We start from the raw sequence: 279,553 nt of genomic DNA, 5'->3' as shown, positions 1-279,553 counted from the left end.
TTCCAAATTCTCTTCCTACCAAGAGTTTATTGTATATGCTGCATAATCCCCATCTCTAACTATAAATAATGAGAATAGTTCAATAATTCCTTGAAATAAAAGGGTATTTTCCCCCTCTAACATCACAGTAATCATGAAAATTTTATTATTTTTTAGAAGAATACATTTATAGATGTAACTAAATATCAAATTTTTAATTCTCTTTACTTTTTGAAATTGGGAATACCTGCTATATATAAACATTAACCCTTTCACAACTCTCTCTTAATCACATGTAGAAAACTTAGATTTTGCATGGATTTGTTTTGATGTATATACCTTAGTCATGTATGCATATAATAAACATTCAAATATAAAAAAAATTCTCATTCTTTCCATATATTTGAGACCAGAAAAAAACTAATAACTTCAAAAATCATTCTGTTCATCACCATTTTGATAAGGGTATTTTTGGCTCTGACTGTAGCAAATCCCTGTAGAAACAGAGTTCATAGGCCATCCAAGACCAAAAGCCCTCTCAGAATTAGAGGACTGTAATCAGCAACATGTTGAGAAATAAATGACTGCAGCAAATCTTAAGTGAAATGTGAAGTGTACCACTTCAGAAACTTAATTTATCCCTATTGTGATTACAAAAGTTTGACATTAAGTTTAGTAAATCTCTGAAAATTTAATAAGTTAGCCCAATGAAACATGAGGAGGTGGTCTGTGCCTGTGTTACTTGCTTTTTCCCAGTGGACTAACTCAAATTTCATGGAGCTTATATATATCTAAAGGCATGTATGTACTTAGCAAAATCAACAGTCAAGTGAAGAAACAATTTGTGAGGACTCTTTTCTTCTTCTTTTCCACTGTCACATTGGTTCTGTACTTTATATGTTTGTTTATGAAAAGCCACCCTTATAATTGCCTGACCTTGGTCTGCAAATACGAAAGCAGAAATTATTGACATGGTTTCATAAACACCATGAAAGAAATAGACGTCAGGGATTAAAATTACTGTGTTTGTCACTGAACAGCTATTGCTTATCAGAGATCTGTACCTTGCTTTCAAATTTCCTTCAGCACATTCTGTCATTGTCCTACACCTGTCTCTGATAGTACACAAAAAAATTGTTCAGACACTAGGACAATTTCAGCTATCTATGGGTACCACAGAAATCAGGCCCCACAGAATTCCTTCCCCTGAGAAGGAAAGGAACATCAAAAATCTCTGTAAAAACTAGCTTGTTTTTTAAAGGGTCTAAGTGTTTCAAAGTGGTGCTTACTGCGCTTCACCTATGTACATCCCAATAAAGAAATATCATTTCTCTAATACTTCTTTAGGGTGCAAAGAACAACACATTAATCATATAACATTTCAATATTATCCATTTGGAGCCAATATCTGGAAGATTTTTAAATTTCTACTGGCTGGAAAACTTCAAAGTAGTTGCTACTTTATGGGATAGACAAGAATTCTTTGGTTGTTGTCCTGATGTATCACAAAGGTCAGGTAAACATCAGAGGCATAGGAAATTTTCTGACACTAAACACTCACAGTTTCTCCCAGCTGTCCCACTGTTTCACAACAGCATATACTCTGAGGGAGAGCCAGCAAAACTTTGTGGTCATTCTTGCACTCTCACTGAGGAAATTCCAAATTCTGCATGCAGGGACATTATCTCTGCTAAAGCCCATTATATTATTTCTAAGGAGAACAATTTCTGTCACTTCGCATCCCCAGTAATCTGGGTATCACAAAAGGATAGATAAAAGAGTGTTTTAAGGATGAGGTTTCACTTAACATTCAAGTGTTTTCTCACTAGGTTGAGGAGAACCAGCGTGGAGAACATAGGTCAGGCATGATGTGCTGCAGTTGCCAGAATGAAACATTGCCCTGTGAGTGATGTATAGCTTCACACCATATTTCTAAAATTTAACTGGGAAACAACAAACTTCAATGTAACATTGAAGAACAGTCATTGTTTTTCAAGACAGGACCCAGTCTGCCCACCACTGGCAGGTCATGCTACAAGATGCATGCATTCTTCAACAGAAGAATATCTACTAGTAAGCAAGAAACCAAGGAGTTAAAATTAAGTTTCTTCCATCAAAAAGGAAAACATTGTGACTAAAACAAACTCTGAGATCTTCCTTCTCACAATCAGCATAGTCAGTCTTTTGTAGCTTCTGTTATATCCAGCTGATCTGCTTCCTCCAATATTTCTTGGCAAAGCATTGGGCTATATTGGTGGTGTTCTGGAATTATTCTGTGTTATAGAAGACAGAAAGAAGCATGCAAATTCACACTCTATTCAATACCAAATCAGCCCATTCAGTGTTTATGATTGTTTAAAAGGGTCGTACAGAAAGCTAATCTTTATGAAATTCCAGAGGTAAGGGAGGTACAGTATCTCAGAATGACTAATACATTTCTTCTCTGCAAATAACTTTGGGAATTTTTCCATCTCTCTCAGACAAATTGTTACTAGTTCAGGAATGACTGGTTCAAAAAGGTTTGTGTACTCTTTACCAGTGGCAGGAGAACATCCAACATCTCATCCAAGTGAGAGAAGGTTGCCCTAAAGGTTTAATCTAAATCCAGACATTGCCAAGTCTAGGATATCTCCTGTACTTAGATTCTCAAAATCCTTCCCGTAAGTTTGCTTGGAAAAAGGAAGATTTGTCAGTGGCCAGTAATTAACTAAGTCAGGTTTCTTCTGAATTTATCAGTGTTGTTTGTCTGAATTTGATAGAGCTATTTATTTTGGTGGGAAAGAACATCATCATTGTTTCAATCTCAGTAGTTAGGCAAGAGAGAGACAGCACCTTCCTCAAAATTATCCATAAAAACTTAGTGGCTTAGGACATTAAGACTCTATGCTCCAAGCATCTTCCTGAATGTGGGTGATCTCTTTCACAGATGGACTTCTGATCTTTCCTGTGGATCAGCATATTTCAGTTTAATTAATTTATTTAGATCACTCTACAATACATTACTAATGAGCTACTTCAAACGCAGAGCAAAAAGTTCTCAGTGAAAGGAATCTTTTCATAGGCTTAGGCAATTTCTATATTGCAGTGTCTTTTTCTTTAGTTTCGTCACACTTCCATTCTTCTGCCTATCTCTGGCACAGTATCTCAGAGAAATCCATGTAATAACATTCTACATTTTCAACACTTTGATTTATAGATTTAATCTACATTGCAGTGTCTTTTTAAAATCTTAACTGAATCTTAAGCCAAGATCAGGTACTTAAGTATTTTTAGATGGAGAAATACTACAAATTTAACATCATTCCTCAAGAAAAATCTATGTAGAGATAAAAGCCCCTTGTATGTACATATTATATAAAAAGACATGTTACAATTGGCAGAGTATACAAACATATGGGTGACAAGAAATCTGTAAGAAGAAGTAAGAAAATGAATATTTGGACATTTTCTTTGAGTTGTGACAATAAAGATGGTGAAGTGTTTTAAAATTATGAACCTCATTGTTAAGACTAAAAACTTGGTGAAACCTTATTATTGTAAGAATTAAAGAATTACCTTAATGAAGCCTCTTATTTCTGGAATTTTTAGGTATGAGCTTCCAAAGTTCCAAGCCTAGAAATTCTGGGGTGATTTAGGAGACTCTGAGTGAACCCAATACCCTACAAAGATTCAAGATAAAACCGCAGTTGTCACGTTTCCTCACCAATTTTGAAGATTTTCTCACTTCACCTGTTTTAAATGCATGGTCACCCACACAGAAAGAAGTTCTTCCCCGTATTTAAACTGAGCTTCCTGTGCATCAGTTTCTGCCCATTGCCTCTTATCCTATTGCTTGGCACCAGTAGGAAGAACCTGGCTCCATCCTTTTGACAGCCTGCCTTTAGATACTTACAGACATTGATGTGGTCCAGCCTGCCACGATCCTTCTGACAGGCTGCACAGCACTCCGGGGTATCAGCCACTCCTCCCAGCTTTCTGTTGTCAGCAAACTTGCTGAGGAGGCCTCTGTTCCTTGATTCAAGTAATGAATGAATAAGTTAAACAACCTCAGGCCCAGTATTGAACCTAGGGGGACACCACTAGTGACAGTGAAATGCTGGACATGACCCAGCATTTGAGACTAGATATAAGGAAGATTACTGTGCACTGATGGTGGTGAAACACCGGGACAAATTGACCAGAGACATGGTGGATGCCCCTTCCCTGGAAACACTCAAGGTCAGGTTTGATGCCCTGTTTGACACCTGAGCAGCCTATCTAGTTGAAGATGTCCTTGCTCAGTACATGTGGGTTGGAACAGCAAACATTTTAATATCTGTTCCAGCCCAAACCGTTCTATGACTCTATGTTTACTCTCTTGGTGTAATCACCTGTACTTGATTGGATAGTTTACTTTATATCAAACAATAACAAACATATTTAAATAAGAGAAGCCAATAAGACATTTGGGTAAGTTATTTTTATATGCCAGTGGAAAGCAGTTTTACCATAAAACCATAATTTTGTATTAGTAAATTAACAAATCCTCTTAGCACAAAGACATTTGGAAAATATTCACTGGGAGAGTAGTTCAACCCTGGAAGAGGTTTCAGGAAAGGTTGTGTAATATCTACCTTTGGAAATATTTCAAAGCCCTGAGCAACCTGATCTAACTTTGAAGTTAGCTCTGCTTTGAGCAACACATTAAATTCCTGAGGTCCCTCCCAACCTAGATTTCTCTCCATCACTTATTTAAATAAGACATACGTGAGCATCTGATTACCAATTCTTGACCATGATCAAATATTATTGTGATTAAATATTTTAGGAGGGATTTGCAATAAACTTAGAAGTCTTACAGAGCGCTCACAGGAATTAAGTATTTGATTAATTTCTGCTGTTTCTGTTGTTGCTGGCAAAATTCCCAGGGAAACCTGTCCTTATAATTTTTTGTTCTGCAGATATACACCTCTAGTTGTTAAAATAGGCTGTTACTGTAGTGTTTGTACATGGCAGATTTGAAGTATATAACAGTTGTCACCAAGGCAAGCATTTGGCTCTTAGGGAAGACTTTTGTAGAAGAGCCTTGGAATCTAGTAGAAAACAGTGTTTTAGAAACAAGCTGTTTCACAGCAATTGCTGTCTAGTAAAATTCTTTTGCAGATCCATGAAACAGTTTCCATTTATGTACTCCTTCTCAAATTCTATTTGTTATCACATTGCTTTTGACAAAACATAGTATAAACAAGGTAAATGTTGAGGGGTAAAATTACAATGAAAACTTAAAATGTGAAAAGACAAAGTAGCGCAAATGACTAAATATTCTTAAGTTTTTACTGCTTAGCTCATTTCGACTAGACAACTTGAAAGTGTCTCCATTTGTACATTCCACTACTTCACACCCTCTTTTTTTTTTTTTTTTCCATTTCTAGTCATGTTTTAAACAAAAAATATCTTGCAAGTGATTTGTATTAACTTGCCTTTAGCACAAAGACTTTTCAGACAGTCATGGACATTGAGAGATAAGCCACTGCCATTTACTTCAGAACACAGCTAAGCACAAACACATTTGTCACACTGCAGCTGGCACACTGCAGCATCACTCCCAGCATCAATTTCCAGTAACTTTTCTGCAGTTCTCACATTCATATTGCCCAACTGCAGGTCATATTGAATTTAACTGATGAAGAACAGCATGTACCCACTCAAAGTATGGGTTCAGTCAGCTCAAAAAGTTATTGTTATTCATGAATATGTATTCAAATATTTTGAGAAGTATTGAATAATTTAACTTCAATTAGACATATTTTAATTACTCCATTTCAAAATAAAGTCAATATGAGAGATATTTAGCTTAAACCTTTATCAAGAAACAAATAGCATTCAAAAAAATGTAACTAAGATAAGGTTTAGAGGCAATTTTACTGATTTACTGGGTCTTTGTATATAAAAGAATTACCTTAATGAAGCCTCTTATTTCTGGAATTTTTAGGTATGAGCTTCCAAAGTTCCAAGCCTAGAAATTCTGGGGTGATTTAGGAGACTCTGAGTGAACCCAATACCCTACAAAGATTCAAGATAAAACCACAGTTGTCATGTTTCCTCACCAATTTTGAAGATTTTCTCACTTCACCTGTTTTAAATGCATGGTCACCCACACAGAAAGAAGTTCTTCCCCGTATTTAAACTGAGCTTCCTGTGCATCAGTTTCTGCCCATTGCCTCTTATCCTATTGCTTGGCACCAGTAGGAAGAACCTGGCTCCATCCTTTTGACAGCCTGCCTTTAGATACTTACAGACATTGATGTGGTCCAGCCTGCCACGATCCTTCTGACAGGCTGCACAGCACTCCGGGGTATCAGCCACTCCTCCCAGCTTTCTGTTGTCAGCAAACTTGCTGAGGAGGCCTCTGTTCCTTGATTCAAGTAATGAATGAATAAGTTAAACAACCTCAGGCCCAGTATTGAACCTAGGGGGACACCACTAGTGACAGTGAAATGCTGGACATGACCCAGCACCTGTGCTTCATACAGTCAGAATGCCTTTATGATACAAACTAAACAAGGAAAAGATTCTGCTGTTGCTGAACATTACATCCCTCTTCCTGAAATGGAAGGATATGCTCTTACATCTGATGATTTTCTTCCTAGTTCTTCAAGTTTTATAGATCTTCAGCTCTGCATACAATAGGTAACTAAGAAGATGAGCTCCTTTTGATCTTCTCATCCAATTCTCATCAGACTGCAACTGTCACAAACTTCTGCATGTCATGCATTACAGAACTGCAGATGATTATATTTCTCTACATTCCTGCAGTGGATAGATACCTTAATGCATGTGGGGTGCTTAAATGCTGAAATGCTGAGAGACACAAAAAAATTGGTAGCTGGTGGATGACACAAGTCAGGCTGCGCACCACACTGAATTACTTTGCTGAGGTTGGCTGAAGTCTGAGATACAAGGTAATGCTGCATGTATTAGATATCATAATTGCAACAGCAAGAATAACAAAGGAAAAAATAAAATAAAATAAAATAAAATAAAATAAAATAAAATAAAATAAAATAAAATAAAATAAAATAAAATAAAATAGGTGCAAAGCATACAAGTGAGAGTCAAAAGATGCCAGAAAGGGCAATAACACTCAGCAAGGAAATGTCAAAATCTGTCTGGATAGCATTTTGTGTACAGAAAGAGATGGTCTTATAAAACCCTTCAGCTATCTTGGTGTCTTCATGATGAACTCAGTCAGTTTAGTGATGTTCTTTTAGGGAGTGCTCAAACTAGATGCAGTAGTCTGATGTAGTTTAATAAGGGCCAAGCAGAGGCACAATCCCTTCCCTTGATTTATGAGCTGTGCTCCTATGAACACAGACCAGGATACCATTCTTTGCTGCCAGGGCACACTGCTGGCTCACATTCACTTTGCTGCATTCCAAGACTTCCAGGGGTTTAACCCCAGGTAGCAGCCAAGCCTCACACAGCTGCTCACTCACTCCCTCACCAGAGAGACCAGGAAGAGAATCATAGGGTGAAAGATGGACAACTCATGGGCTAAGAAAAAGACAGTTTAATAGGGAAAGCAAAGGCTGTGCACACAAGCAAAACAAACCAAGGAGTTAATTCAGGGCTTCCCATGTGCTGGCAGGTGTTCAGCCATCTCCAGGAGAGCCAGGCCCCATCATGCAAAATGCTTACGTGGGAAGACAAATGATATGACCACAAATGTCCTTGCCTTTCCTGCTTCTTTCCCCCACTTTATCCACTGAGAATGATGCCGCATGGTCTGGAATATCCCTCTGTTTGGGATGGTCAGTTTGGGTCACTGTCCTGGCTGTGTCTCCTCCCAACCTGCCAAGCACCCCCAGTCCCCTCCCCAGTGTGGCTGTACCAAAAGCAGAAAAGGCCTTGGCTCTGTGCAAGCCCTGCCCAGCAATAACAAAAACATCTCTGTGTTACCAACTCTGTGTGCAGCACAAATTCAAAACAAAGCCCCATAGCAGCCACAATGACGAAAATTAACCCTACCCCAGGCCAAAGCAACGCACAAGGCGTGTTCCATATCTTCTCCCACATTGGTCAGCTCCCAGCCTGTCTTCCTAACAAAATAATTTGCATTTGCCCTTTCTGGTATTTATTAAATCCTCTGTCAGCCCATCCCTCCAACCTGTTTCTGAATGACAGCCCTGCCCTCAAGCAGGTCCCCTGTTTTGTCCCGCCTGCAAACTGGATGTGTGCACTCTCACTACCTTCAGAACGTTGATGAGGGTGTAGAATAGGGTATGCTTCAGACAGATCCCCAAAATTCTACATTTGAAGTAGGGCTGAAGTAGAGTACAAACCATTACCCACCCACCTACGGCCTGGTCACCCAAACTGTTTTTAACTCACTGAATTCCATATCCATGTAGACTGCAATATTTTTGGATGCAAGAGTATGGTGGCAGAGAGTTTCAGAAGAATTGCTACATTCAACACAAAGATTACCTACTGTTATCACCTCCACTCACATCAATAATAGTTCATTGTTTTACCCTTTTCACCTTTCACGGCTGCAAGTACTTGAACATAAAAGCCTAAGAGATGTCAAATGTGTGTCCATGTGTTTATTTATTTTAACCACATTAAAAAAAATAAAAGTTTAACCAATGGTAATTTAAGCAATAAATGGTTATATACACTCTTTTTCTAGGATGGAGTTATGAGATATACCACCAGATAGCAGAAGCCTTTGCCCAAAGCAGTGAAGTTGCTTTCTTTACTTTTCTATGCTTCATATTTCTAAGAGATTCCTTAAAATTTGGTGCAAGCTAGGATGTAGCAAATAAAACCATAAAAGAAAGTATGAAATGGTGACACTGCAATTGAAGTGGAAAAACTCAATTCCACTATGGTATTGAATTAGGTCAAAAGTCTTAAACATGATGGGCATGTCATTGAGAATTCTGGGCAAAATGGCAACAGAAGGTCAATTCTTAAAATGCCATGTTCTCCTCAGTTCATTTCATCATCTGCTTTCTGGAAATCAGTAAAGCTTGAAATTAGAGATCACTGGTAATATTTGCACTTCTGAGGAAGGCAGAACCTAACAAGAAATTTAAACAATTAAGGCTTCAAGGCTTACTGAACAGAGTCCTTAATACAGCAATACTTGTTTGTTTTTACAACACACAACTTACAGAAATTGAGAGTATAATACACCTGAACAACAATAATAATATGTATTAGCAAGAGGATATATAAAAATTCTCCTAAAAATCACTGGCAAATGTGAGGTTACACTTTGCACAGATGACCTATTGAATTTTGTTACCTAATACCCTCTGAATACTATGGTACATACTGCTTCCTGGAGGTAAAATAAATCTAACTATATCTAAATGTCCAAACATCAAGGTTCATTAGTCTCCCAGAAAAAATTAAATATTTCAAATTCAAAGATCCAAACAAATTAGAATTAATATTCACAGTTATGAAACCAATCTACCCATTGCTAGCAGTTATCAATTGTTAAAGAAAGATGGTGATGAGAGTGTTTCAATTTGTCATTGAACATATCATGTGAAACACTGGAAAAAAATGCACAAACATTCTCTGAAGTTTCTTTTCCCAAGCAGCCCAAACACAATGCCCAGTAACAATGGTGCCCTCTACAACTGGGCCACCTCTCACTGTGAGCAGCTGGACACTCTAAAGCTGTCATTCCAGTTCAGAACCCAAATTAAAGAACTGAGCAACTTTTAATTGGAAGTTGGATAATCTCCTAGGTTTCAGTGGTGATAATGCTATATTTCACTTCCTAGAAGTGAAACCTGTTTAGTTGGTACCTTCTATGTGTACATGACTGCTTATGTGCACAAAAGCACGTATATTTATGGTTCCTCCATATAAATTTTTTAGGGTGCAAAATTAGATTTGAGACATCATTTCAAAGAATTAGTGTATTTTAACACAAAAAAACCCCAAAACAAAAAACAAATAAACAAAAACCCCAACAAAAATAAACAAAAACAAAAAACAAAACAAAACAAAAAAAAAAACACAAAAAACCCCACAAAAAAACAAAATAAAACAAAAAACCCCACAAAAATAAAAACAAACAAACAAAAAAAAAAAAACCCAAAAAAAAAACCCAGCCTACCTATGAAAGATTTGTTGTGTAAATAATTAGTAAAATTTATGAAAAGAGATGCTGTCAGATTTGAGGTAAGGAATAAGGAAATCTCTCACTTCTCATATGGCACTTGAAGATGGCTTATTTTTACTTTCAAATTAACAGACATTAAGACTTCTATGCTATGAAATATAAATTCTGCTTTAGCAAATTTATGTGTAGAAAAGACCAGAAAAGACCTTGGAAATTAACAAGTCACAGACTTTTTTTAATAACCATATGGTTTGTTTCATCTCATCTGCAAGTTATTTAACAGATTTGTATTTCCTGCTTCTAAAGAATGACAGAAGGGAGAAACCCCTTAGTTGCCTCCTCTTTTTCCAATTGAAGAGGGGTATATGACATTTCTAGAAAGAACACACCACATAACAGGAAACATATTCAAACCAGATTAATTTGAATATGTGGTTGTTAGATAGTAATCCAAGCATAAACATCTACAAATGTTCATTAAGATGTCACTGACCTATGTTAGCCTTCCAAAATAAAAATTAGTATTTCAAACCAGGTAGGTTCCAAATTATATTAACACAAGAGAAACTTGATTGCCTTAGAGCTATATTGGAGTTTATTACTTTTTAAATTAAACCTGGCATGATTATTGTGGAGAGAGGGGTAAAAAATACATGCAAAATAAATTATTGAAAACATTACAATGAATAATGTATTGCTTGTTTTCTCATGAAAATTTCAAGATACATCCAGGTTCAAATCAATTCAAGTAATCATGTGCATTTTCTGCACACATGTAAGATAGCATCAGCAGTTTTTAAATAGCATTTTACCCTTTACAGGGCTGTAATGGAAAGATATATATTTAAGTTTTAAAAGTCCTCCATTAATTTGTTTGCCTGTGAACACTTCAGTCATTCTGAATTGCATAATGAAAGAATAAAAAAGTTATGGACCATTGAGGTATGGAGAAGTGTCTGTGCCAAGAGGCACCAGGCAGAAGTGAAAGCTGGGGAAATTTCCTTCCTCAGTTCTACATTTCTTAGAAAATTAAATAACAACATTATATAAGTTTTAGGAGTAATTGTGGAGACCAGTTTTAGCTTAAAAGTGTTAAGTATGAATCTGGACACAAATCTGACATCTCTTAGGCATTTATATTCATTTATATTTCACAGTGAAAAGTGAAAAGGGTAAAAGAGGCCTTCTTTCTTATATAGTTTAATGTTCCTTTATTTCAAGAAAAGTAGCAAGGAGGATTTAGAGACAGAATCATAGAATAGTTTGGATTGAGGGTGGTCCTTAAAGATCATGAAGTTCCAGCCCCCACCATCAAGGGCAGGAATACCTTCTGCTAGACCAGGTCATTCAAGGCCCCATCCAACCTGGCCTTGAACACTTCAAGGGTTTGGTAGTCCACAACCTCTCTGGGCAACCTGTTGCAGTGTCTCACCACCCTCACCAGAAAGAATTTCTTCCTCATATCTCATCTAAACCGAACCACCTTCAGATTAAGCCCATTGCTCCTTGTCCTGCTGCTACATGCCCTTGGGAAACATCCCTCTCCAGCTCCCTTGCAGGATCCCTGTAAGTACTGAAAGGCTGCCATAAGGGCTTCCCAGAGCCTTCTCTTCTCCAGGCCAAACAGCCTCAACTGTCTCCTCACAGGAGATGTCCTTGGGCCCCTGATCAACTCAATGCCCTCCTCTGGGTTTGTTCCAACAGGTCAATGCCTTTCTTGTCTTGGGGGCCACAGAGCTATTTATCTTCAAACATCTCACTAATCATATGGAGAGGGAACTAATCTGAGAAGTAGGAAATAAACTTTAGTCTCTTTAGAGACAGACTGAATTGAACTTCAGCCTCACTCATCCACAGTAAGTAACCTGATCATGGGTCTTGAGGAAAAATATGGTCATTCTTCCTAGTACAATGCTGCACCAGAGTATTGTAGCATAAGACACGGGTACTACTTCCAAATTTTAGTGAGCTTGGAGAGAAGCCAAGACAACCAACTTCTTCCCACAGGCAAACTTTGAGGTCCTTGTGTGTATGCCTGTTGATTCCCAAAGACTTTGGGAGTTTTCTAAAGAAAATATTAGTGATCCGATCAGGTACTCATGAATTCAGAAGGAGACAGAGTTCTGAATCATGTTTTCTCCCTCAGCATTTAATTTTGATTTATATATCTAAGCACTGATACATAAAATAAGGACAAATATATGGAAATTATTAACATGAAGAGTTATGAAGGCACAAGAGGGAAAAATCCATCAATCATTTTGACAGTAGTGAGAGGGTGATTCTAAGAGAAGAAAGTGCTCTCTCTACAGTGCAGGAGAAATAGGTCCAAATGGAAGGGAGACCAAAGGTCAAAGGCATAGCTTTTCAGTGCACCAAACAAGAGAATTACATATTTGGCATCACAAATTAACATTCATTCAAAATTTCTGCAAAAATCACTGCATACTCATGTCTTTTAAAATCATTGCTGCTCTTCCCCAGTATCGCTGATGTACTAAGAAATCTAAATATTGTATTCTGATCTAGTTTTGAGCAGAGTTACTTTAGCCCAAATTAATTGTTAGGAAGAAGAGTTTGGCTTCCTTCTGAAAAACATTTCATTCCTTTCATCCTACTGAATCACCAAAAACAAAAATCACGGACAAAGACTCTCTAACTAGTTAAAGTTAGAAAGTAGTACGCTTATTATGCTGGTGGGAGGCACAGGCGGGGTCGTCCCTGAAATGTGTAACCACACTGCACAAGGTTCTTTGCCTTCTACTTATTTCCCAAAATAATACACATGCATAACCCCAGCACCTCCCATCCCCGCTTTTTATTAAAATGTGGTCATTAGTCCTTCACGCGTGCACAGTTCTTCTCTTGACTTGGGTCGGTGGTCTCGAATTGGGTCAGTGGTCCCAGGAATGAAGTCAGGAAGGTCTTCGTCAGGTCTCTGTGACCCTCTGGCATGACCCAATGCCCCCTTCTTCTTGATGGATTAACATAAAGCCCAGGTGCTGGGCACTCTTCTACTGGTTTCAATATGTTCCTATAATGCTTCACTTGCTCCACGTCCTTCTACAAATGAGCTCATAATATTACAATTAACTTTAGCTTAAGTATCTAATAATCATTAACCTATCGTTGGTATATCTAACTTCACTATTAATTGGTTCTAACCCTCAGCTAAAATCTTAACCCTTTAAAATGATGACTCGCTACAAATGGTTCCTGACTAAAGAAGCACACTGGGGACTGACAAAAATAGTTATTTTTGCCCAATTTTCTCGGGCATTGCAGGCTGAACAAGAAAAGGATGCCTTTCAGTGACAAGGAAAAGATGATTCCCTCTTACAGTTTCTAGTGTGGTTCCTAGGGCTTGGGGAGTTGGTTTGATATGGATAAAGGCAGCCTTCCCTGAGGATGGAAAAGAGATTTTTTTGCTCTAAGGCACTTCTTTCAGTTAAAGGAAGAAGCAAAGAAGACAGAAACTAACAATCAATTTCTGGGTATCAGCCAAGGAAAGATATGCCTGAATCCATTAGGCTAAGAAGGTTTCATTGTGTAGCTGTTCTAAAAGATTAAAGTAGCATGGCTGACTTCAGACTAAAGAACTTGTATTAGAATTACAGCATTCATTGATGTGACTGACAACAGACTGCAGATTGTACTTTATAGGCCAGTATGATATCTTGTCATGATGTAAAGGTGACTCAACAGGCCAACAGCCACAGAACACCATTTAAATATCATAGTTTTTACTAAGGAAGTAAAATTGAACAAAATCAAAAGTACATTTGAAAATCAAAATATGAAAGAAAAATATTTCTTTTACTTAGAGACACACCTAAATTTAAGGTGGCAGGGTACAAAAGTCATTAATATTACTGCATTTTTTCATAGCTTACAGTGACAATGGAGAAAATATCTCATCAGACACAACTAATGATGAAATTTTGAAAATCAGCATTGTTTGAGTATGATTTTCTCTCTGTCCCCCAACTTACACAAATGTGTAAAAAACCCTTTACATCTGAAGGTAAGATTTCCATATATACTAAAACTTTCAGGAAGAGCAGAGCTTTGCTTTGGAATTCTTATATACCCCTCCTCACTGTGCTGTATAATCAAATGTAGTAAATGTGAGAGTAGCCAGAGAGAATACTCATATCTTCACGGTATTTCAGTCCGAGGAAGAAGTCACAGCTTATAATTCCTATTCAGAGAGCTAAAGTCAGCTAGGACTGGGTCACCTCATGTGATTCAGTATATCAGAGGATACCAGATTTGAGGCCTTTCAATTTAAGTCATCCAGCTCAAGAATAATTTCTGTGATGCTTCTTTTTTAATCTGTGAAGGTCAGAACCAGACTATTCCAGCATCAATTTCTCCAATAAAGCATACAGGGACAAATAGTCATTTCCCTTCTCCTTGTATTTAAATGATGGAAAACTTCATTTGCATTTGATGACACACTCTTATCCCAGGAGTTCATATAAAGATATTTGGAATTCCCTCAAATTTCAGTTAGAGATTAATCTATTCCTTATGTCTGGATTAATGACATTGTGACTATCTATTCAAAACCATATTTTGCTTCAGAAGATCTACTTTACCAAGTGATGTAGGTGACTATTATCACTATTTACTCTTCCAATGCTTTTAAATAATCCCAGAATGAGATTATTCCAGGTGACAGAGAGAAACGTGATAAAGAAATACAACACTTTCAGTGATTACTCCGGCCTATATTTTTTGAGATCCACCACTCAGTTTGTAATGTTCACCTATATTTCATATGTTAATACTAAAGAACAATAATATTTTAAATCAGGGTCCTATTTAATAATGAATTAACCCTTATAGATACAAATCTGTTACAATTATGTCCTTATTTTTATGAATTTAACTTATAGTCTCCACAAAAAATTCATGCTTGACAAGATACATTTCAAAAAATTAAAATTATGGAAATAATTATATTCTATGTCATCTGAAAACTGTATTTTGCCTCAGACTAGGAAAATTTTAATTGGCTTATAAAAAATTCACATCGTCAATGTATTTCCCTTGAACTGACATAAGGCACTCTAACCTTCAGAAGTGATTTCTATAGTCAAATAACAGACAAGTTTTTGGAATAGTGGTTTCCAGACCTATGTAGTTACAAATCAGTTTAAGCAATACTGTAGTCAGAGATACCACTCACTGAGTATACAGAGAACAGTGATTTTAATTTAAAGCAAAGATATTTACTATATATGTGGTGGTCTTTTATATAAGCTAATATGACATATAAAAATGAGCATCACTGATCACTCAGCTTTCCTACCTAATGTAGACCTCTGCCTCACCCTTCTTAACCTTGTATTACAGGATCATGATTTAAAATTAATTCTTTCAGAAGCATCCATCCCTTCCAAAATCAAATACCTGTTCAAAGAAATAGAAGAAGGGGAATCAATACACCTTTTCCTGAAACAGAAAGCTGGATTCCTAAAGATAAGCAATGAACTTTACAAAACAGATACATGTAAATGTCTCCACTTTAACCCTGCAGTGCTCTTACTTCCCCTGCAAGGAAAATAGGCATGCATCTTTCCTTTGGGGCAGGTGGTCATGTGATGATGTTCCTGTGCTCCAAACCAGTTTCTCCCAAACACATGATAGATACTTCTGAACAGCAGTTTGGGGAGGAGGTACTAACATGTGGTACTGTTTGGGTCTGTAATTGCACACATCTATAGAGACAATATTATGGGCAAACAAGGAAAAACTGAACGAAAACGGGACATGTTATTCCTCTGTCTCATGTTCAGGTTTAAAAAGAACCACTGATTTTTAGCCTAAGAAGAAGCCATTCCTATGATATAACTATCCTAATGATTCCAATATAAACAATTTTTTGAGCTAATGGAAGAGAAATAAGTAGTAAACATTTTCAATGGAGAAGGATCTTCAGTGTTTGCTATGCATAGTTCACTTCTACATGTGTTTTGACCTTTTTACAATGCAGAAATTCACCAATAAGAATGTCAGGGGGTGTCTCATAGACTTTATGAATTTTCCAGCATTTTGTGGCAGGTATATTCAGATACCATATGCTGTGCACAGAAATTAGGAAAAGAAAGCCAAGTGTGTTTAGATCAGTAGGCAAAAAATGCCAAAAATATCTCTCTTTGCACTGAGACAGTAAAAATACAAAAGGCAAAAATGATTATGAGTCATTGCTAACATATCGTTGCCTCTGTGAAAGCCTGATAGGGATAGAATATAGGAAAGTCACTAGTCAGCATGTGTGAGGGAAGCCTACACCAAGATAAAACTATTCCAAAACACAAATTCTGTGAAATGCATAAGGAGAAGCTTGGGTCTTTTGCAATACTTGACAGAAATAATCCTACTTAGCTTATGAAATGTACAGTACTCAAGCTGCAAAAAATTCCTTTGCTTCTGTAAAGAGACAGTGACTTAAAGAAGATAAACTAAAACAGAAACTCATTTCCATCCTCCTGCAAAACTGGTGGCATATGTGCTACTCCCAGATTGTATGAAAGTGTAAATAAATTATACATTCTACAGATATATTTTGCTTTTGATTAAAAAATTATATCAAGTTTGTCTTTTAAGAGACAGAATAGTACTGGTTTGAACTTCTAGTAGAATAGCTGGAGTGACAACATTTCTCTGTTGTGCTCATATTTACTTTCTTTTTCTTCTTAAGTAAGCTTAACTTTGAAACAATATTTCAATGGAAACAACCTACCAATGGAAGTAGTATTAGATAAAAAAATTTATTGCCTTGGTAAAACACAGCATACTATCTGATTATTTTTTCTCTTACAGCAGTGTTCCTTGTAAACAGTCTGACTGCCACAAAATAGTCCAACAACTAACAGGCTTTGATTTGATGGTCCTTAAAGAGGAAGGAAGGAAGTCTCTGGTTTTAGTTAATTTAGTTTCTTATTGAGAAAGTATATCTTTCTCATTAATTCTGCATTGTAAAAGGGTCAAAACACATGTAGAAGTAAACTATGCATAGCAAACACTGAAGATCTTTCTCCATTGAAAATGTTTACTACTACAAATCAGGTTTAAAACCATCTAAGAAACCTGAATGCACCAAGTCCATGGAATCTGATGATGTTCATTCACAGCTCCTGAGGGAGCTGTCAGAAAAAGTTGGCAAGCCATTATCCACAAGTTTTTAAAAATTGTGGCAGTCAGGTGAATATCATGACTGAGAAAAAGTAATTATAACTCCCATTTTAAAAAGGAAAGTGGAAAACCCAGGGAACTGCAGGCCAGTCAGTTTCACCTCTGTGCCCAGCACGATCCTGGAGCATTCTCATGAAAATTATGACAAGGCACATGGAACATAAAGAGATGATTGGTGACAGCCCACATGCCTTTACTATGGACAAATCATGCCTGACAAATTTGCAACAGCACTGGTGGACAGGGGCAGAGCTACTGACATCCCCTCCTGGACATGAAGTGCTTGACACTGTTCCACACAACATCCTTGTGTCTGAATTGGAGAGACATGGATTTGAGGGATGGACCACTGGGTGCATAAAGAACTGGCTGGATGGCTGGTCACAAGGAGTTGTGGTCAAGGGTTCATGGTCCATGTGGAGACCAGTGAGGAGTGGTGTCCCTCAGGGGTCAGTGCTGGGGCCGATACTGCTCAGCATCTTTGTCAGGGACACGGACAGTGGGATCAAGGGCACCCTCAGCAAGGTCACTGACAGCACGGGGCTGTGTGGGGCAGTGGACACGCTGGAAGAAAGGGATGGCATCCAGAGGGACCTGGACAGGCTTGAGAGCTGGGCCAGTGCAAATCTCATGGGGGTCAACAAAGCAAAGTGCAAGGTCCTACAGCTGGGTCATGGCAATCCCAGACACACCAACAGCTTGGGCAGAGAAATGATTGAGAGCAGGCCTGCGGAAAAGGACTGGGGGGTTCGAAGAAAAACTCAGCAAGAGCTGGCAGCATGTCATGGCAGCCCAGAAAGTCAGCTGTGTCCTGGGATGCATGTAAAGGACTATCGGAGAGCTTGACACAGGCTGTCAAGCTACAAACACAGGCTATTCAAGCTGGAGAGGAAAAGTTGCATGGAGACCTCAGAGCAACCTTCTGGTATCTGAAGGGCGCCTACAGGGAAGCCAGAAAAGGATCCTTCATCAAGAACTGTAATGGTAGGACAAGGAGTAATGTATACAAAGTGTAAGAAGGATATTTCAGGCTGAGTATTAAGAAGAAATTCCTGACTGTAGGGTGACAAGATAGTGGTTGCCCAGGAAGGCTGTGGGTGCTCCAACTCAGGACCAGGCTGAGTAAGGCCTTGAGCAACCTGGGTTAGTGGGAAATGTCCCTGCCCATAGCAGAGGGGGTTGGGACTAGGTGTTTTTACAGTCTCTTCTAGCCCTTAATATTCTATGATTCTATGAAATGCAAAACCAAGTCAGGCCTGTGTGCTAGGTGGTTTATGTGTAGTCATCATGATTCTTTATAGAGATACAGTTTCAAAACTAGAACCTAACACAGGAATTGTTGAAGAATTTTTAAGGAACCAGCTCCAGTTAATTAAGAGGAAAAGGATATTAAAGTAAGTCACTGTGAGAATGTGTACAAATGGTAAGAAATTTACTGTGTGAAAATTTACTGTACTGTTCTCAGTACCAGGAATGTTTGTGCTGGTAGGAATAAAAAAAAAAAAAAAAACCACAAAAAACCCACCAAAAAAAAAAAAACCACAAAAAACACCACATCACGAATCATAAATCGTTTCCATCTTTTTAAGGAGCAAATTACAATGGTCATGGTGGATTGGATGATCAGCCTGAATGATTGATGATTGTCTCTCCTTTCCAAATTCTGAAATCAGGATTTTCTAGTTACCTGTTAATCGAGTCATATTTGATGACTAAGTATTTGGTAAGAGTAAGGCATAATGGCTCTGTACATCTCAATAATCAGCTGCAGAGATAACAAACTGAAATTCCTCACACATGACTCCGGACGATGTCGCTCTTGGAAGGAAATCTTGATGACCCTGAAAATCTCTGAACCCTTCAGTGAAATTAGAGAGGAAAAGTTAGCCAAAGAATATGCAGAAGAATCTGACATTGATTTATTGCCTTACAGAAATGATTTATTCATTCTGATTTCCAGTTGCATCTCTTAGATTCTGTAACACAATGCAACTATTCAACTCAAAAACCATGAAGGTTACTATTAAGGCAATTCTTAGTAGGTTGTCCCAAAAATACTCCTTTCATTCCCTAAATGAATTAATCCCTAAAAGAGGGATTTTTAGCAGATCAGGAGATCCCTATACCCATCATCCTGAACTAACATGTTACATCATAACAGCCAGCATAGATATCTTGCCTAAGTTTTTAGAATAGTCATAACTTCCTTATATAATTCACTCTGAAGAGTTAGGAGAGTCTTCAGTATGTAATAAAATAATCCATTTTTAAAATTTGCGTTCCTTACTTTTCATCCTTTTCCTAAAGACAGGTTCAGATTTCAGGAAGGGGTCACTGTTGTACTTAATTCTTTAGATCAGTGAGAAATTACAACTGGGTCATTGACACACCCTGAAGAAAAGGAACTAAGTCATGTATTTCACATAAATGCTAATACAGATTAAAGGGGCAATAACAAAACCGAACGTGTCCCAGCCACTTACTGCACTGATTTGAGTCCAGACAGAGCAGCATGAAACTTCCATTGCTTTCCTGGCACTCTAATCCAATCACTATTTTATAGCATGTGTAACACATACATCCCCAGGCACTCCACATAAAAACATAATTAAAACAAACTTTACACTGGATAAGCTTTTAGAAACTAAATATCCTTTTACTGTCAGTTCCTTCTAGTGGAGAGACATGCAATGGTATATATTTAAAGGATCTACTGTGAAAATTAAACAAGAGAAAATTTAGAAGATATTAATCAAATGAGCATGATGTACTAACTAATATGTTGATATTCAACATTCACGAAGGGGTAGAGACAATGGTGAATCTGATCAATTGACAATCTTTGCATATTAATTCCTGAAGAAATTGACAGCCAATGCAGCTGAAAGCAAAGAAGAGCTACAGCATGTGAAATAAGATTAGCCTACCTTAACGTGAATGCCGCACTATTCTTCATAACTTGGAAAAAAGAGCTAGGGCAAAATCACAGCCAGACTAAGAGAGATGTTCATCCATTTAAGGCTTTATTTAATAGGCCTTAATGTTGGCAATATACCTTCTCCAAAATTGCATTAACCCATGTGAAGAAAACTAGATTTGAAGCAAACAGCAGAACTCTGTGCCCTTAACCAATATTCTGTGCAGTTACAGAACCATTTATTTTAATCCAGTAATTTTGGTGAACACACCAAAAAAAGCCCAGTGAACACACTCTAAAGAGGCTGAGAAAGCAGAGTCATATTGCAGTCTGAATGTTCTGTTCTAAACCTGTACATCTTCAAATTCTGTTAAGACAGAATTATAAAATAAATAAATAATTCCTAAACAATTGCTACATAAAATTGTGCTACATTAACTCGTGTAAGTAAAAATAGTTACTGTCAGTCTCCATTAAATAGACAGGAAAACTCCTTAGATTTTCTCTAGGTGTCTGAAATGTTTCTATATCTGTAGAAACATAGGATATCAGTATAATTTTGTTGTCCAATGTTTGAATCCCTTGGAAGTGGCCCAATACATAAGAAAAGAATGAGAGTACAAGAATAAATGTAAAATGAGAATTACAATATAAGAATGTGTATAAACAACAAACAGCCCACCAAAACACAACAGAAGAATCTCTTTTTGAGATTAAAAGACTTCAACCTTTTCTGAATTTTTAATTCTGTCTCTTTCTGAATATTGTCTTCCCTCACTTGCATCCCTATACTTCCAAAATATAAAACATGCTGGCATGTGCAAGGGGCAGTCACACTTAGTCAAAAGCATTTAAATTATTACTTTTGTGAAACTAATATACTCATGGATTTCAGTTTGAACTATGTGATTGCCTTGCAGTCTTCAAAACAAAATAATAACATTAATTGTTTATGACAATTTCCTTAGATCCTGAAACACTTCTAGAATTTATATAAAAAAAGAATCTTAGGAGCCCAAGGAATATTTCAGCACAGTGACATTTTTAAAAACTCAGTTATTCCCTTTCCAAACCTAGTAAAAGTCAGCTCAATTTTAACTAGTTGTATAGCAACAAGAAAACTAGTGTATAATGGAATTTTTAACCTCAGGCTTGGCAGACTTCCTGGAAAATATTGAATCATGAAAGGTCTAACATTTACTTAAAAGCAAAATTCAGAGTTGATCTCTAAGCTGACCCCTTCTGTGTGCTCAGTACTGGAAACAAAAATGTTCAGAGTCCAGTTTTTTAAGGTCTGTTAGCCAGAGAAACTATCTTTCTTGCTTTTAATAGACAAAGTCTTCACCTTCTCTCACAAATACTACTAAGTAGTCATGGAAATAGAAACAAATAAGGAATAGCAAAGGCAACATTTCATTCACAACAGTGATGGGCTTGTAAAGTGCAAGGTCTTCCCACTGATTTGGTAAACAAAGACAATAGTGTCTGGGAGCAGCAGAGATTTAAAAACAGAATATGCAGGAAGAAAATATGGCTGTACAAATTGTCAGGAAGCATTTTCTTTCTCTGTGGTAGAATTATGGAAAAGTATTTGTGATACTGAAACCATCTAGGAATATTTCTCTCCAATTTCCCTTTGGGACTTACGTTCCAGGATTCCAGATTTCTATTATTTTGGTTTAACTTGAGTGATATTTGGCAGTGTCTATGTTCTGTTGGTACTAGAATGTAAATTAAAATACCACAAGCACCAGATATCTTGTAGTATGAGCCATAGCAGAGTCCATAAATCAATATTTCAAGTTCAAATGGCAAAATTAATACCTTTATGTAAAGCAGTTATGAATCCTGCCTGGAGATCTAAACCTGATAGAACAGAATGTACAGACCAATGATTGTTTGTTTATTCCTTTACTAACATAAAGATAAGGCTATTAACTTATTATGACTATGATAATGTTTATTAATTTTTTATTAGTTTCTAGTCTTCCTTTCAGGCACAGAATCAACCTGAAGGAAGTGGAAGTAATTTATACTCTTTTTTTATGCCTATTTTAACACTGGAGACAGTTACTTGCGTGTTCCTGGATTTTGTAAATGTTATTGTACAGTCATTTCTTCTTCCATCACTGTTGAATCTAATTTGATTCAGATTGTCCATTTGTTAAAAAAAAAAAAAAGGCAGTCATGAGAAACATATTCATAGTTAGGATTTAACTTCTGTTTTCTTTTACTGGAGAGGAGAATCAGAATAGATTAACTGGAGCTACTGGAAATTTTGGATGCTGAATCTCCAGCTTTTCAAATTGCAACAACTGGAAAAGCTACTTTTTGAGGGCAAAAACCATTTTTATAAGATTAATTCTAATTATTAATACAAATGTAATCAAAATTACATTTTTAATGGTGTTGTTTCAGACTTGATTTTGCATCTTTTCTGGCTTTCTGGCTATCTGTCTTGAAGGTTAGACATCATAAAGAATTTAACATAAAAAATGCCAAATCAGTGTATTTCTCAATGAATAGTTGGATGGCAACCTGAAACTGTGTAGCAAAATTAATTATTCTTGTTTTCCTTTCACAATGATAAGGGTGATTTTCCAGCACAGCAGTGGCTGCAGAGTTCTGCTCTTTCTTGTATCCTTAGCAACACATCCTGTTCCCTATTTCAGACAGTTCAGTGTAATATAAATGTACCATGTCCTTTCTGCAGGGATATGTATCACCAATTCCTATCACCCAGTATGCAAAATCAGAGAGCAGTTAAAGAAATCATCAGGAACAGATGTCATTTAGAGGCCAACTGATGTCATAAGTCCAACAGATATTGTTTAGAGCTACAGTTCAACATGAAAAACTTATCTCCGAGTCTTGTCTCCAATATAGACAGCTTCATTATAAACTACAGTTTAGGACCATATTTAAAATGTCAAACAGATTTTAAAATTACTGTTTTGCTGGGGTTTATTTTGACATTTTGAAAATTATAGGGGAAAGTAATTTACGAAACTCAGGATCAGTCACAAAAACATGAGCAAGACAGAGCTACCATTAACTTCCAGGAAAATATGCAATACTAGTATCTCATTCAAATTTATATGAATATGCAGAATGCAAAAGGGGAGTAATATTGATTTAAAAGATAATAAAAATATTAATTTTTTTTCATTGCTTCATATAAAGCTATTATTTTCATTGAGAAGAATCTGACAAACCATTTCTTCTTATTGTCGTCATCATTGTTATCTGAAATCCTCAAAATTATATGTGATACTTACAAAGTTCATACTGATATTTCCTTATCAATATGAATTAAAAGAGATCCTTCATAAAACACAATTTCCCTTGAAAGAGGGATTCTGATTATCTGGTATTTAAAAACATATTCAAGTTTGATACGTCATATATAGTTTTTTTGTTGCATGCTCAAAGAATAGTTTTTAAAAATGCTTATAAGTATATGAAAATTCATGTCATAAACAAAATTTTAAAAAAGAAAGGAAATAGTACAGAGAGCAAATATAATGAAGATATAGGACCTTTCTCTGAAATGGTGTTAAAAATTCATTCATTCTTTGAATGATACTATCTAACTGCAATCCATTTTTGCATGGAAGTACATTGAAAGAAAGAGCATACAATAAAACACTTGCTAGATGAAGTACCTGTAACAGGAAGACAATACTGCCATTGCATAGACTTGAGTTAGCAGAAGAATAAACACATTAATTACCCCAACTGCATTACATCATTAAACAAGTTAACATAAATGCATATTTGATGAAGCAGTAATGGAAAATGTACAGAAACATTTCCACAAAATACAACACAAGAAAATTAACACCTCAGTGAAACAGTGAGACAGTTTTACAAGACATCATAAAACTCTCTTTAAGAAGTTCATTATATTCAAATGAAGTCTACCAATCAGTCAGCTTTTCTCCCTTTCTGTTTTCTAGATAAAGTTGAAAAACATGTATGATTTATTAAACATAGCTAAGAAAGATGGTAGAAAGGAACATCCATCGAAAAGGAGCAATGAAAGGACATGGATGACTTTTTCAAATGGTCTTTGTTCACAGCAGATTAAATGTACCAGAATACAAAAGCCAGAATAGAATATCACTAAATAGAAATTCTTTATGTTTTTAGAAAGTTGGGGGGGGACTCTACTGAAATGTTGTTTGTCATAAGGAACAGGCAAGCTGTGTACACAGTGGTTTTTCTGTGTAATTGCATTCAGGATGGTTTACTGACAATTATCCACTAGTGACTAAATTTAAGGAAAAAGCATTTCTGACACACTATTCATTATGGCTGGAGGTGTAGCAGTCTAAACTGGGGACAGAAGAGAAAAAAATGCTACAGAGCCTTGTTGCATCCCATGACATATTACAACAAATGCTGCCACCTTAGGGTTCTGTGCTACATGGGACAGTGGCAGACTACAATAAAAAGCTGACTAAAATAAAAAACTAACCACAGGATAGTGGATAAAACTATACTATTAAAAACCGATCAAAAATGTTAAATAGTGATAATACTTACAATCTTTTTTATATTGCAAGACACTATTTAGCTTCTTCAAAAGACTTCTCAGTACTCCAATCAAATGAATTATTATGTCCCCTGCACAACAAATTCAGGAAATATTGTATTTGAGCAGACCTGCTGTAGTGTAAAAATACAATGTATGTTCATTCAAGTTAAATATCAAAGGATGAACTAACAAGTGATGCAGACCCTCCTGCTGATATAAGCTGTAAATATATATTTTGTGTTAAATGCATATATGTGTTGCATTAGGAGATCTGGGGAAGAATGCCTCATTGTATTCATTACGCCAACTTTCAAAAAGCCATAGAAATGTCTAAAATTTTGCATTGCATCTTTTTCTTGTTATTACTTTTCATGTGATAACAGGTTACTATTGGGACATTAGGGAGAATCAATTTATACCTGAAGAGTTAGATGTCTTACTACAACTGACTATTTTTAGAATTAGCATTCAGCTCATAAAGAGTGCATTTTAGTCTTCCTACAGATAAGAGAGAAAAAGGTCTCACAGTTGTAATGGCACAAAGAATAAGTAGCATGTTTGTGTATTCATTGTGGAAGGGATAAGTAGTAATAATATAAACATTAGTTAAATCCATTATGTATTTGTGGGTCTTATAGAATGGTATTTCCGCTGGGGATGAGTTCATTCTTCTGTGGAGTTCACTGGAGAATATTCTAAAGCAGAAAATTGTTCTGATATTTCATCAAAGATTCAAATGTAATGACAATTATTTCAAAGAACCACTACATATTAAGGAAACAAATCAGCCAACTTACAGAATCAACAGAAAAGTAAGATACAATGTTTTCTTAATGAAGACAGCAGAAAAAAAAATCTGAAGAGTAACAACTAGTTGTTCATTACGCATTTTATGCTGTCAGCAGCATCCCCAGGTCCTTTCCAGCCTCTCTGCCCCAGCCTGTGGCACTGCCTGGGGTTGCTGTGACCCCAGGGCAGGACCCAGCACTGGCCTTGCTGAACCTCCCACCACTGGCCTCAGCCCATGATCCAGCCTGTCCAGATCCCTCTGCAGAGCCCTCCTGCCCTCCAGCAGATCAGCACTCCCACCCTGCTTGTGACATCTATGAATTGATTAAGTGTCCACTCAATCCCCATATCCACATCATTAATATAATTGTTAAAAAGTACTGGTACCTGTACTGAGTCCTTGGGAACCCCACAAATGACCAGCTAGATTTAGTTGCACAGGTTAACAAAAACTTATCAATCTATGTTCATAAACAATGCAACCTCAATTTTGGAGAGAAAAAACCTGTCTAACCTCTATATATTTTCTTTCCTTGTATAACTGTGTACTATCATATTAGTTACACAAGTAAACTCAGTGACTTGTGACAGGTCTGGAAGAAAAAAAAATGTTTACTTGATGTTTTATTACAGAAACATAAAGCAATAAAACTTCACCTCAATTTTCTCCACTTCTTATTCATAGTAAGGGCTGTGTTTATGCTGTTTCAGTGACTTTAGTATTCTCAAAAAAAATCATGTGTTATAGAGGAAAGAAAATTGTCAACAAATTTTGGTAAAGTAAGTTAAGATCCAAAGAGATGGAGGGCATTAATTGACTGCTATTCATGGCAGTAAGTAAAAGTGACCATCAGGTCCTTCCTGCTTAAATGGGAAGAAAAGCATTCTCAAACTTCCATGCATTCTCCACAGTCTATATAAAACAAACTAAGAGAAGATTCTGTTGAAGGGAAAGTCACCTCCTCTTTGGAAACCCAGAGTGCTTATATCATGTAGATGTTTGCAGAGCATACAAAATCCTAAATTAAATCTAAGACATTTTACTCATTCTGGGAAGAGCAATATCCATTAATATTTCCTGTGAAATCTATTACTGTTTCAGTCAACTTTCTCACTGAAAAATAAATATGATAACTTGATTTTACTGAAAAGAGTCTCTCAAATTGGTATGCCATTAGTTTTTTGACTCCATATACACAGATATCGAAAAAGATAAAATACATTACAAGTTTCAGTCACATTATCCAAAGTCAATCTTGTAAGTGTAAAATTGTAATTGTAATTGCAATTGTAAGTCTAAAATAAAACCTGATTTTGCTTGGTTTTATTTTCCTATTATGTTTCTGAAGTTGAGATTTACTCTTTCATGAAAATTTTGCTGTATGGTATGAAGTATTGTTATGCCTAGTATGATATTTAGAAATATTCTGTTCTCAAGTATCATAGGGAACTCTTACTGATGTTGATGAGCTGTGAGGAGTGCATAGGAAATCAAATTCAGAACCTGAGATTCCTCCTCCAGATATTCATTTTAAAAATACCTTATTTTACTTCTGTGACTTGTGATGCTGCCTATGAGGGTGGGTTGCATCTCACTAAAAGCTCTAAGGTCCTCAGAATCAATAAAAACTTGAAAGACAGTAGTGCCTAATGACTAAGAAGTCCCCTAAAGCAAAGACTAACAAGAAAAATGGGATTTATGGAGAAGAGGAGGCTCCAGAAGACCTTGCAGCCTTCCAGAACCTACAAGAGAGCTGGAGAAAGACTTTTTTGCAATGTCACATAGTGTTAGAATAAAGGGTAATGGCTTTACATTGAAAGAGAGTAGGTTTAGGTTAGAGATGTAAGGAGAAACTCTTCACTGTGAGTATGACAGGGCACTGCCACAGATTACCTCAAACTTTCTGAAAGGAACGTAAGAAAAGTTCAATCTGCCCACAAAAATACTAAGGAAAATACTTTGAAGAATTAAATATCTTCTCAAATATTTTAATATCCAAAGTAGATTTTAAATCATGAGTATGGCTGAAAAGAACTGAACTGCTTTGACTTTCTAAATCAGCGTGTTCCTTCTTTACCCTATGCCACTCATTTTTTCTTTTAAATGGCTACATACCCTTTTGACATGAAAAATTAAAAGCTTTAGTTCCCATTTCATGTTGAGATATTATTTTAGTTCTAACTGGGAGATTTCAGTTAGGCATTGAGAAGAATTTATTCACATGGAGGGTTTAGATATTGGAATGGGCTGCCTTGGGAAGTTATGGAATCATCATCCTAGGAGTATTTAAGGAAAGACAGCATGTGGCAGTCAGGGCCATGGTCTGGTTGACACAGTGGTGTTAGGTCATTGGGTGGACTCAGTTATCTCAGAGGTCTTCTCCAACCTAATTGATTCTGTGACTGTTTGTGATTGGTGGACCTTTTCTTTTACAAGGAGACTGAGCATCCTGAACTTGGAAGGACAACACACTATTTAAAAGAAAAATTGCACATAAGATTACTTCTCACTGCTTTGGAGTGAAATAAACAGTTGCTCTGGACAAATATGAACCACAGAGGCAAATTCATTATGTCTGTTCATCTGAAAATCAATTCATGTTTTTATTTAAGACATAAAGATTTGGATTCAACAGAGCATGTTCTGAACAATAATCTTTATATTAGCTTTCTACCACAAGTGAATTCATCTCGCCTAATACTGACATATACATTTGCATTTATACTGTTTGTATAAGTTTTCTGTTCTGTTAACTCAGACAAGGCAGGGACAACTGTAATGTGATTCTTCCTGTTTCTCATAGACCCTTGTCCCAGGATGTAGTGATTCCCACCCTAGATAGATCTGTCTCTCACTCCATTAGGTATTGAGAGAACTCAGAAAACTAGATTACACTGGCTGAGGTCTGGTGAGATCATCATCAGCTATGGATTAGTGAATCAGGGACCACACAAGTGTGTGTTTCTACAACTAATTAAAAAGCTGGTGACCATTTATCCTGTACCATATTTTGTTGAAGATTCTAGCAGAAACAGGATGCTCTAACAAATGACAGAAATAGGTAAAATTTATAATAATACACTGGTATGCTTTGAATTTTGTTTTTTTGAAATGTTCGGTTGCCAAACCACACAAATTGTTTTTGTACCAGACCTTCAGGACATCATTTTGTAGGAGACATCTGTCCATGAGAGCTAACACCTCCTTCTTCTTCAGTTCAGATACAGCCAACCACTTTGCTTGTCTTTTCAAAATTTTTCTTTTCTATTGAATCTTGACTTCATATTACTAGTAAGTACATCAAAAATCAACACTTTACACATCAGAGGTTGTGTACCTAAAAAGAATCATAGTCTTATGAAACACCAAACAAGAAAACTAAAATTAAGGTCATTTGATTCTTTCAATACGAAGATATAAAAAAGCTATTTTCTGTTCAGTTATCCGTAATCATGTACTAGTAATAATAGTTGTATCGATGTTCTCTATTTTAAGAAGCAAGGACCTCATCTCAAACTTTTTTCTCTAAAGCTCATTGTAAAATATCACGAATAAGTCATAAAAAATAGACCTGAAAAGGTTCTTCTAGCTATCCACTTTCTTCTTGTCTGGATTTCATAATTGCTATGTAGAATTTCACATGAGAGCTCTGGAAAAAATTCCAAACCAACAGTCTAGAGAAGCTGCTGCAAGCAATCACTGCTACACTTTCTATATTTTCCAGTTAGTAAAATGAAGGATTTTAATCTTAAAATGACAGTGTACTGCATGTCTTCATAAATATGCCTGCATACAATGACAAATGATTCTTGATTTTTTCTGAACTGAGAGGGTATAACCATATCATCTCACAAATAGAATTATATTTGGTGTTGTGGGTTTTTGTTTGTTTTAGGATTTTTCATATTTCTGTCATTTCTGTGTAATGGAGTTGAGCAAATATGCAAATGTGACTCATGACTTGCACAATAAAGCAAGGCCTTAGCCAAAAGTTAAACAACAAATCCTAGCCAAAAAATTACACGGGACTCCCCTGGCTGTCCAAGAGGAAAAAGGAACAAAATTTTATTAGTTTATCTAAAACATCATGTAAGGATAAACAAAGATATTCTGAAGAATTATTCCTGTTGCTAAATCACAGAGAATAAATTAACAGATCAACTAGTAATGTCAGAGATGTCTAATTTGCACCTTCAATAGTTTAATCCCAGCTGATAACCATGTGCCACATTGCCACCACCTCCCTCTTCCCCTCTCCCCTGCCTCCTGGAGGGATGGAGAGGAAAACTGGAAAAAGTAACCTGAAGGTTGAGATAAGAATAATTTAACAATTAAATTAACAATAATAACAATAACACTAATAATAATAATAGTAGTAGTAGTAATAGTAGTAGAGAGATAGTAGAATGATGCTCAAGACAAGTGATGAACATTGCAGTTACTCACCACCTGCTGACCAGTGTCCAGCCTGTTCCCAAGCAACATCTGGTCCCTTCCAGCCTACTGTTCCCTTTTTATATGTACTGAACAGGATGTTCTTTGGTGTGGAATATCCTTTTGGCCAGTTCAGGTCTGTTGTTCTGATTATGGTCCTTCCCAGCCTCTTGTGTGCACCTGCTTACTGGGAGGGCATGGGAAACCAAAAAGTCCTTAACTCTGGATAAGAATTGTTTAATAGTATCTGACAAAAACCTCAGTGTGTTACCAAAATTATTCTCATACTGAATTCAAAGTACAATATGGTACCAGCTGCTAAGAAAATAATTAAATCTATCCCAGTTGAGCCCAGGACAGTACCTCAGAACTACATTTGCACTTTAGACAAAAACTCTTTTGTCATGTTTGCTATGGTAGATTATACAAATACTTTAACTAAACTACTTTATAAATCCTTGCATAAACTTGAACTGTGATGAAATTATTCTGCTGTAATTTTCTATCATATTCTTGGGACCAGGATACTATTAAATAGTTCAAACCCATCCCTGGCAGTGTTGGAGACCAGGATGGGCAGGGCTTTGAGTAATCTGGTGTAGTGGAAGGTGTCCCTGTCTATGCCAGGGGAGTTGGAACTAAGTGATATTTACCATTCTTTCCAACCCAAATAATTCTAGGATTCTATGATACTGTATATATAGAGAGGGTAAAAATCCCCTAATCATTTATCAGTCAATGGAAATAAGAATGTAAAACTGAAATTCAAGGGTTTATGGTCTTAGGTTCTTAAGATACCCCATTTAATGAAGCCTAACACACCTAATGCAATGCAGATTCTGATCTCTATCTATTATTTGAGAAAAAAGCTGATATTTATTCAAGAATTTATATATAAACATTCAAAGTAAAAGAATTTTGGATTCACAAATATCTTGAACAGTCATAAAAAGGAGCAGGCGATGTGAAGGAACATGCTTTTCTGTTTTGCTTTCTAAAACTGCATTTGTAGCCAGCCAAATGGGATTTCATGATTGTTTGACAACATTTACATGTTTTTATTCCACAACATGTTCAGTACATAGCCATCTATATTGCTAGTAGCTTTTTCAACAGTTTTGAATTCTGCATTTGAGTACAGTTTCTTAAAACCATTTGTTTTGTACAGCTTGAAACTCAAAATTCTTCGGTTCTGACATGGCACAGGACTAATATCTGCACAGTTGTCCATTCATTCAAAATTGGTCCTGTGAGGACTTATGTACATAATCTGATGCACAACAAATTTACTTGGGCATAAGATACATACAAGTGTGTCTGTGTGTGTGTTTGTATATATATACGCATGTATAAATGTTTACAAATTCTGGGCCTTAGACAGCAGCACAAAATTATTTGCCTGTGAACTGTTCAAGGATTCTTCACAGAAATACAACGTATTTCTTCGCACCACTTACAACTGGTTTGCAAATAGGTTTGTCAGACATATCAGCCTTTGACAAGTGAGGCCAGCAATTAAGCTAGAAAGTTATTCCCCCTTGTGAATGTTTTCTGGTAAAACAGCACATTCTAAGACATGACTCACCATAATTTATTGACTCCATCAAAAAAGAAATATTTGTGTAGCGCAAAATTTTGGGTAGTAAATAAAAATAAGATGCAAGTAAATGAAAAGGAGCCGTCACTCCTTTCCCTTTAGAAGGCCCTCAGGATACATAGGAGACGTCATGCAAGTCAGAAAGAGGTTTTCTGAAGCAGAAAGATTTCGTCTTCTCCCTGGTTCTGACTATTACTCTGTAGAATTGTCTCTTTTCAGACACTATAGTAATGACTGCTGGATGCATTTTGTCTTCTATCCATAATAGAGTTTCAACCAAGCTTGAAGACTAAAATAAGCCTCATACCTATTTATATCTAAAGCAAAAATCAATTCCAAGGACAACTGATTTATCTTTTTTATTTTCTTTAGGCCTTGTCTCACTAAAATACCAAATGTTCTCACCATCAGTAAATATTTAACAGGGTATTTTTATGCACCTATGTCATTCTTGGTTGCAAAAATATACTGCTGGTATTTTATAAGCAATCTAAATAAATTTCATTTCACTTCAAAAGTTCATAGAATTTCAAAGGGATAGGAATGACTATGCTTTTAAAATGCCAAAAGAACTAGATATTCAGGAAGAAAAACCAACTCAGATATTACATCCAAGTATTAAAAATTAAGCAATAACAAGAAATCGCTCATTTTCAAAAGCAGTGAAATCCCTGTCCAATCTTAGAAATCTTTCCATGGTGCTCTTTCCACAGATATTAATTGGCCTTATAAAAATATCTGTATTTGACATTACTTCAGAGAGGAAAATGGTAAGAAAGCATTTTTTAAAATACAATATAGATGAAGCATTGTAGGCTCAATCCAGCAGTGCAGAGTGAAGTCACACATGGTGTATAATAATGGTGATCATAGCATAGGTTGTGTTTTGGTTTTGTGTGTCACTTAGCACATCTGATAAAACAAGTTTTCCAACTGACAGATTACTGAAGAACAAACTACTGGACTGTCTTTTAATTTCTCATGGTTCCACAGATTGGTTTTTGTACTTCCTGAGACTGTTTCTCTGTTAACTAGTACTTTACTGAAATTTCTTGCTGTTGTCACTGTAAATATCACGGTAGTTTAAAGATGGTTGATGTTGCGGTTTTTGGCATTATTTCAAGTTCTTTAAAATTACACACATTGAGGTTTGTGCATATGACTTGCCATGTTTTATAAGTAAGATCAGTTTTAAACAAGGCCTTAAAAACTAGTGATTCAGCATCACTGTTACTTCATATAAACTACTGAAGTTATTAATTTTAAAAAATTAATGTAAAACTACATTTGATTAATGGTCTTGGAACTCATGAATTATCTAATAAGCTACTGCTACCTGAGGAAGGAAACTTGCTCTGTGTGGCTATCTAAAACTAAATTTTAACAATGAATGTATGACTTTGTATGGTTCACAAAATGAAAAATAAGCTGTGCTGAATGATTTTGTACATGTTCTCTAATGCATCAATAATGGCTCAACATAAAATAATTCTGTCTTTAACACAGTTAAAGGCTGTTAAGGCTGGAAACAAGGCCTGTAATTTGGAAAATAGAAATAAGAGACAAGAAATTCTAACTGTGCAATTTATCTTCAGGCTCTTGTTTTTTCTTTTTGTCATTTTGTCTAAGTTCCTGTTTGGTTCTGAGATTCCATTAGTTAATTATTAGCTTTTAAAAAGAAAAGCCATGGAGATCAGAAGTATCTTAACAATAATTTTTTTTAATGTTATCATTTGAATTGTTTATACCAAATAACAGAATAATGGCAATATTGTCTGTGGAGGACCTCTGGACGATATCTAGGGTAGCCTCTGGCTTATAGTGGGACTATTCCCAGCTTTAGGGCAGGATAGCTGTGAATGCTTACAGCCAAGTTTGGGAAATCTGTCAGGACAGAGATTCCACAAACTCCCCATGGCAAGCTGTTCTAGTGTGCCATTAGGGTGAAAAAATTTATTCCTAATGTATAACCTGAATCTCCCATGCTGTAATTTGTGGTCATTTCTCCTTGTTATGCAAGCTGCTGCTATCAAGAATTTTGCTTCATCTTTCAAACTTCTGGAGTTGAAAGCTGCCTCTTATCTTCCTACTCAAGCTGAACAAACTCTAGTCACTCCATTTCCACCCATTAATCAATGTATTCTAGGACTCTGTCCATCCTTGCTGCACTCTGCTGAGCCTTTCTCCTGCATCTGTTTTGAACGGGGAATCCAGAAACAGGGAGAGTATCCCAGAAGGTCCAATGTCACCAGCTGCAAAGATACAGTAATTTCTCTCAGTTCCTTGGCAACATGCTTCGTAATGTAGCTTGGTGTGCAACTTGAGACTTATTTTGGACTGTGAGCTTGTTTGTGGCTTAATTCAATTTACTTGGCATTAGTTGTGAAACTGATTTGAGCTATTACATACAGCCTACACATACACCAGATACAGAACTCTGCACTTCTTTTGTTGGAATTTTATGAGAGTTCTGTTAATCCAAACTTAAGGACTGTAGCTCTATCATTAGATATTTAGGCCACTCCCAGCTGGTATGAGTTAAGCATGTATTTTATCTCATCATCCAGGTCAATGGTGAGGAGCTAGTTTCAGTATATTGGTTCCAATATACTCTCCTTGATACTTTCTGGCTGCCAATCAGATGTCAAGCCATTGTCCACAACTGTCCAGACAATTTTCAATCCATCTGGCTGTCCATTCATTCAGATATACTTTCTCAACTTCCAGACAATAATGCTATGGATGTTGATGTTACAAGTCTTATTAAATATAAATATTTTTGTAATTCTGGATGTCACTTGAATATATCAAAAGAAAATCCATGTTTGGAGAAAAAAAGTTGACTGGTTTGGGTATTATAATGTCATACTTGAGGTTGCCTCAAGATACTAATCATATTACAGGCATAACTGCTTGTGAGTATATGCTTGTTGCTCAACCAATATAAAGATATTTCAAAGCTGATAACAATCATCCATATATAAACAAGTTGTACCATAGTGCTGCAGTGATATGATTTTGGGATCATGAAGCTGCTATTTGTCTACTCTTGTACTGGATTTGGGTGGCAAAATGTGGGGTACTAGGGGGTTGGAAGGGGTGAGGAATGAAGCTACAAGGATAGCCAACAAAGGCTATGGCAGCCAGCTGCTGCTGCCCAAGGCCCAGCCCATCAGTGACAGCGGAAGAATCTGTGGGATAACATATTTACAGGCATAACTGCTTGTGAGTATATGCTTGTTGCTCAACCAATATAAAGATATTTCAAAGCTGATAACAATCATCCATATATAAACAAGTTGTACCATAGTGCTGCAGTGATATGATTTTGGGATCATGAAGCTGCTATTTGTCTACTCTTGTACTGGATTTGGGTGGCAAAATGTGGGGTACTAGGGGGTTGGAAGGGGTGAGGAATGAAGCTAAAAGGATAGCCAACAAAGACTATGGCAGCCAGCTGCTGCTCCCAAGGCCCAGCCCATCAGTGACAGCAGAAGAATCTGTGTGATAACATACGTAAGAAAGGCAGGAAAAAACCATGCAGCAGCAACTGCAGCCCAAGGGGAAGGTGAGAATATGCAAGATGAACAGCTCTGAAACACCAAGGTCAGTGGAGAAGGAGGGGCAGGAGATGCACCAGGCACCAGATATGAGATTCCTCTGCAGCCAGTGGTGAAGGCCATGGGGAGACAGCTGTGTCCCTACAGCCCATGGAGGACCATGGTGCAGCAAAGATTCACCTACAGCCCATGGAGGACCCTATGCCAGAGCAGGTGGATCTCTTTGAAGGAGGTTGTGACCCCATAGAAAACACGAGGCAGGAGGACCTGGCAGGATCTTTGGACCCCTGAGAAGAGGAGCCCATGCTGGAAGGGGTTTGCTGGCAGATCCTGTAGACCTGTAGAAGGAGAAGCCCATGCTGGAGCAAGTTTTCTGGCAGGACTTGTGACCCCACGGGGTACCCAAGTTTGAACAGTGTATTTCTGATGGACAGAATTCAGTGGGAGAGACCACAGTGGAGCAGTTTGTGAAGAACTGCAGCCCACAGGGAGGAGTCATATTGGAGAAGTTTGTGAAGGCTGTCTCCTGTGGGATGGTCTCTGCACAGGAGTAGGAAAACAGTGTAATGAGTCTTCCCTGTAAGGAGAAGTGTGCTGCAAAGACAGCATGTGAGGAATTAGTCACCAGCTCAATGATCCACTTCTCTGTGCCACTGGTGGGTAGGAGGTACAGAAAATCAGGAATGAGGTTGATTAGGGGATGCTGGTTTTAAGACTTTTCACTACCCTACTCATAAACAAGTATCACATAAAATGATTTGCAATAAATTAATAAATTGAGTCTGTTTTTCCCATGACTGTAATATGTGAATGATCTCTCTTTATCTCAACATGTGAACCATCCATCATATTTTTTTCCCTGTCCAGCTGAGGAGGGTAGTGCTACAAGCTTTAGAAGGCATCTGGCAGCCAGACAGGGTCAAGTCATCCAATCCAGGCTAGCAGAAGGAATACAGTGTGCTATTTACACTCACCATTTTATCTTAATGCACTTTTATAATGATTTAACAAGTATTTCTCAGCTAAGTGCATAACAATATTACTTCTACTGGCTACACAAATCACTTTTTTCAGGTTCACATCAATAGCTAGCCTTGTAATTTCTTTGATTATTGCAAATTCATCTTGCATTTCACTGTTCCTTCACATTAAATATTTAAACCAAAGAGTCTTAAATCTCTTCTAGCTGTACTACAAAAAACACTTCAATTGAGTTAATTCAGTTTGTACCTGTCTTGTTTGATGGACCTGACCTGAGTCTCTGAAGTGTTTAGTGTTCTTGAAAGGTCAGCATCACCTTTTTTCAATCAGTCTGCAGGAAGAAAGCTGGCTGAATTTTGAGTTCATTAGGCTTTTCCTTGACAAAATATGTAGTTAAACCACCTAACATAATGCACAGTTCATCATCTCTAACACATTATTTTTTCTTCTTCATGAGATAACAGAGATACAAACTCCCCTCCTCTCAGATGTTGACTTCTGCTAAAAAGAAATGTGAATGTGGTGCCAGAAAAGATCCACAATTCATCTCAGACCATCGGGATTCCAAGGCATGATATAGCATGTACCTATAATTCTGACAAAAATAATTAATTTTAGTCTCATTTCCTTCTGTCAAAGGTCTAATATTTTCTTTTTTTCCTTAAGAATATGCAATTTACTCCAAAAAAAGGCAGTGCACAATAAAATATGTGCTTGAGAAAGGGCTCAGGGATCAACATCTTACTGCATATATAACCCTACTGAAATGTTCACTTAGTGCCACCCTTTTTCTTCCTTCTGTGCCACAACAGACAGTAATAAGTACGTGGGTGGAAGGAATTACTTGAAGCTGACAATTTGTTGTTGCTCCTTAGAATTGCACAGTTTTGTCTTGATTACTGGTATCAGTGCTTCATTTTTCTTTGCCACAGAATTTTTCTCAGCACATTATAGCATTTCCAATCCCATGTACTACAGGAAAAAAAAAGAAAAAAGAAAGAAAGAAAGAAAAAGAAAAAAAACACTCATTCTTGTAAGTGGCTCAGAAAAGAAGAAATTAACATTAAAAAGTTGATACATTAAAATTACATTTTTCTTTCCAATCTCTTATTGTTCTAAGACCTCTTATGTTTCTTAGATTACAAGAGTACTCTATTCACTTCGTATTGTAGTCTTAGAGAACTTAAAGGTATTTATCTATTTATTTTACACCATGAAGATCCATGTTCAAAATACATCCCTTAAAATTCACTACCTAAACCTAGGGGCCTACAAGTTTTCTCATTATAATTGTCAGGATTCTATATTTCTGCTACTGGGGAACTACTGAGCCACCTATGAACTGACATGACCAGTTTACCTCATATTGAACTCAATCAGGAGTCACATAGCAGAATTTCTCCATGTAACTTACCTCTGGAATCCAAATTCTACTAGTACAGCTTAGAAAATTACAAACAGTCCCAGAAAACACTGTCAAAAGGGACAGTACTCTGCTTCCTAAATTCAACTGCTGAATAAAGCATTTATTCAGAAACTGAAAGAAGCTGAAATTTCTTCTGCGTGTATATAAATCTTTCTTCCAGAAATGTAGTCTCAGTGAGGTTTTCCAGACACCATTCCATAAGAAAAGTTTGTGGAGAAAGATTGTTTCATTGAAAAATTGTTTCAGAACAAACCATATACAACTCTTATGGAGTACACCTGACCCACAGCACCACTTGATCATCACCAACAATAGTTTGGTTCAAGCGTTGGAAGATATAACAGCCTCATAAACAAGAGAAACCCACTGTGTAGTTACCTCAGAATTATAGCACTCCATTTCTACATTTCACCTTTTGACTTCTTCATTCATTCTTCTCAGTGACATTTCACTATGTATGCTCATATGATTTAGAACTAGAAAATTCATACTTGGAACTTATATCCCTTTTCCACATACAGAATGAAATTATTTATTTTAAAATAAATCTACAAAGAAAGCAGGAAAATACTAGCTGGGGAAAAACCTAAAAGGTAATAAATAAAAGGTAATAAATGCATGAGTTTCAAAGAGACTTTGTTTTTAGTGGACACATTCAATCATAAAAATGTGAGTAGAAGTCTGAATCTAAAGCTTTAGTTCTATTTGTCTGTCCAATAAATTACACAAACACAACCAAATAGAACAAATTCTACCACAGAGAACTGTTGCTTTAGTACCAACTTAAAACATAAGACAGTAATCATGCTTCTGCTCTTCTCAATTCCATGTTTGTAATTCTGTTATTAGTCTTGTTCAATACTCTCACTATCTTAGGCTGTATTATTTCATGATGCCTGAAGCAAACTGCCATGACCTTTGCAATCCAAGTCAGTACTTTCTGAGAGGAACAGGTCTGACTATTCTCTAGTTGGCTTATCTATCCAAAAATTTTATTAAATGTATTCCTGGAATCTCCTGGGTTGCTTTGGCCTCAATATCCTTTAGTAGTTGATAGAGTAATGTCATGTCTCTCTCTAGAATCAGGCCCTGCGCCTGTAAGGCTTCATCCACTTTTCTAAAGAAAGCCTTATCAATTTCTTGGTGTTAGGAGGTTTGTAGTCAAAGCCCCTCATGGAGTCATTTTAGTTGATACTGATGCTCTTTTACCCACAGAAGACCAATTAGATCTTTGTGCATTTGGCCTGCTGGCCTTTGTGCCTTTGTGTGTAATGCAACTCTTCCTCCCTGCCTTTCTCATCTGCACTACCTAAGGACTCATTTCCCATTCTACTCAAGCAAACATATCTGTGATTCCAATGAGACTGAAGCTCTGCACGTGGACTTCTGCCATTGTGATCCCTATGCTGTGTGCACTGATACACAGGTGTCTGAGATAGGCCTCCACTAACACTGTTTACTGATTGAAAATCAGAGGCCCTCCTTCATGTTGCATCGCCAGGCGCTTCCTTACTATCTGCCATGCCTCCCTGCACCTCTCTGCAGGCCTTGGTCACCATTCCCTAGCCTAGATAAAAATCTTCCTCGCATTTGCCGTTGCTGGCAAATGTGTTCATGCCCCCATCTCTCCACCATCACCCTTATTCTTCAAAGTAAACTAAGGAAAAAAAAAACAAACCAAAAAAAAAAACCAAACCAAAAAACCAAATCTTGGCATGTGACGTGAGCTGTTAACCAGGCATTGCCAGATGCCTTGCTGCTCCACTCACAATCAGCCTCCCATCACAACCTATCCACAAGAGCTCATTTGTCTCCAGACTTCATGAAGTCCAAGTCCCTATGAATATCAGTACCTTATGTTTGTTAAGTTCAAATGTATATCACTCTTATGCCATATAACAATGATGGGAAAGCCTCAACCTGCTTTTACACAGCATAAGAGGCATCAAACAATTGTTTTTGAGTACTTTATTTTCATATCCCACTGCTGATCTTAAATTAAATCTAAACTCACAGGCACAAATAGCATGTGAAATTCATGCACACAAAGCAGAGTAAACCAATGTGCAGGACAGGTGAAGAAAAACATATTTTCACTATTACCAGTATGGCTTCAGCTGTAGTATCATGTTGCATGCTGTACAGTACCTCAAGAAGAATACAACTCTTTCAGAAAATAAAGCTCATAGAAGAGTATCCTGGATGATCAGAGGCTTAGGAAAAATGACATAGGAAGGATGACTGAGAACTGGATTGATACAGTTGAGAGAAGACTGACAGAATTGGGACAAGAATCATAAAATACACAAAATATTTTCCAGAATGGAATCATAATTTCTCCATGGCACTATAAAACATACAAGAAATACTGGGCTAAGTGAGATTACCTTAAGCACCAGGAAAAGTCTTTCAAGGTGAGATAATGAAGTACTGGGACACTTGACTTTGGACTGTAAAATTTTTGTGATTGGAGGATTTTTGAAACTTTTTTTTTTTTTGGTAGAGAAACTGCATGAAATGAAGGATATAACAAATGTCTGAAGTATCAATAATTACAGTCACTTATAAATAACTTCTCACCTTGGTCAGCAGGGAAGAAACCTAAGTATAGGGATATTCAACCACAAATTTGAGAACGGAGTGTTTATTAGAAGTTGGCAAATACCCATCTGACCTGTTACCAGGTATACCAAAAACTGTGCTACAGAAGACTCTTCCCAAAAAAGCACATATTTGCATATTTTCATTTAGATATTTTTATTATCAGTGCATCTTTTTTCATTATTCTTTTAAATAAACAGCTCCTGAAATCTGAACCCCAACTGTCATATCATGGAATAACTACTTAATTAAAAATGCATATTTAATTCAGTATTTGTCTTTAAATGTTAGTAAAAGGAAGCATAAATATGTCTGTTTGATAAGTTGTATATGCAAAAAAATATTTTAGATATTTAATTTTTATATTTTAATTTTCTTAAGACATATTGAATATTAAGACTGATATTTGAAAATTTTGAAATACATTTATGGTTTTCTTGCAACTATTACAATAACTTATAATAATAGAGAAATTTATAGACTGGAAAACATTGAAATTCAACTTCAATACATTTCATTAACACATGAATAAAATTCCTTTTCTTTCTTTTTTTAGTGCTGTTTGGTGTTAGCCATATTTAGATAAATATAAAAAACTGATCTTCTGCTTTTTAACCACCACATCTTTCATACTCTAAACTCTATAGACTCTTATTTTATAAGAGTCTATATGAGAATAGGTTTGAACAGTGGCATGCCCTACCACAATTCTAGAGTTCTGGATGCAAATTAGTCAGAATTGAAACAATTGCTGTTTTTCTAATCAAAAATGAAGACTTTTCACTAGGAATGGAAAAGACTAGAAAGTGTTTAGGATAACTTTCTGCAAAGACATGAATATTGTGTCTCTCACATACAGTAGTAATGAAAATTAGAAAAAAGCACATAGAAGTCCTTAAAATGGAAAAAAAGTCTACATCTTCTCAGGAAATCAATCTTCCATTGAATAGAAAAGAAACATCTACAACCAAAACCTGATTAATTTTAACATATATGGAGGCAACATGGACCAAAGCCTAAAGCCTCAAAGTAGGTAACATTAGTCAATAGCATTTTAACAGGAAAAATAACTAACAGCTGGAGCAACTTCAAAAACCTAGGCTGGGTTTTTCATCTCTGACATATTCAGGTTAAGCTTAGACATTGTTCTGAGGTTTGCATAGCAATTAATCAAAGGAAGACTCATAACCTACAGGGTGAAGACAATCTGTAGATGTAACTACAAAGGTACTGTCTGGCTTCATGAACACGGAACATGTAAACTCTTGTGCCTTTTACTGGAAGCTGTTACTGGAAGTTCAGCTGTGATTGGTTTGTCAGCAAGAATCCATCTAAGGGGGGTTTACAAAGTGGCAAATCTGCCGTAGAACTTGAGAAAATCAGAATTTCCCTGGGACAGTAACCTTTGTAGTACTGAAAAAAATAAATAATGCACGTACCTTTGATTGCTTCCCCTAGCCTCTAAAAGGAGGTAATGTAATGGTTGTTATTAAAATAATACTCATTTTATCAAGATATCACAGTAACAGGGCAGGGCAGTTTTTTTCCAAAGCAGGATGCTGCCTGCAAGAAACCAGAATTTACACTATTTTCTGTTGACAGCACTGAGAGTCCTGTTACAATTATTAGAATTTTTGGTACCTCATAATTTATATTAATTTTTCATACTTGACTCAGAAATTGGAAATATTCAATAAAAAACATTCAAGCAACATGAAAGATCACATAAATTAAAATAAATAAGCAAAGATAAAGTAGAATTTGAACTAGTTCCAGGCTTCTGAAAACTTTCCAGGGGTATTAAGTAAACTATTGAGCAGATGGACTATTCCTAGCACTTTCTCTCTGCTGCTAGATTTATTTTTCAACATGTTTTCTACATGAAGGCTCTTTCATTCAGACCTATTTACATATTCCTTTAATTATTTAAAGGTGTTACTACCATTTTAAAATTATACCCCAGGTACTTCCATCTTCTTTCGCAAATAACAGGAAATATAGGAATGCTGAAATTTCTGACTGGTCCTGTCTGTTACGAATTTATTCCACTTAATACTAATTGGTTCTTTCAGACACTTCTTTTCTAAGGCATCTGTAGCTTTCTCTATCACTCTAGCAGATTTGAAAATTTCCATAATTTAATTGAAGACATATATGGGTTCTAGATTTTTATTAGCTCTTGGGTTATACTTAATAAAACCCCAGTTTTAACGTCAGGTTATGATCTGCTCTTTTTTCTGGGCATTCATATGTTACTACCAAATTTATGACTTAACTCTTTTTGTGTTCTTTTTTCATTTTTTGGAGAGGATCTTTTGTGGGATTTTACTGAAGGCAATTTCTTTCCATAATGGCTCATTTCTTCTATCATTAGAGTGATGAGAAGAATTTGTGGTCTTTATTTGTATGGTAACTGATTTGATGTGCAAAAAAGCTGTATTTTGCTAATGACATGCAATTTATCTTTTCTTCTTCGTATCTTTTTTTTTTTTCTTTAGAAGATCAGTAAGAGAATGCATTAACATTTGACTATAATATCTTAAACCTTTCATTTAAGGCTACGCTTTTCTGAACTCCGAATATTGAGCCTTGAAGAAAGTATCCTTACTGAAAAAATATGTTTTTCAAAGCACTCCAGCTTAGAAAATGTTTAACTTTCTTTTAAAAGTAGGAGCAGCTCATTTTATCATGCTCAAAAATAAGTTGACAGCATCGCTTTTTAATTTTCCCATTAAAAGTTGTCACTTTTGATGAAGAACATGAAGGAAAATACCAGTCAAAATAGTAATTTTGGGGAGGTCATAAATCACTGGAAAAACCTTTGCCTGAGCCATAATTATATCCATCTGAGAACAATGTGGTACCAAAATAAATCTCACCGCCAAATTGTGACACAAACTTTTTGTTACACTACATCTGAAAACATTCTTTGAACTGCCAGCAAGCATAACATTTTGTTTTCAGCACCCACCCACAGCTACTCAGAAGAGAAAGCATGTGCACTGCAATTGAACCATTAGCCAGTCAGACAGACTGTGAGAGACTGTTCTGCTCTGCCAGCCAGTCAGAATGGCATTATAAAAACTCCTGTTAAGGTATAAGTTTCCTTTCTCTCCATTTGCTGTGAATCTTCACAAGTCCTCTAATACAACAGAATCAAAAGTCAAAAGTGAAGTTACATTGCAGATTTCTTGCCCTTTAAAGGGCAAGGGATAGTATCCGGCATTAAACAGACTACTGCAAGGATGGTGATTTGAAGTGGAAATTAACTCAGAGTGGGAATTTACAGTGAGAATTCCCTGCTGTTATTTTCTGACCATTCATGGAAAGATCTAATGGCATTAATGAAACTAAGTATTTCAAGAAACACTAATTCTGGTAAAGGGACAGATTTTGGTGACATATACAGGCACAAGAATCTAGAAGATATGTTGTAATGCCAAATATAGGAAATGTCTTTAAATAAGCTATGAATCTGGAGGAGAAACTTAAAATTAATGACCAGTCTACTCTGTGGAAAAGCCACTTCAAGATCCTGCTTTGTCTATGTCCCAAAAAGAATGATAAATTTTTCTTTCAAAATACTGAGATTTCCATCTTCCCCTTTCCCTATTCTGCTACAACACAAGTCTATCCTCTGCAAGGCAAAATAGTCAAAAAGTGCACACTTGGACAGACTACAGACAATGTTGTTTCAGGTCTCATAATCTGCCAGTGCAATGAAGAATTTGTGTCTCCTACAGACAGCCAGTCAGTGCTGCCAGATTCTGGGTGTTGTGATCTACATACTAGAGGGCAGTATCTTACCCAAAGAACAGCATAAGCCCTCTTAAAATTGGACATCATCAATGAGAACACATGTGAAATTCATATTAAATGCCATTCTATAGACACACAGTGAAGTTACAGCAGGTATTTGTTGACCTAGCTTCATGGCTGTGATACTTCCTGTGATAGATACACTTAAGAGAAATAATTATTTTAGAGCCAGTTTAATTTACACTGCTCTTCATTTCACTGTCTCCCATATGCACATAACTACAGTTAAAATATTGTCAAGAGAGCTGGATCTTTTTCTGATCATTGCCAGTCCCCTTACTGTGGTAAAATACCAAAGAGCAGAAATCTTGTGTAATAAATTCTGTCTTATGCTATTACCTTTGAGAAAGTATTACTATACTTTTAGGTCTAAGTGTAGGTTTCTCTATTAGATGTTTGACAACAAATCAATACACATATAAGACATTCGTTATATTCCATCTGTAGTGTCTCCTATCCCAAATAAAGAGAAGAAAATGAACTAGTGTTGTGCTCATATACCAGGAAATCCTGTTATGTTTGTTAAATATTTGCAGGGAAATAAAATTAATTCTTCCAGATGAGTATTTTCAAGACTTCAAAACTGTGGATTATTTTAAAGCAGTAAGTAATAAAACTTTAGCAAAACTGAGTATAAATTCCCATTATACTTCCATGTTCAACATCCATATTGATGTACCTTACTGACAATTATGAGGTCTAGTTGACATTACTTACTGTTCAGTGAATGCTGTACAACATGCTTCTCACTAAGCAGAAGTTTAAAACTCCCAACTTTCAGCTATCTTCCATCCATTTTTCCTGATCAGATTTGATTTTCACTGTTACTGAAGCTGATTATGAAGAATTGAATACTGAAAAATATGGAAAAACATATTCTTCCTTCCTTGAAAAGGTCTCCACCCCCTGGAGTGTGTGTTTTGAAGTCTTCTGGGTATTTTTGTGAAGGACTGTATCCAACCTATCTCATCCAAGATACGTCCTTTGACTTCATTTTTGAAAGATGGGACTGTCTGCATGAGAATAGATGGACAGGATCAAATCCCTGGTATATAAATTCTTCAAATTTTTGAAGCCAGCAATGCTAAATGTATGCACAAGTTTTCAATAATGTCAACAGGGAGAGCTGATGGACTAAGCCCATGTAAACATCTCACAGGCAAATAAATACAAAAGTTCCTTTAAGCAGCTTTTAAAAATATAAGGACTACAATGTAACTAGCTACAGTACAGCTGTGATAGGAAAGAGCAGAAAAGGGGCAGAAAGAAAAAAGTAGATCAGAAATTGCATATTGTTTCACTAACATCAGGAAAAACAAACAAAAAAAACCCCAACAAAACATAACAAACAAAAAAAAACCACCCCAAACCAACCAACCAACCAAACAAAAAAGATCTGCCTCTAAATATTATTCCAGACTGAATAAGAAAACTGAAAAAATAGAAGGCAAAACTTCATATGTGGCCAGGCACTGATGGCCTCAGTCCTATCTAGCTTCATGTCAAAGATGAAGTAATAGACAAAAAAAAAGTAACAAGGCAAATCAATGAATATACTGAAATGCAGTCCAAAAAAGACCTTCAGTGATCTGTAAAATGTGTCAAGAGGGACTGTGTTCATTTCAGTAAGGGTGAATGCAAATATCACCACCTGGAAAGGAAAACACCCTTGAACCTATGGAGATGTATGGTTGCATCATGTGCAAGGTTACTTGGCAAAACAAAAGCCATGACCACAAAGATACCCTTCTTACTTTTTCCCACAGCTTTATGTGCCAAGCATGATATTGCGTAGTCTGGAATATCACTTGGGTCAGCTGGGGTCCGCAGTGCCAGCTGTTTCACCTCCCAGCTCTTTGTGCACCCCGAGCCTTCTCACTGATGGAGTAATGTGAGGAGCAGAAACACTTCCATGCTGCCACTCCCATGTTATCAGCACTTTCCTAGCACAAATCCAGAACATAGCCCCACACTCTAAAGAAAAGTAACTATCCCATTCAAAATAAATCTGGAGATACTCTAAATCTGACTGGACACCTCCCTGAGCAACACAGTCATCTTTGAGCTGGTGTGGGGATGAACTGTGCAATCTCTCTAAGGTCCTTCAAAACCCCCCTCATTTGTGGTTGCGTGCAATTTTGCTGGATGTTGTGTAGTTTATAACTTGACTGTATAAATTTCTGAACAAGCTAGTCTAACCTCACAGCTGATCCTGTTTTGAACAGGAAATGGACTAAGATCTCCTCAGGTCCCTTCCAAGTTTATTATCTTTTGATGGTATGCTTGGCAGCAGAGCTAGGTACTGCAGTGACAAACACTAACAGTGAGCCAGCTAAACAGTTTAGGAAGCAACAACACAGATAGAACGTAGACACTCCTCAGAAGAGAATGATTTTTTTTTTGCACCTCTTAAATGATTCTCTAATGCTCAGCTGTAGAAACTCCACAAGTCACTGCAACACTGGAAATAATTTAATGGCACAGTCATGTCTGAACTTCCTTTTAGGTCTACTATTGTCAAAATATAGCAAACATCAAATATAAAGCATTGTATTTGGACCCATTAAAATCAACTGAAACAAATATATGTATTATCAGCAAACTTCACAGCAAATTTCACAGTAATATTATTTGATGAAATCATATCTTCAATAATGAAGAAAAACAATGAAGCAAACATTTTTGTATTTACTTATTCCATATGCAAGACATCCAATATGAAAGACATGGTTGACAGAAGATGGAAAGATGATGGTAATGTCTAAAGAAATTACTATACGCAAATTATGAGGTGTACCTTTGCAGTATTTTATTCTGGGAAATAGCTTTTTGGCAGACATAAAAATGAATGTCAATAAAACTTTTGTCATGGGTTCAAAAAGAAAAGATCCTGCAATTCCTGTATACATCCTTTGTGCAGAAAGGTATAAGTGGGCTAAGTCTTGCTCTGTTATGTATACACTCAAACTCCAGATTTTTAAGGTGGGTTGAGTGCTGGCCCAATGTCAGTGCACCCACTAGAATTATTTATTCATTTTCTGCTGCGAGATAAGGATTAGGAGGAGAGCAAAGCAAAAAATCAGAAATCAGAACAAACCTTCAGAATATTTCTCCTCCTCCCAATTCCGCTTTCCCCACTGAAAACATAAAGAGACAAATTTGATATTTTCAGTCAGTCTAGCACTTTTAAAATAATCTTTCTTCAATCCACTTAGAGAGAGGAGTCGCTCCTGCCATGCCATGGAGACTTTACCACAAGAAACTCTTGTTTAAAACTCATGGTTTTAATTTTCATGAATAGCAGCCTCCCAGAAACCTGCCTCTCCCATGGTTTAATAGTATTCCCACAGTTACCACGATAGGTCATTTCAGCTGATTGGGGAACAGTTTTAAGGATGAGCTGTTCAAAAACATAGATCCAGAAAGAAAATAGAAATTAAAAAAGGGGAAACAAAAAATAGAAACAAAAGTATCCTTCTTTTATCTCCAGGAACAGGTTTTCTTCTGTTCCTGGGGCAAGGTTTATCATCTCTCTCATTTCTCTCTGTTCAAGATTCTCAGTGCAACACAGCTACTTCAATATCTGCTTGCTTCAACATGGGTGCCTTTGCTCATAGCTAAGGTTAGAATGTTACATCCCCCCATTCCGTGCATTCCATGAGTTACAGGGGGAAAAAGTCTGGTGTATTAATTATATCTTCACCATAGTATGACAAAAGGATTTCAGCACAAGACTAAGGCATCTCCTCAAACTCCTCCCATCTGGATTTGGCTCCTTCTTCACTGGCCTCAGTATCTCCAGGTTGTTTTCTCTACGTGTCTTTACCCTTTCCTTTTCACTCAATCAACAGGATTGATGTCTGCATGTTTCATCTGTGCACTAAAAGAGTTAATACCTCACCCTGGCCTATAGATGGTTAAGTGATCTCTGCCAGGCAACAGCAGTTCTGGCTGCATGGCTGTTTTCCAGCTGCCACATTCATTTCCAGCCGTGGGGCTGCTTTTCTGTGTGGGGCTGCAGGGCCACCTCTGTCCTCAGCTGCATGATTTTCCATAGTGCCAGCATGATGGCTGGAGCGGGACCAGCCTGGCCCACTGGCCGTGGTTGGAGCTCTGTGGTAGCAGAATCTCGGCCAAGCCGTGCCGCAGGCTGAGCCGGCTGGGCCGCGCGGCGGAGCGGGGCCTGGCTGGCCAGCACCCAGCCACCTGTTCAAAGGATGGACGCAAGAGAGCTTTTCCTGAGATTTGTTTGTTTTTTAATGTGATTTCAAGGAGGAGTATTTAGCTCTCCTAAGTGGTTTGACAGGGTGCCAATATTCAAAACTATCCAGCTGATTGGTTCTCTCAGGTCTGAAGGAAGCTGCTAAAGTCCCTACACGGAATCACTTCCATAGCTTGTGGATTTTTTCCTTAACTAAAAACTAGACTATGTTAAACCATTACATTCTGTAATGTAAAATTTGATGATAGAAACCATCTCGTAAAAGGAAGAACGGAAGCAAAACCCAACACATTTGTCTAGTCAAAATGAGAGAGAGATTAATGTGGTCATCAAGTCTAGGTAATTGTTTTAAGGAAAACAACTGAAAAATTATCAACAAGTCATAAAGTTTCCCTGATGAGGGGACATTGACTGACTAAAAGCTTGGCACACAAAGAGAAATCACAGTAATAGCTGCCTTTACAGCAAAGTGGTAGGTCTATATATATTAAACATAAGCTTAGAGAAAAACAAAGTCTGCTTACCCATCTGAATATACCCTACACAAAAAGGGCTTTGGTGAATAGCTTCTAAATCCTTGGTTCATCCTTGCTAGAAAGAAAATAGGTTTGCACAAGCTACAATAAAGACCAAATGGTTCTGGGTGGGGGGGAAAGTCACTGAAATTGATTGATCCAAAAGGGTACATAGTGACAAAACCAAAACAGACTTCAGTCAGCTTTATGTGTCTGTATTAGTACAGCATTTTCTGTGAAGGAAAAATAGAAGGAAAAAAAACATTTAAAAAATTCCAAGGAACAAACAAACAAACAAAACACAGCAACAACAAAATAATAAATAATTGGAAGTTATAGCTTACCATCAAAAGAGATGCTGAGAGAAATTGAAAATGAGAAGGAAAATATATTCAAAGTATTCTCCCAAAGACTGGGGAAAAGACCAATCAAACTACTCACTGGAAATATCACTAAGTTCAAAATCCCAAGAGCAGTGATAAATAGGAAGGCTTGCACAATATGCAAGGTTGAAAACATAATCTGAGCAATTCTTACTACCACTACATCAAATGATGTAGTGGTAGTAAGAACAAATGATACTTGGTAAGAAACAAAAATATAAAATGTTGCCTGCCACGAACATTGTTTCATGTTAAAATAGAGACAAGCTATCCTTCAAGAACACAATAAGCTCTAATTATACATAATAAAACAATACGTAATAAAAGCAAGAATATGGTTTCAATGAATATATATACCTATTTGAGATGTAAATAGCTAAAAAACCAAGAAATCAAGTATATTTCAACTTTTGAAGTTTAGACAGATAGTTCAGATCTGTCTAATTGGATTAACATCAGCTCCTCCTACTGAACGTAGTTTTCCTGAATATGGCTTTTTATCTACTCTTACATAAGTACCATAGTCTCCTTTGGGCAATTTCAGAAATACTTTTGGTTTTTATTCTATTTATATTTTAGTTTCTAAATTCACCTTTCTTTTTGAATTCTTATAGTAACCCATAACATCCATTTGTCCAGACAAATTTTCAGTTTCTGAATACAGAAAAAGCAATGGTTAAAATTGTCTCATATATTTCTCTCCTCTTGGAATAGGTACTCTCTCTCATTCAGTGCAGATGAACAGTGAGAAAATATTTTAAAACCTATTAATATAACTACTGCCTACAAATATATCAGACAGCATAAACTGCATGGATTTTGAAATCCAGGTATAAAAGCCCCAACAACATAACAAAAACCCAACCTATTTTGAAGGTATTGAAGTAAATTAAAGCCATAAGGTTAGTTATTTATTTTGTGAGAACTTAATAAAACAAAATCAATCGACTGCAGAAAAAAGCACCTCATTAAGTATCCTGGGTGTCACAATCATTAAATCTAGGGATCTCATGGTCTGGAGAATTCTGAGGAGGACCGAGTGTTAAAACACAATAGAACTATCTTATTATTAAAAGATGTCAAAACAGAACAGAATTGTCACACTGAACTTCAGTTGAATCAACCCTTCACCTATAAAGAAAATTTTCAGTGAACCAAATCACTGAAGCAGAAGCTACAAGCTATGACGAACTTATTTTCTAACAGATTACAAAGTTGGAGTTCATGTACAATTTACTTTTGTATACCACTTGAAACTATTTTTTTATCTTCTACAGAATTGCAGTACCCTTTCATTTATCTTTAAAATTCCACTGTCTTTCACACAGAATAATAAATTTTCCAGCAGGACTGTCTGACTTGTCACAAAGCACTGCTGCTATACAGGTTGCTTTGGTTGATATTGTTTGAATGAGTATGTTAACTTGAAAAGGACTTGGAAAGTCAGGGCATGGTATGAAAAAATGTCCCGATCTACCTGATGCATGGAAATATTATAAACCTCAGAGTCTGAAGGAATGAAGTAAAATTAATATGGGTATTTTTTCATCAGTGCTCCCTGCCATATACCCTATGACTTCTTTACATTTAAAAAACCAGAGCCATACTCATATTTTTATATCAGAATACCATCTATCCCCCATTTTTAAACTGGATTATGTTGTCCCAGTGAAGATTGCTTCTCTACCCCTGGTCCCTTCTTTTTCACTCTGACAGCTTTGAAAAAAACATGCAAGCATATAACAGAATAAACAGTCTGCATTGTTCTCTACTTAATTGACATTATGGGTCAAGTGTCCAGAGAACATAACCTGCTCCACAGGCAAAAACCTGCCATTTGATGATCAACAATGGGGTTTTTTTATGTTCTCTGCAAACATTCATTCTACAGTAGTATTAAATCAACAACCTTTCCTTACTTTGAGGAGACTGTAAGTTATGATCTACTCTAAAATAGGAATCAGGGATTTTAATGAGGAGAGTCAAAACCTTCATAAAGAGTAAAAACCTAGTGATTTTTCTTCTGAGCCCATTGCTAAAATTTAATTCTATTTCTCCTATTAAAACACTATTTTTTATTGTAAATAGGCAATTTTCTCTCTGTTGCAAAGAAAAAATTGCACAACTCCTTTTAGTTTTCTCCAAACTAAAAGTCATTCTTTGAACCTTATATAAGTCATAAAAGTTTTGGTATTTCCAAAATGTTCCCCTTACTGGCACTTCAGTTTAAACTAGCAATTCATGTAGAATGACTTGGTCTAAAAAATCTGTGCTTTGTTCTGCTTCTTTATAACAGCATTCAAACACAAAAAGGGAGAATTATAAACTTACAAGCAACTAATAGGAGTGAAAGAGAGAACTGTTCTCAAAAGCACCATTAGAGACATTTAAAGGAAGTAGAGTGCACAGTAGCATAAAAGCAATTATATTTGTGCATAAACTACAAATACCAAGAACTCATCCTTTTCACAAATTATTGTTGGTTTTGGTTTGTTTTTTGGTGGTTTTTTTTTTAGTTGGACCTACAACAGGTACTATTTATGAGGAGATGTCTTTTCTTGGTCTTTAATACTTGCCAGCTTCTGTCACTCTTTTTCCTATATATAATAATCCTCACAAAAGCAATCATTTCTGCCCATGCATTTCTGATTTAGAGAACACGCACAATTTTTAGTCCCAATGCACAATATTTTTTTAGTCCCAATTTTGATCTTCTATTAAACTGATTCTCTTCTGTCACAGATCTGTAAGCCATAAAACTGCATAAAAAGTTGAAGCATCATTCAATGCATTGTTAATTTGTAGACAAACAAGAAAGACTGTGCAATACAACCAAATGTCCATATCTATTCTTCTGAGCACAAATATCTAGCCAGTCTCCACTGCAGTCTCAAAGCCAAACCAGCAAAGCCAGTGCAATACTGACCTGCCAAGAGTGGCAAACTCTGCCAATCATAAGGTCAGGTTTGTGCACTAGCATGGGGGTCAGCCAAGGGTTGCAACTTCCCCTCATTTTTGACTAGTCTCAAAGCTGGAGACTGTTCTAAATTCAGCCAGCTGATTAGGATGATAGAAAATCAGATGCAGCTAGCAAGTAGGACTCCTTGTCCCATCTCTAAACCCATCAGAAATTTCTCAGAGATATGGAAATTTTTATATATCTGTGCATAGGTTTAACATACACCTACAGTCTATAGCTGGAATAGAAGTGAAAGATTTGCACATTTTCTTACTATACACTCTCTTTGAATGTTAAGGTCTGCTAGAGAGAGATGGGCATTCATGTGCTTTTCTCCTAGTAAGTAATGCCACAATATTTGACATGCAGTGAATATATTCGTGCTCAGAAATACTGTGCCTTTCCCTTGCCACAACTCAACATAGAAGTAGTTAACCTTTCATTTTTTTTACTTTCCTGGGACAATGATTGTGCTGTATGTTTATTTTTGTGTCCTATACCAACTTCTATGCACACGCATGTAGAAATGCAAGTGGAATCACTACAGGTTTATGAGTGAGACAGAAGGTCAATAGCATTAACCCAGCTGAAGAGAAGATAGCTAATGCACTGCCCCCAAAAGTGATTGCTCATGATGCAGCTGATTTTAGAAACAAAGTTACAAGTAAAACTCTTGATTGATATCTTTAAAATTAAAATGCTCCCTATTTCTAATGTGGATTTCTAGCTTTTTTCAAGTATTCTTTGCAAATGTCACACAAAAAATTTAATCAAACAATTTTGCATAGACACAACACATTTTTCTATTTTATTCAATCTTCTAGCAGATACGTAAAAGAGGAAGCAAATAGCAGAACAGGGGGAAAGAAGAAATAATAAAAATTTTCTGTGCTTAGAAAGATGGAGACATACGTTAGACACTTTGTAAAGTCACAATCCTGTGCTTTGCTATTTGAAGTCCTTAACTTCTTCATGATAAGGTCTATTTAGAAGCCAATATTCCTGCAAAGAAATTTTTAAGGCTACTGATTCAGGTGTAAAACACTAATTTTGTAGAAATTGCAATAATAAAATCCTGTTGGAAGCTGATTATATTTGTGATTATAAAATAAATTGCCCTAGAAATTGTTGTAGGCAGAATTAGCCACCACAAAGGCAGGAAGGTTTAATTATATATTAGATATATCTTCTGTACAATGTAATCTTGACAGGTAGTGACGATTATTGGTAACATTTCTCCACCTTTTTTTTTGTGGTTTTTTTTTTTAAATATATTTTCACTGTGTGTATCATCTGCCAGGAACAAGGCCCCAGGTAGGCAGAATTAGCCACCACAAAGGCAGGAAGGTTTAATTATATATTATATATATCTTCTGTACAATGTAATCTTGACAGGTAGTGACGATTATTGGTAACATTTCTCCACCTTTTTTTTTGTGGTTTTTTTTTAAATATATTTTCACTCTGTATATCATCTGCCAGGAACAAGGCCCCAAACAACTCCAAAACTACACTACAGCTAAAGATAAAGGGTAAGAAAGGGATGGGGGTCTGATACTGAAGTGCTCCTCTTTCTTGTGTGGTTAAATCTAGGACAGCTGTTGTCTGCTTAGTGTGTGAACACCTTGAAGAACACAATTACTACATAAAATCACAGCTGGTTTCTTTTCTCTCCCCAAAGAGAAACCGTTTATTAGAGAAGCACATAATTCACATCAGAGGTGTGATTTTAAGAAGGTATTTCCACAGCGAGCTGAAATTTCACTCCTTTGCTGGGTGTCCCTTCAACAAGGGTTGAGAGCCAGAGGATAGTCCAGAGCATCTGCTTGGGAAAAAAACCTCAATGGCTTCATAATGAGAATGTATACAGACAGAAATTATTTCAACCATTCTGTTGTCATTGCTTTCACAACAAAAACAAGAACACAGGATAAAACACATTATCCTCCACATCACAGTGAAGCATGAACACAAAAAGCCATGACACAAAGTAACAGTTCACAAAACAAGGACCCATTTAAAAAGTTATTAATGACTTCTATTGGATCCCCAATAGACATGTGAAGAATCAGGTTCTTTCAAGCTGCAAAACAGATTCTGACCATTTCTTACGAGTTCCTAGTCCATCACATCACCATTTTCACAATCAACACTGTTTTTCTAAAATTGCAATGTCTACCCAGGAGATCTTTGGGAGGAGAGCTGGAAAATATCCTAGAGATCAGACAAAATTATTTGAAGAACATTCTGCAAAACTCACATACATATTTTGATATACTTTTCAATTCAGAAGTATTGAATCTTCAAAACCAATCTGGCTTGAAATACTCTTTCCTGCCACAGAATGTATATTGTGTCAGGGATAGATGATTAGCTACAGGTGACATTTTGCAGTACACAGTTCTGAATTGCCTAGGAACATTTTCTAAAAACCCCATGATTTGGTAGCACACAATCGGGCATTATCTTTTTCAGAAAACACTTCTAATTTTACTCTGTATGTTGCACAAACACACACAGCCATTTCAAGTCAACACTTTTTTGTTTTCTAATCACAGTCCTTAATTTTTCCCTAAAGAAAAGTACAATTTTTAAAATAATTATAGTCTGTTGAAATGTTTTGAAAGCTGGACATTCATTGATGTGTGATGACCAGTACTAAAATATTAGAAATAACTACCATTTTATTTCAAAATACCCATTTTTGCAGTCCTTAATGATAACTCTTGGGCACAACACTAATAAAAGTAGTTTAAAATTGTCTGCAAATGTGTCTCACAGCTTGTAGATTACATGAAATTCCATCTTCCTTTCTTCCTTTAAGATTTCATCAGCTGACTAGTGAGTACAAGCACTTAATATCAGAAAGGTAATATACTCACAAAAACAGAAATGTTAAAGTATTAAGACACAAAGCAGCCAAAAGTAGAGGGCAGGAAAACAATTTATCAGTCTCTGAAAAAGGCTAATTTTATTCACAATTTTTTTGACATCTGAAATATTATAAATTCCATGGCCCACATTGAACTATTCCTGTTAAAGTGTGATGCCCCAAAGGAGCCTTTGGAAGGGATGTCAGCACTGGGCAGTTCTTTAGGTTTTTGTAAGGGTAAAATATTTCAATTTTAGCATTTTATTTCTAGCCACTTCTTACCCAGCAAAATTCTATGTAGAAAGTTACTTTTTACTCACATAAATAAAAATAATTAATTTTTTTTAATTTCCACTGATTTCTACATCAACAAGAATACTCTTGAAATAATCTAAATTCAGTTTTTCACTGACAGAAGCTGGTAGAGTTTGACAGAAGTCTGTTTTTCACATCCTATTAAAATTATTGTGCTTTATATCCCAGAGTTTACTCCCCTAGATTTTGTGAGCAAGACAAAATTAGTTCCATAATCAAAAGAATTTTTAGATTTATATATTATCAGGTTGGCAGGGGACCTGAAGGATCATCTGGCCCAACCTTTCTTGGGCTTCCACCAGAAGGCCCAGGTCCCTGTCTAGCTTGATCTTAAAAGTGTTCAGTTTTGGAAAATTCACTATTTCCCTGGGGAGTTTATTCCAATGGCTGATCTTATTTTGAAAAATATTCCTCTTGTGTTCAATAAGAATGTCCTCAGGAGTAACCTGTACTCACCATATTTTTCCATGTGACTCCTTGTAGAAAGGGAGACTCCATCTCCTCTGCAGCTGCTCTTTAAATACTGGAACACAGCGATAAAGTCTTCCTTGTCTCAAGGCTGAAGAAACCCAGTTCTCTCAGTCATTCCTCACCTGTCAGGATTCTCAGGCCTTTGATCATCTTTGTGGTCCTCTCTGGACCCTCTGCAGCCTGTCCACATCTATTTTGTACAGTGGGGACCAAAACTGAACACAGGATTCCAGGTGAGTCAGACAGGCACTGAATAGAGCGGGATAATGGCTTGGTCATCTCTGCTGGTGATGCCCTTGATGCCACCCGGTCTCCTGTCACCTTTCTGTGCCACAGCAGCCCACTGGTCACTCATACTGAACTTTGTCCACCAGGACCCCAGGTGGACAGATCCCAGCCCACGCTGCTCTCCTGGATTATGCTTTTCCAGACGCAAGACCTTACATATTTTCTTTTTGAGCTTCTTGTTAACCCACTCTTCCAGCCTATCCAATTATTCCTGCAGGATGGATTTCCTTTCCCAAGTGTCCTTTTTCCCACTCAGTTTGGTGTCATCAGCAAATTCATTGAGTCACACTGGATCCCATCTTGCAGATCACTTATGAATACACTAAACAGTACTGGGCCAAATATCAACCCTGAGGAACTGCCATTGTGACAGGTTGCCAGTTTGAAAATGAGCTGTTTACCAACATCCCCTGGATACCGCCTGCCAGCTAGGATCACATGCCTTTTGTCTAGACCACACCACAACAGCTTCTTTAGGAAAAGGCTGTGGGAAGCCATACTGAAACTCTTTAAGAAAACCAGATAGGACATGTCCACCCCACATCAACCAAGCAGGTTACTTTGGCATAGAAGGCAATCATGTGTGTCAAATGTGATTTGCCTGTGGTGAATCTATCCTGGCTTTTCCCACTCACATGCTTCATCTGCCTTGTGGTAGTCTTCAGGAGGGTTTGTTCCATAACTGTTGCAGAGACTGAAGTAAGAGTGATGAGTCTATAATTTTCTGGATCCTTTTTTAGGAGCTTGTTGATGGGGATAACATTAGCTTTCTTCCAGTTTTCTGAGATGTCCCGCAATCTCCAGAACTTCTCATAGGCAATGGAGAGTGTCCTCACAACGATGTTAGACACCTTGCAGTGCTCTAGGATAGGTATCTTTAGGGTTCATCAATGTGTAGGGACCACACTACTGCAATGTCTCACACATCAGCTCCTTTACCTCTGATGGCAGGTTTGTTTTTGTACCCACCTAGATAGCTGTTCCCAAGGCCAGGAGCCCAGCAGTGCTGGTAAAAGCAGAGAAGAAGTTTTGAAAAACTCGTCCTGTTCAGTATTGTTGGTGAAGGATTCACTCTTCTGTTCAATGCAGGCCAGTATTTTCCTTCCATTTCTCCTCTACGTACTTGAAGAACATTTTCTTGTGGTTTTTGACATCTCTGGCCAATTTTAATTTGAGATCACCTTTTGCTTTTCTAACTGCACCTCTGCACAAGATGGAAATGTCCACTTTTCCATATGTCTTATGTTTTACTCTAGTTTTGAGCAGGCTCAAGAGCTCACTGTTAAGCCAAAGGGTCTCTTGCTCCACTTACCTCCCTTGACCATCAGAGGTGATGAACTGTCTTTGTGCTTGTAGAAGAGCATTCTCAAAAAACTACCAGCAGAAATATTTGCAAGCTCTGCTATCCTACAAGGAAACTTCCCATGAAATTCCTCCCAGCTGAGCTCTGGGTGGCATCAAGTTTGCTCTCCTAAAACCTTTGTGCTAGTGCCTTTTGCACCTAGCTGAATTCCAAAGCCCTCAATACTGTGATCACCTCAGCCTAGGCTATCACTGGCCAGGATATTACAAAGCAGGTCTTTTTCCTTTGTAAGTAGCAAGTCCAGCAGCACTTCGCTCCAGGCTGGCACATTCAACATTTTCACTAGCAAGCAGTCCTCTACACATGCCAAGCACTTCATGGGTGATATATGGTTACTCTATTGTTCTTCCAACAAATGTTTGGGTAGTTGAACTCACCCATAAGTACCAGGCCGATGATGTTGATGAATCTTGCTTAAGAAACATCATACAGCCATCCATCACAGTTCTCCATTCAGGTAAGCTGAATTGTCCCACCATGCTTCAGTTATTCCTAAGCTGTAATTGCTTCCTGACAAGGCGCAGATCTCCAGTTCCTGGTATTGGCTCCCCAGGCTGTGTGCATCAATACACAAATACTTGAGATGGTTGGTCTTCTGATTTGCACCTTGGGAGGCAGCTAAGGAGCATTTCTCACAGCTCTGGTTAACCTGCCTTACTCCCAGTTGTTTGTAATGGTGAGCATGGCCACTTTGGGCCATGCCTCTCTTCTGTACTTTGGAAGTGCTTCATCTTAGATCATTTAACTTCCTGAAGCTTTTAACATATGAAGCTAAGCAATTATTTCTCACAGGTTTCAGACTTTACTTGCAAGTTTTTAAACCTGGTGTTTTTCCTTAATGTTTACAGTAAGGTCCAAATCTGCCTGTGCATCCATAATAATATCCATCTAGTTAATGGTGAACAAACTCAGTTTTTAATAGAAGACTGTCAAACTTGCAAATGTTTCACTCCAGTGTCAAATTTGCAAATATTTTTTTCCTGTACCATAAAAATTATCTCGTGTACAATAATTTCAAAGTTTAATCTATGCTATATATAAACTCTACTTGAGTGAAAAAAGTCTGATTATGATGACAACCGCATTAACATTTATTAGATGGCTTGCTGTAGAAAGTCTAAGCAAATGAATAGCTCAAAGTTTCAAATAATCTCCCCCTTTATTTATTGAGATACTCAGAGGAATTAATGGCAAATTTATTTCTTCAAAATCAAAAGAAATTAAACCCATTGACTTTCTTCTGAGAAGAGGCCATTGCATTTAAGAAAGTGAAGAAGACAGTTACCAAGCAACTGTGTTCAGCCTACATACATTGTCTATTCATAATCCCTAGCACAGTACAGGAAATGACAGGCTGTCACTACAGAAGACAGAAGTGCTGAATTATGCCATTTCTTTCCTGTGCTACCTCCTACAGGAGAGAAAGCAGTTATATCCTACATACATTGATTAGGTCAAATAACTAAATAACTGCAGTAAGTTTGAAATATTTGGATGTCTCAGAGCAGTCACATAATGCAGGGTGAATGTTTCCAAAAATAGAGCAAATTACCTCTAGAGTGCTAGTACCAGATAGGTTGGACAAACATCTCTTGCACAGCTGTCTGGGTAAAGACAAGACTCACTAACCCCAGGGTTTCATAGGTAGAATTAGCATTTCAGTTCGGCCCATCAGTGTTTTAATTTACAAGTCATTGTCCTGATCCTACAATTATAGGAGGTGGGCAGATTGTTGTGACAGCATGAAATGCTGTTAACTTCACTGAGGCTCTGCATGCATGTAACCTTCAGCACACACACAGTAAAACAGAGGACCAGGGCCTATGATGACCTTTTCTAGGCTTTTAATAAATGAAAACAGCACTTCCATGAATACCTGACAGAATTGAAGCCTAAATGAAGGCAGTAAAAATTCCACCATTAACTTCTATAACAACTTCTTAAATTTCTTCCTAATCTTTATGCCTAGAAGAACCATGAGAATAGGGGATATTTACTTTCAAAATCAAGTTGGAAAAAATAAAAAAGAAAAATCCTGAAAGCTGGTGTTGGTGCAATTTTATTAGTGTGGCTTGGATAAAAAGAACTAATTCCTCTACTGCAATGATGACTTGTACTCAGGCAGCATGTTTCTCACTGTCACTAGCAAACAGACACTTTGAAACAGAATTTAAAATTTATAAAAACATTTCATTTTATTATATTGTATTTTTCCTCTCTTTTCCCATATATATTCTTCTTGTCTGGACCAAAAATAAATAAGAAATACAAAACCAGCTTATTAGTTAGTAGTTGAAGGAAAAGAAGACACACACCATCTTCTGTATTAGAGAAAACCCACAAAAAAACCCCATTATTAAATAATTAGCAAGGTAATGAAATGAGAACATCAGTGTTTTCTCATCTTTACAGCATGGACTTCATTCTTTATTTTCTTTCACTTTTTCATCCACTGACTGTAGTAAAAAAATGTTTAGAGCTTATTTACTTCAATCCCCATATGGGTCATTTATTTTAGATTCAGACTTGATGATAATCATCAAATGATTTTTTGATTCTTATTACTGCATTCATGAAAGCTTGTCTAGACAGGAAAAAGATCTTACCTCTCTTCAACAGTAGGAACAGAGATATTTACCATCTTTTGTACTGAGATCTACAGATCCCACACAGAATTAAGGTTATGCAAACATCACTATTCAAGGGGTTAGAGAATGGCCAGCAGTATGGGATCTGTTTAGAGGAGGAACAGAACATATGAACACAACATACTATTTGCACAGAAAATAGTTTTTATTCCCAGGTGGAAATAGTAGCTGCTTTCCAGGACTCCACAAAATGCTGATCAGCTGCTTAGGTCAGGCATAGGAAAAAGGCATCTTCTTGGACCACCACTTTGTTCCAAATTATATAACCTGAAAGCAACTGAAATCTACTAGTCATAAATGTTGGGAATATTAAATAAAACTTCAAAGGCTGACACATCAATTTAGGAGGATTTGGGGAGAGGGGAAGTTCAACTGTATAAGAAGTCCCACTTTTTGTGGGGCTTCTGAATTAATTGCTAATAGCAAATTATTTCATTTTACCTATTTACTAGTGATCATGTTGTTCTGGAACCAGCAGAATTCATCATTTGCACATACAGTGACATCTACAACATTTAACATACTAAAAACCTAAAAGTAGTCTACAGAAGATTAATCCCTAAAGTTGGTCTGATTTAATTGCAAATTTTTAAGTGAATCATCATAAATCATGAAAGTGAACAACTACAGTAATTTTAATCACCCTCATCATCAAAACCAGAGGTGTCTCAAATTTTTGCTTGAGCCATTGACAAATCACAGAAAGTGAGCGACAATAAATGAATGACAGTGTCCTTTTTCTTGCAAAGAATAGGGCTGGATCCTAGGGAGGGAAGAATACAAAGGAAAGGCAGTGGAAACAACAGAGGCTGCTTGTCCAAAGGATGCAAATAAATTATAAAGGCCAATCAGTAACAATTAACCAGAAGACTAGAAATGGATTAACAAGATAAAGAAACTACCAGTTCCTCATGCACAAAAAACTTACCTACTTTTTTTGTACAATTTTTGAGATCGAGTCCACTTCAGAAATTTTAAAAGAAAATAAACCTATTTTAAAATCTTTCATGTAGTGCAAAACTGTTTTCATTCTTTCACTTAAGTGGCAGTGTTTCATGGGCAGCTCCTTATTATAGGCATTAAATAGATATGATGTGTATATTACACAAAGTGGAATACAGTCCATGCCCTGGAATGCCTCATCAGCACAATTCATGTTCAGCTTCATTAACTAATTGTACAGATAATCCTGGATACTCTGAAGAAGCCAAAAAGCCAATTTCTGCTCCTCATCAGAAATACTTAAAACAGAGAGAGTATGACAAGTGTTGCCTTTAACCTAGACATTAAAAATTTTTTGCTAGTTAGGGTTGTGACTAGGAGTATTCGAGAAGAATGTTCTGAGTTAGTTCAGATAAAAGATAAAAGTTCCATTATGATAAACACATGGCAAATTTTTTTGCTGCTCTTCTATCATCCATAAGTTGTTAATTCAAATATAACAGAAAGTATCAAAATATCTTTAAAACTGGTCTGAGTTCTTGTACAGACAAATTGCATAAAATAAAATTTCTTAGATTTACAGAGTGAGGCAGATATGTATCCCCAGTAGAAAACATCTGGGTAACAGCTCTTGCTATGAAATTATCTGGAGAATAAATTTTTTCACTATTTCTTTAAATAGTGAAAAGTGGAAAAATTTAGAAGGTGTACAAAGATTTTTAGAAAAAAAAAAAAAAGCCAGAGCAACAGCAAACAGCAGGAAATGTCTTCATTATCTGTTTTCATTATTATTTTTTAAGTTATTACAGATTTACTGCTGCTGAGAAAGTATTTTTTTTCTAATTAGAGATGAGCCAGCAGAGTGAATCAATAGCAGCTGTTGCAGTCAGTCTTACGTTGTCAGCCCAGGTGGTGAACTGGAGGAAAAAAATAAAACAAAATGGAAAGTGTCTTTCCTGCTTTTCTTTTTTAAGTTTCTGAACACCATTTTTGTAGGGAAAAAATGCATTACTAGGGTTCAACATTAAGCTTGTCTTACCATCCTGGATCTGGGGCTGAAAACAAATTGAGCATTAAGCCTTTTCAGAGTATTAGGTCTCCAGCTTAGAGCTTATTTCACTTGACTTGCAGGGAATCCATTTTATCAATAGACTCCTGAAGGCTAATAGTCCCAGATGGAGCTTGGGATTTCTCCAACACATAATGCAGACTAGAAGATTCATAGAATCAATTTCTCCCTCATTCCCTTTCTCCAGCTTGTTTCGCAAATCTTGGAACCCTGTAGAAGTGGAACTCAAAAGTAGAGTGTATGACTAGAGTAATCTAAGAATGAGGGACATCACACATGAGGAGAAAGGAGTCAATTATATTCTTAAACCCTCATGGCTTCACTGATTCTGTATTAATAATAAGCACATACAATAAGCATAAATAATGTTTTAAAATGGCAACTTCCTAACAGTTTTATTTTCAGTATCACGGCAATGCTTTAAAAGAGTGAAAGGCAATCTAACAATTAGATGTGCTACAAAAATTTACATACTTCTTTTAGTACTGTGAATGCTGTCCTAGTATAAAATCCAATAGAACAGCAAACTCTCCAAAATCTGAAATAAGTTGACTATCTTCAATATCTGAGGAAAACCCTCATAGAAAGTTAAGTAAAATAGAGTGGCAGTTACATTTTCTTAAATCCTATTTTCTGAGTGAAAATGTTGACTCTCTTACAATCATGAAAACTGGGAGAGTGGAGAGGTTTTTTAATAAGACTTTTACAAATAAACAAATAAACAAACAAACAAACCTTTCCTAATTTCTTCTCTAATATGAACTGGTTTTGTTCCACTTCATATGAAAGCGGATACATAATCAGGTTTGTGGTCTGCATCTTTTCTAAAAACAGATGCTGAAGGTGGCCTTTGGTTCCCTCTCCATCCAAGCCAGACTCCAGCCAAGTTTAATACACCATTAGAGGTAGAAGCATGAAACTAGGCCCAGACAGGATCTTCCAGAGTGATACAACACTTTTTCAAATAACTTGCCGGACTAGAAAGTAAATGACAAGAAGGGATTCACAGGAAGACAAAAGCATTCCTTACAAGTGGTCAGTATACACTTTTTTTTCTATCAAATTTACACTAATCATTTTATAAGAAGACCTGATTATCAGATGTGCCTCTTCCCTTCTATAGGTTTGTTAATGTCACTCAATTAAAAGGTCAACCAGTCATCTAGAATCAAAATAATACGTAGGAACAAGGCTGCAAAATGTCTCTTTGGAAGGCATACACTCCTTTGTTCATAGAAATTAGATGTAAGGTCTACCATCTTTTAAGGTACAAAACATTTTTCCAGCCAGTTTAATCATAGGATATTATTAATTTGCTCAATAGCATGAAAAAGAATACTATTTTCAAAGCAAAGAATAACAAAATATGGAACTATGTAAAAAAACTGAAATATCCAGCTTGTTGGATGGACTAGGAATAATGCAAAAGTAGACCACACCAAACGTGCAAAACTTGTCCAGTCCTGAGTGATGCTTGTCTACACATAGACTTTTGCAGACTCAATCCACACTGGGGCAATAGTCAGGCACATATCACTTGTCAAGTTCTTCTTGCTTCATTCCCTTGTGCTGAAAGGAGGCCTACATGCAAGGGCTGGCTGAAAGAGAACTGGGCCATTTACTGCCTTGTGGGCAGAAAATTGGGACCTCTGCCCTTACATGGTAACAGAAGATTCAGGCAGCAGTCATAATGCCAGAATGACAGAGACAGAACACAGAGTCATCTTTACATGCACAGTTTAAGAATACTTCTTTCCAAAGAATACTACAAACTATAAATGTTGAAGAAATCCAACTTTTGAAATTAAATCTAACCTTCCTCTGGATGATTTACGAACAGATAATAACTCAAATAGCATGATGGAGAAGAGTAGTATATCATTACTGCTTTACCTGAAAATCTCCTTTATTGACATGAGCTAAATTAATAGCTTATTTGCTATGGCATTTCATTGTTCTCAATACATATGAACATTTCTGAAATGAGAGGGGGTAGGAGGGAGTCTTGTAATTTTTGTGACAAGCTGGTTCAAATTATTTTGTGGTGGAACTTCATTTATGTCATATAAAGACTAAATTTTGTTTGCTGCACTCTTTCCATTGAGTGAATTATATCACTCGGAATTTTAAAATGCATTTTCCCAGTTTGTGTCTCCCTGAAGGCCTGAGCCTCAGGATGAATCGGGTTAGCTTGTTTTACCTCTATGGCCTATATAAACACACTTAAAACCAATATAAGTGACATGGCAACTAAACAAACAACACATTTGCTTGGCAGAAAGAAAAGCAAAATACAATCTGTGATACTGATTGTAAACATCTAGGCATTGTGCAGAGGGATATATCACAGACAAAAGAAATGCATACTACTAGGAGGCCTGAAAAACCTTTAGGCATTTTATAGGTCATATTGGGATATTTTTGCTAGTAGATTTGCCAACAGATTCTGGTGTGGGGTTTTTTTTCTGCAGGATTGCAATCATTTGGCAGCTTTCCTCACACTTTCATTACAATTCAGAAAAATTAAATCCTAAACATATTATTTTTTTTTTATTATTGAGGTTAGATAAGGAAGAGCTGTGGGGGAGAAAGCCCAGATTTTACTCTAACTCAATATGTCTTGGTCAAAAATTGTCAGGAGAAGAAATCTAGACAAAAAAAATGTGGACCTGTTAAAAAAGTACATCATGCAATGTAATTTCCTTCTCTGCTAGAGCTAGAGGAATCTTATAGCATTACTCAGTACAAGGATGATAGTTATAACACATTTTCTAACACCACCCCCCCAAAAAAGAATATAATTTACACTGATGGTCTTTTCCATGTTACTCTGCAAGACAGTCAGAATTTCCCCAAAGGGGAAAAAAAGAATTTAACTATGCAGTAAGTAAAAATTTTGGTTCTTGTCAGTAAGATAGTGTATTAATTAAATTTGTCTGTGTAAACCAATTTTTATTTTAGCTATACCCTGACTAATGAAGTCAATTCAACATATCTGAAAAATTACTCATAAAAATTCAGAAAACAGCAAAAAAAAAAAAGAACCTGGTTTTTAAATTCTGGACACACCAAAGAATTATCAATCCAAACACCAAATTTTGAGCCTAATTATACCAAAGCTACACTACGAACACAAAGTATTTCTGAAAATTCATTCCTATTAATGTCTAATATTAGTGTACCTTGACAGAACACAAAAATAATAATACTGGGAATTGGATAACAGATGTCTGTATTGTGAAAGAGACATTTTTGAAAAGGACAGAAGCAGGATCAGATAGCAGCCGAGAACTGGATGACAATAGCAGTACTTTCACAAGTACACACTGGTTTTACTGTAGGTGCATCATTACATGGATGCTTTTGGACCATGTATTTTTTGCCTTTTTATACAGAAGGTCATGGGGCAAAATAAGCCCTCTGAAAGACAGTCTAAAAACAATTAGCTGAATATGTAATGACACTTTTTAAGTAAGACACAGTTTTTACATGTCCACTGTAAGACACAGTATTTACACTTCACAAGCTGCAACAAACTGAGGTAAGTTGAGGTAAAACCCATTCGAAACACATATACTAAACAACCTAAAACAATAAAATAAGATGCTTGACATAAATGCAGGGCTCATACTAGTCATAAACAAAATTTCAAGTTGACAAGTTAAGAAGAGGCAGTAAAATTGTCATAGTTGATCTGAGCCCTAAAAAATATTTAATACTGCTATGACCATTGAGAAATCAATCACTGACTGCCACTGGGGAAAAGACAGGAAGGAAAATTATCCCTTCCAGTAGCCTTAAATGTCACTTTTGAATCTTTCTTTCTCTTGTGGCTTGACTCTCCAGAACTCCCACTTTGATCTGCAGCCCAGCTCTCACCTTTTTTTTCATTAAACATACCAGAAACTGTTACATCCTAATTTACTTTGAATTTTCCACCATTTCATGGCAAAACTGTATTCCAGGTACACCACCAAAAAGTTTTGAATAGGCATTTCTAAATCTAAACTACAGTGGAAAAATATAAACTTGAAAAAAACTCTTCAGGATAAAGTAAAAAATACTCAGTAAGATTTCATATATTTAAAATAAATCTCGTATTTAAATTAAAGCATGACATAAGAACTTGTTCAAGTTCTTTCTAAAGTTAGTGATACAAATAATTTGCATTGTGATAATTTTTGAAAATTTCCAACTAGGGCAAGTGATAACAAGGGAGGCAGAGGCTAACTTGATAAGACAACGTGAGATGTAATTTTACAGGTCCATAACCTCTGTATGTTCTCCTTTCAATTTTTCTCATTAGTGCATTCAAATTCTCATCAGATGGAAGACTGGTCACAAACAGGTATATGTGAGCATGCTAGAAGACAAATAAAAATCCTTCCTAAACATTCATTTTAAAATTTATTTAACGGCTTCAGTCAAGAAATCATCACTTAGAGGGCTTCATATGCTGCAGAACCTGAAAAAGCCAATTTTGAGAAGACAACTGGGCCTCAAGAAATTTTGTTTTCAAAAGCTGTTTGTAGGAAAAACATCAGACAGTTGGTTGCAATGTTAATTTGACCAGAAGTTGTCTGACAGTTCCATCCAAAACCCAAGAAACAAACAAGTTAATTCCTGCACAGCCTCACAACAAAGCTTGATTTCTCAACACAAATATCACAGTTATCATTAGTTAATATTCTGTTTACATGTCCCTTAGAGAAATAAAAAAACACCTGCATTACAGGACTGAGTTTCACACAGTAAAAAACAATTTATGGATGGATTTCAAAACATCAGTAATATCCCATGAAAAGCTGAAAGCAGCAGAGCCTTGAATACTGTTATTTCACCATACCATTTTATCTGTCATTTAAAGCAAGAAGAATCTCTTGGTGTACCTATTACTTTTTTTTTCCTTCTCACCTCTTTCTCCACATCAGGAATGTCAGAGTTTCAGTAAGAAAAGAAACCTTTAAGAACTACTGTCTATTACAGTGCAGAGCTTTAAAAAAATCTCTTTCAGATGCCTTTGTGGAAGTAGAAGTGCTGACTAGGAGTTCCATAAAAAGTTCATGTATGTCAGTATTAAGAAGGAAAAACTAAACCAGTATACTATTATCCTGCCCAGAATTTGGATGAAAATATCCTTCAGCTATTACTGGCTATATTTTTCCAATTCTTGCCCATCCCTTTTGTATCTTAACAAACCCTATAACTATAAATTAAGAACTCCTTGTTTAACTTCTCCAGTATCAGCTGCAAACATAGTCTTCCACCCCAAGTATGGAACAAGATTTCAAACAAAAAAAAATTTCGAACTTAAATGCCTATGAAATATATCAGCTGCAAACATAGTCTTCCACCCCAAGTATGGAACAAGATTTCAAACAACAAAAAAAAAATCCGAACTTAAATGCCTATGAAATGAACAATCAGTTCCTTATCTTAATGTCCATAAATATTCAATATTTTCTACTAGCATAAAATTCTCCACCAATATACTAAATGAAGAAGCAAAAATTCATGTATAGCCTTTGAAATTGTCATGTTTGAAACTCTCATTTGATTTTCACACTGCCATGTGATATAATTCACATCTCTAAAGTCAGATTTTGATGCTCCCCTCCAGTTTTCCTCTGATAACTGAAGAGCTGACTCATGGCATTTCTATCTCCACTTTTTCATTCTGGGCCATCAAGCAGAAAACATCATCAAAAAAGAAAGGAAGAATATATACAGCTCCTTCCCTCTGAGAAGAATTGATGATTTGCTGCATTAGAATAAATAATGTTCTACGTTAAAAAAAACCCCAACAGTTCATAGATTTCCAGAAACATAAAATCAGCAGATTATTAAAAATAGAAGCTTCAGGAGCAAAAAAAAGATTGGGGATTACCTCACACAAAGTTATGGGGAACACATTTATGAAGAAAATTCTTCCTGCCTCCATTATATTTCCAAGTGTCTATATGTGTGTGAGTGTACATGCACACATGCAAGATTAATTCCTGAACAGCAAATGGCAGGGAAAGAAAACAGCTTTTGTTCCCTGAAGCTGGCTCCTGCTGCTGCAATCAGCACAGGCTTTCATAACACACATAAGTATATACACACACTGCTGGAGAAAACCTTTTAGCACTCTGGGCCCTTCTTTAGATTTTCAACCAAAAACGAGTGAGAACTAAGGAAGGGAATAGAGACAAAAAGCAAGGAAAGACTGGAGGCCTAAATTAATGTTGTATTTGCGATTTTTCCCAAATCATGTTTCTCCAAGTCAAAAATAGTGGTGATTTATTACCAATGGAAATCAAAACTGTTGCTTCTGACACATTTTACGGATCTGACCTCAGGTATTAGCCCACAAGAGAAAGAAAGACTACCCTGAATACTTAAGTAGTAACTATTTGGAGATTTCATCTTTTAAGTGAAATTTTTGCTTACTGTAAAGCTGGCCTAATTTCTTATATGGTTGTTCCCACATAGTTGGAGAGCATGGAGGGGCAGTCTGGATGTCAAAAGCATGTAGCTGGAAAGCTCATGTCCCTTAGCACCACGCTATAGTCCAGCTGTCTATAGCAGATTCATAGTGGTTGCTGCAACTGGATTCAACTTGGAATGGCGCAGCACTTCCTCAGGCAGATCACAATGCAAGGAAGTATTGGGTGTCCTGAGAGAAGAGACAGAAAGAGTAAGTGTCACACAGTCACCTTTCAGCCAGGTGCTCAGAATACAACAGGAGGGCTGACCACCTCGTTCAGTATTTATGAAGTAAAATGTAATTGTCTATGTGTATGCAGGAATTCTTGACAATACAGGTTCCATACCTCCTGTATTTCCTGATATTAAATGGCTCTATGTGGTTATTCACAAAGGCTGAAAAATGCCCTTTTGGGTCTTTGAAATACCCTCTGCTGAAGCAATCTATGCCAAGGAACAAACAGGAACTTTGAGTCAGTCAGTTTTGCCAATGGTCATGCCATTGGTTTAAATGGCTCTATGTGGTTATTCACAAAGGCTGAAAAATGCCCTTTTGGGTCTTTGAAATACCCTCTGCTGAAGCAATCTATGCCAAGGAACAAACAGGAACTTTGAGTCATTCAGAATGCCATGGTTTTGCCAATGGTCAGGCTCACTTCAACTTCCAGTACAGTCAGCTGTTGGGGTGCCCCTGCCACCTGAGAAATACAGATGGATTCTGCTCCTACATATCTTCATGGTATCAGTTGTGCTATCAGATCCACCTAGTGCAAGAGATCAAATTGCCACTTTCCTCCACCTGGCTGGAGGCAGGGATCCTCTAGTTCTGCTTCAAGTACTTGTTGCTCACGTCTCGTAAATATGATTTGGAGGTCCTTTCAAGAGGATCAGAAGTAACATTAGCCCTTCTATTCTGTCTGACAACTTGCCCACTGGACACTAGATCAGCTTGTATCCTTGAAGAATTTCCTGTGTGGTTGTTTTTCCCCTTAGCTCATGTACCTGAGGGTACATGCTGGGGCACAGATGGGTTCTCCATCCCACTTCATCATATCCTCTTCATGGCCACACAGGTAAAACCACAGTGCACACCTTATCTCTTGAGCAGGGGTTAGCTTGATCCTAATAGCACTCTGGTCTGTACTAGCAGGGCGTAAGACATTTCCTCTCTAGTTTGCTCAAGAATTTCAACTCTCTCTGTAGTCTCGAACAGTCTCGACAGTGATCTGGATGGTACAGAATGACCTATACATGCCTAAAGTGTTCCAGGCTCTGTCCTGTCATGGCTAATATGAACAATTAGAAAAAAAAAAATAACCTGGTCCTGGCCAAAAACCAGGAAAATCTACCAAAAAAAAAAAAAAAAAATTTCACTTCCCTACTAGACTGAGAACATGCTCATATGGTTTATGAAGTAGTTTCAGCTGATATTTTGGTCAATGACTGTCCTAGTTTGACACTGGACCAATGCCAAACACCCACAAGAGTCGCTCCCTCACCCTCCCCTGCCACAGTTGGGCAGACAAGAAAAAAAGTTAATGAAAAGTTCACAAGTTGAGATAAGGACCAGGAGAAGGGCAAAACAGGCTCAACTTAAGGTTGCAAAGTGAATTTATTACTAACAGAATCAGGAGAGGATGAGAAGCAAACTAAGCCCTCAAAACACCTTCTCCCCCAGTGCCTGGAGCACCTCCTGCCCTCCTTCTCCCCTGCCCTTGGAGTCTCCATGTTGTTTCCTTCACACGTTCTCTCCTCCTCTTCTCTGACAAGAAGCAAAAACGTTGTGACTTCATTTTGATTTTCTTCTTAAATATGTCATCACAGAGGCATTTACCAGCCTCTGTCATTGGCCCAGCCTTGGCCAGCAGCATGTCCATCCTCAGAGCCATCAGGGACTGGTTCTGCCAGACATGGTGGAAGCTTCTGGCAGCTTCTCACAGGAACTGTCTTTGTGGCCCCCCACCACAACCAAAACCCAGGCCATGCAAAAACCAATACAATGACTACATTTAATTCCTTATTCATTCATTCATTCAATTTTCCATTCACAGATATCTGAATCATATTTTCTAAGATATAAACCCCTACATCCCTTGCCTTTCATAAACTACTACCTCAGAGTCAATAAACTAATGGAATAGAGTCCAACTGTCCACTGTATAGCATACATTTGTTTTCTTTCTGGATCTTTTCTGTTTCACCCAAACACACACCAAGTATTGCTGGTTTCAAATTGCTATCCAATTTTCAATTAAACAAATTTGTTATACAAAATAGGAAGAACAGGCCAAATAATTACTATGTCTATTTCACAGTCAAATAATGCTGCAAAACAAATGCCTTGCAATCAAAGCCTACATTTTAAAGGAGACTGTCTAAATATTTTTATAAAATAGATTTTTCTTTTTCATAACAGAATAAAGAATTTAATACCAACAATGCAAATTTATTTCTTCAGCAAATTTCTCTCTTCCCTCCATGCATCTATACTGCATGTTTCTGTATGGTTCCTCAGGAATAATAGATTGCTGGCAGATATTAAAGTTTTTTAGAAAACACCATTTATTTAGGGAAGAAAAGAAGACATAAATACTGTATTTTGATTATGCTTGTTTTTATAAAATGAGAAACACCTACGGCAACACACAATACATTATCTTCAGAAGTTCCTTTCTGTTCTGTGATAGCCAATACTCCTCAAAAAGGACTACAGCATTAATTCCAGGCACTCTTAGCTACCTTGTATGGTACCTATTACATTTCCATGAATCCCAGCAGAATAAGGCAGGAAAAGGACACCCAGGGAGTTCTTTTGACCAGTATTTTGCCATTCATCATCAGAGGTCTCCCTTGAAATTTGCTGCAATTATTTTTCCATCAAAACACAAATATTTTCCCTTGAATTTGAGACAAAATTAAGGCTGGTTGTAACAGCATTGCATGGATTTAATGTCTGGCAGATTAAAAAAAAAGCAGACTGCAGGAAAGACCAAAGACTTCAAGGCACACTTTGCATTTTTTGGGTCTACTCATATGGCTGAGATAGTAAAGCTTGAGGCTATTAACGACAGAACATGTTGGTATCGTTACAGCAAAACAACTAAAATTTTGCATTGTATGTGACCAGCCCGTTGAAACCAAACCTAACTTGTCAATTGCAAGTCAAATATAGGAATGAGCTGGGGCTAAAGTGCTAATCAGATCAACCTTCCTTCAAACTAATTTTTCAGTATGTATCATTTGAGCAGATTTATCTTACATAGCTGAATAAAGAGCTTCTTCAAAGCTCTCCATAGCACACATGGAAAAATACTGGAAATCTTCTACAGCTCTAAACTGCTGTGGTCAGTTTACTCAGATGACATTAATTTTTGAGGTACTTCATTCCTCTATACTGAAAACACATTGAAAACCACATAGGGCTGCAACTTTAATCTAGCATCTTTTATTACTGTATTTTTTATTTAACTTGAATCTGTCAATAAGCTTATGATCTTACACCTGATTTATTACCTTCCTTGCAAAACTCAATGGAGTTAGAGTAGACCAAAACAGGTTTGATCTGGCAGAAAAATATCAAGCTTTCAATCTACAGAGACAGCCTTTTAGATCATGAACTCCATTATCTCTGAAGTCAACATGAAAGACTTTTATTTTTCTGTCTTCTCTTCATGTATATTAGGTTGGTGATCAAGAACAGTAAAGAATTAATACAGGAATTTTTTTTTCAGATACAGTTTTATGAAAATCTACTCCTCCAGGGTGGGGTTTGTTCGGATGGGGGAGCTGGGAGTGCTTTTCTGGTTTTTTGACTGGGCAAGTGAAACACTTGCTAATTTTTCAGGGAAATTATCACAATAATAAAGGAAAGGCAAGCATATGTTTTGCCTGGACTGGTAAATCTTTGTGTCAGTTTTGCCAGGCACTTGAATATCTTTCTCTCTCTTTCTCTCTCTCTTACACACACACAATTACAGTATCTCATGTAACTGGGAACAAAGACTACAGGGAACAGAGTTTAATGGACTGTGATTACTGTTCTGGAACAGATTGAGTCTTTTTATAGCCTATGAGAAGATGATGTGAACTGAATTCAAACAAAGAACTGATAATGGATTTTACTGAAAGCTACACAGTTAAAAAGACACTCTCATAATTCATAGCCATAGAAGGTACCTCAAATAAAAAAGGGATTTTAAAAATGAAGAGATAAATTATATGTAAAACAACAGATTAAAACACTTTATCTCTATATAGTACTTTACTTTCAAGAAAGGAAAATCAATAATTATATTTATTTTATTTTAAATATTTTCATTAGTAAATATGGTTATGTTTTGACTATTTTGGACTAATACAGTAACTGATCCCTTCTTGTTGTTCAGGCAGTTCTGTTCATGTTTCCATCTAACATAAGCCTCTGTTATTACCAAATCAAATCAACTGTACTTCAACCATTGTCTTAAAAATAAAGCATATTTCATGTCAGCCATTCTGTTTCCCCATACTTCTTATTCCAAATCACCTACCCAGGCATTTTTTCTTATCACAAGATGAGGGAAGAGGGGATTTTTCAGCTATTTGTAACAATTCTTCTTCACTTGTTCACAGCATGGGGGAGGGAAGCACCTCATCCCTGCATAAATACCTCCCTTTGTGTAATTTCTGATGTGCTGTCCTAGGTGTCTGTTTTCTTTAATCTGATATCTCTCCAAGCACTGGAGGCTGCCTGTTTCTGAGTAAACAGTTTATGAATTTTAGACAGTAGATGAGAAAATCAATTTAAAATATATTAACTATAGTGCTATCTGCTTCAAATTCTGCCTTTTACACATGAAGGAAAAATACTCTTTCTGTAAATCAGAATATGCCTTATTAAAATTCTTACTAAATGAGATTGAAATATTAAAACAATGCATAGATATTGCTGTGTTGTTACTAGTAAAACTATCAGTTAACTAATAAAAATCACCAAACATCCCACTTTCTGATTTCTGACACACATTTTCAAATGCTGTTTTAATAATGTCTGTTTTAAGAACCGATTCAGTATTAAAACTGGGCCCCAAATCTAGCCCAAACAGATGAATCTTCATGGTCTTTTTCACTGTACTAAAGAGGATTAGTTCTGCATATGAACAATCATTTCCATACCTCTAATTACATTGTACAAATATTTTAAAATTGAAATACTGTCAGGTTTGTAATAAGCAAGCTCAAGCTGAAGTTTTTCTAATAGGTAATTTTCTTCTAACTTTGAATCCTCCCACCAGACACCCACATTGTCCTCGTCTTTTTTGTACTGCCTGTGCTACAGACATCTCCACTAGAAAAGACTGAAACAATTACCTAATGGTGCAGAACTAGCATGACAGCGCTTGCTGCTGTGCACCCCATTTCAATGAGAATGTGTTTTGTATGACTCAGAATGAATCAGACTGAGGAAAGAGAACTGCAGTTCCAGAAATAATAAACAGCAGCACACAATTTGAAAGAAAGACCCTACGCTGCTTAATCATTACTGCCCCACAATTAATTGCATTGCACATTATATATTGCATGCCTTAATAGGACAAACTTGTGCATGTATGACTGTGTTTGTAGTGAGTTGCACAAATATTAATCAAGGCCCTTTGTTGAAAATATCAAGCCCTAATCCCTCATAAACAGATACTGATATAATTCTAGATGCATTAGCAAAAGACACCAAGAGATTAAGAAGCCCACCCATGATTCTGTCCCCACAAGCCAGACCAGTGCTGTGAAAGCACCTGTGAAAGGGGTGCAAATAGCTTAGGAAACCCAAAACCCCTTCTTCTAACTATCAAACACATCAACATGATGAATTGTGGACTCAAGATCCTCCAAAGTGGAGAATGTTTATTCATACAGCCCTTTCACAAGGTCAGACTCAAAGCTAACAGAACAATGAATGTTTTTAGAGGATCAGCTGATCTGTCTACCCAAGTCCTCCAAAGGAATGGGGAGATTGTTACTTATTTAACAAAGCCCACTTGCCAAGTCTTCACAGCAAAGCCACACACATGCTATGAGACACCTAATAACTTCCATCCTTAGCCACGTGTGTGTAGCTGGAGCACAGCATAGATGGGCACTGGCAGATCCATACTTCTGCCAGTGAATCTGACCTCACATGAATCTTCTCTGTGGAAGTACACAACTTACAGACTGTTACACCAGAACTTGTATCTAATCATTAATCAGAGCTGTGGCATTTTCAACATGTTTCCCAAACTGGGTGAGACTCATTTTCTAGAATGGTGATGTTAAATCCCATGTAAGATACACACTGTGAAGGCATGCTTTAACCTAGCCAAAGCTTCTACTGAGTCCTCCAGCTGAGTGCTGCTCTCTCACTCTTCATCAGATACTGGTCAGAAGCCCACTACCATGTCTTGGGCACCAGATTTGTGACAGCTGTTTTTAATTCAGAAAATCATACTCTCTTTCTTCATAAAAACAAAAAGAAAGTACTCTATACTATCAGCACAGAGTACTTTCAGAAGAAAAGAAAATTAAAAGTTCTTCTAAAGAATATAAACAACAACAAAATCACTGCACTTCCATGTCATGTTTCCTTTCTTCACTACCTAATCCTCCATTTTTTACTTTCCGGTAAATAGGTTTGGTTTGCCTAGCTTTTTCTTTCATATATTGATGCTTCGAAGATCAAAGGCTATTTAGTCTGCTTCATCCTACATTATAGAAGCCTACATATAGAAACTTCACATTATTTGCTTAATGTATCTTGTTTTCATGTATTTTTAGACAAATAGATTTTTAAATCAAATTTTAACAATCCACTGTGAAGAGCAATTATCCTCAGTAAAGTCACCAAGTCCAGTTCCTTCACTTTTAGGAAGAAGTCCAATATTTAAAATCACTGCACACAATCAAAAATCCTTGAGATGTTCTGTACTGCACCATTTTATGGTCAACTGCATTTGTTTAAAAGACCTTAAAGTACTGCAGCACTCCTTAACTTTTCAAAAGAGGATTGCCTTTCCTGAGGTAGTGTCTCAGAGGCATCACAGCTACATATATATCCTCAAAAACCTTTATTTGTGTTTTCAGTTCATTACCTTTGGCCATGAACTACGTGACTACTTCTTAAATCCTTAGGGCTATAATCTCAGGAAGGGCTTCCTCATGGGATTTCAGCTTACCTCCACAGGATAAAAGGAAGCCAGGAACATGCTTTTTTTTCCAATTTTACTCCAACATTTATTTAATTTTAGCAATTTAAATGTCAGCATTTTTTTACCTTCAAAGGCGGAAATACTGAATATACAGGATAAATTATCTCAGCAGTCAGCAACTATAACTGCTTTTCTTTTATACTGTCTTTAGCAACTTTCTTTTCCATCAGAGAGGACTGCCTACTGGTTTTGGTTTCCTATCTAGCTACTATTCTGTACTTCCTTACAAGATAAGAGAAAAGAGCCATCCCAGACAGATTGGCAATGGTTCAGAGGCCCCACTCAGAGGGCCCCGTTCAGAGGCTGTATTACTTACCTCCAAGACACTCTCTCCCTATGGAAAACAAAAAAAAAAAGAGGATATTGGAAGGAACTGCAGTTAGTATACAGCTATCTTATCTTCATTTGTTCTTTTTCTTGTATTTCAGTTTTTCTGTCAGGCAATCTCTGGAATATCCAAGAACCAGCATTAGAGAGTGGTTTGGGAAGTGCAGATACATTTTAGCTTTTCGTTGCAGACCTCAACTGAGAGCACCCCACAGCCTGCATTGCATTAGGCTGCTTCCAGGGAGCCTCTCAGAAGCTCACTTAGGGAGAGAATTAGCAGCAGGGAGGAAATGCAGACCTGGACTGGCCCTGCATTAATCCACTGGACTGTCTGAACACACAGATCCCCTTGAGCATTCAAAATTGAACTAGTATTTGTAGTCTCATTCCTGCATGCCCTCTGAGCATAGCTTTGACAACAATGCTGAAATTGTTCTGAGAAAAGAGGCTAGACACACACAGAGAAAATAAGTTCTTTATTGGTACGTTTTTCGTTTAAAATAAATAAAATAAATTTAGGTCTAAATTATCCCTGTTATTATTGTATTTATTATAAGACTTTTTTGATCCATATATATATGGATCATATATATACCCTGTCAAATCAACACTTCTCTGTGACCAGGCCATGCATTTCACAATAACTAATACCAAGAGAAAACAAGTTTGTATTTATTTTGTGCTAAATAAAAGAGGGGTTTCATGACTGAAGGGGACTATTATCATCAGATCTGTTGCTTAAGGCAGTTCACTGAACTTCCCCAGTGAACTTCACCAGCTGAGTTGAGTACAAAACTTCTATTTGAATCTTAGAAAAATATCCAAGTAACTAGGGAAAATGGAAATATCTACTTTGCAGATAGCCATAAAAAATTTTTAAAAATACCTGGACAGATGCAAATTTAAAAACTATTTTCTGTGTTGAAATTACTGGTGGAATACTGTATTGGGGTTTTGTGGACAGGTTTTGGTAATAGCAGAGAATACAGGGTGACTCCTGTGAGAAGCTGCCAGAAGCCTCTCCCATGTTCAATAGAGGCAGTACCAGATGGCTCCAGAACAGAGCTGAAGCTAGACCAGTCAGAGATAACAACCTGTGATAACAGATTTAAAAAGGAAAACAAGTTATTGTGCCAATGTAATTGGGGCCAAAGGAGAGTGGACTTCGCATATGTGAGAGGAACAACTGTGCACACACCAAGGTCAGTGGAGAAGGATGGGGACAAGATGATCCAGGCACCAGACTTGAGATTCCCCTGCAGCCCGTGGTGGTGCAGACCATGGTGAAGCAACTGTGCCCCTGCAGCCCATGGAGATCCATGGTGGAACAGAGATCCAACTGCAGCCCCAGGAGGAGTCCCTCATGAGGGCAGGTGGATGCCTGAGAGGAGTCTGTGAATCTGTGGGAAGCCCATACTGGAGCTGGCTCCTGGTAGGGGCTTGTGAATTCATGAAAGAGAAGTCCACGCTGTAGCAGGTTTCCTTGTAGGACTTGTGACCCTTTGAAAAACCCATGTGGGAGCAGGCCGAACCTGCAAGACTGCATCCCATGGAAATGGACTCATGCTGGAGCAGTTCATGGAGAGCTGCTGCCTGTGGGAAGGACTCACACTGGAAAAGTTTGTGGAGAACTGTCTCCTGCAGGAGCAACCACCCACTGGAGCAGGGGAAGGACCACCCTCCCTGACCAGGGGCATAAACAGCATATGGTGAACTGATCCTAACCCCCATTCCCTGTGTCTCTGTGCCACTGGGGAGAAGGAGGTAGAGCTGTGAAGGAAGGAGGCATGGGAGAGAAGGTGGTTTTAAGATTTGTTTTAGTCCTTATTATCCTGATATCATTTTGATTAGCAATAAATTCAGTTAATATCCCCAATTCAAGACTGTTTTGCCCTTAACAGTATTCAGTGAGTGATTCTATTCACTTCTTATCTTAACACGTGATCCTTTGTGATATTTTCTCTCCCTGTAAAAGGGAATGATTGAGAAGTTCTGGTGAGTGCCTGACATCCAGCCATGGTCAACACACCACAAATACTGAGGAGCATTCCCAGGCTCTGGGGTACAGATATTTCAGAATTCTGCAAAAATATTGTCATCCACATCTTAATTCCATATGTCATTATATCAGACTATAACTCCTTTTCACTTTAAAGATTTTGTTCATTTAACAGATAAAGTATAATTCATATTGAGAGAAACACTGTGCCACTATCTACATACAATAATAAGGAAAAGATTTATTTGTACTTTAGTAAGTAGACCAACAGTAAGAGTGTTACAATTTGAAGAACTACATTCAGAAAAAAAAATAACCATGGACTAAAGATACTGTCACTCAGTAGAGTCAATTCAAAAGTGCTGTGAAGTTAATGACTAAAGAATGGGTTTGAAAATGCACATTCTTAAAATAATGAAAAAAATATAATTCAGAAAGCCACAGTTCACAAAAGATTTCTGACACCATCTTTATAAGCCTGTGAGACACTGGTCTGTTAATGGTTAATGACTCAGTCAATGTTTAACCTCTCAAGTGCAGAAGGCATGCACAGCCATCATCAAAGGCTCACTGAGAAAACTCCCCTCTGGACAAGCACCTCACATGCAGCCTGAAAGTATTCACCCCTGCTGATGGGCCATAATTAATTCAACTTCTCTGATGTCAGAGGCAGCTGTAATGTCTTAGGAGGTGTTTTAGACCATCAAAGGCTTCCAAGTGTCCTGTGATCCAAAGTATTACATCACCCAGTGTAAAATACCCTCAGTTAGGGGAAGCACCTGGGCGTTCCCACCTGAACACAAGTCAGTGGTTCTTTGTTTCATGGGGTTCCCCCCGCCTTGACAGATCAAGACAATGGCCATCACTTCAACAAGTCTGGAACCATCACCATTGAGAAGACCATAAGAAGAGGGCCAACAGGATCCATGAAGTGGTATTACTGAATCTATCTATCTGAATCTGCCTTTTTCTTACCAGCCCCCCAGCCTTTTCCTGCTTCTTCCTATATCTTGCTCTCTCCCTCACACTTACTGTTAAATAAAGATCCATACTAACCTTGGCATATGGTTTCATTTGTACATTAATTCAGTCAGAGACATTCCTCTACTAATTTTAATAAGAGGATCTTTAAAAAAGCCTTGAGGAGAAAACCTTATTTCACTGTTTGAACCAAAACTTCACATTCTCTAAAACTGCCTTTCATGCAAAAGGTGCAGTCTAGAGCTATCAGCCCAGTGTTTCACTTAAGATTAAATTAAGGGATACTTAAAGAAATGTATACACTAATTGTTGTAAATTACAAATTTCAACAACTAAGGGGATGATTTGGTAAACTTTTCATGCTGGGAGTAACATCAAATACAAATTGCCATGGTGCTCATTGAGATACTGAAGACAAGGACCTTTCAGCATCTATTTGAGTCTTAAACCAGAAATTTCCTTGGAAGGTGAAATGCAATTTCCTTAAGGAAATTTTCCAGATACAGAAAAACTGTGAAAAACCAGATATCTTTCAACATATCTAAAAATTTCCATTTACAAATATCTAGTGATTAGACAGAAATAAGAACAGAGTCCCTTTGTTCCTAAAAACAAAATGTAGTTTTTCATTAATATACAGTTATAAACTATCTGTCTTATATGCTGTCAACCAAGGATAAAACATTCCTTCAACGTGAAGAAAAATCACCAGTCCCAAAAAACAATAGACTTACTTTATTGTAATGGTAATTATTAAACAAAGGCACTGTAACAGGAAGCCAGGTAAATTCCATTTCCTAATTTCACAATATGCTAAAATATGCTTAAAGCACTCAGGGTTATGCTTCCAAGCTTATGCCCAAGACAATGTTACATTGTCTCTTGATCACAGCAGAAATATTGACAGAGATTAAAAGCACCACAGTGCTTGGTATCTATTTATATTTGCTCTTAAGCATTCTCTCAAATCCACTGAGCAAAAAAAAATCTTCAAACTTTAGATAATCAGATCTGGACATACTTTCATCAAGTTAGGAATAAGTTATAACAATATCACAGATTTGAAAAACTTCTAACTCAATTTCCATCATCCATACACAGATCTCCCAAATTTCAGATAACTCCAGTTTCTCATCTAATATACCCGCTGCTATAAATTATATACCTGCTGCTGTTATATTATAGCTGCTTGGTCAAAAGTTATCCCTTTAGCTGTGCTTTTCTGAATAGTCGAAAGTCCTTTCAGCTTGTCATATTTGCAAGTGGTTTCATTCATCAGTTTGAGAGGCAAATGTGAAGATTGTAGGGATATTCATCTTATTTTATAGCCTAAAACAGCAACACAGAAAATAGGAATATACTTCTCTCTGCTTCATTGTGGACACAGACCACAGTTCACCTTTATTGAAGCTGGAGCTTTTTGGTCACTGGAGGTATGTGCAAAATAGAACACTGAAGATGAATCTGGTCCTGTCACGATCACAGGGACCAGAGGAAGCTAGGGATGTGGAAATGCCTGCAAGTTACATCTTGAAACAGCATTTGGTAGTTACATGGGTTGAACTCTAGAGTTCCATGCATCCTTTGCTTTCTATGAGTTTTCTTTTGTAATGAACATTTAACTTGTCATCTGTATTTGAGCTTTACAGACAGAAAGTTTATGGTTCATTCTCACATACCTGTAGTGGCTATAAAACTGTACTTTGTAAAATAGTGTCAAGCCTCACCCTTTTGTGGTATTAATTCAGGTTTTCCTGCTAAGAATCAGCCCTCATCTCAACATCTACTTAAGGTTAAAGAACACTAAAAATATTCAAAGTTTTCATACTGATATATTTTTCCTTCTGATTTCTAGTACATGGTCACACTATATATGACCAAGAGAAATTGTTTGTAACCCTTTTATTTCTTCCAAGTATTGTGATTTTTGGAATCTGCTGAAGATTATGTCTTAACTACAACCAAAATCCCCCTAAACACTAGAATATACTTGTCTGTGTAAACTCCTAAAATATTCCCTAAAAGATCTTTGTCCTGTACCTCTTCCAAATAGGTCCATGAACAAAATTTGGTAGGCAGATTGTTTCAGGAACTACTCTTAAAAGGCAGCTTGTACTCAAACATCTTTTGGAGGATAAGAGAGTTTGCTGAAGTATCACCTGCCAGTTAGTCCAGTGCCTGGAAGAGGTTTTAATCTATTAGTCTAGAAATTGTCTTAACTTAGCTATGGGGTTCTTATAATGAAGGTAGAGGTAGCAACTGACATTGTTCATTTGATGGCCAACATTATTTGGGCAGCTGTTGAAAACATTAATAATGAGTCAGGTCCAATGAAGATCCTGTGTAGCTCATAAGTACTGAGTATTCTAAAATCCAACTTCTAGGGAAAAAAAATCCCTGCAGTGTCCAAAAAGGAAAGACACATGGGATTAGGCATGAATATTAAAATAACATTCAAATATAATGTTAAGAGAGTTCACTATAGAGTAAACCCTGTATCAGTGAACGTAACACACATCATAGAAGCACTGTCAGCAAAAAAAAAAAAATTGCAAATAGTCACACTAGAGAAACACACTCAAGGAAGGAGCTGGAGAGATTAATGGGAGAAATAAAGAAAAAAGCAGTAAGGACCCATGACAACCATGTCTCTCTTCCTCCTCATGTTTTGTATCATGTGAGAACCACATGTAGCAATGATTAAGAAGTTTGCATCTAGTCATGACATTGCAGGGTATACTATTTTTTTTTTAATTACCATTTATAGAATTTTTAAAGTGGATGGATTTCACAGCACATTTTCCCTCCTTCCTACTTTTGAATTTGCAGATGTTCCTGCTAGAAAACAAACATGTTTTCTACCAAAAATACCCCTTCATCAAAATGTCTTTACATAAGAAAACTGCATTTCTTTGGAAGCCCAAATAGATTAAATAATTTTTTCATTTACTGTTATAAGAAAATTAGAAAATCTTTTTTTGACTAAAAATATTCCATTAAAAAAAAACTTAAAAAAAAACAAACAAAAAAAAAGTTAAGACCAGAGCATCTTTGTTCATCACACTTTTGTTAAAATGTTAGACTGAAACAACTAAAAAGTACCTAGCAATTATATCAAGTTGGAATCAAAAAGAATCCCAGATCTGAGTCTTGTCATAGTCAGATGCTATACATTGTCACAGCCAGATGTCTCACTGCAGGTATTCATATCAGCAGAGCTCTGGCTCACTGTCAGAGAAGCTAACAGGAACCAAGGATGAACTTGGGCTAGCTAACCTTACTTCTGATGAAAAGCATTGGGATCCTTAAGAATCTTTCTGGACAAGCTCTGAAAGTTACAATCCGTCCACACGAGACTTTAAGACAATCTAGAGTGCTTATACTATGTGAGTGAAGGAAAGGGATGGGCTGTGGCTAGTAAACATCTCAAATATTCAATGATACTAGCTGACAAGCAAGTTTACATGTTCTATTCAGCTCTACATACAATGAGCACTTGCAGCTCCTACTGCTTTTGAAAGAACCTGAGTACTCAGCAGGAAAACCAAGATAAAGTCTACCCTCAGTGGAGAACCTTTCTATCAAACTCTTGTTTATCTTATAGTCAGCACATACAAATGGAAATATGCAAAATGAGCACCTGAAATTTGAAAACAGTGAGATTGCAACTCTCTACATTTAAATTCCTTATACTCTTAGAGCCTAAGAACAGTACTGATGAATGATATTTAGCCACTTCATTATTTAATAATATTTGAATATCAAATGATGGTTAAGATCTATCAGTTGTAGGAATACAAAGCCTACTCAAAACTTCCTCTTGACCAGACCTGTATTTGTTCCATTGAACCTTTCTTTGTGGGCACTATAATTTCTCTTTTTTCATTCACTTCTCTCCTTTTTCAAAATGTGGTACAAGTTTGCTGGAAGAATTTGTTTTGAAATTTTACATACCTTTCCAAGAAAAGCCACCTTTCTCTAAATATATCCCAAAAGTACATAGAGAAATACTATACCACAAATCTTCACAAAAACTTATATATGTTAGTATGCAGGATTGTGTGAAATGAACTGGTAAACAGACTTATAATTACACAGGCTATGGAAGAACATAAAAGCTAAAACATACAAACATTATTCAGTACCACACTTTCAGGAGCTTACTCATAAGCTATTTTGGGAAGGGAGACAACATAAAATAAACTACACAAACACTCAGAAGATCTGTATTTGTGTCTACATTCTGAAATCCAAGGAGACCTTGCAGTCCTACTAAGTTATGCAGAGAGGGGAGGGGCATGACATGCTGTAAAAGTGCTAAGTCTGCAGCACAACATAACTGAAATACAAGGATCAGTTTTGAAGAGTTCCTAATAATAAACATGTGTAATGGAAACATAAGTGAGATCAGAAAAAAGGATAAATATAGTTGTCCCCCCATGTGAATGCTAAAATTCATATAACTTCTAGGAAAAAAAATATAACAAGTATCATCATTGCATTAGTACTGTCTATTGGGAGAAACTGTATCAGAATATTCTGGACATGGTCTGGCACTACAGAAGGTTTTCCTAAATATGAAATTATCTTCATAAGCACTGCTCTGTTAAGGTAAGACAGCACCAGATATTAGTAAAAGCAGAAAAATGTAGCTTTTGGAAGATGTATTATAGCAATAAATTAACTATTCGATCAAAACAATTATAGCCCTGGATCTATAAGATTTTAGAAATATAGAATAGGTTAAAAAAGAATAGAAGAGTTAAAGCCTCTCAAAGACACTAATTAGGAATCCATACACCTTGTAGGTTTCCCAGCCATGAGCAGTGTCAGTCATTTGCTTGTCTTCCCTAAGCTGTCCTTTCAAATTTACCATTTCTCATTCTGTTTGGCTGCTGGTCTCATTGAATGGTGTTCATGATCTGAATGTAGAAGGAGAACAGATGAAACAGTTTGTTGGATCTGATTACTTTTTAGGAGTAGAGATTGTTTAATAAATAGGGATACTTGGTTGCACATATTAGTATGTTCTCTAGCAAGGTTTCAAAGCACTTTGCAAACATATTACAAGGTCAAGGAGCAACAAGAGCTCCTTAATAATTTTCTCAGTGAGGAACATTAGATCCTTCCTTTTATTAATTATTAGCAAGGATAGGCAGAAGTATCTCTGGAAATCATGATTTTCTGTACCTAAAAAAATAAAACTATGCCTGTCTAAACAGACATGGTTATGATGTAAAGTAAATTGTAGAGTCTGTATCACTGAGGGGCTGACCTAAACCTCCATCTCTGATTAAATATAAAATAATATTCAAGTACTTTAATATTTAAAATTGTCCCTTCAGTACTAGGAATAAAATGAACCACAGTGCTGACATTATGATGCATTCAGTATACAGAAATTCAAAAAGGACTCTAACAATATCTTAGATGCCATATATTCTTACCATAAAATGTAAGTGATGATAACACTTAACTGTTCTGCACTGATGCAATGCTACATCTGAGAAATCAGGGAAAAGAAGGGAAAACTATTATTTGTATATCACTGAGTTTTCTTAAGGGTTGCCAAGGCCACCAGCTAGTTAGAGTCTTTATGTAATTTACTTCATATCACATTTCAATTGTTCCTTTTAAAAGTAAAAAAAAAAAAATTATATAGTTCTTTCCACGACATATCAGTATTTTCAAAGGAGTAAAACTGAAATGATATAACTGCAGCATGAGGCAACATGAAGAAGAAAAATAAGATGCAGTCTTGCAAATAGTGTCTTAACAACTAAAAATTAATGTACAGATTGCACAACCATGCTTCACAATTTTAGCTAAGACAATGTCTTATTTCCTTAATGTATGTTAAAAGTCAACACAGATCACAGTCTCTGCTTATTGTACACATAACTCCACAGTTTCTTAACAAAGGACTTCAGGAACAAATTCTATTAGCACACAGTGTTCTAAATGGGGAAGTTTAAATCTTTGAGTCAATTAAAATTGTAATAACATTTTAAAAACTAAAGCCTATGAACTTGATATACTGAAACATATCTTAACAATGTCATCTAGCTGGAGAAAAACTGATTCCAGTTATTACTCAAATACGTCTTTTATTCCAGGGTTCTAATTGAGACTATGTTTTTTGAAGAATCTGTTCACCATAAAACTAAAATGCAGCACTTTCAATAACGTCTCATGGGAAATGTTCCTGGTACGTTAATAATTTCCATCAGCAATGCTAATTCTACTTCCCTTTTCACTCTAGTCATAATGAAGGGACTATAACTTGTCCTTCCTGAACTATGTTTCCTAATTCGGCTCCCAGTTTTAGAAGAATTCCCCTCTATCCCTCAAGAACTACTGCTAACTAATACAAAATGGACTCTTACTTATCTTTTCATTGTGTCTACAGAAAAAAATTTTGAAGTTTCATTGGGAGGCATTTAAGAGAGTGGCAAGATCTCCCCATACATCCAAACTTGCTTATCACTCAGCTATTAATTTTGCTGTTTCTCAACAGCTAAACAAAACTCTTGTCCTTTCCTTTCTGTGATGCTGTATTTCACAGCTGTGTTTACTATATTAACAGTACACCCAGCTCAGAGATATTTTGCTAAACGTGGTACATTATCAGAGGGAAAATCAGAATTTAAGCAACTTATTAACATCATGTAATTAGCTATCAATCAGTGATCTCTATATTTAACATTCAGCAATACAAATAAACAACAATATTAGATGCAAGCAAAATGCTAATAAACCACAATATTAAATGCATATGAAATGCTTATAATACACACAAACAAAAACTACCCCCTGCAACAGCGCACCCAAAATGCTCTAATGACAGACAGAAAAACACAGTTACATGTGACATCTTTCTCCCAGGACCTCTGAGTAGTAACATGTGCACACACCTAACCTGGGTGTGCTTGCTGTCCTCCTTACACATCTCCTGCTAGAGGTGTGGGTGGCCTAGCTTTCCGTGGATCTGTTCAGCTCATTACAACCTGCTGAATCACACACTAGTGTGAAAGAACCCCATGACTTCATACCTGCACATCGCAAGTGTGAGTATGTGTTGTTGCAGCCTGAGCTGACAGTTCACTGGCTGGATGCAGATGCCTCATGGCATCCAACACAGAGGATGCTTCTCCCTTGAATGGAAGTTTTCATTCCAGCAGAGCAGTTTCTCACCATGTCAAATGTCATTCTGATTACTGCTGTTTCCAGTCCAATACCTCTCCTCCTCACAAGTTCCCATGTTCCTTTTGTATTGCTTTTCATGCTGCCTCCTTCTTCGAAGAGTCAATACACATAACTACCTTTCTGTTAAGCTAAAGAAACAAGAGTGATCTATTTCCCAATGTAACACTCCATGAAAACATGAATATTGTGTCTTTGAACTTGAATCTGAAAAAGAAACTTCTTTTCTCCACGTTCATCTTCCTGCACCACAGCACAGTAAGGACACTTTTACCTCAACAAATAATAGAATACTTCTCATTTAGCTTTAGATGCCATCTGCATTCTCTAACAGGTTTAAGATTTCTGCTTTAGGAAAAATAAATCCCATATTTTGGCTTCTAGCTCACATATAAGTCCAAGCTTTATAATTAAACTTATACAAGTGAAATTCTTATCCAATTTTTATCCCAAATTCTAATCCCTAAATTAATGTCTTCTGAATTAGAATAAAGAACATAGGGGTTTGTTTGCTTGTTTGTTTGTTGAGTGAGAATTTGTTTGGTTGCATTTGCATTGGCTTCTGCCATTGTCCAGAGTGAGGGAGTTACCATTTCTAAGGTTTTCTTGTCCTTTGCTGCATCTTCTTCTCCATTTTTATTCCTGCTCCTAACTACAATAAATCAATTTATAATCCAAAAGGAGACCTGCACTAACACACACCAGTACTCTGTGGGTCAGATACACTACTGGAAGCAATTCCAGTTTCCCAGTTTCTGTATTTCAACACAGTAGCTCATCCACTTGAGGCATTCTTTAAAGGTCTGCTTCTAACTAAATCTTTAAGTCACTAAAGACTAAGAACACTTTTCAAAAATTCTCTCAGTATTTTATTTTTGCAGTTTGTCTACTGAAAAGTCTTTTTCAGCTGAATTTTGAGTATTGTATTATGTAATGGAAAGGAAAGCTGGGAGAGCTGTAATACCTGCCTACAGATGAGTGGTATGCTTCCAAGTTCTGCAAAAAGAAATTCCCACATAGACTTTAGCGAGTATGAGCTTGATGGTAAAGAAATTTAATGCCTTTAAAGCTCTTCTAAATTATTGTCTTCATATTAAAAGTTAGGTATAATTTAATATAAGCACTTTGTCTTCAATTTAATACCAGTTTCATTAAATTAGTTCTGACTTTCTGCATCCAAACAAGTACAAGACTGCTGGACAGGTAATGCTAACTACTTTTATGAACCCATATCCCAAGTTACGATTCAATAAGTCTGTTGAAATGAAAGCTACATTGAAAGGGTACCTTTCCCCCTCACATCTCACATACACAGCCACAACACAAGCAAACAGTTGTGTTCCTTTTTTTTCTTCCTACAGGTACAAAGATCCATCTGCATTCACATCACATGCTGGAAAGTATAACATGCAGTCCTGAAAGAGGGAAGCAGGAAAATGTGAATTACTGCAGCACTTGCCACAGATTTGGCAAAGATTTGGCTCTCCTGTAAAAGAAACATGATAACAGTCTAAAATAGGAAGTCAGTGTTCTTGGTTTTGGCACAAATACACTTATTGCTCATTGAAGCAAGCGGGAGATAGGAAACTAAACAAAATCTAGCAAACTAAACCAAAAAGAGAAGCAAGATAGATGCTTTTGAGGAAGAAAGCATCAGAGTTGAAACCTAAAAAACAGCATAGTTAATGATAATATGCCCCTTCACCACTTATTCTACTATTTATAATCTTCACTAGTTTGCTACAGGACTGACATACTCAAAAATTTTCAGCCTTTTTAAGCACACTCCTGAAACTACAATACGGAAATTGTACTTCACACATAGAATATGAAGGAATCACTCTACCTTAAATGCAATCTGATAGATTTCATATATTTACCTGAAAAATATCTCAATATAAATTACACACTTTTGTTGTAATTCTATTTTAACACTACTGGATAAATCGATTGTTATTTAAAATCGGCTTTGTTTCTAACATAAGGGTGATTCTAGGTCAGGGCAAAGTCTACTGATTCATCAAGCTTAGTAACCATTCTCCAAAAGATCACCGAAAATAAAAAGGGAACAATGCAGCACATAATGAGACTTCATCAAATAATCTAACCTCCAAAAATTTGCAAAATTTGGAATTCCTTAGCCAGGGATAATGTCTTTTTTTATTTAATAGGTATTGGTGGGTATTCCTTCTCAAAATTATCCACTATTCTGAAGCCTATAAAATGTGTAGAGTGAATTTGTGACGTTTCTTGAAAAAGATATTATAGATGCTAAAATAAGATGACAAACTAAGCCTCCTTACCTGCTTTGAAAAAGATATTACAGATGAAAAAGACATTGTAGATGCTAAAACAAGATGAAGAACCAAGCTTTCTTACTTGCTTTGAATGAAGATTCTGAAGATCATCTTCAACTGATGCTCAACTTTTTTTTTATTGGAAATGAGACTAAACAAGAAATCCTTAATGCACAACCTTCATACCATTTGGGGTTCTTTAGGCCTCTTTAACATTTCCATAGAACATTCTTTTCTCTGAGGTAAAGAACTCTGGTTTCCCTAATTAATATTCCTATTGTAACACCACAATTTAGATCATACTTTTTACATTTCTTTGATTTTTTTTCCAGTTTAATTATAGCATTTTTAAGAGGAAGGGATAACAATCATTAAGAACAAAACTCATGCTTTTATTGCAACCAAAGACCTTGTTCCCAGGTAAAGACGGACGGGTCAAAATCCAACATGGTATGGGCAGAGTTAGGGATGGTATTATGCACATAATAATACATTTTATATAACACTGTATTCAGTTACACTTGCCACCTCAACCTTCAATCACTTTCTCAAGGTCTTCTTGTAAAGATGATCAGCATTGCTAGTCACCTTGAAATAAAAAAAAAACTTTTTGTGTGGTTTCATTATTAGCAAATTCATTAGTTAATTAATTCCAAAAATTAGTAAGTAAAACACAGCTTTTCTTGTGGGATTTTCAGAACAGTAGCCTTTGACTTTGCTGACTAATCAACTCATTCTAAAGTTGTCCCATACTCACTAAATTGCACCCTGTCACTGGTTCTGTTGGGCTTCACTCCAGTGGCAAAGCTTTTGACATTCTGCCCAAAACGCTGTCACTTATCTACATACACACACACCTTCATATCCCTTCCTCTCCTTCTTCTTCCATTTAAGGCTGCAAAAATTTCCATAAGCACTTTTACTCCCATAATTTCAGTTCACACTCAAGGATTTGGTTTTGTCTTTATCATTCCTTTCATATGCACTCCATCTTCCTGCTCCCTTTCATAATACTGTCTTACATAAAAGTTTCATTTGTCAGTTTCTTTATCTGCACGTTAAATACTTCACAAACTTTTATTTAAGGACAGCTATGTTTTGCTTTTTACAGTTGTTTTACAAATTTTAAAGAATTAGACATTTAAGCCTTAAAAAAAATCTTTTCCCTTATACTATATTTACTATGTTTTTGCAATGTTAATACAGTGAACTGAAGAGAACAGACACTACCAGACTTATCTCTCACTTGATGTAGTGGGAGTTGTGTCTCCTTACTCCAAAAAATTGATAGAATGACTCAGATTAATGTCCACGCCAGGCTTTTAGAGTCTGGATGCCAAACTGAAAAAAAATTGTGGCTTAATAATCAAATCTTCTGAGAACCTCTAGTTCCATTTGAAGTACAATTACATTCAAAAGATTGGAATCATCTAAGCAAATGCAAATGTCTAAAATGTAGATATCTGAACTAGTTTTCTAGACTCTATAGTCACAACAGACTAATAAGCACTTTTGTGGTATGATTCATCTGACCTTTTAGAAATGTATGAGATCAACTGAATCCTGCAGGCACTTGTTTCTCTGCTAGGAGTACAAAAGACTAGAAGACTTTCCAGATGAGGCTACCTCTGATGTCCCTTAAGCAAATCTAAGGGGAATCCACAATATCCCAGAAGATGTCTGCAATAAAAAGGCCTTAGGTTGGCAGTATGAATACGACATGAAACATTTCAGCCTGAATGTCACAGACATCTGAACATTATTTGAAAGGCCTTTTAATAGTAACCAAAGTTTTTATTACAGACTAAATTGAAGGTGCTAGTCCTTCAAGTACTATGAATCTTTCTTTATTAGTGGAGAGAATTTTTTAGTAATTAGGTGCCAGAAAATTTAAAAGAAAAAACTGTTGTAACACATACCTTTTTGCATCTTAAAATGAATGCCAACAGCACGCTCTAAAACTTAAAAGGTACATTTAGTGCATATTCTTACACCATTTATACCATCCCATTGAATTATTTTCTTCCTTAATGTCATTTAACCAGTCTTACATTAATAGAAAAAAGACATAAATGTAATAGCAACACTTAATTTGATTTTAAAAAATAGAAGGGTTAGCAGATCAGATCTGCAATGACTGAATTCCACAGAATGCTGCATATTATAAGCGTTTTTGCGTTTCAAACCAGATCACGAGCAGAGCAGCATGATATGTTGCCACCTGGTGTAGAGGTGATGTAAAAATCCTCGGTGGCTCCTGCGTGAGCAAAGGCTGCGTCACTGCAGAGGCGCATCTCTGCGTGGCCATGCCGGCAATGCCGTCAGCTGCCCTGCTGCTGACTCACGTCTCGGGAAGAAATTGCTCCGAGGAGCGTGTCCTTCAGCCCGCGGTGAAGCGGAGCAGGCAAGCACAGGGACTGCAGACCTTGCCGGAGAATGGGGAGAGAGGAAGTGACCGCTGCAGGCAAAGGAGCTGAAAGCATTCAAGCCAGAATGCAAACAGACATGTTTACGGCTGTCAACAGCCAACATGTTGATCCTGCCATAAGATGCTGAAGAGATGCTGAAACATTTTGACTGCTATACAGTCTCTCAAGTAAATGGGCAGTTCTTGGAGGAAGGCTATCTGCTGCACATTAACCAGTTCAAACGTTTCCTGCATTTCATTTGCCAAAAGCGTATTTTGCGATGGAAACATCATCCAAAAATCTGCTTAGTATTCTTTTGTGTAAAGAACCTTTTAAGAGTGGTAAAAGCAAGAACAGTGTGCAGATTTCTTAAAGATAGCAATAAACATTACAACTGTTATTTATAAAGATTGCATTTTCCTTAAGAACAGATCATTAATACAACCAAGCTTGTAAAACCTTTTACTTATTTTCAATAAGAACAGTTTAATTGCTGCCAACTCCTACAAGAAATACATTTCTACCTTTCTCTAAAATCCTGTATGCTGCTGCAAAGAACAATTACAAGTCCAGCATTTATTCTTCATACATGATTTTCAATAGCATATTTCAGTGGGAAGTCTTAATGCTAGTCTTGGAAGGAAGCTGATGCTTTGCCTTTTACAGTCATTCAATACTCTAGAGCATGGTGGTGTTCTATTGCCCCTGCAGCTAAATATGTCATCACAAATATGTTGTACATGCGCACCCTGTCACTGAAAGATCTCTAGGGATGTTTTAATATCTTATGAGATTTCACCTGCTCTCTACAGTTTAAAAGGAGAAAAAAGACAAAAGTATTCCCAGTGCTTTTTGGCAAAACTGTTTGACAGATCTGTTTTGGTATCACACTCGAAAAAGACAGAAGCTTGAAAACCTTGGTGAATGTATAGTTACCTAAGGTACTGTAAGAAAGGTATTTTTTCTGCGTAACTGAAAATCTTTATCTAACATGTCAATAAGTAATTGTAGCAGAAAAACCATCCTTGCTATTAATGAAAAATCTCTTCATAAATTCTGTCATGATAGGTTGTCATTGATGGGAAAAAGACCGATGACTGACGGATGTCAAAACACTTATTTGAGTGAAAAACACTCAAATGCCCTGGGAGAAACTTTTAAATGCATATGAACATGCTCACTGGGCCTTTCATATATATAAGCTCTTCAGCATTGTCTTGTGTCTGTCAAGATATAAGCTGATACAAGTGTTAAAAAAAAAGGAGAATATATTTTCAGATAACAGCAAATACTAGACTCAAGACTATTTTCAATCTCTAAATACTGATTACAGTTCCCTTGGATATTTTTCTGAAAATCAATATATATCTGATATATGCACTAACCATTATATAAGAAACAGCATAGTCAGAAGAGTGTTTTTACAAGGGAAGAGGGGAGATAAGAGGTAGAAGATAGAGCCTTTTAGCAGTGAGGTGTTCAATATTCACAAGGTAAGTTTGTTTCTACTATCAGCATTATCACAAGAAAAAATGTCAGTAATTTCCAAAATATCTGGAACAGCACTGCCACATTGCCCATATTCACTATAATTACACATTATTTTTCATATATAATAAGGATTTAAATTGTGTATGAAATTGTGGTATTTTGAAAAACATTTCTTAATGCAGTCAGAACAAAAAAATCATTGTAAGGCTTGAAATGAGTGATCTGTCAATCATATATTTAATGTTTCAGTTCATGTGGTGGAAAAGGAATGGTCCTGGACCACCCAATTACAATGGTCCCTCTGCACAAGGCAGTAGCCATAATGTGACAGTCCTTTGAATGTAAAGCCCCAAAAGATGTAGCTCAGTGCCTTCTGCCTGGCTCTCTGCCTCCAGACACTCAACAGCTCTCTTTGAGACACCTGGAGCCATGGAGCACAAGAGAGATGGTGAGATCACATTGTACAAGGAACAGACCTACCTAGAAGCCAGGGCTGCATCCAGCACTCCATGATTCACACAGCAAACATCAAATAGAAAATCTGGAAGAGTCAAACAATAACCACTCCAGTATCCACTCTTAAGTTGTAACAAAATATCTGGTCTTCCATCACATAATCATGATACATATAGGGGGAAAATAGAAGACACTGGAAATGTGTTTCAGCAACCTATAGAACTACAGAAAACACCAAAAATTAATTATTGTTTCATATAAACTGGATTATGTTAATTTTTAACTTTGAATTCCTTAAGGAATTCAAGTAAAGAAAAGATGACTTTTTGACATTAGATGTGTTAATTCCATTCGAACTCCTGCCTCCCTTCTACCTGTTTCCTTCAAAAGCTCAGAACAGCACCTGCTTCAAAACTAATTGTGCAGACAACCATACTTTTCCTGACTTCAATCACTACTGCAGCATTTGCTTGGCTAGAGCAGCAGATGAACATATGTGGTCATAAAAGCACAGAAAAATCTCCTTCCTTCTGTGAAAATAATTGTACATTCTATTGTACAATAGAATCCAACATGAAAGATGGAAGGTATTTTTAAAATACAATTGAAAATCAGAAAGTTTCAACAGAAGGTTTAATCAGATACACCATAAATTCCCCAGTGTGGGAATAGGGTAATTACTGTCATTTCATTGGTCTCTAACTACCTACAATTATCCCTTTATACTAGTAATCAGCTTGATACCATTTGATCTCCGTTGCTTTTTATCCATCTAATTACAAAGTAGCAGTAGATGTTTGCATCACAAGGACTGATTTGAGTACCCATTGCAAACTCCTTCATTTTTCAAATGTCTGCATTTTTCCAAAGATGTAACACTGAAAGCTAAACATATATTTAAAGGCTATCTTTTATGTGCCACTGGTAGTCATGTATTTAAAAACTATTTTATGAAGAAAGCTTCATCACATTTGTTGCACCAGCAGCATACAAAACAAATTAACATGAAAAGCATGATAGAAACATATGCCATCTCTCCATTTTATAAATAAACTTATATTTGGTCTGAGACCAAATAACGTGCTCTTTTTCACTAGCATGCACCAGTTCTGCTTTCTTGTGACCTTGTGTGAAACACAAAAAAAAAAAAAAAAAAAAAAAAAAAAAAAAAAAAAAAAAAAAAAAAAAAAAAAAAAAAAGGGTAGATTTGGAGGCTGCTTTAGTAGTCAGAAGGCTCAGAAGGGCTTGTATGGATTCTGTGATTTAAGCTGGTCTTTGGAAGATATTCTCTCTCACTCTTAGCTGAATGCAGCCTCCTAAAAGACCAGATATGCGTAGAGGAAATCCTGTGACCAGACATCTTGTCATGGCTACAAATGCCACTGTGCCTTCTGTCCTCTGCTGTGAAGGCCAACTCAGTCCAGTCAAAAACAGTATTATGCCTCATGAAGCTTATTTTAGAGTTGAGGAATGATCCAGTCCTACAAATTCATTGCTGCTAGGGTACAGCAACAACTCCACTCACTTTGTCCAGAAATACTTCGGTTTTCTGGTTTATTGCAATATCCTCCCTCAGCTATCATCTTTTGGAAAAACCAGTGTGTGGCAAGGGAAAATAAGGTATGCTTTGCTTTGGTGTGGACATTGGTCACCGATATGTGATTACAACTGAATGACAGGTTCAGTTCAGCACTCAAAAAAGGGAATGGGACTCAAAAAAGGTCTGAGGCCAGTGCTTCTGCAGTCCTTACAAAATGCACCTCCTTTTTACCCCAAATTTAACCTTAACTGGAACTGAAGATCTTATCATAGATATTTGCAACTAAATTGATTTTTAAAAATAGGCATTTCTGAAACCACACACTCCTTCATGCTTACTAAAATCCATTTGCTAATGCAGCCCATCCATTATGGTTTTTCTGGAAACTAACATGAACCGATGTCATTGTAGGCCTTAATGAAACACAATGACTGCACAGTCAGTGACTCCTCAGGCTGGAATTTTGCTCATCAAATCATGCTGATCTTATCAGATGCTGCAGTTAAAAACAACCCTCCATTGCCACTTTGTCTAAATGAGAGCTTCAACAAATGTTGAAGTAGGCTTCCACTGTGCGAAAAGGCTCACGGTAGGAGGTCTTAAATGCTACCAAGAGAGGTGAAATTTTCTGGTGGTCCTTACTTGCTGAACTGTTTCACAAGGGCAACAGATTCTGCAGCGAGATACATGTATTGCTGTAAACATTTATAAAGGGCAAATAACGAGTTATAGTTTTGTGTCTATCTGCGATATTTTATGCCCAACCTGTCTTTCGCGTGTTATTAGACAAAATGTTGGTGCTGTATAAGGTAAGATCTCATATTCTAGAGCTTGACCAGAAGGCTTGTGGCACTAGCATGCCCAGTGCCATGCAGTAGCCAGAGCTCAGTGCTGCAAATAATTTTGAAATAATACTGCATCATTTTCGGCGTCACTGTTTGCATTACAGAAAGATCAATTACGATGCTATCAAGTCAAAAGAACGCCGGAAAACAGAAGGACTCTCTACTCCCCGATGCCTGATGTTAAAATCTTTAAGCCCGCTGTTGTATTTCTTTCCATTACGGCCCAGGGACGGCAGCAAGGAGAGTTTTTTGCCTCCCCTGGGGCGTGTGACACACAGCTCTGCCACGGGGCTGGCCGCATTCAGCTCCCGAACCCGTCCCGCCTGTCTGCCGGCGAAAAGTTTTAGGGAAAGCCGGTCCTGAAGAGGAATGCTGGAGAGAAACTACAAGCCAAGGCCTCCTTCTGCAGCATTACTGCACAAATTGTTTAAAACCCCTCCTCGGCGGCGGCTTACAGCTTCATTATTAGCACGGTTGGAAGCGCTTAAGAATGGAGGAGTTCCACCACGGAATTCTCTCTCTTCGCTTCCTTTTCTTTTCTTTTTTAATTTTCATTCTCCACAGGAGTGCCCGCCAGCAGCTGCTGTCCAACACGGAGACCCAGGCCCCGCACCAAAGCTGAACCTGGCACGGCTCCCTCCCGGGAACCGCCAGGGCCGCCACGCACGGCTCCGGCGGGCCCGCGGCACCCGAGCCGGGCAAATCCCTGTGCCCGCCCGCCGGCACGGCACGGCACGGCCTGGCACAGGAACGCACCGCGCGCGCCCGCCGGCTCCCAGCCAGCCCCGCCAATCAGCGTGCGACAGGAGCCGCCCGCGGGCGGGGCGGGGCTGGCGGCGTGCGCGCCCCCGGCCTGGCGACTCGATTGGCTGCTTTGCCGCCAAACCGCCCAATCGGAGGGCGCCTTGCGGAGGAACCCCGAGCCTATCGCAGAGGCGGTTCCTCTTCCGCTCGGGCAGTTTGAAACCGTCGGGGCCGGCGGCGCGCGGCCGCGGCCCGCAGGTGAGCGGGACCGGGACCGGGCTGCCCTGTCCTTCCCTTCCCACCCCTTCCCACAGCACCCTGCTCCTACCCGGGGACCGGGCTGTCCTGTCCTTCCCTTCCCACAGCACCCTGCTCCTGCCCGGGGACCGGGCTGCCCTGTCCTTCCCACAGCACCCTGCTCCTGCCCGGGGACCGGGGCCGGGGCCGAGCCGTCCTGTCCTGTCCTATCCTGTCCTGTCCTGTCCTTCCCTTCCCACAGCACCCTGCTCCTGCCCGGGGCCGGGGCCGAGCCGTCCTATCCTGTCCTGTCCTGTCCTTCCCTTCCCACAGCACCCTGCTCCTGCCCGGGGGCCGCACTGCCCCCCCAGCCCCAGCCCGAGTCTCCTGGGGGTGCCAGCGGGCACTCCCTGCCCACTGTTTGGGCTGGTTGCCTTGAGAGCCCTGTATAAGAAAAGCAAAGGAGAATCTCCTGTGTGTAATCCGCCGTACTCGCGGCTGCCTGACCGCCGCTGTGCGTCCCTGGTTTCTGTGGGCCGCTCTGGGACTGTCGCAGTTTGTGCCCGGCTGCCATGGCAGCCGCGGTGTCGGGGGCAGCTGCGGAGCTGCTGTGGGGAGGAGTGAAAGCGTGAGCAGCGCTGCCTTGCGAGGGGTGCGGGTAAAGGAAGGAGTGTGTCTTGCCTCTGCTGGCAGGAGGTGCATCACTGGCAGTGTGCCCCAAGGCTCAGTACTGGGCCCAGAACTGTTCAGCTTGTTCATCCATGACATGGATGAAGGGGCAGATGCCTCCTCAGCAAATTCACAGAGAACACAAAGCTGGGAGGAATGGCCAACACTCTGAAGTGCTGTGCAGCCCTTCAGGGACCTCGGCAGGTTGGAGGGATGGGCAGAGAAGAACTGTCTGAAAGTCAACAAAGACAAATGAAGGGACCTGCACCTGGGGAGGAAGAGCCTCAGGCACCTGGGGCTGACCTGCTGGGGAGCAGCTCTGCAGAGAAGGACCTGGGGGTCCTGGGGACAACAAGCTGTCCATGAGCCAGCAGTGCGTCCTCGTGACCAAGAATGCCAATGGTATCCTGGGGGGCATTGGGAAGAGCATTGCCAGCAGGTCATGGAAGGTGATCCTGCCCCTGTACTCAGCCCTGGTGAGGACACACCTGCCGTGCTGAGTCCAGTTCTGGGCTCCTCAGGACAATAGAGACATGGAGATCTGGGAATGGGGGAGCAGAGGCTACAAAGATGATGAGGGGGCTGGAACATCATAAGAGGAAAAGCTGAGGGAGCTGAGCCTGTTCAGCCTCAAGAAGAGATAACTAAGAGGAGACATCATCAATGTCTGTAATTATCTGAAGGGAGGGTGCCAAGGCAATGGAGCCAGCCTCTTCCCAGTGGTGTCAAGCAGTAGGACAAGAGGTAATGGGCAGAAACTGATACTCAGGAAGTTCCAGCTGAACATGAGGAAGAACTTCTATATTGTGCAGGTGACTGTATACTGGAACAGATTGCACAGAGAGATTGTGGAGTCTCCCTCATTGGAAATACTCAAAAACCACCTGGATGCAATCCTGTACCATGTGCTTTAGGATGACCTTGCTTAAGCAGGAGGTCTGGACTGGATGACCCAATATGGTCTGTTCTGACCTTGGTAGTCAGGATCCATGATTCTCTTTTGTAGGTGTTTAGTCCTGTGATCCAAATGAAACACTAAATTATTTGGAAAATATTACCTTTAGTTAAAAACAAAGCCAAACCCACAAAATCCTGAGCACAGCTTAATTAATTCAAAATTAAGGAGGAGAGCAACGATGCTGAGTCAGACCAAGGTCTTATAGTTGCATCCTGTTTCTTAAAAGTGTTACTACTGCAGTTGTATGCTTATGGTTTGGAAGAAACTGCTGCTGTTAGCAGGAATCTTTCTTTAATGAAGTCAAGAATATATTTTGGCAGATGCTTGGGTAAGTTTAGAAGAACCTGGTAAGCCTGAGGATGTTCTTCTCACTTGCCTTTCCCCATATATGATTTGCAGCTTAGCAAATTAGCTTGTTGACCCAGAGGTGGTCTCTTAATATCCCTTGATTTGTCTTTTAGGAACTTAGCCGGTAGTTTGTGGTACTTAGTGCTTGTTCACTGAGATCAAAGCTGACAAGTTATTCTTAGGCTGGCTTGGCTGAGCAGGGATCATCTTCTGAAGCTAAGGGAAGAAATGAAAGCATATGCCCAGTGGAAGCAAAGTCAGATTACGTGGGAGAAATACAGAAATTCAGCTCTCCATGGTAGACAAGAAGTTAATGTGGCCAGAGCTCAGTTAGACGTGAAGCTGTGGGGGACATAAAAAGTAGTTTTTAAAAATATGTCGATAATAAAAGGCAGTCCAGAAATAACATGAGCCTGTTACATGATGAGGATGATCACCTCTCAAACAGGGACATAGACAAGGCAGAGGTGAGTTCTTTGCTTCGTTCTGCAACATTAATGCAGTTGTCGATCACTGTCAGCATGGGTTCATGAGAAGATCCTGCCTGAGAATCAGGAAGTTCCAGCTGAACATGAGGAAGAACTTCTATATTGTGCAGGTGACTGTATACTGGAACAGATTGCACAGAGAGATTGTGGAGTCTCCCTCATTGGAAATACTCAAAAACCACCTGGATGCAATCCTGTACCATGTGCTTTAGGATGACCTTGCTTAAGCAGGAGGTCTGGACTGGATGACCCAATATGGTCTGTTCTGACCTTGGTAGTCAGGATCCATGATTCTCTTTTGTAGGTGTTTAGTCCTGTGATCCAAATGAAACACTAAATTATTTGGAAAATATTACCTTTAGTTAAAAACAAAGCCAAACCCACAAAATCCTGAGCACAGCTTAATTAATTCAAAATTAAGGAGGAGAGCAACGATGCTGAGTCAGACCAAGGTCTTATAGTTGCATCCTGTTTCTTAAAAGTGTTACTACTGCAGTTGTATGCTTATGGTTTGGAAGAAACTGCTGCTGTTAGCAGGAATCTTTCTTTAATGAAGTCAAGAATATATTTTGGCAGATGCTTGGGTAAGTTTAGAAGAACCTGGTAAGCCTGAGGATGTTCTTCTCACTTGCCTTTCCCCATATATGATTTGCAGCTTAGCAAATTAGCTTGTTGACCCAGAGGTGGTCTCTTAATATCCCTTGATTTGTCTTTTAGGAACTTAGCCGGTAGTTTGTGGTACTTAGTGCTTGTTCACTGAGATCAAAGCTGACAAGTTATTCTTAGGCTGGCTTGGCTGAGCAGGGATCATCTTCTGAAGCTAAGGGAAGAAATGAAAGCATATGCCCAGTGGAAGCAAAGTCAGATTACGTGGGAGAAATACAGAAATTCAGCTCTCCATGGTAGACAAGAAGTTAATGTGGCCAGAGCTCAGTTAGACGTGAAGCTGTGGGGGACATAAAAAGTAGTTTTTAAAAATATGTCGATAATAAAAGGCAGTCCAGAAATAACATGAGCCTGTTACATGATGAGGATGATCACCTCTCAAACAGGGACATAGACAAGGCAGAGGTGAGTTCTTTGCTTCGTTCTGCAACATTAATGCAGTTGTCGATCACTGTCAGCATGGGTTCATGAGAAGATCCTGCCTGAGAAACTTAATTCCCACGTACTTGATCAAGAGAAACCAGTTGATGTGATCTTTTTGGATTTCAGTAAAGCTTTTAGTACTCTCACAGTATCCTTCTGGAGAAAATGACCAGCACACAGCTGGATAACACATTATGTAATGGGTGAGTAGCTGGCTCATGAGGTGGGCACAGAGGGTTACAGTGGATAGGGTGACATCAGACAGGGGACCTGTCCCTAGGGCGTTCAACAGGGCTCCATCTTAGGCCTGCTGCTTTTCAACATCTTCTTAATTGACTTGGATGCAGGTGTTGAAGTAAGTTTGTTGACAATACTAAATTAGGTAGGCTGTTGATTTCCTCAAAGGCAGAAAATCTACCTGGGACAGGGCAACCCTGGATGTGAGAACAAACTGGAAAATCAGAGGTCTACCTGGGACAGGGCAACCCTGGATGTAAGAACAAACTGGAAAATCAGAGGCTGGAAAACAGCCCCACTGAAGTGGTCTGGTGAATCCTGGTCAATGGCAAGTTGTCCGGCAGCCAGGAGGGCCAGCCGTGTCCTGGGGGCATCAGGCCCAGCATCACCAGCTGGGCAAGGGAGGGGATTGTCCTGCTCTGCTCTGCTCTGCACTGGGGCAGCCTCACCTCGAGTGCTGGGGCAGTTCTGGGAGCCACAGTGTAAGAGAGACATTCTGCTATTTGAGAGCATCCAAAGGAGGGCAGTGAAGATGGTGAAGGGCCTTGAGGGGAAGCTGTATGAGTGACTGAGGTCACTTTGCTTTGTCACTTGTGGTGAAGGAACCTTTTGAGTTTTGAAAGACCAGAGAATAGTTTCAGTGATAGAGAGCTAGATCCACTTGATTGCAGGGAAGGGATATGATCTTGGAGAACTGAAAACAGAATTCTGGACAGTGGTCTTAAGTTATTGAACAAACTTTTGAGTAAAAGCCTTTCTTTTTGACTTCCTTGGACTTGTCTGTGTTCACACTGAACTCCGTTTGCCATCCTATTTCTCAGAAAAATCAATAGATTAGTTCTTTTGAAGTGTACTGAGAAGGGAAGGTATGACAATATTTGGAACTTCTGGCTGCAGATACACATATAATTCCTGTAATTGCTAGATAGTTGGTTCTTTGTGGTCTTCACTAATGCACACACATCTTTGAATAGATCCACAGTTTTTAGAGTAGTCAGGATCCACAATTTAAGAAACTATGTAGGAAAGCATATGAAGTTGAAGTTGTCTTTTTAGGATTGCAGAAGTATTTTTTGGTATTGAAAGACTTTATCAGCTAGAAGAAGGCACTATGTTATTTTGGACTTTGGTTGATGTCATGTAGTGGGTGGGCACAGTACAGCTTATACATTCTTATGTTGCTCTGTAGGAATTTTGTACTGAAACAGCCTGATAAACTAAAAGGCAATACAGTATGAATAAAAATGAGAGACTGACACAGGAGTATATCTGTAACTGCAACAACTGACATTGCTGCTTTGGGGTCTTTCCGTGTTTTCTTATAAGTTAGTGAAAATATTTCCATTATTTTGAGTATCTATCAGACAGTTTCCAGCATTATGAGACTGTTCAATCAGTTTAGTGCAGCGAATGGGCATTGATCCAGTTGTTACAGCAGAATCTGTTTCTGGGGAAAATGTTGGTGAATATATGTTTACGTACTGAAACTGAAAAATGAAGTTCAGCTTCTACTGTTTTATAGACTTACTTTGTGCAGAATGTCATCTGATGAGGAGAAAAGCACAAGTCCAGTTTTCCCAAATGACTTTGTTCAGGACAGTTCTCTTTCTTCAGATCCTCAGGTAGGACAGAGGCAATATAATTTGATTTACTGTCATAGCATTTTATTTGGCGCAGGATAACTATGAGGAAATCTAATTAAATGCCTGTGTTTTTTGTATTTTACATATACAGGAAAATAATAAAAATATTAGTGAAAAGAAAGTAGGCTGCAAAAAATACTGATTCTAAAATATGTTCAGTTATATTCCACTTCTGTGCATTTCACAAGAAATTTATGTAAGAATTCTTATCTAAACTTTAGAGTTTGATCAGCTGCAAGTAAAATTTGTTGTTTTCTTACCTTTTTTTCCCTAGTGTTATTCTCTATTTGTGTTAAGTCTTATCAAGAAGCCAGAATTTGACACAGTAGGATAGAAACCCATGACTTGTGAGAGATGAAGAGTAACTATATTTTAGGCTTTCACCATGATTCAGTTTTGTAAAAACTGATTTTTTTAATGGATTTATTTCCTCTGGAGTAGTATTATGCCCAAGTTAATCACAGAATTGCCTTTTGTTTTGTTTTTGTTTTTTACTTTCTGCATCAAACATATTAGGACATTCTGTAACTATAATACTGGGGGTTGCCTTTTCTGTGCTCATCATACTTTCAAGAGGATGCAATGATACTGGATTAAGTCTTTGTACCATTCTTTTGAAAGCAGCAGATTTTCATAATTTAATAATTAGCTATTCCTGTTTGCATAGTAGATTGTGTGGCTTTTTGCTTTGGTAGGATACAGTCCAAACCAGGACAGTTTTGGCAATAACATGTTTGGCTAGCTGCCTGCTAGAAGTGCATCTCCACATTTGTCACGTGGTGAAATGGGCATATCAGCAGCAGCACTGTTTAAGGGGTTTTCTTCTTTCTTTTTTTTTACCATTTGGATTGACTTCTACCTTTTAAACAACATTTTATGGGGCAGTTAATTTCTGCAGTTCATGTACTTCTCTACTTGTGCTTGTATCTCATAGATAAGTTTTCATAATCTTTGTTTAGGAATAGTAATGCATTTGTGTTTCCAATGCTTTTTATAGTCAGAGAACAAGATAAAAGCGTCATGCTACAAATTTTGAAGGACCAGAATTTTCTGTAATGAGCTGGTTGATTATCAAGGAGCTGTAAGGCCACCTGCTAGAGAATGATAAAATTATACTAATGAACAACTGTTTTGTGAATGAGAACGTGTCTAGAGAAGAATAATTCCAGTTGGAGGTGATCTACATCAGTCGTTGGCCAAAGTGCCATTTTGTGGCTGAGCAAAAGTTAAAGCATGTTATTAGAGGGCATTGTTCAAATGCCTCTTAAACAGTGACAGGTTGGTGGCATCAAACGCTCTCCCTAGGGAGGGAAGCCCATTCCAGTGTTTGATTGCCTTCTCAGTAAAGAAATGCTCCCTAATGTCAAATCTGATCCTCCCCAACACAATTTTGAACCATTCCCACTTATTCCATCCCTGGGTCCCAGGGAGATGAGATGGCCATCTCTTCCATTTCCGCTGCTCAGCAAGCTGTGCAGAGCAATGAGGCCCCTCAGCCTCCCTTTCTTCAAACTAGACAAGCCCAAAGCTACCCCTGGCAGGAGTTTGCTGCTGTTGAAAAAGAACAATACTGAGGTCACAGGTGATCAACAGGAATGTTGACAGGGAAGTACCCTACTCCATTTAGATAATTTTGGAAGGTCTGTTCTGTTTTGTTTGTTTGGGCCTTTTTGATAATGTGTTGCTTTTAACTAGAGACCAGCTTATTACTTTTTCCTTACAAAGAGATCCACTGGCTCTTAGACAATTTCCATTACTTATAATTATTACTTATAATTTTTCCATACTTATAATTATTACTTTATCCATTCAATATATTCTTGCTATATTGTCTAGTTACCTTGACTACAATCCTCTGCAGTATCTGTATATTTTTATTTTAAAAATAGGAAAAAATTATCAAAAAAACTTCTGATTTTTTGGTGCCATTTGCTCATTGTATCACTACATTTTCTTCTACAAAATCAAGGCATTAAGTAGTCAAAACTCCACAGACTTCAGGTCATAGAATTATATTCCTCTAGTTTTATACATGAATAGAATTGTTTGCAGTTAATGAAAGAGCTTGAAAGTTCTGTTTAAAGCAGAACCATAATAATAAACCAAAGATATATTGTTAAATTTATTATGGTTTTATTTTAAATGTACCGGTCAATATTGCATTCCAGTTGCAGCATACTTGTTATGGAGTATTTAAGATTGAGGTAATACACTTAAGCACTCAGTGTTTCCGTACATATTCCCACTGCTGTCTCCAGGATTTTTTTTTTTCCCATGTGTCTAAGTTTCTGATTACAGCTGGGATACATTGCTTTCTTTAATATTTGCCTTTCAACTTCATTCCAACAGTGTTGTAATATTGTAATTTATAAACATTTATTTCCAGATTTGTCACTGGATGCTGTCTATTGACACTTTCTGTTGGCGCGCAAGCGTGCGTATTCCTGTACAGATTGGATTCTTTGAGTTTTCATAAAAGAATTAGAATTTGAAAGAAATTTCCTGATGTAACTTGATATGCGTATTTTGAATGCTAGGCATTATTATAGTAGGCCATATTGCATGACAATGAATAAGTTGGGTGACTCAACGTGAGACACCCGCTTGCATCTGACATCTAGCCTACTAGGTCCTTTGAATTGACTGACATAATCATGGAAGCAGCTGGATCAGCTCTGTCTGAGAACTAACTTGTTTGTTGGGAAGAATTAATTTAAAATTGCTATTTGGTTACATGATGTCTTAGAAGACAGAGGTGTGATCTAACATCTGCAGAATCACTAAATTTTTATTAGTTAAGGCTAATATTGGCTTTTTTTACTCAGCTGAGATTTTGCTGCAGGGAATTTGGTATGGTTCCATGTAGTTCATGATTGAGTAACAGATGTAATGGTATCTGTTTTCTTCTTTTGATATCTTACAAAATTTAAACTGTATACATTTAGAAAGACATGGCTGTGGAAAAATTGATAGCTTGTTGATTTGCAGCTAACTGTACCTTTTACATGGATTGTGACACACTTGCATGTCCAAAAGATACATCATGTATTTGTAATTGTGTAGCTTCCTATACATTTATTTAGGCTTTTACTTTGAATGTGATGAAGATGGGAAATGAACATTTAAATGGAAACTAGAATTCAGATTAAATGTACCAAACCTAGCTTCTTAAATTCTCTAATTAGTTGAAACACATAAAAATATACAAGTTACACTGGGTGTTTTGAAGTGTTATCCTTCTCAGTTGTTAGATTCAAAAACATATTGCATGTAATTGGTACCTTTCATTGATTGTTTTCACTCTAACTTCCCCCAAGTTTAAGAGGAAATTAATTTTTGAGGTCACACTTGGTTTCTGAGGTTTGATCTCATTAGGATACTGAATAGAACTAATGTGATTATACTAAGTGAAGAAAAAAATAACTGCTAGTGACCTGGTTTAGTATTTTCCAATGGACATTGTTTTCCAAATCTTTAATTAGTAGATTTGTTTTAGTAAGCAATTGTTTAATGAATCACTAGATTGTATGTTTAAGCTATAATACAGATTGTTTATGGTTTCACAATGAACTCTGAATACTTTGATCCTGAAAATCTGTTTCATCAGGAGGTTTAAAAAAATATTAATTGACTTAGTTTGGTGAGTAGCATAATGTCACATACCAGTTAGATAGGTTTATAGCTTCTTAATAGGAAAGCTGCTTTCTAAGTTATATATACACATTCCTTATACCTGTAATTTTAAGAATAAATAATATAAGGTGAGAATAATTATATCCACTCTAAACAAAATGGTGTATAATCAAATCTCTTTTGATGATTGGCTTTACAACTTCCACCAAAGAAATTGTTATGATACATAGTGAAGTGTGACTGTGTTCAGTAGCATCTTTGTCGTGGCTAAAAAAAATAGATGTTTTTCCTTGAAGCACTAGTAGTAGTGATTAGAAATAATAATGGCTGATTAATAACTTACATGATCAGGGACTGGAGTTTTTTTCCAGTTCTTGTTTTAGATGCCTATTTATAGTATCCAATGCTGGAATCTCAGAGTCTTTCTGTGCAGCTATTAGTGCATACAGTTGTAATCAGAAGGAATGTGAACATTAAACAAGAGAAAGTTAAATTATTATAGTCACTGTAGGAAAACAGCTCACTTTTGCAGCTTTAGGGGAAATCCCATTATTTAGACCATAATAATAAAAAAGAAACCTCTCAAAATTATAAAAAATAATATGCACTTCTTTTTACATATGCTTAATTTTTTAAAAATGTAATTGTAGTTTTATAATTCTTTGTCACCGCTTTGCAACAGGATGAATATGAAGAGCTGTTTTGTTATACTGCAATGACTCCGAAGTTTGAGCAGTGTGTCTCAAAGTTGCTAGAACCTGCCTCAGCACAGAGACCACCTGAAAGAGTTTCCAGGTTAACAGATTATGCCAGTCACCATAATACTCCAGGTAGTATGCCCAAGGCTATGTGTTGTACTTACAAGAACAATGATGGAACTTTGACTTAAATTTTTTAATAGCTTTAGTTTGAAAAATACATGTACCTCATTTGTAGTACATTTACATTTTGCACAAGAAACGTAGGAAGGCATAGTCTCTGAAGGGTTCTCTCTCTGGCATCACGTTCAGATGACAGTGTTGATGTGCTGGCAGTTCTTTGTGTTTTGTGGTGCAGATATTATTAAAGGTGGTTGGTGTAATAACAGAAAAAGGGATACCCTTACAGTATACTTCATTGAAATTTGATGGGTCACAGCTGGTTTTCCTCAAACTGGTATGGCTGTGATAGAGAAATACATACAGAAACAATGATTCAATGTAAAGGACGATTACCTTAAAAGGGCTTTGTGTAGTGATGATTAATCATGTCACTACATGAATGTCATTCTTACTTTCTTAGTTCAATCCTGTTATTCTAATTTTAATTTATTGCTTGGTATTTTATTTATCCATGTTACTAATGCATCACAAGACACTAAACTTAGTGTCTTGTGATGCATTAGTAACATGGATATTTTTGATTGTGTTGTTTGCTTCTGTCACTAGTGTTTAGCTTGAGAATCTTGCTTTGCTGTTAATTTGGTTCAGAAGAAATAGTAAACAAATACACCTGCATTATTTCTTTGCTAGAAAGTTAAGCATAATCAGGAAAAACTGACTTTAAACTAACTTATATTCTTTATCATGCTATTTAATTATAAAAATATTTAGCTATCTTTTTGTCTTCACTTTTATAACCTTTGTGGATGGCTTTATGTCTGCTGTTTAGAGGAACAAGTGACATATTTATACCTTCCAATTTGGAAGTTTGGTCTGTACTATTTTTTTAAGTTTTTAGATTCTAAAGCAATGGCTAGACAATCTGTGTGGAAGGATTAAGGCTGCAGGAGCTAGCAAGTGGTAGCTGATGACAGCTACATAATGACCTGTAGCCCTTCTGTCCATTGTATCTTGCCTCTGTCCTGCTCTCACCTTGACCTCATGGCACACTCCTAGGATACACCAGGCCTTAGCATGAGCTGTGAGTTAGCCAAAATCTGAGCAGGACATAAGTGAACAGTTCCAGCACAAGCAGAATGTCTGCAGTACACAGATCACAGTGCAGCTGTGACTCCTGTTGCCAGTCTCTGTATATGAACTTATCATGACACAAGCTGTCCCCAGTTGCTGTGACAGTTTGTGTGGGTTAAAGCCAGCTCAAGTCTTTTGATATGTTGAAAGTTCATTTTGCTGATTGCTTAGTTTTTATACTGTGCTGGCTCAAGCCATGCTTGTCTGGGTAGGACAGAAATGTGTTCAGCGTTCAGTTAACTAAGGCCACTTACACAACCAGTTGATCCTCTCAACTGGTGCAGCCTTTTGTGAGAAACAAAAGCCACCCAGAGCCCCTTCCTGTGTTGAGATAACTTCAGCTTCCTTTAAAACAGCTGTGATCACTCCCTGTATATTCTTCCCAGAGCTCCATGAGCAGAGTATTTACCTCCTGTGGATGTTCTTCCATTGCTGATCAGTCACATTGTAAGTCACCGATTGTCAGGATTCAGGTACACTTGCAAAACTCTTGATTTGTAGAGTAGTTAATGTCAGCTGCTGGAACTTTCTCAGCCTGAGTTGATGTCCTTAAAACAGTAGAAAATTTCAAACCCAGCTATGTGGAACTATATTATGGAGCATAATAATTCTAATTTGGGTATTGTTCTCAGTGCTCTGTGCTTAGAGTTTTGTCTCCCAGTTTGAGTGGAATATAGTTTTCTAAGGGATTTTTTTGTGATGTATAATTCTGCTGTTCATAAGAAAGACTATCAATATCAAAGCACTAGACATTGTGCTTTTTTTGGTACATGACTGTATACTCTATTTTCTATCATATTTGTCTGAAGAGAAAATTGTAGCCAGCCACCCAGTCTCCTGTCTCTCTGTAACTCTTTTGGGTTATGCTCTTACTTTTTAATTTTTTTTCGGGGCTGTATTGGGTTTGTAGTAGTGAGCATGCTACAGGGGTGCCTTCTGTGAAAAGCTTCCAGAAGCTTCTTCCATGTCCAATAGAGCCAGTCCCTGGAAGCTCCAAAGGATGGGAGTGCAGCTGGCTAAAACTGACGTAATTTGAAATGGTGGTAATGCCTCTGTGATAAGAGATTTGAGAAGAAAAAGTTTCACATAGTCAAATTAGAATAGTCATTTGCAAGTTCTTGTTAATTGTCATTAACAACAGGGAAGCTAAACATTTTTAGAACAGGGAAAAGAAATAATCTTATACTTGATGGTGATCAAAATTTTGCATTGTAGTTCTCATTAAAAGACTTGTATTGCTCGTTACAAGGAACCACTCAGGTATTTATTATCCTAGCAAAAGGCAGCACCCTGCAAAAGACAATTTGTCTGTTTCAAAATGGGAAAAAGGTGATTAAAGACAGTAAAAAAGGTGCTTATGAACTTCCCAGAGAACACAAGAGACAAGAAGAATATTTACACAGACTTATTCTGCTTCTGTCAATTAAAATGCTATCAACAAGTTTCCTTTGCTTTGCTACTTTATCAAAACATGTGTTTGCTGTTCAAAATATCACTATGTCTTCTCAGTCTGGGAGAGAGATGGGTCATACCTCCTAAAGATAGAGCTGGAAACAATCTAGTTGTAAAAAGGTTATTTCAACTTCTAGGAAAAGATCTGATCAAAATCTTGACCTCTTCTGTGTAATCACTACTATTGATTGACAGTGATTATATATTGAAGTAGTGTTGACCACAGTGTTAATGCCCTCAGAATATCTTCTTTTTTCATGATGGAAATAACATGACTTTGAATGAACAGTGAGAAAACTGTTAAGTTCAAGTTTAATACTATACCTCTAATGCTTAAATTCAAGCTTAATAGTCTGCCTCTAATGCTGATCAAGTGGGATTGTTTACCAGGTTTTTTCCTGAAGGATAATTAATTTTTTTGTTAAACTCCATTCTTTTGGCTCTGCTTGCTTGCTCACACTAAAAATCAGGCTTTTTGAAATTTGCTGTAATGCTGCTACTATGTTAAAATAACAAAATCATAAATTATTAGGTTAGTGTTCTGTAACTGTAAAACAAAATGAATGAATGTACTGAGCATGGAGTTAAAATCTGAAAGTTTGCTCTTTTGCAGAGCTTCTCAAGTTTACAATGTATTTTCCCCTTCTCCATATGATGGTATTGGGACAACAGAGTTTCCAATGCCATGTGATGCCTTCTGAAATGAATTTCTGGTTATGAAGTGTTCTTTGGTCTGGATGCTACCATTATGGTTGTAGAATTCTGATTACTGGTAATCTCTATTTGTTGCAGAAAATTTAAGTATACATTGTATCTTCCCTAACAGCTTTCAGTCAAATAAGAAAAGTAATTGGAATAAACATGCTGTACTATTAAATTCAGTTCGATGTCCAAATGTTTTTAAACTTTGAAGCATAAAACTTCATTTCCTGTTCTTGTTACCAGTTGAGTTGATTAAATTTGAAAATTACTAAGACTGGAGCAGTAAATTATTTGTTGCAGAGACGTGCAATGATGACTCATACCCAAAGAGTGGAAAAAAATCCTTCTCTTTGAGCCTGCCAGTCCTCAGTATATATTCATTAAACTTCTTAGAACATTTTAGCAAATTGCTGTGCTCAGCTTGGGCCACTAATAACATGTAATGTGGGAGAGCAATGTCAGAGCTTATTTTCTTAATAAAAGCAGAAAAAGTCAGAACTAGAACACAGAAAAGCTCAACAGTAGTAACAGACATCTGGATAAACAGCTAATTTCATTATCTCCATCTAGAGATTTGTTGCAGTAAATGCATGTGGAGGTTATTTAATAAAGTACATTTCTATACTTATCATATCCAAATGGTTCCAGTATCATTGATACCTCAACACACTGTAACTGAATGACATCATATAATTCTATGGAAGGAAGGAATAGAGGTGACAGAAGGAGACCATTAGAAATAAGAATTAAATTAATATGTGTACAACTAGAAAATTATGGCAATGCTGGAAGGCCAAGATGAATTTCGTAAGATGATGTTATAAACATGTAACAGATACACATGGTGGATTCAGTGAAGATGATATACATCGTATGGTAAATGAGAGAAATGAAAGCTGTGTTAGGATAATCTGTTCATAGGGAGAATTAAGGGGAAGGGAGTGATGAACTACTGTGATTCTCACAATATGGCAGTTGTCAGACTATTAATATCCTGCTTTGATTGGTTATGTTTTGTTCTGTTGGGCATTGTTTTTTGGTTTTTTTTGGAAAGTATCTTACAAACTGTGCTGTGTAAGATATCTTTGTAATCTAACCAAGTAGTAGAAGTTTAAAAATAAAAACAAAGCCTCATGTATTTCATGTCACAACTGAAGGAGTGACATGCAAGAATGAGGAAAAGTGGTGAAGGACAGAACAGTGAATATTTGACAATGGTAACAGTGCCAGATAATTTTATTGTCAGATGCCAGCCAGATTCTTCATCACAGAAATTAGATGTATTTTAAGTAATCTGGCTCATCTGTCTGGCATGTCACGTATTTTGGACATTTTTACAAGCAACAAGTATTAAAATTCTGCAACTACTTTAGCAATACTTCTGTCATTTTCAAGAGAATCAATGACAAAAAACTGAAGCCTGATTTTAATATACTCTGTGATGGGAATAGTCTCTTTATGCTTCTGTAATAGGGTAGAACATTTAGCTATAGAAATAACTCCTTTAGCTCTAGCTGGTGTTAATTTTATGATGCGTGGTTGTGTATTACCTTGAGAGAAATATCAAAAAGCAGTTGTAACTGCTTCTACATCATGGTTCCTCATTATTTCCCTTTTGTTTTAGAGCATGAGTATAGTAGTTTTGTGGCAGGGAGTATTAGCCAGACAGCTCTTCTCGTTTCCTTAGGAAAGAAAACCTAACAGTAAAAATAACTATAAAAGAATATCAACCATCAGGCTCTGCCTTAAATAAATTAGAAACGCACTTTTCTAGTGTCCACTGAAGATACTGCTTTGTGACAGATAAGCTTATCTCTTCTAGGTTGAATAAAAAAATAGTATCCATCAGACAATACTTGTTTTCAGAAGTGAAGACTAAAATGTTGGAAGTTTTCTCTGTTTATGAACTTTTTTGAAGTTGTTGTGTTTGTTGTTATTAGCAGGAATCTGCTGATACCTCTTTTATTCAGTTGTCAACTCATATAACAAATTTTCTGTAAGGAATAACTAAATATAAAACAATATTTTACTTCCCAAGTTTACTTAAATATTGACTTTATTCTCAGCTCAAATGCATGCAAACTAGCTTTGGGGCAGGGATTAACTTTTCTTGCAGTGGAACCTAGTCACAGCTCCTCCTCTAAAGGTGAGGATTTATTGTATAAGGCATTATATAAATTCATGGTAGATACATCCTTTCTCAAATTGCGTGAACGCTAATTAGATAAACAGATTTAAGGCTTTAAGAAAAATGGATGCAGGTACATATAAACATCAAAATATATCCACAGGCTTCTTTGTGAATTCGTAAAGGAACACCACAGACCTCAGGTATTTACAGGCTCATTGAGAAAAAAAACCCAGAAGTTAGTAGATTGTTGACTTGAGATGTAAATTGTCAAGAAGCCTGCCTTTAGAGATGTTCTTTCTGGCTCTATTTTTAGTGCTTGCTGTGATCATTCTCTTTCAAATTAAGATACTATATTATTAAGATATTAAGATACTGTATTTTAAGGGTGCACTACTTTTGAATTTACTAATGTTACAGTAGGATTGTCATTTTAAATATATGTGTCCAGGAGGTATGTATTAGAATTGGATTGTTTTTTCTTACATGGGGTTTTTCTTACATTCTTTCTGATGTGATAAATATTTTGTTTCCTTTTACCAATGCCTGTCTTCTGACTTCCACCCACAATGTTGACCAGTGAGCCTTTCCAGAGTGTCAGTTCTTATTCGCTTGTTTCATTTTCAGTCTCAACATCAGTGAAGCAGGCTGGTATGGAACAACCTGCTCTTCCAGAAGCAACTTCTTCCACACATAGTTCAAGAGAAGTCAGCAAAACCACAGTGACTGAATTAACTTCACCAGATGGAAATGTGACTCAGATAGAAAATATAGTTGATCTCTGGAGTGGAAATCTTAAGGTATTTATATTGTATGGAATCCTTAAAAGTCATTCAGAGCTATCAGTGCATGGTAGAGTTAGTGCAGGAGATTGCAGTGTGATTGCTGGGAGAATGGTATGTTTTGTTGTTGCATATTGCATATAAGCATATGTAGCACAGACTGTTGTTTTTCAGAAACTTTGGAATAACTGTTTCCATTAGGAATGTTCAGATATCATGATTATTTAATTAATTGTTAATTGTGTCTGGTAATACAGCTGTACACAGCTTGTATAATGAAGGTATCACTGCAAATATTTGTGTCTCCATAATTGCTAAGTGTTTCAAGATTAAAATAATAGAAAGGAGGGAATAGTTTAAACTCATTGCATTACTGTCATCCTCTTACCTTTTCAGACAAATATTCTGACTGAACTGAAAAATTGGGAACTTAATTTGATTCAACATCACAAGCTTCAAATGAAACAAGAGAAAGAGAAACATGCCACACAAGTGAAACAACTGCAGAATGAGATTGAAAACCTGAAAGAGTTACTTCATACTTATGAAATCTCTATTAGCAGGAAAGATGAGGTAGTAACTCCATTTCATATCTTAACAGATCCTCTTTGTTTAAAAATATCTACACTAAATTTTTTGGTCCATTTCTTTGAACAACTTTTTTTTTTAAGCAAGTAACATAGAGACATAAATAATGCATTCAGATGGTATAATAGAAACATAATAATGGTTGCTAATAGAGTTGTCTATATTAACAATGAAAACACATCATATGTGCATACTTTGCATTCTTTGCTCCTTAAATCTAGAATCTACTCTTTTTTCTCATTTATTTCATGAAGATCACACAGGCATAGGTGAGTCTATTAGCTCTTATGCTTCAAAAGCCTCTAAATTTTCAAATATTAGATTGGTTTACCTCAATTTTAAATGGGCAGCAGTCTCATAAAGTTGAGGAGCCTCTATTTTAAGATTCTTAGGAATTCTACATTTGTACCTATTCATAAGATTGGACATTTGGAGTCTCTGGTTTATACTTTCCTGCTGGCAGCAGTGCAAACAACTTGAAAATTAACCAGAACTGTGAAAGCAGATATAAAATCTTGGCAGTTTTACAATCACACAACATAATTGAGTCTTCTTACTGCCACCCTGAACATATAACCTAGTATTTGAGAACACTTAATGGAGTTTGGGTTTCTAAATCCTACTTATATTTTTAAAAAAACATACATTACAGGAGTTAAAATGTGAATGTATATGGTGTTCTCTGTTCGTTTGGAAACAGACTAATCTTACCAAGAAAATATAAATGTTGTAACATTACAATAACTGGATTAGTCTTGTACCATGTAATTAGTACCTTGTGCATGGTTATTTCAGCCTATACCTTTCAAACATCTAATTCTGTTGAATATCATTGTATGTCAGTCATATTTAATGTGCCATAATTCTCAACGATACTTTAAAAGCCCTATTTTGTTTTCTGCTGCCAAAGAAATTATTTCTTCAGCCAATTTTATAGTTCTGCTTCTAAGAAAAAAAAAAAAAAACACAAACATTTGAATAGAAAATTCAAATGTTGCCACCTGAATGGAAGGTGGCAGTGCTTCCATGCTTCTGCATATCATTCCATAATTATGAAATCTGCTGTATCCTGATATGGACATAAACCAAGGTCCATCAGCCTCACAAACAGTACAACTATTAGATTCTTATCTCACATTGTAAATCTTAAATGCTTTTTATTTGCAAAAATATGCTAATTAACAAAAACAGACTTAGGCTAAGACTTCTAGTGTGTAGCAGTATGTATGCAGCTTTGAAATTTGATTTTTATGACACTTTTTCAACAAAAGTAGTTAATATATTAATTTAATTAGTTTTAATTTTTATTTTAGGTATCATTAATTAAATTGATGCATGTTCAATAATTATTACTTGTAATAAATGCAATATAATGTTAACATATGCTAGCATGTATTGTCATAAAATATTGTTCTCAACAATATTTATGCAGAGTTAAAATATTTGCATTATTGCCCAAAGTCCCAGGATAGGTCCCTGTCGACCACTGGAGTTGCTCATATATGGCTGATGGCAGGATCTAGCTTAAGAAGTTAGGCAGAAGTAGGGAGTAATATTCAGATTTGGTCTACCAAATTTGCATCATACCTGTCTTAATTTTTAGTTGGGGAACCTCAGCTGTTTATGCGTACTCATAAAATTTAGAGATTGCTGGTAAAAGTCCCCAGTTGCAGTCTCTGTCCAGTACGACATCCTGCTCTCAAATGTTTTAATTGCTATAAGCTTATATAGTATCTTTCATGAGAACTTCTAAAGAGAGTAACAATTTCTAATAAGGTTTTTCTGGTTTATAACAATGACTTAGCTTGTTTATTCTTTTCAGACAAGTGAAACAAACTTCTGTATAAATGGTTTTGATTTATTAAAATTCTCTTTGAAGTAATAGGTTCTTCTGATGTTATGCGACGGTAACATTTAATTATGAGAAGGTAGCTCAGAAACCACCAAATGTAGGAGGAAATAACAATTCAGTTGAACTTTTCCTAAAACTACACAATGGAAGTGCCACAATCTGAGTGTCAAAGCCACAGGAATTTTACTTCTCATTTGAACTCTGATTATTGTTTCTTACTTGATTACAGTAAGGGGAAGTTTCAATAGAAAGCATCTGTTAAAAGCAAATGCTTTAAGTGAAAAATAACTGAGACATAAAGACATTCTCTTTGATCTTACAGTGATCATAGATATTGAAATAGTGTTAATGAATATTTTTGCAGGTAATTACAAACTTGACCCAAGCATTAGAAAAGCAAAAGCAGAGAGTAATGTTGATGAGAAAGTTTACACTGTGGCGGATTCAGCATGTTAAAGCCAAACAAGAGGTATGTGCACAAAGTCAAAATGCAGTGAAAATTAAACCTGTGAACTCAAAAGAGTCAGAGCTGCTGCAGTTCCTGTTACAGTTTGAAGAAATCATGGTGTTTCTGTTTTGATGTGTTTGACAATGTCAAATAACAGTTTGAAAATATCAGTTCTAAAAGGAATGTTGCTGTCAGAACACTCTCTGGAATGGGAAAAAAACTGTTGTCTGCTGACTATTTTGAAATATAGAGTTGCTTTAAAGTAGTTTTTAAACAGTCCTGAAGTCTAAATTTATTCAAAAGGTAAGTGTTTTACAGTAACTATCTGCAATCTGTGATTGCAGGTTTTAAATGATTCCTGCAGTGAATCCAAATGTGCCACATACCCAACAAACGGCTTCATACTTCTCTTTACACTGTGTATGTGAGGTTGTTGTTTGAGTGTCATTAAACAAAGAGTACGACCACTGTTGTGTGTAACCTAGGAGTTCACAAGTATGTTTTCTCATGGTGAGGACAGTAATGTGCCATGGGCACGTGTGCAGAGGCAACACTGAGCTGCTGACGCTGCTTGTGTAACACTTCACTGCAGGAACTTAACTTCAGGGGTTCCTAGAGTGGTCTGTGTAATAAGCTGTAAAACAATCATCCACAGTAGAGTGCTGAACTTTTTAACAACAGTGAACTTTTGTATGATGTGGTTGTATTTACTTCCTAAGGAATATGCAATTAGAATGGCAGATACACATTTCCAGACAGCTTTGATGAAGAAAGTGTGGGCCGCATGGCGCTCTGTTAGTGAAGAAAGATGGAAAGACAAAGTAGCAAGAGCCTGTCAGTTAAGGGCAGAAGATGTGTGTGTTCAGCTCACCAATGATTATGAAGAGAAAATTGCAGAGGTAAAATTAATTTTTCTTTCCTTCTTTTGCTCCTTGACTCCAAACCCCTGTTCCTCCAAAGCATGTCTTTCTCTACAAACCTAACAAACATGAGTATTTTCAAGTAGAACAGAGCTCCCAAGTATGCAAGAAGATCTGAATGGATCTAAGATCTGTTATGTTTTTAGACATGCCTTTTTCTCCCTGCATCTGATATAAAATGTTGCCAATCTGCAGGCACAGGTGAAATAAATTGTATTTTCCTGAAATAAGGCAAATCTTTGTTTGCCTACTAATGGGAATGCCATTGGTTTTCTAACAGCATTGTTAGTATGGGCTATGCATTTTGAGGCCTTAATGAAGGAGACAATGGAAATAGAAGACAATTATTTCTTTGAATGATCATGATGAGTACAATATTTTTTTTCTTTAATAGCTATTCTGTTAAAGGCTGAAATTAAGTTTGATTTTTCTTTAGCTCACTAAATAAGTTTGTTAAAGAATTTTCAGAGCTTAAGGTGAACTTGTCAACCAATTGTCAACAACGCAATTGTGCGTTGGTACGTACTAAGTAATCAGTTTTAAAATATTACTTTCAAGAGCTTTGTATTTCAGCATTAAACCGAGAATTTTAAGAACAGGATTACCAAATGTGTCTTAACAGCACAGCACAAAAACCATAAGCAGCAACTTGCTCTGATATTTTCTCAGCATTTTTATTTTTTTACAGTATCTAGAGAAGTGAGACTGGTGATGAAAATTTACCCTTATACTTAAATAATTTTCAGAGAAGACTTGCTCTTCTGTTGAATGAACTCATGTTTCTGCAGAGATCTGGGCTGTGCCAGATGCCAGCTTCTAAAAGACAAAAGCTTGCAAGATATATTTCTGCTTAGGCAGAGTCTGACAGTCCTTTTGAATAGTCTTGTCCTTGATATGCTCTATTATTAATATTGTGCTGTGCTACAACAAAACTAAAATGAGCTGTTCATCTCTAGTGAAGCAGAGATTTTCAAGTGAAAACCTCTATCTTTGTAAATACAGTAAATTATTTTTAAGGTTAATTGATTAGTATGTTTGTAGTTTGCATTCGGAAGTAAGAGAGACCTGTTTCCTCATTCTGTTCCATAGTTAACTGCTGCTTTGGAACTGACAAGAGCTGAGATTCTGCGACTGCATACTGAAAGAGATCATTATGAAGACACCATGAAGAAAGCCTTTATGCGTGGTGTATGTGCTTTGAATCTGGAAGCCATGACCATGTTCCAAAGCAAGGAAAATAGCCCAGATCCTGGTTAGTATGAGCAGCTGGTTTAATCTGGTAATGTGTGTGCATTTTTGTTGGATTTGTTTGGGAACTTTTGGGTTTTTTTCAATGGAGTTCCTTTTCTCTCTTTTTTTTTAATTTGCAAATTTTTGGCAATACAGAGTTTATAAAACTTTTATTGCTTTAATACCCTGTTGAATATGTTGAGAAGTACTCTGATGCTGGACTTCACACTGCTGTACCTGAAGGAGGAACATGTTCTCTTTATTGTTCCCACATTGCTGGGAGAATGGTAGCCTGCAGCTGAAGGGAGAAAAGGAAGTCAAAGGTGGCAAACTTCCTAAAACATCAGGTTATGGAGCAGTGAAGACCAAATCTTGAAAATTCCTTTATACTCTGGAATCTCAGTGTGCCATGAATCAGCTATTCCCAGACAGCTCTCCCTTCTTTCTTAATCCTGCTTTTGAATGTAAAAAGGGCAAGCAAATCTCTCAGGTTCTGTATTTAGTTGTAACTCCATGCCAGAACAGGAAACACCTGTCTATTTTTATCAGCAGCATACCTGTAAAACCTGTGCAGCTACACAGGGAAGCGCTGCACATGCTTACAGACATAATGAAATCACTCTCTCAGACTGAGACAATCCATAGCAGTGGGAATAATAATCATGCTGGTGCAGCAGCCTAGGTTAAAGAGAAAATAGCTGTGCCAGCAGGAGTGCCACAGCTATACATGTGGCTCACCAATTATCTGTACTGGCAGCAGTGGTTAATAGCCTTAGACAAGTAACTTCAGTTGCTAAATTTAACAGTCTTACGCAGAAGTTTCTGAACTACTTTAGAGAAATTCTTCATCAAGAAAGGTAGATAAAAAGAGGAAATAAAAACCTGAAGAAGATGTAAGCAGATACTTACCTAGGCAGCTGTCTAAGCCTTTTAAACATAAGTGGTATTTCTGCAGTTGCTTAAGAAATTAGTATGACATTAGCAAAGTGTAGTAGCTGTGTGCTAGTAAAAATTTACGTCTAAGCCTTTTAAACATAAGTGGTATTTCTGCAGTTGCTTAAGAAATTAATATGACATTAGCAAAGTGTAGCTCTGTGCTAGTAAAAATTTAGGATCAGTATTTATAGAAGGTTAAGAATGAATGATTTCTTGAAGATTCTGGGTTTGGGAATAAAATTACAGGGCATTTTCCCAGTACTTTATTTTTCACTGTGGTACTAATTAAGAATTATTGTATCTGGAAGCATTATCTTTTATTTGTTTGTCCGTTGTTTTCAAAAAACATGCAGCAGACACCAGGTCTCCCTAATAATGAAGGTTAATTGACTGGTGTGAAAGTATTTTTTCTGTAGACCTATAAAAATGAGAGTAAGTAGTAAGGAAATAAAGAAAACTGAGCTCTATAGGAGTTGTGACCAACCCTTTATTTTCATGGACCAAAGACATTGCTTGATTTCTACTAAGCTGGAACTGATACTCTACACCAGCACAACACCTAAAGATTTTGTTGTGCTGGATGTTAGGGTTTCCGTAACTCATTTCTTTGTGTGTCCACTATTGTGCTTTTTAATCAGGCTTTGTAACATTTCACAGACTCTGTTGTCCTCAGTCCTGAGCAGGTCACCAGCTTACACCTCCTGGTACCACCTCCTCCCCTGCCCCAGGCATACTATCTTTTGCTTACAGCCAGATGGTGGTTTTAATGAAGTTAGTTACATAATTGTTTAATATGGTTGAGCAACTGTTGATCTGCATTCTTAATCAGTTAGAACAGTGATCAGGACATGGAGGACTGCAAATATCAGGGAAGATGACTGTGATTTGTTTCTAGTCTTTTGATCTGAGGACATCAAAACTTCCATGTGCCAGAATCAGTCAGCAATTATAAATTTATATGAACACTGCAGTGCCACCTACTGTCATTGGACATAAAATGCAGAATTTCACCCCTTTACAAATTTATTATTAGGTTATTTTAATGTACATTTAATATACACAAAATCTAAAGGTAAAATACATCATTATAGTATTTATTAATAGTGTGCATGTATCACAAACTCGATGGCTTCATAATATTTAGTGTCAGTGTTGATCGTGTTAAAGTTACCTGCCTAATTTGCTGACTTTTTTTAGTTAGTAGTATATTAAGATTATTTTAACCTCTTCATGTATTTAAAGGAACACTGATGCCACAGGAATTCATAACTTCTTGCTTATAGAAGTCCTAATACTGTTTTTCTTCAGTAAAATAGATCAGATCTTACTGATCTGTAACTGTGAATTGGTCCTGTCTGTGCTTAAGATTAACGTGTGTGTACACACATAGAGATGTACAAAATGCACATTCTGGTATCCTTTTACTCTTGACATCTACAACTATTGCACAGATTGCAAGAACCTTCCTTTTATTTTTCCGATTTATTTCAGCTAATTAAAAAAACCAAACACAACTACCACATGGTGTCACTCTAGTTCCTGGAATGAGCACATGACCTTTGTGTTTTACTATCTAAACTGGATTTTGTCTTTTAGGACAAGAGCATCTCTTGCATGCTGATTTTAGTTTTGCAAGCAGTAGGAAGAACCTCAATTCTTTGCACTACAATTAGGTGACATGTGCCACAGGGATGTTGAGACATAGAGAAACAAGTTCCTTGAAAAACATTTATAAGCATCTCAAAAGAGGTTAAAATATAAGAATGTTTGTTTATATCTGTCTACCTACCTATCTCTATAAAGAACAGCCTGCTCTTTTTTAGATTATACATAAATTATTTAGATTATATATAAATCCCAAAGAAATATTAATTTTTTTTGTTGTAACTTATCTTCCCCCATATCCCCACCCCTTAGGTTTAGCTAGATTATGTGCTTATCCCTTACTTTGTGTTTCTAATAATAGATACAGGAAGCAGGAGAAATGATCACGCTGCCACTGGTGCAGGAAGGCCACCTCCTTCACAATATAATCAACCCCCACCACCACCTCCACCAGCAGCTGCTCTTCAGACAGAAAACATGGTAAGCATGTAGCTGGAAAACTGGAACTGAATTGTATTTCCTAGTGACAAAAGAGAAATTCCTTGAATGGGGCTTTTTTGAAGAGAGTCCAGATCTAAAAGGAAACCTGCAGGTGTGTTCAGACTGCATTGTGAATGAGGCACAGCTGCTGTGGCTTACTGTACTTTCATTAAGCTCTTTTTTTTATTTTAGTGAAAATGCATTAAACCAATGAAGACAAGGTCACTACAATAAGTATAATTTGCTCTCTAAGTTTCTCTCTGGAAAAAAGCTGTTAAGAGTGGTTTTTTTAAAAACCTGAATTTAGTCTCGAAAGATGAAAAGCTGGCTTGACTTCAGACTTCTTTTTTAGCGGGCGTAACGCATACAGACATTGAGGGAACTCAGCTTATTGTCCTTCATACCAACTTAGCAAGATCATCTAGGAGCATGGTTGTTTTGCATCTGCCCTGGAGTCATCCTGAAAACTTTGCCACTGTAAAACAGTATCATGCTAGAGAGTAGGTTTAGAGCAGAGATGATGTACATGCCTCTCTACTGACTTTTCATTCTAATACCGATAAATGTTACTCACACCATTTCTACAATTTTTAGACAACTAATTTTATATTAGACAATAAACAGTAACACTAGAGATATTTTATCTGCAAAGACATTACAATTAAAAGGGTAATTGGGATAGTAAAAAAACTGGCTATCTAAGGAGTAAAACTGTATTTTCTAGAAAGTCGTACTCATTCTGTATAAACTCTGGTTTCATTTCAGTTTTGTTGCCACTTGGCTCATGCAAGCACTCCTGAGACCAGGCTAGATTCTGATTCTCCAGTTATTGTCACTAGCACGACATCAGGATCTGGTGTGACATCAACACAAAAACTGGTAACGTGCTAAAGTTAACTTTTTTCCTTCTTTTAGACCATAATCATAACAAATATTAGTTTGGGTATTGTTATTTGTGCATTTCTCAGAGCAGCACAGGTATATAGTTGAGGACACTGCCATAGAGTTTACATAGCAATATGAAGATGTGGTGTTACATTTTAATATTTAGTTAAATGGTATTCTCTATCTGACCCCTCAAAAATGTAGAGTTTATTCCAAGCCTGTGATCTTCCCCTGAAGTATCATGTGTCTGTAATCCCATTGGCCCAAATCTTATTCCACTCCCACCTTGGATCTCCCTGTTAAGCTGTGCGAGGGAGAAGAGACCCTCTCTTGGCCCTTTTCTCCCTAGACTGTCCCTCTCTCCCCCTTTCCCCCTTCCCCCTCAGTAACCATGCTGCTCCCGGGGGTGGGACCCCAATGAAGCCCCATCTAATCAGCACCCTCAGAAGCCGTGAGGAGTCTCCTTGCCTGCCTGCTGCTGCCAGCGAACCCACAGCTTAGGGGACACCCCTGGGGACTCCCAGACAAACTGCAACATGAAGACACTGGCTTGAAGTGTCATTTATGTTACATGAACTCATTTACGCTAGGAGCAGTTTTAAATCCTTTTTGTAGGTAGGGCAGTGTGGCAAAGTGAAGAATAGAAGAGTGCACTCGGGTATAATGCAACAGGAACAATCGGTGTTTGACTTGATAACCTTTTGTTATGGAAAGTGCTTTGTCTCATTATCCTGCTCTTTGAAATTTCTTCCTCATTCCCTTTTCTGTGCTTTGTGCTAAACTGCCCTCCTTTCATTTCCAGATTTGACACAGTTTGCTATCAGCTGTCAGAGAAAGATGCATTTTAGTATGCATGGGAGGGTTTTTATCTGCTCTATCATTGCTAGAAAGGATTTCCACAATGATGGAAGTACCCTCAGCTGTCACTCAAGCATGCAGTCAGAAAGCAAAGCTAAACTATCCATGTTTCTTAATTTTTGTCAAATTAGTCTTACTTCCCTCAGACATTTACTTGAAATGCTATCACATAAGTAGAAAAAATGGAGTAATCCTGGTTGCAGCCAGGTGGAGCAAATTCAGTCCTGTGTAGTGTAACTGGACTACCTACAACATCACATGTTCCATTTAGGCATGTGGCAGATAAAACTGAGCAGAAACACCTAGCATGGTAAATATTATGTTTAGAATTTTTTACTGATTAATATTTAATTTATTTCTAGCCCATGCCAAAAGTAATAACATCTGCACAACAGAAAGCAGGAAGAACAATCACTGCTCGAATCACAGGTCGAGCTGATATGGGACAAAAATCCAGAGCGTCTGGGGGTTTAGCAGTGATGGGAGTTGCTCCACCCATGAGTTCAGTTATTGTTGAGAAGCACCATCCAGTCACTCAGGTAAATCAGATTGTGTATTTATGTTCTTAAAGTATTTTTATTACAGCACATCTGGTAGTGGTTTGAAGAAAAACTACCTTGTCAAGAGCTATTAGACAAAGCTCAGACTTGAGGCCTGTTGAAAACAGCAAACAGTATTTACTGTCTTTGTGTAGAAGGCACGGCTGAGGAAGAGTCATGGTTTAACCCCAGGCACCAGCCAAGCCCCACACAGCCACTTATTCATTCCCCCACCAGAGAGTTTGGGAAGAGAATCAGAAGGGTGAAAGCTGGAGAAATCTTGGGTTGAGAAAAAGACAGTTTAATAGGGAAAGCAAAGGGTGTGCACACAAGCAAAGCAAAACAAGGAATTAATTCAGTGCTTCCCATGCACAGGCCATCTCCAGGAGAGCAGGGCCCCGTTCATGCAAATTGCTTACTTGGGAAGACAAATGACATCACTACAAATGTCCCCCCCTTTCCTGCTTCTTGTCCCCACTCTATGCACTGAGCTTGGTGCCACATGGTCTGGAATATCCCTCTGGTCAGTTTGGGTCACCTGTCCTGGTTGTCTGTTCCCAATTTCCCAAGCACCCTCAATCTCCTCACCATCATGGCAGTACCAAAAGCAGAAAAGGCCCCCATTTCCTGCTATGACTCACAGCTGTGTGGCTTGCTGCTTTCAAGAATTTGGGTTCCTACGCAGAAATTAATATTTAAATTTTATGTTCTTAGGAGTTTAGAGATTCAGTGTGGTAATTATTTCATGAAGAACAGTTTCTGGCTTCAGATTTTGTGACTAGTGTGACAAGGAAAGCACCTGAACTACTGTAACAAAAACTGACTTCTGAAAATGTAATAACTGTGACAGCCCTGGAGATACATTCTGTATACCCATTCTGCAAATAAAAATCTTAAGTCAAGTAGTTGTCTTGAGTTAATTTGAGAGGGAAGAGAATTTAACTTGGTTAAAAGCAGAATGAATACTGTTTATTACACTAAGGTGGCTAGTTTTATGGGCAGAAAATTAATTCTTGATAAAATTGCAAACCTTTTATTCTCAAAGATCTTTCACGGACTGCCTCATAGCAAATACTTCAAAAGGAAAGTTGGCATGATTAACTTAGCTCTACAGGGGAAAATTGTGAACAGTATAGTAAAAAACTAAAACAAACCAACCTTGAAATACAACTGGGATGATAAAAGCCCAAAATACTTAGGTAACTGGAAGTTTAGCACTTTGTATTCTAAAAAGACTATTACAGATAAGAAAGGAAAAAAACTTACTCTTTCTGTTGAATGACCATTTTTTTCTTCTTGATAAGTGTATTTCTGTTTGCTAGGTTGCAGGTCTTTCTTTTTAAACAACAGCTCACCTAGAGCTATTTTAATGTGGCTTTTTTGTGTCATTAAGTGTTTTGATGTATCTGATTACTTTTCAGCAAACCATATCACAAGCCACTGCTGCTAAGTATCCTCGAACTGTGCTTCATTCTTCTGGCTCTACCACTGCGAGACCTGCAGGACAAGCTGGGCGAGTGCTTCAAACTCATACCAGTGTTCAGTCAATAAAAGTTGTTGACTGACTGATATCTTGCTCACCAGTAGGGGTTTTTAATCAAGGTACCACTACCCAGTCTTTTCAGATTTGATGCAGTAAGGCCTAAAGTACATATCATGTTTTTACCCTTTTCTAAAAAAAGAAGGTTTTTTAAGTAAAAGTGCTTTTATAATAAAACCTGGAGGGGAAAAAATAACTTGAACTGTTTTTCTACCTCCAAACTTTTATTATTAGGACAAATACTTTTTATTTAAGAAATCTTTAGCACACTTTTTAAATAAAGGATACAATGTGATTTTTGTCTGAATCTCTTGTTTAATCCCAGTGATACTAACATCTGTGTTCAAGAGAAAATGAATTTTTTTTTTTCTTACAAACACTTTTAGTTGTTTATGCATGTAAGTATAGCTGGCTTGAACCTTAATTATATCCTGCAACACTGTATTTAAATGGAGAACAGCAGGGTAGCATCCTCCTCACCCACGGTCCAGTTTAGGCTAGGTGAGGTGCTAGGTGAGTCCATCAAATTCTTAAACATTTTCATTTTGCAAGCTAATGTGGTAGAATTTGATGAATACTGTAGGGTTCCAAGCATTTATATTTTAGATCCCTAATTCCAAAACTTTTATGATTTACTGGTCTGTTCTTCATATTCCTGGGATGCTCTGCAGCAGAGTCAAAGAAGCTTGCAAACAGGTGGGCAGTTTGGAGTAAGACTTCAGACGAAGGTGCAGATGACTTTTCTAGTATAAACAGTAGGATTCAGCTCTAAATAATGCTAACTATATGCAAATAGAAAAGGCAATTCAATTCCTACATTACACGATAAAACTATTGCTATGTTATAAAGATCACTAAGACGTTTACATAATTTTTCAGGTATTAAATACGTTCAGTAATAAGAAAGCCTTTAAACAGTCAGCAGGACACTACCAAAAATTAATTCAAAATATAAACAATAAATAAGTATATAATTGCTAGATGTGTGAAGTATTAAATATCAAATGCTCTTATGAGGGTATGTATACAGTGTTAGACCATGATGGAAAATTCTGCAGCCAGCCACACGTGGTGTTTACACAAGACATTTTTGTGTTTCTTCACTACTTAAATCAAATGTTGCAGCAGAAAGATTTGTCATAATCCTAGCAAGAATTCATAAAAACCTGAATCCCAAATGAGGCCAGATGCCAGCTTATTTGCCAAGTGTTAGTTGATTTATACGCATAACTTTCATTTACTAAATTTAATTTTTTTCATGTAGGAAACATCTTATTTACATTTCACATCAAACACAAAGTAGTTTAATTTGCAGTTCCAATACAGAATAGCTTTATCAGTGTTTGGTCAGATGTAGAAATTGTAAGTGGTGAATCTTACTTAGCAGTTATAAGCTACCAGTCAGCCATTAATTCTTAATTTTTTTACATTTCTGTTTAGCAAGCATTTGAGAAAAAAGTAACCATTTCAGGAGTGCAAGTTCTTCTAGGGTAGAAAAAGTTGTACAGCTTCAAAAAATGGTTTTTGTTTCCCAAAAAGATATTTGAAAGCCACTTTCCTTCTGGCTTGTAATTCCATCATATGTGCCATGTTATGTTGATGAACTCATGAAATGACACATTTCCTGGAGTCCATGCCAATGCAAACTGAAGCTCTGATCTTCTCTGTAAAGAGAAGATAAAACACTTGATTGGTGTGCTCTGCTTTGCACAAGGTCAGACTGACTGAAGGATGGCCAGTCACAATTTAACTGTGTGTACAGGAGATGAGGGAAGCAAAGTTTGCACATCTTCCTTTAGAAACCTTAAGTCTGACATAAATGCTTTTTCTCAAGCAGCCTCACCCCGCAGTGAGGGCAGTCCCAGTAAAGAAGAAAGTGTCCTCTACCCTTGCCCTAGCCACAGCTTCCCAGCAGCAGCAGGGACCTCAGCATGGCACTGCAGTCTCATAGAGGACACTGTAATGTGCTCTGTATCAACTTACCAGCTAAAGGCTGAAGTCCTGCTCCCACCAGATCTTCATATAGATGTTTAACAGGATTCTGATGAGCCAGCAGTGTACCATGTAACCAGATGAGCAACATTCTGTTCCCGTGTTCCTTGTAACTTTTTTTCCCTATGCAATACACAGAGTATTTGTTCAATATGGTGGAAACAGTGTATTTTGTGCTTTTGCACTTTAAAAGTTCCAAGATTTTTTAAACTTAATCCTTACTCTTAACTACATTTCTCATCTAGCAGAAAAATGAAGACTGAAGCTTACAAAAGTTTTAAAAAAATCTCATTTTATCCTAACACTATTATTAAGACATAAAAAACACCTAATACATATTAAAATTAAATTTTCCTTTCATTTTTCCACAAGCTGTGGAAATACACCCTGGAGTAGCAGTAACAAGTACAATATGTGCTGCAGAAGTACTGTCTTCCCAGCACTTGAGAGGTCTGAAACCAGGAACTCCTGTTTCATGGCAGCTGTGCAGACAGAGCACGAGCAAAATTTCTCTGTGTCATGAGGTTCCCCAGGTCCTCACTTGCAGCATGACCCCCAAGAATCTTCTATGATGCTCACGGCTTCTAGTTTTGATCTCCAAAGAGGAAGGTTCCTTCAGGCCAAGAGGGAGAGCAGAATGTCCTGTACTGCTACAGCACTGCTTCCCAGGAACCAGGGACAAGGCTGGTGCCCCTTCACTATGGGATACTCAGTTTAAAAAGCAACACTTCCTTGTGGGGGCTTTTTATCCTACATATTGTGTCTGGCCATTCAGATATTGTTACCTGTCCACTGTTCTTCAATAGCTTTAATTTGTTCATCTGTGAACTTCCAGAACAAAGCCAGTTTTTTCCATTCATGGGGTTTTAACTGGTTGTATGCGAGATTCCAAAGGGAGGAACGGATTTGCTTGGTCTGTGTGCTGTGATCTTGTTTGAAGGACACACTGAAGTCTGACCCATTACCACTATGAGCTAGATGTGTCTGAAAAAAAAAGCAGATGACAAATTGTGTAACAGAGCTGGGAACCTTTCCTCAGTGAGGTCCTGTACTGACGTTGCTGCTGACAGATGCTTGACTCAGTGCCTGTAAAGGAACTGTGTATTGCTCATAGAAACAGAACCGAAACAAAGAGTTCCAGTGTTTGTTGCTATGTATTACTAAGTTAATTGCAAAATAAGCCACTTTCTCTGGTACTTGATGCACAAAAGCAAAGTAACAGCAACTGTTGTGTCAACACTGCTTGGTTCTGTCTATGTCATGTTTAGAACACAGCTGAGTTTCAGGCACAGTTCTTAACCCTTTCTCTTGCTTCTCAAAGCACTAATCTTTCTCTGGGGAGAGGGTAGGCACCATGAGCACAGCACCTGCTCAACTGTTCCAGCCTCTGCCCTGTCGGCTTCACTTGGCTGAAGTGGGGACTTCCAGATCCTTTGCTGGTACCATCAGCCATTAGGTTCACCACAGGGACTCCCATTCAGCAAAGTGTCTAAACACCAATGCGCACATTGTGTGTTGAGCATGGATCTAGTTTCATTCTTGCATAAGTAAAATCAGACAGAAACCAAAATCACATGGATTTTACCTCCCAATTAAAAGTGATGCTCCTACTGTATGCATGGCTCACCTGGAACAGGAGTGACGGGGTTACCTCTTGTTTGAGCACCTTGGCAAAAACCATGTTGAATTATTTCAGTTCTAGATAAGCTGTCCAGGATCATTCCTAAGTAGGTAAGCTCCAGCTATTTCTCTATCTCATTACATTTATGTACTAGTCCTGTTTCAAATAAATCTTCGAAGGGAAAAAATTTCTTTACGAATTTGATAAAGGATGACAAAGCAGATACTAAGCAATAAAGGAAATGACAGTAGGCCACATTTTAAAAATAGTAAGCATAAAGTGCTTCATTCCAAGTTAAATTCAGAAAAATACAGCAGGGTTATTTCCTAGCCTTACAAGAGACTTACAGAGAAAAAGAGTCACAGTTAGTAACTAAGCATTGTATTTCTGGTTCCATTCATCTGATGCAGACTTTATTTCATGCTTCTTAACACATGCAAGGTAAAGTTTAGAATATCCTACAGGACAGCTTCAGGGTCTCCCTGATTAGATCATTTGCTTATGTTTAATTTAAAAAAAAAAAAAGCCGCAGGAAAATAATCTCAAACAAACAAACAAAAAAAAACCCCTTTGCAGCAGCACAGCTTCCCTTTGATGCTAAGTGTGTTTTGAGGCAACAGCAAGGTGGGATAGTAACAGCTGTCCTCAAATCCAGTTAAACCCAGCCTAGACAATTATAGGGAAGGGTTGTATAGAAGTGATAAATAGAAAAGAGGGCAAACAGAGAGATGACAGTCACACTTCAGTATCATGTGCCCTTCCTCTCAGCTACATGACATTTCCTTTTGTAACTAATGTTTTGTCACAAATGACAAGTCAGCTGAATGTAACTAAAAGACAGTCCTTAAAATAATGGTTCAAAATGCTGTAATTCCAGTATGGTAACGCCACCAGCATCATATTCCATAGCTGTAAGACTTAAGCTGTTCCAAAGAATGCGCTCTCAGCTTCAGGCAACAGGATACAAACACTTATGTTTGTATTTCCCAACATCTCTGGTGCTTCTGCAGAAAGGCATCTGCTTAACACCTTTTCTTCAGAAAATTCAGTGAACAATGCCAAAATGCTGAGAATATGATGGGCTTACTGCTGTCAGACTTGTTATGTCTTCTGTGGCAATAGACTGCTTCTTATTCATCTTTGAAGCAAACGAAACAGTAATGGGAAAAATTAACAGGACCTGACAATTCCAGCTGAACTGGTGCAAATCAAATGCTCAATACAAAGTGTTCATTGAGGCTTTTTTTACAGTAGTTAATTTAGATCTGTGATTTGCCTGCCCTTTAACATTAGTGTCATGGATTTGGCCACTCAGGACAGGAGTGGGGTGGTAAAACCAGGTAATCCTGTACCTGCACCAAGACAGGATTGGTATGCTGATACCCTTGGCTAACTCAGCAGGAAGCAGGAGTGAGAACAAAATCACAAAAAGATATGGCAGTTACTTTTAGCCCTTTAGAGTAGCCCATCACTATGCAGTGTACATTTAAGTAACAACAAGGGAAAGAAGGTGAGAAATTCAGACAACCTAAGCCATGTCCTTCACACTTATTGTAAAGTTCTTTTCCTTCTCATTGCTTTAAGTTTATAATAAACACTAACAATGGACAGAAGAGGAAGCTTCTGTTGAAGTAGCTGTGCTCTTGCTAACAAAGGAATCACACAGACATCTCCACTCTGCTATTTTTCAACCATAGATTTTACTCTACCAAAGGATCCAGGAATCAACATGGATCCATGTTATCCCAGCCATGGTACTGATGGCACAGTTTGGATTTGGCTTAGAAACTCTCTCCATCCCTTTATGTGTAGAGCACAAGGCAGGAAATGCTAAGATCTGCTTACAGTTTTACAGCTAGTCAGGAGTAAAGCCTGGATGGGCTTTCCCATTCCCAGTCCTAACTTTTGTTCATCAACGCCAGTCTTACTGCCTGCCAAAAGGAACCACCTCAGCCAAAAGGCATCTCAAAATTAGAACTAGCTTTTCCCTTAGGTATCTTGTGTTTAATGAAAGATGACTCTTACCTGTTTCATGGCAAAATACCTTTCTGCTTTAATGATCATATCTACAATGAGGGCATGATGGCTCCTTGATGCTATGGCTAGTGCAGTTTTCCCATGCTGAAAGCAGAGACAGTGAATAAGAACATTATCTTGGGTGTGTCACAGAAGAAAAACACAGGGACTGTTTACAGAGCCATCGCTTTTTCATGGCTTTTGGGTAGCTACAATCAAAGTCCTATGCTCTGCATAAGCTGTATCACCTCAGCCCAGAGGTGGTCGGTTTTCTCACATACTAAACTCCCCAGTAAAAAATTCTGGTGAGGTACTGCTGCTTTCAGAAACCTGCACTCAGACTTGCATACTTCATACCAGCTTGCACACTCCAGTCCCTGCATCCACATTCAAGCTACAACAAATAAAGCAAATTCCCATGCTGTGGTTAAACTAGCATTTCAGATGGATAGGCTGGCAAAGTTGTAAATCTCCAACTTAAAAGGCAAACCTGTCCCTTGTTTTAGATGGTAAGCTGGCTCACAGAACAAAAAGAAAATTACTTTCTCATTGGACCTGAAAGGAGCACAACTGCAAGATGATGCTTCATGGGTATAGAAGGAGCCACAGTTATTCAAAGCCATTGCTGCAACACCAGCTGCCGAGGTTTGCTCAGTCTACCTGAACCCTCTCTCCTATTAGCACTTAGATGCACAGGCATCACGGAGGCTCTAAAAGGATTTCTCTGCAATTGTCTATTTTCAGCAGATCTGCACTGAGTGCAACTGCCTGGGATTTAAATATTATCATTATTCTCCACATAACAAGGCATTTCTAGAAAATTAGATCTAAAGAAGCCAATCCCTTAATTAGAAGGTTCATTAATTAAATTATAAGGTATTTCAGTTCTCCATATAGTATAAAGTTCCCTAATATATGCCTTTTGAGTTCTAGCTCCTGGCTGTGATCAAGATCATTCTAATTAACCTGATTTTAGAAGAGCATCACATTGGATGCCAATGAACATACATTTCATTAAATCTTTTAAGCATAGGCATATTTTATATGTGAAGAGTCCAGAGACCACAAGAACTCCTTGGGCTCTGGTCTGGAGAGCTGCTTTGCATTTCACAGAGGAAGAGAAATGCAGTGGATAAGGGGGTTATTTCTGTACCCCTGTGCTAGTGTAGACACTGCTGGCATCCTGCATGCACATGCAGCACAGCAGTCTGCACATGGGGAGCTCTCTGCACTCACAACCAAAGACAGAGTGCATTTCCTGACCTCTGACAGGAACAGATGCATGGTGTTCTCTGGAGACTGAGTACTGCTGCCAGGGCATGGAGGTCAGAAAAATACTGTGCAATCAAAGCAGGCTCCCCTTCTTCCTGTCTACTGTTCAGCAAGCACAGTAACAACTTTGGCATCTCAGCACCAGTTCAGTTCAAAGGGTGCTGTACTTGCATATGTTCCCAGCAGTGGCATGATGGGCCACCCAGCCCAACAAATAGGCAAGGAAAAAGCTACTCCAAGAAATAAAACAGAATGCAGAAAGGTGACCTGTATCAGAACTTGTACTGTCTCAGAGACAAATTTCATGACAAGCTCTATCAGTGTTGCTGTAATACAAGGGCACTGCCTCGCCCAAAGACCTGCAGGTGCTTAAGGTCATAGGCAATAAGTAATTTTTTGTGTCTGCCTTTGGAATATGAGTATGTTGAAAAAACTTCCCAGTAGCAAAGGTGTTGTTTAAAGTGGACAAGATTTCATTCTGGGTTGATCCCTACAATATTGTACGCAGGATGACCCCAACATGGCAAATGATTGCCATCTGACTCCATTGATTCAGAAGGCTGAGCAATGGGATGCTTTATTAAAACTACACTATATTACATTAATACTATATTGTAACTATACTAAAGAGGCACTAAAAGAATACTAAAGAAAAATCTGTGACTGTCTGGGACAGCCAGGACACAGCTTTGAGTGACTGGCCAAGGGATCAAAATAATCCTCAGCAGAATCCAATTGGCAAATCCCTTCAGGTAAACAATCTTCCTAACACATTCCACATGTGCAAAACAACAGGAGCAGTGAGCAGAGAGAAGAATTTCTCTGAGGTTCCTTGCTTCGATTCCCAGGAAATACCCTTGGGAAGTTGTGCCTGCCTGCTCTCTGTGAAGAGAACTGTGGCTACACTACGAGAACTGCAGCCCTTTGACAACTGTAGGTGTGATTCTAAATGGAAAGGCTTAATTACAATGCAGCATCTTACCTCAGCATCCCAAAAACATACCAACCATGCAACCCCCACTCAAGAGTCCCAGGCCTCATATCAGGCTAGGGCAAAACAAGACAATTCTAGTCTGTAAAGCTTCATTTCTCATCAGAACAGTTTTGTGCAGGAAAGTTACTTTTTAAAGTTACAAAAAGGCAAGATTTTGCTCATAATAAACATCAAATCCTTCAACGCAGTCATACAGAATATCAAGAAAAGTGGTAACAGTGTAAAAGGGAACACTCACTCTTGCAGTAATTTAGCAAAATATGTAATACTGTGTTTGGTACTCTGTCCTTTCAAAAGCACTTCCCCAGTAACTTTGCTCTGGTACTTCTTCCAGCCATTACCATTTTTGTTTCTATTTTTCAGGCAGAACATCATCTCAGGGTTTAAGTATCCATCTGAATGGATCTGGAATGTCACCATGATTCTCAGATGACCTGGAGTGCTAAAGGGAAAACTCTCCATCACTGCACCTGTGAAGCTGCATCTCTTCTGGCACTGAGCCTGGCTGCAGATGCACAATTACAAGGAGCCACAAGACATTTTCCCCTCTGCAAGCCATATTTTCCATGAAAAATTTCTGGAATGTCTCCATCTCTTTGGGAGCCCCCCAGGAACCCTGGCCAGCCCCGACAAGGCTGACAGCGGGGGGACACTCTCTGGTGCCCCAAGGGTACCAAGACACCTAGGCTAGTCACCTTTGCAGCAGAGGCAGAGGATGAAAGGGCTGACTCTTAGCAGGGGTTAATCCAAGGTTTTATTCGGAGCTCGTGGATGCTCCCACACCTCAGGGGGCCTCCTGCTCAGAGTGTCCGGGAGAGGTGCCAAGGTTGCATTTAAAGGGAGGTATAAACCAAAAAAGCAGATAAATTTGCTGACCAATAAAGAAACTTCAGGGGTGAAAACTTAGGGAAGGGACATTTGGTAAGCATATAGGGTAGCACTCGGGGAGTTGACCCCTGGTCTCTGGCTATTCACTCGATGGCCTGGACTGAAAATTCTAGATAGAAAGGATGGGATGCTGAGTGACTGACAGACAGCTAGGGTGGGGATTTCGGGATGACCTCAACAAAGGAGGGGGAATACACAGGTAGAGGGAGGAGGTACAATCAGGGGTAAACCATTTGTGAAAAATAAGGAGATACAAAAACAAAACCATTAAAAAGTATAAACACATTACAACACTGGATGCAGTGTTTGTCTTTCAAACCACAGAGCTTGGGAGCTTTACAGCTCTTTACCAAAACCATCAGATCTGTACATGCTGCAGGCATAGCAATATTAAAATACTTCCTTTGTAGTTAGCTTTACTTAGCAAACAAAATTCGCAACATGTGCTTTATGCACCTGTGTAAGGAAGATTATAGAACAAAAAATAAAATAATGTAATCCTTATAGGTGTGAGGAATGCAAATTACCTTATCCATGGTTTTGAGATTGCAGCCTGACTTCAGCAGCACTTCCACCAACTCCACATTGCCAAGATCAGCTGCCAGATGTAGAGGGGTTTCCTGCCTCTGAATTGAAGACACCAAAAAAGTGCATTGAGTCAAACTTTCTCCTAAAAGTAGCATGCTCACAGGCTGGATCTAAAATCGATTCACAACAAGAGGTGACCTTGGTGAGAAAATACTGAGCAGAAGGAAATCATTTAACTTCTGCGTGATCTGCCAGTTTTGTTTCAGGCAGACAAGACAGCATATGGGATCTCTGCAGGAAAACCAGGCAGAAGTTCCAGCTGGAACTGGAAGGCTCAGGAAAGGGTTGCTGTTATGCCCCTCTAATGTACTGTAAACCAACAAGCTCAGTCTCTCTCTTCCCTTTTAGAGCAAGGTGCTTTGGACAGAGGACTTCATGTGTCTGGCAACCCACACTCATATTATCCTCTCAAGTAACCTTTTCCCTGCTGAAATTCATGCTCAGACAACTGGATATCCACAGTTCTCAACAGTACATTATGCCACATCCACAATAGAACTTTTTAGTCAGCCCTGCCACAAAATGATGATATACAGTAGAAGTCCACCTGCTCCATAGTGGGTTCAGTGAACCTTAAACAACACACATATAAAAAACCCTAAAGAAAATCATTAAACAAGGCCAAACCATTAACAAGAAATGCAGCTAAAATGGCATTCACCTTCAAGTAAATCTTTGAGTCTGAAAGGAGGGTTGTATAGTGTCTGTGTAGCTATATATACCCGAATATGTTTGGGGTTTTTTTTACAGAAATTAGAGTAAGAAAATCCAGACATCTGTGGGTGAAATGCAGTAGCAAATAATGGAGTAATTGTGGAAGCCCTCCATATATGGGAATGTTCCTTAGTATGTTTCTTGGGACATGTTATCCTTCTAAGTTGAATGTTTTGTGCCTGTTCTTCTCTGACATTGCAAGTTTACATTCTGTAGGTCTGGTTAGAGAAATTCTTTGGCCTTTAGATCTTAATTATAATTCGCACCCTAAGAAACACCAGGCTCAGGATTCCACATTAAAAGTATCATCAGTTAATTTTACAGTTTACACTATGATCACACAATCTCATGTATTCACCTTACTTTTTTATTCCCGTAAATAAAAAGGGGTTTTCTATTCATATACCCTACTTTCTTTCCTGCAGAAATGTAGGGATACATAAGTACCTACTGTAGGCAACTTCTGACATGCTAGAGACAGAGTGCAAGATATTTCTAAAAGATGTGTTGAAGAAATTTACAGAATTCTCTGGTTTATGTAACCAGAAAGTCTTGTCATTATACTTTACTCCAACCACAAATGACAGCCTCTGTCTTCTACAAAAATGTGTATAAATTAATCTTTAGCAATAAAAGAACAATGGGAAGGGGTGAACCACAGATTTCTCAAAGACTCATCCTTGTTGCTATTGTGGGGAGAACCTCCACATGTCATGAAGGAGACCAAGCTGTTTTTCCTCAGCAGTGAGCCACAATGCCCCAAATGGGACTCGACAGGCCTGCTGGAACAGTCTTTCCACTGAGATGGCTGGCTGAGCTATCTGTAGGGCTGATGGGGAGGAGGAAGAGAGGTTCTCCTTGAAGTGCCACAGGTGGCAGGGCTGTCTGTACACAGTTGGACCATTGGAGTCTGTCATGGTCAGGAGCCGGTGTATGTGAGCTCTGTACAGTCTTCTGCCACATGGACCACGGGCACAGGATGTCACTGAGATTTTTGGCGACCTAGTTGTTGTCAAGTCACTGTAGTCCACTCTACTACCACTCCCTCAGATACTGGATACCTTCTGTGGTAGTTTACTTGCCTTGCTGGTTTGCAGTATCTTCTTTGAGGAGACACTTTGCATTCATGCTCAGTAAGAGCCACCTTCAGAGTCTTGTGAGTGGCTGCCTCTGTTATGATCCCTTTGTCAATCCCTTAGTCCCTAGAGGTGGACTCCCCTAAGCTTCCCTATCTTCCCAGCACTGGAGCAGTCAGGTGTGTTTACCTTGCTGACAGATGAATACTTGCTGCCTACCTAAGAGATCATTCAGAGATGGACACCAGGTAGTTTTGCTTCTGTTGTCATTCTTGTATTTTCCCTTTCCTGTCCTGCTACAGGCCAGGCTGCCTCTTTTTGAATCTTCCCCCTTTTGCCCCTCAGCAGGAGCTGCTGTTTCTCTTCCTAACCAAACCAACATCTATTTCCATCATCTTTCCTTGAGTTCAGGCACAATTATTATATTTGAGGGCTGGGTCTCCGGTTAAGCAAAGGTGTGACACGTCCAGCTAAGTGAATTTTCACTTATGGTGACTTCAGAGCATCTCAGTGTCCCTTTGGATGCTCCTTGGTCAGGAAACCTTTGTTTTCTTTTGAGGGCACTGGATGGCAGCTTGGTAGGCAAGGGCCAGACCCAACATAGTACTGGAAATCCCTGTGTTTCATCAGGGCAGGCAAGGCTCTCCATTCAGATGGTGTATTAATAGAGCTGCTGTTTCTCTTCCTAACTAAATCAACATCTATTTCCATCATCTTTCCTTGAGTTCAGGCACAATTACTATATTTGAGGGCTGGGTCTCTGGTTAAGCAAAGGTGTGACATGTCCAGCTAAGTGAATTTTCACTTATGGTGACTTCAGAGCATCTCAGTGTCCCTTTGGATGCTCCTTGGTCAGGAAACCTTTGTTTTCTTTTGAGGGCACTGGATGGCAGCTTGGTAGGCAAGGGCCAGACCCAACATAGTACTGGAAATCCCTGTGTTTCATCAGGGCAGGCAAGGCTCTCCTCCTTCATTCAGATGGTGTATTAATTACTTGGGACTACCTTCCTGCTAAGGCATGAAATCCCAAACCGTTGGAGGCAGTAAGAGCCTCAGGTACCTGTCCACTTCCTTTTACACATGATACCACCTCAGAATTGATTCTTCTGGGCAAATCCCTGTGTGGCATTCCCAATTAGTTGTTAATTGTCACTCACAATAATCTAAACCTCCTCCAACACACACTAGTATGAAGAGTGTGATTATGCAAGGATATTCAAGGAACTGAGTAGTGTTACAAGAAGGTGGGAGAGACTGCCCTGGGGGAGAAGAAGGGGCAAATGCCTTTCTTTCCTCTCTCAACAAATCACCTCTCCAAGGAGGTGTGATTGTTGATTTTCTCCATGAGACGGCCACCTGAGTAGACCTGAGTGGCATTGTAAGGCCCAAAAACACCAGATCAGGCACAAGCCGTGCTTCTATCATCAGTCTACCAGGCAAAGCAACACAAAGTGATATGCAACATAGCAAAAGGAGAAATGGACATTAACAATTACAGGAGGTTTTGTACAGCAAAGAAGGGATCAAGCATGACAGCACCAAGGTATGGCACACATCAGTGGTGGATCTAATCTACAGTGAACTGATCTGATCTACAGTGAACTGGCCAACAACTAACCAGGCCTCCAAAGGCTGCTGACACCAAGCAGGGTGAAAGAATCCTGGCTAAGGTAAGGAAGACAGGTGTAGCTGTGGATGGGCTCAAACCAGCATCCTTTCAGTTAACAGCTGCTCACTGATTGCATCACAGAGACTGGTGACCTTGTCATTCGGTGTTGCTGTGCTGCTTGGCTCTGATCAGCTCTGCCCCCTCCCAGCTCCCTGAGCACCCCTGCTGATAAAGGTGTGGGCACAGAGCATGAAACAGAGAAGGCCTTGATATTGTGCAACCATTGCTCAGCAAAGCTTTAAGAGCATTGTCTTACCAGCCCTGTTTTGGTCACAGATCTAAAAAACACTGCACATGGTGGGTGCAGTGGGTCCTTAATTTTTAAGGAAAAATTAACTTCTTTCCAGCCAAATGACATTCTGCAATCTGCAATGGGCTCTCTGAAGCCAATACCATTCGACGTTTCTGTCATTTATTACACATAACACTTGAACAATACATTACCCAATCATTTTCTGAGTATACAGCATTGTGCTATCCTTATCTTGCTCAAACAATATTAGCACAGCATGTACCAGTGACTAATACAAATGTACACACACAAAAAGATTAGGAGGGAACTGCCTCTTCCTTCCTGTTTTTTTGTACCCTGAGCTCATAAGGAAAAAAAAATTCAAGCAAAACCCACATAATCTCCCCTTTACCAATAAAACTGTGTAAATTCCCAGCTTTTCTTACGTGATTTAAGGAGTTTATGTTGTGATTGGCATCCAAAAGGCTTTTTACTATCAGTAGATTATTACTGAGAACTGCTAAATGGAGAGCGGAATTCTTCTGCTGTGGAGGGAGAATAATAAATTATTATATTTGGGAATATTGTACACAAGAAAGAGGTTCTAACTGAAGCCCGCCACTTGCAAAGGTGACATGCTCTAGCAGAGGCTCAACACTGCAGAAAACACATCCGTATGTGTGGAGTTATACCAGAGGTGGTAGCCTGCTCCCATCTAGAAGCAGGTAAACAGAAGAAAACTGGAAATGCTGAGTGTGTGGGGCGTGCATCTGTGTGCCACCACTTAGCAATGCAGAAAGGCACTGCTCTTAAGTGTTCCTGCCTGGGATGTGCTGCTATTCTGACAACAGAGATGTAATGTTCCTGCTTCCTCAGAAAAGTGGATTTGCCCTTTGTTGAATGGCCTGGAGACAGACTCATTTTGTATTTGGTAAACTCATGTCGAAATCTACTTTCCAGGAACAAACTCTTGTCATGTGTTGCTGCTGGAAATATTCTTCAAATTAAAGTAACTTACTGTCATATTTATAAAAAATGACAAATTACAATTAGTAAGACAGAGGTTTTATTTGAGTGATTATTTATTAGTATAACCAGGGCACAGATTCAAAACCAGTCAAAATCCACACTAGGTTGGTACGATCACTTTGTATGTTGAACCTGTGACTGATCAGTTTCTTGTGAAATACAACTAAAGAATAATTCCATACCAGTATCATTCATGGTGCCAGGCACCAGTTCAGTGTCTTTATAAAACACAGCCATTTCTTCTGGGCTACAGAAAAATAAAGCAAATTCTTATGCAACATTATGATGGAAATATTTGCAAAATGTAAGTTAAAATTATTTTAGTTGCTTCTGCTACAGAAAGCTAAGGAGAACAAGCAGCACAACAATTGCCTGACCTTTGAATCATTTCAAGCACAACATAAATTGTTATTCTTTGATAACTTTTTGCAAGAGGCCAGTGATCATGGCATAAGTCATGAAACTCAGATTCTATTTTCATCCTGTACTGTAGAAGTGGAAAATAATTTCCTGTTCATAAAAAATCTCAAATATCTGTAATACCTAAACTGAGAGAGGATTTGGATGATATAAATACAATTTTCTTTTTAAATCACAAAGAATGTTGGCATGCAGACTTTGAAGGCACTGAGGGTGCATTTACCTGCAGAGGGTAAAAGCACTGAAGTGTTTATTTACCTTTTAGTTATCTTTATTCAAAATCATGTTGACTCTTAGCCCATGGCATTACTACTGCTAAGTTCAAGCAGTGCACTTTGCTCTTCTTCTCCAAATGCCTGGCCCTTGGTGTAGTCTGGCCATGTCTACTCTGCACTGCACCAGCCACTCAGGCACTCACTGGGCTGGCAACAGGATCTTGTCTCTATTGGTCTGTGTGTTGCTAACCAACACCTAGAAACCAAGTAATAGTGTGTCTAGGAAAAACTTCAAGGAACTTCTCAATCTCATTCAGCTGTCTGAATTCCCACAGAAAGACAAGACAGGCTGAGCAGCAGGAGAAGAGTTATTCTGATAAACACTCACCTCGGGTTTAGGAACCAGGTCAATATTCTTATCAATCAGAAAAGTAACCAAGGATAGATGTCCATTCTGAATTGCAACCTGCAAAGCACTGCTATTGTTCTGAAAGAAATTTGATAGACAGAAAAACTTACATTTTTATTTCTGAAAAAACAGTATTAAAGAGAGGTATAAATATAGGATAATCTTGCATTTAAATTTGTCTTAGTATCCCCTCCACCAATAAAATCTTTTCACAAAATTATACAAAATGAAGCACATCAGCAGCTGGCATGATGTTTTGACAGCAGTGAAGGAAATTCTCATTTTTGTTATATCACAACAAACATACTAAAGAACACCTGTACCCTATGGCCCCATCCAACTTCTCTTAGAAAAGAGACAGATCAGCATCATCATCTATAGTATGCCATGGACAACAACAATGCCAACATGTCTCCTATTCTCTTAGTTATTTTGTTAGACCCTTACCAAGCAAGTATGGTCCCATCAACCAGTAAATCCACAGAATAGTTAATAGAAATAATCAATAGAAAAATAAATTAATATAAAATAAATTTTAAAAACTAAGTTTTACAAAATAGTTCTGCTTAAACAAACAACTTATTCTGCTGGAATCATAAACTTCTTGCAGCAGGCTAGCCAAGGCCATTCAGCAGATATGAGTTGGACTGCAGTTCAGGAATCACACAGAGAGAACAAGTTTGTCATCAGTCACATACACTGCCAAAAAGGAGGATTTTCAGTTATCCTTGTTGGTAACATTTTCTAGTCACATGTTGTACTAGTGGGCATACAGGAAATTAAAAGCTCCACCACAGTACTCCATCAAATAAAGCTAATGCTATTTTACTTCCACATTGGTTTTATTCTGTTAGCACTCTCTACACTCCCCACTCTATTTTTAAACTGGTTGCATTAAAAAAAAAAACAAACAAAAAAAACCAAAAAAACCCCCCCACACACACAAAAAAACCAACAAACCAACCAAAAAAACCCCCCAAAACAAAAAAAAACCCAAAACCCAAAAACAACAACAAAAAAACACCCCAAAACAAAAACAAAACAAAAAAAAAACCAAAAAAAAACCACCCAGAGCAAATATCCTTTGCTAGTAAGGTCCTCTTCACAGTCTAGTTTGCCCCACTAGCAGAGATATGTGTACATACCTGAGTTGAAATATTGATGTCACTCCCTGCCTCCAGTAAGAGCTCAGCACATTTTTCATGACCTCCTTCAACAGCCAAGTAAAATGGAGTTTCTCCATTCTAGACCAAAAGAGACAAAATGTCTGTTCCAATTTAAGAGATGTGACTACAACACAAAGACACCTCCATTAGGCTCCATCAGGCTCATCCAACTCTTGAATGACATGGCTACTCATCAGCAGTCAAGTGACAGATGATGTTTATCTGGACAGATGTATAGTAAGGTTTACAATACAGAAAACTATTTCAAAAATATTAATCATGATCTTTTTGGTGTGCAGCAATTGCTGTCATTCAACACTAGGAAACATCACTAGTATGCTAGTACATACAGTAATTCCAGTTTCTGTCAGTGCAATGCCATGATTTCTGACAAATTCACAACCCCAAGTGCTAGCTATAAGGAGAATTTTAAGCAGAAATAATCATATTTATTTCAAATATTTTCACAATGAAGGAGTCTCCATGTCTCCACAGCAAGTCTATAAAATGGGATACATCAGCTACACAATTACCTAATTCCTGCTTCTCAACATCAAAATACACAAAGGTTTGATGAAAGTTACTCTGGTGTTTTAGCAATCACAAAAGGATCAATAAATCCTAATTTTTCTTTATTTAAAATCCTGATGTTATTCTGGTAAACTTAAAACATTTTAGTACTTTGTTCATGCTATGGGTAGAGAAATCTATTCATACACAGATCACAACATCTCAAGCTGGATGGCAAGATCACACCAATAGCCATGCCAAGACAGGGGCACAAGCAGCACAAGCTCTGTGTGCAAAAACAACATTCTTAGATGAGCCTTGGAAACACAAGGGCTCCACATTTTGAAGAGGCTCATGAGCCTCACAACAGCTGAAAACAGCAGACAAGGTGGATAAGAGGGAACTTCTCAACTCATCAGTCTGACACTGATAAAGGAAGAGGAGGGCCTTGGTAAGAGTTATTCATTTTGCCCCCTGGCCCAGCAGAACAAATGATCAGCCACATGGCAGATTCCCACAGTGGGCATTCCAGCCTAAAACAAAGAAAATTACCATGCCCAGGTTGTTCTAGCTGCCCCATAGAAGAAACAGAAGAGAACAAAAGAACGCTGTGAGGAGCAGTTAGTGCGCATTTCCTTCCTCCACTCCTTGTTTAAGCCTTAAAATGAACCTCAAGAGTGCATTAACTCAGGGATACAATCTTCCCAGCTAATATACAATTGATGAATATGCTGGCTGAGCTCACCAACACTAAACCAGGAAAGCAAATTGGGTAGGCAGTGTCTGCAGCCAGTTTTGTGCAACTGAGGTCAGATGGACAAAATACAAATTACCTCTGAGGTGCCTGTGATGGTATGTGCTTGCTATGCAAGTCACAATTGGGTAGGCAGTGTCTGCAGCCAGTTTTGTGCAACTGAGGTCAGATGGACAAAATACAAATTACCTCTGCTGAGGTGCCTGTGATGGTATATGCTTGCTATGCAAGTCAAACTGGCTCAATGAATAGGCTGAAAAAGCAAGATGTTACAAGGAATGGGATCACATGGCTAAAAGTGCTTCATGACAGAAAGCAAGGGGGTTAAGGCCTTCCTCTGTTGTCTTCTGCCAGTAGTTATGCAATAGCTTGCCAAATGCAAGGGAGGACCTGGGTAAGGGATAAAGGACAGAGGAAGACACCGAAGGAGTTAAGGAAGGTTAATTCATTGGACAAGGAACAAGGAAACAGGATGCAAAGTTACTAGGAAACCAGCAAGACTAATGAAATCTCCTCAGTGCCACATCTCTTCCTTTCAAATTTGATTTTTTTAGAAAATTTTTCAAATCTCTAACTTTATTTCTTTCAATAGCTTAGTATACTTACCTGATTGAAGTCATTTATTTCCTCCCATTGTTCAAGCAGAATTTCCACAACTTCACTGTGACCATTTTTGGCTGCTAAATGCAATGCTGTGTTTCCCTCCTTGAAATCAAAATGTCAAATAATATATTTGAAAATCCAGAATAAAGACATTAACTAAAACCAATACAATGCTTTTGGTCTTTTACATACAAGTCTTTCTTACATACAAGGAGAGGGAGGCAACTGCACACAGCATGTGCCAAGATTCGGTCTAATTTTGATGTACTCTGATCTAGTTAGTTGTCTGAAAACTTCAGTGTATACCAGCAAAAAGATCAGAAATTCTAACTCCTAACAAATGAACCAGAAGAAAACTTCAGGTATTGGCTCCCACAAGGGTGGGTACTACACTGAGCCCCCAAGACCACTGATTTAAAGAGTAAAAAACCCTAGGTCAGAGCATAGAAGTTTTCATGGTTTTGATATCAACATCATGATCTTTGATCTCTGTCACCATCAGAGCAATTTCTTTCCAGGAAATTAAGAAGCACAAAACAGAAACAAAACCAAAACCAAAACACCACACCACCAAGCAAAAAAAAGCAACTAACAACTTCAGGCAGAGCAGCAGCTTTGGAACTAAATAAAAATGCGAGCATACAAAATAGTATGAAAATGCCTAAAAATTTTAGAAGAGTCCTAACTCTTAGAAAAATGAGAGTCCAGAACAGTTTTTCATTCATAGCATTGAGTGGGAAGATGTGGGATTCCTTTTTACTATTTATGGTTACAGTGTGATTGGGTTTGGTGACCCAGGAAATGAATATCTATCCTGGCTCCTTACCTAATTTGCAGGACCAAAGCATTTACCTCCCGACCCTGTCAACACCTTTAACCTGCTAGATATCTGGGACAACACTATCTTTGAACCTCTGCTGGTAAACTGCTTAGCACAGCAGAGCTCTGGGTGGCACTTCAGCTTTTAAACTATTACCAGAAAACCAAAAAAATCCAACATCACTTCCTGAGTGCTTACTTATGTGCTTCTGTAAATGCAGTATCTGACGTATTCACAATTTTTAATGTATTTGTCCTTACAATGCCTCAGATGCAGAGAAATACTAACTTGCGCAGTCCAAAAATAGTAAAGTGAGGAAAAATAAATTTAAGAGCAGATGCTGAAAATTACTAAGATACCTTAAAACACAGTGTCAAAGCAAACTCAATCAGATTGACGTGTTAAGGTACTGCTGCAAAAGAATTTATGGGTGTTTATTTTCATCCTGGAGCTTTTAAACCTTTGAAAAATTGGTCACACAGTGACACACAGACACAGACAAACAGAGTGAAATACTGAGAAATATGATCTCCCAGAAGAGGCTGACACCTTGATCACCAGGCCTCCCCACTTCTCTGAACAGACATCATATGCCAGTCTTGCTTTGCATGAATTATGAATGTGTACAGAAAAGTCTCCTGGCAATCATCCCACTGCCTTCCCTTTAGCACTAAAAAAATCATCATTGTTTGTTGGCCCCTCATACCACTGTCACACCTGTGCAAGCACTCAGTTGAATATATAATAATCACAGTGAAACAAAATAATTTTTCATAAGCACATTTGTAGCTGTACATCTGTGGAAAAGAAACATTTACCTTATCTTTTTCAGATGTAAATAGCTTCAGAGCAATCAAATTTTTTATCATGTCAACATGGCCTTTTTCAGAGGCCAGAAGAAATGGCTTTTTACCTTTCTAGAAAACAATTATGGAAAGAAAGACAGTGTTAAAAGTAGAAATACTTTATTTCTAGTTACTAGATACATGACATGCATATGTATATGTGTATCCTACATAAAAATTTATATATCATATGACTAAGGAGATTAACACAAGAGTAGATACATAGAAGAGCAGTAATTAAAATTACACTTAGTGTATACAAACAGATCATACATCTTTCATATCCTGAATAAAATACACTAAAATTGTTTAGAAATGGTAAAAAAGTGGAAAACACACTCAAAATATTTTAATCCTATTTTTTCAGTATGAAAATAATAATTAAAATAACTGTGTCATTAAAAATCTGAGAATGCTCAGAAACAGGTGTCAAAGAAATTGCAAAATTTATTTCCATGGGTGAATTTGTTTGATCCAAATTCTGGAAACAGAGACCAAAACTGACCTATCTCAGAAGTTTCATCCAGGAGGCCTGAATTTAACACTGTACATTGTAGGGGATTTTGGCAGTGTTGAAACTAACAAAAACTTTTCAAACTACTTACGAACTCAACCGCAGAAAGTTATCTTGACACAAAACCATACCACTGTTCAAGACAGTAGGCATGTAACCAGCTAGGTAAAATGGCTTCATATCATGCCTGGTAGTGCCTATAGAAATGTCTAGGAAAAAAAATGCATGCACCAAGTAGAGAATTATGATGCAGCCTCAACAGGTGGTTGAGTTCCTTCCTCACCCTTCCTTTCCCAGAGCCTAAACCTTCAAAGGTATGTTCTGTTAAATTAACTCTGTTTTGACAGACTTGTCATTTGTAAAAAGAATTCAGAATTTGCACCCTTGGGTCAATAAAATTAGAAAAACTGAGAAGGAAAAAAAAGGGGGAGATTTGTTCTTTGGATGTCAGATCTCACAGGAATAAGTTTTCCTCGTGTAATGCTAAAATATCTGACTTATCTACATAGCATTTCAAAACAAGATCCCAACACTGTGGAAATTAAAACCACAGAAAACCTGGTAAGGACAAGGCACTGTTGAAGAGTCAGTGCCCCTCTGTAGGATAGCTGCACAGAGTTCTATGTTCTACATTGATGAAACATGGCCATGTTGGCCATAACTGGCATATTTTGGTAAGGGCAGGAGTCTGTGAAGATGAGCTGTGTGGGAAATGTCAGAGGCTGCCCTGTGCTGGTCACAGACATTTCCAGCTGGTCCCACAGTGGACCAAACTGCCCCACGATGTGCCAACAATTAACCCCCCATGGAACCAAATGATGCCTCTGTGAAAATGTGGGAAGGATGCACAAGGGGAGATACAACAGGAGACACAATAAGATGCAAGGGAGGAGACACAGGGGAAGCTACACCCCCCAGGTGACTGCAGCCCATGCAAGAAGCTTTCTGGAGCAGAGAAAAATAGGGAGAAGCAAAACATAGGAAAAAAAGGAATCAACTGGGGACTGAACCCAACCTCCTCTGCCTTCCATTGCCTTACCACGACTGAGAGCCACATGCAGCAAAAGCAAGGACAGCAGAGGGTGTCTGCAGTCCAACCAAAATGGGCAAAGAGGGAGGAAAGGTGTTGCCCCCTAAGGGCTTGTCTGGCTGTTTCATTCACCTGTTTCCCAGTATCAAGTCAGTAATTAAATGTAACTGTCAATAAACTAAAATTCATTGAAATTCCCCAAGCCAAGATTGTTTCCCCCAAAACAAAAGCCTCATGACATCAAAGAAATGAACAGAAACACACTGTACCCCATCAGGTTTGTTCAAGTCATTCAGATGAAGATCTTGGAGGAAATAATCAACTATTTTAATGCTGTTGCTCTGAGCTGCAAAATGCAGTACGTTCATTCCTTCCTGAAAAATGGTAAGTCAGTCCGTAAGAATGTTTATTTTTTCCCAATATAAACTTGTTTAGGGTTGGTAAAAATTTTTCCTCAACAAACCTCATTTTTAGCCTTCTGATCAGCACCTGCTTTAACTAGTTTTCGTATTATATCCAGATTTCCAGTCCAGGCTGCAAGATGAATCACTGTCAGGCCATGCTTCAAATAAAATGACAAAGGCAGAAATTACCACCAAAATACCTCAAGCCAAATTTCTTTAAATCTTTTTGATTGATTCAGTGTATTAGTGGGTTCCAATCTGTAGGCTTTTAGAAAAGCAATATGAACACCTGACTGTGGGTGGGATTCATCTCACTTAAATTAAGCTAAATGCAATAGAGCAAGACCTAGATAAATGTTTGACTTCTTCACAGAAGGTCTAGCATCTCTGGGGAAGGACTGATCCCATTTTATGACAGAGGGATTAAGTCCTACCTGGAAATTATTTTCTCTCTCCAGAAACCATGTAGATAGATAGTCTGGGTGCAGTGGATGACATTTCAAATGACAATATGCAATGACTATACCTCCATGAGTCACCATAATTTTCCATTTAGACCTCTTTCTAATGCTCTCACCTCTCAAATTCTCTAAAACCATTTTCTCTTATAGGAAAAAAAAACAAATCCTGTTCTGAACATCTTAAAAACAAAAGGACTAGCTCAACTCTGTGCTGCTGTGGCCTCTTCTTAAGTGCTGGGGACAGTTTTGGATGCCACAACACAAGCACATAAAGCTAGTAGAGAGTGTTCAAAGGAGGAACACAAAGATGGTGAAGGACTTGAGAGGAAACTATATGAGAAGCAAATGAGGTCACTTGGTCTGTTCAGCCTGGAGGAGACAGACAGGAGCCCTCACTCCAGTTATAACCTCCTTGGGAGGGGAAGAGGAAGGGCAGCATCGAGCTGGCAGGACCAGAGAAAATGGCATGGAGCTGTGTAAGGGGAAGTTGAGGCTGGATATTAGGACACCTCCTGATATACCTTGTTCTACACTTCTAATCATTCTAGAAACTCTGCATGGGACTCACTCCACTTTACCAGTCTTTCCCATCTTTGCAGAAATTGCAATGGAAAATAGTTGAAGGCAATTTGGAATATGTACCTGGTATGCAGGCAATAAGACAAATCTAGGCTTCAGCAAAATGTGTGGTTCTGGCCTAAAAGTCTGCCCTGAAAAACCTTCCAAGCTATAACAGCTGGAGGCTAGCCACAAGCAATGCACTATGCATCCATCCTGGGAATGCTATTTAACATCTGCATTAATGACCTGAATGATGGGCAGAATGTACCCGCAGCAAACTTGATATTAAACTGGGATGAATAGATAGATAAACTGATAGACTGTATTGGTGTGCTGCCATCCAGGGAAACCTTGACCTGGCCAAGGGATGTGCCTTGTGCTCATTCAGGTATTCAAGTTTCCAATACTTTGGGCATTGTGTTTTTCCTCGAAAAATGTTGTTTTCATACAAATATGTGTAGTTCTAAGGCAAACCAGGTTTTTACTGCAAGCTCTTAATTTTTGCACAATTGGGAGTACAAGAAAATTAGCTGCTTTTACTCAAAGGAGTTCCTGTATACGTGAATCAAAACAAGTAAGCCAGCTTACCTGATCTGCCATGTCAAGTCTAGCTTTGTGATGAAGAAGAAAATCCACCACGGACACATGGCCTCCCGCAACAGCAAAATGGAATGCTGTGCGCTTCAGCTGGAATAAGCAAAGCTTTGTTTGTCAGGTCTCTAATACAGTTCTTCCCCTGCTCAGATGGTCAGGATTTTGGAATTCTCTGATTGTTACCAAGTGTACCTAATAATATACATTATTTCACATTTCTGCTTTAACAGTCACACTTGATCTTTGTATTTTGTTTTGTTTCCTTTGACAGAATTTAGATATTGATCTTAGAGAATTTTTGTAAAAACAGAATTATTTTCGTAGTCTACATAGTATTGTCCTTTCATTGAAATGTCAAAATGGGATTAACACTGCATAGGGGAGGTGCATGCAGTACAAGAAGCATCCTTGTTTATTATTTTATTGCATGGTGTAGTTTGAATAGCTGAGGTCTATATGTAGATAGACTTGCTTTTGGTATCCTCGTTGCTTTTGACTAAACCTCTGTAATGCAAGCCAAGATTTCTCCCTCAATAGTCACCTTCCCATACTGAGTCACCATCTACGTAAATGAAAGCTACCACCTTGCAAGCAGTGAGTAATTTTACAGAATTGAATGGGCTCAGAGCTCCTCAAGAAGACTTCCATAAAGTAATTAGTGGTATATATTTAAAAGGGATTTGTTACATTGAATCAAATTTTATTTGGAGAGAGTTTTGCTTTCAGTTAAAGTAGGCATAACTGGGTTTAACATTAGTGACTAATAGCTTCCATACGAAGATGTCTAGGAGATTTAATCTATTCACTTTAAAAGTCAATTCGAATTTGCTTTCTTTGCTTCTCTGAAGACCACCTGACTTGTAAAAATTTAAATTTACAAATCATATGCATCAAAAATAATGAAAAGGTAGGATTTATGACAAGTATTTATGTCAGAAAAAAGCCTCTTGTACTATAGAAAGAGTACTATCAAAAAACTCATCTTTTGACAGCCTTCCTTATTTGGCCTGAGAGTACAGGGGCAGGAATGATCAACATTAACAAAACTAATGGCTTTTCCAGCATAACCTACATCCCTACTAGGATAATCAAAGCACAACACCTCCAGCAGCTATGCTAGTAACTCTCTCATACTACAGATCTAATTTAAGGATGACAGAAAAGTTTTAATCTACTGAACTGAAAATGTATTTAGTTTAACTTCCTGAATTCTGAAAAGCAAGAAAGAAGAAAGAACTATTTTAAAGGGACCTTTAGAGTGTAATGCAATTGATACTCTCAGGATTCAAGAGGAGTGTGCTCAGATGAAATGTTTGTCTCCTTGTCTGTTTCATAAACAAATCAAGGAATGCACTATACTATCTTCCCAGTGAGTAAAAATGCATGTGAGCATGGGAGGCAATTTTTTTCAGAACCCAGAATAAGCAACAGTGGATACTCAGGGGTAGATGATTTTTATGCAGCCATTGAGAGGACACTGTTACAGAAAACTCCCAGATTAATATCATGACTACTTGGTTGCTGTTGAACTACCTCTCATGTGGAACAGAGTGCTATATTTAGCTACTGTGAAGTATACACCATCAGATTCAAAGGCCTGATGCTGAAGTCAGCATAGGAAATGCATTTTCGTATATCTAGGGTAAATCTGATCTCTGAGCTCAGGCTGGAGCCAGAGCATGTTGTAGAATGCTCCCACAGTTTCATGCAAACCAAAGAGTAACACTTCTTTCTAGAAGTTTGTAATGCTAGCACCATGAAGCCATTCTTAAAGTGGCAGTGAGGTAAAGCTATCCCACTCAGGAAGATGGAGAACTTGAGAAATTAGTCACAAAAGAGCTCTGAGGAAACACTAGAGCATGGGCACAATTGAGAAGTCCTTAGTTCCCAATGTGATACACTGACTACTGCAAAACCTAAGAGTTAAGCTGTACAACTACCAGTGTCCATAATGGCTATATGAAATTATTTCTTCATCAGGTCCTAGAGGGCACTTCTGCAGCCTCACTCCTGCAGCTGACGGGCATGCTGGCATTCCCCCATGCAACCTCAAGGAGTCACCCTTCACATCAGTGAGGCACCTTATACTCACAGCATCTACAGCATTTATGTTCACATTCTTTTTAAACAGCTTTTCCATGGTATCCAAATTGTTCATTTTAGCAGCATGTTGAAATTCTCTCTCATCTGGCAGTACTGTGGGAAAACATGATGGAAAACCCCATATTATTAAAAAAGTAGCCATAACCAATGTAAGGGATGATGATACTTTCTGTTCTTTGTACTGATTTAATGTTATGAGAATCACTTGCTTCTCATCATCAAAGCATTTAATGACTGGGTTTTTCACCTTTAGAGACATCTGGTTGTATTTCTAGTTTCAACTTTTAAGTGCAAATAAAGGGAGACTTTTCACAACACAGATTACCAGAGCTAGCACTCACAGGAACAGTTTATGAAGCTTTTACTACCTAACTGCATCTCAAATTACTGCATAGGCACAGCAGTGAATTCTACAAACTTCGGCATTTATTTCCTTTTCTTTGAGAAATTGCTCTTTTTTAAAACACACCACCAAAGCACAAAATATGCAAAGCAGTAACCAAACAGTGTGACATGACTGGAAAAACAAACCAAAACAAACAAAACCCACTTTTAAATTGAGGCCTTCCTTATAACATCTCAATCCAAAAATCAGCATCTGTTTGGTCAGCTGAAGTAGCAAGACATATTTAGTAACTCTGAAAAGTAAAATTCCAGTGTCTGACCTCTTTTAGCTGGAGGTCAGAATATTTTTCATGTTTATACTGTAGCATTTCATTAATCATTAAAAAGAAAATTGTGTAGCAGTTACACCAGTTGCAAAAACATTAGTACATACTTTTAATCAAATAGCATGTCACACTTAAAATACTATTAGTGAGATGTCTTCTGTCTAGACTATTTTGGGCTGAAGGCCACTTGTCCAATGATATCAACAAGGAGGCACCAGTCTGTTGGACCAGGAACTACAGGAATTATCTTATTCCTGAGTGCCCAGGCAAGTTCATCCCACCACATTAAATCTAAGTTCATTAATGCCTAATCAGGACACAGCCTGACGCACTATGACTGCAGAGCATACTAAGGAAAATCAGGATGGCATTCACTTAATTGCATTTATATGTTCCCTGCTATCATCTCAGGGAGAATAATCACATTTTTACTCTACAAAATGAATCAGAAATTAAACTGGATTCTTGCAAAGGTGTTTCCAGTTTCCCTAAGAAATTATCCAAGTGCCTCAAATAAAAGCATAATACTTCCAAACTTCTCTGGGAATCACAGTATATGAGTTATTTGCAATACAACGTGCAGGCAAAGGAAGGAAAAAAAAAGGAAAAAAAAAGGAAAAAAAAAGGAAAAAAAAAAGAAAAAAAAAGCATTTGCAAATGAAAATGCTCTCCTGGCATTTGGGACAAGGAGCATAGCTGACAGCAAAATCATCATTAGGAACAGTGATCTTTGAAGAACAAATGCCTCATTCCCAGTTCTCATAGTCATTACCTTAGGTAAGTATCCAACAGAGCTTTCTACTAACTTGATTTCAAGCTCAGGTGAACCAATGGTCAAAGGGCATGTTGCTCAAGGCAAATTTATGTCAAATGTGAAAAAAAAGATACAGCACTAATTAGAGCAATTAATTACAATATGGCCACATTCATTCCTGCTGACTGCTGTCCTACATGAGGATGCAAAGATAAATGCATCTCAGGACAATCAGGAACAACCCTAAGACTTTATGCAACACTGCCTTCAAAAACAAGATAAATTTATGTTTCTTTACTATATATGTGTCAGCAAGGACAGTTTTGCAGTTCTAACAAAAAATAATAAAAAATAAATTCTCTCCTGTCCAGAAGCCCTGAGTTGGCCATGTGCTGCCAAAAAGACCTTTTCCTCTGTGCATTATATTGCTTAATATCTCTCTCTCTTCACACTTAGTGATTCAGGAGTTGAGAACTATGACAATGTAGACACACCATGAATGATTTGTTGCCCAAACTTTTGCAAAATATTTTTTTCATGTATGAAATTACAAGAGTACAGAGTTGTCAGACTAAGCTTTATGGAAGCCTTCTATCCAAGCAGGGGTCTCCAAGATTTAGCACTCCTCCTGTAACTAGCAATTACTCTATTTTCAAGTAACAGCAGCAATCAATTATCTCTGTGTGACTGCCAGGTTTTTTTAGGGGGTATTTGCTTCGGCACCATTCAAAACTCTGGCTTATATAATAAATATATATTTATATTGTAACAATTTAATAGTTATATTCTGTTTTTCTTCTGAGCTAACTGAAATTAGTACTTTGATTTCTTCCTCTGATATTGCTTAAGAAGAGAGAGAAAGTTTCATAGAGAGTTCTGCCAGCAGTACATTGAACATCCCAAGATTTTTCATCTCTTGGAAGAGCAAGAAAGTAATTAAAGTGCAGAAAAGTAAATAGCTTAGTTGACCTCAAAACAAAAAGTGAGGTATCTTCAATCATATTTTTCCTCTTTTTTATGTCTTTAGAGGTCTCATTCTTTCTTTCAGGAATACCACAAATAAAGATGATTTCCAATGAATTTAAAAAATGCAGCTGAGGTTTCAGTACTTACAGAACAGCAAAAATCCTACATGTGTGTATCCCTATCTCCCTGGTCTGCTTTTAACTTCCTGATGTGATGTCCACAAGATGAAATGCAAACTAACTTAACACATGGGAAAACAACCCCTGAATTTGAATTGGCTGAAGAGGTCCAAGGAGGTAAAATTTTAAAAAATTAACAATATTTGGATTCAAATGACAATATAAGTACTTTTATTTGATTGTTTCTAAAAATGAAATAATCTATTTAATGATCTGGGAACATTTAAAAAGTTTTCTCTGGCCTTTTTTTTTACTGGAAATAAATTTACTAGAGCAATGTAGGGATCTTGTTAAGTCACTAAGATTTTTTTTTTCCTAAAATAGTAATCTTCCATTTCAAAGAAGTCATGGGCAAAATTACTTATTGAGTCCAATGGTGTTATTTCATTAGTTATTTTTCGTTTTCTGCCCTCTTTGCCAGCCTGGGACCAAGAACCACAGCCCAAGATAATGGCTCCTGGCTGCCACACTGTGATCACAGGACTGGGGAGAAGCAGGGTTTGGCAACTACCACTTAGTTTCCACGAATCACCTATTTTCACTATCTACAGCTCACGCCAGAGCAGACTGTTCTTTCACAGACTAGTTCACAGATGGAGACCCCATCACTGGGTTGTGTTTCTGAGTGCAAGATCCTCTGGTTTCTGTGTGCCTCCCAAAACTGGGTGATCGGCTGTGAAACTGGTGGCAGACAGCTCCAGGGATGTGACTAATACCAGGGAACCCTCTCAGAGCAGTTCAAAGCAGAAGTTAAAGCACGGCAGTGGGCTATTTGCAGGACTTGCCCCTGGGGACACCACAGGCCAAAGCCCAGCTCCTAGCCCCACATCCACACATCTGCTGGTATTTTTTACTACACGTAAAACAGCTCATGTTCATCGTTGTCCTTTCCAACCCCCACCGCTCATTTTGTTCTCCGGTCACGGCAAAAAGCACGTTTGGGGGGGTCCCAGCAGCCCGAACGCGGCCGGGCTCGCTGTCCCCAGGGAAGGCCCCGTGGCTGTGCCGGCCGCGGCGCGGAACGCGGGCCGCGCTGCCCCCGGGCCTGCTCTGCCCCCGGGCCTGCGCTGCCCCCGGGCGGCCTCGCCTGCACCCCGCGGACTCACGGCCCTCGTGGCTCACGGCCACGGCTCCCTGCGCGGCATCCTCCCAGGCGCGGAGCAGGCGGCTCAGGCCCTTCATCGCTGCCCGCTGGGCTCCTCTTCCTCCTCAGCCAAGGAAAAGGGCCCCAGGGCGGTGAGCCGAGGGAGGTGTCCTGCGCTGGCCCCGACAAACCGGTTCCCAGGACGCCAGCACACGCAGCCGGGCCAAACACACCCCTCCAGGCACACCTGCACAGCACCCCGCCGGTGCCAGGACACCACCGCGCAAAGGGGCAGAGCTGTGGAGCAGCTTTAGGAGTTTGTTCTAAGAGAAACCAAGCACTAAATACACTGCATTTCTTGACAGTGGCTAGGCACTGAATGGGATCATCCTTCTCCATCCAATCACCCTCATGTCTTCCCTAGTGGAAGCAATCAGCACCCTCAAGCGCTCACATCAGACAAAAAGCAGTCCTGTTGCACCAGACAACTTTTTAAAAGCCATGCCATAAGCAGATGTGTACACACGCAGAGGTATCACAGCTTGGATGGGATGCCTGGAGCCAGGTGGATTTCTTACTAACTACTTGGTAGTCATGGAGCTCTCTATGCAGGTTGAAGAACATTTTGGGGAGTTATTCTCATAATTGTAAGCAGTGTTCACTGGACAGGAGAGGGTGACCATCCCTGCACTCCTGCGTGCTTCACACAGCCTTAGGATGTGACAGACTGAAGCACTTCTGACATTAATTTGTACATAACTATGCACACATGGCAGCAGTATTCATCCAACCACAAGACCCTTCAATTTCAGGTAAAAACTGTTTGCATTTGCTTTTGTCAAAGTCCATCAAAATCAAAACACACGTGCCCAACAGTCCAAGTTTTGTGACCTGACACACCGAGATCCATCTAACCTACCTACTTCTCAACTTATCTTGACATCCGTTATGACTTTGGTCTTTGGTATTTCCTTTCACATAGACAATGATTTGCCACCACAGGGAATAATTTTTTTTAAAGGGACTACCTTGAATTTTACTTTAAAAACAGCCTTTGATATTGCTATTTCAAAATAAATATAGGAAAAGTAGTTCCAAGAAAGCAGAACCACCAGTGTTCAGCCTCACACAACTGTAGACAGATTGGAGTTCCTTTGCTGTAATTTTTTCTTAAATTACACAATCACATTAATTTGCAAGATAACTAACACTGTATCTGTCCATAATAAAATTAATCTAAAAGACTCAAGAGTTTGTAAATGTAACGAATTTGGATACAAAAATTATTTGCTCAGATTCTGTTTACCATAGATAAAGAGATTTCACAGTTATTGTCTCCTTTGAACATTTTTGGTATAGAGAGGCTGCGATGTAAAAAAATCTTTACAATTTATACACTTCAGTCTGATAAGACAATTTCACCAACTGTACTTCCGGTAGGCGAATGTAATTCAGCTGCAACAAAAAACAACCCTGGGAAAGTAAGCTCAGTGAGAAGAACAAGCCATAACTGATTTAGCCATAACTGAATCATGGAGGTTTCCTCTGAGTCAAATGTTCCAGCAATTTCTTAAAAGTCAGAAAGGTAGGTCTGTATTATTTATAGTGATACAGACTGTTTTCAATCAATGTTAATGCTCTGTTTCAAAATGAGTGACAACAGACAACTACGGAGTGATTAGGTTAGCCTACAAAGGTGGCACCAAAGGAGGGATAGATTTGCAGTCTCATATAGAGCATCAGTTACAGTAAAATCATAATTTTCAGTCATGACACAAGCTGCTAATTTCCAGTTCTATTTATTAATACATAATACTATTTCACAGCGTATCCTGTGCTTAAAGGTTATATGTAGCAAGTTTAGCACATTCTCTAACCACTTCCTACAATCTTGACTCTTCCAGATGGCCCCCACAGACTGCAGACAGCCTGACACACAAACTTACAGAGCTGAAGAATCTGAAACAAAGTGCAGAGCCAGGAAGTACTGTAGCATACTCCTTACTTGCCTTCACAGAGCTCTGATTCGTACAGGAAATTGAGCATTTTCTTTAATAGTTAAGATAACAACAGTAATACATACAGAAATTAGTAGAGCCAATATAAAAATAAAATGTAAGGTAAGACCCAAGCACGTTGAATGTATAGATCATCTAAATTTCTTTCTTTAGAAATGGCACAGAGAGTAACATTAAGATCACAGAATCACTATCCCTTTTCTCTGTTACTCAACTAAAAGAGGAATTCAAGATTAAGTACTTACATTTATACCTTAAATAAGGAGGTACTTACATTACACAAGAAGTTGCATCTGCTGCTAACCTAGATCATTCACATGTTTCAGAACTACGGATACACTAAGTGTGGAATGGCTCACATACAGGAAACAATTTACAATTAATTAAGGACAGCTAAAAATAAACTGTCACATACTAATAAAAACAGATTTTAATTTAAGATCAATTGAATGACACACAGAGTCACTGAGGAAAATGCAAAACAAAGACATTGCTTATACAGTCTTCTCCACAAGAAACAAGAAGAAAAATTGTATCACAGAAATTGTCAACAAAGCTTAATCGTGAACTGAAGGCCTTATTCAGATGAAAGCAGTAATAAGCATGGTATAAAAATCTGTAAGAAGTAGGGAGAAAAAGGACTTGTAAACCAGTAAACATGCACAATTTTGTATTGGGTTTGCATAACCAAACTTTGGTAAGCAGGGATGCTACAGGAGTGGCTTCTGTGAGAAGCTGCCAGAAGCTTCCTCCATATCCAGCAAAGGCAACTCTAGCCAGCTCAAGATGGGCCTGCTGCTGGCAAAGACAGCCAAGCAGAAACAGTGGTAAGGTCTCTCTGATAAGAGATTTGAAATGAAAAAAGATTATTGCAAAATTGTAATTGTGACCACAGAAGAAGAGAGTGAGAATATGTGAGGGGAGCAGCTCTGTACACACCAAGGTCAGTGGAGAAGCAGGGACATGGCGTGCTCCAGGCACTGGAGCTGGGATGCCCCTGCAGCCCATGGAGGTCAGGGGGGTGCAGGGATCCACCTGCAGCCCATGGAGGAGACCCACGTTGGAGCAGGTGCCTGTCTGAGAGGGGGCTGTGACCTCATGGGAAGCTCACACTGGAGCAGGGACCTGCAGACCTGTGGAGAGAGGAGCCCATGATGCAGCAGGTTTCCTGGCAGGACTTGTGACACCGTGGGAGACCCACACTGCAGCAGCCTGTCCTTGCAGGAGTGCACCCCATGGAAGAGTGACCCACACTGCAGCAGTTCACAGATCTGCTGCCCATGGCATGGACTCATGTTGGAGAAGTTCATGCAGGATTGTCTCCCACAAGAGAGACCCCATATATTGGAGCAGGGAGATTCCTCTCCGTGAGCAGGAACAACATTGAGGAACTGACCATAACCTCCATTCCCTGAGTGCCACTGGGGAGGAGGAAGAGCTGGGAAGGACAGACAGATGTGGGAAAGGTGTTTTTAGGTTCTTATTTTACTTCTCATCCTGCTCTTGTTTTTTTTTAGTGACAAATTCATTTAATATCCCCAATTAGAGCCTGCTTTGGCCCATGATGGTATTTGTATTTCATGAGTGATCTCTCCCGGTCTTCATCTCAACCCATGAACCCTTCATTATATTTTCTCTCCCCTGTCCAGCTGCAGAGGTGAGTGAAAGAGCAGCTTTGGTGGCTGCCTGGCGTCCAGCCAGGGTCAACGCACAATGGAATTGTAATAAATAATTTACAGTCACATTATGAGTTTTATTTTTACATTAGTACTGACACATCCACAACCTTTTCATGATACTAGGATAACTCTATGACACTTCCCTTTTAAACAGATGGCAAGGCAACTTTGGAGGCTAAGCCAACTAACTTATTTTTTTCAAGCACTTACGAGCAGCTTACTTTTTGCTATATGATGCTTATGTAAAAATAGACTTTCTAAAGACATACACACAATGACAAGGTTATACTTAGATGCTGCACTTTATTGAATCAAGAGATACAAACTAAAAAGAATAAGCATTCACTTTCTAAACAGCAGTTGGCATACTTATGTTCCCTCAGTTGCTTCAATGTCTTTCCTACCAGAAGTTCCCATGTCTGTCAACAGAACAGCTCATGCTTAGTGCTCACTAACCCAGTCTGAAGCAGTTGACTGAATCAATTTACAGTCTGAACCAGTCCTGCTGATTTGGTCCGAAGAAGATAATGCAGCACTGACATGAATTCAAATGACAGCGCTGTGGGCACAGTGGCATCTGACAAACAAACAGATAAGCAGGTAGAGATGGTGTAATCATTCCAGCAATTCTGGAAACAGGAAAGCATATTCTGAACTGAGCTTGGGCATCTAATACATACCATGTATACATTTGTTTGTTTAAAAAGCAAACAAATCCCAATACAGTTGAACAGCAAAATAGATGCTTCTATTGCAGCCCATTCTTTAAAAGACCTTGCAGTTAAAAAAGCGATTTGTATTTCCTACAGGGCATGGCACTGTTTGTATAACTTCTAAGAAATATGCTGCTATAATAAATTATTTATCTGATAAATATTTAATTATAATAAAATGTCTTTAAACAATTTGGTGTGAACAGAAAAAATCTAAACAGAGCATTTTAAATATTTGCACTTACATTCCTCTTTCCACATATACACTCACAGAATACACTTAATTCAGAAATACAAAATAATTTAAAAGAGAAAGATAGCTAAACAATAAGAAGATTCATTATCTTGTATTTGCACATAATTCATTATTATTGCACCATTAAACCTTTTCTTTAGAGTAAATTCAGTGTTACTCACTGGTAACAATTTCAAACTGTGAAAGAGTTTTCAGTCCCTCTGGAAAGGCCAAAGATCAAACAACATTTGTCCGAGTATCCTGGAGGAATCCTCTCAATTAACAGATTTTAAAATTTTTTTTACATCAGTGAAGTCATTGCATATCTCACTGTGGGAACCCCTGGGCAGGTGCTGTCGGGGTGACTGCCTTCCCAAGAGCAATCCCCTCCCAGTCCAGATGACCAACTTCCCCAGCCCACCTCATGCTCGGATGGAACAAATGCACACTCGACCAGAGAATATAGGAGGGCTCTTGACTCGAGGAATCCAACTGGGTTTTATTACAGCAACAGTGGAGGGTCCAGGGGAAGTAAGAGTCCAGGTGAGGTGAAGGGTAGGACGGATTGGAAGTTCCATAACCACAGCTGAAGGGTCTCGGGATCAAGGAGCCAGGGAAAGAGGGTGCTGCTCTCTCTCACAGACCCACTAACACACTCATCACAAGGCACTGAGAAAGGGAGGGGATGAGGCATATAACCAGGGATGAGTGGGAGGGGTTTGGACACAAAGTAATGGGGATAGGGGAGAAGGAAGGAGTTGGGAAGGAGCAACACAACTATAGCCAATAGAGAGCAGAGAGGGGAGTGGTGCTGAACAGAGACCAATGGGCGAACAGGAGGTACAGAGTCTTCTAGAGCAGACGAGGGAATATTAGTTGAGTGATGAGGCTAGATTTACAGAAAGGAATGGAGAACCTTGGGAAAGTGTTTCAGTTTCTCACCCTGAACTCGAAAGGAGTTTCTTCCCAGGGCATTCCCACTTCAAGGCCCAACCCATGGCCTCCCACATCTCACCACAATGAGTCCTTCAGATCTGGTCAATCAACTCTTACTTTAGTAATTTTCAGTAACAATAAGAGCTTGATAGTGCTGTAAGTTCTTGTTCTTATCCTGTGTAATTGCGCTAACACATTTTTGTGTCCACTACGAAGACAGGCATTAGCTGAAATTGAGCAACTCAACTCTTTGTTATCACACAGTTAATCTCACAATTATATTTTTACAATAGGGAAGACAGAAGTTCAGGTGTGGGAAGACGGCCTTTAGCAAGTACAGTGCAGCATCGCAGCTAATAATTCATGTGTGTTCTAGGGAGCTAAATCAAAGTGCTAGCAAATTCTGATTCTTGGAAACAATTGGGAAAAAAAGTACTATTCTTCAAAGAAAAGAAAAGAAAAAACCCTTCATTTTACCTCTTCTCCCATCTCTGACATCATGTTCTTATTACACAGATATGGAATGGTTCCAAAATGACAGGCACCCGAATCCAGCCTACTGCGAATGCTAAATTAACTTGCAGTCATAAAACTCTATGAAATGCTTCATATAGAACACGTTGTTTACACAGTCATTTAAAAAACATTTTGATTGTATGTTTGGAATTGCTTGACTTGGGTTTTTTTGATACTGATTGTGAAGCTGCTAGTCCAGACCTAGGATTAAATAAAAGAGAGGAAAATAAAAACAGTAAGAGGTTAAAATACACAATGCACACCAACACAGGTTTTACAACACTGAATATTTTTCTAGACTTCATTATTTTAAAACAAGTTGCATATTCAAACTCCCAAAAGCTATTTACCTTTTTGTTCCTTGTGATGGATTTGTGCATGGCTGTCCTTTGCTTAAACCTCCTTAAAAGCAATTCAAAACAACCAAAATTAATTACTTCAACAAAGAAAGAATGCTTCTGAAATTACATACATGGAAATTTAATATGTCTCAAGAAGCAGGTAACATTTTATTATCTGCAACTTGAATATTGTAGTTTATATTACCATTTTTAAAAGAAAAAAACAAAAAGTCTTTATTTTATTGAATTGTAAGGGATTACTTTGAACCTTGTAACAGTTTTCAGAAATATTTCAGATAATGTTGTTGATTTTCAAGGCGGTTAAAAATCATGGTTTTAATTTTTTTTATCCTGCAGGGGGCAAAAAAGAAACTTCACTTAAAGTAAGTCTTCCATTTAAATTAAAGCATGCTTGCACATGTAACAGCAATATCACTTTGAAAAATTTCTTGAAAAATATTCTTATTTTAAGTCTTAATTGTATTCTGAAAATTCTAACACACTAGCATTTTAATTTCCTTTCATAAGGTTCCCAAAATAGATGAGGGACTACTTTAGGCAGATACTTGACTACCTGCACATGCACTCTAATCTGGCTGAAGAAGAACTCTTTGTCAAAAAGAGAAACTATTTCACAAAACATGAATGATACTGCTGTAGCATGTTACAGATGAAGTTACGTGATATATTTTATTAGCTATAAAACAGAATTGGAAGTTTCTTCCTTTAAGCTCTAGTTCTCATCTCTCTATTTTTGCCAGCACATGACATAATGGAGCCTATCTGTTACCTGAATCTGAAACAATACAGGTTGATGTTTTCATTAATCTTCACTTTAATCTCAGTGGCCTTACCAACACCTTTCTGAATATGGTTGGGTATAACCAAAATACAATTTCCATAAATGAGCAGCAATTCCTGTGTCACCTTTGTGGCAAATAGGACAAATTAACATCACATTCAAAAATCTAGTTTGTCATGGAAATCAATTTGATATTTTTTAAATAAAAATGTTCACTCCTATATAGACCTTACTTAAATAAGCTTGTTGAAAAAAAAATTTCCAAGTCCCAAAAAGTTCAAAGTATACCACAGTATCTTAATTGCAAAAGCAGACAATTTGAATAATTAAATATATACTAATGCATATGCTTACCAGAGAAAACTCTGTTTGAGTTTTTCATATTATAAGTCTTAGTAGGAAAATCCTCTTTTTCTGTCAGCTCCTGGATAAGGCCTTTATTTAAGCAGACATCAACATGTCTGTTAAATGACATAAGATTAGTAGTTTTCTGTTCTAAATTACAAACTGGACAAACAAGAACACTGTCTTCTTTGGCTTCAAAGAAACAGGATGAACTACTTCCTTCTGTATCTTCAGTCTTGTCAAAATGGTCTTCACTGTCTTGTGATATTAGTTTGGGGAAGAGACACTGTTTCATACACACATTTCTAGCAATGTCACTGAGATTGCTAGGCTGTCGTTCTCTGGGTGATTTATCAGGTATTATCTGACCGAATTTTTCTGTGCTATTGTCAGTAGAGCTGTCAGATACACTTGCAGACTGGTCTGTTCCTGATAATTGATCTGTTTCATTTTTTTGACATTTATCAACCCACTCATTTTTAAACTGTGGAAGAAAGTTAGATGTATTTTCTCTTGAACTGTCATTCTTGGATATTTCCATAGTATCTTTAACACACATCCCACTGAGGCACTCATCAATGTGTCTATTAAGTTCTTCCAAATTATTGCTGCTTTGCTTCTCAAAGCACACAGGACATGTGAAGATCTTACAAACATTAGAATTCAGTAAATCTGTGACTTTCTTTGTTTCTTCCACAAAATTTGCTGATGATTTGTCATCATGAAAGAGCTCCTTACTGTTTAGTTGTCTTGCTGCTCGCTTTTGATCGAAAAAACTCCTTCTATGAGGTGCTTCTGAATTTTTTGTGAAATACTCTTGGTTGGACTTCTCTGGCTGAAGCCTAAAGAAACCAATTTCTTTTCCTGATTTTAAGAAACTTGTAATGCTTTTTTGTTGGTATTTCTTTTCTTCTTCTGTTAGAAATCCTGATACTCGTACACCTAATGATGAAAAAAACCCTTATAATAACAATTCTATGTTCTATGAAAGCTTGATACTAACTCCTAATTAACACCTTCTGAGGTATACATTCACTCAATAAAGGCAAAATTTATCTTTAAAAAGATGCTAGACTACCTCCAAACACATCACAATGTCAATACAATTTTATCAGACCCAAGCACTAGTCCAACCATATTATTAATTTTAGTACTCTGAAGTTTTAACTCATTGCATTATAACAAAAAGTTATAAATACAGTTACACATAATTCAGTCTGAAGGTTTTACATGAACTTCACCCATCAAAACATATTTTTCTTCAGTACTTTCTAATATCTTAGACAAGTAAATTTTATATACCACTCAATGTTTTAAGCAGAAAACATAAGACCTGAAACACGTCTTAGGGTCACAACACAGAGTTTACTGTTAGAAATGTTCACATCTCCTGCAGAACACTGCTTTTTTATATCTGTAAGCACTTCTGTTGTTGTGGTGCAAAGTAGATTTAGAAGTTCTTCTAAAGCAGCAGAATTAAGTGCTGCTATGACTGAAGTTTCTAGGGTCATGATGACGTGACTGTTGTTGCATAAAAAAAGTATGACTTCAATTAGTAAAACTTACTACGTCACCATTCAGCACTCATTAGTAAAACTTCCTAAGTTACTCACTCAGCACAGATCTGTTTCACTTTGAAAAAATTACCAGGGCAATAGAACAATAATAAGTGCATTAATACCAGTTTTACTTTAAAGTATGGTGTGTTATTTCAAAACACTTTCAGATTTCCTGACTCTGAAAAGGAAGAATGAATTTGAAAATCTTACCCATAAGTCTTATCCGTAGTGGATGAGGAGCAACACTATCAATTTCTGTTCCTAACAAATCTTTAGCAACAGTAAATATTTCCTCCTCAGTAGAAACAGAAGACAGCACAGTTGAAGCTCTTGTTTTAACTTCGAAGTTCACATTCTTAAGCTTCAATGTAACTGTTTTACCCTAGGAAAAAAAATGCAATTATAAAGAAGGTTAAAAGGTATGTCATATATGGCACAAAAACAATTATTATGTAGAATCTATATAAGGGCTCTTAAGCCATAGTTAAGTGTGCTTATATTCACTGTGCTTATCTGTGCATACCAAGGGGCACTCCCAAGAATTTGTCTGCAAGATTCTGTACTTGCCCCTAAATTTCTGCTGAAGTTAAATTGGGTCATTTGACTGCAGTTCTCAGCAGACCATCTGCCACTAGTGTATGTTCAACTGAGTTCATGTTTTGATTACAGACTCAACTTCTATCCCATCTAAAACAAATTATTTCCTCATATGGAAATTTTCAGTGCCAGATATCCTAACTATGAAGAACAAAAAAGTGATACCCCCTTACAGATTCATAGAAAAATTACTTCCTCCTGCACAGTGCTATCACAACCACAAACAATATCTGTGTTTGGTGCAGATATTTCCCTGGCAGCACCTCCCAAACAATTTGTATGATTCATAATGTCCATCCAAATGTAAATAACTAGCACTCTCTTTGGTGCTTTTGTAAGCTTATCCCTTTTGTCCTCCTTAGCTGATCATCTCCCTTTCAAACTGTCATCTTTTGAGACAATCTTTTATGGCTGAACATTAACAACAATTATTTCAAGCTGTAAATGTAATCCCTTGGTTTACCGTAAGACCCTCAAAGAAAATATTTACTCTTTCCAAGTAAAAAACAGCTATCTGGGGAGAAGGAATAAAGGGACTGTTTCTACTATTGATACAATTCAATGGTGTGAGTAACTGGGTCAGCAAGTTCAGCACATGTCAAGTTCTTAAAACTAAAAAACTGGCTATTGACTGGATCCTGTATGTATATAGGAGAGAAACAGTATTTTAAATACATTAGTATTACACAATTGACCAAAACATGGCTTATGGATGATCAGCTCTATTATTGCCTTACAAACATTATGATTTTAGCATAAAATGTTTACATACCAAACAACTTGATTAATTTTTCTTATTTCAAAACTCCATTTAATTTTTATGCTACACATACTGCTAGACAGCCACCTGCACAACAACAAAATGCTGCCTAAGTCATCCTAAACATCTGCAAATTAAAGAATGCAGACTTCTGAAGAAAGATTGTATGGTACAACGCTTGCTGAAAGCACTTATACTAAAGCTGCACAGAATTGTTGGAGTGCAAAGCATCTTTTTGCAAGTAACCTAAATAGTATAAATACCTTAAGTCCCTCTTTCTGCAAGTCTTGAGCAAGGTCTCTGCAGAGCTCTCGACACAAACTGTACTGGTCTTCTGCTGTGTTTATTTCACTGAATGTTCTAAGACAAAAATATGATCTTTTTCAGTATGAATCCTATAGTATGTTCAGTGTGTGCAATCTAGAAGTATTTTTTATACAGTTAAACAATACTATAATCAGAAGAATGTTATATAGGTTAAAATTCTTACTTCAAGGCACAGTGATTATTAATAGCAATATTTTGTTTGCAAAATGTTTCAAAGACCCTTCAAATAATGAAATAATTTGGTTTCAATTTTTCATGCACTATTTGAAAATTATTCAAATTTAATGTTATTAATGCTTAAGCATTTTCAAGACAGAACACTAACAGTAAGTGAATTCATACAGCCAGCCAAGTTATTGGTATTTAATCTCATTTGTATACACCGTATAACATCAGAAGAAAGCCAGGAGCTGAAGGTCAACATCAGAGCCAAGTATCAGAAATACATAATGCAGATGCTGAGAAAAAGATGCCAACTAGGATAATTATGTCTAGCCTCAGAGGAGGAAAAGCTATCTTTCTGCCAAAAAATGTTGCCAACTGCCTTTGCTAGAGCTTCTTAGAACAGAAATTACAGTGGTTTTGTTTTTTGTTGTGCATTTGCTTTTCAGTAATAACATCACAGGAAAAGCAACCTTCAGTTGTTCCAAGAGAAATGGAAAGCAAAACTTACAGACAGCACAGGCTTTGGAAAGGTCTCACATTGTTCCTTGTCAGGCTTTATATTTACAAATATAAGGTCAATAAGATTACAGTGGATTTTGCATCTCTAAGTTATAGTCAGTTTTACCTGACTGTACCGAAAAGACAACCTCTATTCTGATTCACATTCCCCTAAGAATGTTTGCATGCTGTCAAACTAATCGGCTGAGTATTTCACTGTGGGTCCCATACTGCTATCCAAGGAGTAACTCAAGCTATTCAGACAATACTGCAGCGATTGAGAAGTTGTAAAAGTCCAAGGCTTGAAAGGGACAGGATAGAGAGAATGCTATTTCAGAGGTGTCTTTTCCCCCATATAAACTAATTTCATGATCTCAGAAGCCTGTAGACATTTCTGGTCTAAAACTTTTCCCTTGGAGGAAAAAAAAATAAAGGAAAAAAGCAGTACAGAAAGATACTATAAAGATGTCCAAAATCTGTCTGATTGCAAGGCAGCATAACACTAAAACCATAAGTTTTTCAGCTGTGATGGTACCAAAATAGCATTAGGCTTTTTTAAGCTGCTCACAGCTAGTAAGTCACAACATGACAGGACTAAGCATGTTTTCTTACCACCTTTTCTAAGAAAACACATGATGATGGGGATAATTATTACAGTGCTTTACAGATTCGTCTGGCAGAACTGATTTTTAAAAAATTAACTATCTTCTTAAGGGACTTTACTCTGGTAAAGCTTTAGTTAGGAAATACATGTGACTGCAGACTACCACACTGATATTGACATTAAGCTTAAACAGATAAAAAAATTTCAAGCCCTTATACATCTCCACCTTATTGTTTAAAGATCACTTTGATGCATTAGAGGCTCTAGCAGAATTGGATTATAAGAGAATACTCAAACAAAAATACCTCCATGGAGCTCTGGAGCCAAGGACAAAAAATAATCAAAGCTTGAATCTGATTAAGTGAGATTGTTGTATATGTGCATTTTTAAATAAATACACAATAAAATGATATGACTAATAAAAGTATACATTACTTGGTATTTAGTGCTTCCAATGGTTAATGTAGTTTTTTCAGTATTAAAGAAGCATACCTTTCAGTGCTCATACTTTTTCTTTCTCCATCCCTTTAAAGAGAAAAAAGTTGATTATACTTACTTGATGTAGAAATGTTATCTTTTCAATAAACTCAGTCAATCAATCATGCTCAAATAACTAACAGCAGTCTTTTCTATGAAGTTGGGATGCTAATTTTTTCTACAAATCTTGTACATCAAGTTTAAGCAAGTGCAAAAAGGAGAATTAAAAAAACACTGTAGCTTAAGGAAAGACACAGATCAGACTTAGATGTCTTTAAAAAAAAAAGTTTTCAAAAAATTCCCTCAGAACTCACCTATTATGTCAGAGGGAGCCTGATTCAAAAAGAAAACAAACTACAAATCCTGTGCTGTCTTAGCTATAACTGTGAAGCATGGCTATTAGAATCCCATACATACATGTATATTTGAATATTTCTTTTATCTGAGGACCTGAGGAAATATTTTGCTTTCAGTCTAAAAGATAGTTCAGCTTTAAGTTGATATGTTAAAGCTTTTTTTGTTTGTTGCTTTCTTGCTCAGTGTTAATTGAGTATTCTTTAACAACTCTTCTGCATATAAGCAGATACCTCAGAGCAATTTCAGGTCATTCTTCTGTTTTCAAGTATTGGAAATCACAAATTTGGTATTGTCAAATTTTTTTAAAAGAAGGTAGTCAGACACAATAAGATGAACTATTTACTGTTCTATTTACTATTTACTGTTTTAATATATTAAGTGTTTGCTTTCTCTACACTAAAATCACTGAAATCAGGTTGGTGCTGACCAAAAAATAAAAAAAAATTTCCTTTTTTTTCCAAAATGTACTGGGAGATATCCCAGGCTGTAAAACACCTAACCACCAAACTAGGATGAATAAGAAGAAAGAGCACCAATTGTTAAAAGACTATCCAAGGTCTGTTTATATATTAACAGAAAAAAATATTTTGAAAATTGTGTTTTATCTTTTATCAAGTCACCTTCACCAAGTCAGTCTTACCACATATTTTAAAAAAATATTTTTATACTCTTAATAGAAAAAAAACCACACAAAAATTTGTGCTAGCACATTACTGGGCTTCAAACTGCTAACTACCTATATTATTTTGCAGTCAAATGGAAAAAAGGGAAAATTATTGTCAGAGAAATTACAGATATAATACAGAATAGGGCTTTCAGAAGTTCATAAGACACTTTGGAACTTCGAATAAAATCAAATCATTGTCAAACTACTTTAAAATAGAATTTCAGTGCTGTGGAAAGGAATATATTTCAAAAAGAAGTCAATTCTTAATAAAGGCTCTTAGTTAAACAAACAGTAAAATGCTATGTTTTGCGTCTTTTTAAAGAACATGTTTCTCTCCAGGACAGGCTTAGAAATGACAAATATTGTTCAAAAGATATATGCACTGTTAGGACTGACTTCTCCCATCCTAAAAAGGAGGCTAAAAGCCATTAAAGCACAGCCAACCTTAAAAGAACATGTATTAAGAAGGATATAATAACCTTCAGTTCTATTCCACCAAATTCACATGTTGGTATTACAAATACGTAATCCTGATAAGAGACACAGAAACTTCCTGACAATTTGTGATTTTCATTATAATTCCAAAATCATAAACACTAATGAATGTGCATTGTTTCTGAAGAAAAGGGAGTGCACAACTCTTCTCAGGATATCTCAGTTATGATTAGCTATTTTGATAATTATAAGGTTATCCTGCCTAGATCTCTTGACATACATTTATGTACAACTTCCCTGATGAGATTTTTTGGATTGCATATTTAGACATGGCTGTACAAACCTTTGTTTTCTTCATGTTTGGATACTGCATCTTAGACGTAAGTATAACAATAACAGGCATCAGACATTTAAAAAAATATATGAAACAAGCGTATTTCCATAACATTTGCCAATTAAATAATATGTTCGTATGTAACATACACAAGGAAACATTCAGAAAAATGTTAACACAGAATGAAGAAACCCCCATGACTTACTTTTCCAAATGTGTTGAGCCCAAACCAAGGGAAATATCCAAGAAATTACGCCAAGATATTTCTGAAAAAAGAAGAGAAAGCAGTGCCCTCTGCTGGTACAGTTCTGAGCAAGTCACAATTCCAAGGGCTTTTAACATCTTCTCTGTTACTTTTCCAATACCTGGCACCTAGAAAAGAGTATGTAACATTATAGTGAAAAATTTCAATTTGTAGATCCTTTACTAAGAAAATTTAAATCAAACACAACATGGAAGATTACCTAGAAAATTCTACCTCCTCAGTAAAACTCTTGCTTCTAGAACATAAAAACATTACATGACAGAATAGTAAATGTCCTCGTGTCTCTTACCTTTCTAATGGGCAAATCTTTTAAGAAGTCTAGCACTGCCAGTCTCTCAGGAGAAATTCTGTATTGGCCGTTAGGCTTATTACGATCACTGCACATTTTTGCTAACATTGTATTTGGTGCTATTCCTGAAAAACAAACAAAAAACATGGTAATTTAAAAAAATATAAGACAAAGTTTAATTTCAACTACCCAATATTTATAAGCTACAGAGTAGTCTTTATACTTGGCAAAAACTAAAATAAGGAAAAGAATTATGATTACTGATAACCACCTTTGATACAATTCTGTGAAGAAATTTTGTGACTATCACGTAACACATGTAATACATAAAATATAACTTAAATAAAGTGTACTTCCTATTTTAAGATAGTCAGGGAAACGTAAAGAGCACTAGTTGAGAGGGCTTAAATAATAAGTCCTCAAAAATAACATCAGTTCACGAGTCAATAATTTTATGATGGCGATTATGGTAAGAAAGAAAATACATACTATGGTAGTTACAATGAACTCTTAAGTAAGGAGACCTTTCTTCCTTGTATTTCAGCAAAAAGACTTTTTTTGAGAGAATTTAATAAATTCTATTATTTTGTGGGCTACCACTGGAATGTAGTAATTATAAATTTATATATATTTCACAGACATCAGAGGAATTAGGAAGGATAGCTCTCTTCTATCAAAGTAACTGTTTTTACAAATTAACTCTGGAATTTGTTTAGCAAAAAAAAGAATAATTTTGTCCTACAGCCCTAGAAGTCTGCTCACTGATATAACATATTATTCAAGATGGCAGAAATAACTCTACTTATTATTGACTATCAGTATTTTTTCAGTTACCCTTTTAATTATTTTTAATTTTGGGGCTTAAAACCTCTGTTTGCACTTGTAAGAGCTATGCCTGTTTTCTACACACTAACTTATCCTTAAGAAGACAAAACTTTAGTAAACAAAACTGTTATTCTGCTATTATTTATCAGATAACATACATGGGAGGGGGTTTCATCCTGCTTCTTCTTACTAGCTGTTTCTCCGCCTCTGCTTACATTCCACACTTTCCTGACCCTCTGCAGCTGCTTCATAAGCTCATCGTTTCCTGATGCCTCACTGACCTGGTTCATGAAGCAGTTTGGATGGCATCCAAAATAAGTGGCTAGAGACATACACTGGTTTTAGTCAACCAAAACAGCTGAGGTATAAAAGTGGGTTGTCTGAAGCCAAGACATAGAACTTGATTGATAAATATTAAAAAGCTATTAAAGAGTTCATTAACTTCAGTTCATTTACTTCTCTAGGACTAAAATTTTAATGAATTTTGATATTGTTTTAAGCAAGAAACAGTGTGAAGTTAGAAACACATAATAGCACACATTTGCTATTCAAACTAAAAGCAGTATAGAAATCAGATTTCACTATGACACACCATCTAACAAAAGCAATTTACACAATGCACTAGACTAACCAGCTGTGCTAAGATTAGCTCAAGTGCACTGGTCTTCCATTCTTCCTCACTGCTTACTCTTATTTCAAGTAGAAAAAAGCAAAAAGATGACATATCTGTTTCAATTTAAAAAATAGTAAATAAGAAAATAAACAGTAGTGGCTTGGATATTCATGACATCTCTTGAAATAACTGGAAGTCACATTCTTTGCAGACCTTCAAAGACAGCATACTTTTGTTGCACAAGAAGACTGTGGCAAGGGTAAATTCTTAAATTAATGGCCTCTGAGATTAAAGCAGAAGACATTATGGAAAAACAAATATTAATTTTCCAATGTGTCTGAATACCTGCACTAGCAGTCAGTTGAGTTTTCTGCTCAATCCTAAAGCGAATTTCCTTCACAACTTCCTCTGCAGAAGTTCCAAAGACAACTGAGTTTTCCATTGATAGACTTCTTTGTTCATGTTTGTCATCCATCAGAGATGAGTTGTCTTCAAACAGTACTGGTGAAGAAGAGACTTCACCTTCATTAAATTTGGCAGACACATTCATACAATCTTTATCTAAGTTAGAGAGAAACACAAACAATTAATACGTCCACACAGACTGATTTCCTTCTTCAGTGTTCATAAGCAGTTTTATTTCTTTCTATCTTTAGTTAGAGAAAGCAGTTGCATTGTTTTTTTCTTTAAAGACTGGAGAGCTGTAACTGCTGCATTTTTGCTATGATTTGAGCTTGGCTGAGATTGAAGGAATTGGTTAGTAGACTGGACATAACTTCCAGAAAAGCAAAAGTTTTAATGGCCTGTTACTGTAGCAAAATCAGTGAGATTTTATCATTATTGTTGTTTTATACCAGATTGAAGGTCAGATGCTCTCTTCCACAGAATTTTTTTCAATATTCTCCAAATAAAATTAGGATTCTGGAATATCTAGTTCTACAATGATCAGCCTGATGAGCTTCTCATTTTCAACTGCAAGCATAATAGAATAAGTTATATCAGCAGGCCTTTATTTGACTCTATAAACTTTACTATTACAGTTTCACACTCTGAGCACTTCTTTGTGTTTGGAACTAACAGAGGAACTAAGATATCATGCAAGTGTGAAGAAGCACATGACCACGTAACAGTGACACTGATTTTGTAAAGACTATTCCAGTTTGTTGCTTTATATTTTATTAATGCTTTTCTGTAGTAGTGTACACTTGATTATCCTCTTAATGACTGTTAGAAATTTTGAATACAGGTAGTATAAATATTCCAGTTTGTGCATCATTCAACCATTGTATGACTACTTCTATTATTCTCAAGTGGATGTACAAGTGAAATCCAGTAATATCTTGAACATTTCTAAAATCCTGCAGTGCTTCTGCTACTTATTTCCAAAATTATCAAGCTGAATTGTAATGCAGACCTAAACCACACCATTTGGTTTAGAAAATCTAGCACCACTTTTCAAACATTTTATTCACATCAAAAGAAAAAAAATTCTCCAAGTCCAAGTCACTAGCAGTGTACATTTTATTCAGAGGTGAGCAGTAGAGTAAGTTAATCTGTAAACTAAATTGGATGCAGAAAATATATGAGAGGACAAATTATGGAAGGACTGAAGTATCTACACTTTTAGTGGGTGCAGCTTATCTGAAGCTTATAAGCACATGACTGGCAACCCCTGCTCCCAACCCCATGTAATGTGGTCAGCATGTCTTATGCCATTTCATAAGGCAAGCAGTCATTCTCTGCTGCCATGCTCACTCCGCTCCTTGCGCTGCTGCATATCCAACAGCCGGCCAGCCCAGTGCTGTGGATGGCCCTGTTGCAGCACTGGGAAGCTGCAGCTCCCAGAGCAGTGTCTGCCTGAACCCTCCACAGCACTGCCTGCAGCCCCACTGCCTGCAGCCCCACAGCACTGCATGAACCCTCCACAGCACTGCCTGCAGCCCTACAGCGCTGCATGAACCCTCCACAGCACTGCATGAACCCCCCACAGCACTGCCTGAACCCTCCACAGCACTGCCCTCAGCCCCATAGCACTGCCTGAACCCCCCACAGCCCCACAGCACTGCCTGAACCCTCCACATCACTGCCTGAACCCTCCACAGCACTGCCTGAACCCTCCACAGCACTGCCTGCAGCCCCACAGCACTGCCCTCAGCCCCATAGCACTGTCTGAACCCCCCACAGCCCCACAGCACTGCCCGCAGCCCCCACAGCCCTGTCTGCAGCCCCCACAGCCCCGCCTGCCTGCACCCCCAGAGCTGTCTCTCTGTCACCTCTGACAGGCCTGGAGGAGGACCTGTCAAAGGTGACAGAGACCAGAGACCAGAGCTGGACAGTGAGACCTGGGACATCCCAATGGCCAAGGACACCTCTGCCTTCATCTGCTTCCTCTGAGGATTGAGGGAGTGACTTATGTTCTTTTATATGATTTTTGTGTCTAGATTATGATTGTTATATTGATACAGCAGACTGTGTGCTATTCACCCAGTCCAGGTCATATTGTATTGTAAGTTTTTTGTTTTGATTCTTATAGATTGCACTGCACTGATTCTGCTTGCAGAAGTCCTTTGCCATTTGAATGACAAATTCTGTACTACTGTAATAAAGTAATCCTACTAAGGAAAATAAAGCTTAAATTCTAACTCTAATTTATTGCTTTCATGATTCTGCCTAAGATCTCTAAAAGAAACACTCTGTCTCAGTGTCTGGTGACCTCATGAAAAGTGAGTAATTTGCTTACCTATTCCTGTAGTGCTTTCTGTATTAAAAAAGAACCTTCTTCTATCTTCAGGCCAGTTCAGCCTTTCCTCCAAGTGCTCTGTTATATTCAGGTAGGCTTCATCTAGGCCCATAGGCATAAAATTGGGATCATATTCAGCCAGTATTTCTCTAACCTCAATAAATACATAGTAAAAGTTTAAAGCCATGTCGCTATAAGAGCAGATCTTGACACAAAATCAGGACATGAACAAATATACTCAGAAACTTCCAGATGATCAATAAATAATAAAGATACTGACAATACAAATTATTTCTTGATATTGTAAAATTACAGCAATGCTTCTCCAAGTAGTGAGATATTAATAGTAGGTGAGAACTAAACAGATTTTGAGCAGTGTATTTAACAGCAAAGGGTACTAAGATAAGTGTATAAGGACTGCACAGCCACTGGGTTCACTGACACTACAATAACCATCTGAATAAAACTCTGAGGACATGGAAACTCAGCAAAGCAGATAAACTGATGACATTTTCTGTGCTCAGTGTGTCAGATATCACATACACAAAGGTTAAAGAAATCCACTAGCAACAAAAAAATCCTAAGTTTTAAATTACATTAAATTGAAGTTACAGAAAATATTTCAGAGCAGTGGTTAAAGCCACAGGCAAAACCCATTGGAAAAACTTTAGTTATAAGTCCATTTTTCTAGAAGGAAACAAAATAAAAGGTCAAAACAAAAGCTCTACCTTCTCTCTTTTTTTTAAATCTGGAGGAAAACCTGACTATGTTATGATTTTTTCTATGTTTTTTCCTATCAGTTTGAGTCAAGCTCTTAGGTATTACAAGATTTGTCCACATGACTATGTTATGATTTTTTCTATGTTTTTTCCTATCAGTTTGAGTCAAGCTCTTAGGTATTACAAGATTTGTCCACATGCACTTCATCTTTCTGAAACTGAATGAAGATAGGATTCACTATGAACTTTAAAAGACAAAATGAAATAAATTTAACTATTTTCAATCCAAATCCCAAGAGAAAAAAATAACTAAAAGGCCAGACCAAGCCAGATCTCTAATTATTTAATACTTTACCCTATCAAACAACAAATGAAATAAGCATTGTGAAATACATATAATGAAATCCAAGATCCTTAAGTTCAAACCCATTCTGAAATATGGCATATTTATATATGCCTTTTTTTTTCAGATGTGAAAAAAATAAACTAATATCTTACTTTATATTTGTACATTTGTTGCTTCATAAAAATAAAGAAGGACTGACACAATTTTTTTAAAGTCAGGAGATTTGTGCCATGCACTAGTTTGATTAAAATGTACAAAAGACCTCTTATCCTTTTTTTTTTAAGAGGCTTTTATCTATCATAACTATTTCCTCTGGCACTAAGTAAAACTACTTCCATTAAAGCAAAACATTATTTATTTTCTCCGTATTTCTTTTGCTTTATGAAGTCCCTTATTTTTTAAAAAAATCAATTTGCATTTATAAGTCACTAATGCTCTGTTTTTCTCTCCAGTAATTAGCATTCAAAAGTACGATTACACATTGCATGAAATTATCATCTCCACGTCTCCTAGGTACTTGCAACTTCCTAGAAACTAGATTATGTTCCATGATTTTAACTTTTAAGAATAATAAAACTCAAGAGATTTTCAAAACGTCTATCAGCAACACTACTAACTTCAGTAGAATTGACAGACTGGGTAAACAGCTTTTTCATCTCCTTGTCCAAGAGTACCAATATTTTGTTAGGCTTATGTTTAAAGCTGCATTACTGAAGAATTTAATACTTAAATTATCACTTTTTATACTATTTAGAACTGATGTTATTGACACAGGCTAAAAACAATACACTCACTTTTGGTTAGAGACCACTTTCAGACTTACCTCTCTACTCACTTTGCCGTATTTTTCAAAGTTTAGTGGTACTATAGTTAGATGTGGACATAGCCTTTTAGCAATAAATCCAGGCATGGCTGCACGCACCCCGAATCTCCTAGCATGGTAATTTGAGGTGGACTTAAGAGAGATTAAGTAAGTTTAGTGTTCAGTAATCAAACTTTAAGTTTAGAATTAAATAATAAAATTCTAATCATGTATCTCCATACAGAAAAGACTAACAAAGCCAATACTTTATATACATTTTCACTCCCCCTCTTCCTGCCTTTTCATTTAAATATGCTTACATACTTTAAATTTTAACTAGTACACTTTTTTACTGAAAAATCCAGCTTACATGGTCAGGTCGAACAATTGCTGTTTCCTTTATTATTTTTGGGTTTTCCACACTTCATATAAAACAGTGTCATTATATTTCTGCTATTTTTTTATGGTTTATTAGGCTTAAGGTTCATGCAATTGATTTTTGTATTAGTTTAACATTCAGCCTTACCAACATACTCATTGATCCCACTGCTATAGGTTTTTTCTTCAGCTCTGGATTGTCTCTCATTTCCACAGCTGCATAGAAGGCATCCATGTCAATGTGTACAATTGTACTGCTAAGGTTACGGTTCTGTTCCAGTTCTATCACAAGTCTGTCCACCTGAACAGAATAAACCAGTCATTTAAATACTACTAACCTGGCAGAAGTGCAACAGTATAGATGATCCTAAAACTCAGATGAATCTTGCATATAGTTAGAGAAAAAAACCTCAACAAATCAAATCCCCACCAAACCAGTACCAACTAAAAATCCCAAAAAAGCTTTGGAGGAAACTTGTTCTCAGAGAGAATGCTGCTGCAGCAATTGCTGAAAAAAAATCACCCCAAAACCCAATGGAAAAAACCACAGCTGTTGTGGTTTAGCCCCAGCTGGCACCTAAGCTCCTGCAGCCACTCAATCCCTCATGGTGGAAGAGTCTGAAGAATAAAAATAAAAAAACCCATGGGTTGAAATAAAGACAATTTATCACAGAAAACAAAAACTGTGCATGCAAGTAAATCAAAATAAAGAATTCATTCTTTGCTTCCCATGGGCAGGCAAGTGTTCAGCCATTTCCAGGAAAAACAGCTTAATCATATGTAGGAGTCACTTGGGCAGACAAATGCCATAGCGGCAAAGCTCCATCCTTCACTCATCTACATCCCACTTTGTAAGCTGAGCCTGATGCTCTATGGTCTGGGATATTCCTGTGGTCATTTGGGGTCAGCTATCCTGGCTGTGTCCCCTCACAGTCCTTGTGCACCCCCAGCCTCCCACTGGTGGGGTGGGGAGGAGCAGAAAAGGTCTTGGCTCTGTGCAAGTGTTGCTTGGCAATAGCTAAGTATCTCTTCATTATCAACACTGCTTTCAGCAGAAAACCAAAATGGCCCCATGTGAGCTGCTGTGAAGAAAATTAACTATCCCAGCCAAAACCAGCAGATAACCCTACCCACCAAACAACAAAACTCCACATAACATGACAAAAAAAGATGTATTTGAGTCAAACAAACTTTGTAAGACCCTTTAGTATGAAGTTTTACTTAAAAGTACTTAGTTTTAGAAATGCAAGTTGTTTAAAAAAACATGAAAACATGCTATTAAACAATTTCCAGCATTCCTAAATAAAGCTATCACACTTCAAAAAATTGGCCTAGAATGGTGAAGAGAAGATCAGCAGCTCACAGGACACATCCATCTATTTTGTCTTATTTGCCAGAAATAAGGTCTCAAACATCCATGTTCTATTACCACAAAGTAAGCTACTGTCAATCCCCCAGGTAAAAGTCCCCAACTTTTGTCACAGGAACCCATATCATATAAGGCTAGATTGCTAAGAAGAGTGCAAGTTATTTACAGAATAGTCTATACACGAAGTGTGTTTCACTCCAAATGTTAAAGATGTATGTCTGTGTGAGCAGTACTGTTTCATCAGCTCCATGGTGTTTTGAGGCAGATTGCTTTACAAAGTACTTTGTGCTTAAAATGCTTGTGTTTTTACCAAAAGTCATACATATCATGTGCTTGTTCCTGAAATACTGTTGGCCTATGAATAAAGTATGAGCTGTGCTGTCATGAAAAATTGTGAAATATTTGACAAGGGATTTTTATTATAACTATGTTGGCAGCAACATCACACATCATTCTAGAAGAGAAAATACAGGAAAAAAATCCCAAAAGAACATGCCGTGAAAATAAGATTACCTAATCATATTCATGACTAGGCAACCTTAATCTACACAACAAAAGGCTGCTACTGCTAGTAAGAAGTCCCAATAGGCTTCACAACAAGATAACACAGCAAGAAATGGAATTAGCAAAAATGAACCAAAGTTTTACTTTGCTTGCAGGCACAAGGACACACACACTCTCGTGACATCAGGGTACCAGTACAGAAATGTCTCTGGACTGACTATAATGCATTTGTAGTTCTGGAGAGGAATGTTTACATGCAATTTGCATGGTTCTTCTCTTTTTTACTTCCCTCAACAGAATTGCTTAATAAAAAAACATAAAAACCTCATCCACAAGAACCGTCTTTGAGCTCAAAACACTTCAACCAAGGCAAGTGAGCTTGGAATTTTCTATTTAAATTGCTGATTAATAATTTACAAAGTCTTAGTTTTTTTCCAAGTTGCTACAAGGGATGAAATGCTAGAGAGCCTTAAACTAAGCTACTCAATACAAAAGAGCACAGTATGTTCTCTGAGGCTGAGAAAACTAGTTCAGACAGATTAAACATACAAAGGGGAAGCCATTCAAAGAAACAGACAAAAACCAAATAGAAGTGGTGTATTTACATTATTTCCATATAGTACTAATTCAAAAGGATTCAAGTCACAATTCATCAAAAACATCCTTATTTTAAATTCTACTTTAAAGATAATTTTCAGGTTGCTCTCAAATTCAAGTTGTGTAATTAATACTATCAAGTGCTGCTCTAGTAGCATAACTTCTGCATTTCAATTTATCACGTTTATAACTAACTTCTGGTTTGCTTTTTCTCCCTAAATATATTGCTAACATCACACTTACTGATTAGCTAACATACACATCTAAAGAATGAAGCAAAATTACATAAAACTAATAAATACAAAAAGATTACTCTTCAGCAAAAGAAACTGATACAAGGATTATGCCAAAACAAAACACAACCAGATCTACCCAGAGAATTCTTGGCACCTACAAAACTCCTTAAAATTTGTGGAGTAATTCCTTACATGCAAGCCAGGCTGACAAGTATTTAAAAGCTGCTTTCAATAAACATTTGTAAAGTAGAGATACTTTTTAATATATATTTTTAAACTAGGCTAAAAAAACACCAAACCACCAAAGAACCAAAATTAGAAGTTTAATTTTCCTTATAACTGCTTTTAGACAATTTGAAGAGTAACTTCTCCTTTTTTTCTTATCCCACAGTAGAATATATAAGTTTTCAAAGCAAGACAGAAAAGTCATTAAAAGCAAGACAATGGTAATTATTTACAGAATAAACATCCGGGATAAACCCGACATGGATGAAAAAAAACAGCAAACATCAGTACAGCAGTTTCCAAATATGGCAACAGCTGCACACTTTTTAATTTATTACAAATTACTGCTGAACCTCAAGGAGTTCCACACATTTTAATGGCAAAAACAACAGTATTGTGTTGCAGACTCTACATTTTATTTGTATTACTGTTTCCACCATGTAACCAGGATTTTGTCCAAAAGTCCAGTATATGGAGATGTTTTGGTTTGGTTTTACCTTACAGGACTTAATTCAACTGCCAGCTTAGGAATCCATGCCTGAGCCTCTAACCATCCTACAAACAAGACTTCACTTGCAGACGAGAACACGCAGTGTTCATAGAGGTAGATATACAGATACCTTTCTAATTCCAGAATACTTCCCATTCACAATTTTAGCAGAATAGGCTCTCTTATCAGAAGGCAGTAAAAGAAGAGTCAAAAACTCAATAGATAAGAACAACAGAGAAGATGATAGTAAGAACTGACTATATCCACAACTGATTGGAGCTGATTAAACAACACACAGCAATTATTAAGAAAACCAAACAAGACAAAGCAAAAGGTGAAGGCCTCGGGAGATGTAGCTGGCGGGTAAGAAACAGAAAAAGGGCAAGGTATTTAGAATATCAAATACAGAGAGAGAAGACTGGCTTCAAGTTCACAGATTTCAATGAGGACTCTGGAACAAGGACTGTTTTGTAAAGAGGACTGACGGTGATCTGTGAATGTGGGACAAGAAACAAAAATTCAGGATATGACAAATTAAAAGAAAGCAGAGGAGAGAGCAAAACGATCAGAATTTGTGCTGGGAGAATAACGGCAGCAACAATCATAAACCAGAGTTTATGTGTATACAGAGAATAGAACAAAAATCCAATGTTTTTACAGAAGTAAGGATCTCAAATTAGCCAGCAAAAAAGTGTGCCTACTATACTCCTCTAATGACATTTCTCATGCAGTATGACCACTGATTTTACAGTTTATTTATTGGAAATAAAGATGACTGCTACTTCAGCAAGAAGCATAAAGGTTTCAAGCATGGAATTTGAAACCCAAGTCCCAGTAAAAGACATACGAGATAATTTAACTTAAGTTTCTTTTTTCCTCTATATAAATCAGTTTTCGTAAGAAACATTAAAAGATTGTAAAATTATATTGCAATATCAAGGAATCAATTTCCAAAAAAGACAACATGAAGATAGACAAAGCAACAGAAATTTTTTGGTTTCCACAAAGTGCACTACATATTCTCTCATTACATAACTATATAATAACATTATTTATAAAATTTGTGTTATTAATGTAATTCATCCTATAAGATAGACTATTCTCTGTAAAATAAATAGTTCCCTGGTGAAGGTAGGATGGAAACAGAAGCATTTTTTCTGTAATTATATTACATAAAAGCTACATTAACTAACTGAAAAAACTCTGGACAAGCAGAGTTTGTCAACAATCTGCTTGTTGACCAACAATCCAGGTTTAAGATTCACTGAAAACAATTGTGACACACAGGCTTACAACAAACTTTTCAGAGGTACTCAGAATGGCAAACTTTTCTTGGAACAAATTTGAAACACTGGCATCTAAAGTACTGAAGTGGTTTGTAAACCTGAAATGAACAAAAAAGGTTGTACACCAAAAAGTGCTCAACCTTTAATCCTCACAATGGCACTGAAAATCAAAGGATGTGTTTAATCTTCATGTGTTTCAGCTCTCCATCTACAAATAAAAAAAAATCGATCTACTTTGCTGGAATATTGCAAGAATTAAGAATTCACAGCATGTGGTGTACAATATAAAAAACTCTATTAGGAAATCAGTAATTCTGTATTCAAAACTGGAGTTCAACAAATAAAGCTTAGAGCCACCCATCGAACATTACGGACAATGGTAAAGAGTGAATAATTTGCCCCTCAGTGAACACAATCTGCTATGTGCAGTGAATAAAACAGGAATCCTGTCAAGGAAAACTAGCAAGCAATCATTTAAGACTGAATCACAGCAAAAATGAAAATGGAAAGGAATTCAGCTCCTACAAACAATTTTAACTCTGTAGTGCCTAGTAATGTTTGGTGTGCAACCTTTCTTTTAATGTTTCATACACTGTAATACTTTGGAGACTACAATCTATCATTTGAAAAGAAGAACAGCCTCTTCACCTGCCTAGTTCCGGACACTTGCATTTCTTTTGACTGCTTCCCATGATGATTTTTATTAATTAGCTTAAAACAGGCATATTATTGACAACTCTGATCTTTCTCATCCCATCACAGGCCACTGGACACAAATATATGTAAATTCCAAGCTCAATAGTGATATGATACTTATTAGCAAAGTATTTAACAAACCTTTACATAAATCATAATGACATAACTTCAAATTCATCAGACTTGGAAACACAGGAATTGATTTGTTTCATTTTACTCATTTAGAGAACATTTCAAAATAATTTTATGAACTATTCTTCTTACAAGTTTATATTAAGATGACCGTCAAAATAGTGTGCAGTTTTCCTTGTATGTCTAACATCAAATGGTAGTTTAACATTGTGCCTGCTGGCAAAATTTAATGCAATAAACCAGAACACACCAAAATCTTTATGACCCAACATTTAGCCCAGTATGTCTTTAGAAGACCAATACCTGCATCTGTGCTTTCAAGAGCTGTTGTGCTGTAATTTTCTCTTTCAGCTGCATCATTTTTTCAATTCGTTGGTTAACTTGTTGATCTTTCTTAAGTTCATTTTCATAAAATTTAGACCCCTGAAAGAAAAAAAAAAACACAAAACCACCGTGTTTTTCTTTTTGGCTTTACCTTGTCTTTATGCAACCACTTTTGATCTTTAAATACAGAAAACATAGAACACAGAGATGGTTTCTAATGCATGCTTTGGATTTTCATATAAAAAAAGATCACTGGTTCTTTACATCTCTTCAAATGACACATATATTTCTCCTGCACAAAGGAGTTTAAGGAGTTATTTAAAGAACTTTGTACGTTTATTTAGCCTAACAGTTGACAATAAAAATTTTGAAAGAGTAGAAAAAAGTCAAACTATTCTTTGCAACACCTCCAAGATATGGATTACTAAGTTCTAATAAAAATTTATTTTAGCATTTTTTCAGACTTCCAATATTAAGCTATATTTATTATAGCTTAATAAATATGGAAATACATAACGACATTGTATAAGTCAAATTCACTTGTAATGTTGAATATTTTGTTGGCCATTTAATCTTGAAGGACACTGCAGAATCATAAGCTACTTGCAAGAGGATGATGAAAACCAAATGAGTATAAAAGTAGCCCTGTTGCTCTTACATATGTAATTGTTCCTTCAAAAAAAGGCATGAATACAAGGAGATGTAATAAAAAGACATGTTATAATGTGACTCTCCCTCTTGACTCAGAACAAAGAAAGGAGGGCATATAATGAAGCAGAAAAATTCAAAACTAGGAAATGAAGTATTTTTCTTGCAATATGTCTTAGCTTACAAGTGAAATAATATTTGCAAGAAATCTTTTGTCAATCTACTTGGAAAAATCTGCAAAAATGAACAGATCTTTAGGTCAAAATGCCTGACCACCAAACTGTCACTGATACCAAGAATTCAGCCATAGTCAACTCAGATTCAAGCATTTATATAAAAAGCAAAAATATCCACTTTCATAATAACTATAAAAAAGATGATGGCAGAGCTGTAATATGTCATGTTTCATTAGAAGTAACATCTCATTAGAAAAAATTAGGGTGTGTTTTCTTTGAATGTCAGATATGCCCTTTATCTTTTCTCCCCTATGCCATCAAATATGGCTTGCTGAGACTCACTGAAAGAAATGAGTGCCAAAATGTAGGTGTAGAAAACCACAAAGTTATTGAGATTATTAGTAAGATTTTATTTTTTTTCTTTATTTCTCGCAGTATTTCACAGTTGAAATGCTATAAACCTTCTTGCAGTTTGTGCAAGTGTGTACATCACAGCAGGTGGTGTCATTTTAAAGATTATAGAAAAGCTTAAGGAAAAAAATCAATGCTTCTTTTCATATTTCTTGATGTGTAACAGGCAATTATAAACCCTTCCACTTTTTTGACAGAAATATAGTCTAGTAGTCAGACGCCTGTATGTCAGTTTTGAAAGCCTATTTTATAGTTCACTCAATTTCATACCAGGAAATAAAACAGTAATTGCAATAACAAAATATTTTATGTAAGTATCATTATCTGGGATATGTCTGACAAAGCACTATTTTTCAGAATGAGTGAACACAATATATAGAAGAAACATCAATAATGAGCTAGATAGCATATAAAGTATTATCAATGTGAAACTGCAAGCAAGAAAGGGAAAAAGCTTGCTACGTAAGAACTGTTTGCAGCATGTTTTCTCTCTCTCTCCTCCTTTCTCCCTCTGTCCCACCACTGCAGATCACTGCAGAGCAATATTAGTCAGTACAGAATGCATGAGGAAAACATCAAAGCACATAATCTTCAGGCCATGGTGACACCAAAAAAATACACATTTGTGCAAGGAAAAGTAAGAAAACCCTGAGCTTCCCAGATAAAGTGTTATCCCTACATTGTTCTATTGGAACTCTCCAGTAACAACTAGGATGACAAATATTTCAATGGTTTGAAGAGTTGTGAGGGTCTCTGTGGATCTTTAGTATAAAGCTGCATGCTATTGGCCACTTCTCTGGCATACTGAGAAGACAGTCAGAAAGACAGGCAGCAAAAACTTGACTATAAAAAAAACTTGATTATATCGAATTCATCAGTTACAGGAAGGTGACCAAAAGAAGTAAATCTGCTTGGCTGATAAATGATGGGGTGGACAAAAGGAATGGAAAGGGGGAAAAAAAGAGGAAGATGCAGTCTTCACAATTACCTCTGGAAAATGCTGTAGTATTTATGTACTGCTTTGGACAAAAAGGGAGCACTTAAGCCTATACTCAGTTGTCCTCCCCCATGTCCTTGTGGATGAATCCAACAATACTCTGAAGTACACTAAACTATGGCCCCTTCTCCTTCCTCCCCACATATAAATTTCTTCTAAGAAGATGCTACCCATATACACATGTGAGGGATAAAACTTGGGGAAGGAAGAGGGCCTTAAAACACTGGACCACAAATAAAGCATCAAGAAAAAAGTAATCAAACCAACCTTGGTAGCTTCCATGATGATTTTATTGATTTTCTCCTTATCCAAACCCTGCATTCCAGCTTTGTTATCATTAAGGCCCATTCTAAGTAGAACTCCATCATTGCAAGAGCTGTTAGAAACTTTTTGCATGTCCATTGTATTTCTTGAAAACAAGTACCTGTTTTATGACTTAATATCTGAAAAAAATAGTAAAATATTTATGTTTCAACTGAATAACAACAATAATTGGATTAGTCATTAGTTTTATTTATCATAAATATGAAGACTTATATTCCTACAGAGTGGCTGACCTGCCACACACACCACATCAAACCACCTATAACCTATCAGTGTTTCAAGACGGAAAAGAGAGTACTCTCTTTTCTCATTAAATTAAAACCATTTTCCTTTAAAACCTCCCTTACACAAATAAGTGAGCACAAACCAGCCCCAGGTAAAAGCTAGTACCTTTATATGAAGTGGACTATATACCTTTATGTGAATGGACATTCACTATACCTTACATATGAACACGACTTTTGTGCCTGTACATTACCCTGTCAGATGAAACATTACCATCTTACACACAAAATACTGCTCACTATTACATTAAAAGAAAAAAAAAAATTACAATATCTTTACATTGAAGAAAACCACTGCTCATTTGGTCATCATCCCTGCCTGAGTCAACCTGTAGAAATGTAATTTTCAATAATTTCTAGCTCAAATTTAGCACAATTTTTTTGTGTCAAAACCCCTATTCTAAAATCAGATGGCTTCAATTAAAAGTTTTTAATAAAACCTTAATTCAGGATAAAATTTGTGCACTTTTTTTTTTTATGTGTTGAGCCATGGTATCCAACTGGTGCAACTTACCAAGTCATCTGTAATTTCTTATACATGCAGATACTTCTGACACCTTCCCTTGTTCTTTATGAAAGTAAATTGCTGAATCCTCAATAGGATCTTATTATATGGTGAACTGTTTAGTTATTAAATTAATCTCAAAAAAATAAAGAAAGCAGATTTCATCTTCTGTACCATGAACCAGTGGTCTTATTTTAGCCGATTCAAATAGGCAGACTCACAGATTAGTTTGAGTTGGAAGGGACCTTTTAAAAGTCACCAGGTCAGACCCTCTGCAATGAGCAGGGACATCTTCAACTGCATCAGGTTGTTCAGAGCCCTGTCCAACTTGCCATCAGATGTTTCCAGCCATGGGGCGTCTACCACTTCTCTGGGCAACCTGTCCCAGTGTCTCACCACCCTCACTGTAAAAACATATCTAATCTATACCAATCCTCCTCAGTAAAACCATTATCTCTTGTAATACTGCAGGAGGCCCTACCAAAAAGTCCAAGTGTGATAATGCCATAAATTATTTAACATGTATTCATTACTGGAAAAGCACACAGAAACCATTTCTTCCTACCCCAAGTCACTGACTCATAAACCACTCGTTTTATTGTCAGGCAGAATGGACATTCAACCGTCAACTTTACCGTGTTCCCTGTGACAAGAACCCTTGCTATTTGGAGAAACCCCACCCTTTTAGGCAAATACACTAGTTTCCTTAATCACAAAATACACAAACATGAGTGTCATTTTTCCTTTAAATGCCCCTTTCCCATGCCAGAACTTAAGTCGGCCTCATTATCAACCAAACACAAGAAAGTCATTATGTGTTTTTGCATTTAGAGGCGAATTTTTGTTACTAAAGAACCACACGAGTAACTTCTAAAAATTAATGATGGCAATGTTCATATTTTCCTGAAGTTCTTCTACTAAAACATACTAGCCAACTGAAGGCAAGATATTAAAGAAACGCATGTTTACAAAAAAGGCAAGATATTAAAGAAACGTTTTGCATTCTGTCAAAAACACACCATTTCAATCATATGCTGTTAATTCACATTACTATCCATGGTGTCTGCTGAAAAATGCAAGATCAGTTACATAATGCTCTCTTTATATACAGTGTGTTGTATTACAAAGAACATAAGTTGATGTAGAGATCAGGACCCTTCTCTTAATTCTTTGGTAGCACTTGAGCTTCTGGGAATGGGAGTGGCTTCATAGCTCTTATGTATGTTTATCAAATAAAAGACTACAATGCTGAACATCTTCACAAATTTTTCAGCTGCAGTAGGACAATCTCTTACATTTAGCAAACACATTTATCAGAAGAGGTTTGCTAGACTTCAATCAAAGCAAAAAGCACTGCATCCCAACTACCATTACAAATTTCATCTGATGCTTATAAGCACCCCTGTATAATTATCTCCCAGTAATTCCATGGTTACTGGCAATCTCTGGTAAGCGACAAGCAACATTTCCCAGGAATACTTTCATCAAAGTAAATATTCCTCCACTATTCTCCCTGCTTCTTTTATCATCATTGCATTCAAGAAACAAGAATAAACACAAGATTGCTTCCATTTTTCAAAATTTTTTTAGCAGTTCCTTATTCCTGAAAGTGTCTTACTCCCTAACATGCACAAATCTTTCCTCTTCCTCATTCAGAGCACTCTTAAAGGCTCAGTATATAGCAGAGGCTTTAAAAACTAATTTGTTAGTCAAAAGAAAGTCTTCTCTATCTCATTGTTACATATCTAACAATAAAAAATTACTATGATAATCACAGTGATGGAAAAAATTATTTTCTTTATAAAGTCTCATAAATGGTGATCACCACTTATGAGTGTGGTGTATTTTATCTTTGAGCTTATTGTGTGGAACAAAATATATTGCTTGTCTCAGATGAGAAAAGGTATAAATAGCAAATAATACCTTAGCAGAAATTAAGAAGAAAATATGTACCTGAGGACATGACATTTGTGACCCACCAGAGCTTACAGATGTACAGAAAGGAAAACATGAATAACAGGTGATACAATTTCTAGCTGCTTAATATTAAAAGAACCTGAACATTATCTTAGTTTCAAACTAACAGGTCCGGAAAAAAATTCCATAAAATATTTAACATATTGAAATGAATCACAATAGCTACCACAAGACAACTGATATAGAACTGTCAGATAAAGCCAGTCCTCATTTGCCACAGATGAAAATGAAAATATTTAAATGTAACAGAGAAGCAGCAGAGTTTTCAACTGTGCAAAATGTGAAAAATATGTCAACATAGTAACTGTTTCAATTAGGCTAGAGAAAACACTAAACTTGTGGTGACAATTTTTTTCCTAAAAAAATTTGGAAAAAGTGGGTAAGGAATGAAAATCTAATGAAACAGTCTACACACAGTGACATGCTTTTGGCATACTGTTACCTCAAGAAGCTGTTGCGAGACAAAGCTGTTTCCTCTACAAAACATGACATCTCCCTCAGTACCATACTAAGAAAGTAGGATGTGAAACCAGAGGAATCTATGATGGTAGTCTACAGTAATATACTACCCTCTTATTCCTGTAATTGGGGAATGAGGGGAAGCAGGAAAATCATATGTAAGTGGAAGGAGATAACTTTCCAATTGCTAGGGAAGGACTTCTACTTTGGCAATGAATCTCAACATTCAATGTAAAGCAAACCACCAAACAAGCAAAAACATTGAGAAGAACCACAAAATACCATTACTGTGTAGAAAGTTTCATGAGTAAGCTGTCATGCCTACAAGTGGGAAAAGATCATTAATTACCAGTAATCAAGCTCTTCTAGAATGAGGCACAGAAACTAAACTAACTAGTAAGACAGGATTATATAATATGTGAAAGTGTCAAGAGATTGAAACAGCAATAAAATCAGAGCAACAATTTAATTTCAAGTGTCTCTACCTTCATTTAAATTTAGCATTTTTTGACAGTTGAACCAATATAAAGGAAATGGCTAGTATTTGATCCTGTGAAACTCTTCCATCTTGTCTTCATTAAAAATCCTTCAATTCCAGCAACTTAAACTCTGTATACAGTATGAGAAGTTAAATGTCTTCATATTACAGTTTCCATGTAATAAAATAATGCAAAATATATGATATTTGTATATAAGAATATTCAATTCAGTAGGCGCAGTGCTATTATGTACATTATTAACATTTGCAAATTATGTTAACAGTTCATCTTTTGTTGACCATGTTAACAACATGGGAAGAACTATCAAGACTGGAAAATGACACTAGTATGGAAAAGCTTGAAAAATAGTTTATTTGCATGCTGAGTTATTGTTTAATGCATGTAAGTTGTGTACTTGTCCTCATAATTAAAACAAATTCTGATATCTTTGCTATCACATATTCTCATGACCATGTGAACTGCAAAGCAGTTACTAAGAGACACAATTGTCTACTGAGCCCAGAGCCCAAAAACTCAAAAAGGAATCCAAACATATAGTACAGACATAAAAGACTGTCTTTTACACCCTAATTATCCTAAGTAAGTCTCCATGGTATGCAAGAAGAATTGAAATAAATGTTGCAAATAGCAACACAAATAATAGAGACTCTTTCCCTGATGATCTTTTAAATATTATCCTTAGGATGTCTAAAACAAGCATCTAAATGAAATATTTTTCTTAATTTCTGTAAAACTCATAAAAGCCACCAATAGTATTGCATCAAAATCTGATACATCATTTACTGTAGCAAGAGCCCAAAATAAACTTCCTATTTTCTCTCAATTAAAACATTTCAGATATTCCTTTATTTAAAGGCATGTTCAAGGAAGCATATCAGACTTCTAATATCTGCTCAACTCCTCAGGGTGTTTGATTTTTACTAGAGGCTTGGCTTCTGAATGGCCCTGAGAAGACTCCTGTCGATTCTAATCCTGTAGTGATTTGCAAGGAAAAAACTGGCAGAAGGAACTGCACAACAGTGTTGTCAGCATTTAATACATATACATTTAACATACATGGTGTTAACCACATAGATTCCTAGCTAGTCTGTTCAAAACTACTGTTTCACTACTCTCTCTCTCTCAAAATACAACACAAACGAGTTCCTTAGAAAAAAGAATCTTTCAATAAAGATGTAATATCTTTACAAATGTAATAAGCCAGAGCACATGATAATATTGAACAGAAAACTGGGCTAGAATTCATGGAAGTGAGAATTCCAAGTGCTCAAGCTGACACATATCAAATGAGAGTACTTTTAAAGTAGCAGATGACACAGCATTTTACAAAAATGTAGATCCCATACAAGCACCTGGAGTAGCCCTGAAAAAATAAAGTCCTAGAATTATGTTTTCTGTACATTCACCAACTTTAAGATGCAACAAATTACAAGCAAATCCATCTTTTAAAACATTAAATAATTCACACTTAAAGTCAACAGTTAATAGAGACTGCTTCTGATAATGTTCAAAAATAAATGTCAAAATATTTTATGTCATTCACCAATCTGTCTGGATAATTCTTTGCTTATGTGAAGAGTGACACAAGTAAAATAAGTGGAATACTCACCCCTATCAATTTTCTGTAGGCAAGATGCAAAGCTATTCTGTTCTAAATTCTACTTTCGGTTTCTCTGCCAAAAAATACTCATGTCTTTAGAACATCTAAGTTTATTAGAAGTGTAAAGAACCATGGTATCTTATTCTGCCTCTGTTCAGTATTTTAAAGGACCTTTTCAACTCAATGCTTTATCTCAAGTCTTTAACTAAGTTTTCCTTGTGCTTCTAGATTACTGAAAACAAAGGCTTTAGTAGTTTAATTCATAAAGAAAATAATGAAGGATCTGAACACTCATCAGTAAAAACTACACTAGAGATAGTGCAGTTATCTGCAACTGGGCTTCTACAGACATATTTAGTGCCAACGGATTCATATATGGTTGTTTTGGGTTTTTTTTACTTAGAAATAAAAGCCTAATACAGTGATTCACAGAGAGCAAAACTGTTTTAGAATAAAGTGTCTGAATCATTAATATTTCTAAGCCTATGCTATTAAGCAATATGCTGTGGCATAACAAAGCTCCTTTAAGGATCCTCCTAAGAAAAATAGTCTTAAATTTCTGTCCTGGCTTGTAAAATAAGCATGTATTCTATTTTTGCCATCTGTTGGGGGTTAGGCAGTTTTTCTTATCTCTTTCAAGAACAATGACACTGCCAGGAAGATAATCTCCTGCTAATGGGCTATTGAATTACTCACTGTGGCTGGTAAGATTAGTTACATCATCCCATTGGGAGATGCTCCACCCAGAGGGAGGAGCCAAGCATCACTGCCACCATAAAACAAGCACTTCTGAGACCACAGACAGCCTTCTTCGCTGGATTTCCGAGAGGAATCAGGAACCGAGGCCCAGCTGCTCCTTCGCCGCATTTTCGGAAGGGATCTACACCCTTCTGCAGATCGCCGCTCCAGGAGGAGCAGCCACCATTTGGCTGGACTGCTATCAGCACCCTGACTTCTCAGGGTGCCAGGTCTTTTCTCACTCTGCCAGTGGTTGTTTTGCTTGTGTTAAATTACATTGTTATTTAGTTTTTTTCTTCCTAGTAAAAAAACTGTTATTCCCATTCCCATATCTTTGCCTGAGAGCCCTTTTAATTCTGAAGTTGTGATAATTCGGAAGGAGGGGGTTTACCTTTTCCATTTCACAGGAGGCTTTTGCCTTCCTTCACAGACTCCTGTCTTTTCAAACCAAGACAATTTCACAACAAACATAATAGTAAGCATGAACACACTAGAAAGTGACGGAGATTCTGTTTTAAAAACATGAAATAAACACCCTAAAATAGAATGTATCGGAGCGGAAAAAAGATACATAAAAAGGGAGAAAAAAAAATGTATTTATAAAGTTACACACTTGACAGTGCTTATTATGACTGACATTCCAAGCAGCAAAACTCATTTTTGTAGTATGAGTAGTATACACAACAGTAATACAGAACACTATCTGTTCCGCTGTTCTAAAAAAGATGAGGACTATTTCCACTTAAAACAGTAATTGGCAAACTTCTTGCAATCCCTATGACTCTAGAATGGTACAGACTGAGTACAGAGACACTTGCTATGAAAGAACAAACACAGCAATAAATCACAAAATAAAGGTTCAGTAGAAGAGATATAGAAGGAGTTAAAGACGAGCCAGTGCATCTGGAAACTAGTACGATTTTCTACATTTCCTATGCTTTGGTTCGCATCCCAGATTGGTCTTGGCACAGGCAAACCTGATTCTTTTCAAACAATATGTAACTGGAACACTACTTTTCCAGAGCATACCTGCTAAACCACAATTGTTAATGTAGTGCCTTCCAAGGGATCAAACAACTGTAGTCTGAAAAAAACACCTCTCAAAACGCAAGAAGAACTTCAAGTCCTCAGCGTGAAACCTTTTGTTTACAAATCTATTCCCACTGCACCCCATGGTTGCTGAAAAGGGTATGGCCTTACCTCATTAAGAGTGACAGACAGTATGTTATGCTTCTAAAAAATGGTCAGAACATTGGAAAGAAAGGTAATTTACACACGGCATTCACAATTGCAGTTCAGCTTTTGGAAGAACATAAGCTGGTGATGCTGTGTTGAAAAACAAGATCCATTGGGAGCATGCGGCAGATGTAAACAAAAACCTAATACCTAGCACAGCCAATGCATTAGATGAAAAGCTGAACATGCAAACCTTTAAGCATTCAGCATTTTTCCACTTAAAGTTTGTAAAATGCTAGCCACAATTAATAAACAAAACAAATACTCTCTCTAAAAAGGATGGGTATGTTTGTTGAACAACCCGAGAAAATATCTACCCAACGCATTCGTAGAACTGATTGATTCAATGTTCGGGGGGGGGGAAAGAAAAAGCAAGCTTCCTCTGTAACTAAGCGAATAGTTTCAGATCAAAAGCATGACAAGAAACGTCTTGCGCACATGCTACTGCCACTGCCAAAAGGACTTGCTCAGACATGTCTCTTCAGCTCCTGCTCCTGAAAAGTTCATTCGGAATTTAAATGGGAAAACACAACTGGCTTTACAGGTAATGCCAACTAACTTTGACAACATATCGCAGAGAAGAAGTATAAATTATTCTCACACATATCGATACTTACAAAGCCTGCTTGACAAATACAATACATTGAAACCAACGCTAAGGAGAAAAAATATGCACTTGGTTTCTTCTCAAAAACGTAGTGAATTGGTTTTTGGCAAACTGTCTAAAGCAGCACCCACAGTAGACTTCTGTAGAAGTTTTTTCCTGTACATTGCAGTGATTACACAAGTATTAAGAGATCTAAGACTATTTTTTATTTCTAATAATTTAGGACAATGATGCTGCCTTTTGAATTATCCTCAGTTCTGCTTTCATTGTAAATATCTTTATATCTGAGACTTTGAGCAGGTGTGAATATTATTTAACTTTTAATTGCTATATACAAAGAATGCATATAAGTAGATGTGTCAATGTTCTTTCAAAAAGAAAACAAACCCTCAATGGAAACTTTCAAACAGCCTAACAGGGAAAAATTACACAATGATTTGTCATAAGGAAAAAGTCCAAGAAAACAGAATTGTGCAGCATTGCTCTTACAACAATAACAGAAGTGTATCTTCCCAACCCGAAATTTCCTCAACTAACACTCTTTAACACACTTTTCCTCAGCCCAAAAAATCAAGAGAAAGGAGTTAGTACAAACCTTAAGTCTTTCCCAAACCACTATATTCGCCGCTCACAAACCGTGAAGTGACAGGTACCACAGGGTGGGGTTTTTCCCCAATCCTACAAATATATCTCCACCCATAAATGTCGACGAAAGCACGTATTTCAGACGAAGTCTGAGGAACAAAAAACCAAAATCTCACCGTTTCTCTCCCCGAACTACGAAAGCGGTTTCCCAAATGGCAGACAGCCGCAGCGGGACGCGGACCCCTCACTCCGCCGGGGAGCACAACCCGCACGGCTCCGAACGCCTCGCCCTCCCCTCCCGCTTCACCCACAGCCGGCACCATCTCCCGCCCCTTCCCGCCGCCGCCTCCACCATATTTGATTAGGGAAAAATTTGGCGCTCAACCCCCTCAACTGTCCTCCGGTCTGAGGCGAGGAAGAGAGCCTACATCTCCTTGCCCTTGAAAGGAAGCAGAGTCGGACAGACGCTTCGCCTAGCTAAAGATAAAACGAATACCTCAGCGCAAAAGACAAAGCAAACACCGCCCTGGGCAGCCCCGTCGCCCTTGGTGGCGGAGCGCCCTTCCCCCGGCGGCACTGAGGCGATGCCCGCCGGCGCCGCCACAGGAACGACAAAACCAAGATGGCGGCCGCGCTCCGTCGGAGTGAGACTACATCTCCCAGCACGTCCTGCGGCACCAGTGAGAGGCTGTGGCGCCCAGACTCACGGCGGCGCGGAGCCGGACTACAACTCCCGGGGGGCGCCGCGCCGGGGCGGGGTGCTCGTCTGTGGTGGTACTGAGCGCCCGCCTCACCTAAGATGGCGGCGGCGGGAGCGCGCTGAGCGGGTGCCCGGCAGGCGGACGCGCGCTCGCCCCTCCTCCCCTCGCTGTCCCGGTGTTGTGGCTCTGGCCGCGGGCGGGGTCTGAGGGGCCGCGGCGGGGGGATCCCGGGGCTGTGAGCCTGGTTGCCGGCCGGTTGCTGGCAGGGGCGAGCGGCGCTCGGTGACGGCATCCGCTCGAGTAGAGCCCGTCGCTCCGGTCCCTTCGGCAGAAGAAGGCTGCTGTGGGCGGGGGCCGCTCCGGCTCTTTCCCAGCTCGGCGGTGGCTGCGGCTCCGGTCTCCATGTCGGACAACCAGAGCTGGAATTCCTCCGGCTCCGAGGAGGACCCCGAGACCGAGCTCGGACTGCCTGTTGAGCTCTGCGGGGTGCTCAGCAAGGTAAGCCGCCTCTACCCCATTCCTGCGCCCTGCCGCCACCCATCTTCCTCGCTGTCAGGCCCGGCCGCCCCGGGGGCTCGGGCCGAGGGGCCCGGTGGCGGGGGCGAGGCGGGCGGCTCCGCGGGCGGCGCTGGCACGGCCGGGGCACCCCCGGGCCAGCCGGCCGCACTGCGCGGGGCTCCGGCCGCCGCGCAGGGAGGGCGTCTCCCCCGCGCCTCGGGCTCCGGCCGGAGCGGCGCCGGGCCTGGGTGTCGCGGCTACCCGGGAGCTCCCGGAGGCGCCCACAAGCAGTCGTGTGTCCTCGGGAGCAGGCTTTGAGTGCAAGTATCCAAACAGGGCATTGAAATACTCCTGCGGCAAGAGATAGCGGGAGGAGAGGAAAAGGAAAATGGCTATACGGCTTATTTCCCCTTTTAAAAATAACCATCGTTATTTTCGCTTTTATCACTCGGAAGGTGGCTTCCCAGCATGTGTCGGTTTATACTGGAAAATTTTATTTTCAGCAGTACTTTAGAGTATTGAATTACTTAGTTTTCATACGGATATTTTATTTTTTTATTACAGAAAGTATGTTCAGAACAACATTGAGATATCTGTAAGATTAAAGTACTATGTTTTGTATTTTTTTCTTGTCCTACTCAATAAAGCTAGGCACAAGCCAACGTAGGAGGCACGGGATACGGATATCTTACACTGCCTTGAATGCGTAGAAAACAGCCATAACTGAGTTCACGCTGTTGTGAGGGACTTTGTGAACTCCTTCCAGGCTGGAAATGTTTCTAACCCCAGAGATAAGAGGAATGATTAGAAGAGAAGGATCTCTGCTCTCGTTTGTAAGATCTTATCTAGTAGTGGGTGGGGGAAGGAGGGGATGAGATGGATGTGAGATAGTGTTAGAGCAGTTACAATAAGAGATTTTTGTTTGGTGTGCTTTTGCTGTTTTGTTTGTGTTTTTTTCACAGCAAAGTTTTCCTTGGGTAAGATGCTTCCGTCGTTAGAAGGGAAGTAATTTGTAGGATGTAATTAATTTTTATGTTAGCAAATGAAATACAAAGTCCAGGTGTTCTTTCTCAGTGGTGTAGCAGGTGAAGGCATAGCTTCAGACATTCTAGCTGAGGTATGTGCAAACTTTTTACTTCTGTGGATGATTATGCAGAGTGCAGCAGAGAGTGTCATTCCCATGAGAACCCAGAATTTAATCTGAATAGTCAAGTATGGTGAAACCTGTCTCAATGAATATGTTTGGGGGGTAAGGTTACCTTTTGTTAGTTGATACCTCAGTAATTATTAAAGTAAACTAATTAAATGGAATGGTAGCATACTGAACCTTATAATAAGGAAGTAGCTATTTTTAATATCTTACTGTGAATAATTAAGTTCTAAAATCATAGAAGTAGGCTGCCGTTCACTGTGTGAGTAGTAGTTTTAGTAGTTCTTGCCGTCAGTAAAGAGAAAAGTTGCAAAGGTAATGGAGGAATTTGGTAAGAGAAACTTGTTAGAAGTATACCCTGCTGCTCTTTTGAAATGTTTTGAAACTCTAGGCTTTTTTCCATTGTATTTCCTGCTAATGCTTTTAAGGTGGATACAAGGAAAGAACTTCAGTGGAAGAAGCTTTCAGGAAGCATGAGAATCTAGATGCTTGGAAAAACACTGATCTTTTCTCTGCCAAAACCTCATGCCTACCCAAGTATACTTTAAGGATGGCACATTTGGATTGCAACAAGCTTTGATTGCGACAGCAGATGCAAGATTCATTGCTATATATGTTTCTGTTAACTTTTTCAGAGAAGGAAAGGCCGTTGTCTTTGCTTTTTTTTCCCCCAAAATAACTTTGGACTCTGCCTTGCACATCCTGGGAGGAGTTGGGAACATGAGAGATATGAAAAGAGGAAGGCAGGAAATAATACACCTCTGAATGCTTATGCTACCACTTCGTGCACTAAACACACTTGAGGCTTTATTTAAGTAATGCTGTATTTAACAATTAGCTGTATTAAGAGATGAAAAAGGGCTTTTTATTCTAAGAGCAAATCAAGGTCTTGCCTACATTTGAAAATTGTTAAGAATTTCTTAGCTATAATCTTTTTCTTTAGACCTCATTGTCTTATTACTAAAGTTAACATGTAATTATGGAGTATGTGTTAACTAATGTATGTAGTATGAAGTGGGAACGAGACTGAGAGTTGACTTTTCCCCCTCATTTTTTTGATTACAAAATAATGAATGATGGATAGACTTAAACGTTAACCAGAGTTTTTAATCAAAAAACATTTGTCAAAATCAAAGAAATGCTTGCATGCTAAGATTGGTTTCAATGCTTTTGTCTCTATTTTTATCAAGTGTATGACATTGGCACCATGCATTGTCAGAATTATGGGACAGTCCTGATTTTCTGTCAGAGCCAGATGATTCTATGAAGTTCATATGAGTCTACAAAGTGCAGTCAGAAAAAATGTTGCAATTGTGAGAATAATAATCAGAACTTTTGGTCACTTCTTACTAGATGTCTTTAGAATGAATCCAGAATTTGTTCCCTGAATATTGGTTTTATTCAGTATGTGAGTGTGGAGTCCCTAGAAAAATCTGAATAGCAAAAACCTGATTGGCTGTCTGCTGATAAAGCAGTATGTATGGGCAACATTAAATTAATAAAACACTGAGTCCCCTAGGCACTACAATAGTTATTTACTGTGCTGTGGGATAATGGCATGTTTGTATTTATATGAAGATAACTTTATATAGTATTTTATATAAAATAAATTATGCGGTGTTCCACTTAAATCTTTTGGCCTAGCTCCAGCTTTTAAATCAGGTGCCTAAACTCGCCTCAGTCATTAATGTTTGATTTTTTTTTCCCCCTCCCCTTTTTTCCTCAATTTGTGTCAGTACATTTATTGCCTTTATTGTGACTGGCCTTGGCAGTGCAGTTGGAGTCCAGGTATCTGTTGTCTTATTGACCCTTCAAAACAACTGCTTTTTGGTTGCTTTGGGAGTTTGTAAAATTATTCTAGGATCTCTGAGGAGAAAAAAATTCTAATTTAGAAAGAACTTGTAAAAATAAGTTACCTTTTTCTTCAGGCACTCAAAAGCCTAGAAAATATGCATCATTCTTTTATTGTTGTCTTTCTGTTGGCTGATCTCTGGAAAATTTTTTTACAGTGGACCAACTACATTCATGGGTGGCAGGATCGATGGGTAGTTCTGAAAAGCAACACACTCAGTTATTACAAGTCTGAAGACGAAACAGAGTATGGCTGCAGAGGCTCTATCTGTCTGAGCAAGGCTGAGATTACAGTAAGTACAATTTTATTATTGACATGATTCATGTTTTGAAGTGCTATATATTTGTGTCTGGTGAAAGCAAACATGGGTATGGCAAATTCTTAAAGGTCATCTGCTTATGACATTGGTGTCGGTGGAACACTGTGGAGCAGGGCAAGGAGTTCCTAACGCTGAAACAAACTCTTTTAATTTGTGGCTTCGGCAAGCAACTTTTCTTACATTAGAGGGTTTTGTGGGTGGATTGTCTGCCTCTGAAGGGTGCAAAAATTTCTCCATGGGTCAATTGAAGACCCCAGACCAACTTCCCATAGGAGGTACCATCCTTCACAGTCTTTGCTTTAGAAAGAGGGTAGTGGTTCTTTGTCTGTGGTTGTTGACTTTCTGAACACAGCTCTGTCGGTTTCCAGCATAAAATATTTTGTGCTTCTTTCTCTGAACAAGTTAGTGTGTTGCTGTTTTTGTCAAATGCTAAAAGAAGGTTTGGAATAGACTGGTAAGAATAAAGAGCCTTTATATAAATGAGCATAAGTGTTATGACGAGTGGATGAGGGGGCTGGGGTTGCTTAGGCTGGAGAAGAGGAGGCTGTGGGGGGACCTTATGGCCCTCTTAAACTATCTGCAGGGAGGTTGTAACAAGTTGTATTTCAGTCTCTTCTTCCAGGTAGGAAGTGGATGGATGAGAGTAAATGCCCTCAGGTTGTCTAAGGGGAGGTTTAGATTACACAGTAAAAATGCTTCTACAGATAGGTTGTAAAATGTTGAAACAGGATGCCCAGGGTAGCAGTGGAGTTGCCATCCCTGCAAGTGTCAAAAAAGTGTTGATATGGCATTTGATGGCATGGTTTAGTGGTGAATGTGGTGGTGCTGGATTGGTGGTTGTACTTGATAACATTAACGTTTTTCCCCAACCTTTATGACTCCATTAAAAATGAAAAGGATTAATTTGTCTTAGAAGATAAAAAAATCTGCTTTTTTGGCTTTCAGAATTACAATACACATTATGACTATGGCTGTCAAATAGCATGCTGCAGTCTTTCTGCAATATCATTAAATAGTCTGTCCAGTTATGTGATTTAGAGTAAAAATAGCTAGACTTTCACATACACACAAATTCCTAAAGTACCAGTGTTAAATCTTAGCATGTATATTCTTATTCCACCAAATATATGGAATTTTTCAAGTTGAATTAAGGATGATGAACAAGAAGTATTCTTCCTTACTGATAATAAGCTTACAAAGAGAATTTTATTTAACGCCTCTTGGTTTAAAAAAAAAGGCTGGATTGATTACATAAACTGGATGTATTTTGGAGAAAAGCTTGTGAAGAAAAGGAAGTTTTTGCATTTAGATGTCTGGCAAGTATTGTTGTCATCTGAAAATTCAAACAGATCGTACAATGTGTTTTATTTTTTTGAACTGTTTGCACTTCTAGAACTTCCTCAACATGTGGCTTAATCAGGATTTGATTGTACATGACAGTCTCTAGGAGTTCTCACTGAGGTGTATCTATGGCAGCCTGAGCCTATGATTCAAACTTCCAAAAATCTCTCAAGAGGCAAGAGCTTAGCATGCCAACCAGGCAGAGACAGGAAGGTAGTGGCAAGGATGTAGCCAAAGGGCATTTGCACGCATGCTGTACAGCACATCTCAGCAGCTTGAATTCCAGCTGTGGTGGTGGAGTGAGAGGTTGTAGGGATACCACTATTGCTGCTGGAATGTTTTGGTAAATTGCAGTTTACAAGGGGAAGCTGGCAAGCGTGTCTTCAGACTAGGATGTATGAAACCCTGGAACTTCTTACAGGTACCTTTTCTCTTTTTCCTCTCTGGCACTTGTTAGATATGGTAACTTGGAGTTGAATTGATGCATCTATTTTTTAAGTTCTTGAACTTCTTGAATACATGGAGAAAGAATTAAAAACAACTACAGCTCTAAAGGTTAATCGGATATTTTAGTTCTGTTTTTGTTCAGGCTCATGCTTTGTGAATGGTAGTTGACAGTTCATTTGGTAGATGGTATTCCTGAAAGCTAGTAAGTTCCAGTTAATTATATCTAGCTGCAATTAAAGTTATTGTTGTGGAAATTTTAAAAGTTGAGGAATACTATTGGATCATTTCATGTCTCTAGAATATAGAAATATACTTTTGAAACTGTCTTGTAATGATTCTCTCTTTGTTTTTCAGAGGTTGTGCTTTAATGCCATAGTTTTAGCATTGATGCTTCTGTTGCTTCTGCAACATTAATAGTTGTTTGGTAGCAAATTGAATATTGTATTTTGTATTCAAGTTAAAACTTAGGTTTTCAGTTGAAAATTGATTATGCTCAAAGATAAATGTTTAAGATATTCTTCCTGAGGCCCATAGTTGATCTTTACTTTTGTATCCTCATAGTGTCTTCAGTAACTGTAACCTTCTACCATGTATTTGACTGCATAGGAAAACACCAATAGCTGATAAAATAAGTGTTGAAATGATAATGCATGGAAACTACCTTTGCTCTCAGTGGAACTTATTATTTACTGAATTATTGGTGATTAATTTGGTAAGGAGGGGATGTCAGATTTCTTATTGGCTTAATTCAGCTGCACTGATTTGATGTAGTTGAGATCTTAAACATTTTTCAGCAATCTTTCACTATACTCCTAAGTTCAGTTTCCCTTGATCTTTCAGATCCAGATTCAGAAGTATTAACTACTTCTATCTTAACCTGTTGCATTTCAGTTTTCTGTAGTATGAGATGGTGTTAACTGTAATGTTCCCTTGTAGGAAAGTGTAGCTGGATTTTCATAAAGCTTTTAGGCACTTGGATTACGTATGCATGTTTGAATCTGATGGGGAATGTAATGATTTTTTGTGCATAGTTAACTCTACTGTTACTATAGAATGATGACATTTTGTTAATATATAAGCATAAATTTGGAAGTTTGCTGTCACTGAGTAGTATTACTGTACTTTCAGCAATGAAGATGAGTCTAATTATAAGTTGTAGTATTAATTGAGACATGAATATTGTATGCAGAAACCCATCCATGTTGCTTCTGCTCTTGTTGTATTATTTGTATTTTACTGGGTAGGGATTGATAGATAATTTTACAGGAATATGTTGTAAGACACTCACCTCTTCTCTTATTTGATGACAGAATACTAGTTAAATTTGTGCTTATTAGCGTAGTTTTTTTGTGTTTCAAGTGCAGAATTATGCTCTCACACGTCCAGAAAAGGTATGGCCATGTGACAGTAACCTTTCATTGAATGAAAGATATGAGATCTGGTTAGACTACTGGGACTGAAAAGAGCTAATTTCTCTGGAATAGATGAACAAAGGATGAATATTTATTGTATTCTCATTGGATTACATCAAGTAATGAACTGGCCATATGAATTAAGTTTGGGGAAGGATGATGGAAGTCAGTGTATGATGTTACGTGACTTGCTTTTATCCACATACCACAAGACACCTCGGAGGTGTTTAGTTGATTTATAACAGGCTGGAGGCTGAAAGATGAAAGTTCTGCTATATGGTCGGTGAATGAGATGAAATTATGTATATTACAAAAAGTTCATATATGGACAAACTTAAGCTTTGTTATATTAATCTAGCCTGTGCTAAATTACTGCTGTTGATGGTACTCAGTGGCCAGTTGGTCTTTATTAAGAATACCCTTCTTTATTTTAAAGTTTTGTTGTTCATTCATTCTTGAAGTCAGACTTCCAGTGGGGAATTCCGTGTACAAGGTTAAGAATGCATGTTCATGGCAGTCGTGTGAATGTGGATCTCTGGGGCATGGTTTTGGAGTTGGAAAGTCTCGGGTGTGTTATTAAAAGAACAAAAAGAAAATGCCCTGTAGATCTGGAAGTTCAACTTTTAGGCAACCTGGTCCATAAGGTTGTGCTGTCTTTACTTTGATTGCTGTGTCTGTTCTTACAGTGCCATCGCCACTCTTGTACAGAGTGACTTGCACTAATTCATGTAGTCACAGCATGATAAATCAAGAATAAAATTGTATGCTCTGCCCCCACTTTAGGCAATCTAAGAGGAGGGCCAACATTAATTTGATCATGATAGGAATTTATATTAATAGATTCTCAAAGCTCTTTATAGAATTCTTAATAACAAAGTGTTTATCTGATGAATTTTAGGGGGTTTTTTTCTGGTCAGTAGCTTTTCTGCATGGATGTATTTGGAAGATATTAAAAAATGTGTAGAGAAATGTAATGCTTGGTAAAATTTTAAGAGTGCTTAAACTCAGCTGTGTGTGAACTTTGTATTTTTTGTCCCTAGAGGTGACTATGTATACAGGAAGAGTTCCAGAAACTTATGTTCCAACATAAAACTTCAGCTTTTCTACTGATACAATCTATATTTGCCATGTAGCTTTAATCAAGTGATTGATATTAATCTTCTTTCCTGTGTGTCTTATTTATGTAGAAAAACTTTTTGGTTTTAGTTGCTTAAACCAGATGCAATAACTGTGATGCAATGGTTTTCCTTGGCTTTGGTTATACTGCAATGATGTATATACATATCAAAAACTTTATGGAAACTTGCTGTTGATTTGTAGTTTGGGGTTTTTGGAGTAGTTTGTTTTTCAGTTGTGTTGTAAAGAGACAATTAGACAGCTCTGTGGAAATGCCTGAACTAGGACTGCACAATAAATTCAGTTTGAATAGTGGAGATACTTTCAAGTAAACATGTTTGTTGGGGCTTTTTTCTTCCAGAAGCAGCAACTGGAAAGCACAGTTGCTTAATGAAGGCAGTAATAACATTTTATATTAATACAAAATTGCAAGCCAGCCATTTAACTTTAGAATGAACTTCTAAAAGGTGTGGGAATTGAGTATCTACTATGAATATCTAGAGCTCAGGAAAGGCAAGAAGATAGAAAATGGAAGTCTGTCTAAGGGACAGCTTAGTGAATTGTCTTAGCTTTTTTTCCTTTCTAAGTAGTAGTAAATTGTTATTGTAAAGAACTTCATAAATATTCATTTTATAAATTAGAACAGATGTAAACATGTTACTTTCAGTTTACAAAGCGGACAAGAACATTGTACACGAAAGAGCTAAACTGGCAGTTTTGAGTTTTAAATTTCTCGTTTCCTTACATGTAGTTTGAAGAGAGATGGACATGTTTGTATCCAATAATCAACCACTAAAAATAAAAATTTTGCTCCACTTTTTAAAGATATGGTTAGTTGAACAGCTACCTTTCCTCACTCTAGTAGTATTTCTGTTTTATTTATTGAGCGATACCACCGTTAATAATTGGGCACTTGTGAGAGGAAGTACAAATTGACATTTTTAAAAATAGATTGACAAGTTAACAGAAAATGCTTCATGCCCTTATCAATTAAAACACATGCAGAACTTTCCTATGAGTTTTTTCCACAGAAACGTCAAACCTACAAATCTCTAAGTTTTTATTATAAAGATGTGTATTTTCAATTGAAGGAGATGTCAGTGCTTAGTAGCTTGAAAAATCATGTCTTGCAAAGCAGACTTTCAAAAAGTAATCTTGACATTAAGAATATATTGATGTGTTTAAAGTTTTACACTTTATACAATGTGAAATCTAACAGTATTTTGGACTCCGTTGATGTGGTAGTGTATAGAAGTGGTATAGAGGAAATAAAGTTTGGATTTGCTTTTTTTTCCTAGCTACTGTGTCAAAATTTGATCTTGCTAAGATACCTGCTTATGCTAAAAGAACACTGTAATTGCAGTTTTTATCTACTGTTAGGTTTGCTTGAGTTTGTTGCTAGTTAAGTTGAATGGGAACTGATAGGTGTTTGTGAAAGTTTTTATTAAAAAGGCTAAGCCATCAGAACATGCCCTGGGCAGAAACACTAGCAATAAATTTGTAGTAGATGCTAATTGCTTGGGTAAAATATTGTTTCCAAATGTCTGAGGCTGGAAAACAATCTGGTGTAACATGACATGATGGGCATTTAATTGAATAATTAATTTTCTGTAATTTGATAAAGTGCCTTCTCAGCCTTAGTTACTACTAAAAAATGACCTGAGTAAGCTAAGACTTACAATACAAGCCCTAACTAGGTTGGGGTTTATTTAGGTCATGTGGCAGTTAGTACTGTTTGGCTTTGGTGTGTGTCTCTATCAAGTAGTTAAATCAGAACTGGTGGGAGATTTTGGCTAAATGGGAAATGGACATTCTAAATAGAGGCAAATGTGTTTAGGAGTACAGAGTCTCGTGTGAAAGGCCTGAGGTGGTTTTGTTCTGGAGAGGAAAAGGCCAAAAGAGCAACAGGATAGGGAGGAAGGGAAAGGGAGTAAATGCCTTGGAGATAATGACACTGGGCTGCTGTTGGTGCAACACATGGAGTTCCTTGAAATACAGGATTTTGCTGGACAATTAGTTTTGGCATTCACATCTTCTGTACAAATTTGTGTATGCTTCCTGAGTTATCTGAACCAGCTGTTGATAGGTTGATGTGAAATGAAAATGTATGTATATATTGAATTTCTATAAAGTGCTAATATCCTGGTTAAGCAAAAAATAATTATTTGGCATGGTGGAGAAATGGATGAATTCTTCTGTAGTGTGTGTTGAAGAAATTAAGTCAGAAATGGAAAAATACACATCCAGATCAGCTCAGTGAGGCTGTTCTTTGTACTATGATGCAGGTTCTGAAATTATTAAGATGTAAAAAAAAATCTACAATGTACATTAACCAAATATCTTACCCTTACTTAATATTGTTGAGGAATTAGTTTTTAGGATTTGAATATGATCATGTGTTACCACACTCCAGAAACTAGGGCTGTAATCCAGCAGTATTTCTGTCCTTTTATTATCAGAGAGAATATAGTTCCCCAACATGACTTTTTATTAAGATAATTAAATTCTAACACAGTTCATTATTTGATGTACACTTCAGGGTCATAATACTTGCCTGTGGGTCAGTATACTGGAGCAGTTTCATGCTGTGGAGTATTTCTTGCAGATGTATACCAAGTTTTGAAAAATTCTAGTGGTTTAGGTATTAAAGCTATGATTTTATAGCTCAGCAATTTTTTCTATGCTACTTGCAATCCGTATTCTTGCTTAATCTGAATTTCTATGCATTTTGGTAAGATTGATTTATAGTTGATTTCTTGCTCATGAATATGGTTGGTTCATATGTCACCCCCTCCAGGGTTGTACTGTTGCTCAACAGTCGTCTTAGGCAACTTGCTGTTTATTATCTGGTGTGTCTTGTGGTAGCTGTTAATGACGTTTTCAACAGCTCTGTTGAGGTTTTGTACAGTATTAGACCTTACTTTTGGATATGCATTCATAGAATATAAAGTCAAAAAGTCAGAATACTTTTCATCTGCCAATATGCAGCTGCCAATATGCAACTGGCCATCTCTTTTTTAGATGCTTTCTGAAGCTTAACTGCGCTTCTTTCTGTTCATACATTCAAAATAATTTGTCATAGATGACTGCTTGAATGTTGTTTCCTTCTTCTCCCAGTTCATCATCTTGTCTCCTCCTTTAGGTGTATACTTTAGTTGCTATTTTCCCGTGCTCACGTTGAATTCTAGTTAGGGTGAAATCAATCAAGTAGTGTGGCCAATTCCACCACTTTTTAAATCTGTTTGATGTGTTCTGCCTCTCGACTGAAGCCCATCATTCCTTAGTTAAGAGGACTAGTTGGAACAGAATTTACTACCCCGGGTCTCCAGGTACTTAACTGAGGTTGTACTCTAAGTGGTGTCCAATATGTCCTTAAAGCTTGTTCAGTTGCTGTCTTTTAAGGACAAGTGTTGCTCTTTCTTAAGTTCTCTTTTACAGCTCTTTCAAAACTAATTATGTGTGCATATATAGATCTATATGTATACACATGCAAATATATATTAAAGAATTAGAGGTAGCTGTGATGGCAGAGTTTAGACTGACAGTTCAGGTCAATTTTAAACTTTAGAATGAAAGTTTTTAGATTGACATTCATTAGCAACATGCCTTTTCCTTTAAATTAGTTCTTGCATATTGTTAATTATTGCTGTAAGTTACTTATTACACAGTAACCATTATCATCTTGTGTTCAAAGCAGTCACTTTTGACTTAAATCCTAAATTACCTGTAGCTGTGCAGTACCATCTAGCCACTACAATATTTCTAGCCTGATATCTTTGTTCTTGATGATCCTAGTTGCTGAGGTGAAGGTAACCTAATTGGAGAACTCTTAAGTGAGGAATGGGGAAGGTTGGGTGACAGGACGGGTATAGAACTGAAGCATACATCTTTTGCCAAAACACACACACAGGCCCTGTTGCGGTGTGATGTCATGACTTGCCTCAGTTTCCCCTGGTTAGTCCCATCAGTGATATTGGTACACTCCAGTAGGCCCAAATCAAGATCTTTTGTAAGCATCTTTTAATATATGACTGGAGTGCTGTGATACTGGAGAGGTGGTCCTTTCCCAGGCTGCAGCCTTATGGCTTCCTTGCCCTGTTGCACAGCTGTTTGTGTGTTTTCTTTTATGTAGCCACTGCTACCAAGAGCAAAATCAGCCTTCCCAGCTGTGGAGGTTGCATGTTTTCACTAACTGGTATATGACTGTTAAGGAATTGTTTATGGTTCTAGGGCTATGGCTTTTCATCTGTGTCCATAGTTTCCAGGTCTTTGATATCTCATGCTTAAATTTTGTATCATAACAAGAGACACCTGGTTCCAAGGTCTAGTTGATAGAGCCAGTTTTCATAACAAGTTAATGAGATCAGCTCAGGTCTGGGAATTGCACAGTTAGCAAGTCCTGTTGCTAATAATGTTCATACTGCATTTATAGAAATGCTTACACAGTTGTACTGTGTTAAGTTGCTTATGTTTGGATTCAAACCAAGCTAATCTTAAGTCTTAGTGTGGTGCTTCTGCAGGTACATCAGGCCTTTATTCTAGTTGGAATGCCACTGATTTCCTAGAACAGGAATTTCCATTCCCATCGCCATGAATCTAGGTCCAGAATGTTGTATTCTATCTGTCAGCTCAATACAGTGCTATGAAGCATGGCTTTTCTGATAGGGGGGAGTACCTTCTCTGGATATTCACTCGTAGTTTACTTGTGGAATCCATATTGTTCTCTTGCCAGTGGTGTATGTGAGAGTGCTGGGTCTCCTGTGCCACACACTGCAGTACATTGTGTGAGGTACAACTAAATTAATCAATATATAAATACTTGTCTTAGGAGTGCAGCAGTGTGAGTGTGATTCCTGCTCCTATATTTGACTGTCCAGTAAAATTAACCTTTAAGAAAAGTGGCTCATACAGTTTTTCTGCATTCTCTAAAGTTGATACAAAATTGCTTGGCTTCCTTCCTGTTAATTAATCTAGTTTCTTGTTGTATATTATGTGGTTCCTAAGAAGTTTAACATAGTGATCTGTATCAATTCTAGCTTGATGTTTTTCTACAGTTTTTTTCTGTGGCTGATGCATGTTGTTGGTGGATAATGCAAATATTTTGTTCCAAGTGGAAACCTGAGAAGTATCATATGTATTTGTTTGCAGGGAATTCACTTAGACTTAGTTCTCACCAAAGTAGTAACATGTATGCTTCCATTTCCATAACTGATAGTTAGCTCTAAAGGTAAGTTCTATAAGTTAGACCAAGTTTCAAGTTCTTCAGACTATGTTTAAACAGTACAGGCCCATTAGTTACATCCTGTTATATCCTACAGGCCCAGAGTTATATCCTCTCTGTGTGTCTCTAAATCTGTTAATACCAGTTTACTAATCCATGAAACTTTTACATGTATCTGTATTCACTAGTAGATCACTTAGGGTGACAGCTGCAAGCACATGCTGGTTTACAACTATTTCAACCTTGCCCTCTTTCTTCTAGTAACACAGTGCCATTCCATGTCTTTGAATACTTTTTAGGTGACATTTCAAGTACACATTTGTTATACTCTATGTCTTGCTATTTAGTAATTGTTTTTTCAGTAGGCAATTGAAAATAGCAGTGTCAGGGGTATGTTTACATATAAACCAACACAGCATGACTACCTACCAATTCCACTTCATTAACACAAAAAATAATTTGATAAAATACTAATCTAAAAGATTATATCATGTAAGTACTGTCCTGTAAGATAGATTAATTCTTCACAAAAATTATGATTTTTTTTTTTTTTAATATAATCATGCATCTGAATCTATTTGGCAGATGTGCAGAAAAACAGATTGACCATGTTTACACCTGAGATCTGTAATTTCAAATTTTAAGTGTGGTTTCAGTGCTGAAGTAACATACAATGTATACTTGATCCAGACTTAAAAGGGAGGTTCTCCCATGAGAGAGCTTCTTTGCAATGGATTAAACCAAGCTAATTTTAAATTTGCATACCATGCTAACAAACTAACTTTAAATTCTGCTTATATGCCACTCCTTTCACTGGCCTCTACCTTAACTAGGTTTTGAAAAGAAGAGATCATTATTTAGAAGAAAATTTAGTGTTTAAAGACATTTTGAGAAGAAAATATCCTGACTCAAGACCTGAAGCAGAATATTTGGGTAGTAGCAAATAATGTAAAAACATTGAATAGCTTTTATGTTTTTAAGCCTATTTTCTTTATAAGTTTTTTTCCTACATGTGGAAATATGCTATTATGAGAAAGTTTTCTTTTTAATATGCTAATGAGCAAGAAGTTAGATATATCCCATGTTTTGCCCCTAAAGGTTTATCACTTCCAATAGGCATAGAACTGTCTTATTTACTGGCTTGTAAAGCAAGCTCCTAATCAAAAACTCCTAATCTGTCGTAAGAAAATAGTACAAGTAAATGTAAAAAGAACACAACCAGTCAGTGTAACTAAAAAGTGGGTTCTTATTGTTTATGAATAACAACAAGGAAATACGAGACATTGTAGTCTAGTGTTTCTATTAGGTTTTGATGGGAAACCGGAATTTTGTGTTGTGACTCTTGGTAGACTTGTATTTGCCAGATTTGTGGATCTCCTTGGCTTTTCTGTGGGGCAGCAGGGCACAAATATTGCAAATATAGAAAATTAGAACTTGTAATGTCTTTTGGGACTTCAGTACATTATTAATAATATGTATTATAAGTAATGAAGTACAGTGCTTTCCTTAAGTTGTTCCCTCCTGAGGCTCAGATCCACAATAGATATTGATATTTAAAAAATCCTTGCAAAATTAATTACTTCAATGTTTGTAGTTCTAAAGCCAAGTGTCATCAAAAATACTTCATAGTGAGAGAAGGATCTTGATGAGCTGTTATGATTGCACTGAATATACGTCATGGGGCTGGGGTCTGCTATGCAGCCTCTGTAAGGAGACTCCTGGTTGTCCTGCACAGAACATGGTCAGCTTCAGGGGTCGCAGTGCAGGGCACAGCTGAGCCTCACAGCCACTGTGTGACATCTCAAAGTAAACAGAGTTAAATGGCAAAAATGCTGCTCAGCAGTGTGTAAGAAAGAGAGGAGTGAGGAAAAGGTGTGAGAAACAGCTGGCTGGGCAGGAAAAGATGCAGTAGCCACAGAGTGAGGTCCCCTGCAGCCTGTAGAGGAGAGTGTTGTGCAGGAGTTTTTGGTGTAACCTGTGCAGAGAATCACACCAGTCCAGATGACAACACTGCAGCCTGTTTAGAACCCAACAGTGGCTGCTGGATATGTCTTAACAAAGCCTGCAGCTTCCAAAGACCCCATGCTGCAACAGGTTTGGCCTGAAGAATTGCAGTGATGGATACAATCCTTGCTGGAGCATGTGAAAGCATGAGGAAGGAGTGGCAGAATTAAAGTGTTAGACCGTAGTCCTCTTTCCCAATCCTCCTGTGCTTCTCTTGTTTCTCACCATCCAACTCTACTTTGCAATAAATTAAGTCAGTTTTCCCTAAATCAAATCTGATCGACCACACTGGCAGTAGGTAAGTGGTCTTTCTGTCTTTATCTTGACCCATGAGCTTTTCAGTGACTCTGGAGAGAAATACACTAACTTGAAAAATACTGCTATTTAGTATTCAATAAGGCATGAATAACCATGTTTTGACTGGCCTTGTCCAGTAAAATCCTAACCACATATAATATTATTTGGTAAAACACACATTGTGATTCAGCTGATAGAATTTTTCCATTGATGACTTTAAGTAATAATCACCATGTAGAATGCATCTTTAAAATCATGTGAGTAGTACTTCATTTCACTACCTTTCTGTTCAAAGTTTTTTTGAAAGTTAGCATGTTTTCAGCCATTTTACATTTTGGAAGCAGGGGACAAGTTCTTCACAGTTTGAATCTCATTAATTAAGTGTTTTTGAAAAATAATTTTAAGATGTGCACTTTTTAAAACTTGGTGTTTTATTTGCTTTTTTCTAGTTAACTAATGGCAGCCTTTGCCAGTTCCAAAGTGGTTTTTCATGGTAGCCGAAATACAATTCACATGTGTGCTTTTAGAGCTAATTCCTTCACACTGCAGTAAACTTTTAGTTTAGTAAACTTAAAGTAAAGCCCCCTTTTTTTGGGGGGGTTTTGTTAGCACCTCAACATAGGTACATGTACAATGTGTTCATATGACTTTTTCTTTTTTTTCCTGGTATCAAATAGGCTCTTTTTTCCTTTATTCTCATAGTCAAAGTATGTACTTCAGTGTTAGCCTCAATTCCCAGTAACTGCAATGTTTTCTTGCTTTGATACATGCTGCTTACTGAGAATCATGGAGTGATTTTTTACTTTTCTTTATTTAATGTTGTTACCTGCTACATTTCATTGCTTTCCCTTTTTCTATTCCATCAAGTTAACTAATTTTTAAGGTGCTCATTATCTTAATTCTATAGCTTATCATATCTTTAGCTTCTCTTTTTTTAACATAGGATACTGATGTTGTCCATTGTATCCTAAATTATCACATGTACATCTCTCCCTTTAACCAGTTTGCTGCCTTCTGTTGTGAGTTTTCCTTGCTTATGGATGAATACAGTGCTCTTTTGAACTTCTGTCTGTTTCAAAAGTAGTACTATGTTACAGACACAGTTTATTTTATTCTGATCATAGCTTGTGCCCCTCTGTCCTTTCTTGTCCTATCCATATTATCCTGGAGTGATCTTCTGAATTTCTTGTTGAAAACTTGAGAGGATAGAGGTGGTTTTGGCATTTGGGTGAATACATCCAGGTCCAGAACATATGGAATGATCTGTGAAAACAAATAAGCAAATCTGTAGGTTGGTGGTAACTGCTCTGAACATTTGGCTTTTTTTGTGGAGGAAGTGGTAGTTTGTTCAGTTACTTTGTAACTGGGAAATTTCAGGAAGTTGAAGAACAGTGCAAAAAGGATGCTTTTTCCTGAATGCCATGGGAATTGTAAAAAACTAACCAGTAGATAAATTGTACCTTGCATGGTAGGACAGTGACACTGTTCACATGGGAAAAGTTGTGTGTTCAGCTTTGTTGAGCTGGAAGAGTTGTTTATGAATAGTTACAGTCTGGCTTGTATCTCATTTTCTAGAGTATAACTTTTCATGTCTACTTTTATAAGAGGTATTTAAGTTGAAACTGGTGAAAAGATTTACAGGCCTATTAACATGAAGATGCATGCAGATAGACATCAGAGTTGCAGAGTGGTGTTTCAGTATTTCCTCAGCAGATGAAGCAAAGGGCAAAATGCACCAAGTTGTATTCCAGGTGGAAAAGAAGTGATTGCCGGGTGGTTTGTCCCCATACACATGCTACATGCAAAACAAAACAAAAAAATCCGCATTTGTATCAATGAAATATATGCAAAATACTTGCTCGTTTTACTTGATAAGGTTCTTTTTTGCTTCTTAAAAGCTGAGTATTTGCTTTTTTAATAGCTTTAGGTACTCTGATATAAAGCATATACGTGTAGGCCATTTTTCAAAGAAAAAACCTGGAGTTTGATTACCAAAACTTGGATTTGTTTTCCCAATTTTCAGTTAAGTAACTTCTGATTGACACCATACTCAAACCCACTCAGAAAGAAAGAATGTGAAGTTCTCTTAACTTGCTTTGAGTTGCACTAAGAGAAGCAAAGGGGAAATATTGGGTTTCTGTTTTAGGTCAGGCTAGATGACAGCCTCTGTTGAATTTATGCTAGTGACATTCATGTCTGAGATCTAAGGAATTGTAATTTTCATTTTCTCTAGGCCTGTATTGTTTGTCTTGTGCCCTACTTCCCAGCTCAGGATTTTCTTAATAAGAAATACTTCAAAATTTTAAAATAATCTCAGCTTAGGTAATTTCTAGTTCTGCAATGAGAATAGTGGCAGAAGTACGCTATAATAATAGCAATATGCAGACTTGAGTTGTATCTGCTGTGAACCACCCTGGCTTTCCTCAGTAAGGAAAGGACAAAATGCCATTAACACCGTTTGGAGTAATGAGAGAGATCAAGCAAGAGTTTTTTCATTCCAGCTTTGATTTAGAGGGGTTTTTTTTCTGTCATGGAGTACTCTTGAAGTTCATAAAGTACATGAAAACACTTAATCTTTCCTGTGTGATTTGCCTTAAACACCTGAACCAGTATTTTTCAAGCAGATACTGCTCTGAAGCTTGTTTTATGAACACCTCAGGCTTGACAGCTGTATAGCAGGAAGGATTTGTGGCAGTGCAATCAGCTGTGACTCATGAGACTAGGGCTGGCTACTGACTTTCTCAATAACTGTAAGCCAAGTGAGTGTTTTCTCATGTAAACTGTTCCTGCTTAGAAATGTTCAGAATCTAGTGTCCCTTAGTTTTGGAAAGATCTAGGATGCTTGGATACTTGGAATTGCTTTTGTTTCTGCAGGATTTTCTGCAGGTGCCTTGGAAAAAAGCTTAGGAGTCCTACAGAAAGGCTGTTTGTGGATCCTGGAGGCCTATTTATTGCAGCATGTTCTTAAATGGAATTATGGTTTAGCTGTAGGGATTTTTTGTTGGTTTTGTTTATTTTTTAATGAGGGCTCTTGAAGGTGCTCTTGGCATACACAGAGATTACCTCTGCTACAGACACCTAAATCTGTGCTTAAAACTCGGCTTTGAAAATGCTGTAAATATTTTCAGGTGCCCCCATTCAAAGTGTCTTGATCTAAGTTTTATTCCCCAGTGCTCTCTCAATTTATGTATGTTGCTTGAGACTGCTGTGGGTTGGGAAAAAGCAGCTGAAGTTCTCCAAGGTGCTTTAAATCCTGAGAATAGATAGTGAACTCCTACTTTCTTCCTGTTTCCTGCATAACATTCCTCTTTCTTGCCTTATCTTTGTTGTGAAAGGTCATTAGGACATATCCTGGCCTCAGCACATGTCCTTAGCTTGTTACAGATGAAAATCCCTATTTATCCTCCAAGGTCCTGTCATGTGACTGGCTAAGAGTTGTACCATTTTAAAACAGCTTCTGAGTAAACAAGGGAGAAGTAACACTAGGGTAGAAACCATGACTCTCAGAAAGAAATGAGACCGAAATGAAATGAGTTGCGATCTACAGGAAAAAAGGTGAAGAGAAACGGAAAAGCATAAAGGAATCAAAGTAGTCTTATGAGAATGTTAGAAGAATAAAGGACAGACCTGAGAAGTTGTGAATAACACTTTGTGGTGTTTGCTAGATGCAGCTACAGAAAACAATAAAAGCTGTTATAGGCAGAGGTAAACCAGGGAAGTTTATCTGTAGGTCAGGGGGAGGAGAATGTAATAAGTGCTGCCTATTACGTACTGAGTATGTAACTGTAAAGTAGCATACAGAAGTTTGCCAAGTTATCAGTGAAAATGAAATATGAACTCTGTACTGGTGGAGAAGGGGGTTAATCGACAACAACCTTATTTGTTCTGTGTTAAGAAAAGAACTCATCACATGATTCAGGTGATTTGTCTTTTGTGTTCTGTTAATTCAGGGTTCTTCCAATGAAACATGTTTTCCAAAAAAAAAAAAAAAGATCAGAGGAGAAGGATGATAAACAATTATTTCAGTTGCCAAAAATATGGAAAATGGGCAAATAATACATACTATTAAAATAGGTAAACAGCAAATCATGTATCACCTGCCTAACTTCCTTTTGAAGCACATTTAACCTTGTTAGTGGTTATTTCTTTTCTTTAGGCAACTAGATCTAACAGGATCATCTGATCAGCTGTACTTTTTTATAACGTGGAACTGCACGGTGAGCTGAGTATAACCCTAAACCTGATTTATAGAATCACAGAATATGCTGAGTTGGAAGGGATGCACCAGGATCACTGAGTCCAACTGCTGGTCCTGTGCAGGAGAGCTTCAAGAGTCCCACCGTGTGCCCGAGGGCATTATCCAAACACTTCTTGAACTCTGTCAGGTGTGGTGTTGTGACTGCTTCCCTGGGGAGCCTCTTCCAGTGCTCAACGTCTCTCTGGGTAAAAAACTCACTCTCCATATCCAAAATGAACCTCCCCTGACTCAGCTTCGTGCCACCTCCTCAGGTCCTATTGCTGGTCATGAGAGTGAAGAGATCAGTGCCTGCTTCTTTGTGAGGATGCTTCTTGTAAGGATGTTGAAGACCCACAATGAATTCTCCCCTCAGTCTCCTCCAGGCTGAAATGACCTCAGCCTTTCATAAGGCTTCCCCTTCAGACCCTTCACCATCTCCATAACCCTCCTTTGGATGCTCTCTAGTAGCTTTATGTTTTTTTTATATTTCCATGCCTGAACCTGTCCACAATGCTCAAGGTGAGGGTGCCTAAATGCAGAGCAGAGCAGGACGATCCCCCCCCGATCCCCTCCTTTGACTGGCTGGTCAATTATATGTATATGCGTGTGTGTCTGTATATTTATAGTGTGTGTATATATATATATATATATATATATATATATATATGACTTAGTCTCTTAACTACATGTACTGCAGAAGTGTTTACTCAGTAAATGGTAGAGAAAAGTGTTTAAAGTATTCTCCTCTCTGAGGAGGGTAGTGACTAAGACTTTGGGCACCTGGCATCCAGCCAGGGTCAGACAACATCGTGTCCCTTTTTACACGCTTTTGTCTGGTTCAGTGAAGGCAAAGGAGTGTATAGAACCAGTTTTGAAAGTTGATTGAATTTAATTAACTTGAGATGGTCAGGTATTAGGTAATTAGTAGCTGTAGTTGTTTGATTTGATTTTCAATTCTTTCAGTTACATAGGAAATTTTTCCTATGGGAAGTGTAAATTTCTTTAACATTGAACATTCAGATGCCTGAGAAAGTATATGGAGCTTTAAGCTGCTTACACTTTGGTTTTTTATGTACTTTTGTTAAACTCTTTCTAATTCATTTTTTAAATTTGTAATTTGTATTATGTTATACTTTTCTTCTTCCTTAGTATATTAAAAACAGAAAAAGAGAAAGGTGTGTGTTTGTTTATGTGAAAGTAGCTTCTGGCTTCCAAATTCTTTGAAAAAAAATACTCACTAAAACTGGAATGGTGTGCATGAAAACAAATGAGACTTACTTTTAGGTTTTCTTTTGTGGAGTGTTTAGTCAGTGTTTAACAGTGTTTTAGTTTGTATTGGCAGTGTGGTCCTTGTGTTGTAAAGGATATTTCTAATACTTGTCTTTAGCATCTGGTACCAATATTTGTGGTCCTTCAGACTGTGTCACTAGCCTTTATCCTGGAGCCTGTTAGCCTCCTGCAGTTATTTTAATGTGTATTTTTTCTTTGTATTCAATTTCAAAAAGGTGTTCAGCTATATCTGTATTACATGTCTTTAAAAATGGCTTTCAAAGATGAAGGGTGTGGGAAATACTGGGCTCAGTTGGATGTTTGCTAAGGAGTAACTTTGAATTGACAATGTCAGGGTACAGGGCAGATTAGATCATTGTTTCCTGTACTTTCCTTACCAGCTTCACTGTTGCATTAGTAAAAGCTTACTAGTATTTGAGGCATGGGAACTGAAAGTTAGATACAGTTGAGTGGAGATGTGTGAAAGGATTGCATGTGGCTTCCAATTATCTGTGAAATATTCGTGGTGAAAATAGTCGAGGCAGAACATGTCACAGCTTGTAAGTTCCCGCTCTGACTTGTCATTAAGATATAGTCTGCTTTTATGGCTCTATCCTGGTATTTTTTTGCTATGATGTGTGTGTTTATCTAAGATTAATGCTGGTAGCACTAATGTTATGGAGTTCTTATCCTGTTTTGAAATTAAAATGTTTATGTAGGAATATTTTCCAGTATGGTAGATATTTTTCTGAGGGATTTGTTTCAAAATATTTGAAAATATGGAACTTATTATGTATGGAATTTATTTATGAAAATTTTATTTATTAGAATGTATTACACAGGCATTTCTATTTCAGAAGACCAGCATCTTTCCTTAGGAGAGTATATGTTCATTAGTTCATTAGAGACAGCTACATAATACAGAATTTGGAATCTAGGATGAATTTGAGACAATATAGACAGATTTTCTAATTAGTGTTTGATTGTCAAAATCTGTGAGATAATGTTGATCATGTTGCTAATTTTAGCTACTCTTACACTCTCTTCTGTCACAGCCCCATGACTTCGATGAATGCAGATTTGATATCAGTGTGAATGATAGTGTTTGGTACCTCCGGGCTCAGGATCCCGACCACAGACAACAGTGGGTAGATGCAATAGAACAACATAAGGTATGTTATTGTCTATTTTCTAATTTCCATTCTCATTCCCTCATTAGATCAAGCATAGTGCTTGCAGAGAGTTTAAGCTTCCCTGTACAGTCATGAAAATGCTCACGGTATTTATGACAGGTAAAAGCTCAAGATTGAACCTCTGTGTTAAATATGTTTAAAAGGAATTTACTTGTTCTTCACATAAGACTTTACTGGGTGCTAACAGCTGTGAGCCTTTCTTGAGCTCTCCAGCTTGAAACAAAAAAAGCTTTTATTATGTTTGAGTGATGTTTTCAAGGTTTTATCCATCTTCTCTCTGATTGCTGAATTGCTTCTTAGCTATCTTGTTTGTTTTACAGTCAGTTCTCCAAGTTATCATTGTGGTTTTGGGCTCCTTTTTTCATCATTTGACCACTTTTACTGTATCTGATCACTGAGTTTTGTCTCTTTGTCTTTTAAGGCCCTATTGTTCATCTGCATTGTTGTTCAGCTTTCTTGATCGGTTCTGTATATCTTCCAATTAATTAATTTCATTTTAAAAATACCTGACCTTCAAGCCCTTTAGGTCAGTTAGAAGATACACAAAACATCCATTATGTTTTCAGGTGTAAGATAAGCACTGTCCCAAGGTGTAGCATTAAACTACAATACCTAGCCCAGTGCAGCCTGTCAGTCTGGGTTACACAGGAATACAAATTGAAATAGATATCCAAGTAGGTATGAATTTTTACCTTCAGCTTCTTGAAGTGTTGTCTGCATAGATACTGTGTGTAATTAAGATATTTCACCTTGTACTGGCCATTCCTTGCAATAAGCAGTACATGTTCTTAAATTTAAAGTGCTGCCTTTTAATAAGGGTTCTCTAAAAAAAAGTCATCTCAGTTGGACTCTTCATCCCTTTGTAGCTTGGTGTTTTGTCTTCATTTTGATACAGAGGTAATACTGGAGCATAAGAAATTAAGTTGCAAAGCCAGGATTCTTTCCTGTAATCTAATGAAAAAATACAAAGTTAACAGTGGCATGTTCTTGAGACAGCAATACCACAACTTATTCCTAGTGCAGTTCCTGAGAGAAATTTCTTATGAGGATACACTGAAGAAGTTACTGGATTGCATATCTGTAGAACTGGCATTTCAAAAACTGGTAGGCTTGGGGCTCTTCAGGTATGGTTTAATGTAGTCATGGAACTTGATAGCCCTAGGCTAAAATTTAGACTAGGTTTCATGAATGATTTAGCTGGGGAAACGCAGAACTTTAACCTGAAGCTGGGTAAGCAGAAATGCAATCTGTGTCATTGAATGCTACCCTGTAGGAATGAGTGATGAAAAAACCCAGATCATATATTAAACTCTGCCCATCACTACCTCAAACCTTTTTCATACTATTTTTCTATTCCCTTTTGTAAGATTCATCTGAACGGTTGCTGAGTTTTGAGCTGCAACTTTATGGAATCACCAACTCATAATACAAGATTACTGAATGGTAGTAATTTAGAGTTTGCCATTGGAGGTGTTGATTTGGCATTGTTTCTCTGTACTACTTAAAAAATCTTGTGTTTTTCAACATTGATTTTTTTACCTGCATTAATACTCAGCCCCTATCATGAAGTATCTGTTAATTTTCCTTTTTCTGTCTGGTATTATTGATAAGCTTTTATTGGCAAGCTTAAATTGTCTTATTCAACCTCCTTTTTAGATCATGAATGAATATTGAAATTCTAACATTCCAAAATGATCTCGTTTTATAAAGAAGCCTGGTTAATTTTACAGTTTTTCAGCTTTAAAAAATGATCTTTTAACATAATTTACATTTGGACAGTTTAGACTTCCATTCTTTGCAAGAGTTTGGTAGTCATTTAGATAAATAAATTATACCAGATCTCTATGCTTAAAGAAGAAGAACAACGAAGGGTTGATTATTTACACTACCTAATTTTTTCTAGTATTTAGGATTAGTATAGAAATAGGGATAAGAAAGTGGTTTTCATTATTTTAATAAAGTTACTTTTCAATTTATTTTTTAAAGAATTAGGGTGTTCTGGAATGTTGTAAAAACAGAAGAAAAGTATATCTACAAGTAGGAAGTGGTAAGAAGTCCTTCTGTATACGCTGAACTAACAAGTTCATTTTGCATCTTGCTATCCTAAGGAAATTATACTGGATTTGACTGTTCTGAGTCTTACAGCTTTTCCACTATGTGTAGTTTGCAGTTTCATGGCTATTTGGTATTTTTCCGTTTCTTTCATACTTTTTTTTACTCTCTAGTGTTTAGTGTATTTAAGGCAAATAGCAGTTGTTTTCATTCTTAAATGGAGTAGAAGATACTATTGCACATCACTTCTAAATAAGCTATCAAAACGTTTAATATGTTAAAGTAATACATTATTTACATACATACTTACAATACATATTTTTATTTTAAAATATAATTTTTGTATTATACAACTAAATATCAAGAATATCATGATCAAAATATAGCAAGGAAAACGGTAGAAGTTACTGCAGTCTTGTAATAATAGCTTAAACTCAAGTTGAAAGTATATAATGAAATATCAGAGTTACTAATGTCTTCTTTCCAGTGCAATATTCTGTTGTCTTCCTAATACAGTAGGAGTTTTGTGTGATAAATGTAGGTGTACAGGCTCATCTGTTGCTTCTAATGATTTTAGAAAAATAAACAGTAATCTCATGACCAGAAACCTTGGAAATCTTGACCAGCACTTGAAAAAGTGCTGTATTTACATAAATAGGTGTTTGGTAGAATTAAACACAGCACAGAAGTGTCCAAATGCTGTTTTCAGTCTGATAATTACTAGTGGTTCTTAAAGAATATGTCTCCAAATACCTTGTTTCTGTACTTTCATTGAGGAGTTAGTGCTATAACCTGTAATTTTTAATATAGGTTTGTATGGAAAATATTTAAGAAACAGTACATTTTTCCAGTATAACTTTGATGGGATCTGAAAGAAAATATTTTCATGGAATCTGGAAGTCAATTATATTTTTCGTTCAAATTTGTATGAACAACACTTAAGTGAACCTTGGAATAACTCTTCAGTCGTCCTTCAATTTACTTCAGCTTGTGGAAATTTCATATTTAAAATCTTGACTGAGAGTAGGGGAAGATGGGCAAAATATCTCATTGCACTGAAAAGATCAGATCTGTCAGCTTACTCTGACATTTTCTGAAGGAGCTTTCTGGTCAGGTTACCTAACCTCACGTAAAAGCTCCACTGGGTAAAAAATGTTTTTGTTTGAGAAACAGGTTCTTCGAATGGCACATCATAATTTGAATAAAATCAAGAGAGGAAATTATTTCCTGTACTAAACAGTAATTTTTCTTAACATTAGTCTACTGCTGCATAAAGTACTTTTTTGTTTGTTTTTGAAGTTCTTTGTTGCTTACTGAGTGGGTAGATAGTTCTGGTAGGCTGCTTAAGCTATTTGCTAATGAAAGTGTGTTTGTGAGACTTAATGGAGCATGTCATAAGGTTGTTGATCTTCAGAGTAAGAAAAATAGACAGAAACTTTGACTGTGTTTCATTGTGCTCCAAACAAAGAGAAGACTGATTTAAAATTAATTTTATATAAAATATAAATTAGTAGCTGATGGCTGAGAAATGTAAAACAGCTTGTGTTCAGGCATAAAAACCATTAGAATTTTCAGGGGGGTTTATAATTGTACTTTTTTTCCTTGTATTGAGGTTGCTGAATCCTTACCACATTAAGTGTTTCAAGTATAGCTCAAAATGTTTATTCATTGCTCTGAACTGGAGAAGGGATACATATAAAACTACTGTAAAGCCATCAGTGAGGCAAATGAGGAAGTAGTTCATGTGTAACCAGGACTCCATTCTTCTACTTGAATGTTTCATTTGATGTATTGATCAGGCATTTCTCTGGTGTCCAAACATTGATGGTACTTGAGCACCACAGTACTGATCTGTTTGGAATTTGGAATTTCTAAACTACTATTAGATAAACTGGCTTAAATGCTGTTAGTTCAGTGCTGTGAGAAAATGAGTGAATTGCTCTTTGTTGTGAGAAATATCTGTATAAGTAAACTTATTTTGAGCAAATGAACTCCTGAAATCAAGATAATGATTTCTTGTAATGTTAATCTACCACCTGAGTTGAGGACTTGATAAGAATTTATTTAGAAATGAATACTTTATGAGAAATTTTCCATCAGTTTAGGTTTGTCCAATTTTGTTCCATCGTAGTTTTTATTTTCTGCACACAGACTCTTAATGTCTTCATTATTGACTTCATGATTCTTCAGCAGTATAGGTTGATAGTTTTTTTGGTCTTGTATTTAAAAAACCTTTTGTTTGTCAAATCAAAATAAGTCTTCCTAAACTTCTTACAATATCTGATTTTGCTGGTTTAGACTGGAAAAGGTAATTTTTCAGAGGAGTACCTAGATATCCAGCAAATTGGCATGTAGGGAGTAGGTAGGTTTTCTTTTTAATTTTGAAGTGATGATGTACAAGGTGTTTATATCTAGAGTAGAAGGCATGAATTTCAAAGTTTGACTGTGAAAAGCATCAGGTAGTTATTTTCTGAACCTAACTGACATACATCCCTTTTTGGGGGATGAAGGGACCTGTCCCCTTTAAACAAAAGTGGCCTGTCTCCTTCAATAAGAATTTTCCTTGAAGGAGTGGCTACTGCTTTATTGTTTTCACTCTTAATTAGATAATGTGGAAGGAGTTAGCTGGTTAGAATAGGGTTATACAGAAACATCAAGAAGAGTAAAACTTACATCTCCTTTTTTTAGCATTTTCTCCCCAAATGGGGAGAAGACATGGCAACTTGGAGGTCAAAGATAATTTAGCTTTTAAGTAATTCTAATTTTGTGCAATTCTTTGTGTACTACAACTTGTTTCTTAAAATACCACTTGTCAAACCGAGTAAGATGCTTTAGATACCATTTTTGCATTGCTAAATGGTGGGAAAAGCCAAAAACACTGGATTTGACAGTCAGATAAATTAAAATTTAAGAAAAAGTTGAGTAATTATTAAAGCAGTTGATTAATTTTGTTTCTTTAACACTGATACATTTTCAAACAAGTAACCTAGAATGAGATACTTAGCTGTGAGGTGCTTTTTTTCGACTGTTGATCTTAGTTCATAAGTCATTTTAGAAAACTGCAGAGCAAACTTTAAACAGCATAATTTTGATTGCAGTCAGTAAAGGCACTTCATGATACCATTGTGAGAAAATTCAAAACCCAAAAACATCATCTGAAACTTTCAGAAAATTGTTGTTAACCACATAAAATGGAGTTCCTTTTTTTCCAAGTAACTTAAAAAAAGCTAGTAATTACCTTATCTATAAAGTGTTAAGAATCATTAATTTCACTCTTAAGTTAATCTACCTGTTTTGTTTTCCCTTGTCAATGTACTGTACTAAAAGAATTTCTGAATGTGCTGTTACACTTTGAAAAATATTGCTAGTAATAGTAATGGTAATGTTGAAGCAGGAAGCCAGGTGCGCTTTTACTAATCTAACATGCTGCAAAACCTTCAAAAGCAAGAGTGCCAATGGATGAAACCAGAGCACTACCAGATTTTGCACTTGAGAAGCATCTTAATAACAAAGTAACCCACAGAGTCCCTACCCAGAGCTAACAGATCCCCGCCTCTACCTGCTGAAATTGTTCCTGTTCTGAATGGTTGAGCTAATTGCTTAATTCTGTTGATAATACAAATCAGGTTCTGGACTGAGGCAAAGGACTTCAGGTAAAATATTGCAGTAAATATTGAAGTATTTATAAATTAAAATTGCTTTCTATCCTTGTGTTATTTCTCTTATGAACTTAAGTATAAGAGGTAATGCATGAGTAACTTATTAAACTCAGGAGGAAGCCTTAAATTTCACTTCAGGCTTGATTATAAGCACCCAGAATTTCTCAGTTCCTAGTTTTTGTTCTGTAATTGGAATGTGTCACCTTCAGAGTGAGATCCAAGTGCATGTACCTGTTCCTTCAACCTACAATGCCTTAAAAATTTTCACATTAACCATACTTAAAGTATGGTTAAAAGTCAAGCTTTTGTTTGAATGCTGTATGTAAATATTGATCTATGAGATTATTTAGCTGTTCTAAGAAAACACTAAAATATGCAAATAGAGGTAACTTTCTCATAGTAATATTTTACTAGCAACGGATGCCAGAGCAAAAAAAATTGTCGCATTAATCAGGTCAGAAACCAATATCAGAGTTTCAATGTCAGTAAAACAATGAGCTCGGGTTATCAACAAGAAGAGGAGAGTACAGAAAGGTAGCACATGTTTAACTTGTCCACAGGTCTTCAGCAATTTTAAGTAGAGCTGTAACATTTTGTGAAGAGAGGGTAGTTTTCTCATTTTTTACACATTTCAAACCCTGTCATAGAATGGATTTAATATACTGATAATGACAATAAAGACATGCCAATAAATCACTCCAAATCTGTTGCCAGTCTGGACTGAAATTAGTAAGATAATTTAGAATGAATAGTATATGCAGAGAAATGATACAGAAATATTTTAGCTCAGCATAGTAATGTAGCAAACTTCTAGAATATATACTAAATGAGAAGTATAAATTTCTGCCATCAGTAAATAGTTTTGTACGTTAAATTTAGTGTTCCGTTGAGGAGCTGCTGGACCAAGTAGTTTAGATGTTTGTGCAGACTGCATTTAAGTGCATATAGAAGTGCTGCAAATACTCTTCAGAAGTCTATTTTGGTGTTGCGACCTTTATAAATATATTTCTTTTATCTACTATATTATTGACAGCTCATCACTGTCAATTTCTAGCAATGGTAAATATTCTAATATTGATGAGTGAATGTTAATTATAAATACAGTCTTGCTAATTATTCTAAAGTAGTGTAACTACAGATACATTATATAGCAGGGAGCAACAGGAAGAGTGCCTGGTGCCATTTCTCCCTCTACTTCCTCTCCTGAAATTCAGCTGTTTCAATAATGTGTGGTGTTTAAAGTATTTGCTTCGTCAGCAGTTATTGCTCAGGTCTGAAAAGAACTGTGGCTCCCTAATGTTTTAATTTTTTTGGCATTTCATACTAATCAAAGTTCCTCTGGCCATACTTCCCCTGTACCTATTCACAAGTAAGACTGACATAAGTGAAAGCTACAATGCAGATGAAGGAAAGCATGGCACATATGGGAGTAGATATACATTGTTCAACTTTGATTTTATTTATCAAGTTCATAAAGAGGATTGTAGGAGTGCACTGATGAGACCTCCTTTTGCCTTATGTTGGTGTCTGTGTCCTAAGTGTTGGAACAAGTGTCTTAAGTAATCTTGGTGTCAGCTATTGTTTCCCATTAACCTGATTTGGATTTCATTGTTATTTTCTTGGATTTCCTTCTCTGGTGCTCTGCAGCCTGCAACAAACTCTAAATATTTCTGTTTGATGCTGATATGGATTGTATAGTATAGTATACACTCTTACTGGTTTTGTAGTCATGCATTTTGCTTCAGAAGCTAGTGACTCGCTCTCCCACTGTGGCATTGCGAGGCTCTGGCTTGCAGCAGTAGTGCAGCTTGCCTGAGGAGGCTGGAGGACAGCATTCAGATACCTATATTAAGCTGTAAAAAGCTGGTTTAAAAGCCTGTTAACCTGTTTAAAGGACTGAAATATATAGGCAAGTCACTGGTGAGTGGCAGAGATGCTCTTAAAGGTGTTAGAAAAGCACCCTGTACTAGTTTGAAACTAAAAAGTAATGAACTGTTGCTCAAGCTTATGCAGGGGCATAGATATGGGGTTTTTTGCTGTTTCTGTCATTGTTTTGTGTTGATGTTAAATATGTAACCTAAGTTCTTGTGTATTCACATTTGACATCTCCAGCAAAGCTGAATTTGAAGTGTTTGCAAAACTGCTCCTTGGTAACTAAATAACAAAATGTGTTCAAGCAGAGGCTTCTGAGCTTGGCAGTAATAAGCTTACTTATTTTAGATTTTGACCAGAACCTTAGGTAGAGCGGGAAATATATAGGAGAAGGATGTAGCTGTCTCAAGTCTGAGCACCCTGTCTTAACTTTCAAATTCATTCATTCTTCAGTTGGGAATACTGTCTTTTTCTTTTTGGTCTTCAGTGACATCTGAGTGGTATAGAGATCAGCAAAGAAATAAAGTGAAGTACTGTCCTGAAGGAAGACTTATAATGTTAATTGTAATTCTTCCCCTAATTCTTCCCCCCATCCTTACTAAGTGCTATGTTTCACTGTAAGTTAGACTGGGAAGTGTTGTAACAGTAAGGACTTGTGGAATCATTTTAGGCTGTTTCTGCCACCAAAGGGATTTCTTGCCATGCTCACAAAATGAGTTCTCCTTTATTAAGTAATCTTACAGTAAATCTAGAGAGATTAGAGATTCTGTTAATTTCTGAAACATTTAATGTCTCTTGTCTTTTGCTGTTAAAGCAGTGGGCTATTCCTCAGTTGTTGTTCATGTGGATGTCTTTTACAGCTTTCTGATGCCTGGCATGGCTGTCTTCCAAACTCAGTCTTCTTCTTTCTGTGAAGTATAGCACCAAAACAGAACTTAGGATTCCCACTAGGATCCTATATGTGTTGTATAGAATGTAGGATTATTTTGTGAATCTTGTACACTACCGTTTTACAACACCATGAGTTTTTTAACTAATTCAGCTTGCAAACCACTAAATCTGATTCATCTCTAGAACTATCTGCAGGTAGTTACCTGTCTTGTACGTGTACAGTGCAGTATTTTCAAGTAAATAACCAAGTAAACTTTGAACTCTATTTTTCTCATGCGTACATAAGTGTTACGTTTGTGTTGCTCTTCTGTCAATTTCAGTCTTTCCAGCTCAGCTGCTTTGGGTAATAATTATTGTGCTGTGTGGGTTTGGTTTTGTTCCTTAAGTGACTGTGATTCTTCTATTACTTTGTAAAATTTGGGGACATGAAGAAACTGCTAAGTAGTCTAACCTGTCTCAGTTCACAACTTAGCTTGCCTGTTACTCTGTTGGGAGTTGCTTATCTAAATCTGAAGCTGTACATATAATGCACTTAAGATAATTTTAAATCTTTGTATTCATGAAAGTTGTGATCACCTATATGTTCCTAATTTAAAGAGTGCTCTCTTCCATGTAGTCAGAGCAGAGATAGTCTTCACAGTCTTAGTAGAGGTCTGGAGCTCTCCTCTCAAGTCCCTGCCCCCAAAAGGTAGTGAACTTACAAGGTGGCTTACTCCTATCTTTCCCTTAAATTAGCTAAATCTACTCATTTATTCAAGATTCAAATGCACAGAAAGGTTAAAGTAAATTTTTGATTACTGCATAGCCAGGCTGGTGAACCAGGGTGTTCTGAAATAGCTAATGAATGCCTGAAAATTACAGTTCACATTGCAAATTAGCAGAGTGTTGCCTTTTGGGTGCAATACTGTGTGAAGGAAGACACTTGCAGATGTGTTAACTCAGTATCAAGTAATGGGAAAGGCTTGTGACACTACTGCTCCACTAAGCTGTTGAGTATGTCAGTCAGCATTTTTGCAGTGCTCTTTAATGAAGAGTGATCTACATGGCTAAAGTAAACTTGGTCTCAAGACTAATGCTCGGTCTTGAGGTGACCAGAGCTCTAGAAGAGTCATTTTGCAGCTAGCTGTGCAGTAAATAACCAGTGTCATTGCTATAAACAAGTGGGTTTCCAGTATTACACTCAGAAGTGTTATTAATTCACTTTGTCAATCATTTGGATAGTGTATACTTTCATTTAATAGAAGTAAGGGGAATGTCACCAGCAGAATGACATGCAGTTATCTCTAGGAGTCTGAGCAAATGGTAGTATGTTTTACAAGGTCTCTCTGAAAACAGTATTGTTCACTGAGAGAGACCTTTGTCAATCTTGACTTTGGTATTAAATGCCCCTTCAAATTAGGGTATGTTCTTGGTATCAAGAACAGAAAGTAGAAAGCTGCAATGTAAAAGTAGTGAGTGGTTAAACAGTTCAAAGTTGTCACTTACCAATACTCTATGCTACTTACTCAGAATTATTACTCATCACCTCAAAAAATACTGTGCATCAACAGCTTAATAGAAAAGTCTTGGGTACTCTGTATGTATGTCTCAACCTACCAAAGGTGGTCTCTTATAGCTTTCTTTCTTAAATAACTTTTTAGGAGGTAGCTTTTCAGTGAGCTTTCGTTCCAGTGAAACTCAATGAGGTGATATTAATAGAATATAGTTGATCCCCTTGCTATAGGGAGGAGCGCTCAGCCGCATGGGTGGGGTGCAGAGTACCAATGAGACATTGTAACATTGAACAGAGGTAACTTTTAGGCTCTTTTGAGAGGCGCACATACACCACCACTATCCAGGAAACTCCTGAGAAGAAGGGTAACCAGAACCTAACATGACTCAGAAGAGTTGGAGGAATTTTTTTGGAAACACATCATGGCTTGGGGCAACTGTTCTTTTAATTTAATGTCCCTGCCATTTATCAGAACCTCTTAAGGTAATTCTTCCAGTATAATCACTGTAGGTCAGCAAAAAGATCCTTTTTTTTTCTCTGAAAACAGATCAAGCAGGAAAATATACATTTGCTGTTATTTTAATGTTGTCTATGTATAGACTGACTGCAGAGGAAAAGAGTCATGCTCTTGAGCATACCTATTTTAAATAGTAGGTGAGAAAGAAGGGGTTTAATATTTAACTGCTACTGTTTAAATATCCCATATTGCTTGGTATGAACATCAGAAAACTGGGGGAATGGAGAGTCAAATAGAGAAAGGTGTCCATCTTTCTATTGCTTTGTGCATTACTGTAAAATTGCTTGTTTAAGCAAACAAATACACTTGAGGATGCTCAGCTGATAAGAATTACTTGCCCTGATGTACAGTATGATGGTGGTCCTGAAATTTGGTAAGAAGCTGAGCTTTCAGGGAAAGATTAGATGGGTTATTCAAGTTATTATTCCTTTGCTGTCAATAATAGTTAATTTTTTAAAATTAAATATTAATTAAATTTCAGTGAGGGAAACTAATCTTGGGTATGTCTTTTACATTCCATTATCTCAGCACTGCTATCAGCAGTAACTCTGATACATATGATAGTGCATGTCATTTGATGTTGCTAAATTTGCTAAGTGCACTTATTGCTGAAAACTGTGTATTTCCTGAAAGAAGACTAGGGGAATGCCAGTGAATCAGCAGTTTCGGTTGACTACACAAGCATGTTTGCTGCAGCAAACCTAAATGTTTTCACTTCTAAATTGTTGAAACTTCCCTTTCAGGACTGAAAACAATAGTTCTTTGTCTGTCTTGGCACCCTTTTGCCGTTCTTGATCGAACAGCAGCTGTTAAATTGCAGCTTTATTAACAAGTAATTACAGTTAGCACTGTCTAAAGCTGGACTAAAGCTTTGTCCATTTCAGCCCAACACACTTGATTAATTATAAACAAAGCAGATTGTTTCACTTTGACCAACTCAGTCTTTCTTTGCCTGTGTGTTCCAGTTATGTTTCGTAACAATTGCTTTGGCTTTGAAAATAGATACAATAATTCTCTAGAGAATGCATCCTTGTGGGGTGTAGACCTGGGTACATAATTGGACATGCTCTGATCAGGAGGTGGTACTAGAGATCTTGCATCCTAGTCATTCTGATTCTATGGTAAAAAGGTTAACTGCTTCTTACATAGCAGTTAATTATTCCTTGTTTGTGTTATAGTATTTTCTGTTTCCAGCACAAGAATTCCTCTGTCTTGAAAGAGTTCTTTTTAACAAGATTAAAGTTCTTTGCCTCACTTTGCCGATTCTCAGACTTTCAGGTGTAAATAAAAGGTTTGGTTAAATTCTGTCTCCTTTAAGTTTTGCTTTATTCTTGTGCTGTTCAAAAAGTGCAGCATTTACTTATTTCCATTCTTGTTTCTACCGGTCTCTAAATATGCTAAGCAAGGTTAAGCAGAAAATATATAATTTGTGTGCTTAATGATATTTAGTGGGCTTGAGGAAATCTGTTAGGTAAACCTGTCAATTTTGCAAAGTAGGAAGAAAGAGCAAAGATAACAGCTATTTAGACTATAGCTCCCAAAATCTAATCAAACATTACACACAGAATCACTAGGTTGGAAGAGACTTCAAGATCATTAAGTTTAACCCATGCCCTAACATCTCTACTAGACCATGGCACCGAGTGCCACATCTAGTTTTTTTATAACACTTCCAGGGATGGTGACTCCCCAGGCAGACCATTCCAGTACCTTATCACTCCTTATGTAAAGAATATCCAACCTATGTTTTCCTTGGCACAGCTTAAGACTGTGTCCTCTTATTCTGTCAAACTATGTCTCTTGTGCTCCTGTCCAAGCCGTGGGCTGCCAGCTTTTCCAGGAGTGTGCTGTGGGAGACAACGTCAAAGGCCTTGCTGAAGTCCAAATATTCAGCATCAACAGCGTTTCCAGCATCCACCAGGCAGATCACCTGGTCATAAAAGGAGACCAGGTTGGTCAAATACGACCTACCCTCCTAAACATATGCTGGCTGGGTCTGATACCCTGGCCATGCTCTAAGTTCTGTGTGATGACACTCAGTAAAAACTGTTCCATTACCTTAGCAGGTACTGAGGTCAGGCTAACTGTCCTATAATTACCAGGATCCTCATTCCCACCCTTCTTGTGAATGGGTGTCACACTGGCCAGCTTCCAGTCCTCTGGAACCTCACCAATGAGGCAGGATTGTTGGTAGATGATGGAGAGTGGCTTTGCAGGCTCATCTGCCAGATTCCTCATCACCCTGGGATGGATCCCATTTGCTCCCATGAGTTTATGAACATCCAAGTGGCTCAGCAGTTCTCTGACTGCCTCCTTCTGGATAACAGGGAAACCATTCTGCTCCCTGACATCATTTGCCAAGCCAGGAGGACAGCTGTCCTGAGGACAAGCAGTCTTTGCACTAAAAAGTGAGGCACAGAAGGCATTAAGCACTTCTCCCTTCTCTTCATCTGCAGTTACTGAGTTCCCTCCCTCATCCAAGAGAGAGCAAAGGTTGGTCTTACTCTTCCTTTTGCCATTAATATGTTTATAAAAACATTTTTTATTGTCCTTTATACAAGTTGCCAAATTAAGTTTGAACTGAGCTTTGGCCTGCGTAGTTTTTCTCCTACATGCCCTAGCAACTCCCTTGAATACTTCCTGAGAGACCTGACCCTCCTTCCAAAGATGATACATCCTCTTTTTATTCCTAAGTTCCTTCAAAACATTGTTGCCTATCCAGGCTGGATGTTTGCCTCCTCAACTCATCTTTCAGCACACAGGGACAGTGTGTTCCTGTGCCCTCAGGATCTCTGTTTTGAAGCACGCCCACTTTTCCTGGACTCCTTTGTTTTTAAGGGCTGCTTCCCAAGGAACTCTGAATAAGTCTCCTAAATAGGCTAAAGTCTGGCCTCCAGAAGTCCAGTGTAAAAGTTTTATTGATGTTCCTCCTGATTTCACCAAATATCAAGAACTCCATAATTTCATAATCACTCTGCCCCAAGTAGCCTCCAACCACCACATCTCCCACCAGCCCATTTCTATTTGCAAACAAGCCTAACAGTCCCTCCCCAGTGATCTCAATCACCATGTCTGGTAGGTTAAAGTCACCTACAAGAACAAGGGCTGGTGACCCTGAAACATTCTCCAGCTGCTTTATAAAATAAGTTTTCCACCTCTTCATCCTGGCTGGGTGGACAATAACAGACTCCCAGTATGATGTCAGCCTGTTGGCCTTCCCTTTAATTTTTACCTATAAGCATTCAACTTCATCCTAATTAGTTTCAATACCCATGGCATCAAAAGCCTCTGTAATATAAAGGGCCACTCCTCCACCTCTTCTCCCTTTCCTGTCTCTCCCGAAGAGCTTGTAGCCATCCAGTGCAGCATTCCAGCTATGTGAGTCATCCCACTACATTTCCATGGTGGCAACTACATCATAGCTTTGCTGTTGCACCACGGCCTCCAGCTCTTGTTTGTTACTCATGCTGCATGCATTAGTGTACATGCACCTCAGCTGGGCTGCTGATTTCACCCCTAACTCAGGCTTACCACCCTTGGGCATGCTTCCAGAGAGCCCAGTTACATCCCCTTCCCCCTTCAAACCTAGTTTAAAGCCTGTTCAATGAATTCTGCCAGTTCATGAGTTGAAATTCTTCTATTTGTAACAGAGAGATGCAGCCCATCCAGTTCCAGCAGGCCAGGTGCTGAAAAAGTTGGCCCATGATTAAAGAACCCAAAATTCTGATGACACCAAACCTTGAGCCGCTTCTTGACAATGTGGGATCTCCTATTCCTTTCATCATTTTTGTCTGCCACCAGAGGAACTGAGCAGAGCACTACCTGTGCTCCTGCCCTATCAACCATTTGACCCTGTGCCCTAAAGTCTCTTTTAATTGCCCTGACACTCCTCTTTTCAATGTCATCACTGCCAGGCTGGAGTATCAGCAGTGGGTAATAATCAGAGGGCTGAGTCAGCCCAGGAAGTCTCTCAGTAATGTCCTGTACCCAGGCCCCAGGGAGGCAGCAGACCTCCTTGTGGGATGGGTCGAGTCTCCCCTCAGAGGGAAGACACCCACTACGACTACCCTTCTTTTCTTTTTAAAGTTAGAGGTGGTGGTCCCTCTGACAGATGAAATGTTACTGGAAGGCCCACTGGGCAGATAATTTTCTTCTGTATCATCTGGCTGACCCTCTGGGGGTCTGGACAGATGCACCCTTTTTGGAGGGCTCCATCTGGTTACGTACACTTATAGTAACTGCAGTTTTTGACTGTGTAAAAACCATTACTAATAAAAAACCCCAAAACCAACTAACCAACAGAAACACCACAAACAACAAACTGAAAACCCCACTAGAAGAAGGAAACCTGCAACCCTGCCTGCGTGAACTGCCGGGTGAGCTGCTGTGCCACACCCCTGTTTGCGTACTCCTGTTCACCTTGCTCCCTAGAGCTCTCTTTTAATCACCCTGCCTCTCACAAGAGAAAAACCCCGCCCTGAGCCTGGGTGGCTAATGAGAACAAGGAACCAGGCTGCTCAGCACTCTTTTAATCACACAATACATAGGACTCAAGGTTTGTGCAAGTATATCTAATTGATCTTCAGAGGGTGACAGGACTGGATTTTGTTTTTAATTCTTGAAAAGAGGCTATCATACTGGCTAGACATGTCTTCAACAGATGGACAGTGTTCAACTGATAGTGCTGGTCATATGTAGTCTCTCTCAGATAGCTACGTGAATAGATAGAACCTGGAGTAAAAAACATGCTTCATTTTGGGTTAGAACTTGGTCATATGGGAAGAAAGTCTGAAATGTGGACCTGGGGCTGCATTTAAGAGAAAAACTGGCGTTGCACTTGACTGGAAAGGTTCTCTGCCCTCTTTGTTGATTGATACTGTCTTGATATACGAGCCGTGTGTTAAGCAGCAAATCTGCTGTTTTTCTTAACTGTTCTCAACTGTGAAGCAGATTTGAGTCTGGAATGCTTTTGGATGCAGATACAATAGCTTCACTTTCATCATTTTTATGGCTGCTGCTTTTTCAATGCCTGAACTGGAATATAAGATCTGTCAGAATTTGAAAATCTGGTAACAGAATTTGTGTTTTGTCATTGCCATGCAGAATGGTCAGGAAACACCTTACCTACTATCAGGTGGGAGCTTCCCTCCCCTCACTTCACAAGGGGATAAAGGCAAGTTTTAGTGTGCTCCAGTTCAAAGCAGTCAACAGCAAGAATATCACCATTCTCCTGAAGTCTTAATGTCACCCATATGCACACTGGGATCTCTGCAAGCAATAGCATCACTTTCAGTTTGCCAGCTCTGAACACATGTGCAGCTTTCTCACTTCTGTGAGAGAAACAACAATGGGATTGGACTTCAGCAGTACATAGAAAATATGAGTCTACAAAATAATTAATTACGTAGATGCTGAATGTGTTTCTGCAGTTGCTTGGGGTTTCATAGTACAATGGGCAATTAAGGCAGAAGTTCTTACAGAAAGGGCTCTACAGCTTGTACAAAACAGACATGCTGTCATGAAATAAGACAATTTACTTACTAGAGAAGGCTTAAGTTAAAATAGGCACTAAACTGCTTGTTTTATTATACTATTCTCTAGTTAATGCTTATCACAGGGAGGTTTTTGTGTTAGTACCAGCTCTGTCCTTGGCACCCTTTATCTTGTTTATACTTTTTACCCCTCTGGAAAGCAAAGTAAGGCCAAAATGCTGTCCCAAAGCTCTAGCATAGCCTAATAATGACCAACAGTATAGATCTGTGTAGAGCTCATGATAGCATTTATCTTCAAAGTCCTGAACATTTTAGGGCTAGATGCTTTGATTTGCTTTCCTCTAATGTACTAGAAGCAGCCTTTTGTGAGCTGTTTTCCAAACAGTTTCCAGATTTTTCCTTCAAGGGCAGGGTAGGTCAGCTTATTGTAGAGACCTGTGCCATGCTTGAAGTTGGTTTTCCTATCACACAGAGAGTGTTTGCTTTCAGCTAATAATAAAAGCAGTCTGGTTTTTTTTTGCATCAATAATAGTGTGGAGGTTGTTTTGGCAAGTAAGTTTAATATCTTTACTGATATGTTTGTTAATATTGTATGTAATATCACTTAATATTTTAGTTTTCAAAGATGAGTTTTCTGAAAGTTACATTTCATAAAACAGTTTTAAAAATTCCCAAGTAAGCCTGTATAAACTTAAGTGTTATGGATACAGTAAATAAGTTATTTTAGATTAAATATGTCTGTATCATTACTTCATGACTTTAAATGGGTTTGGTAGGCTTTAACTAAAGCTTTGTTTCTTCTAATGCTTTTCAAAGTGAGCATACATTACAGGGAAGACTAGTTTGGTGAGGGCCTATTTAATGTATAACCTGTATATGAAGAAATCCTGTGCCTATAAGTCTGGCTGGTATATAAAAGTGATTTTAATGATGAGCTGTGTGTTTGCAGACTAATGACAGAGCACTTGAATGTAAAGAAAAATCTACTTGGACATGATGCTTGAGACACATGTGCCAAATTTTCTCTGAGACAAGTATTAAACTTTTTTTAAAGCCAAATTATATTGAGCCTAACTACTTCTTGTCAGATGTAAGTTCTAAAAATCTGAGCCAGAACATTTGTCAGATCAATTTGCTAGTATGTCTTTGGACAGTCTTTACTGAAAATGAGTTGTGTTCTTAGTTGGTTCACTGTTTTGAACTGGCTGAGAAGTCTGACTTCAGAATAATTTCTTCAATCTCTACTACAATTTCTAATTCACTGTCATCCATTCAGCACTACACTAAATGTCATAGTTGCTAATTGCATGCTGTGTGGAAAACTTTATCCTCTCTAAGCAATGTGTCTCAAATGTAATTATAAAGGCTAAAGGTAAAACTGCTCTGATTTTAATTGTCTACCAAGAAAAGGAGGTTTCTGTGCCCTGGGACTGAAGCAGAAACAGGGTAAGGGTTACTATTGGTCAAAGACCACTAGTAACCTCCAGCGGTGTCTGTTTCCTTTTGCTATTTCCCCCTAGTGGTCACACACGATACTGACTTGGGGAGATTAAACAGATGAACTGGTACTAACCCGAGAGTAATATGAGTGTATGACAACTTAATTTTCCCAGTCCTGATCTGTTAGACCACAGAGTATTGGGAAGCCATGTGACAAAAGGACATATTCTCATGTTTTGAATTGGTTTTCGAAATTATCTGAATTTTTATCCTTTTAGATATCCAGATGTGTCTTTTGCAAGAATATACAAAGCTTTTAAGTTAGATAAACTCATAATCTGAGTTTGCTTATAAAGTTTTTTGATATGACATCTGCTTTATATGCCTATTTTCACCTTTATATATCTGTGGTTAGGTCTTACATCTAAACATCTAAACAACTTATCCCTTTAGCATTATGTTGGACTTGTTCTTAACTCACAAACGAAAATGAGATTTATAGAATCATGTGGTTTTATTCTTTAAAAATATTAAAATTCTTTTATCCTTGGTAAAACAATGTTTTCATGTAACTTTTTTAGATCTTGGTAAGCCATCGTGTATCAAATGTTTCATAGAATTGCTAAAATAGAAAAATACCTTTATTATTTCCACATTCAATTGTCAACCCAGCACCACCACCATGCTCACCACTAAACCATGTTATCAAATGCCATATCCACACATTTCTTCACACTTTGCAGTATGATGACGCCACCACTTCCCTGAGCAGTATGTATATTCCAGTGCTTTACAACCCTTTCCATGAAAAAATGTTCATAATGTCTAAACTAAACCTCCCTTGCTGCAACTTGAGGCCATTTCTGCTTGTCCTGATACTTGCTACTTGGAATAAGAGACTGACACCCATCTCACTGCAGTTTCTTTCAGGTTACTGCAGAGAGTGATAAGGTCTCCTCTGAGCCTGCTTTTTCCAGGCTGAGCTACCCCAACTTCATCAGCCACTCCTCATCACACTTGTGTTCCAGACCCTTCACGAGCTTCATTTAACTTAAGATCTTGCAATTGTTGCTTCCTATATAGGGTGAGGCAGGCACCTCAGGAAGAGTATAGGATATTGGAAAGTCATGTAGAGAAAAAAATTCAGAAAGAGGAAACCTTAGCTAGAACTCAGTCTGGTCACTGCTGTATAAGATAAGATACTTTTCCAAATGCATTAACAATAAAAGGAGGGCCAAGGAAAGTCTCCATCCTATAATTGGCATGTGGATAGGGAGCACTGTCACCAAGGATGAGGAAAAGTCTGAGGTAGTTAACACTTTCTTTGCCTCAGTCTTTAAGAGAGACATCAAATATCCTCCCTTAGCCGCTAAACAGGAATGGGGATCAGAACAGACTTCCTGTAACTCAGGAGGAAGTGACCTCCCATGACACTTAGCTACTTACAAGTCTGTGGGGCCAAATGAGATTCACCCAAGAGGACTGAGGGAGCTGATTAAATACCTTTCCAAGCCACTCTGCATAACTTACGGTCAATCCTAGTTTAACCAGGGACACCCCAGATAACTGGAGATTTACAGGTGTGGTGCCCACCTCCAAGAAGGGTCAGAAGGAGGATCTGGGGAACTACGGCCTGTCTGCCAGACCTTGGGGAAGGTTATGGAACAGAGTATATTGGGTGTGATGACTGGAACATACAGGACAGCCAGGGCATCAGACCCAGCCAGCATGGATTAGTGAAAGGCAGATCCTACCTGACCAATCTGATCTCCTTTTATGACAGAGTGACCTGCTTAGTGGATGAGGAAAAGGCTGCAGATGTTTTCTGTCTATACTTCACTAAAGCCTTTGACACCATTTCTGATAGCGTTAGCCTGGAGAAACTGGCAACCTGTGGCTTGGACGGGCACACTGTTCACTGGGTAAAAAAACAGCTGGATAGTTGAGACCATAGAGTGGCAGTGGATGGAGTTACATCCAGCTGGTGGCTGCTCACCAGCGCTGTTCCCTAGGGCTCAACATTGAGTCCAGTTCTGTGTCGTGTCCTTACAGACAACCTGGATGAGGGGATCAAGGGCACCCTCATTCAGTTTGTAGGTGACAAGTTGGGTGGGAGTGTTGATCTGCTGGAGGATAGGAAGGCTCTGCAGGATGGACATTGGGAAGAATTTTTTCACTGAAAGGGTGATCAGGTATTGGAATGGGCTGCCCAGGAAACTCATGGAGCTTCTGGAGGCATACAGTAAAAGTCTGTATGTGACACTTAGTGTTGTGGTCTATTTGGCATGGTGGTGTTGGGTCAAAGGGTGGACTCAATGATCTAGGAAGTTTTTTCCAACCTTAGTGATTCTGATTATTTTCTGCCTGTCATCCAGAATGGTAGAGTTTTTCCTTAGATAATTATACTTTCAGAACTCTGGTACTTTTATGTCCAATATGTTCATCTGTTGTTTGAAAGTAAAATTACCTTTGGACGGAATTATTGCCTAGATAGTTTGAGCTTAATATATGGAATCTTTATGTTGTCAAGTTAATGTACGATTAGAAATGCATGTAAAGCTTCTAGAGATGGCAGAATGCTGTTGCATAAAGAGCTTTTAAATCAGACTGGGCTTTGTTTTTAAACAAACATGGTTTTGACTCAATAGTAGTACTGGTTTTTATGAATCTTCAACCCTTGACAACTTGAGCAATCTGAAACTATATCAGGAACATGACAAAAAGTTGCCTGTCTTGGAGTCCTTTATTTCATATAACTGGTTCGGTTCAAAAGTATGATAGGTCAGTGAGCCTCTGTTGTTTTTGAAGGAAGTAGGTGTCGAGAGCTGACAAGGGCTACAGCAAGAAGGAAGTAAGAGTAGGTAATAGGTTTTGAAAGTGAAGAAAATTGTGTTACTTGTAATAGGGGGTGAGATGCAATACAAGAAATATATTAAAAGTAAACCCCTTTTTCCCCCACTTTTTCCCAAATTACTGTTAGGAGATGGCAATTTAAACAGCATGTGTTTGCATGTATTTCTTTTGTGTGTGAGATAGTTTTCCTTAAATTCTTTGTCAAATATATTATGGAATTTGAAAATTCCAACTTTTTGATCCTCCAATGATTTCTATATATTACATTATGCCAGCCATTTGATAGAGATATCTATTCTGATGGCTAAATGTTTAAAGATTAGAAGGGGGAAACAATCCATTTCTGAATTTAGCCAAGGTAACTGCTAATTGCACTAGATGAACAAGGGACTTCGTGGGTTTTTGCAGGAGCATTTGCTTTGGCAGTTTTTCTTCTTATTGATAAGAAGCATAGATAGGTAAGTCTATTTATCTGCTGATAAATATGTTCTGCGTGGATGTAAAGCCTTTTGTAGTCCATTTCTTTTAGTGCAAGTAAGAACCTTGCCTGCACCTGTACTTTGAATCCTAGTGTTTCTTGTAAGGAAAATGTTTATTCTGATTAAGCACAGTGTAGGCCTCTCAAGTCCGTATCCAAAACAGGCTCAGGCTTGCAACAAGTACCTTTTAACAAAGGTGAATAAACCCCCATTGCTGTTTAACTATGCTCTTTGGAAATCTCATTGTGGTCTTTAGCCCAGGATTCTTCACCATAATACTGATGGTGGATACATTTTTCTGCTTCTATAGGGGTAGATATTAATGTAACACTTAACTTTGGTTAGAAAATAAAACTAAACCAAGAATTGGAGTAAGAGGCAATCACTCCTTCCCTACCATTTTGAAGGATAAGTAAGATTTCCTAAATGCCTGTTAACTGTGAACACAGTGTGTGTCTTAGTCTCCTTACTACATCCCCTTGTTGAGACAGGCTGGGTTATTCCTGCATGCTCAGTCCCTGCAAGGCATGGACTTTTCCCTCCACCTAGTGGATGCTCCATGGAAGGGCCAGTTCTCAGACTCCTGCAGCAGTTTTTCCTTTTGCTCATCTGCCTGACTCATCTGCCTTAGTTAGCGCTTAACCCTGGCAACACTCCCTTTTGAATTTTATATATTGTGATGATGTAATAATATTAATATAACTATTCTGCATTTTTGTATAAGTGCTAAAAATACCAATGTGACTACTTCTTTCACTTGGGATCATAACTGTTCATTTACTTAAAGGCACAGTTACATGAGTGCTAGCCAGACAATATGTAATGGAATTAATTCATTCTTTGAAATCCACTGGCTTTCAGAGCATGAAAACAAGCAACAGCATTTTCTTTAGCGCATTGGGAACTGACACCAAAACATCAGTGCTTTTTCTGCCAGTGTCTAAGAGAATGGAATTTATTAATTCTTGTATTACAATACAGACCTTTGACAGCCCTTATTCATGGAAGGTATAAATGTAGCCTCTCCCAGACTTGCTTATAGTCCCATGACCCAGGAGTACAAGGTGCTTTAGTTTTGTTACTAAATACACTAAATGTTGCAATTATTGTCAGCTTGGGTTTTGGCACTTTTGCTCAGTGAAGAGTTTTATTTTTGTGTGTGTTTTTCAATTTGGAATTTCTGGGGATTCCTCCTGTGCACATAACCTGAGTGTTTATTGTGGAATTGCAACATTTGTCACTGCTGGAGGAAAACGTTAGGGCTACATGTCTTTCCTTGTTTTTGCAGTTGCAAAAAAAGGTCAGATTAGAAGCTCTTTCCTTTTAAATAGTCATATGCACTCTGCCTGGGAGGGATGTTGGTGGGGGAATCACTATCCAGCTGCCCTGACCTGGATTGTGGAATTTTTATCTCTGCCTTCCTGCTAACTACTACGTTAATTTTGCAACCTTAAATTTCCATTGTCAGCAGCTTCAGAACAATTGAAAAATCAGACCTATAGTCACATGATAGTTATATCTTTAATTTCAGTCCTCAGAAATGCATCCTGTACTACCCAAAGCATAGTGTCTGTTGTGTTCTTACTGTCTGCAATAATTTCTTAGGGTAGCCCTGCCTTGGCTCATCCATGCACTGACCCATCTTTCTGAAGCATTTGCAGCAAGTCTAAAAATTTCCTTTGGAACATAGTTGTTTTACAGAGCTTATCTGTTTGTTTTCCACCAAGCCTTTCATAGTACCTTCCAGCTCTTTTTTGTTACTACCTTTTCTATCTTCTGTTTTTTTCATAAGATATTGTGGCTTGATCTCTTGGATGTTTGAGTGAGACTGAGTGTATTTTCACAAATACTGTAGAGAATGAGATTAGAATCACTCTGTCCTAATATCAGTTCCATCACCTTCTGAGTGAGCTGTATGCCTTAGAGGGAGGAGCTGCCTGCTGGTTGTGTTATGTAAAATAATAAATAATTTATAATGCTAAGTGAATATATGTGCCTTGGTGAACAAACGTACATTGAAGTGCTTCACAGGCGCATATTGAGACAAAATCAAAAGAGTTCCTTGAAGACATGTGAGAATAATTTGCTTTATTTGATTTTTTAAGTGGGAGAACTTTACTGTGAGTCTGTGCTTTATTCAAGGGTATTATTTTCCACTTAAGGATCAGTGCGAGCAGTAACAGAGATCTGCAATGTGATTCTGCAAATACTTAGCTTTTTTTATTGAAAGCAGCTTTTCTGACGTACTGCCTTGTTGCTGATACTAGCATCTGCTCCAGTTAAAGGATCACATGAAGCTTTGGATCATGTGGCTCTTTCCTCATGTCTGTTGCAACAAAAGGATTAATGGATTTTATGCATTGCCTTAGAAAGCTGAAGGTGTTGCAATTACTATCAAATGCCAATTTTAATGTAGCTTTGAAGCTGTCGTGTATGCATGGAGTTTCCAAGAACTGCATCTTTTTACCAAGCATGGCAATTTGCATTAGTGCTTGATGGTATGAATTGATACGACTTCTGCAAGTAATTTTGTTTTGAAGCAGAGACTGTTGATTTCTATCATATGAACTCTACCAGCTTTTCCAGTTTTTATCTTGGGAAATTAAAATTTATATAAACAGAAGAAACTTTGTCTACATTCCTCTTCTCAATGTAAATGATTATTTCTGCAGTGATTAGTTAACGATGATCTGCTTTGCAAGACATAAATGCAGCAGTGACCTGCTCTCGTTTAGATGTTGCGGTAGTAGAATGGTGGGGCTTTGCATGATTCATGCTTTCTTTGTGTTTGTCTGCCTGCATACGTCTGCTGTGAGCAGGATGGCTTGTCTCTGTGCATCAGTTTGAAATGAGTACTTGTTTTCCGGTTCTTGTGAAAAATAAGTATTGTAATTTTTTTTTTTTTCCTCTTGGCTATTCGAACATAATTGTCTGACACAGTTTTGTGAACATGGTCTGTAAATGTCCATGCTTTTGATTCATGATGTGTGCTGTTCAGTCTGCTCTTAATGCCTGCTGAATTTGCTTGTCGATAACAAATAGTTAATGATGTTGCACCTTTTTATTGGTAGGCGTTGCAAGCTGATAGCTGTATCCATATAATCGTGTATGCTGTTACATGTACGATTCTGTAGCATGGATAAATTATTTAGTGGAAATAATAATCATAAGCATAAATGAGAGAAATAAATATTCTGCTGAAAAAATACCTTAGAAAAATCAAGCTTATGTATTGATGTGGAAAGAAGGGTTGGGTTTTTTCCTTTCACCTTCAGTATTTTTATTTTGTTATTGCTAAATTAGCAATATTTATTAAATATTAAAAATTAAATTTATTATATATTGCTAAATTAGCTGAGCATTGACTATATACACAGTATCAGAAGAAAAGGATTTAATTTAGATGTAGAATGTAAGGCATCAGATTTCCTACTTATAAGTTTACAAGTATCCTTGGAAGTTCTAAAGTAGGACTATATAGGCGTGGCTTTGACTAAATCTCAAATAAAGAAATCAAAAAATTTCACTTTCTAAGCTTAAAGCAAGGTGTTGAATAGGTGTGTCTTTCTCACTTTAAGGACAAAATGAGAAAACACTTCCTATCCTTAGTTAAAATACTCTAACCTCAATGAAGTGGGTATTTTGGCTACATTTTAAAATGGATCTGTTCTTTAAGCCTTATCCTATTTAATGAAGTTCTATCATCTTTCTTAGTGTGTACAAGTTACAGAGAAAATTAAATTAATTTTCACTGTCAAACTGACTATAATAAAAACATATTGGGTCATCTTAAGATTTGTGGCATATGCTTAAATAAATATTGAAGGTACTGATTAAGCAGTGAAGTCTTTTTATATTTACGTTTCAAGGAAATTTTTAAAGAAATGTTTCAAAGTGTTGGGTGACTCTTCTTTTCAGGTTTGTGCTTATTAAATGCTTTTGAAACAAAGTTGTATGCCCAAACTCTTACTTGTAACTCATACATACATACTTCGTCCCACTTTGCCCAAATTCTAACCGACCCTTCAAAGAACTCTTTACCTTTCCCTGCTTTTTAACTTATCCACACTCTCCTGCCTTCTCAAAGCCTATACAGCTCCCAGTTTTTCCATAAAATGTGCAACAACTGGAATTTCATAATTCTTCTTTGTTCTATACCATTTGTTTTGTCTCCCCTCTCCCTGCCCCTTTGGAGTTTTGGTGCTACTGCAGAATTCATTTGTCTCAGAAGTCCTTCACTGTTGGCTCTGTCTACTTGATCAAACTCATCTACTAACATTATTTCATGTATTATTCTGAACCACCTGCTTATTGCTTATGTTCTCTATCAAGATCTTTCATCTCCTTTGCCATGCACATCATTTACATTAACATTTAGAGAAATTTATTTTCCTTCAGTTCCTCAGTATCTGCTTCTGTTTGACTTGTGAGGAAATCTGTCAAACTCTTTTTTTGATCTTCTAAATGGTATTCTAATAAAGAGATGGTGTTCTTTTTTCATTGTTTGGTTAGTTACTATTATTGTATCTTCTCTCTTACTTTTAGTCTTACCTTGTTTTATGTAGACTTTTGTTCTCATGAAATATTAATTTCAGTCTAAAAAGACTTCTTTTGCTGAAAAAGCCTGAAACAGGAAAAAAACTTGATAGAAGTAATTGTCTGATTTTCTTTGATTTCTACTTTGTTGCTTTTAAAAAGAAAATGGTACTATTTGTATGATTGGGTGGATTGACTGAAGTTGGTTGTCTTGAGACTGAACCATGTTTTATCCCCCAATTAATTATAGAGTAATGTAAGTTTTTTAATAGGCTGTGTGAAAGTTGCTTCTTAGGAATTACACAAACCAAATTAATGAAACACTGTCCCTTTTTTAAACCATTAAATATATATTGCTGTGTCCTTTGGGGGCACATAATTCAAAACAAATTATTTTACAAATTGATTAATCTATAATAAAAAGTTTATAATAACTTCACAGATACTATATCAACATCTTAGATGCAGGCACAGTTTGAGTTATTTAAACCTCTACTGCAAAAAACAAGTGGATGGGGTTCAGAGAAAATTACATTAATCTTGTTTTCATTATTTCTGTTTTATCAAAAGCCTTGGCACCTTAGTTTTTTGTGTGGTTTGATTTTTAGACTGAATCTGGCTATGGGTCAGAGTCAAGTTTGCGACGTCATGGCTCCATGGTGTCTCTTGTCTCTGGAGCAAGTGGATACTCTGCAACATCCACCTCTTCATTCAAGGTTCGTGCAAAAAGTTTTCCTAACATTCATGTGTAAATAGCGTGCAACTGGAAAAGTAACGTATAAAGACTTACAGAAAAGACATGAAATATTTAGTTTAAATGTCAGTAGTCCATCATACAGATGATGGGGAGATCTCTCTCCTGCCTCTCATGCAATCATCCTGTTTAAATTGTGGTGTTATCTTCTGTGGCAAGAAGATCAAACTTGTGGGTGTGTTCATTAACCTTTACTAGTTTACTCACCGGAATATCCTGTTTTTCATTTTCCAATTGAAAACAAACACTAATTCTGTAGCTTAATATGTGTGATACAGCCCTGCCTGACAAATTATGGCTTTCCTTGTGTCACACGTATAAATATTTAATATATGAACTGAATGTGCTGTACTTCTGGGAGAGCGGAAGAGAAAGAACACAAGAAAGATCTTAAACTGGAGCTGACTGCTTTCAGGCAAATATGTATAAAACTGGTAGCATGCAAGTTCACATTTTTAATAAGTTTTTGTGGAGTGCTCTGAAGTAGCAGTTGCAGTCAAGAGAAAACATTGAGACCAGTGACAAAATAGTAAGAAATACTTGATTATGTTTTCTTTTGACATAAACAATATTTCATAATTGCTGATATCTAAAATGCCCTTGATACTTCAATTTCTTTTTCATAGCTGCAGGAATATATTTTTTAAGTTAAATTGTAGCTATACGGCATCAAGCTGTTGTTGAGTGTGTAGAAACATTTCAGGCTTTTTTCGTTTGTGTTTTCAGAAGGGCCATAGCTTACGTGAGAAGCTTGCAGAAATGGAAACCTTTAGAGACATCTTGTGCAGACAAGTTGATACTTTGCAGAAATACTTTGATGCTTGTGCGGATGCAGTTTCCAAAGATGAACTCCAGAGGGATAAAGGTAACACTGTAGCTGAAAACTCTTCCCTCCATAGAATCCCCCCCCCCCCCCCCAACATCTTGATACTGTTACAATGCAATTTAATGTCTTTTAAATGAAATATGTATCCTACATTTAGTTTAGTAAAGGAGCAGTCATTTGCATAAATGCATAAACATGTTAATTATTTTTACTTTGGAATTCAGATTTGCTTTAAAATCCCCTTGATGTTAGCCTGTAGCTGTCAACTGTACAAAAGCAATGCTCTTTTTAAGTGTTTTGTTACAGAATACCAATTACTAACTCTCACGAAATAGATTTATTGCTGTCTCTTACCTGTTATTTTGAAAAACTAATGGGATATTAGTTTTGTATAGAAACAATACACTGTTTTTAAAAGGTCAAACGTGCTGCCCTGAGTAATGCTTCTGAGGCGTATTGGATGGAAATAGAACACTGAATGCACACTTGAGACCATACAAGACTATGATGTGGATGTCTGCATATCTCTGAATTGCTTATACCTGAGCACAGATTGTCACTGTATCTGTGCACTCTACTGAGGCATCCCTGTGTTTGTTCTGGCAGTGTGAAACTTTCTGCAGCAATAAAACACCAGAGAAGTGCAATTCCACTTTTTTTTTAAACTTTCCAGTGTAGAAGATTAGATAAGTACTGAATCATGGCTCCTGCTTATCCACTTGTAACACCAAAGTATGTTGCTCTCACCAGAGAATTGAATGCTAGACTTCAATGCTGAGCAAGGTTAGATTCTGCTGTTAACTGACATTTATGCTGGTAGTGGTCTTGGGTCAAAATATAATAAAATAAACCAAACCCAAAAGGGAGGGAGGAGTAATGACTGTTGTTACAGGAAGAAGTGTTGGCTAACCATGAAGACGGTCTTAATTCTTTCTTGCACACCAAAGAACTAGAAAAGCTTTCTCACTCCCATAATAATACTCTCTCTCAAATCTAGTGGTAGAAGATGATGAAGATGATTTTCCTACAGTACGTCCTGATGGAGATTTTGTACATAACAGTAACAGCAGTAAGGAGAAATGTAAGTGTGTCCCAATTTTTTCAGTGGTGAAAATTAGAATGAATAGTATGGTGATATGTCTCATACAAGACAGGTGTATTATGCTCTTTTTTAAGCAGAAAATTGCAAAAATAGCTATTTAAGTGTATGTGAATGGATGTTCTTAGTCACTTTGTAATTCTTTAGCAATTTCTAGTGATTCTCTGAGTTATTCACACAAATACTAATACAAGTTTGTCAAGCTGGGATTTCCTATTCTGTGTCTAAAGTTGTTGTTGCTGCAAAATTCTGTTTAAACAGCTGCATTTTTCAAATGTTGGGAACTGAGATTTTGTAACAGGTTATTGCAAGTGTTACCTGCTTTAGGAGTTCGGTGGACTTCAATGCTTTTTCACTTGGGGATGTCACCCTGTGGTTTTCACAAGTACTATGGCTGTGGAATGGTTAAGACAACACTGTTACTGATTCTCATTTGTCATAATTTTAGAGCTTTTGTGCTGTCCTTTTCATTGTTATAATGATCACAATTCTGATTTTTATTTTTATAATAAATGAACTAGTTATTTTACTCACTGTACCCATGCAGCAAATGTGAAGAACTCATGCAAGTCCTGCTGGTCAAGAAATCTGATAGTTCTGGCTTGGAGGAAGTTGTGTATGCTTTTAAACTGTATTTGAACTTTTCTTAGACCTTCTCATGTTTCTGACTGAAATATTCTAGTGTTTACACTCTCTACTTATTGGCAATTCACTTAGTCCTAAGGTATTTCTTACACTTGATTCACAAAGCTTGGAAATTACACCTCCAGTTTCAAGTGTGATGGAATCTCCCAAAGTACTCACCAGAATTGTTTTTTTAAATGTAAATACTTTCATAAGAACCTAGAAAATATAGGGCAAAATAAGCCTTTTCTGTGTCTTCCGTTTTCTTTTTGTTTGCTGTTGTTCCCATGTATTACATACTTTCTTCTTCTATTTAAGTGCTTTTTCTAAAGTATATCCAAAACTGTTGTGATGGAAGAGGAGAGGAAATGGAATGGAAGCAGCTTTTCAGATTACTTCCAGAATTCATCACATAAGTAGATTTTTCTGTGGAGTATTAATTGTAATGCTGATTTCAGAGACTAAGTAGCATAACACAGAAGATTTGAAGCAAGTGTAAGCAGGTGTATGGTTCCACTAACGTTGTTGTCTGTATATTCTTTTTTTTTTAAGAACTGTTAAGTTAGGCTTTTTAAGTTTTTTGTAATCTTTAACAGATGCTAAGAGTTTAATTTTATTACATGATTCATTTTGGAAGAGATGTCTTTGTCAAACTCAATTTTTGTACAATCATGTAGGAGTTTCAGCTTAAATTACTGGTAGAAAATTTTTTCATAGCTACATTGTTCTAGCACATCTGCAGTATCTATGCATACACTATGGGGAATGTCATTAGGAAAGTCAGTATTTTTAATGGAGCTGGTCATCAAGCTTTTGTGAACTTCATGCTAAGAAATTGATACTGGGTGTTATGGATACCTGTATAAATTCACTCACTATAGCTCACTACAGAAAATAATTCTGCAACCCCTTGCATTTTGCAGAACTTCTAATTCCAGTTGAGTCCTGTATTCCACTGAATTTACTTTCCATCAATTATTTATATGAAAGTATTTTTCCCCATTTCAGTTTTTCTATGCCTCAGTCTGATTTCTAGTGGCTAAATTAATTAAATATTTAGTAGCTGAGTGCTGCAAAACTTATTTGGAAATGCATAATTAGAGTCTCTGTCTTAAAGTGGAATTAAAAGTGATACAGTGGGGAAAGTAGATGTCTCAGATTGAGACAGACATGATCATGTATTGGGCCGAAAACAAAGGTCAGACTGAAAGATTTACCTTGAACTTTGCCCTTTTTAAAGCTTAGCCTCAGAGCAGCTGTTAAAATTTGCTTTCTCAAATTTCAGGTTCTCTTCTTGAAATTTCTGTCTCGTCCTGGAAGGACTCTAACAATCTTCTTAACTGTAGCTTACAAGTGGTTGCCTTTTTATTCTGAGATGGTTCTCTACTCAGTGGTTCAGGAAGTGAGGCATAGGTTCAACCTCTTAATTTAGCTTACTATGATATGATGGAGTGTTTAAGCCTACTGTTCAAACTACTAGTGCAGAAATCTAAAGCTCAAATTATTAGATTTAAGACCTACTTAAGGGACTTAAAGTAAAAAAAAAAATTACTTTTGCAATTTGTTGTCTGGGTGAGAGGAGAAAGTTAATGTAAGTATGGACATTTGTGTATTGCTCTGAAGGTAATTTGGATAGGGACACTTTCTCTTTTCTGTGTTCTATAGGATCTTTAGGTAAAGAGGTAGGTAGAGTACAATGAAGTTATTTAAATGTATTGGCCACTTTCCAATTACAAGATCTGGTAATTGGAACTGTAATAATTTATATAAAACACCAAGGTATGGTATCTGGCTGATGCATGTTTGCCCTTTGGGATCTTATATTCAGAGTAGAGTCTTGATCTGTAAGTGTTCACATTCATCCCCTCAGGAAAGAGAACATATTTAGATTTAAATTTCTAAGAATAGGAAGAGCAGGAGTAACCTACTTAAGGAACCACCTTGGATATGGAAGATGTCCTTTGTACTGAAATTGTAGAGATGGAAATGGTACAAAGGCTGAAGGAGAAAAATTGCATGTAAATTACAGCAGAGATTGACGCTGGATTTTTGTGCTTTGAATGAAGGAAAAATACTTGCCAAAACATTGCTCAAAAACTGGGGTTGTTAGAGGAAAACTAATTATATTGATCCTATTGCAATCCACAGAAGATAACAACAGTACTCATCAAGAAATGGATCACGGACACAAATGTTTGTTTTTCACTTAGAATTACATTAGTGATGTAATATGTTAAGGGAGCTTAAAATGAAAAAAAAAATGGAAAAACATAATTCAACTTACTCTCTTTAGAATATTTTCTTGTTTCTCTGGAAAAAATATTTGATCAAACAGTGGGAAGGTGTTACCAGCAGATCTTGGGAACAAGAAGGGAAACATCTATCCTAACAGACACAGAGGTCTAGGAGAGAAAAGCTACAGAGCTGTTGAAAGTTAAAGAAAGATATGAAGAATTCCTTGTATGAAGCAAAAGAGAAAACAAGTCAGAAATAGAGTGTAGATGGAATAATGAAAAATTAACTGCTTGGAAGATGTTGAAATTGATGTTAGGGTGGGAGACAAAATTATCCTGCTTTTTTCAGTTGACAGCATGCAGTTTGATAACCAAAGAGCAGTTGCAACAGTAAGAACCCTTTCTTATTAGTCTTTACCTTTAAACAGAGATCCCCCGATGCTGATTTAATTTTGAAATAGTCAATTTGTAGCTGACATGAAAAAAAGTGTAGAAAAGGAATCAGAAGTTTGGTCTCTCCAAATAGAAAATCTTCTCACAAGTACTTGCAAAATGCTGAGCTCAGTTGTTCCTGAGGTAAGGGTTGAGGTCATCTCCCAGCATGCTTCAGAAAGACAGATATTTCCCATGATTAGGAATGAATCAGAATACTTGTATCCATCATAAGGAACCTGTTGAGTGACCATCTTTTTAAAGAAATAGGTTTTACATCCTTCTGCAAGATGTTCATTTTTGCCCATAATTGTAATGACTGAAAAACTTAAGGCACTGACTTTAAGTCTGCAGCTCTGCATCTATCACACCTACTCTGAGACTAGTCATTAAAGAATGTCTTAGAACTCTCTGGAATTGTTAATGAGATGTGGCTGAGACTTAGAAAGGGACAAAAGTTCTTTTTGCCAGAAAATTAAACTGTGTTGCTGTATTTCCCTTAAATTCTACTGCAGAGATTTCTGAAATTATTTGTATAGTGTTGCAGCTAGTGGCAGTTTCTTCAGCATGTCTACATATTTCCTAAGTGAGAGAGAAAAATCACATCTGCAAGCATTATAGCTGTGCTATTAAGCCTACATGTGAACATAGCCTACACCAGCAGGAGGAAATATTAGTATGAAATCATCTTTTTCAGTTGTGAAGTATTATCAGTAAAGTTCTTGTATAATTTTAATTGTTTTCAGTGGAGACACTGCATCACCTCCTTGCCATCTTATGCCACTGTCAGTCTCAGTCCCTTCTGTGTTCCCTCTGCAGCTGTTGGGGAGGAAGAGGTGCTCTGCTCATTATCATTTCTGAAACAGTTTCTTCCTTCCCTTGCCTTTTTTTTTCCTTCTCCGCCCCCATATTTTTTACCTTTTAGGGAATGTTAAAGATTTTAAATTTAAAAAAAAAAACCAAAAAAGTTTTATTCTACAATAGTATGTTTGCTTCTTGAGGTATTTGAAGTTGTGTGTAGTCTGTAATTACTTGTTTGAAGAAGAGTTGGATTCCTTCTGAAAGGGGAGCATGTGATACTTCTAGAGACTTGAACCACTGCTGAAGACCATGTGATGATTGCTTTCTGTTCCCAAAGTGCAGACACTGTGCTCTGTCATTAGAGAATGGAACTGCTTGAAAGTTCTGCTTTGCTCTTGCAGACAAATAAACTTACTCAAAAATTAATTTGTACTTTTTAAACTGTAAAAGTCATATGTTGACAAACTAACAGACTGGAGGATATGTCAGTCCAGGTGATAAGTCATGAGCTTGCTCTTTGGCAATAGCAGGAGTCACTTTAACTTGCTGGGTTCAGTGAACTTCAACTTGAGTGTTACTTCTGCTTTGTAATATTTTCTGACATTCATGTGCAGTGCTTGATATGTTATTATGTCAACCTACGTACCAGTGTGACATATAATAGGTACTTTTTTTTGAACACATTTTAAACGACTTGTTTAAATAGCCTTAGCAACAGATGGCCTGGTTGACAGCATGAAGCAGTTCTTGGAACTGTAAAACTCACAGTACTTGGAAAATTCAGCACATTTGATGCTTTTTATCTTATACCTTTTTACTTTTAGGTTTTAAAATTTGTAATTATATGCTTAAAAGAACCTTGAATTATACATTTTGGATTTGATGACATTTTGAAATTGTTCCTTTCTTAGTGCTGAGTCTGATATGTTTTAAGGTTGCTCTGTGTTAATTAGGCCCCATTTCAAGCTGTCAAACTGCTATTGTTACAAACTATTACCACTCCCTCCACCCACATGATTTGCAGAGTGCAGAGTAATACAGCATTACAAGCAGGCTTGAAGTACAGTATAGCAAGATGAAGCTGCAAGGAGCTGTTTCGCCTTTTGAGTATTTTTCTTTATCCTGTGGCTAACTGTGGACATTATTATCATTTTAGATTGTTGTTTTTAAATTAAGTTTGTAGCCAGTCTGTTGTCTTCAGATATAACACATACGTGTGAAGTGATTGTTTGGTTAAGGGCAGCTATCAGTGATCTCATATATATGTTTTTAGTGTTTCCACATGTGACACCCAAAGGAATTAATGGCATAGACTTTAAAGGAGAAGCTATAACTTTCAAGGCAACTACTGCTGGAATCCTTGCTACACTCTCTCATTGTATTGAACTCATGGTAAAACGTGAAGAAAGCTGGCAAAAAAGGCTAGATAAGGTAAGATAATTTTCCTTTTACTTATATTGAAAAAAAGTTTCTTTAGCTTGAAATTTCAAATAAGTTGTTACTAACTTTTGTACTCAAACGACTGCTTTTATTTTTATGTACAGCATTTATTAATTTCAGGTGCTTAAATTATTAACCCTGTAAAATGTTAAGGAGCCTTGTTCTGACTGGTGATATAGTAGCTCTTTTCATCATAGTCTTTTTTTCACAGCACTTATTCAGATAGTAGTCCTATATTCTTTATATCTATAAAGAGCCTGAAATTATCTCATAGTAGTAAGTGTATTACTTACAGCCTTCTGACATGGACCTAATTATCCATGTATGCAAAATGATGTGCAAGTGTCTGAAATGTTTTAATATGATAAGAGGTGGTGACAACACTGGGAAGAACAGTTCTAACTTTATATGTCTCCTCAAGATAAAATTATTTCACTGTCCTCTAGGAGATTGGTGAAATTAAGTTATACTTTATATCGGTTAAATCTTCTGTGTCATGTTAGAATATCTGTTATTCTAGGCAGCAATAGTTCATTCTGAACCTACTCAACCAGTGTAACAGCTCTAAAGGAGCAGTGTCGTCTTGTCTGAGACTGATATCCAGTCTAGCCCTCCCCTGCTGCAGCTTGAGACTGTTTCCTCTTCTGCTTATGCTTGTTATGTGGGCAGAAAGACCAGCCCCACCTGGCTGCAGCCTCCTTCCAGACACTTGTAGAGAGCAATGACGTCTTCCCTGAGCCTCCTTTTTTCCAGACTAGTTTTGGAGCTGGCAAGAGCCGCCTGTGTCTGCCACAAGGCAGCCCCAGTTTCCTCCCACAAGTGCTACCCATGTGAGCAACACCTTGATGCCTACCTCCTTAATTGCAGCAATTGACTGTTACCATTATTCCACAGTGGTAGAGCTTTTGGTTTAGTTTTTGTCTTTTCATTTTAGTGCTTAAACAGCACTTTTTAAGAGTAACTTTTTTAACTATGGGCGTGATCAAAAGACTTTCTTTCCATATGATAGATGTGGGATGAGAATGGTGTAGATCTTTGTGCTTCCAATTTTCTTGAATCTGTCTGTAAACTTCTCTAAAAAGTAAATAAATATTGTGAGATGATAGAAGTATAGATTCTGTAGTTAGTTTTCTTTCACTACTAAAATAGTCAAATGTCCAGAATGAAATTGATGTGAAGCATGTAGTATTATCTAAAGTTATTGTAGTTACAGCTTGTCATTCCATCTTCTATACTTAGCTCTTAGGATCTTGAGCTTGACTTTTTGATCCCAGTGCAGTATATAATACATTGAATGTATTTTAAAACAGACTTTTCTTAAAATGTATACACAAAGGATTTTGTCATTAGTATTTGATACACTGTTTTACTGGCAACAAAGTCTTTGTGATAATGCTTTTCATGTTGTCTTGAGTGCTGCAGCATTTTTCTGTTCTTGTTTCTGCCTTCTCTAATATTATTGCCAAGAGAAGCTGGCAAATTTGGAGAGTCATATTTTGACACATGTGAATTGTAACTAATTTGAAGATTGAACTACAGAAAGTGTGGGAATTTGGGGTGAGTGGGAGAAGGAGTTGTGTTTTAGGTGGGGTCTATTTTGTTTTTCATTCCAAGTCTGGTAACATTTCTGCATTTTTCCGTGACTTATACTCAGGTCATGTTTTATGTATCTTCAGAACTCTCCAGTTCCTTTCAAAAAAGATAAACATGCAAAATTTTATGAAATCTGTTAGCAGGTACTGCCTCTTTGATTGTTTCAGAAGGGAAAAGCCTATAGTCACAGTTAAGGACAATATTGTCTCCATCAAAGTGCTTCTTTGTTGTTGTTGTTGTGTGTAGAAAACTATACTACCTTGTTCTACATCAAAAGTATTGCCTAACTGAAAACTAGAAAATGTGTTTGAGGGAATGTTACCACCAAATTCCCAGTTAGTAAACTCAGCTTTTCGGTATTGCTTTAGGATTTTCCACTGAATCTTTAAATTTCAGTTTGCGTTGCTGAATAATTAAACCCATATCTGCAAGAAGTGTGATATCCACCTGTTAGACTTAACTTGCTTTCATCTGAAGTGATTTTGAAAGGGGACAGAGAAACGTCTTGCAAAAAAAGCTGATTTTTGCAAGAATTTCAGAAGTGTTTATAGCTTTTTCATGGAAAGTATCTGGCAGTATGCAGAATTTGTAGAGGCAATATTAGACTTAGTCTGATTTTGGCATTACAATTGCTTTATTCAAAATAGACAATGATACAGTCACCATCAGGTTTCTACATAGACTGGCTCCTAATACAATCCCAGCCTGTTACTGGAGAAGGATATCAAGTTGCACTCTCTGCTTGGAGTCCACAAAATTATTAATGTTGCCCTAATTATGTATACAAACTGTTAGTGTACACTACTTTCAGCATGTTAGCTTTTTACCATTTTTGTTTTTACCCTTTGTTATCCCTGCCCTGCCTGCATCAAGGAAGTTTATATGAAGTGTCAGATACAAAGTATGACTCCCAGTGAAGCATGAACAACTATGCTTAAACTAGAAACCAGTTTTTGCTTGCTGATCTAGTTTCTTCCACATGACTTAGAAGGTATCCTCAAGGTAGCTAGTTCCCCAAACTAATATGTGCATATATATCGGCACATATAATGTATACATGCAAATAAATTCAGAAACTCATCAGCTTTGCAGTTGTTGCTTGGAAAAAACACTACCCTGGCCATTCCATTTATTGGCATGTTGACATTTCATTTTTGCTACATCAAATGTTTATGTAATTTTACAGGAGACAGAGAAAAGGAGAAGAATTGAAGAAGCGTACAAAAATGCTGTGACAGAACTGAAGAAAAAGTCCCACTTTGGAGGGCCAGACTATGAGGTATGAATTTTACTTTAGAAATTTTTTATAACACTATGACTTTTTCTGGTGGGTTGACCCTGGATGGCAGGTGCCCACTAAACCACTCCACTACTCCCTTCAGGTTGGCAGGGGAGAGAGAATATAATGGAAGTCTTCTGGGTTGAGATATGGACAGGGAAAGGTTACTCACCAATTGCTGACAGAGGCAAAACAGACTCAACTTGAGGAAATACTGCTTAATTAGTAATCAAAATTTAAAAACCACCCTTCCCCTACCCCTCTCTTCTTCCTGGGTTTGACTTAATTTCCAAATGCTCTGCCTTCCTACCCCTCCGCTGTGCAGAGAGAAAAGGAACGGGGGTTGTGGTCAGTTCATCTCACATTGTCTCTGCCACTACTTCATCATCACAGGGAGCACTCCTTACACTCTTACCCTTCTCCAGTGTGGGATTCCTCCCACAGGAGACAGTTCTCCATGAACTCTTCCAACATGAGTCCTTCCCATGGACTGCAGTTCTTCACGAACTGCTCTGTATGAGTCTTCCTCACAGGATGCAGTCCTTCAGGAACAGGCTGTTCCAGCATGGGTTCACAGTCCTGCCAGTAAACTTGCTCCAGCATGAGCTTCTCTCCATGAGGCCACAGGTCCTACCAGAAGCCTGCTCCTGTATGGGCTTCCCAGAGGATCACATCATTCTTTGGGCATCCACCTGCTCCAGTAGCTCCTCAGTGGGCTACAGGTGGATCTCTGCTCCTCCATGGCCCCTCCATGGGCTGCAGGGGAACAGCTGCTTCACCATGGTCTGCACCAGAGGCTGCAGGGAAATCTCAGCATGTGGAGCACGTCCTGCCCCTCCTTCTTCACTGACCTGGTACAATGGCAACAGCAGGTTCATCCTAGAGCCAGCTCACACTGTCTCAGTTGGACATAAGGGAAGCTTCTGTCAGCTTCCCACAGAAGCCACCCCTGTAGCCACTTCAGCTATCAAAAGCTTGCTACACTAACACAATCCACTTTTAAGATTGGGCTGTTTCTTAAAGAGGGAAAGTGAAGTTTCAAAAGGCAGTGCAAGCGTGATTTACAAGTGTGTTCATGCCAAACGTATTTTTTCACCTTGGAAACTGAAACTGCATGAAGAATCTCAGTCCTTAATTTCTTGAGTGGAAGTATATCTTAACCTTTGATGTTTTGCTTTTGTCTGAAGTATGTTTCTTACAGATATTTCTGTAGATTTTTTTCTTACTTTCTCATACATTTGATACCGCTTATGTGTAATTGCACGTTACCTTTTTATTTGTTCAGCTGTAGAGATAAGTAAAACAAAAATATGAAAACTCTGATGGCAGAGACAGTCCTAGAAGATGACATTTAACTTTAACTGATTTTTAATTTGTCACGGCCACTCGAAATACTATGCTTTCAAATTCAGAGTTTAAGTTCCATGCTTCTGTTAAATTGCATTTCATCAGCATTCTCCTCAGTGAGGTATTTAGTTCTATTTAAGATGCATAAACCAACTTTTGAGGAGTTATAGTAGGTTTAGTTGGTTATGTTGAAAGGGTCATTAAAGATCATATAGTTCCAATATCCCTGCCATGGGCAGGGACATCTCCCAGTAGACCAGGCTGCTTAATGCCTCATCCAGCTTGGCCTTGAACACTTCCACAGTTGAGGCATCCACACTAATGTAAGCTGGTGCACCTGTAATACAGTAAGCTTGACCCTTTCACGTACATTAATGAAACACGTTTGTACTTTCAAATCACAGTCTGAGAAACAGCAATACAACTACACAGCTATTTAAGATACTTGACATTAGATTAATTGTTGTCACTGATACATTCAATGTAAATTAAATGAAATAAATAGGAAGTTGAACTTTGCCTACTTGGTTATGAACCCAGCTTCTTCTTGCAGGTGTCACTGCTGATACACAGTTTTGGGGGGTTTTTTAACTTGCAGGACTAGGTTGTTTTAAAATACAGTAAAAGCAGTAAACCTAAGTCTATTAAATTATCATTTTAATTAGTAGACTAGAGTTTTCAATCCTTGACTTAACTCTACCTGCTGTTTAGTGTTAAACTGTTGCTTCCAAGAATTTTCAATAGAGATCCCCAAAATTATTTCTTCTCTTGTTGTATTTTTGGATACACATGAATATCAGTAAGGAGTCTAACTCCGTGGTTATGTTAATAGATGTACTTTACTGACACTGTAAACATTTTCAAGAGAAGACATTTATTAATTAAGTCCTAAATTTGGAGTCAAAGCATACTTGACACTATTACTCAACTTTCCTGGGTTTTTTTCCCCCTTCTTTATGTAACTATCATTAAATTGTTGTTAGAGAAAGACACTTCATTTAACAAGTAAAGGTTTTCAGAGAACTTGTAATCTAAGAATATTATTGTATATTGGTGAAAATATTTGAGATCTGTAGAAGAAATTTGCTTCCATCAGTTACATATAAAACATAAATATGTATTTCTAATGTTAAATTGAAGTGGAACTTTTATGTCTCCAAGATTTTTAACTAGTTTTTTTCTTACGCACTAGGAGGGTCCTAATAGTCTGATTAATGAAGAAGAATTCTTTGATGCTGTTGAAGCTGCTCTTGACAGACAGGATAAAATGGAAGAACAGGTACTAAAACTTGAAAAAATCTTAATGTTGAGCACTTCCTGAGAGACTTCTGTGTCTTACAGTCTGTCCTGAGGTGTATGTCCTGAAGCTCTAGTTAATTTATTCTGACACTGATCAGGGAATTCCCCTTACTATTTTTACAATAAAGTATTGTTGCTTAATGCTAATTTTGAGAAAGTAACTTCATCGCTTGTGTAGAAAATAGTAGTATAAGTACTAAGTTTATTGAAGGTCTCTAGTTTCTAATTCCTAAACAAATGTCCTGTATGAAAATTACCTATATGTGACTGCATCTGTGTTAAGATAAAAATATCAAATACTACTCAAAATCTCACTTGTCTCTCAAAATCTAATAATTAATCTGAAGTTTCTTTTTGCTTCAGTGATATATGGAATAGGAAAGACATTGTTCTGCCTGTCTACTTCACTAACTATTTTTTTAATACACTTCAGGGACAAGTATCAGAAAAGGATAAGATGCATTCTAGAAAATAGATAGAGTTTGAGAAAGTATAGTAGCATATAAAATGAGAGGGAATGACAAAGTTGTGCATCCTTTGTCATAAAAGTCTTTATGCTTAGGAATGTAGTGAATAACAATGACTTGAGAATTAAAAGACTTTGTAGTGGACCAGTAGTACCCAACAGAGTTTACCCTAAGTCGGGATCTCTTAGCAAAGAGTAAAGGTTTTGAGTGACTGTGATAGTATTGCATGGATCTTTAGTGCTGCCAGTGTGTTTTCCGTAACTCAGAAATACACCTTGATGAATTCAGTCTTCAGGCCCACTCACTGAGAATTCCAGTGGGATGACAGCTTCATGCCTGTCATGTATAGCATTACTTGTTGTAGTCACTATGTAGATTGAGCATGACTCACTCTCTTTCACAGTCCACCCCGTAGCAGCTGACTAATAATAATTAAACCTATGTTGTTGCAGTCCCAAAGCGAAAAGGTTAGATTACACTGGCCAACATCCTTACCTTCTGGAGATGCATATTCTGCTGTGGGGACTCATCGATTTGTGCAAACGGTAAGATATTTAAGCTGATCTTCTCAGAATAATGGGCTGGTCTGTGCTGTTTCTATGTAATATTTTGTACGGGTAGGTGAGATTTTTTTGGTGTTTCTAGTAACTTCCAGTGGCCTACTTATTTTTTTAAAAAAAAAAGTAGTTGGAACTGAAGAAAGACTGCTTTTTGTCTTGGTTAAAAAAGACTGATTTGAGAACCTGTTAGAATATTCTTTACTTGTGTCAGTCTTGTTGGGCAGAAAAAAAGGAAAAATCCCAATTGGCTAACTGCAGTATTTTCAAGATACCTTTACCCAGATTCATTGAATTGATTTTATTTAAAAAAAAATAATAATCCAGTTGGTTGTATCAGGATTGGTTGACTTGTTTTGGAATGTTACTGGAAACACTATGCTCCTGTCAGGGCTACACTGGGAGCATAATATATAATAGGTGCATGAACTCAGCATTTGCCTGCTGTGCTTGCTGCTTATGGTGCTTTTGTTTTCCTTTTCTTCATTATCTTGTGCTTGCAAGTTGGTACTGAACGCTCTGTTGTGCCTTTGTTCTGATTACTTGGTTTTTTCTTTGTCTGTCTCTGGTAGCCCTATAGTCGCTCTTCCTCCATGTCTTCCATTGATCTAGTCAGTGCCTCTGATGATGTTCACAGATTCAGCGCCCAGGTACTGTATTGATGTGTCAAGTGGGGGTTGCATATCTTTACTTTATATCATCCTTTTCTCTAGAACCTGGGGTTTTTTTGGTTGTTTTTTGTTTTTGTTTTTGTTTTTTTTTTTGTTACGTCAATCACTGCTTGCTTTAAACTAGTACATTGAGACAAACAAAGGAGTTCTCTATTCCTGTACTAAATGGTTGTCTTTCTTTACATTCAGCTTGCATGCATACCACTTGTGCAGAGGCCCAAATCTTGTGAAACTATTTGGTTTACTTCAGTAGCTTTGATAAAAATGTCTATAGTTTGAAAATTTTCTATCTCTAGTTATAATGAAAGTAGAATATCATGTTTTATAGAGGCTGGAGATGGTCTTTGCTTCAGATTGAATAGTTTATCTGGCTTTTAAATCAAAGGTTTGATTTTTGTCTGAAGTGTTAATATGTAGTGATATTAATACATTGAGTCTTATGGTTCACTATTACCATTTTTTACCTCTATGACTAGTTTGATTACCAAAAGGCCATTAAACATGTTGACCAACAAGACTGTGGGTGTGACATATCATATTGAAGTGTTCATGTATTACTTGTCCTTCAGAAATTGTCTGGCATCCTGAATATGTCAATGTTGCCATAATGACATATTCCAGTAATGTACAAAATTACTTGAAGTACTTACTAGGAAGATGGTAGTTTAGAGTAGAATTAGATAAGTGTTTGCTTTTTAAACTCCAAATCAATAGGTCAGTTCTGTTATTCATGCCATTTCTTTCCTTCTGTGGTCCATATGTGATGGTGAATATGGAGCTTCCTTCTGGGATTTGCTCTTTTGGAGGCTTTTTAAAAGCTCTGACCAATCTTTTTTTTTCCTAACATGAATGGATTTTTTTTTTAAACAGCCTGGAATTGCGTTACCTCCAGACTTACTACCAGCTCCATGAGCAGAACCAACACTTAAGGACTTGCCTAGTGGACTAAAATTCCAACATCTTTTGCAGTCAGTTTATTTCTGAAATCTGAACTTACTGCAAGTGAGAAAGTATGCAAGTCCTATTGCACAACAGTGACTGGTACTCCAGTAGCTGAGTTAGTTTTCCAAGTTGTTTTTTCTTTGGGAGGAGGGGATAATAAAGTAAGGGAGTAATGAGTAATAGAAAGCAAGTTTGATTGCCAAGATGGGAACTAGTACTCTGTCAGATTGTGGTTGCAGCAATCATTCAGCATAAGGGCAACTCATATTTTCCAAGATATGCATGTGTCCTCATTTGCACCTGTTTTATTCCTGTGATAACATTTCTGTATTCATACGATAAACCTGAGTTGTAGAGTAGCACTGTGACTGCAGAACTGATCACTTCAAACACAACTGAGGTGGACCAGATTGTTGTATCTATAACGCAAATTGTGGTTAAGTATCAGGATCAAATGGACTGGAGTAAAGTTGCTCTTTTTGCCTGCTGCATGGATTATACTACATGAAAGTTACTATGGAGTGCCTCCTACTCCAGTTTCAAGTTAATGGACTCATTACAGAAAATATGAATATCCCCACATGCAGTTCCACCCTCCAATATTTTCCCTAAAACAAATTTTTGCCAGACTAAAAAGTCACTCCTGCTCTAGAGTTTCAGTTCTACAGAACAAAATAACAGAGAGCATGATGAGAATAGCAAGACCTTTTCATTCTACCTGCTATGGACTTTATTAAAAATTTATTAAAAATTGGCTTCTGTTCCCAGGCTGACAGTTTGGCTTTAGGAAGGAAAATTAATATCTTGGTTCTTAATATATGTAATATTTTTCCTAGATTTCATATGAATGAGGGAAATGCTGGTATCAGTAAAAAGTCAGGTAGCAACCTGCAACCCTGTTTTTAAGGCTGAGAAGTATAAACATTTATTCTGATGGGAGCTGTTTCTTCAGCGTGTCTCTAGAAAGGCGTTGTTGTCTCTGCCAGTTGAGTGGGAGTTCAGATGACTTTCTTTTAAAGATCTGTCAGCTTTATAATAGGTTCTGAGTTGTTCTTAGGCCCTTAAAAGGGAAAAACTTGCCACTCAAAGTTCAGGTCCAGGCTGTATGGCATACAGGTTGCAAGTACTTTTGCAGATTGTTCTTGTAGCCAGCTAGGAACCCAGAGGTAAGAGTGAGTCTCTCAGGTGGGAGAGAATCTTTGGATCTTGACTATGCCTCTGAAATTGGTGCAGGTTGACAGATGGTGACCAGTGCATAGACTAAATACAGTTTGAACAGATAATGTGCACAAGCAGGTTGTGTAAATACTTCATTCCTGGTGAAGTAGGTGTCTGCTCAGATTGCATTCCTGTGGGTGCCTCATTCTCTTCTTTCCTTGATATTTCCTTCATCCCTTTGCATGTAACACATAAAGCAAAAAGTATCAAAAGACAAAAGTAAATGTATAAAGGCAGCTTTTTCCTTCATAAATTAAGAAGTAGGATAGAAAACACATAAGGGCCTGAAGGTGTGGCAAGTACGTGTTGAGAGCATAGCAAGGATTCCTTTCTTAAAGCAGTGTGATCTAGAGCTAAATCATTAAATATTTAAGTAGCTCACATTCTTACCTGGTTTGTCACTGGGATGAAAAAAGGGAAGAAACTTGCTAGTAACTTGCTAGGAAACCTGCTAGTAACTGGCAGCAAAAGTTGGCTTGTCTAGAAGCTGAAACTTAAGTCTTGGTGATGCTTTCCACTGAAGCTCAGAACCAGAGCACCCAAAAGCTGGATTGATAACTTTGCCTTGTCTAGATAAGTCCATGCATAGTTACACTAAACCAAACTAGGGTTTCCATCCAATGGATTTTGTTTTTCATGTTGTGATTGTAGAGTTTTATTAGATACAGTTACCTTTTTTCTTTCTGGCGTTTAGTGTATTGCCTGTTGAGTACATGGTAGAAACAAAATTACTGCCTTAAATTAAAAGTAAATAGCGTCTTTCAATTCAGTATCATATTAAAAAAGATAAGTTAATATTACTTTTGCTTTCTACTTGTTTGCATACATGCTCAAATAAGCTTTACATATTTTAGTGCACACTAGGCTTCATATTTTTGTAAGATGTGCAAAAGCACCCTGGGGTTCAGACTGTTAATTTTGTGATTGTGCACTTCTTCAACTAACCTTTGTGTTGGTCAATTAACTAGTTTTGTTTGTTGTGCTTTTCCTTCTGGGAAAAAAAAAAAAGTATTTCCAGTAGTTCAGGAGAATGCTGTGAATCGTGTGGACATGCTTTCTCTCACAAGTTTTAGTAGTCATCTATCTCTTGGGTGGAAAAAAATTATTAAAATGTTTCAAATACTTGAAGCATTACACAGCAATAGATACCCTATGATTTTGCTTCTGTTTTTATTTGTGGCATTAGGAAAAAGGTGGGGAACCAAAGAAACAGAATAACATCTTAGATCTAAAATAAGCATCATCTACCTGTCCCACTACCCATTTTCATGCATATTGTATGGAATAAAAAATAAGATATTCACATAGCTTGTGAAAAGCTATAAAAATATAGCAAATATTTGGCTGTTTAAAAAAAAAAGGCATAGCTGCTAGCAAAATAAGTTTTAAATTAGCATTTTGTAATTATAGAATCTCTCTACCATCATAATCCTTTGAGTCTAGGCATTTCTGTTTTTTTTCTACATGTCAACTGTGCAAAGATGCCTCTGAAACAGAGGAGGCATGCTTTGCTTGTGACTATTCTTTCTCTTCACTTCTCTTCCAGTATGACTTTTGATGTGCGTTTGGTTTTAGAGCTTGTCAGTTTTCCTCCCTAATCCCCTGCCTTTGCTGAATTTTTAAAATGCTCTTCAGTGAATATCTTACAGTGCATTGCAATTCCATTTAGAGATATTTGCAGTTCCTATCTGCTGAAATAAAGAACTGTTTTAGGTAGAAGTGATGAGGTTTGACAGTTTAAAGGCACTAAGGCAGGCTAGGAAGTAATCACAAAGGATGAAATTGGAATTTGAATCAAGATTTTGGCTTTTGTTTCCGAAGGCCAGCATTATTTGTTTTTTCCTAACCTAACAGAGAACACTCTCATTCAAGTTCAGCTCCTGCACAGGAATTGAAGTATTAACTTGTGACTTCCAATGCTGTACAGTATCTCCCCAAAAACATGGAAGGAATGAGTTAAAAATGCCTGTTTTTTTTCCTTTACAGGTGGAAGAGATGGTACAAAACCACATGACATATTCCTTGCAAGATGTAGGAGGAGATGCCAATTGGCAGCTAGTGGTAGAAGAAGGAGAAATGAAGGTAAATGTTTCAGGTTTGGTTAATTCATATAAGATGATACGCTGTGAAAACAGATACTTCCAGTGTACATTTGGCAGTGTTATCTTTACTGCTGGACTCCGTGATCTTAAGGGTCTTTTTCAACTTAATTAATTCTATGATTTTTGAAAATATTATCAATCAGCAAGTTATGCTGTTGTAACTTCTCTCTGGGAATACCAGTGTTTAGCTTGGGACTGGGGTCCATGAGAACTGTGGCTCTCATGGAACATGCTCCACCATTATTATAAATCCATCTGGATATTAATAAATAAGCTAGCTTAATACTTCTTGGAGTAGAAACCTTAAAGTACTGGTATTTTAATGTGAATTGCCACATAATAATGTCTTCAATGGATGTTACCACAGAACACTTTAATGGCAAATTATTCACGTGATAAGCTTATAGATAAGTGGTTTAGTTTTATAAGCTATAAGCTCATAGATAAGTTAGTTCAGTTTTCTTTAGACTGATTAAATTTAAGCAATTAAAACGTGAACAGTTTTGACAGCTTCTGCTCTACATATGTTTCTTTGTGTTTGGCTATAGGTATACAGACGAGAAGTGGAAGAGAATGGAATAGTTCTAGATCCTTTGAAAGCAACCCATGCTGTTAAAGGCGTCACAGGGCATGAAGTTTGCCACTACTTCTGGAATGTTGATGTTCGTAATGACTGGGAAAGTAAGGCATTGGTTCCTCAGCTTTGAAGGTTTATCAGCAAGAACAGTATTTATAGCATTGTCCTGTTGTCTGTGACTGTTCACTGATGTATTTTTTTTCCTTCCCCCCACCCCCGTCCCCTTTTAGCAACAATTGAAAATTTCCATGTTGTGGAAAATTTAGCAGATAACGCAATCATCATTTACCAGACACATAAGGTAATAACACTTCATTTGCATACCTTACTGAGACATTGGAAGCATGTGTGTTCCAATATTCTGAATACTTTACTGGCCTAACAACTTAAAATACTGTTCTGAACAATATTCCCAAACAAGTTCTCTATTCAACTGCAACTTACATCAATTTTTCAAACTTTTCTTGAGAGCATAATTGGTTATGCGTGTGTCTGATAGGGCTTGCAGTAGCAAGTGAGGCCTGCTTTTAATGTTATGATTATATCACTGCCAGCAAGGCCAGATTCACCCAAAGCAAACAGAAGCAATAAATCACCACTGACTATAAGGAAGAAATCTACACCACTGTATCAGATGTTTTTTTCAAAAATGCAGGTTAGCATTCACCACAATTGGTTGACATACCACCTCATAATTCAAGTGTTCTTAATTGTAGGTACAACATTTGTTCTTGTACCTTAATTGTTTTTTCCCCCTAAATGGTCATTTGAATTACAACCCAACAACTGAAATGTAAAGATCTGAAAAATGTGTAGGAATAAAATTTATGTATTTATCCTTAGTCTTACATGTTTCTAAGTATGAGTATATTCAAATGTTAAAACAAATGTTCTTCTTGGACAATTTTACCAGTAGTGCAGTTACATTAAAACTTCTTTAATAGAAGACTCATAATTTTGAGTAAGACAGTTTTATCATCTGTATTGGTTGTGTTAAAAGCCAGAACTTTTTTCTTCTATTGAATGTCAGGAAAATAAGTTCTGTATATTTTCTTATTTTGTCACATGTTTCTCTTCTGAAATTTTCTCTTGGATAATATCAGTTTGCTCTATCTGTCTTACTGAAGTAGTAGCTTTTTGAGGTAATATTTTTTTCAAATACATCCCTCCTGTCTCTTCTCTGGAAACATAAGTAACTGTAGATGCATCCCTATACACCTAACCATTAGTTCAGTTTGTAGTTTACAAGTATTAATTAAAACACAAACCTGAGGTTCAGGGTACAGGAGTGTAACTGCTTATTCCTATTTTTAACTGAAAAATTCATTTCAGTTTAGTGCTCTGCATTTCAAAGGCTTTAAAGTTTTGCCTTAATTTTTTTCATATGAAGTGTAGCCAACTTGAAATTTCTGTTCCCTATTTACAACAGTTGTGTTCTCTTGCAGTTTTCAGAATGAAATTACTTTAACTTAATAATATAACTGGTTTGCCTTGCTTGGTTTTTAATTTTAACTAAGGATAGTAGTTAAACCTGGAAAAGCTTATGTTCAGGTGTTTCTCTGCAGAGAGTGTGGCCAGCCTCTCAAAGGGATGTGCTGTATTTGTCTGCAATCAGAAAGATACCAGCGTTCAGTGAAAATGATCCGGAAACATGGATTGTGTGCAATTTCTCTGTAGAACATGACAGTGCTCCTGTAAGTATTATTTTGATTCTGTGAAGTTCTGCTTTTTAAGGTAGTTTTTCTCTTCCATGGTAATGCATTTGCAGTGCTAGTGCAGGGGGTGATGGAGGGTTTTTACAAAAATACAGTTGATTTAAACCAGGTGGTAAAATGACTTGATGAAGGCATTCCTAGCCAAAAGCTTTCTTGCCTTATCTCTCAGGCGGATGATCTAAGCTGTTACAGCAGAATGGAAGCAAAATTTATGGAGATGTGAAAACATTTTAAAGAATTTAGGTTATTTTGTATGGTATCAAATCAGTATCTCTTCAGCATTGTCAAATATAAGAGTAGGTTTGTATAATTACAGATAGTGTTAAGTCTCCATTTGACACAATTTTGCCTTAGTTCTATGAGATAATAGGAATGGTTGTTTTTCTGTTGATTGCTATTCCATAGCCTGCTTCCAAGGGAAAAGTTTACTGATATTTGTAAATGCTGATACATTATTCTTGAAATGTTTCTTTACTGATTTGTCACAACACTTGAAGTAATTCACTTATAATTTGTTAAGTAAGCAGAAACCTAAGATTCAGACATTTATAATTCTATCCCTATCCATCTATCTTTCATTTTACTCACTTTCATGTTAAATCCACGTAAATGCCAGAAAGTAGACTCTCAGAAACACAGCTTCTAGAGTGTCTTAGACTTCATGATGAAAAGATGTTCTTGCTCAAGTATGCTGAAACAAATTTAATTTAAAGCTTACAGTGTTTCATATTTTTGGCAGCTGAACAATCGCTGTGTCCGTGCCAAAATAAATATTGCAATGATTTGTCAGACGTTAGTAAGCCCACCAGAGGGCAACAAGGAGATAAGCAGGGACAACATTCTGTGCAAGATTACGTATGTAGCAAACGGTAAGTATAAAATTTTCCAGTATGGCAATCATGATAGATGTTAATTTTGGAGAGTTGAATACTGGCACAAAAGAAAAAATAAAATATGCCTTTTCCCTTGATGCCTTTTTCTTTTTCTATTTTATCTATATATAGCATCACTTTTGTGTTCATCATGTTCAAAAGGTCTCAAATTAAGGTGCTACATGAACTGGTGAATGGGATCATTCATTTTGTGGTACTCTGGGAGGAATAAATGAAAGAGCTGTGTAGCCCAGTGTTAAGTATATAACCTTGAGATGGAGGAAGGTGGGCAGAAATGTCTATAACTGGAATGAGCTGGCATAGCTTTTCTTTTCAGTAATGGCATGTTGGGTTTTTTCATGTACTACTGTAATTTTTTTTCTCCCAATTCATCTCAATAGGCTGAAAAGCTGCTGACAGTAAAGACACAGCTCTTATCCCCTGATGCCAAGGAGTAAATATATTTTGTATGAAGATGCTCGCAAGCTATATAATTTAGTCTACATTTCTTTTTTTTTTTTTTAGCTGATAGAATCCTTGGTATTGACTGAAAACTTGTCAAAGCCAGATTGCATTGTTGCTGTACCCAGTATTTAGAAATGTATTGTAGAATTGGAGATACATGCTTAATATCTTCTCTCCCAGACCTACAAAACACTTTGCTCACCCTGCTCTTTACTTTTTCTAAAGTTTCCGAATTACTTAAAAAGTATATTTTCACTGCCAAATTGTGAACTGTGATTATATGGGAAGTGATAGCTTTTTCAGCAACATACTTTCCCTGTGAATGAATATGTAATTAAAAATCAATTCTAATTTTGTTTGAATACTTTATAATCATTTGTAGGCTGTTGCCTATGTGGCAGTTCTGCAGGCAAATGCAGTAATTATTGAAAAGTTAAGACTGACTCTGCTTTCTTTGAAATAAGGAGTAGCTCAAGTCTCTTTCTCTTTGTTTCTTGGAAGCCTGTAGAGAATATCCTCTTCTATTCAGGTATTTTCCCAAGACTCACCATTCAGCACCTTTAATGTTTTCTAAATAATGGCATCATTAGCTCTGGACTAAGCTTGAGTACTGCAAACAGAACGTGTACAACACAAGCCTAGGGGCATAAAAAATCTGCTGATGGTTATTCTTTCTAACTTGAGGAAGAGTTACAGAAGTAATTAACTAAAATTTACTTTTTCAGCATGTAGTGGAGTTGCTTTATTTTGATGTCCTTCTTTCTGTACTTCTAGTGAACCCAGGAGGATGGGCACCAGCATCAGTGTTACGGGCAGTGGCTAAACGAGAATATCCAAAGTTCTTAAAGCGTTTTACATCATATGTGCAAGAGAAGACAGCAGGAAAGCCTATTTTATTCTAGTACTAGCAGGTATACATACTTTTTAAATTCTTGATTCACCATTTTAAAGATGGAAGTCTGCAATCTAGGAATGTCTTACATTATTAACTTGGCTTCAGTACTTGCTTTAGCATGCAATATACTTTTTTAAAACATGTAATTTGTGTGTACAAGCTGCACAAGTTAGCTAGCATTAGTTTTCATAGAATTTTATTGGTTCATTTTGCAAGTTTTTGCTTACATGTCCAATTTATTTAGAAGTAAAACAGGATGAAGTACTGTTTTTTTCAACTATCACAGGCATTTTGCACTTGTTCTGAAAAAATACATAGTGAAGTTACTCTAGAGCCTCATGAGGTTTTTATAACTTAAATTCTACTTAAAATTGCATATTTCATAGATTATGAGTACATTTCAGTTTTCTTTTATATTGACACAATAGTTTTCACCTAGGATTTTTATTAATGGAACTTCACTGACAGACCAACATGAATTATTAGAGTATTTAGAAGACTGTGACTTAAGTTTTTAGCCTTTCTGATGGACCTAGGAAAGAAAAGGGATTTCCAGGTGCTTTCTGAAGTCAGTGGATATATTCTTCATGGTATAGGTTATTTGCTAATCTAAAGTTGTTTGAACAGTTAGATGATGATATGACATTAGAAGAGGATTTCTTGATCACTTTGAGGATATCTGCGCCCCTTAGTGCTAAATAAGGCTTAAATTATTTTTGCTAGTTTTGACTCCTGCTATATATTTTATTTTCTATAACTGTCATGTCAAATCACAGAATTCTGCTTAGTTGCGCTAGTGTTACAGCATCATTCAGTCACATCTGAAGATGAGTCTCTATCACTTATTCTATGTGTGACTTAGGTTACTTCTATTTTTGGGTTCTATTTACTAGGTCAGACTCAGTAAAGTTACTGTGTCAACTAAGACTAAAGGTCTTAGTTGTTTCATTCTTCTGTGACAGCTATCCCAGTAATGATTCACAATTTTAAATGTAAATTGTTAGAGAAGTAGAGTACATAAAGCATTAGAAACACGGTGTCACAAGCCAGCTGTTAACACATGATCATAGCAGTCCTGATGATACTTAAGGTGTTTAACAAGTTCATTTTACTCACAATATACAACCTTTTCAGTGCTGTATTCTTCTCTTTGCTTACCTGCAGCAATCATAACAAGACTGGGTGAGCATTCCACATTGGAGAAGTGACCACGCACAAAGCACTCCATGCTGGAACGAAGGATCTACAGTCTTTTTATGGCCCAGGTTCTAGGCTTTGTATGCTGAAGTGAAGAAGTGTTGCAACACCATGGGGCTGACTATTTAACAATTGCTCTCTCCTGCTAACTTTCTTGCTGAATCAGTGTGTAATTATAAATACATGTATTGATAACATGTATATGGCTCTATTTTTATTTGCTTGCTTTAGAAGAAGAAAAGCGCATACAACTTTGAATCACCAACATGGGCTACTGTGTTAATTTTAAACAAGTTGTAGAATTTCATTGTCAACCTTCCTAAGATACTTCTGCAGTTTCTGTGCATGTGTAAAAAGCACAAGAGACAAATGCACATATAGCATACTGTATGTGCTTTATATGCACAAAAATCTGTGTGGTATTTTGGGGGTGTTGAAAGGAGTGGCTTCAGTAAAACCTAGGTAACTTGTTGGCAGGTTTTGTTTTGCTTTGTATAATCACAGTTCATTACTGCTGGTTTCTATAATGAATCATCTTGTTACATAAAATGCCAGTTAATATCTGAGGGCTGTCAATATCCTTAATGACTTTGCCTTTTCTATTGTCTTACTCTTATGACGATCTTTAGTTCTGAAGGAGTAAGAGTGTGAAAAGCTTTATTTTTTCCAGATATCTTTATATTTCTATTGTATTTTTTAGTTATGTAATATGTGCTGCATAATTTTTGTTATTAAACATGATCCAGAAATACCTAGAAAGATTCTGTATGAGAGGGCAAGAGACTGCCTAAAACCTAGGAGACATCTGTCCATGCTATCTGTGGACTGCTTTCTTGGATGATATCTGGGGCTTTCCCAAAGCTGTGAGAAGGTACACTATAATATTTATTGAAATAATTTGGGTTATATAAAACAACATTCCCAGTCTAGATTGAGGATGAGTACATTATTTTCAGATCCTGCATGTGTTTTCCTCATCTCAATAAAGCTGTGCTATGAGGTTCATGTAGAAAATTATTTGCCTCTTGATCAAAACCCCATCAGAGACATAAGAATGCAGAGTTCTTACTGGAAAGTTCCCTTTAGCTGCTGTGAAAATTTAAATGTCAGGTGTTTGCCTGCCTTTGATTCTGGAGATACTTGTTTAGAAAGGACTGTGTTGGGCTAGTACTGACTGTGAGGTCTTTCATCCATGTCCTATACTTGGAAACTCATCAGAGACTGCTCGGTGTTTCACTGAACTGGGTATCTTAAGGAAAAAAGTTGCAGATATATTTTCTTTAAAAGAAGCTGAAAGTCAAATTTATGTGATAGAGCGTGCTAGGTGCCTGAAAAGAGATATAATACAGTAACTTAGTGAAGATTTGGTAAATGAATAAATATTATCTGCACAGTGTTGAAAAACTTCTCTGTTCATCTTCTCTGTAGAGATGAAACCATACCTAACACATGATTACACAAGCATGCAGATTTCATGCTCCACAACTCTTCCCTTTTTATTTGCCTTTCTCTGATGGTGTGCATGGAATATGCCTTATTACAGAGTTATTCTGTCCATTTGAATATGTAGAAAAGTGCCTATATGGTAATGTTAGCAAGGCAAATAAGATGAAAATTTGTACATCTTTACTATATCACCAGTGAGCATTTTATATACTGACGTTAAAAAACAAAATCTTATACCTCAAAATGTATGTCATCTTTTTACAATCAACCAAGCAGTGGTACATTCCACCATAGCCACTGATGGGAACTTAAAAAAAAGTCCAAAATATAAAGAGTTTAACTCCTTATTTGCCATTTCTGGTAATTGTTGGAACACGGGCAAGTTTATTAATTTAATAGAATAGCTTTATTTTACAAAGGTATGGAAAGTTTACAAAGCAGTATATAAACTTATATCATTAGTTGCATTTGCACTAAATGTGATGTACTTTTGCAATTTATTCTGTAAATAAAACAACACTACAGATACTATTTGTAAAGAGTATGTTTTACTTTTAGATAAAGGCACTGGTACTTCACTGTAGCTAGCCCTGCCCAATCAGATTTGTAAGAGGCTTTTTAAAGACTATGGAAGGAGTTACGTGATTATAATGAGAAATCATTATTAATGGACCTCTGAAAAAGTAATCTCAAAAGGCAGCAGGCTCTCTTATATTGTCTTTGTGTGAGTAGCCATTATATCCTTTCTTCTGGAAGGGATGTTGCTTTTATGGTTTTATACAATTTACCGTGTCTCTTGAGCCCATCCCTCTTGTCATTCACTGCCAGGTCTGTGTGCTGTGAGCTCATTTCCTCCTGTTAACAGATCAAGAGTGTTAACACAGCTATGGTTGTCTTTGCAGAAGCAGCTTCTGACTCTAGAATGGTTGCTTTGTAAGCTGAACCAGTTCAAAAGGCTGAAAATGCAGCAATCATCAGATATTGTTCTCTGGATATCTGCATCTGTTTGGAGAATTTGGATGTTGCCAAACTAGATCTGAAGGACATGACTTGATAGAACTTGTACTGGGAATGAAGATGAGATGGTCATTGTTATTCTGTCTGAGAACCTGAAAATCTTTGACAAATTTATCTGTGAAAAATGTGATGCACTTTGAAAAAACCTTACCTTTTACTTAATTGGGCTGAGCTGGCTTATCTGAAGTTGTGCAGATTCTCTTTAATCAGATTGTCCACCTGTATTTTTGTCAAGTTGTACAGATAATGCTGTATTTGAATTGCCACTGTTCATTTACAGACTTAAAACATGAATCATATTTTTGAGTACCTTGAGTGTGTAGAGTTGTAACTGTTCTATAATAGCTTTATGATCCTAATGATAAGTTTTAAAAATTAAAAGAAGTTGGCTCTTACATGTTACAATCACAAATTTAAAATCAGTATTTAAAATTTAAAAGTATTAAAAATTATGAAGAAAAATCCTGGGTTCTTGTTGTTTTTAACTTTCCAGTGTTTGGAGAAACCTTGCATTTTAACCAACTTTTAAATCATTAATGAAGTTATATACAATATTCTAGTGCATGGAAAACATTTAACAGGAAAGCAGTTTACTTATGTTACTGAGGTCACTAAGATGAAAACCTGAATGCCACATTAGTTTAAACATTGAGAAGCTCATTTTGTGCAAGCAGTCAGAGGGGTGTTAAAAGGTGCTCCAGGTAGAGTGTAGTCGTGACAAAGAGCACTTCCCAGAGTATGCCAGCTTCTCATTTGTATGGAATAACAAGATTCTGGGAGCTTCCATGGGAAGAACAGCAATTCAGGACTAAGATGTGCAAAAACATAAACTTACAGCTTTTCCAAATAAGATTAACTTTTAGTAACTGAGATAAGCTTCCATGAGCAACTTTTCTTAACAGTAGAAATAGGTCTTGCCTAATAGATCAATAACAATCCTACCTTTATTTGTCACGCAGTGATTTCTACTTCTTTTTATAGCAATCAGGAAAATTGTAGAAGCCTTACAGGTATGCAGGACTGGAGGAACGGTTTGAAGTAACAGATGGCATTACTTGAACAGGAACAAAATTTTAGCTCAGCTGTATCAGACCCCTTGTAATATATTGCAAAAAACAAAGAGTCCTGAGGTAACCTCTGACCTTGGAGAATGCAGCTGTGTTGTACCTGGCAAAAATAAATTCCCCACCACCACCAAAAAAAAGCCACATTTCACATTCATGGTAACATAACTTATGTGCATAATTTTAAAATTATGTACTTTCCAGTAAAGAGGGGTTGAGCATTTCTGTGTAACTACAATATCATTCAACCCTGGATGATGAATGATAATTAGGGCTATGACACGCAACTGAGGATTGCTGCAGTTTTTAGGGTTTAAACTCATTCTCCTTAAAAACTTTATTAATTTGGATCAATCGATAGTTAGACCTATTGTCATCCACAAGACTTCCTAAACTTTTGTGTGCCAGGAGATAAGCCACAGATTGTACAAGTCTGTAGCCAGTGATTTTTAACCAGTGCTAGGAGTGGCAAAATATGACAACAGCCCTGACAATTCCCATTTGCTGGGATGAGACTGCCATGGAATAGCCTGGCACACACAGCTCCTAGGAAGTTATGCCCTGTATATGAAGGAATTCCAGCTCGAGGCCCAGGATAGTGTGCTGTTTTGATGAGGGCAAGTCATGCCCAAGTATAAGCAGAATTGCAGGTGTGTTTGTATCCACCAGAAAATACTTGTAGTAATGAGCAGTCACGCTGGTGACATCTCACTGTGTGAGCTCCTTTATCTTTCCCGACCTTCATTTGACTGAACTGTATTTGAAAACTCAAATCTAATTCAAATAACACTGAATTATCTGAAGGCACCACTAAGGTAACTAACCATCCTACTATCAAGAGAGGTGCTAAGCAAAATCATCAGTAATTCAACTATCAGCTGCTAATTTGTTTGTAATACATTTTAATGAAAAATTGTGAATAATTTTTTAATATAAAACACTTAACTTTTCCATATTTAATATAGCTGTCAGCTGTGAGAAATCCAGTAATAAAAAGTACCTGTAATTTACTTTCTTATTAACGAAAACTGTCCTAACCAATTACAGTGAAAATAATGGAACACTATTAAAAGATGTGAAAACCACTTGTAAAGGTTAATATTATTAGATTTTCTTCCACTTCTAACTTTGGTTACATCAGAAGAAAGTTTCCCTAACAAGTACCTGTTCCTGTCTCATAAGCTTTGGTGAAGTGGTGTACAGTTAGTTGCTTTTTTGTACAGCAATTTCTGTGCTTGTGTGAAACAGCACATCCTGCATTAAACGGTATTAACTTCATCTATTACTGAAAAGGAAAATTTTGCATGGCTAGGTAGGATACACAAATTGTGCTCTAAAAGACCTTAAGACAGCAGTGGGATCTGGGTACACAGAGGGATGAATTCCAGTAAGTCTGACATTTTTATAGTGTTAGGCAATAGGTTTTTTAAGTTATCTCCCATGCAAAAGAAGGAAATCTATCACTATTAACATTCACCAATTTTTTTAACAGTGGTAATTTAAAGTATCCACTTTTGTTCACATTCACAAGTGAAGGAAAAAAAAACACTCAGTAATTGCAACTGTGAAAACTGATACATAGTACTTTATTCCCTTCTCCCTGTTTTGATCTGCCCACAAAAAGCTTTTTAGAAAAACATCCTTTTCTGAAACACAAAACAAGTGCCCCAATGGCCCAGATTTTCAATCACATCAGTCTTTTGGGGTCAATTTTCTCCAGGTGTACTAGAGGCTTCAGCTGCTCAGCAAAGTTCCTCATGTCATCAGAAACAATGTCCTGCCCTGCTGGTGCGACTACGTTGAGCTCCACCAAGTAGGAGAGGGAGAGCGGCTCAATGCTCTCCGTGTTTCCGGGCATCAGTATGCGGAAGATCTTGTACACCACGATCTTCATGATGCCCTTGCGGAACACGTGCCCTTTGGCCACGAACTCGTGGTCCATGCGGAAGCCCATCTCCACCAGGAAGTCCGTCAGGTTGTCGGACGTGGCGATGTCCACGCAGTTGCGCACGAGCGCGTGGCGGTTCTTGTCGCCTATTTCGGGCTGTCCCAGGTAGCGCAGGTGCCAGGGCATCCCGCTCTTGTCCATGGAGCGCCGGGCGCGCAGCACGAAGGGGCTGGCCTGCTGCCCCTTCAGCAGGAACACCATCTCGTGGTCCAGGAAGGTCTCGGGCTCCATGTTGTCGCACAGCCCGCGCAGGCGGTGCAGGAGGCTCTCCAGGCTCTGGTCCAGCACGCTCCCTGCGGAGACAGCGCCACGACCATCGCCTCCCCCGCAGGCCGCGGCGCCCCCGCCCCAGCGCCCTCCCACCCCCCCCCCCGCCGCGGCTGCCCGCGCTGCTCGGTCCCGCGGTCGCCTACCTTGGAGCAGGTACTCCATCATGTTGATGGTGCCGCCCGTGACGGGCATCATGGTCACCGGCGGCGCCTCCATGGTGCGCTCCCGCTCCGGCCCCGCGGCCCCGGCGGCAGCGGCGGGCAAGGCGGCAGCAGCGCCCCCTGGCGGCTCGGCGGGGCGCTGCGGGCGGGGCGGGGCCGGCGCTGGGGGCGGGGTCTGGGGCGCCCCGCCCCCGCTCCCTCACAGCCCCGTGCGGGCCTCGGGGCGGAACGCGGGCTGGGCACGGACGGGAGCGCGGCTTTTTCCACCTCTGCTTGGCTTGCCGGGCAACTTCCTTATCCCGAGAGTGGCCGAGCACTGGAACAGGCTGCCGGCGAGGTTATGGAGTGTCCCTTTCTGGAGCCATTCAAAACCCACCTGGATATGTTCCTGTGTCACCTGCTCTCAGTGACGCTGACTCAGTGACTCCTGGTGTTGAACTGGATTATCTCCAAAAGTCTCTTCCAGCCCTAACGATTCTGTGATGCAGTATTTCTGTCTTTCATTCTGGTTTGCTCAAAGCCGGGAATCAGGAGGCAACCCATGAAAGGCTGGCTCTGTGATCATCAAACCTCCACAGTACTTATACCTTTTTAACAAACAAAGGCATCAGCGTTTGTTGGCTGTATGTTGTACCACTTTTCTCCTGATTAGTGCTCAAACCCTATTTGCTAGCTGTATCTCTTGCTTCTCCAAGAGAACAGTCCTTTTAGTCTGCGGGTGTGGATCTTCCCTCCCTTTGGTGAGGGTTTGGTGGTCAATGAGGCAGTGGTCACGGTCATCCACGGCTGGAATTACCTCCCCTCGCTTGCTGCCCAGTCCTGCTGACTGCACTCCTGGCAGCTCTCATCCAGAGAGCCCATTCATCTTGGGATTGTCTTCTCTTTTCCTCAAAACAGAAGATGAGCCAAGCATGCAACATTCACAGTGCAATTGCTTAATCATAACTGTCCAGCTACAGCTTCTGATTGACAACTGGAAAAAAAAAATTGCAAAGTTTGGTTCAAATCTTGAGACCTCACATCTTGAGGGGCCCAAATCTCCCAGGGCTCGCGGCCAGCCTCACCCTGATGCCTCAGGTTTTGTATTTTATATTTTTCAGATTCTGTACTGCCTTAAGACATCACCCCAGCGCAGGGAGCACAGTGGAGGAGGGTGGGAGGCCAGCAGGCAGGACCAGCCATCAGGGGTCATCCTGGCTGCACCCACACCCCTCCCCAGGGAGAGGTGCACATGCAGTTAATTCTGTGTAAAACCTCCACCAGAAATGTTCCAATCTGTCGTTTACAGCAACAGCGAAGGGCCTGATGCTCCCCGGGCGTTGTGGGCCGTGCTTCAGCTCCTGCAGCAGTTTGAGTTAAAAACAGTTACCAGAGTTGCAATGTGTATGATTCATTGGTTTGGAAAGGCAGAAATCTCATCTGGGCCTGGTACAGTGTGCACCATTTCTAGGCAGAAAAGCCCGTGTTTTCAAAAAGTGATGGAAATGCCCAATATGTGCCAGCTGAATTTTCTCCTGTCAATACCCAAAATAGAGTAGTAAATGTGACCTTTCTCTTAGCAGTTTTTTTGTGTAACAAACCTTTAGACCACACAGAATGTGAACAGTATGTCCACCTTTCCTTTATCAGTATCTACACAGCGGTGGTGTCCCCTGCCACCCCCCAGAAAAATTATATAAATAAATAAAGCCAAAGACCTGCAAATGAGAAATTGTATAATCCTGCCCTCCCCGAGCAGCAATGGTTTGTATCACCCCTGATGTACCAGAGGTAATCTGGAGTACTGACAAGCAGGGGTGACCTGAGGGGTGCATTGCAATCCGTGAGGGGAATGTATAGGTTGACAAAGCAGGGAACCAGACCCCACATTGCTGCCACAGTGGATGCACATTGTACTGACTCCCCAGATTGCAGATAAGAGGCCTCTGTTGCCATAAAGTAAGAAAATACTCAACAAAAGGTCTGAGTAATGGTTTTAAAAGCATTCCTAAGCTTCAAGGAGCAAAAAATAGGTTTCCTCTTATGTATGGATCAGCTTTACTTAGTGTGGTCATCATACAGTTAGGATGGAAAAAAATATTGAAAAAGATAGCTAAGAAAAGTAAAAAATAGTAAAAAAGTGGTTTAGCATTTCAAGAGGACTAATTTCTGAGATTCACTTCTCTCTGTGGTGATACCAATTTTCTCTTCTCTCTAGCTGAAGTGCATAACAGTGTTATTACAGGTGCCGCATAAAACCTAAGAGGATGTCAATTTTCTGTCTCAAAGTAAAAATTCTTTCAAATTCCACAGCTGTCGCTACTCTGAGTAGTTTTGCACCACAGTCTGACAAGCTATGCAGTAGTGCAATCCGGAAAATAAAAGTTGTCCCAAAGTGCTTGTCCCCCTGTAGTTCTAGAAAAAATAGGTGATCAAATGAGGCCCCACAGCCACAGCATCTCCAAGTATCTTCACTGGCAGAGTAATAGTCCTGCAGCTGCTGAGCTGCTTGTCACTGCAGGCTTGGAAGATCTGGGGTACACCTACATACCTTAGAGATATCCTAAAGAAACTTTTTCTGCAGCTGTTGAAGATAGGATGCAGCAGACACCAACAGCAGGTGGTCGGACAGATGGAGGAGGTGGAGAGAAACAAAGATAGCAATGAAGGGTAAACATGTTATTCCCAGCCACCCACCTACATTCTGTTCAGCTCCCTTGAAAATCCATCTCACTTAGATCTCTGTGTCAGGGAAATGGGATGCCCATGTGGGACCAGACCTTTATCTCAGCTCTGTGTCACATGTCAAGTGCTCAGACCAGAGCTCTGCAGGAAAAACTCAGGTGAAATGAGTGATCCATTGAAATAATACCAGCAGAAGGGAGGGTCAACTAGACGTAAACTCGACGAAAGGTTACTAAAACTCAGAATTTTTTCTCACTCATGTCACAGACTTGAGGTCCAAATCCAATTTTGTTACATCCATCAATCAAAAATGCTTTCATGTTAAGCATACAGCACTCTACATTCACTCATAGTAAATTAACAGCAAAAAGTCTTCCACCCCACAAATCTGTGTGTTAGCTTCTCAAAATTAATGCAATGAATCACACCGTTTTTTAGGCTGAAAAACATCTCAAAGTCATCAAGTCCAAACAATGACTGAACATCACCTTGTCAATTGGATCATGGCAGTGAGTGCTGCATCCATTTTTTCCTTAAGCACCTCTGTTGATGATGACTCTACCACCTTCCTGGGCAGTCCATTCCAATGGGCTTGACAAGCCTTTCAAAGAAGAAATTCTTCCTAATGTCCAGCCTGAATCTCCCCAGGTGCAGGATGAGGCCATTTCCTATTGTCCTGTCACTTGTCGCCTGTGAGAAGAGACTGATCTGTACCTTTCTACAAACTCCTTTCAGGCAGTTGTAGAGAGTGACAAGGTCTCTCCCAAGCTTGTGAACTAACTTTAAAGCACTTGTGGAAGATGTATATGATTAACCAAATCAATCCTGAATTTCACTGATTGTCTCCCAGGGCTAATATCTCATGCAGCATGAGTAAGTGTATTTTAAAGGGGCTCACAAGCTTCTTTTGACTTCTTTTCACAGGAATTAAAAGGAGCAAAAAGGAGCAAAAGCTCCTGAAACCTGGGAGTTTTGAACTTGCTCTGCTTTTGTAGACTTGCAACTTTCAAAAAGGCCCATTTGTCAATGAAATTTTCTGGAGTTTAGAGGACAGTCAGGGTATTAAGTACCTTAATTAATATATAAAGTCATGACTTGGTAGTCCTCTCTTTGCTCACCTTTTGGAAGAGGAGATTTTTTCTTGAATGAAATAACGACTTGTGGTTGGATAGCCTTGGCAAAGAATGAAATGCTCACCACCCATTCAGCGGGATTAGAGAGAAAAGTAGAATAAGAAAGCTCATGGGTCAAGAGAAAGACAGGAAGATTGCTCCCTGGTTTTTGTCACGGCAGAACATTCCTGACATGTGGAAAATCAATTTGTTGCTGATTTAAAATAATGGGAAGTTAATGGGAGACAGAAGGACAAACAGTGGAATAAGTTGTCTTGCCCCTTTTCCTGAGCTTAGCTTCATTCCTTCCCTGTAGGCTTCTCTACCTGGAATCATAAAATCATTAAGGCTGGAAAAGACTTCAAAGCTCGTCAAGTCCAATGGCTAACCTAACCCTTCCAGGTCCCCCAGTAAACCGTGTCCCTGAGTGCCACATCTACAGCTTTTTTAACGTTGCCAGGGTCAGTGACACCACCACTTGCCAGAGCAATCTGTTGCAGTGCTTGTCTCCCCCTTCCAGTGAAGAACCTCCTCCTGATATCCAGTCTAGCCCTCCCCTGCTGCAGCACCCTCAGCCACTCCTCACAGGAGCTGTGCTCCAGACCCTCCATCAGCTTCACTGGTCTTCTCTGGACTCACTCTAGTACCTCAGTGTCTTATAGTGAGGGATAAGAACTCCGCTCAGTTATGTAGTAGGCAATTTACATGGTGATTTCATTACACAATTTATATTTTGAAAAGTTGTTGAGAGAATTTCAAGGTTGGACTTATTCATGTGGTGATTTTGTATGTTAACAGATAATTCAGGGGCTGAGTTGTATGTCAATAGTTGAGGGACCATCATAACTAATGGGACTACATTGTTACGGCACAGACAGAGAAATCCATAATAAACATCCGGTAATTGGTGACTTAGCATGAGCCTCAGTGTAATGCAGGTTATGATTTATTCCTCCCTACCTCACAAAGCAAGAACAGTTTCCAAGCGAGTTATTTCAGTGAACTGGCCAGCCTGGTGACATAACACTCTGCCCCATTCCTAAGCTTGTATTGCCAAAACAAAAATTAATGTTGCATGAAATTTTCTATGCTATGTGCTTGTGTTCCCTGGATTTTAAATGCCAAATGTAGAATGCATTGTTACATATTAAAAGGAGCTACTATGAGGAATTAACTTAGAATTTTCTGCTCTTCAGGCTACTTACCCAGGAACAATTTTGATAAGGGAAAACCAAGACTATCCTACAAAAAGTATTATTCTGTTTATCCAGAAACTCTGGCAATAGTGGTGTCACTCGTTGCATATTATAGACCTGCCCTTTTTTTTCACTAAAAAAGCATCTTTTAGAGCCAGTATCTCCAAAAGTTGAACTAATTTTAATCTCTGGTGTTGTTAACTGGACCAGCTCACACAGAGCTATGCCAGCTCTCTCATAGAAAAGATGGGGAGTGAGATGGACTCCTCTGCATTCCATTACATTGTATGTGGCTTGTTTCAAGTATCTTTTAAAAAGAAGTTTTACCCTTAGCAGCATTGTTATACCTGTGCATAAACCTGTGTATTGGGTGGGTGTGGCCTGTGGGTGAAAAACTGATGCAATCAGTGCTGGGCAAAAGAAAGTAGCAACATTGCCCAGTTGTTTTGAGGATGAGGGCAGCTTTATGCAGTGACTGCCTCCATGGAAGACCATGTTTCTGAGACTGCAGATTGAGAATGATGCAGCCTTTGGCATACACATACTGTAATATTGCCTTCCAATTTTTTTAAGAGCCCAGTGGTTCATTTAGGGGACATAGGAAGAAATTTGGCAAACTGTATTGTAGTACCAGGTGCAGAACTAGAAGCTAGCTATTGTGCTGAGCATGATAGACTTTGCCTAACTGTGGTCCTTACACTCAATGGTCCTGAGAGAGATTAATAATTGATGTAATTTTTATGGCATGGTTATTTTCATCCTGGTGTTCCAGCTTTTGCAAGTGTGGACTGATCTTGTAGAATTCTTCTCCAGAAGAGTAAACTGGGTAAGGAAGAAATTATTTCTTGTGAGGGTGCTGAGATGCTAGAACTGGGAAGTTATGGCTGGACCATGACTGGAAGTGTTCAAGGTCAGGTTGGATGGGGCTTTGAGCAATCTAACTTTATGTTTCTGGTGGTGGATAAAGAGAGAAGTGATTTTTTTCCATTCTGCTACTACTGCCTGGTATGAGCTGGAGGTTAGTCATTGCAAGGAGGAGAAAGGAAACATGGCTGGCTCCTGTTGACACTCGGGTTTTGTCTGGTGCGCACTGTGTCCAAGGGACAGGCCTCCAGGAAGATCCAGGAAGAGAACTGCATCATGTCTGTTTCACTGTGTACCATCAGGCCAGACAAGAGGAAGGAACATGTCAGGAAGGAACATGCCAGGTGCATCAGGCCGATGCCTTTTTAGCCTGTGGACTTGACAATGTTAAGTTTAGAGTTGGACTCAATGATTCTAAAATTCTGTTCCAACCTAAACAATTCTGCGATTCTCTGGTCTAGTGAAGGTGTGCCTGCTAATAGTAGGGGGGTTGAAATTAATGCTCCTTTAAGTCCCTTCCAATCCAAACCCTTCTGTGATTCTAAGAGCTGGTCATTACTTGGCTGTTGTGGTTCTCACTAATTGTAGGCACTGGTGCTGAGATCCAGATTTTCTATTTTTATACAGGCTGTGGCTGGGATGAAATTGGCTGTCTCCATAGCAGCCTGTTTGAGTCTGTGTTCTGGATTAGTGACTAAGAACATTGGTTACAGAGCAGTGTTTTGGCTGTTGCTGAGCAGGGGTTGCCAGCATCAAGGTTTTATTTTTGTCCTTCTTTTTATCCTGCATTTCCTGCTAGTTAGTAGGCTAGAGGTGGGTGAGATGCTCTGAAGGAACACAAGGAGTCACATCTGATCCCAACTGACCTTAGCAATATTCTGTACCACATGGCATTGTGCCCACCACCAAAAGCTGTGGGAAAAAGATGAGAGAGTGAGGACATTTGTGGTTATAGCATTTGTTTTCCCATGTAATTTTTAGTGTGCCAAAGCTCTGCTTGCTGCTAGGGAATTGTGAATAAATTCTGTTTTGCTTTCCCTGTGTAGCTTCACTTTATCTCCTAAGCAGTCTCTATCTCAATCTGTCTTCTCATTTTTGCCTTTACAATTTCTCTTTCCTGTTCTGCTCGAGTGGGGGTGAACAACAACAAGGTCAACCCATCATATTCTTCTAGAAGACCTGAATCCTAGTGGGAATGGAATGGGAACGAACCTATGAAAGCTGGGGCTAAAGCTCTTAGAGTCCCCTAAAAGCAGACTGAAGTAAAACTGGTGGTTAAGATAGGATGCTAAGTAGTTTTACATTGTGTGAGAGACTGCAAAAGCCTTGGAGCACTGAGATGAGGTTAACTTTGGAAGCAGGCCTCCCCCCTTCCACAGGCTAGTAAGCAAGGTGAGCCTGGGGCCAGCAGTCATCCCCAGGCAGGAGGACAAGGTATGGAATTATCAGTGCTAGGGGTGTCACTGGATACACCACTGTCACTACTCTGTGTGCAGGACAAGGTCGACCTGACAGGAATGAAACTTGCACTGAGGCAAGATAGGATCCCATACCATCATCTTGTTTCAGCAGATATCATTGTACAATATAAATCTTCCCTAACCAAAGCCAAAGGGAGAAAGAGGATACGACCTTGAAAATGGTAAGCCATGTCTAAAGGAGATGGAGAGGATCACATATCCGAAAAAAGCCCCGAGTAGTAGCCAGAGCTCTCGCTGCACCCCAGAAGGCAGCTGGAAGGAGCAGGACAGGCCCTCTACCACAGCTTTTCCCAGGGCTGTATTCACTTTATGAGCAAGATTCACATCAAGGACAAAAATTGTCCAGTGTCTGTGCACTGGCACACCCAGTGTACTTGTACACTCCTATGAGAAAGCAAATGGTCTCCCAGCTGCACTCTTTTCCAGGAATCATTGTGTCTGCCTAGGAATGTCTGTGCTGGAGCCTGGCAGAGCCACATCCTCCCAGGTCAGCACCTGCTATACCAGGCTTCTGGTATCACAGCTGGTGGTGGTGTGCATCCCTTTGCTGGAGCTGCTCCCTCCATCAGGAAGGTTCAGTAATGCTCAGTTCACTGACAGGGCCTTGCAGCAGCTGGGGAAATCAAGGTGGTCAAGAACCGTGTGGTTAGAGGCAGCTGGCGCTGAAGTGCTTGCAAGCCTCAGTGCTGAAACTTCCACACCAGGCAGCAGAACGGGACTGGTGTGCTACAGGGTAAAATACATTCAGCACACAGAGGAGAAAGGAGGTAAAGAGAGAAGCAAGGTGGTACCAGAGTCAAACACACTATTTTAAATTTTTTTTTTTTCCTTCTAGGGTTTTAAAACATTTGGGAAACCATTATCAATGGTAAAAGTACAGCACCAAAGTTACAGCAATTCTAGAAATTCTGTTCTAGACAGGTGGTGTGATCTTGCCAAACAGACCCCAGCAGAAGGTATCTCTAATGCTGCAGTGAGCTAGTT

At 37.6% G+C, this 279,553-nt stretch overlaps 5 protein-coding genes across 27 annotated transcripts; 2 read left to right on the top strand and 3 right to left on the bottom strand.

The window, feature by feature from the left end:
• The first annotated feature begins 96,220 nt into the window (after positions 1–96,220).
• On the top strand, positions 96,221–133,485 carry POC5 (POC5 centriolar protein). 7 transcript variants are annotated; one of them, XR_005629897.1, is made up of 14 exons: positions 101,419–101,647; positions 104,055–104,102; positions 105,984–106,131; positions 112,163–112,335; positions 112,714–112,890; positions 115,122–115,226; positions 115,925–116,104; positions 117,215–117,377; positions 120,258–120,376; positions 121,142–121,255; positions 122,482–122,658; positions 124,080–124,260; positions 130,334–130,472; positions 132,457–133,485. XR_005629897.1 is itself a non-coding variant. In XM_039729790.1 (13 exons), the coding sequence occupies exons 2-13, from the start codon at positions 101,564–101,566 to the stop codon at positions 124,221–124,223; spliced, it is 1,632 nt and encodes a 543-aa protein (XP_039585724.1). In that variant the 5' UTR covers positions 96,243–96,257; positions 101,548–101,563; the 3' UTR covers positions 124,224–124,451. The 7 variants fall into 7 exon arrangements, 6 of the variants coding, with proteins under 6 accessions (XP_039585726.1, XP_039585729.1, XP_039585724.1 ...); XM_039729790.1 differs by lacking the exons at positions 130,334–130,472; positions 132,457–133,485 and adding an exon at positions 96,243–96,257 and having other exon boundaries at positions 101,548–101,647; positions 124,080–124,451; XM_039729791.1 differs by lacking the exon at positions 130,334–130,472.
• ANKDD1B (ankyrin repeat and death domain containing 1B) lies at positions 124,615–153,491 on the bottom strand. Of its 9 annotated transcripts, none has more exons than XM_039729784.1 (15): positions 153,375–153,491; positions 149,688–149,791; positions 147,590–147,688; positions 146,039–146,137; positions 145,845–145,949; positions 144,005–144,103; positions 142,370–142,468; positions 140,479–140,577; positions 139,313–139,411; positions 137,707–137,805; positions 133,509–133,607; positions 129,837–129,932; positions 126,976–127,174; positions 126,182–126,313; positions 124,615–125,862 (listed from the first exon to the last, which is right to left on the bottom strand). In XM_039729784.1, exons 1-15 carry the CDS (start codon positions 153,448–153,450, stop codon positions 125,804–125,806), a joined length of 1,563 nt encoding a protein of 520 aa, XP_039585718.1. In that variant the 5' UTR covers positions 153,451–153,491; the 3' UTR covers positions 124,615–125,803. The 9 variants fall into 9 exon arrangements, 8 of the variants coding, with proteins under 8 accessions (XP_039585718.1, XP_039585721.1, XP_039585722.1 ...); XM_039729787.1 differs by lacking the exon at positions 153,375–153,491 and adding an exon at positions 151,142–153,338; XM_039729788.1 differs by lacking the exon at positions 153,375–153,491 and adding an exon at positions 150,249–150,865.
• A 5,617-nt stretch (positions 153,492–159,108) lies between these two features.
• Positions 159,109–192,506, bottom strand: POLK (DNA polymerase kappa). Of its 7 annotated transcripts, XM_039730020.1 has the most exons (16): positions 192,097–192,358; positions 191,611–191,749; positions 183,053–183,228; positions 180,533–180,652; positions 174,843–174,995; positions 174,338–174,469; positions 172,450–172,603; positions 170,055–170,270; positions 168,272–168,396; positions 167,923–168,089; positions 165,940–165,972; positions 164,117–164,213; positions 162,707–162,878; positions 160,947–161,879; positions 159,800–159,851; positions 159,566–159,650 (listed from the first exon to the last, which is right to left on the bottom strand). In XM_039730020.1, the coding sequence occupies exons 3-16, from the start codon at positions 183,185–183,187 to the stop codon at positions 159,566–159,568; spliced, it is 2,574 nt and encodes an 857-aa protein (XP_039585954.1). In that variant the 5' UTR covers positions 183,188–183,228; positions 191,611–191,749; positions 192,097–192,358. The 7 variants fall into 7 exon arrangements, with proteins under 7 accessions (XP_039585956.1, XP_039585954.1, XP_039585958.1 ...); XM_039730024.1 differs by lacking the exons at positions 191,611–191,749; positions 192,097–192,358 and adding an exon at positions 192,395–192,506; XM_039730021.1 differs by lacking the exon at positions 191,611–191,749.
• On the top strand, positions 192,407–268,271 carry CERT1 (ceramide transporter 1). 3 transcript variants are annotated; one of them, XM_039730027.1, is made up of 18 exons: positions 192,407–192,799; positions 195,959–196,093; positions 214,520–214,636; positions 240,549–240,656; positions 241,421–241,559; positions 242,518–242,601; positions 247,984–248,141; positions 250,930–251,022; positions 253,562–253,648; positions 254,588–254,680; positions 255,265–255,342; positions 259,510–259,605; positions 260,174–260,306; positions 260,433–260,503; positions 261,768–261,896; positions 262,657–262,786; positions 264,029–264,165; positions 265,314–268,271. In XM_039730027.1, exons 1-17 carry the CDS (start codon positions 192,704–192,706, stop codon positions 264,154–264,156), a joined length of 1,875 nt encoding a protein of 624 aa, XP_039585961.1. In that variant the 5' UTR covers positions 192,407–192,703; the 3' UTR covers positions 264,157–264,165; positions 265,314–268,271. The 3 variants fall into 3 exon arrangements, with proteins under 3 accessions (XP_039585961.1, XP_039585962.1, XP_039585963.1); XM_039730028.1 differs by lacking the exon at positions 255,265–255,342; XM_039730029.1 differs by lacking the exons at positions 192,407–192,799; positions 195,959–196,093; positions 214,520–214,636 and adding an exon at positions 237,666–237,783.
• A 2,158-nt stretch (positions 268,272–270,429) lies between these two features.
• On the bottom strand, positions 270,430–271,367 carry MED18 (mediator complex subunit 18). The gene is made up of 2 exons (XM_039730030.1): positions 271,235–271,367; positions 270,430–271,114 (listed from the first exon to the last, which is right to left on the bottom strand). Exons 1-2 carry the CDS (start codon positions 271,305–271,307, stop codon positions 270,561–270,563), a joined length of 627 nt encoding a protein of 208 aa, XP_039585964.1. The 5' UTR covers positions 271,308–271,367; the 3' UTR covers positions 270,430–270,560.
• Between the last annotated feature and the right edge of the window lie 8,186 nt (positions 271,368–279,553).

The sequence above is a fragment of the Passer montanus genome, unplaced genomic scaffold, assembly GCF_014805655.1.
Source record: "Passer montanus isolate IOZ18808 unplaced genomic scaffold, ASM1480565v1 scaffold7, whole genome shotgun sequence".
In the NCBI taxonomy this organism is placed as follows: domain Eukaryota; kingdom Metazoa; phylum Chordata; class Aves; order Passeriformes; family Passeridae; genus Passer; species Passer montanus.
Note: the sequence above shows the minus strand (reverse complement) of the source record. Positions and strands in the feature narration are given on the sequence as shown.

Excerpts from the sequence above, each read along its gene's own strand:
- POC5 (XM_039729791.1), top strand. The coding sequence starts at position 101,564 with ATGTCATCTGATGAGGAGAAAAGCACAAGTCCAGTTTTCCCAAATGAC. Across the intron at positions 104,103-105,983 it reads CTTTCTGTTGGCGCGCAAGC|GATGAATATGAAGAGCTGTT; the intron begins GTGCGTATTCCT and ends GCTTTGCAACAG. Across the intron at positions 117,378-120,257 it reads GGAAAATAGCCCAGATCCTG|ATACAGGAAGCAGGAGAAAT; the intron begins GTTAGTATGAGC and ends TTCTAATAATAG.
- ANKDD1B (XM_039729782.1), bottom strand. The coding sequence starts at position 149,957 with ATGTCTCTAAAGGTGAAAAACCCAGTCATTAAATGCTTTGATGATGAG. Across the intron at positions 133,608-137,706 it reads ACATAAACTCCTTAAATCAC|AGGCAGGAAACCCCTCTACA; the intron begins GTAAGAAAAGCT and ends TCTTCAATTCAG. Across the intron at positions 125,863-126,181 it reads AGGACTTCAGCCTTTAGCTG|AGAAGATCAGAGCTTCAGTT; the intron begins GTAAGTTGATAC and ends TTCTCTTTACAG.
- POLK (XM_039730024.1), bottom strand. The coding sequence starts at position 183,187 with ATGGACATGCAAAAAGTTTCTAACAGCTCTTGCAATGATGGAGTTCTA. Across the intron at positions 168,397-170,054 it reads TCAACTGACTGCTAGTGCAG|GAATAGCACCAAATACAATG; the intron begins GTATTCAGACAC and ends TTTGTTTTTCAG. Across the intron at positions 165,973-167,922 it reads GGCTCAACACATTTGGAAAA|GGATGGAGAAAGAAAAAGTA; the intron begins GTAAGTCATGGG and ends TTCTCTTTAAAG.
- CERT1 (XM_039730027.1), top strand. The coding sequence starts at position 192,704 with ATGTCGGACAACCAGAGCTGGAATTCCTCCGGCTCCGAGGAGGACCCC. Across the intron at positions 242,602-247,983 it reads TAACAGCAGTAAGGAGAAAT|TGTTTCCACATGTGACACCC; the intron begins GTAAGTGTGTCC and ends ATATGTTTTTAG. Across the intron at positions 260,504-261,767 it reads TCATTTACCAGACACATAAG|AGAGTGTGGCCAGCCTCTCA; the intron begins GTAATAACACTT and ends GTTTCTCTGCAG.
- MED18 (XM_039730030.1), bottom strand. The coding sequence starts at position 271,307 with ATGGAGGCGCCGCCGGTGACCATGATGCCCGTCACGGGCGGCACCATC. Across the intron at positions 271,115-271,234 it reads GATGGAGTACCTGCTCCAAG|GGAGCGTGCTGGACCAGAGC; the intron begins GTAGGCGACCGC and ends CTGTCTCCGCAG.